This window comes from Mobula birostris, chromosome 6, assembly GCF_030028105.1.
Source record: "Mobula birostris isolate sMobBir1 chromosome 6, sMobBir1.hap1, whole genome shotgun sequence".
Lineage (NCBI taxonomy): Eukaryota > Metazoa > Chordata > Chondrichthyes > Myliobatiformes > Myliobatidae > Mobula > Mobula birostris.
Genome location: NC_092375.1, coordinates 126,205,666 through 126,494,023, shown reverse-complemented (window position 1 = coordinate 126,494,023; position 288,358 = coordinate 126,205,666). Strand labels below are relative to the sequence as shown.

The window sequence follows — 288,358 nt, the reverse complement described above, 5'->3', positions numbered from 1 at the left end:
TGCTTGCTGTCCTTACTACGTAGTTCTATAATCTAGTCAGCAACTTCTGCTGTTGCAAACGGAGTATGTCCCAACTGGCCAGAGCACCTCTGAATAGTTGAGCATCTTTTTTAGGAATCTAGACACCCAAAACAGCTTTTTAATTTAAGCATTAATACTGAGGGATGACCCTCTGAATACAAAAACGTTCAAAATATTGGTTAACAGGACAAGTATATCTATTAGCATGTTTGAAGTCGGTCTGGACCCCTTCCCTTATCTCATCTGTTGTGGGGATGGGTGATGGTTTCCAAGCAGACAGACACAAAAAGGATACAGATGCTGGAATCTGAAGCAAAAACAAAGAGCTGGAGGAAGTCGGCCGGTCGATCAGCATCTGTGCGGGAAGGAAATTGTCGAGACCTTGCACCAGGACTGAGAGTGACAATGGGAAAGAGGAGGGGGAAATGGATCAGACCAGAGATGATAGGTAGTAGGTGGGCCGAGGAGAGGTGAGAGGTGATGGGCAGAGGGAGCCAGCTGGGTGGGAAAGGGGAAGAGTTGAAGTTGGGAGACTAAGGCGTGTGTGTGAGAGTTGGAAGTGAACAAAGTACTGGAGCCAGATGGAGCAAAGTAAGGAAAGGGGGGTGGGGGATGAGGATGTTGACAGAGGCTGAAGGTGATATGCAGACACAAAGATACATGTACTGGAATCTGATAAAGAAGGAAGGCGATAATGGAGAGGTGATGGGAGATGAAACAAAAAAATTGCCGGATAAACTCCATGGGTAAAGCAGCCTCTGTGGAGGAAAATACACAGTGTCTATTTCTGCACCGGCAGAAATGACAAAGCATGACGTGCTGGGCGTGGAGGCTAGATGCGTGAGAAGTGAGGACGAGGAGAACTCTCGAGATGTTTGGCCCGGAGGGAGAGGGGTGAGAGCAGAGCCAGAGGAAGTATATGAGAGAGGGTTCCATCGACTATCAAACAGAACCTTGAAAACAGAGGACTTCTCAGATGTCCTGGAATGGAAGGCTTAATCTTAACAGCAGATGCAGTGGAGATGGAGAAAGGGGTGTCATCCTTATGAAAGACAAGGTGAGAAGAGGTGTAGTCTTTATAGCTGAAGAGATCAATATTCACCTTTTGTTTTCCCTGTCCACCCCTTTATCTCAACTAAATTATTGCAGCGAGATGGTCACTATAACGAGGCGAAGGGAAGGGGTGGAGCCAGATGTAGAAGAAAGATCTCAGCTTGAAACATCAACTGTTTACTCTTTTTCATAGACGCTGCCTGGCCTGCCGAGTTTTGTGTGTGTGGCTTTGGATCTCCTGTGTCTGCAGATTTTCTCTTGTTTGCAATAGGTGAATCTGGGTCAGGACAGGTTATAGGCAAATTGCGGAAGGGAAAGTGGAAATAGTGACAGAGTCTGGGAGGTGAAAGGTGGGGGTCCAGATGATGGAATGGGACAGGAGAAAGGTAGAACATGGAATCAAATACTGGAGGTGGTGGTGAGGCAGTTGGGAAGAGTAGAAAGAAGAGAACAGTGAGAGTAATATTCTGAGAAATGATTGCTCAGTCTGCATTTGGTGTCGTCAACACTGTGAATCTTTGCTGACTTTAGGTACCTAAATAGTGATGAGAGGGGAGGGATGGGAACAAGCGTCAGACCTCTTACAGTGCAGGGCGAAGTGCCAGTGGTCAGGGGTGAGTGGCTGGGATGAGATGAGTGGATCAGGGAGGCATGGAGAAAGTGGATACTGCGGTAGAGGAAAGGGATGGAGAGGGGAAGAAGTTGTTATTGCTGGGGGTCTCTTGACAGATGGCAGAAATGACAAAACTGGATGTGCTGGACGTGGAGGCTAGTCGCGTGAGAAGTGAGGACGAGGAGAACTCTCCTGATGTTTGGCTTGGAGGGAGGGGAGTGAGATCAGAGACAGAGGAAATATATGAGAGAGGGTTCCATCAACTATCAAACAGAACCCTGAAAAAAATAGAGGACTTTTCAGATGTCCTGGAATGAAAGGCTTAACCTGGACAGCAGATGCAGTGGAGATGGAGAAAGGGATGGCATCCTTACAAGAGACAGGATGAAAAGAGTCTTGATGGCTGTGAAGATGAATACTGTATTCATCTTTTGTTTCCCTGTGTGTTTGACAGGACAGATCAGGATCTGCCATTCTTAATGGTTTCAGTATTCTAAAGTAAAGCTGGGTATTACATTATTTAACAAAATATCTTTGAGTTAGTTGTCAGTAACTGATAGCCTGGTGTGGGACGGTAACCCATTATCTTAGCAGATGGTGGTGTCTGTTTTATTACTGTCTGCAATTACATATGGAATAGTTCTCATTGCAGTTAATGGCTCCTATAACCTACACATGTTCGTTCTCACTCTGACTGCTTCTCCTCAGTTTTTCGAGATACAGCACGGTAACCGGCCCTTCTGGATCAACGGGCCTGTCCCGTCCAGTTACACCAGGTGACCAACTAACCTACCCGCCCATACGCCTTTGGAATGTGGGGGAGAAACTGCCGCACCCAGAGGGAAGCCGGGCGGTCACGGGAGAACATACAAACTGCTTCTAGACAGCAGGTCGCTGGTGCTGGAAAGTGTTGCAGAGTTGGGTCATTCACTCCAATGAGAGCTGCTCTTTATGATTATGTTATATGTAATTGAAGACAGTAATAAAACTGGGAGCAGCATGCCGAGCTGACGGATAGATTCAACATCCCTCTGGAACAATCCATTGTCCCCTTGGTTTCCAAGGCAGCAACCATCATTCCAGTACCAAAGAAGGTGACAGTAAGCTGCCTAAATGACTATTGTCTGGTGGCATTAACATCAACCATGATGAAATGCTTTGAACATTGGACCCCTCCCAGTTCGCTTATCGCTCAGTTCAATCCACTGACGATGCAGTAGCCTCTGTCCTCCATTCTGTCCTGTCCTACCTGCAAAATGGGGTCCCATATGCCAGACTGCTGTTTATACATCTCAGTTTGGCGCTCAACACCATCATACCCCAGAAGCTGGTGGGGAAAATGTCCTCGCTGGCTCTCAACACCTCTCTCTATAATTGGATACCGGACTTCTTAACACTAAGGTCACAGCCAGTCCATGTGGGCAGCAATATCTCTCATCCCACTACGCTGAACACTGGCACTCCCCAAGACTGTGTACTCAGCCTGCTGCTGTTCACACTGCTGACTGTGTGGCGAGATCCAGCTCAAACTGTGTATTCAAGTTTGTAGATGACACCACAGTGGTTGGCCTTATCAAGAATAATGAACGAGATGGGGTATAGAGAGGAAGTGGAGAGGTCGGCGCAGCCAAACCATCCCCCCCGCGAACACATGGCTCTTCCTCAGAGAGAGTTAAGTGCACAAAGTTCCTGGGAGTTCACATCGCATATGATCTCACCTGGTCCCTTAATATCCCCTCCCTGAACAAGGCAGCACAGCAAGTTCCTTCACTTCCTAAGAAAATTGAGGTAAGCAAGGTTCCCCCCACTGCCTGCATCCTAACTGTGTTTTACAGGAGCACCATTGAGAGTATCCTGACAAGCTGCCTCTCCGTCTGGTACGGGAGCAGCCGAGCATTGGACCTGAAGTCCCTACAAGGACTCTGAGAACAGCTGAGAAGATCATAGGGGTCTCCCTACCATCCACCAGGGACATTTATCAGGAGCGCTGCATACGCAGGGCCCTTAATATTATCAGGGATCCCACCCATCCATCCAACATCCTCTTTCACTTTTTACCATCAGGCAGGAGACTCCGATGCATAAAAACAAGGACGGTCAGGATGGGAAACAGCTTCTTCCCTCAGGCCATTAGGCTTCTGAATTCCCTGCTGCATCATATTCGAAGAATCACTGGTTAATCTGTTCCATACCTTACAATATTTAATATTAATGCACTTCAGTTTGTGTGATTCATCTGTAGATTTTATCCTTACCTTCATAAATTCTTGTGTTATGTGTACTACTGTGCTTTACATCCTGGCTTGGAGAAACATTGTCTCATTTCTATATACATTATATGGTTGTATATGTTATATACATGTATGAAGTTAAATGACAATAAGCTTCACTGGACTTGAGGTAATGGGCTACCATCTCACACCAGGAACTCAGCTATGTTACCATGTCACCCATATCTGCCATTGCCCTTCTCCTTTCCCATTTTCTTTCTTGTATCTCCCCTCATCCCCTTGATATATTGAGGCAATTGTGCGATTAGTACCCGCCATACAGTATCAGTTACAATTATATCCTGTACGAAAGCCACACACGTCTATTCATAATTAGACCATGGATTTGTGTCAAACGTTCCATAATAAGTAAAAAGCAATTTACATCTAGTGATGCAAGATGATGAGATCATCAATTATTCTGACTCATCGGCGTTCTTGTTGTTTACTTTATAACCAGTTCTTTCATTGTTTTATTTACATAATAGCCATTAGATAAAACATAAACCAAAAATGGCTTTTTGCGCTGAATTGCTTGGTGCAGTTAAGATTTGTATCCTGTTCAGGCTTAGCCAAGGTGGCTACCCTTCCTTTCCCTTCCTTTTGAAGTAGAAGTTCTGTTGATTGCTATCTTTTAAAGCCGGTTCATGTGCCCGTCACATGAAGCCTGGTCCCAAATGCAGGTAAAATATGCACAGCGTATCCGTGAGAGGTGCAAAGGGGAATAACTCTCATGAGTTCAGTTCGTGCTTCCAAAAATGAGACACCTGTCTTCTCCTATCATTTTGGATATCCCCCTCCCACTTTCAAATCTCTTACTAGCTCTTCCTTCAGTTAGTCCTGACGAAGGGTCTCGGCCTGAAACGTCGACTGTACCTCTTCCTAGAGATGCTGCCTGGCCTGCTGCGTTCACCAGCAACTTTGATGTGTATTGCTTGAATTTCCAGCACCTGCAGAATTCCTGTTGTTTGCGTTTTTAAAATTCACTACTGCGAAGCCTCTTCTGGTGATGCCTACACCGAAGAAGTTTAGATCCTCTCTTCGATGGGAGTTCAGTGAAACCATCTCTCACTGCTCCCCATCTGTAATTTCTTCAGCTCTTCAACTTTTCGACCACACTTTGACTCAGACTCGCTATCACAGCCATATATCCTTTCTTGGAACGTGCCTCCATCGCCAACTTACTCCAATTGGCTTTAGGATTCGTTTCCAAGCCTCTCAATTTGGACCTTCTGAGGATCCCAGGTACTCACATTTCATTGACTCTGCCTCTCGCCGCTCCTCCCGTTAAGCTCTGAAGGTGACCCTCTCTGCCATGAGGAGGTATTTGGTGTCCCTATCCCAGACCCTTCCACACCTTCGGGACACTTTCTTCGCCACCTGTAATGGTCCTACCCGTTATTTCATCCTCCGTCGGATCCATGCCTGCAATCGCTGTTTTTTTGACTTTGTCATGTTAGGCAAAGATCGCAAGATCCTACATCTACGGACTCCAGAGCCTGCTGGCCATGAAACTAGCAGGCATGAACTTCAGATTGCGGCCTCTGCCATTGACCTCGCCGGCTCCAACACCTCAGGGCATATTCAAAACCCGGACTGCAGCAACGACCATGGACACCTTCAAAGCGATTGCGCAACCACCAACTGCGACGCCAGCCTTGAACTCCAGGCCGGGTCTTTATGTGCTGCTGTTGTGACTCCCGTCTCCCCTTCCCCCACCAATACTCTGCAACCCCGTCTCCTTCAGATCCCATCGTCAGCTCCTGGGTACTCAGAGGCTCCATCTTCCTCTCACCCCAACCCTCCCCTCTCCATTGACACCTCCAGTCTCCCCCCTCCCCCCTCTGATCCCAGCTCTCATCCGTGCCGGGTCTTTACCAACCCCTCCGACCTTCAACTGTCGGAGGCAGAACGCTATGTCCTCAGTAAGGGCCTCACCTTTGTCCCCCTTCGCCCACACCTCAGCGAGTTCCGTGTTCGCCATGATGCGGAACTCTTCCTCTGCCGTCTCCGAGCCTACTTCTTCGGCAAGGACTCTTCCACCCCCACCAATGACCTCTTCTCTCGTCTTCAACCCTCCTCTTCTTCATGGACACCCCGCTCTGGTCTTCTGCCTGCTCTGGATCTCTTTATCGCTAACTGCCGACGGGACATCAACCGTCTCGACTTCACCGCACCTTGTCCCCATTCCAACCTCACTCCTTCCGAATGCTCTGCTCTCCACTCCCTCCGCACTAATCCTAACCTTATTATTAAACCTGCCGATAAGCGGGGTGCTGTTGTAGTCTGGCGCACTGACCTCTACCTTGCCGAGGCACAGCGACAACTCACAGATACCTCCTCTTATTTACCCCTCGATTGTGACCCCACTAAGGAGCACCTGGCCATTGTCTCCCACACCATCACCAACTTTATCCGCTCAGGGGATCTCCCATCCACTGCTACCAACCTTATAGTTCCCACACCCCGCACTTCCCGTTTCTACCTCCTACCCAAGATCCACAAACCTGCCTGTCCTGGCAAACCTATTGTCTCAGCTTGCTCCTGCCCCACCGAACTCGTTTCTGCATACCTCGACACGGTTTTATCCCCCCTTGTTCAATGCCTTCCTACCTATGTTCATGTCACTTCTCACGCTCTTAAACTTTTCGATGATTTTAAGTTCCCTGGCCCCCACCGCTTTATTTTCACCATGGATGTCCAGTCCTTATATACTTCCATCCCCCATCAGGAAGGTCTCAAAGCTCTACGCTTCTTTTTGGATTCCAGACCTAATCAGTTCCCCTCTACCACCACTCTGCTCCATCTAGCGGAATTAGTCCTTACTCTTAATAATTTCTCCTTTGGCTCCTCCCACTTCCTCCAAACTAAAGGTGTAGCTATGGGCACCCGTATGGGTCCTAGCTATGCCTGCCTTTTTGTTGGGTTTGTGGAACAATCTATGTTCCGTGCCTATTCTGGTATCTGTCCCCCACTTTTCCTTCGCTACATCGACGACTGCATTGGCGCTGCTTCCTGCAGGCATGCTGAGCTCGTTGACTTCATTAACTTTGCCTCCAACTTTCACCCTGCCCTCAAGTTTACCTGGTCCATTTCTGACACTTCCCTCCCCTTTCTAGATCTTTCTGTCTTTGTCTCTGGAGACAGCTTATCCACCGATGTCTACTATAAGCCTACTGACTCTCACAGCTATCTGGACTATTCCTCTTCTCACCCTGTCCCTCGCAAAAATGCCATCCCCTTCTCGCAATTCCTCCGTCTCCGCCGCATCTGCTCTCAGGATGAGGCTTTTCATTCCAGGACGAGGGAAATATCCTCCTTTTTTAAAGAAAGGGTCTTCCCTTCCTCCACTATCAACTCTGCTCTCAAGCGCATCTCCCCCATTTCACGCACATCTGCTCTCACTCCATCCTCCCGCCACCCCACTAGGAATAGGGTTCCCCTGGTCCTCACCTACCACCCCACCAGCCTCCGGGTCCAACATATTATTCTCCATAACTTCCGCCACCTCCAATGGGATCCCACCACTAAGCACATCTTTCCCTCCCCCCCCCTCTCTGCTTTCCTCAGGGATCGCTCCATACGCGACTGCTTTGTCCATTCGTCCCCCCGATCCTTCCCCACTGATCTCCCTCCTGGCACTTATCCTTGTAAGCGGAACAAGTGCTACACATGCCCTTACACTTCCTCCCTTACCACCATTCAGGGCCCCAGACAGTCCTTCCAGGTGAGGCGACACTTCACCTGTGAGTCGACTGGGGTGATATACGGCGTCCGGTGCTCCCGGTGTGGCCTTCTATATATTGGCGAGACCCGACGCAGACTGGGAGACCGCTTTGCTGAACACCTATGGTCTGTCCGCCAGAGAAAGCAGGATCTCCCAGTGGCCACACATTTTAATTCCACATCCCATTCTGACATGTCTATCCTCGGCCTCCTCTACTGTGAAGATGAAGCCACACTCAGGTTGGAGGAACAACACCTTATATTCCATCTGGGTAGCCTCCAACCTGATGGCATGAACATCGACTTCTCTAACTTCCACTAATGCCCCACCTCCCCCTCGTACCCCATCCATTATTTATTTTTATACACACATTCTTTCTCTCACTCTCCTTTTTCTCCCTCTGAATATACCCCTTGCCCATCCTCTGGTTCCTCCCCCCTTGTCTTTCTCCCCAGACCTCCTGTCCCATGATCCTCTCATATCCCCTTTGCCAATCACCTGTCCAGCTCTTGGCTCCATCCTTCCCCCTCCTGTCTTCTCCTATCATTTTGGATCTCCCCCTCCCCCTTTCAAATCTCTTACTAACTCTTCCTTCAGTTAGTCCTGACGAAGGGTCTCGGCCTGAAACGTCGACTGTACCTCTTCCTAGAGATGCCACCTGGCCTGCTGCGTTCACCAGCAACTTTGATGTGTGTTGCTTGAATTTCCAGCATCTGCAGAATTCCTGTTGTTTACACCAAACATCAGGTTGCTTTTCACATCTCATTACTTTCTTATTTCAAAAATCAATTTCATTCATTATGAAAAATACACCCAGTAGGCACTGTATTACCCTAGGTTCCAACTGTACCTAACAAAATTTCAAAGGTTTCGAAGGTACATTTAATGTCAGAGAATTGTATACAATATACATCCTGAAATTCTTTTTCCTCACAACCATCCATGAAAACAGAGGAGTGCCCCAAAGAATGGATGACAGTTAAATGTTAGAACCCCCCAGCTCCCCCCTCCCTCACATAAACAGCAGCAAAGCAACAATCACCCCTCCCCCACTAGCTAAAAAAGCATTGGCACCCCACCAAGCACTTAAGATTGAGCAAAGCAACAACAAATACACAGACTTGCAGTACCCCAAAGACTACTCGTTCACCCAGTTATTTGACATACCACAGGTTCTCTCTCTCTCTCTCTCTCTCTCTCTAATAAGGGAAAAAGAGGTGTCTCTGTTTCATAGCAAGAGGGGAGACATAACAAACAACTAGCTGATTTGCAATGTTAGAAGTCCGTTGCATCGCTTTTTCTGAACTCTGTGCCCAAAGAATTCGGGTCATGTCTCCCATGACACACCGATTTCCTGCAGAGGCACCAACCTCAAGTCCATCCGCCTCCAGAGCCACGAAATCCCGAAATTCCGAATGCGTGCTAGTTTTCTAGGCCGCGTCCTTGGTATATTGAATAACGGCCAGTCATGAGACCCCAAGAGTGGGTCCCATTCTCACAAGGAACCGAAGTCAGCATGTAACTCCAGGTCAGGGTCTTCAAAAGAGCCCTGAAAGGGAAGGATAGAGATATTAAAGATGGAAATAGAGCTGTTTCTGAAGATGCAAGCAAATGAGTCGCCATTAGGCACCATTGTCTCCTGAGCTCCACTGAATGTATCTTCGCAGTCTTCTGCTGCCCTATAGCCCATCCACGTCAAGGCTGTTCTGCACAAGACTGTTGTAACACATGGTTATTTGAGTTGCTGTCACCTTCCTGTCAGCTTGAACCAGTCTGGCCACTCTCCTCTGACCTTCCTCACTAACAGGGCTTTGTCACCCACAGAACTGCCACCCACTGGATGTTTTTTGTTTCTTGAATCATTCTCTGCAAACTCCCAGGATTTGTTGGTGATTGTTGGTGTCAGATGGGGTGGTTTGAGTATCTCAGAAACTGCTGGTCCCCTGGGATTTCCATGTAGTCTTTGGAGTTTACAGACAATGGTGCAAAAAACAACAAAAAAAAAACAGTTCTGTGGGCGTAAATGCCTTGTTAACGAAAGGTCAGAGGGGAACAGTTAGACAGGTTCTAGCTGACAGGAAGGAGATACCATGTCTTACAACAGTGGTTTGTAGAAGAGCATCTCTGAATGCACAACACATGGAACTTTGAAGTGGATGGGCTACAGCAGCTGAAGACTACGAACAGACACACAGTGGCCACTTTGTTAGGTACAGGAGGTACTTACTGAAGTGGCCATTGAGTGTAATTTTCCCTTATGAATTTCCTTCTGCCAACAACCTTAAAGCAAGAAAAGTAGGAGCAACGATCAAATTACCATAAAGCACAACCACAAACCCAAAGGAGCGTGACTTAATTTACTATGTTTTTTAGTGTCTAACTTTTGCTTTTTCTGGTTTCTTATATGTTCAGTTAGTGAGTGATTTTGTTTGCTTTTTAAATCTAGCAGCCAATGCAAACAGCTTCAGTTAGTTTCAAAACATTGTATCTGGGCTTTCCTGCCTTTCATGCAATTTTGCACGCACGCTAAAAATACACACTAAAAAGGGTGGTAAATCTCAGCCTTATCAGTGTGGAACCTGGAGTCCATGTTTTCCTGAGGTGCTGGACAGAAATAACAGCAGTTAAAGTTTGACATCAGACCACACAAGGAGATGTTATGACAGGTGATGTATGCTTATTGAAAGTAGTAGGCTTTTTAAATCTTCAAGGGAATGAGAGATTTGGAAGGTTTGGGGAAGGAATAAATACGTGACGACATGATCACCAATAGTAAGGCAAAGAAAACTGCGTATACATAAAATGTCGTTAATGGAGGAACTGTGAGGCTGTTGAGCATTGTAGCATTGGAGAAGTAGGGAGGGCAATATCACAGAAGGACTTGAACAGATGAAAGAATTGCGCACTGAAGTCCACAGCAGTGTTGCACGAGCACCTCAGTTACACGCTAGTGTGCCCAGGACTCAAAGATTTGTGTGCATTAGAATAGGGCTTAGGGACCTTGAAGTTTTCTTAGCTTATTCACCAGCTCTGCTGTAGTGGAGATCTTGGGAAGGGGAGGAAGACAGGAGAAGGGGAATGGGACTGCTGATGGAAGCGGATGGTGGGGAGGGGGGAAGTGACCTTAGGTCTGCCTTGGAAAATAGTGATTAGTACTAAGATTGATCTTAGAGTAAGTTAAACGTTTGGCACAATATCCTGCACTATTCTAGGTTCTCTGTTCTAATGGAATGGAGACTGAGCAGCACAGATCAGGCATCAGACAAAAATCAACGTTGCACTAGCGGAAAAGGAAAATCAGATATAGGTTGGATTTGTACGGTGGAAGTTGGCAGATTCATTACTATGTTTGTAAGGGGTGCATTCACCTGATTAGGTCAAGTCTAGGCAGAGGAGTCAGTTGGACAAGCATGTTTGTGGTGGGTGGGGTTATAGCCGCTGGCAATTCTATTATGAACAGGTGAAAAGTGAAAACAGATTGTCTACTTGTGCTAACAAATTCAACATTGAGTTTATTGTCATATGCACAAGTACATGTCAGAGACACAGCATTCACAAGAAAAACATAAATTAAACACAAATTTTGCAAATTTATACAAGAAACACAGGTAAAACGAAAAAAAGAGTCTATTGTAGTGCAAAGCAGTCGGTGTTACTATAATGAAGTAATGATTCTGGTTGTGCAGGACAGTTCAATAACTGAATGGTTGATGAGATTATGCATATCCTGACCTCACCTCCCTCTGGCTCCCGACCTCCTTCCCTTTATTCAACGGTCCACTGTTCTCTTCAGTCGGATTCCTTCTTCATTCCTCCTTCCACCAACCACCTCCTAGCTTCTCACATCATTCCCCCTCCTCCGCCACCTACTTTCCCATCTCACCAGGACTCACTTCTTTCCTGCCAGCTTGTTCTCCTCCCTCTCCCCCCACCTTTTCATTCTGTCTTCTCCCTTCCTTTCCAGTCCCAATGAAGGGTCTTGGCCCAACTGTTTATATCCTCCATAGATGCTGCCTGACCTGCTGAGTTCCTCCAGCATTTTGCGGGCTGTTCTTGAAGAAACCTGGCTCCTGGACAACATCCATGCAACATCAACTTACAGGGCCATCACACTCAGAGACTTGGGCTATATTATTACTTTGTTAAACTATTATTTGTTCCTCTATGTTTATCTACTGCCATAATCATAGGTGCTGTGTGTGACTATTGCTTCTGTGTTTTTCACCTTGAGGGCCCTGGAGGAACACGGTTTCATTGGGCTGTGCTCACATGTTTGGTTGAACGACAATTAAAGTTGAACTTGAACTTCCTGTGTTCCCACGCATTCAAACTGTGGCACCAAACTATTGTTCAACCCGTCAGGATACTTTCAACAACGCCCCTCCGGATGTTTGTTGGGTCTCCTGAACCTAAGAAAGTGAAATTGCAAGTGTGCTTTCTTTCCGAGCGCCTCTGTGTGCTGCTGCTGCAGCAATCCTCCTGTGAAGTGTTTTGGTAGGAGTGATCTGCATCCATTGCAGATATCAAAAGTGTAATAGAATTAAAAGCAAGTGAGATCAAGACGACACAGCCACTGATTTCTCTACACGTGCCTATCAGTTCCTATGTGTAACCCTGTCACGCGTATTGTAAACACTTTTCAAATTTACCGAAAGGTACTCCACGCATCCACAAAATCGATATGCACAATTTGCAACAAGACTTTAGATCGTTCAAAGGCCACAACATGTTGAACCATCCAAAGGAATTCCTGACCCCCTGTGTTGCTCCAGTGCTGTCCTCTGACTCATTTGTAGTTTAAGCATTTCCACCATGTCCTCTGCTGCCAAATCCTGGACAGTCCAATGCCTGTCTGAACTGCCGTTATTGTTTTCTGAGCTAATGTATGGCTTCATGTGCAATCTTAGCTCAATATCTTCTGATGAAAGATACTAAGTAACTACAGCACATACAGTGCCTATAAGAAATATTCATCCCCCTTGGAAGTTCTCATGTTTAATTGTTTCACAACATTGAATCGCGGTGAATTTGGTTTGGCTTTTTTGACACCGATCAACAGAAAAGACTTTCATGTCAAAGTGAAAATAAATTTCTAAAAATTGGTCTACATTTATTACAATTATTAAACACAAAATAATTGATTGCATTAAGTACTTACCCCCTTCAAGTCAGTATTTAGTAGATGCACCTTTGGCAGCAAATTACAGCCTTGAGTCTGTGTAGACAGGATTGTATCAGCTTTGCACATCTGGACACTGCAATTTTTCCCCATTCTTCTTTACAAAACTGCTCAAGCTCTGTCAGATTGCATGGGGATTGCGAATAAACAGCACTTTTCAAGCCCAGCCACAAACTCTCAATTAGATCGAGGTCTAGACTCTGGCTTGGCCATATTAACTTTGTTGTTTTTAAGCCATTCCTGTGTAGCTTTGGCTTTATGCTTGTGGTCATTGTCTTGCTGGAAAACAAATCTCTCCCAAGTCACAGTTCTCTTGCAGACTGCATCAGGTTTTCCTCCAGGATTTCCCTGTATTTTGCTGTATTCATTTTACCCTCCACCTTCACAATTCTTCCAGGGCCTGCTGCAGTGAAGCATCCCCACAGCATGATGCAGCCACCACCATGCTTCACGGTAGGGATGGTGTGTTTTTGATAATGTGCAGTGTTTGTCTTACGCCAAACATAGCATTTAGTCTGATGGCCAAAGAAGCTCAATTTTGGTTTCATCAGACCATAGAACCTTCTTCCAGCTGACTCCAAAGTCTCCCACATGCCTTTTGGCAAACTCTAGCCAAGATTTCATGTGTGTTTTTTCAACAATAGCTTTCTCTTTGCCACTCTCCCATAAAGCTGTGACTGGTGAAGCACCCAGGCAACAGTTGTTTTATGCGCAACCTCTCCCATCTCAGACACTGAAGTTTGTAGCTCCTCCAGAGCTGTCATAGGTCTCTTGGTGGCCTCCCTCACTAGTCCCCTTCTTGCACGGTCACTCAGTTTTTGAGGACAGCCTGCTCTAGGCAGATTTATAGCTGTGTCCTATTCTTTCAATTTCTTGATTATTGACTTAACTGTACTCTAAGGGATATTCAGTGATGGAAATGTTCTTGTATCCATTTCCTGACTCATGCTTTTCAATAACCTTTTCATGGAGTTGCTTAGTGTTCTTTTGTCTTCATGGTGTAGTTTTTGCCAGGATACTGACTCACCACCAGCTCACTTCCAGATACAGATGTATTTTTACCACAATCAATTGAAACACCTTGACTGCACACAGGTGATCTTCATTTAACTAATTACATGGCTTCTAAAACCAATTGGCTGCACCAGTGATGATTTGGTGTGTCGTATTAAAGGGGGTGAATACTTGTGCCATCAATTATTTTGTATTTTATATTTGTAATTATTTTAGATTACTTTGTAGAGATCTGTTTTCACTTTGACATGAAAGATGCCCAAAGCCTCCTTGGAAAGATGCCACATTCTCACTGGGAATCTGAACCTATAACAACTTAGTTTGGTTCATTTGTGCTGGCAGAGGAGAGCTTTGAGGGCCTGCCAAAGAACCCCTGCACTTCACAATTTAGCAACCACTCCGCCCGCCCGACCGCGAGTATCTGCCCTGTCTCTGAAAACGTCGGTGGTTCACACATTGACAGCAAGTTGGTGCAGCCAGATGAGCTGCTGCCTCTTGGTTCCATTGACTCAAGTTCAATATTGATCTCTCGTTCTGCCTGTGTGGAGTTTACGGTTCCCTGTGATTCTGGGGGTGAAGGGGTTCCTCTTTATCCAAAAGATGTGTACTGGTGGAGTAATAGATCACTAAGTTGTCCCTAGTGTGTAGCTGAGTGGTAGAATGTGGGGGGGGGAGTTAATTAAAAAGTCGGGAGAACAAAATAGCTCGGTGTAATGGCAGTTTGATAATCGGCACAGACTCAGAGATTCTATTTCCATGTTACAGAGTAAGGCTCTATGAGCCATCAGGCACTAAAAATCCACAAAACCAGAGGGGAAGTATCATTCTTCATCCTGAGGGACAGCTTAGGCAACAAGGATATAATAGAATTTGAGTAAAGGAAATATTTAGAAAGGAAATTTCATAAACGTCAGTTTCATGAGTCTCTGTGTTTGCTTGCCATTATTGGTTCTCCCCAGTTTACAAATACCCAATTTGGTGTACAGCCTTAACACCTACAGTATATGAGCATTTGGGAGACTAGTGGGATGGAGTTGCTGACTGCTACGGAGCTGCCAGTATCTTCTGCCACGGCTGCATTTTCAACTTCCGAACTGCTCAGTTTGTGAACAGTTGATAGGAACGGAACCCTGTCATAATCTGGGAAGGACCTGTAGTGTTCTGGGATCTGTTTCAAGTGAAAGAGGGGAAATCCTGTTACCCAGGCCAACAAACAGCCCAGACTCAACACTGTTAAAAAGAAACACATGATCTTGTCAGTTATTATATTGCTATTTGCGGGAGTGTGTTGCGCACATGTTAGCAGTTATACTTTCTACACTGTGAACAGCAACTATATCTCAAAAGTCCTTTATTAATTATAAAAGAAAATCTGCATCTGGATTTGTTGCCTTGTTCAGCAGTTAAGAATTCGGACTGATGGAACAGACAATTTAAAACAAAGTTTGTTTGAATTTAATAATTCTCCTTAACTCAAAAGACCAAAAATGTTACAAGGTATGTTCTACAAAGGTATTTATGAGTGCCCAGGCAGCCAATGAGCACCCGGACTGCCAATGAGTACCCGGTCTGCCAATGGGCACCAGGACTGCCAATGAGCACCCAGACTGCCAATGGGCATCCCGGCAGCCAATGAGCATGCACATCTCATCTACATTAACATAATACTTATTTACTACACAAGGTCAAATGGGATATTATTGAAATGATTCACAGAAAGTAACAGATAGAGTAATCCCTAATTACTGACTAAATATAATAGCATACAATGATTTCTGATTACAGCTAAGCAAGTATAACTTCATACGTCAAGTGTAAGGCACCTGGTTATTTATATTGCGAATGGATATGGATTTTGAAAGGTAACTGACTATATTGCCTCCAACTGAACTGCCAAATGTTTTCAAAATTTTATGTCTCAAAATTTGACAAACTTTCAAGCCGGTAACTTTCCATTTGATTAGAGTAGCGGGTGTAGTTGACTGGTCAAATCAAAGGCAACTTTCACAAACATTGCAATGTGTTTAAATGAATGCAAGTCCTTTGCATTTTCTGAGTCATAGTTGAAAATTAAAGGAAAACAAAAATCACTGAGGTTTAAAATGACTTGAAATGTAGCAATATTTCAACCCTTTGCTCGCAAAAATACTTTCAGGGTTAAGTGGGAGCAATCTGGCTCAAACTGGTTCATTAGTGCATGACCAGTCATTTTTGCTAAGGGAATGTCTCCAAATAACAAATTTACTGAACAAAATTATTACAAGGAAGGCAAAAAGACCCTGTGGTAAAAATAGATTGACATGTCCACAAAGACCAAATGACCATAAGATATAAGAGCAGAATTAGGCCATTTAGCCCATTGATTGTGCTCTGCAATTTCATCATGGCTGATCCACTTCCCTCTCAAGCCCTTTCTCTGCCTTTTCCCCATAACCTTTCACACCCTGACTTATCAAGAATCTATCAACCTCTGCCTTAAATACAGCCAATGATCTGGCCTCCACAGCCACCTGTGGCAACAAATTCCTCAGATCCACCACCCTCTGGCTAAAGAAATTCCTCCTCACCTCAGTTCTCAATGGATGCCCCTCTATTCTGAGATTGTACACTCTGGTCGTAGACCCTCCCACTATAGGGAACATCCTCTCCACATTCACTCTATCCAGGCCTTTCAGCATTTGAATCAGTTTCCCCCTCATTCTTCAGAGTTCCAGCGAGTACAGATCCAGAGCCATCAAACACTCATCAAATGATAAGCTTTTCATTCCTGGAATCATTTTGTGAACCTCCTTTGAACCTCTCCAATGTCAGCCCAAAACTGCTCACAATACTCCAAGTGAAGCCTCACCAGTGCCTTATAAATCCTCAGCATTACATCCTTGGTTTTATATTCTAGTTCTCTCAAAATGAATACTAACCTTCCTCACAACCAACTCAACCTACAAGATAATCTCTAGGGGATCCTGCACGAGGACTCCCAAGTTCCTTTGCACTTTGGATTTTTGAATTTTCTCCCCATTTAGAAAATAGTTAATGCTTTTATTTCTTCCACCATAGTACATGACCTTGCACTTCCTGACACTATTCCATCTGCCATGTCGACCCATTCTTTTAATCCTTCTGCAGCCTCTCAGCTTCCTCGACACTACCTGCCCCTTCAGCTATCTTCATATTATCTACAAGCTTGGCCACAAAGCCATCAATTCTGTCATCCCAATTATTGACATACAGAAGCACAAATATATAGCTGGGGTGCCAAAGACTTTTGCACAGTACAGTACTAATTTCTTGTATTGCACTGTACTGCTGCCACAAAAAAAACCCTTGACATATGTGAGTGATGATAAACCTGATTCTGATATGGGTCTCTATTGTGGACTGAGAGTGGGAAGGGAATCAAGGTTGGCAAAAGGGGAAGGGAGAGGGGAGGGAGTGGAAAGCACCAGAGAGGCATTCTGTAATAATCAATAAACCAATTGTTTCAAATCAAATGATCTTATCTGGTGTTTCAGGGCTGTGTGTGGCTGTCCCTACACCAGCCCCTCCGGCCTGGCACTCCTTTTCCCTCGCCCCGTCCCGTAGCTCTTCACCTTGCCATTTCTGATCTCCTTTGCTCCCACCAGATTTACAAACACGCTCTCCGCCCCTCATTGACAAAGACTAGTTACCGGCATCTAATCAGAAAAGGCTCCCTTTATTCCCACACTCTGCCTCTGGCCGATAAGTGAATCCTCTATCCATGCTAATACCTTTCCTGTAATACCATGGGTTTTTATCTAGTTAAGCAGCCCCATGTGCAGCACCTAGTTAAAAGCCTTCTGAAAATCCAAGCAAGCAAAATCCACTGCATCTCCTTTGTCTATCCTACTTGTTATTTTTTTTAAAGAATTCCAACAGATTTGTCAAGCTTTCCCTTAAGAAAATCATGCCTATTTTGGTCAATTTTAGCATATCCCAAAACCTCAATGTTAACAATCAGCTCCAACATCTTCCCAACCACTAAAGTCAGACTAACTGGCCTATAACTTAAGCAACACAGACAATATGCTGGAGGAACTCAGCAAGCCAGGCAGCAAAAAAGTAGTGTTGATGTTTCGGGCCGAGACCCTTCAGCAAGACTATAATTTGTTTTTCTTTTTTTACTTGTGCCTCCCTTCTTAAAGAGTGGAGTGACACTTGCAATTTTCCAGTCCTTCGGAACCATTCTAGAATCTAGTGATTTTTGAAAGAACATTATTAATGCCTTCACAATCTCTTCAGCTACATCTTTCAGAACTCCTGGATGTAGCCCATCTGGTCCAGGTGATTTATCCACCTTCAGACTTTTCAGTTTCCCAAGCACCTTCTTCCTAGTAATAGCAACTCTACTCATTTCTGCCCCTTGACGCTCTCAAATGTCTGGCATACTTCTCGTGTCTCACGCAGTGAAGATTGATGCAAAATACTTATTTTGTACGTCCACCATTTTGTTGTCCCCCCCTTACTACTTCTCCAATGTCGTTTTCCAATGGTTCGATATCAACTCTCACTTCTCTTCTATTCTTTAAATATCCGAATTCAAATTGCAGGGTAAATTCTGTCATATTATGGTCACTGTATCCTAAGGGTTCCTTTACCTTAAACTCTCTAATCAAATGTGGTTCATTATACAACATCCAATCGAGAAAAGCTGATCTCCTAGTAGACTCAGCCACAAGCTGCTCTAAAAAGCAATCTTGCAGGCATTCTACTAATTCCTTCTCTTGGGATCCAAAATCAGCATCAACTTGATTTTCTCAATCCGTCTGCATATTGAAATCCCCCTTGACTATTGTAATGTTGCACTTTTGACATGCATTTTGTATTTCCCGTTGTAATTTGTAGCCCATATCCTGGCTATTGTTCAGAGGCCTATGTATAATTCCCATCAGGGTCTTCTAACCCTTGCAGTTTCTTGCTCTATCCACAAAGCTTCTACATCTTCCGATCCTATGTCACCACTTTCTAAGGATTTGATTTCATTTTTTACCAACGGAACCACGTCACCTCCTCTCTCTACCAGCCTGTCCTTTTGATACAATGTGTGTTCTTGGATGCGAGGCTCCCATCTATGATCTTCTTTCATGACTGAGCCCCAACTCAGTGATGCCCACAACATTATACCTGCCAATCTCTAACTGTGCTTACAAAATAATCTACTTTATTCCTTATGCTGTGTGTATTCAAATATAGCACAGTCAGTCCTATATTCATCAGCCATTTCGATTTTGTCCCCATGTTACACTGCATCTCATCCCACTGACTGCAATTTTGCCCTATCGTCTGCCTGTACTTCTGGACAGTCTCACTACACACTGTCTCTGCTTGTAAGCCATTTCCCACCTCCTGCCAAATTAGCTTAAACTCTCCTGAACAGCTCTAGCAAACCTGCCTGCAAAGATATTGGTCCCTCTCGGGTTCAGGTGTAACCCATCCCTTTTGTGAGGTCGTACCTTCTCCTGAAGAGATCCCAGTGATTCTGAAATCTGTACCTCTATCCTCTGCACCAGTTCCTCAGTCATGCCTTCACCTGCCAAATCTTCCTATTCTTACTCTCACTGGCACATGGCACAGGCAGCAATCTAGAGACTAATACCCTGGAGGTCTCTTTTCACCTTTCTACCTAGCTCCCTTGGTGATCTCTTTGGAAACTCACCCGGCAGAAGGCAATGGCCAACCACTGCTGTAACTTGCCTCGTATGTGATTTCCCACTATGTCAGAGCGGCATGGGAGGAAGTCGTCCGTTAACCGGAGAAATTCCGGATGCGACGAACCTTTTCTTACCTAGCTCCCTAAATTCGACCTTCGGGACCTCCTCATCTTCCCTACCTATGCCATTGGTGCCAATATGTACCAAGACTTCTGGCTGCTCACCCTCCTCCTGTACAATGCCATCGGCCTGATCTGAGATGTCCTTTACCCTGGAGCCTGAGAGGTTACACATCATCCGGGTATCTCTATCACATCCACAGAATCTCGTGTCTTCTCCCCTAACTATGTAATCCCCATCGATACTGCAGTCCCCTTCTCCCCACTGTCCTTCTGAACCACAACCCCAGACTCCGTGCCAGAGACCTGGTTACTGCAGCTTTTCCCTGATAGGTCATCCTGCCCCAACCCATATGCAAAGCGCTGCACTTATTATTAAAGGGAATGGCTGCGGGGATATTCTGCACTAACTTCCCACTTGTTTTTCCTCTCCTGACAGTCATCCAGGTACCTGCCCCCTGCAACTTAGGAGTGACTATCTTTCTGTAGTTCCTATCTATCATCTCCTCGGTTTCCCGAATGAGGTGAAGGTCATCGAGCTGCAGCTCCAGTTCCTTAATGCGTTCTCTGAGGAGCTGCACTCAGTGCACCTGGTGCTGAAGTGGTTATCCGGGAGGCTGGCGGTCGCCCAGAGTCCCCACATTTCACACAAAGAACACAACGCTACCCCTGGAGCCATCCTTACTACTCTAACTATGTACAAACAGATGGAGAATGAAGAAGAAACTTACCAGATACATACCTCGCCCAAGCCTAATGAGCCAATGCCCTCCCACTCTAACATTGGTCCAATCCCACAGCGGCTGCTCGCTGGTCCGTACCTTATTTTTATCTGCCCTTCCTAATGAATCGTTATTTGATTGGACCATCAGAAAATGGCAAAAGCCGGTGAACACTCCTTTTTTAAATCTCACTCTTGGACCTGTGAGTTGCCTTCTCTCTCTCTCCCAAATCGATTGGGCTGCTGGAAACACACAAAAGTAGATAGTCACAACAGAGAGAGTTAATTCTGATTCCAAATGAAAGCATAAGAAGAGCATCACAATCAACAAGGTCTCATAGCTGCAGAAACACAGGTTCTTCAATTCTGACCTTCAGAACTGTGTGTGTGGACTTCACATGTTCTTGTGGTGACTCGATTTCACCCACTGATTACTTCCCACGTCTCAAGGACATGCTGGTATGTTAATTGATTACATTGCTTCTTAAAGTAGGTAAATCACAAAAGAATTAATCACAGAGGCACAGAACATGACAGCCCAGAAACAGGCCCTTTGGCCCATCTAGTCCATGCCAGACTATTATTCTGCCTAATAAAGTGGGAGTGCGTGGACATGTGAAAGAGAGTAAATGTCAAGCTCAAGATTTGCCTCAGCTATTTCCTGTACTAGCAACTTCCTTGGTCCCATTACTCCCTGGGTAAAGAAGATCCTTACAAATTCCTTGCTGGATTTACTGGTAGTTAGCTTATATATCTGGCCTGTGGGTTTGGATTCATCTGGAAGTGGCAACATCTGCCTCATGTCAATACTTAGAGCACCCGTGCTCCACCCACCAGAATCGGAATTTCCTGGTGCCAACCATTTTAATTCCTATCCCCATTCCCGTTCTGACCTGCTAACCCATGGCTTCCTCCTTTGCCATGACCTCCTTTGCCACAATGAGGCCACCCTGAAGATGGAGGAGCAACACCTCATATTCTGTCTGGATAGCCTCCAACCTGATGGCATGAACTTCAGTTTCTCCTTGCAGTAATTTTTTTACTTCACCAATCATCTTCTAGCTAGTCCTCCTTCTCCTGCCCTGATCTTTTTACTCAAGCATCTTCCTCCCCCCGCCAACTTCCTTTCCAGTCCTGATGAAGGGTCTCGGCCTGAAATATCAGCTGTTTATTCACGTCCATAGATGCTGCTTGAACTGCTGAGTTCCTCCAGCATTTTGTGTGTGTTATTCAAGTCATTTGTGCTTTGATTTCTCTGCCCCAGCCTCTTGCATCCTGTTAACATGTGTAACTACCTAGTGGTGGTATCATAAACACAAGAAATTCAGCAGATGCTGGAAATCCAAAGCAGCATACACAAACTCCCAGAAGGAACTCAGCAGGCTGGGCAGCAGCAATGGAAATGAACAGACAGTTGATGCTTCAGGCCGAAATCTTCCATCAGAATGGGAAGGAAGGGGAAGATTCCAGAACAGAAAGGTGGGGGAAGGGAAGAGGGATAGTTCAAAGGTGAAGGGCGAAGCCAGGTAGGTGAGAAAGGTAGAGGGATGGAGATGAAGGAATCTATTAGGAGAGAAGAGTGGACCATAGGAAAAAGGGAAGAAGAGTGGACACAAGGAGCAGATGACAGGCGGGTCAGAAGAGATAAGATGCCAGAGTGGAGAATAGAAGAAGAGGGCAGGGGGAGGGACATTTTTTTTACAGGAAAGAGAAATGGATATTTATACCGTCAGGCTGGAGGTTGTCCAGATGGAATATGAGGTGTTGCTCCTCCACCCTGAGGGTGGGCTCATCGGCACATGAGGAGGCCGTGGACCAACATGTCAGAATGGAAATGGGAACTAGAATTAAAACGTTGGTCCACCAGAAAGTTCTGCTTTTGCTGGATGGAGTGGAGGTGCTCGACAATGCTGTTCCCCAATTTACGATGGGTCTCACCGATGTAGAGGAAACCACATCAGGAGCACCAGACACAGTAGACAACCGCAGCAAGTGTTGCCTCACCTGCAAGGACTGCTTAGGGACCTGAATGGAGCTGAATGGGCAGCTGTAGCATTTTGGTTGCCTGCAGGGATAAGCACTGAGAGGGAGATTAGTGGGGATGGATGAATGGACAAAGCAATCTCAGAGGGAGTGATCCCTGTGGGAAGCAGAGAGAGGGGAGAGGAGGTAAAGATATGTTTGGCGGTAGGATCCCTTTGGAGTTGGTGGAAGTTGTGGAGAATGTGTTGGATGTGGAGGCTCATGGGGTGGTGGGTAAGGACAAGAGGGACTCTATCACTGTTAAGGCAGTGGAAAGATGGGGTGAGCGTGAATGTCTGAGAAATGGAGTAGATAGCGGTTCCAGTTCCCCTCCATCATCACCCTCCTCTGTCTGGCAACTAGTTCCCCTCCACAACCATCCTCCTCCATCTTGTAACCAGTTCCCCTCCATCATCGCCCTCCTCTGTCTGGCAACTAGTTCCCCTCCACAACCATCCTCCTCCATCTTGTAACCAGTTCCCCTTCATCACCACCCTCCTCTGTCTGGCAGAACTGGTCCTCACCCTCATTTGGCCCCACCCACTTTCTCTAGAATTGACAGGCAGCCGTGGGCACCTGTGTGGGCCTCAGCTATGCCTGCCCTTTTGTTGGCTACGTAGAGCAATCCATTTTCCAAGTCTTCCCTAGTAATGCTCCCCAACTCTTCCTCCAGTACATTGACAACTGCATTGGTGCTGCTTCATGCAGCCATGCTGAGCTCATCAATTTCATTAACTTTGCCTCTAACTTCCACCCTGTACTTAAATTCACTAGGCCCATTTCTGACACCTCTCTCCACTTTCTTGATCTTTCTGTCTCCACCACTAGAGACGAACTGACAACCAACATCTTTTATAAACCTACTGACTCCTTCAGCTAGCTTGACTTTACCTCTTCCCACCCTGTCTCCTGTAAAAATGCTATTCCCTTTTCTCAGTTTCTTCATCTGTGCCACATCTGTTCCCAGAATCAGACCTTCCTTTCCAAATCATCAGGGATGTCCTCCTTCTTCAAAGAACGGTGTTTCCCTGCCTCCATCATAGATGATGCCCTAACCCACATCTCAACAACACACACAAAGTACTGGAGGAGTTCAGCAGGCCAGGCAGCATCTATGGAAAAAAGTACAGTTGGCATTTCGGGCCATCTCCTTCATTCCCAGATAAATGCGCTCACCCCAACTTCACATTATCTTAACAGTGATAGAGTTCCTTTTGTCGTTTCCTACCATCCCATCAGCCTTCTCATCCAACACATTCTCCACAACTTCCGCCATCTCCAGAGGGATCCTACCACCAAACATATCTTTACCTTCTCCACAATCTCCACTTTCCGCAGGAATCACTCCCTCCGTGATTCCCTTGTCCTTTTGTCTCTCACCAATAATCTCCCTCCCAGTACTTCAGAATCAGAATCCGCCTCACGGTTAATATTACTGGTGTATGCCATGTATTTTTTTGTTATCTCTGCATTTATTCTGACAAGCAGTCAAAGTGCTACACATGCCCATTCACCCAAACAGTCCTTCCAGGTGAGGCAACACTTCACCTGTGAACCTGCTTGTATCTGGTGCTCCCGATGCGGCCTCCTCTACATTGCTGAGAGCCATTGTAAATTGGGGGGACCGCCTCGTCGAACACATCCAGCAAAAGTGGAACTTCCCAGTGGCCCCACATTTTAATTCCGATTTCTATTCCCATTCTGACATGCCAGTCCATGGCTTCCTCACCTGCCATGATAAGGCCACCCTCAAGGTGGAGGTGCAATGCCTTATACTCCATTTGTGTAGCCTCCAACCTGATGGCATGATTAGCAATTTCTCCTTCCAGTAAAAAAATTTCCTTCCCCTTCCTCTCTTCTATTCCCCACTCAGGCACCCTACCAATTCTAACTTGCCTATTATCTCTCCCCAGTGCCCTTCCTCATTCCCTTTCTCCTACAGTCCACTCTCCTCTCCTATCAGATTCCTTCATCTCCAGCCGTTTACCTTTCCTACCCACCTGACTTCACTGTCTAACTATCCCTCTTCTCTTCCCTTCCCCCTCCCAGGTTTTTTTATTCTGGCATCTTCCTCCTTTCTTTCCAGTTCTGAAGATGACTGTTCATTTCCATATTTCCATGGTTGCTAACTGACCTGCTGAGGGTGTGTGTGTGTGTGTGTGTGTGTGTGTGTTTCTCTGATAGTTTTGCATGACCTCTTCGCTATTCATTTGATCCTTCTGACCCTCAGCGCTTGACTTGTATCTTTTATTCCAGCAGCCAAACCAACGATAGACGTTTTCCTTCAATGTCCCCACATAGAACTGCAGAGTAAACTGGAAACAATTATCACAAACTTTCCTCGCAATGCTCGTGGTTTCTTCAAGGGCAGTGAAGGTGGTGAAGAAGATAGGGCTTCTGCATATTGTTGTTCTTGGGCCATGCTTTGTAGGAACCTGATGTTCTGACTTTGAGACTACATTGGCACTATTGACGATTCTTCAATCCCAATAAGCAATAGAAACCGATGAATTATCAAGTGTCAACCATGACTTAATTCTTGACTCACAGTGAAATAAAGAGGCATGTCTATGTCAAGTCAAAATACATCTATTATCAAAGTACGTATACTTTATACAACCTTGCGATTCATCTCCTTACAGGCAGCCACAAAACAAAGAAACCCAATACAACACATGAAGACAAAAGACCGCCAAACACCCAACGTGCAAAGAAAATAAAGAAGAAAAAACTGTGCAAGCAATAAAAGAAAGCAAATAACTGAAGAACTGAAGATCACGGAAGTGAGTCCACACTGTGATAGTTGCAGGCCACAGCTACGGTTCAGTGCAGAGATGAGTAAACCTTGCAGAGCAGCGATTTAACCGGCACGTGCCTGGCCTTTGGCCCTGACACCCTGTCCTTTTCAATCTGGCCCAGCGCTAAAATCGTCTAGACCTTGCTCTTGGACCCCGATCCGGACCCTGCCGCTTCGATACGCTTTCAGGCCCGTATAATTTAATTAAAATAATCATGCAACAGGGTGCAGAACTGGTGACAGTTACACAGTCCATCACCAGGCAAAACCCTCCCCACCGTTGAGCACATTTACAAAGAGGACTACCACAAGAAAGCAGCCTCTATCATTGAGGATCCTCACCATCCAGGCCAAGCTCTCTTCTTGCAGCTATCATCAGGCAGAAGGTACAGGAGCTTTAGTCTCATGCTACCATGTCCGGGAACAGATTTTGCCCTGTTGCATGGAGGTAATGGAACACATTTTCACCTGAATTGTATCTTGTGCACAAAGGATTACATTTCAAACAGGGATTTTGTCAGGCAAAATTTACCAGAATCTTGAGAGGTAAAGGAGTAATATGATCTAAGTTGCCAAGTTCGTGAGGGGAACTGATAGGAAGAGTAAAAGGGGAATTATTTCCACTGCCTGGGGAACCAAGGATTAGCACACAATTTGAGGTAGGTCTTTTAAAAAAAAACATAAAAAGGCTGATTCTTTTCTCCAACAGCTGTTTATGAGGTGTCAAATATCAGTTTATATCCAAGACAGATAGATTGCTATTAACTGCTGGTTTAGGGGTTATTGGGTAAAGGAAAGTATATACAATTAGATCAGCCTTGTTCTTAGTGAGTAACAGAAGATGCCGGAGGAGTTGTGTTAACTAATTATACTAATTCAGTGGAACACAAGCAAGATTGCTTTCATCTGCAGACTGCTGCAGGCTTGCTTTTGCCAACAACAGGTACTTGGGCTATATTATAATTTTTTGATGTGGCTGTATGTTTATTCCTGCCTTATATGTGCTACGTGTGCTGGGTGCGGTATGACTGTTGGTACTTTGCACTGTGTATGATGGTTGGTACTATGTTTTGTACCTTGGCCCCAGGGGAACACTGTTTCATTTGGCTGCATTCATGTGTGGTTGACTGACAATTACACATGAACTTGAACTTCATGTTTCCATATTCCTAACTGCAGAAAAAACTATTTGAAGTTATGTTATCATTGCGAAAGCATTTGAAATGTGGTTAGCGCAGGAAAAAAATGGCTTCAGTAATGATTTTATGGAGCAGGAATTTTGACAGGTAGTTACTTCCATCTGTGTAACTAATATGTCTGAGTAAGCAAGAAGCTGTGGGCCACTGGCTGGACTTTATTGATGTCATCTCTTTGCTGTGAGACAGACATTCTTCCTGCCTAAGGCAGTCGGTGAATGAACCCTTGGCCCAGCTAAACACCATTGTTCACTGAAACACAGCAAATAAAACTGCAGATGCTCTAACTCCAAGACAAGAGCACACAAAAAAACTGGAAGTATTCTACAGGTCAGGCTGCATCAATGGATAGATTTTATGAATGGATTTTATGAATAGAATTTCATAAATTCCATTGTATTTCTTTATATTCCTGTAAATACCTGCAAGAAAATGAATCTAAAGGTGGTATATAGCAACATCTATGTACATTGATAATAAATTTACTTTGAATTTTGAACGCAATTGCAAGAGAATTAACTTTTGCATGTACCTGTAGCTTTGCAGATTTCAGTTTAGGACCTTCTGCAGTTCTGATGAAGGTTTCTAACCTGAAAAAATGACTTTCCCTTCCCCATAGATGCTGCTTGACCTGCTGAGTGCTTCTAGCATTTTCTGTTTTTATAAGACCATAGGACATAGAACAAAATAGAATCTGCTCCGCCATTTGATTATGGCTGATTTATTAACCCTTTCAACCTATTCTTGTGCCTTCTTCCCGTAACTTTTGACATCTTTACTAATTAAGAAGCTGTCAGCCTCCACTTTAAATATACCCAATGACATGGTTTCCACAGCCATCTTTGGCAATGAATCCCACAGACGCACCAGTATCTGGCTGAAGAAATTCCTCCCCATCTCTGTTCTAAAAGGACGTCCTTGTATTCTGAGGCTGATCCCTCTGGTTGTAGCCTCTTCCACTATTGGAAACATCCTCTCTATGTCTCTTCACATTTTTTTAATAAACTGGATGTCTGTACAATAATAAAAAAAGTAAGTCTAACAGGTTTTGAAATTCTCCATAGCCTCAGCCTGCCCTAATTTTGTAACCTGTTCCAGCCTTATGATCCTCTAATGCTCTTTTCCAATTCTAACCTTTTATGTAATTCCAATCTGTTTGCCCATTATCAGTGTCTGTGCGTGAGGCAGTCACATCCTTTTCATTTCATCCCAACTATCCATGTGACAGAAGAGTCCTTCAAGTCTGTTCCAACAATTCCATCACCTCACTTACTTCCCTGTAATCTTCTCCCCAAACATTCCCATCCATTTCCTCCAGATCCTGACACTCGCTTACACATTGGGGCAATTTACCGCGGCAGTCTGCACGTCTCTTGGAAAATGGAGCAAACAGGTGAAACTCACACAATACTGAGAGAACGAGTGCACTCCGTCTGGACAGGACCAGAGGTTAGGGTTGAAACCAGGTTGTTGGAGCTAGGAGGTAGCGGTTCTATCAATTCTTCTCCCGTGCCTGCAGTTTTTTGTACCAAGTGCCAGGCTATCGCATCAGGAAGGTACCGAAGGACTGCCGTGGTCAGAGATGCAGTGTTCTAATGAAGCATTAAGCTGAGGCCCCTTCGGCTCTCTCAGATGGACAATGACTCCTTGACACCCTTTTAAGTACAACTGGGGTGATTGCCTATGTGTTCCTCAAGCAACATGTTTAAAGTGGGTGATCTGAGTGTTAATATGACTCTGTTTGCAGTAGCCAAAAACGGAGATTGCTGGCAGCATCTATTGAACAGAGGCAGGGTCAACATTTCAGCTTAATGACCTTTTATCAGAACTGGAAAACTGAACAATAAAGTAAGTTTTACGTTAAAGAAAGACAGAGGCATGGAAAAGTAATGTCTGTCATGGATTAGAGACCAAGATTGTCCAGGTAAAGCAAGTATTTTCAGAAGCACACAAAAAAAATCTGCTGATGCTGGAAATCCAAAGTGACACACACAAAATGCTGGAGGAACTCAGCAGGCCAGGCAGCATCTATGGAAATGAATAAAGAGACACCATTTCAAGCCGAGACCCTTTTCCAGGACTGAAATATTTTCAGTGCCAACAAATAGAAAGAGAAAACATGATGAAGAATCAGTAATCTGAAAGGTGGTCCTAAAATTCTGAAGAAGGGTCTTCGCCCAAAACATTGACTATTTATTTCCACAGATGCTATCTGACTTGCTGAGTTCCTCCAGCATTTTGTTGTGTCACAATCTGAAACATTGATTTTTTTTTCTCTGCTATGCCTCTCTGATGCTGAGTATTTCTGTTTTGTGCCACATTTCCAGCATCTGCAGCATTTTTTTGCTACAATCATTGTTTATGGGATCTTGCTGTGCTGATGTGTTTCCTACATCCTGACATTGATGTTGTTTGAAAAGTATTGCATTGACTAAAACACCTCAATATTTCTGAGAAGGACAAGTAAGGTGCTATATACATATAATACTTTTTTGTACAGTCTTAAAGCTGCTTCTTTGGGAAGGTCCTTGCATGCAGTCATAATGGTTAACAGATTTAAGGTACTTTTGTGTTCTTTGAAAAATTGCACTTGTTAACTATCATCAACTAATCTAGGTTAGGCAATTCACTAAACAACTCTTAAGCAAAATTTGCTCTTTGGTTTTTCTACACAAATATCAATGTTGACCATGAATTCTGCTATTGCCTCCAGTACTGACTCAGCTCACTTCTCCAATTTAAGACACTGAAACAAGGAATCTCCCATTGGCCAAACGATTAATCCTGGCATGGGATTCTTCCTTGCAAAGGTTCGTCTCCCGAGTTCTCGCAGCTTTGCATTCAAAGCCCCGAAATCTTATACTTTTTGCTTATCAGTTCAGATGTTGTGTTTCAGTCTCGTTAGCTCTGGCCTATCCAGCTAAAGTATGTCAGCATCCCATTGGCTCTCGTCCAAGCTGGCATCATTTTGTTGCCCTTCTCACAAGTAACGACATGTAATTATAATTAACCGCCCCGCACTTTTCCTACGCTACATCGATGACTGCATTGCTGCTGCTTCCTGCACCCATGCTGAGCTTGTCAATTTCATCCACTTTGCCTCCAACTTCCACCCTGCCCTCAAATTCACCTGGTCCATTTCCAAAACCTCCCTTCCCTTTCTCAATTTCACTGTCTCTATTTCCAGAGACAGCATATCCACCGATGTCTATTACAAACCCACGGACTCTCACAGCTATCTGGACTATACCTCGTCCAGGACATTGAAGGGCCTCGGCCCGAAACGTTGACTGTACTCTTTTCCATAGATGTTGCCTGGCCTGCTGAGTTCCTCCAGCATTCTGTATGAGATAATGCTGAGCCTTTATAAAACACTAGTCAACTCGCACTTGGAGTATTGTCAACAGATTTGGGCCCCATATCTCAGAAAGGATGTGTTGGCATTGGAGAGAGTCCAGAGGAAGTTCATGAGGATGATTCGGAAATGAAGGGGTTAACATATGAGGAGTGTTTGGCAGCTTTGGGCCTGTACTCACTGGAATTTAGAAGAATGCAGGGGGATCTCATTGAAACTTACCAAATGTTGAAAGGACTAGATAAAGTGGATGTTGAGAGGATGTTTCCTATGGTGGGGGTATCAAGAACTAGAGGGCACAGCCTCAGAATTGAGAGGGACCTTTTAAAACAGAGACATAGAGGAACTTCTTTAGCCAGAGAGTAGCGAATCTGTGGAATGCGCTGCCAAAGTCCATGAGCATATTTAAAATGGAAGTTAATTGTTTCCTGATCAGTCAGGGTATCAAATCATATGGCAAAAAGGCAGGCGTATGGGGTTGAATGGGATCCGGGATCAGCCATGGTGGAATGGTGGAGCAGACTCGATGGGCTGAATGGCCTAATTCTGCTCCTACGTCTTATGGTCTTAAGCAAATAGGAAGAAAAGTTACATACCTTAAAATAATTTTTAAAAATGTTTTGTAAGTATTTGTGGTGCTTTAATTTTAGTCTAACACAAAAAGTAATTTGTTTTAAATACTTACTACATTTCTACACCTGGACCAGATAAGCATTTAGTGCAGGAGGACAGCAGGCAGAGGGAAGACTGAGAAAATAAACTGTAGCCTGGTCAATTGAGCTTTCTCACATAGTGCGCGAAGGCTGCGCCTTCTTTCTTACTCATTCACATGGTATTGGAAGGCCACAGGTCAGTGGTGTTGCTCTTGCCTGTGAGCCAGAAGCCAAAGACCATAATCTGCTCTCCAGACTTTATATAATCCAGGTTGAAGCTGATGAGGAAGTATTGGTTGTGCTGACTTTCAGAAAAGATAACTTCCAAAAACTTAAGTCTCACCTGTGTATTTGCTCTCTCAGGTGGATTTTGAAATCCCATGCTACAATTTTGCAAGAAAACAACATCTGACTCAGGCTCCTGATCAGCTGTGTAGTCAAGTGATTTGACTGCAAGTGATGCCCCCTCCCTTCCCGCAGCACATAACCCAAGCTGTGCCTTTCCAGAACTTCCACTGAGGAGGGCTGAGAGGTTCCTTAGGGGACTCCTGAGTGCTCTTTGTGTACAAGCTTCCCCATCCAGTGGTGGCACCATTGAACTGATGACAATGAATGACCAAAGAGCACCTCATATTGATTGTGCCAGCTGATACAAGGTCACCCAGAAATACATTTAAGGTTGATCACTGACTGAAGTACCGAGGAACTGACAGCACTGGGTCAGCACCTGCATGGAAAGAGAAAAGATTTACCCACACGAATGTAGCTTAGGATCAGAGGAGATGGCCGCTACTCTTACGTGAACTACTGTGCAATAAGATTTAGAAAATCTTTAGTGAACCATTTGCACATATCCATAACAAACAATTTTGTGTTAACTTCCATTTGTATAGACTGTTCGGTTTGTAAAATTATTAAAAATCATTGGACACAGAGACACCTAAAGAGTTAACAAACTTACAACAAAATTGAACTTTTATTATATTAATAATGTATTGTATTAATTCACAAGACCGGACACCCCAAAGTTGCAAAAGGGCTTTTCTTAACGCACAGAGAATAAGGCAGATGGGAAGCAGGACAGAAAAAAAATGTGCTTGGGATCACATCTAAGATATGTTGCTCAAAACAATGAAAAACTTGTATATTATATCTGATGATGATTGCAGAAGTTGGGATTACTGTGTGTGGGTACATCACCCACACAGCTAGATGAATAATGGCTGCGGTTATTGCCTGCATCCACACAAATTCTTTTGTGAATACATATTTGTCTTATTATTTTTCCAAAAATATATATTTTATTCATAAAATATGCAGATGTACAACATGGGATATTCTGTGTCACCATTTACAGCTCAAGATGCATCATTCCATTGGCTTGTCAGATGTACACTGTCTGCACAGAATCAATTTTCTTTCATCTATGATTGAGGCAAAAGGCTTCTTTTCACTAGCTTCAAGTGTTCATTACATGATGGGGTCTTGGTGATGGCTGCAGCAAGCTTCTGCGTGCCTTGTCAGCAAGCAGCGCTGGAGTTTGCAACATGCCAGTCTGCAGCATTCGGCCATGGTCAGATCCTTGGCAGTGAACACCAGTGGGCTTTCTTAGAGAAAGGGACAGCAATAAATTCCAATAAAGATCAGAATCAGGTTTACTATCGCTGATATATGTCATAAAACTTGTTTTTTTTTGTATCAGGATCTCAGTGCAACACATTAAAAAACTATAAATTACAATAAGAAATACATGTACTTTGGATTCCTGTTATTGGGACATATTGGGAACAGTATATATTGGCCCAATTAAGCAGCTGCCCCAATTAGCCCGTTTCATGGAAATAGTTAAAAAGGTATAAAAAAAGACAAACTACCATTCAACTGAGTATCAAATTATGTATTTAAGTGAAATACAGAATAAATCAGAACACAACCAACAGCATTACAGTATTATAAACCTGTGTATTATTTGCTAATGGTTATCAATGGAGGAACCACACAGCCTGTTCTTTTGATTGTCTGTAAATGAATAAAATCAGCATTGACAGCTTGTACAGCTAATGGACTGCCTTCATCCAACGCTATCGATGATTGCACCCTCCAAATCTTCATTTCCATTGCAACATTCAAGATGATTGTCAGTACCCTTTGTAATACTCTGTAGTTCCTAACTTGTGAAATTGTTTTCATTTCTGGCATCTCCAACCCTGAATGCTTGAAACCACAGTGAGCAAAGCAGTTCTGAATTGCCGTACTGCTTCTACCTCGCCAACTATATCAGTGCAAAAATCATTGTTTTTTGAACTCAAACACACGCAACTGACACTATTTAAAATCCATTTGCTCTAAGCACAGTGTAGTGTCTAATGGCCACACAACTGCCTGTGTGATACCAGTTAGAAACTGTTCAGTGTCAATCTCCTACCTCAATTAAGTGGAATAGTGTCCCAGATAAACAAAGAGGCTCTTGGCTATTTTCTTGATTAGATTTTGTTCTTTAAGAATTGGCCCAAGTGGCCTTCCCGATTAACCAATGGCCCAATTAACCGGAGTTCACTGTATAAAGTATATGTATATCTATATATATAATTTTTTAAATAATGCAAAAAGAGAGCAAAAATAGTGGGTAGTCTTCAAACATGTTGGTTCACTGTCTGTTCAGAAATCTGACTGGCGTGTCCTAGGTGATGTGGGTTCTTAAAGATGGATGCCACCTTTTTGAAGGATTGCCCTTGAAGAAACTCCGATGCTGGGTATTGTCCATGATAGAGCTGGCTGAGTTTACAAGCTCCTGCAGCTTTTTCCGATCCTGCGCAGTGGCCCCTCCGTCATCGACAGTGATGCAACCAGTCAGAATGCTCTCCTCTGTACATCTGTAGAAATGTGCAGAGGGTCTTTGGTGACACACCAAATCTCCTCAAGCTCCAAATGAAATACTGCCACTAACTATATTTTATTGGGAGCTTAACGAGATTTATTTGGTAGTGGCAGATTTGCCTCTCCACGGGGCTAATGGCAGAATGCATTGCAAGTTTCACCAAGTCATTTCCAGTTATCTATCCAGTCCTGATCCTCCATCCTCCACTTGCCCACTCCAACCCTGCAACATTCATTGGATAGCTTATAAATCAAAACCTTAATTTCACCTGACACTTACTTCCTCTTTTCTTTTAATTCTCGCTTTCAGTCCGTTAGGATTCTCCCAATGCTTCCAAATTAGGAATTTGCCAGAGCTGCACAATGTCATACTCACAGCTGATATTCTGGATGCTTGCCTATATATGGGAGGGTGGACTGTGGGAGTCTGGAGCGGGGCGCTCAGCCGCAGAAAATGGAAACAATTAACTAATTTCCACAAAGCTTAACCCTCTCCTGTCTGAAGTTGTTAAATGCATAACGCTAGATTTGTGATGTACTTTTGTATATTTTTAAATACAATTTAATCTGCCTGTTTCACTGGACCCACAACATTGGTGGATTTTTGAAGAGGTATGCTGATGATACGGTCTATCTATTCAAAGTTAAAAAATGTTTAAAGTAATTTTATTATCAAGGCAGATATGTCACCTAATACTACTCTGAGATTAATTTTCTTTCAGGCATTCACAGTAGAATACAGAAATACAATAGAATCAATGAAAAGCTATACACAAACTAATACAGACAAACAACCAATGTACAAAAGAAAACAAACTGTGCAGATACAAAAAATACAAATAATAACAATAATAAATAAATACCAAATAAATAACACTGAGAACAGGAGCTGTAGATTTCTCGAGAGTCCGTAGGTTGTGGAATCAGTTCAGAGTTGAGGTGAGTGAAGTTATCCACACTGGTTCAGGAGCCTGATGGTTGAAGAGTAATAACTGTTCCTGAACATGCTGGTGTGGGACTTCAAAGTTCAAAGTAAATTTATTATCAAAGTTCATATATCTCACCATGTACTGGGCTGACATGTCAGAATGGGAATGGGAAGTAGAATTGAAGTGGGTGGCCACTGGGAGAACCCCCTTTTTCTGGTGGCTGGAGCGTGGGTGCTTGGCGAAGCGGTCTCCCAATCTACGTTGGGTCTCACGGATATACAGGAGGGCAAACCAGGAGCACCAGACACAGTAGATAACCCCAACAGGCTCACAGGTGAAGTGTCGCCTCTCCTGGAAGGACTGTTTGGGGCCCTGAATGGGAGGGGCAAACATGCACAGAATAGAAGAGCTGGGTGAGGACACCATTGATGGTGAGGAAGAAAAGCCCCTTTCTTTGAAGAAGGAGGACATCTCATTAGTTCTGGAATGAAAAGCCTCATCCTGAGAGCAGATGTGGTAAAGTTGGAAGAACTGAGAGAAGGGGATGGCATTTTTACAAGTGGCAGGGTGGGACAAAGGAGATGATTATCAACTTCACTCACATTCTCTTTACATTAGCAGCACAGCAGCAGAAACAGTGAGCAGTTTCAAACTCCTTGGAGTGCACATCTCACACAACCTCTCATGGTCCCAGAACACATTCTACACAATACCAACACCTCTACATTCTGCAGAGGCTGAAGAGAGCTGGACAGTGCACATCAATACTCATGTCATTCTCCGGATGTGCAGTAGAGAGCATCTAAACATCCTGCATCACTGTATAATATGGAATCTGCCCTGTGGCAGACAAGGCTTGACAACAGGCGGTCAAAACTGTCCTACGTATCACTGGCACCAGCCTACCTGCCGCCAAGGACATATATACAGATAGGTGCTGGAAAAGGGCCAGTAACATCATGAAGGATCCTACCAACCCCGCTAATGGACTGTTTGTCCCACTCCCATCAGGGAGGAGGCTACGGTAGCATCCATGCCAGGGTCACCAGACTCAAAAACAGTTACTTTCCCCAAGTAGTCAGACTCTTCATCAATTCCACCCACTAACCCACCCCTGCACACCTCCCTTATCATTTCCTGTCAGTCACCTTACGTACAGACAATCCTGGGCCCAGCGTCACTTTATGGACACACAATCAATCTATGTATCTAGACCATCTTATGTGTTTATGTTTATTGTGTTTTTATTATTATTGTGTTATTTATCTTATTATGTTTTTTGTGCTGCATTGGATCCAGAGAAACAATTATTTCATTCTCCTTTACACTTGCGTACTGGAAATGACATGAAACAATCCTGAATCGTGAATTAAATACTATCGACGATACCACAAGGTACCTCACACCACGCACCATTCTCCATTAGACTGACAAACCAGCATTCACTGTATAAAGCGTATCATTTCATTTGTTTACAAGATTCACATCATATCAGCAGAGCCATGCTTTTTCCTTTCACACGTGGTATGTCTAAGAAGTCTTAAATGGGCTCCAGCCCCCTCAGTGTGCAGTTTTTTTTTGGGAGGGGTGCTTCAACTGCAGCCTTTCCTGGTGGAGTTTAGCTGTGGCTGAAGCAAACTTCGCTGCCCCTTTCAAAGCGTAATCCTGTACCTTGGAAAGGGTGATTTGCAGAGAAATCGATACACTGGAAGGCAAGCAAGTCAGGCAGACCAGAGGGCTCATCCACAGCAGTGATTGATGTTTCTCTCTAGGAACAGTGTGTGGAGCACCAAAATCTTGTACAGAACTGGTCAGACCCAACTAGAACATAAAACATCACTGCAAAATGCAGGCCCTTCAGCGCATCAGGTTCTGCTGACCTTTCAACCTACTCCATCCTTTCCCTTCTACATGGCCCTCCATTTTCCCAACATCCACGTGCTTCTTAACTGTTCCTGATGTATCTGGCTCTACCCCCACCCCCGGTCTGTAAGGGTATCTGGCTCTACCACCCCCCCCCCCACTCCGGTCTGTGAGAGTATCTGACTCTACCCCGACCCCTGGTCTGTAAGAATTAGAACAAAGGAGACAGCTAAGTACTGCACAGAACAGGCCCTTCAGCCCACATTGTGGCAGGTGACCCTCTAACCTAATCCACAATCAATCTAACCCTTCTCTCCCACGTTGTCCTTGACGTTTCTATCATTCATGTGCCTTTCTCAGACTTGCCTAAATGCCTCCACCACCAGCCCTGGCAGGGTATTCAATGCCTCCACTACTCTCTGTGTGAAGAACTTCCCACTGACATCCCCCCTATACTTTCCTCCAATCACCTTTCTTCCAGATCTTCTTAACAAATGCACACACCAGAAGGAGTGACCCCGTTCCCCATCACCTCACGCCAGGTTTCGTGCACACAAGGGCATTACACAGCCAAAGCCGGCCAAGTGGGTGGTGGTGGGACGTCACTAACCTGGTCTCTCCGGTGAATCAGCTGCTTAACTTGTTTGAGCGTTGGATTTTATCATGCACTGAGCTTTCAGACCAGCCAGGGGCACCTGATACTGGATGAAGGCGTAAAAGGGCAGCTTCCCATGGTGGCTGGATTCAGGAAAATGGGAATTGTCAAGATGGCAGAGAGCATCAGAGGTTCGTGATGCAAGTGGGAAGGAGTTGGACAAGGCGGGGAAAGAACTAAGTCAGGGTGAGAGTATTGCATAAACACCAATGCCCATGTACGGAAAAGCCTACCCAAAGTGGTGGATGCTGCCCAGTCAATCACAGGCAAAGCCCTGCCCACCATTGAGTACATCTACAAGGAGCGCTGCCACAAGAAAGCAACATCCGTCATCAGGGACCTCCATCATCCAGGCTATGCTCTCTTCTCATGCTGCCATCGGGAAGGAGGTCCAGAAGCCTCAGGTCCCACGCCACCAGGTTCAGGAGCAATTATTACTCTTTAACCATCAGGGTCCTGAACCAGTGTGGATAATTTCACTCACCACAACACTGAATTGATTCCACAATTCAGTTTCAAGGACACTACAATTCGTGTTTTGAGTATTATTTATTTACTTATTTATTTATTGTTATTATTATTATTTGTATTTGCACAGTTTGTCTTCTTTTGCATATTGGTTGTCTGACCGTCTTTGATTCTGTGTAGTTTTTCTTTGTTCAACAGTGAATGACTTTGAAAAAATGAATCTCAGGTCAATATGCGGTGACATGATAATAAATTTACTTTGAACTCTGAGGGAGAGTTGGGAGGAAGTCACTGGTCAGATATTTGGCGTCTGGGATTGGAAGGCAATTCACCAACCACAAGAATATGGAAGCAGTCCTTCAGCCAGGGGCATCTGCACAAACCGTGATAGCCAACAAAATTAAATCTCTTCTGCCTGCACATGACCCATGTTTCTCCAAAGTCAAAGTAAATTTATTATCAAGGCATGTTTGTGACACCATACCCTACATATTCATCTCTCTGTCCAACAGCTTCTTAAACAGCGCTATTGTATCTGTTTCCACCACCATCACTGGCATCACGCACCAGGATCATGTACAAAACTAGTCCTTTAAACTTAAACTCTCCCTTAAGTGCACGCCCTCTAATACTTGACATTTCTACCCTGGGGGAAAGATTCTGACTGTCTATGTCGCTCATAACTTAACAATCTTCTCTCAGGTCTCCCTCAGCTGCCTCCGTTCCAGAGACAGCAGTGGAAATTTCCTCAACCTCACCCTATCGCTCATATCCTCTCATTCAGCAGCATCCTGGGAAACCTCTTCTGTCCCCTTTCTAAAGCCTCTACATATTTCTTGTAATGGGGTGACCCCAGCAAACATCTTCTGCATCACTCCCAAAGCCTCCTCACGTTTCTTGTGCTGTATGACTAGGATTGCACATGGTACTCCGAGTGCGGCCCAGCCACAGCTTTGAACATACTTTCTTTTGGCTGCAGGTTTGATGACAATGTTGGAGCTGGTCCTTAGTAAGCTGTAGGCTATAACTTCAGGGAGGAGGCAACAGTTCAAGTGGGTGAATGCTAATTTCCTTTCCAATGTTCCTATCACAAACTGAAGATTAAATCTCAGCCTGTGTGGTCCCATAACCATAAACTAGCCCTCTCATCAAAGAGACAGTCCCATCTGCTGTGACTTCACTGTTTCCCTTGTCTGCCGTGCCTTGTGGCTGCTTTCAGTAAATTTTCCAACTTCCTGCCGAGATCCTTCCACATTTCGCTCTTGCTGAGGTTGATCAAAGAATGAGCAGGTGTGACCTTCTTTCCAAAGGAGGCATGAAAATCCCAAATTCTTTCCTTGCCTCTTTGAGTTTTCTCAGCAGAGCACAGCATGGGTCTCCTGGACAACGTCTCTCAGACTTCCAGCTGTTCCGCAGACGGTTCCGTGGCTGGGACACTCATACCTGACTCCTGCCTTTCAATCACCGATATCCACTCATCCCAGTGTGACGGAGCTTTACGTTGACTTATGTCCTATTGGTGAACTGCACAAAGCTTGGTCTCTTTCACATAGGAAATGTGTAATACTGAATGCCAGTATTACACAGTGAACAATAATTACACTGCAGTGTTACATAGTGTCTGTCTGTTCACTGTACTCTCTCCCTGCCAAGGTAAATTTTTAAATAGATAGAATCTGAATCACATTCCCAGTCAGAAGAGGAATTCGCTGCTGGAGCTCTTCAGTGAACACTATCATTATCTGGGAACATTGGAAAACTCAAAGGAACAGAAGAACGGTATTCAGCTACACAAGTGTATTCATCATTCAATTAGATCATGTCCGAACTCCATTTATTTACCTACACTTTATTCATTAGAGCCTTGCTTGGGAATCTGTTGCACTCTGTCTAGAAAATTTCAACAGCCTTTCAGAGGTGGGATTTTGGATTTGTGAGGAAAATTGCTCCTTGCCACCACACTAAAGTGCTTAGCTCTAATTTCTTTTTTGCCACCTTGCTACGAAGCTGTTGCCTTGCACTCTCTCCCCTGTGCAATGCTTTAAATGCACCGGCCACCTTGAGCTGATCATTTTTTAATTTATATATTCATGGATCCATTTGATGGGCCAAGCGGCCCAATTCTGCTTCTATGCCTTGTGGTCTTATCAGCATCGAAGATTACGGGAGACGGCCGGGGAGCGGAGGCCAGAAAATGATCAGACATGATGGAATGGCGGAGCAGACTTGATGCGCCAAATGGCCTAATTCTGCTCCTGTGTGTTTTGGTCTTATAGATATGCTGGTCAATACAAGCTGTCTTCTTGATTTTCACAGTTTTATAAATATACAGTATTGTTTAAAAGTCTGAGCTAGGTTGATTTAGACTTTTGCCCAGTACTATGTTAATTTTATGTATTGCACTGTACTGCTGCCACAAAAAAAAACAAATTTCATGACATATGTGAGTGACAATAAACCTGATTCTGATATGGGTCTCTATTGTGGGACTGACAGTGGGAAGGGGGTCAGGGATAGGGGAATCATGCTTGGGAAAAGGGGAAGGGAGAGGGGAGGGAGCAGGAAGCACCAGAGAGACATTTAATGATCAATAAACCAATTGTTTGGAATCAAGTGACCTTGCCTGGTGTCTCTGCACCCATGCCATGCCCACACCTGGCAATCCTTCTCTACCACCTGTCCCACATCCCTCCCGCGATGTTCCACTCTCAGCATTTCCAACTTCCTTTGTTCCTGCCAGATTTGCAAGCTCAGTCTCTGCTCCATGTTGACAAATACAGTACTGTGCAAAAATCTTGGGCACCCCAGCTAAAGTCTTTTGCCCAGTAGCATGTGGATTAAGGGGGGTGGGCACAGTGACATGGTGGTTAGCATAAAGCTATTACACCAGTGACCACGGATCGATTCCGTTGCTGTCTGTGAGGAAGCTTTCACACCCACCCCCCCGGAACCCCCTGTGTGCTCTGGTTTCCCCCCACTTTCCAAAGGCACACTGGTTGGTAAGTTAATTGGTCACTGGGTGGGTGTCGCAGCCTCACTGGGCTGGACGAGCCTGTTGTATCTCTAAATAAAAATAGAATAAAAGCATATGAAAAGTAAGTCACATATTGGTTTCTGCTGCAAACTGGGCCACCACACCGAGTGAAGAGCAGAACTTTGTCAGGAGGGGACAAGGAAATGAGGCCTGGGTGCTGTTGTGGGGATCTGAATTCTAGCCATCTGTAGAATTAAAAATGCAGACACGAGGAAATCTGTAGATGCTGGAAATTCAAGCAACATGCACAAAAAATGCTGGTGAATGCAGCAGGCCAGGCAGCATCTATAGGAAGAGGTACAGTCGACGTTTCAGGCCGGGACCCTTCGTCAGGACTAACTGAAAGAAGAGATAGTAAGAGATTTGAAAGTGGGAGGGGGAGGGGGAGATCTGAAATGATAGGAGAAATCAGGAGGGGAGGGGTGAATCTAAGAGCTGGAATATTGATTGGCAAAAGGGATACCAGGCTGGAGAAGGGAGAGGATCATGGGACGGGAAGCCTGGGGAGAAAGAGAAAGGGGGAGGGGAACAGGCAAGGAGTTATAGTGAGAGGGACAGAGGGAGAAAAAAGAGAGAGAAAAAAGGGGGGAAAATAAAATATATATGAAAAATATATTAAATAAACAAATAAGGGGTGGGGTGTGAAGGGGAGGAGGGGCATTAACAGAAGGTGGAGAAGTCAATATTCATGCCACCAGGTTGGAGGCTACCCAGACGGAATATAAGGTGTTGTTCCTCCAACCTGAGTGTGGCTTCATCTTGACAGTAGAGGAGGCCGTGGATAGACATACCAGAATGGGAATGGGACGTGGAATTAAAACGTGTGGCCACTGGGAGATCTTGCTTTCTCTGGCGGACAGAGCGTAAGTGTTCAGCGAAACGGTCTCCCAGCCTGCGTCAGGTCTCGCCAATACATAGAAGGGCGCACCAGGAGCACCGGACGCAGTATATCACCCCAGCCGACTCACAGGTGAAGTGTCGCCTCACCTGGAAGGACTGTCTGGGGCCCTGAATGGTGGTGAGGGAGGAAGTGTAAAGGCAAGTGTACACAGGGCAAACAAACTCTGTTAAGTTGAAATAAATGCATTATTCTTTTCCCACACAATATTTTCAACACCTCTCCCCCCCACCCACCACATTAACCATTCCGCTTCCCTCCCTTTCCTTTTTTGTTGGCCTCATATATTTCTCTACTTTCATCTTCAGGGTATCTGTGCTGGTCAGATTATCTGTTTCTGTTGGTAATGACTCCCACCCTCCTGCTCGATTGTGCAACAGCATTAGCTACTGAGTTCTGCTCAATTGCGGCTTTAAGAGACCATACAAAAGTTACTTCCTAACTTGGTAAGACTGATGCCGCAGTTGCCTGAGTCAGTGTAATGCCTCAGCAATCTGGCTGTGATGTATCTGGGGTTGAATGTTAATAACTTCTTCGCAGTTTTTTGGAACTCAGCATTCTATTTGATCCTGAGCTGAACTTTCTCCACAGCCTCTTCAACAAGTCTTTCTGCCAGCGGTGCAACATCTATTCTTCATTAGTTCAGCCACTCAGGTTACCTACCAACTTGACCATGGTGATAACATCCCCTCCTCGCTGACGATCAACACTGGCGCACCCCAGGGGTGTGTGTTTAACCCACTGCTCTACTCTCTGTATACACATGACTGTGTGGCTAGGCATAGCTCAAATACCATCCATAAATTTGCTGACGATGCAACCATTGTTGGTAGAATCTCAGGTGGTGACGAGAGGGTGTACAGGAGTGAGATATGCCAACTAGTGGAATGGTGCCGCAGCAACAACCTGGCACTCAACGTCAGTAAGACGAAACAGCTGATTGTGGACTTCAGGAAGGGTAAGACGAAGAAACACATTCCAATCCTCATAGAGGGATCAGAAGTGGAGAGAGTGGGTGGGTTTCTGGGTGTCAAGATCTCTAAGGATCTGACCTGGTCCCAACATATTGATGCAGTTATAAAGAAGGCAAGACAGCGACTATACTTCATTAGGAGTTTGAAGAGATTCAGCGTGTCAACAAATGCACTCAAAAACTTCTATAGATGCACCATGGAGATCATTCTGACAGGCTGCATCACTGTCTGGTATGGAGGGGCTACTGCACAGGACCGAAAGAAGCTACAGAAGGTTGTAAATCTAGTCAGCTCCATCTTGGGTACTAGCCTACAAAGTACCCAGGACATCTCCAAGGAGCAGTGTCTCAGAAAGGCAGCGTCCATTATTAAGGACCTCCAGCACCCAGGGCATGCCCTTTTCTCACTGTTACCATCAGTTAGGAGGTACAGAAGCCTGAAGGCACACACTCAGTGATTCAGGAACAGCTTCTTCCCCTCTGCCATCCGATTCCCAAATGGACATTGAATCTTTGGACACTACCTCACTTTTTTAATGTACAGTATTTCTGTTTTTTGCACAATTTTTAATCTATTCACTATATATACATATATATATATATATACTGTAATTGATTTACTTATTTATTTATTATTATTATTTTATTTTGTTTATTTTCTTCTATATTATGTATTGCATTGAACTGCTGCTGCTAATTAACAAATTTCACGTCACATGCCGGTGATAATAAACCTGATTCTGATTCTGACCTTTCCATTCAGCCTCCATCTGCCACACAAATACCCTGCTGCGTACCTCCTTACCCCCTCTGAAAACCATGCAATAATCTCCTGCACGTTTTCTGTCCTTCAGCAGCTGCTGGTAAAGCAATGCTTCCATTTTTCTCCTGGAACCTACCAGCCTTCTCCTTCCCACCCTCCCCCCACCTTCTTTATAGGGCCTCTGCCCCTTCCCCCTACAGTCCCGATGAAGGGTTCTGGCCCGAAACGTTGACTGATCGTTTCCACGGATGCTGCCCGACCTGCTGAGTTCCTCCAGCGTATTGTAAGTGTTGCTTCCATTTTCAATTCCAGTCCTTTCGGTATGTCATTTGAAACTTTGACAGACTTCTATAGATGCATGGTGGCGAGCACACAGACTGGTTGTTTCACGGCCTGGTCTGGAAACACCAACGCCCTTAAATGGAGAAGCATACAAAAAGTAGTGGATATGGCCCAGTCCATCGTGGGTAAAGCCTCCCCCGCCCCAGTATTGAGCATATCTACAGCGCTGCCACAGGAAAGCAGCATCATCACCCAGGCCATGCTCTCTTCTCGTTGCTGCCATCAGGAAGAAGTTACAAGAGCCTCAGGACTCACACCACCAAGTTCAGGAACAGTTATTACCCCCTCAACCATCAGGCTCCTGAACCAGAGTGGATAACTTCACTCACCCCATCACTGAACCGATTCCACAACCTATGGACTCACTTTCAAGGACTCTACAACTCATGTTCTCAATTTATTAAATTTATTATTATTATTTTGTTTTTTTTTCCCTTTTCATTTGCACAATTTGTTGTTTTTCCATCTTTGTGTTCGGTTTTCCATTGACTCTACATGGGTTTCTTCGTATTTACAGTGAATGCCCTGAAGAAAATGAATATACTGATACATGGCGACATGCAGTATATGTCCACAATCCCTTATCCAAAATTCTGAAATCCGAAAAGCTCCGAAAACCACAGTTTTTTTCGCGGAGTGTGAAGCATGTCGTACCAAGGCTTGTTTGGCACGACAACAGCTGACGTCACTCAGGTGTGACGTGGCAGCACTAGCAGAGGCCGCCAGATGTCAGTTGTGGTTCAGCGCTCGTACTGGTTACACGTGTATTTGCTGTTCGCTGATATTTTGTGTTCACTGTTGACTTTGTGTTTAATTTCACTGTGAAAATGTCAAAAAGAGCTGCACGGGTAACAATGAGAAAAAGAGAAGGAAGCATCTATCATTATCAATAACGCAGAAAGTGGAGTTATTGCAGAAGCTTGATCGTGGTGTGCCTGTGCGGCATCTTACTTGAAGAATATGGTGTTGGAACTACCACTGAATATGATTTAAAGAAACAGAACGACAAGTTACTGAAGTTTTATAGCGGCAGTGATGACCATAAACTAATGGAAAATAGGAAAATACTGTATAGGGCAAAAAGTGAAGATCTTGACCGTGTGTTGATTGAGTGGATTAGACAATGAAGAAGTGAACGTATGCCACTGAATGGCATATTGATCATGAAACAAGCTAGAATATACCATGAACAACTGAACATTGAAGGTGAGTGTCAATATTCAGAGGGTTAGCTGCAGAAATTTAAGAAGCATCATGGTGTAAAATATCTGAAAATCTGTGGTGAAAAAGCTTCTGCTGATCATGATCACCAGTGAACACAGGTGAAAAAATCCCCATAGACAATATGGTGAAAATGTGTGATCAGTTAATTGCTGGCCTTGAACAATGAGCATTTATCAGTGAGCTAGAGATTATTGCAGTTAACTCAGTTAAAGAGAGATTGTTTAGACATAAACCTATGTTAATGAGACAGATGACACTTGAAGAGGTCTTTAAAAATGCCGTCTGTCGTAGTGGTGCTTCATAACTTGAGAATCCTGTTCCTGGCCCATCAGGTACCTGTAGAGTCTTTAGCTTTGTTTGCCAGGCGTAATGCAACTTAACTAGAGGTACCTGTACGTATTTAGCTTAGTTTGAACCTGTATATGTCCTAGAGTATTTACGTTCTACATTTACTCCAATAAGTCATTCACCATGTGTTTGATTCGGTTAGTTTGGAACTGTATATTTTTATGTTTTATTGAACGTTTTTCTTGGAAATAAAATGTACTAGTGTATTTATGGTCTATAATTATCCCATTATTTCATTTATCAGTATATCACTCTATAAATAAACTGTAATAGTATTTGTAAAAGAGCACAGATCGGGAAAACCCGGAAGTTCTTTCTCCAGCACTCGTTGTTTGGGCATGTACAGACTTTTTTCTTGTCATTATTCCCTACACAATACAGTATAACAACTACTTACATAGCATTTACATTGTATTAGGTATGATAAGTAATCTAGAGATGATTTAAAGTATACGGGAGGATGTGCGTAGATCCGGAGCTCCCCCAGGTCCTAAAGTCCACTCACAATTAGACAGGTTAATTATCGATATAATTATCAATTTTCTGAAATCCGAAAAATTCTGAGTCCCGAAATGCAACTGGCCCCAAGGATTTTGGATAAGGGATTGTGGACCTGTGCCTTGAAACTTGAACATACTCTTTTTCTCCCTTCCTCTGGAGTCTTCCCCTTCCGATGTCTGGGGGAGTTCAGAACTTACTCCCTTCCCCACTTCATTACCCCTGGGCCTTTGGTATTCTAAAATTAAAGATTAGCTTTATTTGTCACATGCGCATTGAAACATGCGGTGAATTTGCATCACTTGTGTCAAATCATATCAGTGAATATCATGCTGCGGGCAGCCCACAAGTGTTGCCACGTTTCTGGCGCAAATGTAGCATGCCCGCAACTCACTAACTCTAATCATACGCCTTTGGAATGTGGGAGGAAACCAGAGCACCCAGAGGAAACACACGCAGTTAGGGCGGAGAATGCGCCATCACCTTACAGACGGCGGTGAGAATTAGAACTTAGGGCATAGAACACTACAGCTCAGTACAGATCCTTTGTTGTGCCGACCTTTTAACCTGCCTCCAAGGTCAATCTAACCCTTCCCTCCTACATAGCCTTCCATTTTTCTATCATCCATGTGCCTTTATCTAAGAGTTTCTTAAATGCCTCTAATGTATCTGCCTCTACCACCACCCCTGGCGGGGGATCCATGCACTCACCACTCTTTCTGTGAAGAACTTACCTCTGACAACCCTCTATACAAGTTCAAGTTCAGGTTTATTGTCATTCAACTGTACACGTGTACCACCGAACGAAACAACATTCTTCCAGGTCAGGGTGCATAATGCAGTATATATAACTCACACACCATGCATAAAATAATATTACCAAATAATAAGATATACTCCAGAAGATTAACATTTAGCATATGGTGGATTTATGACACGTTTAAAAGTAAACAGTATAACGCTACTGGCACTTCATGTGTGATGAGAGCTGGGTGGTGGCAGGGAGTTCAGTAGACCCACAGCCTGGAGAAGCTTCTCTAAAATCACCTTGAAATTATGTTCCCTGATATTACCCACTTCCCCTTTGGGAAAGACTCACTAGCTCTATGAACCAAATTCTTACAGCTGGTACCATCGATGTTGGCATCTAAACTCCTCTACCCTCTCTATAGCCTTTCCCTTCTTTTATGTACTTATTACAACCTACCATCTGAGCTTTCGGTCACCAATCTTCTTAGATAAAAAGAGAAGATGCTGGAGATTTTCACCAGGTCAGGCAGCAGCTGTTGCAAGAGGAGAGAAGTTAATGTTTCAGGTCAGTGACTGAAGGATCAGTTTGTGTTTTTATTTCAGACTTCCAGCATCTGCAACTTTTTGTGCATTTTTCAACTATGTGGCGCAGTGTCAAGTTTTGGATTATAAACGATCCTGTTTGGTTGCCTTGCTATGCCAGGGGTGTTTTTTTTTATATAAATGTAGGTTGTTGTTCTGCCTGGTTTTCATATTTGTTTGCTTACTGAGACTATCTCTGGCTTAGACTAGGGCCGAAATAAAGACACGCTTCCTGCCGGCTATAGTACTCGATGAAAGGATCCAGTGAAGAATTGAGACTTGAACTGTCCAGAACAGACAGAGGACAAGGCAACGGATGTACACCTTGAGTCAGACCCTTTTCATCCATGCCAGGAACATGGAGCTCTTGCAAGATCATGTTAATCATTACTTCCTTGTCCGTCTGCCAGTGCTTGGGCTTAACATGCTGTTTCTCCTGTTTGCAGAACATTCCCCAAAATAACCTCATCAGCTAGCACAACCCTTCTCTTATCCACAGGAGATTCTCCAGAGCAACACCCACTAAATGCTGGAGGAGCTCAGCGGAGAGGAGAGTAGGAAGGAGAGACCTGATGCAGGGCTGCAGCCGAAAACATTGACTGTTTATTCCCCTCCGTTGATGCTGCTTGACCTGCTGGCTCCCATGCGCGTTTTGTGTCTGTCCAGCTCTTAGAAACACAAACTTACCCATCATCTGCTGCATGGGTAGTCGAGTTAAGGCTGATTTATACTTGTGCGTCAAACGTACGCCGTAGGTACTGCGTACCCTACGCCGAAGGGTGTCGTGCACTTCCCCAAAAATGTAGCACATGCGTTGTGGTGATGTACACTGCAGCAACTGTGATTGGTCCACTTGGTAGCATCGCATTTTCTCATACGCATTTCCGGTTGCTTTCCTCCACCACGGCTGTACATTGATGCGAAATAAATGGTTGGAGACGATGAACCAAATCATCAAATCTACCTGCCGACATCTGAAAATATTTGAAATGCATTTCCTCATCCATGTCCCTCACAAAGAAAGTCAACACAGCGGCATAGAAACCCCACCGCCAACTAGCATTTTGGCGGTGAATTGCAGAGTGACACAGACCCAACTACGCATGCTCGCTACGGCGTAGGGCTATGCAAAAGTATAAATCAGGCCTACGGCATAGGCTACAGTGTAGCCCATACGCACAAGTATAAATCAGCCTTTAGACAAGCTTCCTCAAGTTCTTGCTGTGCTCACTACAGACCGGTGATTGACGAGGTGACACACCTATCATTGTTTTTTGATCTTTGATGTTTTTAGGTTTCCTACGCTACAAAAGAGTGACCAACTGCTCATAAAGTACTCGGAGACATCCTGATATTGTGGTGGGCTGTTGTGGGAGCCTCCAGTTAAAAGTAGCTGTAAAATAATGCGATATCCTGCTCAAATGCTGACAGTTAAGGTACAGTGGTATGGCCAAAGGGAAGACAGGAGTTACACAGCTAAGGGTTTTTATTTTATTTGAAGACACAACGTGGACAGGCCCTCCCGGCCCAGTCTGTAGCACCACCCAGCAACCCACCTATTTCACCCCAGCCTAATCACAGGACAATTTACAATAATGACCAACTAACCCACTAAGTAGTACGCCTTTGGCCTGCGGGAGGAAACCTGAGCACTCGGAGGAAACCCACGCATGATTCATGGGGAGAGTCCACAAGTTTCTTACAGATGTGCAGGAATTGAACTCCAAGCTCTGGAACGCCCCAAGCTGTAACCATGTCGCACTGACGGCGTTGCATGTCAACTTAGAAAGTCAAAGTCATTTTACTATGAAACTGTGTACCTATATGTCACCCTGTATACTCCCTTGAGATCCATTTTATTGCGGGCATTTACAAGAAAATATAGAAAAACAACGGAATTTATGAAAACCTGTACATAAACAAAGACTGACAAACAACCAAGGCAAACTGTGCCAGGAATAGAATGAACAACACTGAGAGCACGAATTGTCGAGTCCTCGTGAGTGAGTCCGTAGGTTGTGGAGTCAGTTCAGTGTTGAGGTGAGTGAAGCCATTCACGCCGGTTCAGAAGCCTGATGGTTGTTCCTGAACCTGGTGGCATGGAACCTAAGGCTCCTGGACCTCTTGCCTGATGGTAGTAGCGAGACGAGAGCGTGCCCTGAATGGTTGGGGTCCCTGGATATGGATGCTGCTTTCTTGTGGCAGAGCCCCTTGTCTACATGTTCAATGGTGAGGAGGGCTTTGTCTGTGACAGACTGGGCTGTATCCACCACTCTTTGTAGATATTTCCATTCCTCGGTATTGCTATTTTCATATCAGGCCATGATGCAACTGGTCAGGATACTCTCCACTGCGCACCTATAGATGAACGTCCCAGTTTTAGGTGACACCTACCTTTCTACTCCCACCGTGACCTGTCTGTCCCCGACCTTCTTCTTTCAGGAGAGGGGAAACACAAATCAAAAGAAAAATATCCCTGTTCTGCTTAGAATACGAAGGTTCAAAGGTTCATTTTACTGTCAAAGTGTGCACGTATAATCCAACTCTGATATTTGTCTTCTCCAGATAGCCATTAAAGACCATAGGTGCTGATGAAATATATCAGCTCCATCCCCAAAAAGAAACAGAACTCGCAGACCCCAACATCACACAGCAAAAAACAGCCGCAATAATAATCAATGACCCCCTGCACATTACAATTCCCGACCCCCTCACTCGCAGAAAACAACAACGGTAGCACCAAATCCCAACAACCCCCCCCACACACATATAAAAATTAACAGATCACTCACCTGCCTATCGTCCACAAGAAAGAAAACACCGAGAAACTGAAGGAAACTGAGATAAATGCAGTCCAATAATCACATAAATCTCAGAATTTGAGTAAGGTCTTTTTGTCTGCATACACGGAGAGCAGTCGCACAAACTCAATCCTTCCATAAAAAGTGACCGCCAGCCTGGGTCCGAACACGCCAGTCTGGCTGCAGACTGCCTCTGTTGGGAGCCATCACTGACCCCTCCACATTCACCTCGATGCTTCAATCTTCCTCGCTGCTTTGAGATGGAGTCCTTCATGACCCCCCACATCGTCCCGGGTCTTTTCCACAAGGCAGCTTGTGTTCTTGGTAATTATCTTCCCCCGCCACCCTGCCCCTGTCTCTGACCTCCACGAGGAAGCTCTCCGGACACAGCATAATGCTGGATCCTTTAGTCAAGATTCAAATTGTACGTCACAGGCTCCAACAGTTTCCGTAACACACACAGGACAAAAAAAAAAACAAGCAGAAGGCATAGAGAAAGTGAAATAATTGGAAAGTTTTGCTATCTGAAAACGTCACCTAAGGAATCATTGTTCGCTGGCGCCATCTTGACTGGAAGTTCCGACCCAATGGTACAAATTTTCTGACATCAGGGATCCCACACTTCCAGCTTCCTCCCACTCACACTTCCCTGTGCAGCTCGTTCTCTTCTCCTTTCATTCATTCCTCCCATCCCCTCCCCCTACCCGGTCTTATCTCCCCATCATCCCCCTTCCCAGCTGGTTCCACCTATCACCCACCAACCGCCATCACGACCACTACATCCTGTTGCCTACTAGCAATTCTTCCTGGTCCCCTTCAGTCCCGATGTAGAGCCTCAACCTGGAATGCTGACTTACGCCTTCTGCCTCTACAGACGCTGCCTGACTTACTGTTCTCACAGCCGCCTGCTTTTGTTCTAGATTCCAGCATCTGCAGCCTCTTTCACCTTCTTTGTCATCTTGCACAGCAACATCAGCATCTTATACAACCTTATGCACCCACCCCCCCACCCCCAAAACATTCAACCAATGATGTACTGGGATGTATTGTCAGCTGTATTTATCAAACATATCAGATAATTTGTATTTAGCAAGCATCCATACACCGGTCCTCCTCAGCCTACAAATGCCCATCTTATGTAAATACCACCATGTGTTTGGGACGGATCCTGTAAGGCTGCAGACATCTTCCGTCGTGTAGGAACACAGGTCAGAATCAGATCTTACTAGTTCTGACTTAAGTAGATCTGTTGTTCTGTTGCAGCAGTACTGTGCAAATGTATAAAATTACTATAAGTTGTCAAAAAAATAAATAAGTAGTGGAAAAAAGATATATCGAGACATTGCTCACGGGTGCATGGACTGATGGCAGAGGGGAAGAAGCTGTATCGAGATCACTGAGTGTGGGTATCTCCTCTCCAGAGGTAGTCATGAGAAAAGGGCATGGCGTGAATTGTGAGAGCCCTTAATAATGGATGTGGCCTTCTTGATGTCTTCAAAGGTGGGGAGGGTCACCCCCCCCATGATGGAACAGGCTCGGAATACAACCCGCGGCCCCCCCACCCCCGCAGCATAGCATTATCATTGCACCTTGCAGAGAAATGTGGATGATTGAGTTGAACGTTGTATATCTACATGTTGCCCTTGGTTGCCCTGTGTTTTGATTTAAACATATGGCTGGGCAGCCACATTTCAAACACGAACTGTTTAGGTTAGGAACAGTTCTCAGTAACAGAGTCCTGTTGTAACCTGGGGAAATCCTGTAGCACGATACGAAAACACTGATGTTTGACAGGGAAATATTTAACCTTACTTTCTTTATTTAGACAGTACTGTGGATTTTTTATATCCATCACAGAGAGAAATGTCCGGTCTCATGTTTCATAACCATTGCAGGGAGAAGGCAGGAGAATGGGGTGGAGAGGGAAAATAAATCAGCCATGACTGAATGACAGAGCAGATTCAATGGGTCAAAAGGCCCCTCTGCTCCTATACCTTATGGTCAGTGGAGGACTCTCATGGGATAGGTTTAAGAGTAGATTTTGTGTTCAAGTCTTTTGCAATCATCCATTCACATTCTGACTCCGAGGCAAGAGTTCCACAACAGGAATGGTGTAAACGCATTCCTCGCCATGCACCAGTCAGTGTTCCAGTCAAAGTGCCAGAGTCAACAGTCAGGACAGCTTCACTGCACCTGGTAGTGGTTCCAGTCCTGTCTGGGTTTTTTTTTGTGTATGTTTCGCAAGTGCAAGTGTGGTCGGGGATGAAAAAAAACAATGGTCTATCAGTTATAGACAATGAGTCAGGGGATTGGTTCTCAAAGCTGCACAGAGCAAGGCAGTTCCTCAGTCAGACAGCAGTCTGCTGCAAATGGCTTGCAGACTGGCGCATAATAAACAAAGGAGGGGCCAGTCGACAGATGAGCTGCGGATGGATGCGAGGCACCTGAAGTTTGATCAAGCACAGAGCACCTCTGTAAAGGGAAAGGGAGAGAAACAAGAGAAATGGCTTTCTCAGTAGCTGCTTTGAGGTTAGTATGTGTACTCCAAACTGGAAATAGGCAGTTTGCCTGAATATATCCCAGAGGGCCCTTTCCCCTTTTCTAGACTGCTTAACCTCCTCATGAACAGTTTTTTTCTTTATTTGGCCAAACTGAGAATGCTAGGGAAGAAAAAGGATTGCCGTTCCTTACAGTCAGCACCTTAAGGGAATTGAGAGGAATTTTTCATTCTGAGAGGGTCTGAGTATATTTTCGTCCAGTTGCTGGACCAGGATGGTGGATGGTGGGAGCTTGCCTGGTAGGGTTGGGGAAGTGCAAGGTGCTGTGGGGACACCTTCCCAAATTCATCACACTAACATCCCACAGCCACGTCATCATGCCGGATCAAGAATTATATTATCAGGGTGTTTTGTTCATGTAAACAAAGGCAAATACTGTTTCCAAAGCAGGGTAATTTGAGGTAATAATTGGACTAAGTGGTTAACAGTGTTATTTCTAAGAAGAATACAGAACGAGTTAAGAGCCCGTGGATGAGAAAGCGTTAGCAAGAAGACAGACAAGTAATGAAGACAAATGGTATATTGGCCTTTATTTCAAGAGGAACAGTGTTTAACAATTGAGTAATGTCAGTGAGACTGCACCTGCAGCTTTATTTAAGAAAAGCTATGCTAGCATCGGAGGCAATTCAGAAAAATGTTCATGAGAATAATTCCTGGAATGAATGGCTAAAAACAAGACAAGATACTTTCACTGTGGCTGGGATGCTGGACCCATCCTGAATGGCTTAAGACGGAGTTAGACCTGTCTTCTATTGTGTTTAAAGGGATGTGAGATGATCTTATTGATGGCTGGGGGAGGTGTGCGTGACCAGAGTAGATGTTGAGGTTATTCAAACAGTGAAACAAAAGTTACAAGATAAGGGGGCAGTCACTGAAACCTGAGCAGAACATAGAACGTGGAACATTACAGTCCAGTACATCCAGTCATCCACGTGCCCACCACTCCTGCCAGGGCGTTTCACGCACACAGCACTCTGTGTAAAGAACTACCTCTGACATCCCCCTGTATTTTCCTCCAATCACCCAGAAATTATGCCCTCTTAATTAAGCTACTTCTGCCCTGGGAAAACATCTCTGCCTATCCCCTCTATCTGTATCTCTGACCATATTATATACCTCTATCAGGTTAGATCTCATCCTCCTTTGCTCCAAAGAGAAAATCCCTAGCTTGCACTAACTATGTTCATAAGGCGTGCCCTCCATTCCAGGCAGAATCCTGAGAAATCTCCTCTCTAAAGTTTCCACATCCTTTCTATAATGAGGTAACCAGATGCAAAGCATTTTCTTCTCCCGGAGGCTGGTCATTCTCTCCCGGAGGGGGTCATTCTCTCCCGGAGAGTGGCCATTCTCTCCCGGAGGGGGTCATTCTCTCCCAGAGAGGGTCATTCTCTCCCGGAGGCTGGTCATTCTCTCCCGGAGAGTGGTCATTCTCTCCCGGAGGCTGGTCATTCTCTCCCGGAGGGGGTCATTCTCTCCCAGAGAGGGTCATTCCCTCCCAGAGAGGGTCATTCTCCCTCGGAGGCTGGTCATTCTCTCCCGGAGGCTGGTCATTCTCTCCCAGAGGGGGTCATTCTCTCTCGGAGGCTGGTCATTCTCTCCCAGATGCTGGTCATTCTCTCCCACAAGGTGGTTATTCTCTCCCAGAGGCTGGTCATTCTCTCCCAGAGGGGGTCATTCTCTCCCAGAGAGGGTCATTCTCTCCCGGAGTGTGGTCATTCTCTCCCGGAGGCCGGTCATTCTCTCCCGGAGGCTGGTCATTCTCTCCCAGAGAGGGTCATTCTCTCCCGGAGGCCGGTCATTCTCTCCCGGAGGCTGGTCATTCTCTCCCTGAGGGGGTCATTCTCTGCCGGAGGGGGTCATTCTCTCCCTGAGGGGGTCATTCTCTCCCGGAGGCTGGTCATTCTCTCCCGGAGAGTGGTCATTCTCTCCTTGAGGGTGGTCATTCTCTCGCACAAGGTGGTCATTCTCTCCCGGAGGGTTGTGGAGGCTAGGTTATTGGGAATATATGAAGAGAAAGTAGGAGCACTCCTGCTTTCTGTGATCTGGGAAGTGAGGGTTGTGGAGAACTGGCTCAAACAAGGAGCTGAGTAAGGCCTGGTGCAGCCAAGCTATGAACATATATAAGAGTGGAAAGGTTGAAGATCCTGGTCCATTTCTCCTGTGTTCTTGTCCCAAAGCCAGGAGAAATGTCATGGAAGTGGAAATCTTCCACTTTTTAACCAAGTCTTGGATGATAGCAATTGCAAGTTGCAGATTTAGCTTAACTTTCCACCCTCCTCTACATCCAGAGGTACTGAAGTCATTCATCCTTTTTTTTGGATTGCATATTCAGTCATTACTTCACCCAGAACTGTTTAAGCTGTGGTGCCCAAAAGGCCTTTGAAAACATTTTTCAATTTGTAGGTGGGCTTTGTTTGGCCATTGACTTGTTTTCTTTGCTTTTGCCTGCATTTTGAAGAATATTTTATCGCACATTTAATATCTGCAGCTGTTTATTTTGTTGACATTGTTTAAAAAGCAGGAGGCAGCAAAGGAGGGTCAAAGCAGAGACTTACTCACTGCCTGGCAAACCATCCACCAGTCAAAGAGCAAAATTGTGCAGGGACCATAAAACTGAAATAAACACTCTAGATAACAGGAACACAGAACAAATGTGTGAGCAACACAAGGGATTTGCCCCAACTGACTATTAAAACAAGAGATTGTATTTAAATGGCACCTTTTTAGATCTAAAGTATTCTATGGTAAACTATGGACTTTTGAAATGTTGTCATCTTGAACCTCCATAAACACAGGCAACAAATTCAGGTGTATCACCACTTCGATCTTCAGTCACTAACTCTGACTTAATCAACGGTGAATCCTAGTTGATGGTTGGGACTTGGTGACTGCAATGCTATTGAAAGTTGTGACAAACAGAAACACAGCAAGATCTGACGAGAAGTGATGTGTTAACAGCCAGCACTCTGTTTTAACAAAGGAGAATTATTGGCCTGGATCTTGGTGAAATTTCTTCTGCTCTCTTTCAAAATAATACTCAGTGATCTCTGATCAGGTGGACAAAGCAATGGTCAAATACTTCATTCGAAAGACATGGAAATGGATTAGATGCAGAGAAAACTGTGAATTAAACAGGTTTACACAGCCCAATACTGTGTGTATAAGAGGTAAAATTCATTAAATTTGTGGTCAGAACATTCCTTGAGACAACGAGAGGGGCACAAAACCATACTGTCATCCACAGAATCTCAGCACTGAGTGGTGCCATAACAACTTCTCACTCAATGTCAGCAAAACCAAGGAGCTGATTATTGACTTCAGGAGGAAACCGCAGGTCCATAAGCTAGTCCTCAACAGGGGATCAGAGGTAAATAGGAACACCAACTTTAAATTCCTCAATGTTGTCATTTCAGAGCACCTGAACTGGGCCCAGCACAAAACTGCAATTACGAAGAAAGCATGGCAGCTCCTTTCTTTCTTAGAAGTTTGCAAAGATTCAGCATGACATCTAAAAACTTGGCAGACTTCTATGGATTGTGGTGGAGAGTATATTGACTGGTTGCATCACGATCTGATCCTGGTATGTAAGCACCAATTCCCTTGAACGAAAATCCTCAAAAAGTAGTGGATACAGCCCTGGCCTACGGTAAAGCCCTCCCCACCATTGAGCACATCTACACAGAGCACTTTCATAGGAAAGTAGCGTCCATCATCAGGGAACCCTGCTGCCCAGACCATGCGGGCTTCTTGGTGCAGCCATCAAGAAGAAGGTACAGGACTCATACCACCAGATCCAGGAACAGTTATTGCTCCTCAACCATTAGGCTCTTGAATCAGAGGAGATAACTTCACTCGGCCCGTCACTAAACAGTTCCCACGACCTATGGTCTTAGTTTCAAGGACTCTTCAACTCATGTTCTTGATATTAATTGCTTATTTGTTTTCCTATAATCTTTTTATCTTTTGTATTTGCACAGCCTTTTGCACATTGGCTGTTTATCCTTCCTGTTGGGTGTGATCTTTCAATGATTCTATTATATTTCTTTGATTTACTGTGTATGCCCTCAAAAAATGAACCTCAGGGTTGTAGATGGCGACATGAATGTATTTTGATATAAAATTTACTTTGAACTTTGAACTTTAAACATCACAGGCCATGAGGTAACTGAAGGCCAGGAGCAACAGGCTGAGGCTGGCTGATTAGACAAGTAAATAAAGATTGTGGAAGAGAGCTGGGTTTAAATAGGCTGCCGGTGATGAGTTGGAAATGGGTGGCAGGTGACTCCGTTTAGCTGGGTGGAGACTGGGAGGAACCTGCATGTGCAGGCCCGACAAGATCACCTCCCCTACAGCCAACCCTCGATAGCCCAGGCCAATCAGATGGGTCTGGAGGGACTCCTCGAAGACCGATGGATCCAGGATGTAAGTGGCCGGCACCCAAGACCTCTCCTCCCACCCGCACCCTTCCCAGTGGACCAAGTACTGCACAGCCCGTCCAGGACAATGAGAATCCATCTACCAGCAAACCGTGTACACTGGACCACCTTCCACCACCCTTACATGGTAGGTGTAATCCTGAGGGATGGCAGCAGCTAGAGATGGTAAGTAAGTGGGTTGATGTGATGGGTAATCTTGAAGGGACCAATGAAGCGGGACAAGAGCTTGCGGGAGTCAGTGCACAGCGACAGATCTCAGGTGGACAGCCAGACACGGTCCCCAAGTTGACATAGTCTGGCTGGATGCTGATGGCAGTTGGCCTGGTGGCAGTAGGCACAGTTAGCAGCAGGGATGACCCTCTTCTTTCGACATTGGTGAACTAGGGCCCTGGCAGACGGGATCTCCCATGCTGGCTCCTACATGGGGAACAACAGGGGTTGGTAGCCATGAAGCACTTTAAAGGGTGGCATATCTGTGGCAGAGGAGGTGAGTAGATTGTGGGACAGCTTGGCCCAGAGCAGATACCTCTTCTGTGTGGAAGGGTTAGAAGCCTGAGAGCATTGTAGAAACTTCTCCACTTGCTGGTCGGCTCTTTCTGACATATCCATTAATCTGCAGATGATGGCCTGAGGACAAACTCACTGAGGTACAGAGGAGGTAGCAGAAGGCTTGCCAGAAGTGGGAAACGAATTGCGGGCCTTGTCCGACACAATGTCCTGAGGGAAGCTGAGGTGGAGAACCAGCGGCTGATGGAAGTTTGGGAGGGTAATGGAGTGAACTGCCTTGGAGAACCGGTCCACCACTGTCATGATCAGTGTGGCTCCATCGGAAGGTGGCAAATCCATAATGTGGGACCATGAGTGTCGAGCGACCGGTAGGAGCTGCAGGAGCCCAGAGGGCTGTTAAGAGATTAGACTGGACAAATTGAGGGCAGGCAGTGATGAAGTGATGTGCTGAGGGTCTAACTGTCGTGACAGGGCATCTGCCTCAGTGTTCTTGGAACTGGGTGGGCAGGAGATGGTGAAGTTGAGTTGCTTGAAGAAGAAGGCCCAGTGAGCCTGACGTAGGTTGAGTTAGTGGGTCTGTTGTATGGATATGAGGTTCTGGTGGTGAGTACAGATCAGGAAGGGCCTGGCGTCTCCATCAGCCAATATCTCCATTCCTCCAAGGCCCATTTATTGGTGAGTGGCTCCTTGTCTCCTGCTCCACAATGCCGCAGTGTAGAGTGGAACTTCCATGAGAAGAAGGCACAAGGCTGTGTCTTCCCATCCGGTCCTGGCTAGAAGAGAATGGCACCAGCACCCACATCAGATGCATCCACCACTGCCATAAAAGGTCCAGAGGAGTTTAAGTGGCAGAGAAAGGAGCGGTGGTGAAGCATCTCTTGAGTTCCTAAAAAGCAGCAGCACACCAGGTTATCCATGAGGTAGGTGACTTGATTAAGGCGGTCAGATGAGAGGCAATTTGGCTGCAGGTTCTGGTGAAAGAGCAGTAGAAGTTGGAGAAGACCAAGAAGCACTATAGCTGTTTGAGGGAGTGAAGTCGGGGCCACTCAACCACAGTGCGCACTTTGTCTGGGTCTATGGTTACGGCTTGGGGTGGAAAGGACGTAACCCAGGAAGGAAATGACCAGGGTCTTGAACTGGCATTTCACTAACTTGCAAGACAGTTTGTTTTCGAGGAGATGCTGAAGGACGAAACAGACCTGGCAGAACTCTGCAGATGCTGGAAATCCGAGCAACACATACAAAATGCTGGAGGAGCTCAGCAGGCCAGGCAGCATCCATGGAATAATGTACACACTCATTGTCGACTGTTTGCTCTTTTCCATAGATGCTGCCTCGCCTGCTGAGCTCCTCCAGCATTTTGTGTGTGAGACCTGGCAGACGTGGACTTGGGGATCCCTGGAGAAGATGAGGATGTTGTCGAGGTAGACAAGCACATATCTGTGTCTCATGTCTCAGAGGATTTTGTTAATGAAGGCTTGGAAAATTGCTGAATGGCATCACCAAGTATTCGTAGGGGCCAGTGGGTGTTATGGACGCCGTCTTCCACTCATCTCCCTGGTGAATGTGGCTTAGGTTGTACACACTCGTTGATCCAGTGTGGTGGAGACCTGGGCCCTGTGAAGAGTTTCCAATGCACTATCCATCAAGGGGAGAGGGTGGTGGTTGTTAATGATGATTTTGCTGAGAGCACGGTAGTCGATGCAGGGAGAAAGACCGCCATCTTTGTTTTTGACAAACAGGAATCCTGCACCGGCTGGCGACTGGGATGGTCAAATGAATCCGTGCTTTGGCGATGTAGCCATTCCTGCATTGGACCTCAGGGGGGGGAGGGGAGGGGGAGAACAGATGACCCTGGGGAGGGCTGGTGCCCGGGAGGAGGTCGATCATACGGTCGCGTGCTCTGCCAGACATCAGAGTGTTGGCTTCCCTTTTACTGAAGGCGATGGCAAGATTGTACTCCTGTGGGAACTTGGTGAAATCAAGTGTTTCCTATGTCTCCATGGATTTACGGGCTTAATTCAACTGAGGATGCAGGCAGGCAGTCCAGCAGGTTGGTCCCCAACTCAACAGTGAACCGGATGACCATGCAAAGTGAGGGCCATGAGTGGAGAGCCGGGGGTAACCCAAGATGAGAGGAGTGTTGGGTGAGTGGATCAGGAGGAATTGGATGGACTCGCGGCGCTCTCTGATGTTCATGTACAGAGGCCGTGAGTGCGCTCTGACCATCCCAGACGCCAAGGGACGCCCGTCAATGGCCGTGCTGCAGAAGGGGTGAGGTAGGCTCAGTAGGAAGTCCAAGCTGCACACACAGCCTCCAGTCCAGTAAGTTGCCTGCTGCACCGGAGCCCACCAAAGCCTCCTGTGTACATACAGCCTTCGGGTGTGGAGGAGAACGGGGGAAGGAGTCGGGCTACGGTGCTGGAATGAGAGGCCCAGGGGGAGCTTACTAGAACGGCCCCTCACCTCTACCTGGTGGTGCCATTTTCCCAGGTGCAGCGGGCATTTGATGCATGGGTGATCGGTAGCTCTGCAGCAGGCAGCTGTTCCTCTACTGATGCTCACACTCCTAGGGAGGTAAGGAAACTCACCCTAACTGCCTGGGTTCTGGAGGTGTTGGCGAGAATGGCCCTGCAGCCTGAAGTGGTTCTGGAAATGTAACAGGGGCTCTGGCTGACAATCTGGAGGGTTGTTCCATAAGAACATGAGAAACAGGAGCAGGAGTCGGCCATCTGACCCATCGAGCCTGCTCCGCCATTCAATTAGATCATGGTTGATCTGGCCATGGACTCATCTCCACCTACTTGCCTTTTCCCCATAACCCTTTATTCCCCTACTATGCAAAAATCTATCCAGCCTTGCCTTAAATATATTTACTGAGGTAGCATCCGCTGCTTTATTGGCCTGAGAAGTCCATTGATTCACCACTCTCTGGGATAGCAGTTCCTCCTCATCTCCATCCAAAATCTATTCCCCAGAATCTTGAGGCTACGTCCCCTAGTTCTAGTATCACCTACCAGTGGAAACAACTTTCCTGCCTCTATCTTATCTATCCTTTTCACAATTTAATATGTTTCTATAAGATATTCTCTCATTCTTCTGAACTGCAGCAAGTACAGTCCCAGGTGATTCAATCTCTCCTCATAGTCTAACCCCAACATCTCTGGAACCAACCCGGTGAACCTCCTCTGCATCCACTCCAAAGCCAGTATATCCTTCCTCAAGTAAGGAGACCAGAACTGCACACAGTACTCCAGGTGCAGCCTCACCAGTACCCTGTACAATTGCAGCATAACCTCCCTGCTCTTAAATTCAATCCCTCTAGCAATGAAGGCCTTCTCGATACTTGTCAATGCGGAGGGCCAAGGTGATGAAGCTTTCGAGGTCAATGGGCATCTCCCAGGTAGCCAGTTCACCTTTCAAGTGCTCTGAAAGGCCACAATGATAATGGGCCAGGTTCAGATTTATTTACCACATGTACTGTACATCAAAACTTACAGTGAGGTGTGTCGCTTGCGTTAACAACCGACTCAGTCAAAGATGTGCTGGGAGTAGACTGAAACCTGGCATAAACGTAGCATGTTCAGCACAACAACACAAGCAGCAGCAACAACGATAGAACCTAACAAGACAGTAACGGAAAACGAGCTCTTTCTCACTCGCCCACCCCCTCACACACACAGGTCCCCAACCCAAAGAACAGGCTGCCTCCAGACTCCAGTCTTTGGCTCTGGACTCTCAACCTTACAGACATCAGGCCTCCAGCCTCCAGCCTCTGGCCTGGGCGCGCCCTCTACATCCAGACCTGCTGAGTGATGGACTTAGACCTTCGGCTTTGCCATCTGCACTTCACCGACCTCTGGATATCAATCCGAAGACCCGTCAATCATGGGTTTCACCTTTGTGCCTTGACCCTAGGAGGTCAAACCTGCAATTGGGGAAATGAGAGAAGTAAGAGCTGTTTATGTTGTTTGGCAAAATAATAAATTCAAGTGACATTAACCTACCACACCAGCCACCACACTGTGGGAGAAGTACTTCAGATCTAATTCATTACTGCACAAACATAATTTGAATTTCTAGCAAGCATCTGAGATCTAATGGCATATCAAGTGAGCACGATACAATCTTTCCATTACTTAAAGGGGTCCCTCCCTGTCTCCTTGAAATCTGTGCTACAGTAACTAGACTGAGGTACTTAAATCTATCTGAGAAGATTTATTTTTAAATCTACAAATTACTGTTCACTTTTCTCAATCATTTGCAAAGTAATTTTATCATCTAAAACGTGGAGAAACAAAACTGCAGATGTGGTCTGATCATCAGCGTCTGCTGAGTAATCCTTTGATTTGTACGGAATGTTTCCATAGGCATGACTCAATACCGTGTTAATTTTAGCCGTATTTTATCAGCCTTGCCAAGATTTTCAGCACAGACAGTCAGTGGCTTCTTAAGTGCTCTGTAGTACAGAACAAGTACAGTAAAAAGTCTATGACAAGACAGACAGTCCTCTTTTGTGGAATGCTGCATTGGAAACTTACTTTTGGAAGCCTTGTCCTGGGCCCAGCACGTAGAGCAGTTACAAAAAGACCATGGCAGCATCACTACTTACTCAGGATTCAGCATGGCATCTAAAAACTTTGACAAACTTGTGCAGATGTGTGGTGGAGAGTATATTGTCTGGCTGCATCACAGCCTGGTATGTAAACACCAATGCCCTTGAATGGAAAATCCTACAAAAAGTAGTGGATACAGCCCAATCTTTCACAGGGAAAGCCCTCCCCACCTTTAGGCACATCCACAAGAAACGTTGTCGCAGGAAAGCAGCATGCATTTTTAGGGAGCCCCACCACCCAGGCCATGCTCTCCTCTCGACGCTGCCATCAGGAAGAAGTTACAAGAGCCTCAGGACTCACGCCACCAGGTTCAGGAACAGTTATCACCCCTCAACCATCAGGCTCTTGAATCAGAGGGGATAACTTCGCTTGCTCCATCACTGAAATGTTCCCACAACCAATGGACTCACTTTCAGGGACTCTTCATCACACATTCTCGATATTTGTTGCTTATTTATTTATTATTTTTCTTTCTTTCTTTTTGTATTTGCACAGTTTTTTGCCTTCTGCATACTGGCTGAATGCCCAAGTTGGTGCGGTCTTTCATTGATTCTGTTATGGTTATTACTCTATGGATTTTTTGAGTATGCCTGCAGGAAAATAAATCTCAGGTTGTATATGGTGACATGCATGTACTTTGATAATGAATTTACTTTGAGCTTTGAGCATCTCCTGAAGCTGGAAGTCAATTGTGTATTTGTAAACTGCATTGACTCTTACAGCAAGAACGGAGAATTCATTCACAGGTCCGTTATTGGAGCTGTTGACAACTCCGGTGACCTGAGTTGCATCTTGTCCTCCAATTCTGCCTGTGTGGAGTATGCATTCTCTCCCTGTGACCGTGCCAGTGCCCGTTTCTCTCTGGTGCTTCAGTATCCACCGGCAAACCAAAGGGGGTCTGGTCCACAGGTCAATTGGCCATGGTAACTTGTGCTTAGTCCCGCTGGATTGAGAGTTGGTGAGCGAGCGAGAGAGAGGTGATCATTCAGAAATAAATGAGTGGATAGGATTGGACTGGCAGTCAACACAAACTCATAAAGCCAAGTGGTCTATGCCGTAAGAAAAACTGAGTATTTGATTATTGTTGGAGAAGACTCCAAGCACCATATAGTCTATTTAATTCTTACGTTTTTTACAAGAATTTGCAAAGAAGTATATGGATCTCACTCGCAAGCTTTCATCCCAAACCCCAACCCCCCTGTCCCATTTCCTTTAAGGGTTTAGGAGCTATTGGATAATTATCTTAAGCATCCTAGGGCACAAGCTTTTCATTATCTTTTACTGCATATGTTTAGTCCAGTTCCAGCAACACTGGGGAAAGGAAAATGGACAACAAAAACAGCGTCATAAACACTGGAATAGCCAAGTGGCATCCTTTGTAATGCTCAGTCCTTCAGTCAAGTTTTCTGGTACCACTCAACTTCACTCAAGATGATACCACTTAGTCTAAATGTCAGTGTGCTTCCCTCCAAAGCACAGGGGTCTTTCTGCACGTTTTGCAGACATGCTTCGGCACTTCTGGTAAAGAACAGTGGTGAACAGTGGAGAGTGGAGTGGAGACCAGTCAGTCTGTTTTAGTGAGGATGTTCTGAATGACTTGCTTCAGTTGAAATACTTGGCAAGTGGTCGAGAGCTGAGGAGTAGTTGGGGAAATATTTTACAGATATGGTCTTAAGGTGAGCTTCAACCATGATCGCATCGCATAAGATAACAGTGCACTGGTATGGGGGTACTATACTGGCATAGTCAGGGGCTTGTCTAGAGTGGGATGCATAAGCCGTGTTTCAAACTGATAATCTACAACCAATGGAGCAACACCAGATCAGAGCTGTAGCCTCAACTATTGAGCCTGTATTAATAACTTCCAATTAACATCTTCTGTTCTAACTGGAAATGAATTTTAACTCTTATGAGTGTTATATACACAATTAATTTCACATAAAGAGAGAGATCGGAGGAGGAGCGGGTAGTGTTGAGGAAACAGAGAGCCTGCAGAGAGACTTAGATAGTTTAAGGGAATGGGCAAAGAAGTGACAAATGAAATACAATGTTGAAAAGTGTATGGTCATGCACTTTGGTGGAAGAAATAAACGGGCAGACTATTATTTAGATGGGGAGAGAATTCAAAATGCAGGGACACAAAGGGACTTGGGAGTCCTCGTGCAGGATCCCTAGAGGTTAACCCCAGGTTGATTCAGTGGTGAAGAAGGCAAATGCAATGTTGGCATTCATTTCTAGAGGTACAGTATGGAATATAAGAGCACGGATGTGATGTTGAGGCTCTATAAGGCACTCATGAGACCACACTTGGAGAGTTGTGTGCAGTTTTGGGCTCCTTCTTCTAGAAAGGATGTACTGAAATTGAAGAGAATTCACAAGAATGATTCCAGGATTGAAAGGGTTACTGTTTGAGGAACGTATGGCAGCTCTTGGGCTGTATTTCCTGGAGTTCAGGAGAATGAGGGGGCATCTCATAGAAACGTTCCAAATGTTAAAAGGCCTGAACAGATTAGATATGGCAAAATTATTTCCCATGGTAGGGGATTCTAGGACAAGAGGGCATAACTTCAGAATTGAAGGACGTCCTTTTAGAACAGAGATGCAGAGAAATTACTTTTTTCAGACAATGGTAAATCTGTGGAATTTGTTGTCACGAGCAGCTGTGGAGGCCGTCATTGGGTGTATTTAAGGCAGAGATAGATAGGTTCTTGATTAGCTAGGGCATCAAACAGTATGGGTGAAAGCAGGGGAGTGGGGATGACTGGAAGAATTGGATCAGCCCATGATTGATTAGTGGAGTAGACTCAATGGGCTGAATGGCCTACTCTGCTCCTATACCTTATGGTCTTATGGAAATGTTCTTGAATTGTAGAATATATAGAGAGCTTTCAAGAGCACATAGGGTGAATATCTGCTGGGACACTGAGGATATGGAACAGTGCAGGTAAAGTGAATAGTGGAACAGGTTCACAGCGAAGAATAAGTTCAAAGTAAATTTATTATCAAAGTACATAAATGTTACCACATACAACCCTGAGATTCATTTTCTTGTATTTACATATAAAAGAAATACAATAGAATTTCATGAAAAATTATACACAAAGAGTGATAAATAACCAATATGCAAAAGAACCTGTGCAAATAAAACAATATTAAGAACACAAGTTGTTAAGGGTCCTTGAAAGTGAGTCTGTAGGTTCAAAGTTCAACGTTCAAAGTACATTTACTTTCAAGGATGTATACAAAGGTCAAAGATTCATTTATTATTAATCTTGCGATTCGTCTTCTTACAGGCAGCTGCAAAACAAAGAAACTCCAAAAGAAGCCATTAGAAAAAGACCGTTAAACACCCAATGTGCGAAGAAAAAAGAAAACCAATTGTGCAAACAAGTAAGCAAATAGAATTCAGCAAGTAGTTTCATGAGAGACACGGAGCCAGGCCTCACTGCAGCCGGAGAAGACCAGAGCCTCAGCTGAGCGCAGAGCTGAGTAAATGTCACAGAGCAGCGAGCTGAACTGGCCTGTCCCTCAATCCTGGTACCGACACCCTGACTTTCATAATCTGGCCCAGTGCTTAAATCACCCAAACATCAGTCACTATCATTCCTTGGCCTTGATTTGCTCTGGGACCTGGATGCTGCCACCATATCCGGCCCATACCCGACTTTCCAATTATGCATGGCTCTTAAATCGATCAAACATTGGCTTTTCTCTTGCTCTCGGGAATGCCTCGACTCTGCTTCAACCCTGTCTCCACTTGCCTCAACCATGCCTCGCCTTCACACCCATCCCCATCTCCGCTCACCTCGCCTCTCCTTTGTCAGCGGCGATCGTTATTAATAAGGTCCTTAGTAGTTTTTGTTGTTTTGTTTGCCACTGATAAGCAGTCGCTGGGCATCCCCGGCGCCATTTAAACTGGAAGGTTGTAAAGTCAGTTCAGAATGGTAGCGAATGAAGTTGACCGCACCAGTTCGGGAGCCTGATGGTCGAACGGTGATAACTGCTCCTGAATCTGGTGGTGTGGGACCTAAGGCTCCTTCTCCTCCTTCATGAGGGTAGCAGAGAGAGGAGAGCATGGCCTGGATGGGGGAGAATTTTTAATGATGGACGCTGTTTTCTTGTGGCAGCGCTTCATGTAAACATACTTGAAGGTGGGAGGGCTTTGCGTGTATCCACCACTTTGGTGACATGCCGAGTCTATGCAAACTTCTAAGAAAGTAGAAACACTGTAATGTCTTCTTCATGATGACATTATATGTTGGTCCCAGGACAGGTCCTCTGATACATCAATCCCAAGGAATTTAAAGTTATTGACCCTTTCCACCTTTGATCCCCTGATGAGGACTGGCTCATGGAGACCTCTGACTTCTTCCTCCTGTAGTAAATACTCAGCTCTTTGGCTTTGTAGATGCTGAGTGAGAGGTTGTTATGGTACCACTCAACTAGTGTCATGGTCCGAATCGGGTTCCCTTTAAATTTACCTTGTTTGTGTTACAATCCGGACCGTTGACTCCATGTTTCCCTTTGGTTCCCTGTTTTCCCGTGTCCCTCGGGCTTGGTGATTAGAGGCAATTTACTCTCAGCTGAACCAGCAGTTTATAGTCTCCAGCTTTCAGCCACTCGGCACGAGAGCGTTTACGAAGTCGCCGAAGGTAGTGCCAGCCAATGTCATCTGGCTGGAGCCAACTAAGTTTCTTGCCGGAGCAAGCCTAGTCTCCTCCCGAAGCAAATGCCAGCAAGCCGCCTTCCCTTGCCAGAGCGGGTCAGTCAAAGTTAACCCGCTGTGGTGAGTCAAGAACTCGCCACTGCTTGAAGCGTACTTGTGCCCAGTTATAGTACTGTCCATCGTTGTGTGGTCTCTGTATCCATGTCATGCGTCTAAAAGGGATCCTGGCCCTGTACCCTGGAAGGGTCCTGATCCTGTGTCAAGAAGAGTCCTGACTCTGTCCTGTGTCTAAGGAGGATTCCCGGCTCGGTGTTTTATGTCCTATGTCTGAGTCTGTCCAATGAATAAGAGGAGCCCTGACTCTGTCCTGTGTCTGAGGAGGATTCCCGGCTCAGTGTTTTATGTCCTGTGTCCAATGAATAAGAAGAGTCCCTGGCTCTGGAGGTTTCAAGCATCAAGTCCTGGCCCCGGAGGTTTCAAGTATTAAGTCCTGGCTCTGGAAGTTTCAACTATCAAGTCCTGGCTCTGGAGGTTTCAACTATCAAGTCCTGGCTCTGGGGGCTTCAAGTATTAAGTCCTGGCCCTGGAGGTTTCAAGCATCAAGTCCTGGCTCTGGAGGTTTCAAGTATTAAGTCCTGGCCCCGGATGTTTCAAGTATTAAGTCCTGGCCCCGGAGGTTTCAAGTATTAAGTCCTGGCCCTGGAGGCTTCAAGTATCAAGTCCTGGCTCTGGAGGTTTCATGTATCAAGTCCTGGCCCTGGAGGCTTCAAGTATTAAGTCCTGGCCCTGGAGGTTTCAAGTATTAAGTCCTGGCCCTGGAGGCTTCAAGTATTAAGTCCTGACCCTGGAGGTTTCAAGTATCAAGTCCTGGCTCTGGAGGTTTCAAGTATCAAGTCCTGGCTCTGAGGTCCGTGTTCTGAGTCCTGGCTCTGAGGTCTGTGCTCTGAGTCCTGGCTCTGAGGTCCGTATTCCGAGTCCTAGCCCAGACCTTTAGTCCCAGCCTAGTCCAGGGCCTGAGTCCTTGTCCATTACGCTACTCTTTACTTATACTTTGTACTTTATTGTCGCCAAACAATTGATACTAGAGCATAAAATCATCACAGCAATATTTGATTCTGCGCTTCGCACTCCCTGGAGTACAAATCAATAGTAAATATTAAAAATTTAAATTATAAATCATAAATAGAAAATAGAAAAAGGAAAGTAAGGTAGTGCGAAAAAACTGAGAGGCAGGTCTGGATATTTGGAGGGTACAGCCCAGATCCAGGTCAGGATCCGTTCAGCAATCTTATCACAGTTGGAAAGAAGCTGTTCCTGTCATGGTCCGGTCTGTGAAGTCTGCATTCCGGTTCACGGTCCGGTCCGTGAAGTCTGCATTCCGGTTCACGGTCCGGTCCATGGACACAGGGCTCCAGGTCTTCCAGCTGTCCCTTGTTTGAGTTAATCATAGGCACCAGATGCCCATCTTTGGGCTTGCAATATAAGTAGCCTTGGGATTGAGTGTGGGTGGCTGGTTTGTCTTGTCAGTCCCCCTTGGAGCAACCTGCTGATGGAAGGCTAGTGAAACCATTTGTGATCTCTAGGCCTGGTTGGAGGACCACTGCTTCATGGAGCCTTGTTGCCACTTCTTGGAGTTGTCTTTGCGGTATGGATTTGGCTGTTTCCTGGGCCAGCTGAGTCGTTGCCAGCCACTCCGAGCTAGGTAGGGATCCGGCTGTTTCTGTAGCCAGCTGAGGTTGCTGGCTGAACTGTGACTCGGAGCTTCCCTGGAGCAGAGATGGAACTGTCTGTTGTTCTTTGGTGTTTGTCTCTTCTTGTCCTTGCCTCTGTGGGGTAAGCCAGGCTGTGCTGCCGTTGCCCTGCAGGGGAACCTGTCTTGTCTTGTCCTCGCCTCTGTGGGGTAAGCCAGGCCGTTTTACCGTTGCCCTGCGGGGGGACCTGTCTTGTCTTGTCCTTGCCTCTGTTGGGTATGTCCGGCCGTTCTGCTGTTACCTGACGGAGAGAGCTGTCCCACCTCGGTGTGGAGATGAAGTTGAGTCCTGGCTTGTCGTAGCTCTATGTCTATGTTCTGCCTGTCTCATGTTTGTGTTGTGTTAAAGATGAGTCCTGGCTTGTCAAAGGATAAGTCCCGGCTCTATGTTGATGTTCAGTTCCCAGTCTGTCCCTCAGCTCCAGTCTCCGAGTTATCAGCCTCTGCATTTCAAGACAAAGATCCTGCAGCCAAGCTCCAAGAACCCAAGCCTCAAGGATCCCAAGCCAAGCTCCAAGAACCCAAGCCTCGAGGATCTCAAGCCAAGCTCAAGACCCAAGACCCCAGCCTGCAGCCAAGCTCAAGACCCAAGGCCCAAAGCCTCAAGGATCCCAAGCCAAACTCAAGACCCAAGACCCCAAGCCAAGCTCAAAATCCAAGACCCCAAGCCTCGAGGATCCCAGCCAAGCTCAAGACCCAAGACCCCAAGCCTCAAGGATCCCAAGCCAATCTCAAGACCCAAGACCCCAAGCCTCGAGGATCCCAAGCCAAGATCAAGACCCAAGACCTCAAGCCATGTCTTGTCTTTGTCTGGTTCTGGGGTCCGGGCCCGAGGCAAGACCCAGGTTCTGGGTCCTTGTCCAGTCTCGGGCTCGGAGTTCAAGCCTTGTCTCCTAGTCCATGGTTCCTAGTCCTGGTCCTGCTTTCCCTAGCCCAACTCTGCGTTCTTGTCCCTGCTCCTTGCCTGAATCCTGTCATGTCCCTACTCTAGTCAAGTCCTGTTCCTTGTACTTCAGTGTTTGTCTCTCGCATTTGGGTCTGTTCCCAGCACCCCCTTGTGACAGTTCCCAAATCTGGCCGTACGAGTCTTCAAGCTCCTGAGCCTTCTCCCAGAGGGAAGAGGGACGAAAAGTGTGTTGGCTGGGTGGGTCGTGTCCTTAATTATCCTGGCAGAACTGCTCCGACAGCGTGCAGTGTAAAGTGAGTGCAAGGGTGGAAGATTGGTTTGTGTGATGTGCTGGGCTGTGTTCACGATCTTCTGCAGTTTCTTCTGGTCTTGGCCAGCACAACTTCCATACCAGGTTGTGATGCACCCTAGAAGAATGCTTTCTATGGTGCATCTATAAAAATTAGTGAGGGGTTTAGGGGACAGGCCAAATTTCTTTAGCTTTCTCAGGAAGTAAAGGTGCTGGTGGGCCTTCTTGGTAGTGGACTCTGCTTGGGTGCTTCTGCTTTGCTGTCCTTGTAACGAGCAATAAACTCAATTTAGTGAACCTCACAAGACGTGTTTGTGTCTTGCATCTGGGTCTGCTCCCAGTGCCCCCGTGTGACAACTAGATTTTCCATCTCCCCCCATATGCCAATTTGTCACCACCTTTGATTTGGCCAACAAAAGTGGTGACGTCAGCAAAGTTAAATATGGCATTGGAGCTGTATTTAGCCACACAGTCATAAGCGTAAAGCGCGTAGCCTTGTGGAGCACTTGTGCTGTTGATGAGTGTGGAGATGATTTTGCCCTATAGTGTTAACTGAGGTCTGCCAGTGAGGAAATTGAGGATCCAGTTGCACAGGGAAATACTGACGGCTAGGTCTTAGAGATTAGTGATAAGCTTTGAGGGGTTGATAATGTTGAACACTGAGTATCTTCATTGTCCAGCTGTTCTGGAGCTGAGGGAAAAGCTAATGAATCCTGTTGTGCAGTACTGAAATTATATGCTTCATTATGGATTTTGCGTAAATGACAAAGACTTTCTGTACAGGGGAGGCATTTAGGAAAACCATGGAATACAAGTTTTGAGTTGGATCTCTTGGATTCAGTGCTGTCTGTGTAGGATTGGCACATACTCCCAGAAATGCATAAGTTTCTGCTAGGTGCTCTGATTCTCTCCATGGCTCAAAGATGTGAAGGGTTGACTGACCAGCCACTGTGAACACTGATAAATAAAGGTAAGGCAGTGACAAAATCTGGCTGGAGTTGATGGAAATGGAGGAGGGTGTAAGAATAAACAGGATGATGATAAATAAATATGTAATGGGATGTGGTCTGAATGGCCTAAATCTGTGTCTTGTGAATCTGTGACTGCAAAGAACTTCTTACTAATGCAGGCCTAGGGCTCCCACCATTTTTCCAACCTATCCCTCCTGCCATTTCCACACAAGCCGCTCCCACCCAAAACAAAAGCACACACCAAGAGTCCTGATTGAGTCCAGATGAAGAGTCTCACCTGAAATGTTGACTGCCCATCTCCCTCCATAGATGCTGACTGACCCCCTGAGTTCCCCCAGCATTTTGTGTGTTGCTTCACACGCCAAGACGCTGGAGGAACTCCGCAGGTCGGGCAGCATCCGTGGAAACGAACAGTCAACGTCTCGGGCCGAGATCCTCGACTGTTCATTTCCACGGATGCTGCCCGACCTGCTGAGGTCCTCCAGTGTGTTGTGCGTGTTACTTTGACCCCAGCATCTGCAGAGTATTTTGTGTCTACGATTCACACGCCAAGGACGTGTTGAGGGTCAAGGTGTCAATTGGAACTGACAGTTAGTTATTGGGCCGGATCACTAAGGATATCAAGGGTCAAGGGTCAACTTTATTCGCCATATACGTTTATATGTTGTAGGAGTTTACAGTGGTGTGTTGGTTCGACATGCAACAATTATAAAGAATAAAGTATTATGTAAAAATATACATTTTATGGTTAAAGAAATAAAATGTGCATAAATGCATAAGTAACCACTTGTATTTGCAATGTAAACAGCATTGTATGTGACCATGTAGAGTTAAGATACTGAACTTTAATTGCATTCCAGAACATTTACTGTAAGTGGGTGAATGTGCTCTGCCTGTTATAGCAGCCTGGTACTGGGATTAACGTGATGACAGGAGCAACCGAACAGAGCATAAACTCACTCAATTAGAGTGTAGTCATGGACTTAATGCCATTACATTTTGTAAAGCCGGTGTTTTGGGCTCCAGTTTGTTGTTAAGATGTAGCCTGGCACTCATCACCTACTTGACTCAATGTGGTAATTCACAGCAGATTTCCGTTTGAGTCTAGTCTAGTTTGCTCTGAGCAAGTTGTTTACTAGCTCTTTCAGCTAAGGAGAGAGAGATATCCGTGATTGATCAGAGACTTTGCCAGATTCGCCGTGTTCTAGTTTAAATATCAGAGCTTGGAAACATTTTGAGGTCAGTTTGCCCTGACACTTGGAATATGGGGAGCGGGCTTGTTGCCAGCTGACCCTGGTTTGGATTTCAGTTCAAGTCACTACTTCCTCTGCAGCTTCCTGTTTTGTTTGTCAACCTGATTCTCACCGAGCACGTGATCAGAGTATCCCACGGGATCTCTCAAGCTGCATTTATGCACCACTTAGTGCATGCAGATCATCAAACAGCTCCCTATAGATTGATAAGGAAACTCTGGCAGACAGCATGGATCAGTGGGGTTTACCTGGGGTGTACCAGAGTGGAATACAACTTCAACACTACCGCTGTCTGCAAAGTAACACAACGAGCAACTTAGTCACCACCTCTGAAACCACATTCATGCTCATTTCAAGTCAAGTCACTTTTATTGTCATTCCAACCATAACTGCTGGTGCAGTACACAGTGAAAACAAAACAATGTTCCTCCAGGACCATGGTGCTACATGAAACAACACAAAACTACACTAGACTACCTGAAACAACACAAAACTACATTGGACTTCAGGCCTACACGGGACTACATAAAGTGCACAAAACAGTGCAAGACAGTACAATAATTAATAAACAAGACAATAAGCACAGTAAAGGACAAATTACAATATAAAAATAAATTATGTAAATGTAAACAATGTAAATGAGCAAAAATTGCAAAGGGAGTGGAATGGTCAGGTGAGTGTGTGTGTGTGTGTGTGTGTGTGTATATGGTTGGAACCAATTTCCCCCAGGATTAATAAAGTATGACTATGGCTATGACCATGACTATGTGTAGGTTGGTGTCAGACTAGACTCTGGGAATTGAGGAGTCTAATTACCACAGCTACTATTACCACAGAACCAGTGAGCACATTTCCAGGAAGTGCTGCCGCCCCATCAGCATCCTCCATCAACGACCCCCACCATCAGGCCATGCTCTCTTCTCACTTGGGTCCCACACCACCAGGTTCAGGAACAGTCGTTACCCAACCACCACCAGGCCCCTGAACCAGTGTGGATAACTTCCCTCACCCAGCTCTGAGCAGATTCTACGACCTACAGACTCACTTGAAGGTCTCTATCCACTCATGTTCTCTGCATTATTCATTCGCACAGTTTGTCTTTCTTTGCACATAGGCTGCTTGTTCTAGTATATTATCATTAAGGAGACACCCACGATTAAAATCCCTTGGGTCACAACTAGAGGAGCCACAGGAAAATGTTAGTTGAAAGAGCAGATTTGAGGGTAGGTAGTCTATGCCATCTGACTCATCTCCTGGCTCCGCAAAGTTTTTGCTCCATCTACAAGGCAAAACTGCAGTGGAGAGCAGCAGCAAGAATACTCAGCGGCAAAGCAGACAGCCTGAACATCGCCAGTTAATATTTATTGTTGCTGAATCTACAAAATACAGTCCAGAAGCTCACCTTGGCTGCTTCAACAACACAGCTCAAACCCCTTAAAACGACAAGGGCAACAAAAGCATTTAATGCCATTAGCTGCAGCTTTCTCCTTAAAGTCTATCAGTATCTTTACTGGATAAACGTACCTTATCCTTCGATGACTCTGTGCTAAACCCTGCCAAGGGTTTGTTTCTCATGTTCTAAGGGTGCCATGGCAGCATTGCAGTTAGCGTGACGCTGAAACTTTACGGTAGTGTAGCGGTCAGTGCGACACTGAAACTTTACGGCAGAGTAACGGTCAGCGTGATGCTAAAACTTTACGGTAGTGTAACGGTCAGTGCGACACTGAAACTTTATGGCAGAGTAACGGTCAGCGCGATGCTGAAACTTTACGGCAGAGTAGCGGTCAGCGCAACGCTGAAACTTTACGGTAGTGTAGCAGTTAGTGCGACACTGTTACAGCTTGAGTTTGAGTTCAATTCCGATGTCATCTGTAAGGAGTTTGTACGTTCTTTTGTGTTCTCTGGTTTCCACCCACAGTCCAAAGCTTTACTAGTTAGTAGGTTAACTGGTCGTTGTAAATTGTCCTGTGATTAACTAGGGTTAAATTGGAGGGTTGTTGGTGGAAAAGGAGGGCCTATTCTGCACTTTATCTCTAAATAAATAAATAAACTCCATACATCCTAGCATTATGTCAGACACCATGCAGGATATATTGGGTCAGAAAGGCAGAAGATATTGCTAATGGTGCCTCACTTCCTATGCTTGCTGCTGATGTAGGGAAAAGCTTTGCACTTACCTCTTGCCTCGTTATTGACGTGTGCAATCAATAACAGGAGTAGCAAAGTTTGTACGGCAGCAGGCATCAAGAGAATGGGCCAAATCGAGCACCATGAAATGACAGACATGCATAGCGACAGACAGCTAAGCCAACCTACCGCTTTACCACCTGTCAAAGATGGTAAACACTATGAATGTTTCTGAATGTCCCTCATTTGCAACCATTCAACAAATAATAAACCAATTCAACTATAAGAGGTATTAAGATTTATAAATATTTAAAAAGTAAAGAATTAAAATTATTAAAGCAAATTACATTAATTTTTATACGCCGTATTTATATAAATAGCTCATTTCTTCACTTTTGTTCTCTTAACCATTCCCCATTCATGACAGTTCCTGCACAAAGTTAACTAGCCACAAGTTCAGTGAAGTCACCTCGAGCATGTTTGGAATTCAGGAAGGTTGTACTGTGCCAGAGTCCAATTTAGGATCACAGCTAGATCCCACCAACAGAAGCAAGCCAGAAGATTTGGGACTTCCAATTCATGAGGAGTCCAGAAGCTGCTGAAGCCTACAAGGCTAAAGGCTGGCAAATTGTTGGGGAGTTGCTAGAATTTCCCTTGGGTGTTCCCAACATTTTCTGAATACATTTCTGCTCTTTGTAACCTGTGGACCAAGCGAGCAGTGTGAATGATCAGGAGATAAAGATGGGTTATAGAGAGATTGATCAGAGTGCGTACAGAGTTGCCTTCTTCCCGGTGGCAGCAGCTTCCTCTATCAGACAGAAGCTAGCCAGTTCCAGGTCTCAGAGCAGACCCCTGCGCGGTGAATGCAGGTGAAGTGGAGTGCTGCATTGCTAAGGCTGTCATCCTTCGAAGTGTATCTGAAATGGATGGCCAATCTACTCTCGGAGGGACGTTTTGTAATTCTTTCCAATATCGAAGGCCATTCAACCTATCAAGTCTGTGCCAGCTCTCAGAGTTGTCCCATTCCCCCACTTATTTAACCTGAAAAATATTTCCCCCACAAGCCTGTTTACTCTACTCCATCACCACCCTCTTCCCACCAAATCGACACATGATATATTGGCTACAGCCAGTTAACCTTACAGTCCAGGCCAGTGGGACAAGGGCGAAAACTGAAGCAAACCCGCCCAGGCACAGGGAGAAAGTGCAAACACCACACGGACAGCACCAGGAACTGTGTGCAATATAGTCTGCTGCTTCCCTCTATCCCAGTCTGATCTATATGTAATATAACCTGTTCCTCTCTATCCGTGTCCGATCAGTGTGTAATATTCCTGTTCCTCTCTGTCCCAGTGTCCGATCAGTGTGTAATATGGCGGGAAGAGAGAGAACAGTGCGCCGCGCGTGCACAGCCCTCCGGTGAAAAATAATATCGTATCCGTTAAATAGGGGCCGTGGACAATTCTGATTTGATGGAGACAGATGTGAAAGCACAAAGGAACATCTGGAGAAATTTCTGAAACGCTCGTTCGCTGCTGTCGTTACTGCGTGGTCGGGAATCTTCCAGAGGGAAGGCCTCAAAATCCCTGGCTTTGCCTGCTGTTCACGACCGAGATCGAATCGTTCGGACAGAGATGGCGCTCAGTACGCGGTGTCGGGAGCTGATCGGAGGCTCAAAGTTTTCGGACGACTCAGAGTCGGACTGTGGTCGGCATGGCAGGGAGAGTTTTCTTCCCTCTCCCGTCTGCGTGAGATGTGGGACTTTCGAGAGACTTTGAACTTTTTACTGTGCTCATGGATTTCTTCATCAAGTTATGGTATTGTTGCACTGTTATAACTATAGGTTATAATTATGTGGTTTTGTTAGTTTTATCCGTCTTGGTCTGTCCTGTGTTTTGTGATATCACACCGGAGGAAATATTGTATCATTTCTTAATGCATGCATTACTAAATGACAATAAAAGAGAACTGCGTGTCTTCATTATCTAATCTAATCTAAATATGACCTGTTCCTCACTGTCTCAGTGTCCAATCAGTGTGTAATATGACCTGTTCCTCTCTCTCCCAGTGTCTGATCAGTGTGTAATATAACCTGTTCCTCTCTGTCCCAGTGTCCGATCAGTGTGTAATATAACCTGTTCCTCTCTGTCCCAGTGTCCGATCAGTGTGTAATATAACCTGTTCCTCTCTGTCCCAGCGTCCGATAGTGTGTAATATAACCTGTTCCTCTCTATCCCAGTGTCCGATCAATGTGTAATATAACCTGTTCCTCTATCCCAGTGTTCAATCAGTGGGTATTATAACCTGTTCCTCTCTGTCTGTGTTCAATCATTGTGTAATATAACCTGTTCCTCTCTGTCCCAGTGTCTGATCAGGAAGCAAAATAACTTGCCCTCTCCTCTCTGTGCCTGAGTCAGATCGGTGTGCAATACAGCCTGCTACTGCTATCTCTACCTGTCCCTTCCTGTTTATGTTTCCACGTCTCTGTGTGAACTTCTTGCACTGATTATCTGTCCCTTTCAGTGCACCAATCTTTCTCACTGACCTAAACTTCCTTTCCTGTTCTCTGTCCCTCCTACACTGCTTTCCAGATGATCAATTTTCATGTCTTCACTCAGCAGCAGTGCCAATCATCTTAGAAAGAATAGGACAAAGGATTGTGAGGACTTCTGAGAGGATCATCGCGGTCCCTCTTCCTCCCATTAGAGGTATCTATTAGGATCACTGCGTACACAGGGCCTTCGGCATTGTCAATGATCCCTCCCAACCATCGAACAACCTCTTTGCCCCTACCAGCAGGCAGGAGGCACCGTAGCATTAGGAAAAGAATGGTTAGGGTGGGAACCAGCTTCTTCCTACAGGTCATAAGGCCACGGAACTCCCTGCCACCATGCATGAACCTCATCATATGGCGTCATCACATATGAAGCACAAGTAGGGTTATATTGCTTACTTTTTAACTTGTATCCTATATGCACCCTATCATTTGTTACATTATTGTATGTGCAGTGTGTGTGAGTGATATGAACCGCAGTCTGGAGGAGCGTTGTTTCGTTTGGCTGCATACATGTCTGCAGTTGAATGACAATAACCCTATCTTGAACTTGATTAGTTTGTGTTTGGAACTGCTTGGGTAATGGGCTGGAGTGGTTTACTGGGGATGTAATTATAGGTTGCATTTTTAACATCTGTTTGTGGGAAGTTATCAATCTTTCCCTTGAGTGCTTCAAAATTTCAACATTACTTAAAGATGACTTGCTAAAAACTCCATGTCCCACCCTTCGCTTTGCAGAACATTAGACTCAGCAGCTACAAGGGGTGATTCAGATTTCTTTATCTCTTGTTTAAATTGACCAGTCTCTTTCCAGATCTCACCAAACCTAGACAACCACAACCCATGGTGCTTAATCCATGTAATTCATCACTGTTTTCCTACTTTAGGAAGTTGGTTGTGTGTTTATATTATTCTGGTTCTTTTTCATCTGACTGTTAGATGGTGGGTGGAACATTCATTTGAAACAGATGGTAAGAGGAGCCCGATTTTGTAGAACTGTGCAAAGGCCCCGGGAGTGTATTACATCATTCTTTGAAAAGAATAGGTTGAGATGCTTGCTTAAAATAATTCAGAATCCTTTCAGATGAGAAGCTACATTCTTAGGTGCATGCAAATGACATCATTTCAGAGAAAAGTTGAAAAATCGAAGTAAATATATTATCAAAGTATATCTATATACATATGTCACCATATACCGCCTTGAGATTCACTTCCTTGCAGACATTTACAGGAAAATTGAATTGAATTGACTTTATTATTTACATCCTTCACATACGCGAGGAGTAAAAACCTTCATGTTACTTCTCTGTCTGAATGTGCAATATTATAGGAACTTGTAATAAATATTATGTACAGTAAGATACAACAGAACAGTCAATATAGCATAGAAATACAATTGTGTCAGTGTGAATTAATCAGTCTGATGGCCTGGTGGAAGAAGCTGTCCCGGAAGCCTGTTGGTCCTGGCGTTAATGCTGTGGTACCGTTTCTGGTACCAGTATTGTATTTTAAAGAAATACAATAGAATTTATGAAAAGATATACCTAAGCTAGGACTGATAAACAACCAATGTGCAAAAGAAGACACATTGGGCCAATAAAACATAAATAATAGTGAGAATGTAAGTTGTAGAGTCCCTGAAAAAGTGGAATATGGTGACTTAGGTCGCGGAATCAGTTCAGAGTTGAGGAGAGTGAAGTTACCCACGCTGATTCAGGAGCCTGATGGTTGAAGGGTAATGTCTGTTCCTGCACCTGGTGGTGTGGGATCTAAGGCTTCTGTGCCTCCTGCTTGATGGTAAGTCATGAGAAGGAACGTGGCTGGATGTTGGGAGACTTTGAAGATGGATGCTGCTTTCTGATGGTAACACTCCATTAAGTACACTCAGTGGTAGTACACCGGCTGGTATCCACCACCTCCAGGGCATTGGTGTTCCATACCAGACCGTGATGCAATCAGTTAGAACACTCTACACTGTGCATCTATAGAAGTTTGTCAAAGTTTTAGCTGGCATGCTGAATCTATGAAGACTTCTAAGAAGATAGTGGAGCTGCCATGTCTTCTTTGAAGGCATGCTTGAGTTTCCCCTGGAGACCCTTGAATAGATGATCACTTGAAACAGATGTTCACTCTGGTTTCTTTCCTTATAGGACCTTGCTGGGTTAAGTCATCATTACCCTTGTTACAACTGTGGCTACACTTCACGGACAAACGTTTGGAAATGTACCAGTACCAGGAAAGATAAAGAACAAATCAAATTTCTCAGATTTCCAGCAATTGTTCCCAATCAACAAGAGAGTGGGATCTTCTGCTGCCAGACCTGTGCAGTATTTCTGACATTAATATTTTTAAAGATAGACTCAATCAAATCAATTTAGGGGATTTAGTCAAAAAAGCTCACTTTACAATTTAACTCCCACGCCATTTACACCGACTGCGCATTGTAACAGCCGTCCGGCAGTGCTTGCACAGTACCAAGCAGAACGAACACCAGAGCACCCAGTCCTTAACCATATGCAAGGAGAATCAGACGGATTGACCATGCTTGCATTAACAATGAGTCTTATCTACGTACCCAGCCTGAATATTTGGACACCTTCCAAAGAGGTTGAGGAAAGAGAAACAACCGCTGGGAAGCCAAGCAAAACTCATTTCCATGACACCAGGGTTAAAACTCCTGATTGAAGAGATATCTGAGTACAGGAATAAAAATAAACACCCTCTTAAAATGGTCTCTCGCCCCAGCTGTGAATGAAAATGTCTTGGGAAGAAACTAGAGGTTGAATCAAGCCAATGAGAAACACCATCCTGGGTCAGAAGGTTAGGTGGTCGAGAGTGGGATGGTTAGGGCAGGGTATTAAAGTACATGACGGAAGTCAGTGGGCGGTCACAGATGAGGAACAATGGAGCCTCAGACATCAATTGCCACCAAGGGACACAGGTGGTCACTTTCTAAATGTGACTCTGCGTTTGAAAGGGTGTGGGGCCTTTTATTTTGCAAGCATATGTTCTTTGTTGGTGCAGCCCCTATGGAGAATTCCCAGACAAAACCTGGGAAAATGAGTTGTAGGATAAGGCTGAAGCAATTAGTGCAGGGATGGCAACACTACAACAAAGTGATTAACTCATGCCTCTGTCTGTTTAATATGCTTCAGGATTGAAAGTGAAACGTGAAAAGGGAATTAAAAATTGATGATCCACGTTCTTGTCACAGCTTCCATGATCTTGATGTACAAGGTGCTTTACAGCTAATGTAAAGAAAACAGGCCGTCAGTGTTACAAAGCTCTACCAGTACGCTTTGATATTGGCAAGACAATCTGATTTAGTGAGGTCTCTTGCTGGTTTTAGCCGGCCAGTGGTGTAGTGGCATCTGCACCGGACTTCGAGGTGAGCAGTCCCAAGTTCAAATTCGGCCAGTTCCTGGCACACTTTCCATCCGTGCTGAGTTCGGTGTCAAGCTAGCAACTCGGCCTCATAAAAAACAGTTAAATGCTGAAGAAACGGCAAGGTTGCCACCCAATGCGTCACAAGTTGAGGGTTATGTATTTCCTAGGAAGCCTGGAAAATACCCGGACCATATTGCCAAGGGATCCAGAGATACATTCGCCAGCACAGAGGATGAGTGTCTCATCGTGTGGACAGCCCCTCTGATAATGCTGCATTCCCTCGGTGTCAAGAAACCAAAAGTTAAGAACAGAAAACTGCTGAAAGCTCTCTGCAGCTCAGGCAGAATCTGTGGGAGGACTGTGTTGTAACGTGGATGAAATCACTGGAGAGACAGAGTCACTGGTAGATACAAAGCAGCTTCTTTATTCGACACAACAAGGTACAGCAGGCATCATACGGACGGAGGCGCTTTCGGTAGAAAGGTCTGCTAGCCCAATGTGGGCTCGATATTTATATGCTAAACACAAAGGCAATCGCTACTTAAAAGGTTATAGACAATGCATATACAATGCTTCCTTTTTGAAGCTACATACAAAATATCACACCATCCTTTCCTTCAGACGCCAACATGTCTGGGTTGGTACTCACAGCCTTTAGGAGTGCAAGTTAAATCCACAATACATTTATTTGGCATTTTACATGCTAACATAGAAGACAATTAATATTTATAATGTATAGATAATAATATCTTCGAAACTATAGCATCTGGTCAAACTACGGCGCCAGAAGCATCTGGTATTCACACCTTTTTAGGAAGCGCATTGTTGTGGACTCAATCTACAGTACTTTGTCAAATAGTCAAATAGAAGTCTGGTGGCCAAAGTCATTTAAGCGTAAACAAATCGTCTACCCAAAAAGACTCACTCTAACAGACCATATATTAACATTGGGAAAAAGAGAAAATAAGTTAGCTTTAATGTGGAAGATGGTTGGCTAGGACAAAGCGGATATCCTTGGTAGGGCTGGTGTGCGGATAGTCTATAGAACTCAGCTGGTCGATGAGACAGAGTGAGGTGAGGACAGCTGGAGGGTAGGAAGACAAACAAAGAAACATAATCGTTGCAATTCATAAACACAAGAGATTCTACAGATGCTGGAAATCCAGAGCAACACACACAGAACGCTGGACAACGTCTTACTAAGCAGCAACTATGGCGAGGAATAAGCAATCAAAGTCTCAGGCCGAGACCCCTCATCAAGATTGGAAGGGAAGGGGGAAGAAGGTGGAAAATGAGGGTGGGGTTGGAGAAGGAGTACAAGCAAGCAAAGTTTGCAAAATGCAAGGATAAGAGTGCAGCGCTAAAGGAGAGGGAAAATCTGATTCAATCTCACAAATGGATAAAGTACAGAAGAACTGGCTAGTCCCAACACAGACCACAAAAACAGCCCTGAAGTGATGTACATCCAGAAAGCTGCAATGTACTCGAACAACAGATGAGGTGTATTTTTCAAGCCTATGTTCGGCGTTGTTATAATGCTGCTGATAAACCAGGATAGAAATGGAATGGTGGCCTGAAGTGGCAGACAACAGAGCATCCCTAAACTCCCCAGGTGCTCCACAAAGTAGTCACACATCTGTATCTGGACTTGTTATGTTATTCAAACACTCACAAATTTCTGCAAGTGTACTGTGGAGATCATTCTAACTGGCTGCATCACTCTTTGATATGGTGGGGCCACTGCACAGGATCGGAAAAAGCTGCAAGGGTTGTAAACTCAACAGCTCCATCATGGGCACCAGCCTCCCCAGCACCCAGGACACCTTCAAAAGCCAATGCCCTAAAAAGGTGACATCCATCATTGAGGACCCTCACCACCCAGGACATGCCTTCTTTTCATTACTACCATCAAGGAGGTGATACAAGAACCTGAAGCCACACTGAACATTTCAAGAACAGCTTCTTCCCTTCCAGCACCAGATTTCTGAATGGACACTGAATCCATAAACACTACCTCACTACTTTTGTTCTCTTTTTGCACGACTTACTTAATTGTAATTTATATTGTTAACATTATGTACTGCTGCCACAAACGAACAAATTTCTCAACATATGCCAATGATATTAAACCTGATTCCGACTCTGACTGAGGAGGAGCCACTGCATGAAAATTCAAAGTTGTGGGACTTTAGAACTCCCTTCCTCAAAGAATGAAGAAAATTGAGTCTGTTTGTTTTTAAATGCCACATTTGGATTCTTGACAAGCAAAGGGGAAAGCTAATGTGGGTAAGGTGGGAATGTGAAGCTGAGGTGCCAGTCGGAGTAGCCATCATTATATCGAAATGGTGGAGCAGGCTTGAGAGGTCAAGTGGCTAGATAGAAGGACATTGAAAGGATGTTTTGAATCGTGGAGAGTCTTGGATGAGGAGGCACAGCCTCAGAAAAGGATATCCTGAAGGAGATGAGGAGGAATTTCTTTAGCCAGAGGGTGGCAAATCTGTGGATTTGATTGCCACAGACGACTGTGGAGGCCAAGTCATTGGATATGTTTAAAGTGGAGGTTTTTGGTTTTTGATTAGTAGGCATCAAAGGTTACAGGGAGAAGGCTGAAGAATGGATATGAGAGAGATATTAAATCAGCCGTGATGGAGTGGTGGAGCAGACTCGATGGGCCAAAGGCCTAATTCTGCTCCAGTGCCTTGTGGTCTTCCAATTCACCTTTCACATACTGTATACTAGCATGCCAGAAATGGAAACCTTGCCAGGAAAGCAGACCACAGCAATAAAGAGAAAAGGCTATGAATTTGTGTTTACATAAACTCTGGGTGTATGGTGGGCATGTCAGGAATAGCACAAAATCAGATTATTCTATCAAGAAGTGGGCTTTACTGGGCTTGGTCCATTTGAAACAACAAGCACAAGTTTATCTTTAGAAGTCTGAATGTTTTTGTTAGGAAACCCCCTCACAGACTCTGTCGAGATAAGATCACAGGACATAGAAGTGAGGGTCAGCAAACCTCTCCAAAAATCAGAATTTACGGTCTATTTTTTACACCAAAATAGGCTTGCCCTTACTTATTGTACTTGGATTTTTACGGATATTTTTGAGCTCAAATATAAATCATCATTGTTGTTGGATTCTATCCAGTATTCTACAGTTAACTCTTTCCCTTAAGCTTTTGTCTTTAATGGTATTCCATTTAAGGTAGGGAAGAGAAAATATAAACACTCAACCATCAGGCTCTTGTACCAGAGGGGTAACTTCACTTACCCCACACTCACATGTTTTCACACCAATAGATTCACTTCCAAATTCTCTTCATCTCAGGTTCTCGATATTTTTTGTTTATTTATTTTATTACTGTTATTTCTTTGTGTGTATATTTGCACAGTTTGTTGTCTTTTGCACGCTGATTTTTTGAGTATGCCTGCAAGAAAATGAATCTTAGGGTTGTATATGGTGATATATATTACTTTGAAAATAAACTTACTTTGAACTTTGAACCTAATTACAGCCCTTTCACTGAGATCTGATAAGGAATCCATTAAACTGATAAAAACAGTAACAAATAACAGTAACAATTTGTTTCCTAATGTGGTGGATTACTTTCTTTTTCAGTTCAATCTATTTTTTGTATTCTTTATTGACATATTACAAACAGTTGGATGAACTATCCTCAACCCTATCTACAATTGGTCAAAACAATTACACTTAAAAATCCATGCTAAATTAAAAATAACTTGAAGTTGTTTATGCCACTAATCAGATTAAGCCCAGTGAGAACAATTGCGATCCACGAAATTTCCTGAACAAACTGTTCAATAGTACAAGTATGCACAGATTGTATGGAACTCATAGTTACCTGATTGTGGACACGTTTTATCTAAAGCTCCCCAGTTGAAGGTAGTCCTGAATTTCTGCACTTTCACATTGAAAATAGTTCTGTAATTCTATATGCGCATTGGAAAAAAAAGTTCTGCATTTCTACAATCTCATGTTAAAGATGGTTCTGCATTTCTAACCTAAGGTAGTCTTGCATTTATAAGTCCTCACAATGTAGATTCCTGAAGGTAGCCCTGTATTTCGAAGGTGTCTCATTCAAGATTTTGTTGCATTTCTAAATTGTTACATTGCAGTCAGCCCTGTATTTCTGTGTTCTCACATTTATTTTCATGTGTTTCTAAGCCTTCATGTTGAAAAGTTATACATTGAGGCTGGTCCCACAGTTCATTCAAGACTATCGTGTATTTCTGTGTTCTTACCTTGAAGATAGACTCTCATATTGAAAGTAACCCTGCATTTCTAAGCGTCCACATTGAAGACAATCCTGCCTTCCAGGGCACCCACGTTGCAGATGGTTTTGCATTCTACAAGGGGTGATTGATAAGTTCGTGGCCTAAGGTAGAAGGAGATGAGCTCTCGTTACATGCACGTGCAGTTCAACTCTTTGAGTGATTATGCAGAAAGTTTGAAGTTAATAACTCATCACCTTCTACCTTAGGCCACGAATTTATTAATCACCCCAGCAGTGGACCTCTTCTGGAGGTCCAAGACGCCGACTTCTACAAAGAAGGGATCTGTATGCTCCACGACCGCTGGACTAAGTGTGTAAATGTAGGAGGGGACTATGTTGAAAAATAAATGGACTAGGTTTTCTAAAATTGACTCCTTCTACCTTAGGCCACAAACTTGTCAATCACCCCTCGTACATTCCAATTTTGTAATCTGCCCTGCATTTGTAGGATGTCACATTGAAAATAGCTTTGTATCTCAATGCTTTCTTGCTGAATAGCCCTGCACTTCAAGCTGTCTACTTCAAGGTAGTCCTTCATTTCTGCACACTGAAGGGAGTTCAGAATGTCTAAATTCTCTTGTTCAAGGTAGTCCTGCAATTCTAAACTGTAATGATCACGGTACTTATGCACTTTGACATCCTCGTGTTGTAGAGAATTCTGTATTTCAACCTCGTCAAGTTGAAGGTAGTCCAGTAATTTGACACCTTCAGTTTGAAGAGAATTCTGCATTTCTACATTCTCACATTGAAGATAGTCCTGCGTTTTGACAGACTTGTGTTGAAGAGGATTCTGCATTTCTGCATTCTCATGATGAAGCGAGCACTGCATGTCAAAGCATTCTTGTTCAAGGTAGTCCTGTATTCCTCTGCTACATCGTTCAAAGTAATCCTGCGCTTTGACACCCTTGTGTTGAGGAAAAGTCTGCATTTCTACATTCTCACGCTGAAGATAGTCCTGTGTTTTCACACCCTTGTGTTGAAGAGGATTCTCCATTTCTACTTGAAGACAGTCCTGCATTTCTAAAATGCTGTTGAACGCAGCAGGCCAGGCAGCATCTATAGGAAGAGGTACAGCCGACATTTCGGGCCGAGACCCTTCGTCAGGACTAACTGAAAGAGGAGATAGTAAGAGATTTGAAAGTGGGAGGGGGAGGGGGGGATCCAAAATGATAGGAGAAGACAGGAGGGGGAGGGATGGAGCCAAGAGCTGGAAAGTTGATTGGCAAAAGGGATACGAGACTGGAGAAGGGAGAGGATCATGGGACAGGAGGCCTAGGGAGAAAGAAAGGGGGAGGGAAGCGCAGAGGATGGGCAAGGAGTATAGTGAGAGGGACAGAGGGAGAAAAAAGAGAGAAAAAAAATTAATAATAAATAAATAACAGATGGGGTATGAGGGGGAGGTGGGGCATTAACGGAAGTTTGAGAAATCAATATTCATGCCATCAGGTTGGAGGCTACCCAGACAGAATATAAGGTGTTGTTCCTCCAACCTGAATGTGGCTTCATCTTGACAGTAGAGGAGGCCGTGGATAGACATATCAGAATGGGAATGGGACGTGGAATTAAAATGTGTAGCCACTGGGAGATCCTGCTTTCTCTGGCAGACAGAGCGTAGGTGTTCAGTGAAATGGTCTCCCAGCCTGCATCGGGTCTCGCCAATATATAGAAGGCCGCATCGGGAGCACCGAAGTGTCGTCTCACCTGAAAGGACTGTCTGGGGCCCTGAATGGTGGTGAGGGAGGAACTGTAAGGGCACGTGTAGCATTTGATCCGCTTACAAAGATAAGTGCCGGGAGGGAGATCAGTGGGATCCCATTAGAGGTGGCGGAAGTTACGGAGAATTATATGTCTACTATAAGCCTACAGACTCTCACAGTTACCTGGACTATCCCTCTTTCCACCCGGTCTCTTGCAAAAATGCCATCCCCTTCTCGCAATTCCTCCGTCTCCACCGCATCTGCTCTCAGGATGAGGCTTTTCATTCCAGGACAAAGGAGATGTCCTCCTTTTTTAAAGAAAGGGGCTTCCCTTCCTCCACCAGCAACTCTGCTCTCAAATGCATCTCTCCCATTTCATGCACATCTGCTCTCACCCCATCCTCCCGCCACCCCACTAGGAACAGGGTTCCCCTGGTCCTCACCTACCTCCCCACCAGCCTCCGGGTCCAACATATAATTCTCCATAACTTCTGCCACCTCCAACGGGATCCCACAACCAAGCACATCTTTCCCTCCCCCACCCCCCGCTTTCTGCAGGGATCGCTCCCTACGCGACTCCCTTGTCCATTCGTCCCCCCTATCCCTTCCCACCAATCTCCCTCCCGGCACTTATCCTTGTAAGCGGATCAAGTGCTACACATGCCCTTACACTTCCTCCCTCACCACCATTCAGGGCCCCAGACAGTCCTTCCAGGTGAGGCGACACTTCACCTGTGAGTCGGCTGGAGTGATATACTGCGTCTGATGCTCCTGATGCGACCTTCTATATATTGGCAAGACCCAATGCAGGCTGGGAGACCATTTCGCTGAACACCTGTGCTCTGTCCGCCAGAGAAAGCAGGATCTCCCAGTGGCCACACATTTTAATTCCACGTCCCATTCCCATTTTGGTATGTCTATCCACGGCCTCCTCTACTGTCAAGATGAACCCATAATCAGGTTGGAGGAACAACACCTTATATTCCCTCTAGGTAACCTCCAACCTGATGGCATGAACATTGACTTCTCTAACTTCCATTAATGCTCCACCTCCCCTTCGTACCCCATCCATTATTTATTTATTATTATTAATTTTCCCTCTCTCTCTCTTTTTATTCTCCCTCTGAGCTTCTCACTATACCCCTTGCCCATCTTCTGGGCTTCCCCCCTCCCCCTTTCTTTCTCCCTGGGCCTCCCGTCCTATGATCCTCTCGTATCCCCTTTGCCAATCAACTGTCCAGCTCTTAAATCCATCCCGCCCCCTCCTGTCTTCTCCTATCATTTTGGATCTCCCTCTCCCCCTCCCACTTTCAAATCTACTATCTCTTTTTTTCAGTTAGTCCTAACGAAGGGTCTCGGCCCAAAACGTCGACTGTACCTCTTCCTATAGATGCTGCCTGGCCTGCTGCATCCACCAGCAGTTTTTGTGTGTGTTGTTTGAATTTCTAGCATCTGCAGATTTCCTCGTGCCTGCACTTCTAGGCTTTCTTATTCAAGCTAGTCCTGTATTTCTGTGCTGTCATATGTTAGTGAGTATCCTCCAATTCTATACCGTCACATTGAAGGAACTCTTGCATTGTTTTTCAACCTGAGTTACCACCATTCACTCTTCTGTTACTGAAGTGCTTGTTGGATCAAGTTATTTTCTTAATATGAGGACTTGTAACATCTTCATTTGGACACCCATAAGTCTTGAATATTTCACGGAAAGCAATACAGAAATGAGAATGAACATTTTTGAACTAGAAGAATATATTTGAACGAATCTAATTTACTTCTTAAGTTAGGTTGAGAGGGTTCCTTCAACAGGCACGTGATGTCAGTTTAATACGTTCAACAAGTGTTATTAAATTTGCGGCTAACGTGTTTCTATTTCAGTTGTTACTGTGTCTGGGTATGATTTTTATAAATGTGCGATGTCATTTAATTTTCTGTGGAGATCTGAGGTTTCAGAGAGAATGGTGTGTTTGTGGCACGACATCATGACCTGCTGGTGCAGTGACACAGCATGATCACATGATAGTTATCTGGGAGCTGATTGGTTTACAGCAGGGCAGGAGATGCTCTCTTGGTTCCAAGGTACTCTGTTCCCAGGCCTTGGTTGGACTGTAATTACCGATGAAGGCAGACGGATTTTAAACCATCTGCACTAGTAAAACAAAGAAACTGATCTTTCCTTACTATCTCTTCTTTCAGTTAGTCCTGACGAAGGGTCTCCACCCGAAAAGTCGACTGTACCTCTTCCTATAGATGCTGCCTGGCCTGCTGCGTTCACCAGCAATTTTTATGTGTGAAACTGATCTTTCCACTGGAAAACAGATCTGCATAATTTGTATTCATCTAATCAGTTGATTTCACGAACAGCAAAGAGATAAATCAGCAGCTTTTGTCTTGTTAATTCAGAGTGGAGTGCGTTTATTATCAAATAATGTATAAAATATACAACCTTGAGATTTGTCTGCTTACAGGCAGCTACAAAGCAAAGAACCTGATTTTAAAAAAAAGTAAGACCAACCTCCAGTGCCCACACAAAAAGAAAAACCATAGAAACCACAGCACAGAAACAGGCCTTTTGGCCCTTCTTGGCTGTGCCAAACCATTTTCTGCCTAGTCCCACTGACCTGCACACGGACCATATCCCTCCATACACCTCCCATCCATGTATCTGTCCAATTTATTCTTAAATGTTACAAAAGAACCCGCATTTACCACCTCGTCTGGCAGCTCATTCCATACTCCCACCACTCTCTGTGTGAAGAAGCCCCCCCTAATGTTCCCTTTAAACTTTTCCCCCCTCACCCTTAACCCATGTCCTCTGGTTTTTTTCTCCCCTTGCCTCAGTGGAAAAAGCCTGCTTGCATTCACTTTATCTATACCCATCATAATTTTATATACCTCTATCAAATCTCCCCTCATTCTTCTACGCTCCAGGGAATAAAGTCCTAACCTATTCAACCTTTCTCTGTAACTGAGTTTCTCAAGTCCTGGCAACATCCTTGTAAACCTTCTCTGCACTCTTTCAACCTTATTTATATCCTTCCTGTAATTTGGTGACCAAAACTGAACACAATACTCCAGATTCGCCCTCACCAATGCCTTATACAACCTCATCATAACATTCCAGCTCTTATACTCAATACTTCGATTAATAAAGGCCAATGTACCAAAAGCTCTCTTTACGACCCTATCTACCTGTGACAACACTTTTAGGGAATTTTGTATCTGTATTCCCAGATCCCTCTGTTCCACTGCACTCCTCAGTGCCTTACCATTAACCCTGTATATTCTACCTTGGTTTGTCCTTCCAACGTGCAATACCTCACACTTGTCAGTATTAAACTCCATCTGCCATTTTTCAGCTGGTCCAAGTCCCTCTGCAGGCTCTGAAAACCTTCCTCACTGTCTACTACACCTCCAATCTTTGTATCATCAGCAAACTTGCTGATCCAATTTACCACATTATCATCCAGATCATTGATATAGATGACAAATAACAATGGACCCAGCACTGATCCCTGTGGCACACCACTAGTCACAGGCCTCCACTCAGAGAAGCAATTCTCTACCACCACTCTCTGGCTTCTTCCATCGAGCCAATGTCTAATCCAATTTACCACCTCTCCATGTATACCTAGCAACTGAATTTTCCTAACTAACCTCCCATGCGGGACCTTGTCAAAGGCCTTACTGAAGTCCATGTAGACAATATCCACTGCCTTCCCTTCATCCACTTTCCTGGTAAGAGAAAAGAAACACAAGGCAAATCATACAAACAACAGAAATGAGCAAAAACAACAGCATTCTGAACCAAATTGTGCCCCTAGTTCCAAATCCCCAAGCAGCTCGAAGTAGGCCCAAAGCCTTGGTATTCAGTTCGTCGCATTAGCGGGGCAAATCGCTGCAGAGTTCACAGACATGAAGCACAGCAGCTGGGGTAATCTCACAGCCTTAGCTTTGTGGAGAGTGGAGCCCCTAGACTATCTGCGCCAGTGTTTAAATTGTTCAATCCCCACACTAAGTCTTGACCCTGCTGCTCTGGGCCTAGATTTCACTGCTGGAGAAGCTGTTCTCAACCTCTCCAACTCGGCTTGGTGCCCAGAGCAATCCAACCTCGCCTGACACCATGCCCATCTGGGCCGGCATTAAGATTGTCCAAATAGTACCTCACATCAGGACCCGGATTTTGCTGTGGCAAATTGCTCCAGCCGCCACCCAGCGATGTGCTTCCAACCTGGATTTTGCTTCTGAAGAAGCCATTCTCGAGCTCACCGAATCGATTCAGCGCTTAGAACAATCCACCCTCGCACCTGGGCTCGCTGGACGGGCATTGTAACTCCTCCTTCTCTCCAACCAGCACGCTTCCAACTCCAAGTGCGTTGCTTTTGCAGCACACCAGCAAGGCACGCCTTATGAGTTTGCTTCGCCTTCTCTCACCTCCTCATTCTTTGTGCTGATAGTTTACCACAATTTACTTCAAAAAAATGGTACTAATGATGTTTTTAATCAAATTCCTCCGCTTTCTAACTAGTAGTAAGCTATGTGTGTCTTTGGTAGCACCATCTTAAACCGGAAGTTGGTTCAGGTGTAACATTAACTAAGAGAATGGCAAAACTAAACTTGTTATTCTAATTACTGCCTAGATGTTTTTTTAGTATTGTTCTTTGTTGCGTAGCAGACTGGACATATTACACTGGCTTTTCCATGAATCATAGTACAGCTTTCCTTTCACAGTTGGACATTTGATTCCACAAAGTAGGCTAATGACTATAATGGGGAGGATGATTTTTGCCAGATGTCAAGTAATCAGTAGAGTAGGCACAAAGATGGAAGTGAATGGGAACAGGGCAACTCTGCATGGTAATACTGGGCCCATTTCCAGGGTTTACTCTGACTATGCAGCACTTTCCTGACATTCACCCAAGATTCAAGATTGTTTAATGTCATTTCCAGTACACAAGTATAAAGCGGAAAAAGAGCTGTTATTCTGGATTTATTGCAACACACGAAAAAGAAACACAGTAAGATGAAGTACACAATGAAAACTAAAAAACACAATAAATACAAATATGTAAGACAGCTACATATACACAAACACGAGGAATTCTGCAGATGCTGGAAATTCAAGTAACACACATCAAAGTTGCTGGTGAACGCAGCAGGCCAGGCAGCATCTCTAGGAAGAGGTACAGTTGACGTTTCAGGCTGAGACGAAATTAGTCCTGACGGAGGGTCTTGGCCTGAAACGTCGACTGTACCTCTTCCTAGAGATGCTGCCTGGCCTGCTGCGTTCACCAGCAACTTTTATGTGTGTTGTCTGGAGTATTACATTCATTTCTGGTCGCATGTGTGTTACATATACAGATTGATTGAGTGTCCATAAAGTAACATTAGGCAGGATGGCAGATAGAAAATGATAATACAGTGCTGTTGGGGGTGTGATGGGGTGGATTAGTGGGTGGAGGTGTTGATCAGTCTTACTGCTTGGGGAAAGTAACTGTTTTTGAGTCTGGTGTCCTGGCTAGGATGCTATGAAGCCTCCTCCTTGATGGGAGTGGGACGAATCTCATTTCTGAAATGAGACTTGAGCCTTCTGTCAGAGGGGAGAGTGCTCCAGGCTGAGCCAACACTTACATGAACAGCTGTTTTCCACTACATTGAAGGCAGATCCCATGTGTGGAAGGTAGAGGAGACAGAGCTGAATTCCTGCTGGATGGAACACCATGCTGGACAGCGGAGTTACCAGTCCACCTTAGAAACGTTCAGCACCACCTGGGTCCTCCTGCCTGGCCATCAGTTCCCATTAATGGTCACCTGACAAATTCATCCTCCTTCCCAGACCAATGACAAATGTTTGTAGAAACCAAGTATATTTTGACCATCCTGCTCGATAACTCTCGGTTGTCACTCAAACCATCAACTCAATCCTCACTCCTCACGCATCAGTTTGCTGAAACCAGAGTGGATAACTTCACTCACCTCGACACCAAACTGGTCCCGCAACCCATGGCCTCACTTCCTATGACTTTACAATTCATGTTCTCAGCATTATTTATTTATCTATCAATTTATTTATTACTTATTCATTTTGTATTTGCATAGTTTGTCTTCTTTTGCATATTTTTGCTTGTCAGACTTTGTGTGCAGTTTTTCAATGATTCTCTTGTATTTCTTTGGCCTACTGTGAATGCCTGCAAGGAAATGAATCTCAGGGTTATATACGGTGATATATATGTACTTTGATAACAAATTTACTTTAAACTTTGAACAGATGTTACTTCCTATGTCCGATATTAGTAAAAGATAAGGTTGTATGCACCGTGAAGTGTGTGTCAGAAAGTGGCTGGGCAGTGCACCATGACCATCTTGGTTACACAGTAAATCCAATGTGGAAAACTTCAGTTGCACACAGCTCCAGTGTTGTGGGTGCCATTGAATTGTACATGAGTGTAAGTTTGGCATTCACTACCTGAGGGTGGATTCAGGCAGGCATGGTGTATGTGGAAGGGTGTAAATGTGGTTGCCTTAGGCCTAATGAGGGCCAGTGGTGGGCAGGGGTGCATTTGGGAAATGGGCACCAGGACAGGAGGCAAAGACAGCGGACAAGAGGATTGCATGGAGAATGGTATCACTGCACATCTGGTGTACAAATCAGGTCAGGTGTGTGCATGTGACCTGCACTGGGAACTCCAGAGAAAAGGGCCACTAGCATAAGCTACACCGGCTGCTTGTATTTTGTTTATTAGTCTTACAGTTGAAGGCAGCAATGATAAAGAGATCAGTTCTGAACAGGTCAACACAAAAAGGCTGGCAGATCTTTGCTGAGCTGTGCTCCTGGCTGGTAGAGGTCTAGGACATCTGGCTGACTGACACAAAGTGCTCCGGCAACCCCTTTCCCTGATGACTGGGCGGGAGACAACTGCTTTGTTGTCACAAATATCCCACAAGGTAACCTGTACTGTACGTCTGGAGTGAGGCCTTTGCTTCAGACACTGAAATGGAGGACTAGTGCGGAGGAGCCCCTGCACAGGATCGGAAAAAGTCCAAAGTTTATTATCAAAGTATATATATGTCACCATATACAACCCTGAGGTTCATTTTCTTGTAGGCATACTCAGCAAATGTATAGAATATAGAATATTAACTATAACAGGATCAATGACAGATCAATCAGAGGGTGCAGAAGACAACAAAACCTGCAAATGCAAATATAAATAAATAGCAATAAATAATGAGAACATGAGATATTGAAATAAAGAGTCCTTAAAATGAGGTCATTGGTTGTAGGAACATTTCAGTGATGGGGCAAGTGAGTGTAGTTATCTCCTTTTATTCAAGACCCTGGTAGTTGAGAGGTAATAACTGTTCTTGATCCTGGTGTTGCGAGTTCTAAGACTCTGATGGCAGCAGTGAGAAGAAAGCATGACCTGGTTAGTGGAGATATCTGAAGATGGATGCTGCTTTCCTATGAAAGCATTTCATGTATAGTAGATAAGACATGGGAGCAGAATTTGGCCATTCAGCCCATCGAGTCCACTCCGCCATTCCATCATGGCTGATCTTGGATCCCATTTAACCCCATACACCTGCCTCTCACCATATCCCTTGATGCCCCAACCAATCAGAAATCTATCAACTTCGGCTTTGAATATACCCACTGACTTGGCCTCCACCACAGTCTGTGGCAGAGCATTCCACAGATAAACTACTCTCTGGCTAAAAAACATTCCTCCTTAATTCTGTTCTAAAAAGTCACCCCTCAATTTTGTGGCTGTACCCTCTACTTCTAGATACCCCCACCAGAGGGAACATCCTCTCCACATCCACCTTATCTAGTCATTTCAACATTCGGTAGGTTTCAATGAGATCCTCACTCATTCTTCTAAACTCCAGTGAGTACAGACCCAAAGCTGCCAAATGCTCCTCATATGTTAAACTCTTCATTCCTGGAATCATCCTCGTGAACCTCCTCTGAACTCTCTCTAATGACATTACATCCTTTCTGAGATAAGTAGCCCAAAATTATTAACAATGTTCCAAGTGCAGCCTGACTAGTGTCTTAATATGATGTGCTCAATAGTTGGGAGGGCTTCACCCATGATATACTGGGCTAAATCCACTACCTTTTGTATGATTTTCCATTCAAAGGCATTGGTGTTTCCATACCAGGTCGTGATGCAGCTAGTCAATATATTCTCCAATACAAATCTATATAACTTTGTCAAAGTTTTAGATGTCATGCTGAATCTCCACAGACTTCTAAAGAAAAGGGGTACTGCATGCATTTATAATTGCACGTGTGTGTTTGTCCCCGGACTGGTCCTCAGAAATAGTAATACCAAGGAATTTAAACTTACTGACTCAATCCATTTCTGATCCTCCAATGAGGACTGGCTCATGGACCTCTGGTTTTTTCTTCCTGAAGTCAATAATCAGCTCCTTGGTCTTGCTGACATCGAGTAAAGGCTACTTTTGTGTCAAAATCGACGCTGCAGGTACGGCGTCGCTGCGAACCCTACGCAGTGCCTACGCGGATCCCTACACCGTAGCCTGACACGCACCTCTCCCAAAATGTAACTACGCGTTGCGGCAACGCAGACCGCAACAACTGTGATTGGTCTGCTTGGTAGCATCGCATTTCCTCCTAGGCTGCAATAGCTTCCCATTGGGCGACTGAAGGGCAGGGAAGGAACTCTGGCTGCAATGCTTTCCATAAAACTTTACAGACCTCCGAAATTATGGAGGACACATTTCGCTTTTACGAAAAAAGACGCTTTAAACTTGTTTACCCCGAGAAAGACTACCATGACCATGAAGCCTTGCACAGGCAGGTGTGTGCACATGCATGACGTGTTCAAATTGCAGAGCGACGCAGACACACCAATGCACAAGTATAAATGCTCACAATGGCGTTGCCCACTTGCGTAGGCTACGGCGCAAGCTTGACGCACAAGTATAAATCAGCCTTAAGAGGTTGTTATTATGGCACCACTCAGCCAGAGTTTCAATCTCCTTCCTACATGCTGATTCACCGGCATCTTTTATTCAGCCCACAACAGTGGTGTCATCAGCAAACCTCAATCGCAGGACTGCAGAGGGGGGTGCAGGCAGCCCAGCGCATCTGTAGATCTGAACCTCCCAATATTCAGGACATTTACAAAGACGGGTGTGTAAAAAGGGTCCCAGGGATCATTGGAGACCTGAGTCATCCCAACCACAAACTGCTCCAGCTGTCACCATATGGGAGGCGTTACCACAGCATAAAAGCCAGGACCAACAGGCTCCGTGACAGCTTCTTCCACCAGGCCATCAGACTGATTATTTCATGCTGATGCAACTGTATTTCTATGCAATATTGACTATCCTGTTGTACATAATACATGCTATTTATTATAAATTACAATAAATTGCATATTGCACATTTGAAAGGAGTCATAACATAAAGATTTTTACTCCTCAGGTATATGAAGGATGTAAGAAATAAAGTCAATTCAATTCAATTCAACCTTGAATCTGGCATTGGAGCTGTGCTTAGCCTCACAGTTATAGGTGTGAAGCGAGTAGAGCAGGAGGTTAATCACACAGCCCTGCAGTGCAACTGAGTGATGGAGATGTTGTTGCCAATCCAAACTGACTGGGGTTGTCATCGTGGCTATCTCTCGAGGTCGAGGATGATGGTCTTTGTTCTGAAGAAGTGGCCCACAGAGCGAAGACGCCTGTGCGTGTATTTGTTTAACGTGTACTTGGTGTTGCACTCCAAGAAGCACACGATACTTCACAAATTAACCAACTGATTCCAATGGCATGGAAACCATGACGATTGGAGCTGATGGATTTGTTGCAGCCTTCATCCGCCTTCACAGCCGTTGAGTTCGAAGTAACTTCATCCGCCTGTTCCACTGTTGAGGTCTTGGTTGGATTGTTCTTTGTCAGGGACCTCACCCTCAACCTTACCGCCATGGGTGACCCTACCAGGAGCATAGCTCCAGAAGGCATTGCTCTCGGGATCACAGGACCACACAAGCTTCTCCACCACGACAAGGTGACAATCCACGAAGAGGGGAAATCTAGGATTCAATTCCACAATGGGGTATTGAGGCCAAAGTTTAGGAACTTCTTGATTAATTATGAGGCGATAATGGCTTTGAATGCTGAGCTGTAGTCACTAAACACCATCCTGATGCATGCATCTTTGCTGTCCAGATGTTCCAGGAACGAGTGAAGAGCCTAAGAGATGACATCTGCTGTAGACGTGTTGCTCCGGTAGACAAATTGGAGTGGATCCTCGTTGCTTCTCAGGCTGCAGCTGATATGTTCCATCACCAAACTCTCAAAACACTTCATCACTGTGGCTGTAAGTGCTACTGGATGACAGTCTTTGAGGCAGGTCACCACACTCTTCTTGGTCACTAATATGATTGAAGCAGGTGAGTACCACACACTGTCGATGCAAGAAGTTATAACTCTTAATGAACACACAAAGCCATTTGGTCAGCGCAGGTATTTAGTACGTGGCCAGGTACCCCGTCGGGTCCGGATGCTTTTTGTGGATTTACCATCCCGCACATCAGCTTCAGAGACTGAGATCATAGTATCATCGGGGATGTGGGGGTTCGCGATGTTCTGACAGTCAAAGCTGCAGAGGACTGCGAATTCAGCCGTCTTCCATCATGGGCACTAACCTCCCCAACATCACGAACATCTTCAAAAGGTGATGCCTCAGACAGGCGGCTCCCATCATGAAGGACCCCCACCTCTTCTCATTGCTACCAGGGAGAAGGCACAGGAGCCTGAATAAAGACACTCAACACTTCATCCCCTCTGCAGTCAGATTAATGAATTAACCCAGCAAGACTATCTCACTGTTTTTTACTCTCTTTATGCACTACTTATTTAATTAAATTTTTCCAATATATTTTATTATAATTTGTAGTTTTTTAATGTATTGCAATGCACTGCTGCCGCAGAACAATGTCACATGCCAGTGATATTAAACCTGATTCTGATTCAAAAAGAAAGTTGCCAAAATGCCAAACCGAGCAGTGCAGAAACCAGCCCCTTACTGCCTTTGCCAACTCCTTTGGAAAGAGATCTAATTAATGCCACACTTTGCACACTCCCACGTACAGTAACCTAACATTTTCATACAGTAACCCAAAACCCTGTTGATATTGACCCTTTTTCCAACAGACAGTGAACTCCAGATCACAGCAATATGATCAGTGAAAAAAAGTGTTCTTCAAGTCTTGAGTCAATTATTTTAAATAGCCACCAAACAGCTGTCCCATTATAAATATTCTGCACGTGGAGGAAGACTGCATCAGTTGAATGGGAAAACGGGCAACGTAGCTTTGTGATAGTAATCTCAGCTGGCAGTGCCCCTGTGCTGGTTCCTCGGTTGTGAGACTCATTTGTAAATGATTTATGGTGTGTGTAAAGGCACAGAAGAAACTCCCAGCTGTGACTCTGTGATGCAGGGGAGGCTTGTTTCATGGTATGTACCTCTGGCAGTGTTGTATTTTCCCAGCCTTTGGGTTAACGGAGGAGGGTGGCCAGACTGTATGAGACAATTTATCACCGGGTTTGGTTGTAAGGGGTTACTTAAAGTGAATTTTGAATATCAAAACACAATGACTGCATTTCATCCCCTTGCATCTTTGAAATTTGCTTTCAAGCCATTGTTCAGAGGGGAGGGGACTGGGCACAGTTTGCACTCAGTCTGCCCACAGAGTCAGAGAACTCTACTGAACAAAAACAGGCCCCTCATCCCATCTGGACAATGCCAAGTTACTAATCTGCCTCGTCCCATCAACCCGCACCCAGACCACGGGCCTCCATACCCCTCCCATCCATGTACTTATCCAAGCTTCTCTTAAATGTTGAAATCAAACCTGCACCCACCACTTTCACTGGCTGCACATTCCACACTGTCACCACCCTCTGAGTGAAGAAGTTCCTCCTCACAATCCCCTTATTTCACCTTTCACCCTTAACCCATGACCTCTAGGTCTAGACTCACCCAACCTCAGCGGAAAAAAAAACCTCCTTGCTTTTACCCTGTCTATAGCCCTCATAATCTTGTATACTTCTATCGAATCTCCCCTCTTTCTCCTACACTCCAGGGAGTAAAGTCCTAACCTACCCAACCTTTCCCTCTAACTCAGGTCCTCAAGTCCCAGCAGCATCTTTATATATAAATTTTCTCTGCACTCTTTCAATCTTATTGGTATCTTTCCTGTCGGTGCAGTAGGTGACCAGAACTTCACTCAACGCTACAAATTAGGCCTCATCAACATCTTATACAACTTCAACACGACATCCCAATTCCTGTACTCAGTACTCGGATTTGTGAAGGCCAATGCGGAAAAAGCTTTCTTTACAACCCTATCTACCTGTGATGCCACTTTCAAGAAATTATGGATCTGTATTCCCAGATCCCTCTATTCTACCACAGTGACCTACTGTTCACATATCCCCTGGTTCCTGCTGGGCTACGTTTTCACTGGGTCTGGTTTCCCAGAAATACTGGAAATGCCAGTCTACAAAAAATGGTGGATGCAGCCCAGTCCATCACAGGCAAAGTCCTCTCCACCACTGAGTAATCTGCAAGGAACACTGCCAGGAGAAAGCAGCATCAGTCATCAGGGACCCCCACCACCCATCCAGGTTCAGCTCCCTTGTCACTGCTGCCATCAGGCAGGAGGTACAGGAGCCTCAGGTCCCACACCATCAGGTTCAGGAACAGTTATTCCCCGTCAACCACCAGGCTCCTGAACCAGCGAGGATAACTTCACTCACCTCAACTCTGAACTGATTCCACAACCTACAGACTTCCTTTCCAACTCATGTTCTCAGTTTTTTTTATATTTACGCAGTATGTCATCTTTCATTAGAGTATAGAAGAAAGAGAGGGGATCTCATAGAAACGTTTCGAATGTTGAAAAGGTTGGACAGAGTAGATGTGGAAAGGTTGTTTCCCTTGGTGGGTGAGTCCAGGACAAGAGGCCATAGAATTAGAGGGTACCCAGTTAAAACAGAGATGAGGAGAAATTTTTTTAGCCAGAGGGTCGTGGATTTATGGAATTCGTTGCCACGTACAGCTGTGGAGGCCCGATCATTGAGGGTGTTTAAGGAGGAGATTGACAGGTATCTAATTAGTCAGGGTATCAAGGGATATGGGGAAAAAGCCGGAAATTGGAACTAAATGGGTGAATAGTTTAGCTCATGGGGGAGCTGCGGAGCAGACTTGATGGGCCGAATGGCCCACTTCTGCTCCTTTGTCTTGTGATCTTGTGGTCTTTTGTACATTGGCTGTTTATGTCTTTGTTTATGTGTAATTTTTCATAAATTCTATTGTATTTCTTTATTTTCCTGAAAGTGCCTGCCAGAAAATGAATTTCAAGGTCGTATACGGTGACAACATTCAAAGTTCAAAGTAAAATTTACTATCAGAATGCATACATGTCACCACACACAACTCTGAGATTCTTTTTCTGCAGGCATACTGAGCAAATCTTCAGAAATGTAACTGTAAAACTGTAAAGATCAGCAGCTATAAACTGTAAACAAACTGCAAATGCAGATGTAAATAAATCGCAATAAGTAACAAGCATGAAATAACAACATAGCGGAGTCCTTCAATGAATGTCGTTACCCCCTTTTGTTCAAGAGCCTGATGATTGAGGGGTAGTAACCGTTCTTGAACCTGGAGGTGCGAGTCCTGAGGGACCTGTACCTTCTACCTGATGGCTGCAGTGAGAAAAGAGCACGGCCAGGGTGGTGAGGATCTCTGATGGATGCTGCTTTTCTACGGCAGTGTTTCACGTAGATGTTTTCAGTGGTTGGGAGGGTTCTATCCGTGATGTACTGGGCCGAATCGAATACCTTTTGTAGGATTTTCCACACAAAGGCATTGGTGTTCCTGTACCAGGCCATAATGCAGCCACTCAGCAGACTTTCCACCACGCAGCTATAGAAGTTTGCCAAGTTTTTTGATGACATACCAAATCTCCGCAGACTCCTGAGGAAGTAGAGGCACTGTCGTGCTTTCTTTGCAATTATATTTCTCTGATGGGTCCAGGACAGGTCCTCTGAGATAGTGACACCTGGGAAGTTAAAGTTACTGACCCTCACCACCTCTGATCCTCCGATGAGTACTGGCTCATGAACCTCTGGTTTCCCTCTCCTAAAGTCTACAATCAGTTCCTTGGTCTTATTGACATTGAGTGAGAGGTTGTTGTTATTACACCACTCAGCAAAGACTTCAATCCTGCCACCTGTATGCTGATTCATCACCCCCATTGATAAAGCCACAACAGTGGTGTCATCAGCAAACTTGTACAGATCGACCTTCTATAATCCAGCACCATTGGGACCTGAGGAGTGCCGGATTAGTGAAAATGCCGAATTACAGAAGGATCACATTAAGCAACAGCTAACCGCCTCATCATACCTTTAAAATATCATGTAAATCAGTACAAGCTAGATAATAATGAAACAGAAATATTAAATGAGTAGCAAGTGAAGTTTTAATAAAGTAATATACTGTACAGGCACAGATAAAATAAAGCATATAGGTAAATGTACAGGAATTCACATGCAGTTTCTGAAGGAATCCTCGTTAGTTTCTTTTCCTCCGCTTAAGTAATATGCTTAAATTCAGCGGGTCAGCACGTCTGATCTGAGGTCGTAGGCAGAAGAGAACGGATCGCCGGCCGGGCAACGCCGGAGGGCAGTGCGCGACTGCCGGCAGGTGAGCGAGAAGGCGGACTGACCCAGCGTGCGCCAGCACCCCCGCCGCTGGCGGGTGAGCTGGGTGGGTGCTGGGCCGCTGCGCCTCACACAAATGATATTAATAAATGCAGGAAAACAAGCAGGAATCGCCTGTCTGTGCTTACAAGAGCGCGCCAACACGTGAACAGATCTAGCGCAACCAAAACAATGCGCAGCAGATTGGTACGGTGGCCCGGGAAATTTGAAATTACAGTTGCGCGGAAAATTTGAAATCAGTGCCAGATTACCGAAGGAACCGGATTACAGGTAGTTGGATTAGTGAAGGTCGATCTGTATATGGTCTTGGAGTTTACAGATTAATTTTGAGAGGATGATGGTGTTAAATGCCAAGCTGTTATCAATAAAGAGCATCCTGATGTCTACATCTTTGCTGTCCAGATGTTCATGGGTTGTGTGAAGAACCAGAGATGGCATCTTCTGTGGACCTAGTGCTTTGGTCGGTGAATTGGAGTGAATCTAGTTGCCATTCAGATAGGAGCTGATATGCTTCAACACCAGCCTCCCAAAACATGTCATCGCTGTGGATGTAGCTGCCACTGGGCGATAGTCATTTAGGTAGGTTACCATGCTCTTCCTGGGATTGAATCCTGCTTGAAGTAGGTGGGTACCACACACTGCCAGAGTGAGAGGTTGAAGATATCTGTATACAAATAGATACTTTGACAATAAATTCACCCAAGTTCCTGTTGATAATATTATACAGCCTGTAAGTTATGACATTCACCCAGAGAAGGAATCAGGTATAACCTTCAGTTACGCTGATCTTGGGGGATTCATTGTCCATAGAGAAATCTGATGGCAGAGGGGAAGAACCTGTCCCTGAAACATTGAATGTGAGTCTTCCAGCTCCTGTACATCCTCATTGATGGTAGCAATGAGAAGAGGGCATGTCCTGGGTGATGTGGGTCCTTAATGATGGATGCCGGATCTTTGATGCATCACCTCTTGAGAGTTTCCTCGATACTGGAGAGGCTAGTGCCCATTATGGAGGTGGCTGAGTTTACAACTTTCTACAGCTTTTTCCAATCCTGTGCAGTGGCCCCTCCATAGCAGACGGTGATGTAATCAGTTAGAATGCTCCCCACAGTACATCTGTAGATATTTGCAAGAGTTTTTAATGAACGCCAAGTCTCCTCAAACTCCCAGTGAAATATAGCCACTGGTGTACCATCAATAGGTTGGGCCCAGGATAGGTCTTCAGAGCTGTTGACACCCTTTCCACTGATTTTCCCTCAAGGAGGATTGTACCCTCGACTCCCTCTTCCCGAAGTCTACAATCAATTTGCTGGTCTTACTGATGTTGAATGCAAGGTTTGTCCTTACCACCCTATCTAGCTGTGTTGCTAATTTAAGGATCAGTGAAATATCAGCTTGTAGTCTAAAATCCTTTTGGGAAGGAGGGTGGGAAGAATGAAATAGAAGAAGCAAGATGGTACCAGCGACCAACAGCAACATTTTTCACACAGTTCACAATACTAGATACACTAATCGATATACTTCTCCTGAACTGCAATTGCTATAGACAGCAGCCTGTAATTTCCCTTTTAAGGATGTTCTTTTGCACTGACTAAACAATCTGGCACTTCTTCACTCTCTTGAGGGATTCGGTGAACTAGACTCTCGAGAGCACAGCTACAGCCAGGGCAGCCATTGCAGGGGTTGGACACTGCGTCAGGTGAAAGACAAACCTGTTCCTCCTGCCTATGACCGGTCTCCCTCTCTTCTCGCTACTACTGTCGGGCAGGAGGTGCAAGAGTATTGGGTCCCACACTGTCAGCTTCGGGAGCAGCTATCAGGCTCCTAGACCAGCTCCACTTGCCTCAGCGTTAAATAGGCTCTGTAGCTGTGGCCTCACGTTTGGGGACTCTGCAGTTAATGTTTGCATGTTACTTGTTGACTTTTTTTGTTGTTTGCACGATTTGTTCTTTTTTCATACATTGGGTGTTCGACAGTCTTTGTTGTGCGGGGTTTTGAATGGGTTCTCTTGTGTTTCTTTGTCAGTGGCTGCCTGCAAGGAGACAAATCTTGATGTTGTGGACAGTATGCATACCTTGAACTGTGATCAATGTAGAATTAGTGTAAATGGGTGCTTAGTGGTTGATGTGGACAGTGTGTCAGAGGGATTATTTCCAAGTCTAGAGTCTATGGTTCAGCTTTTAAAACTGTGCATATAAAATTGATAAGACTGGTTTGTGATTGTGACAGGTATTGAGGTTCAGTCTTGCATTCTGTTCACACAGAACAATTCAGTACAACAGTGCCTTGAGGTAGTACAAGGTAAAACGATAACAGCAAACATGAGAAATCTGCAGATGCCGGAAGTCCAAAGCAAACACACAAAATGCTGGAGGAACTCAGCAGATCAGGCAGCATCTATGAAACAGAGCATACAGCCGACATATCAGGCCGAGACATTTCTTCAGGACTGAGAATGAAAGGGGAAGACGCCAGAATAAAATGATGTGGTGGAGGGGAAAGAGGTTAGCTGGAAGGTGATAGGTGAAACCAGGTGGTTGGGAAAGGTCAAGGAATGGAGAAGAAGGAACCTGATGGAGAGGAGAATGGACCAGAGGAGAAAGGGAAGGAGGAGGGGAGCCAGGGGGAAGTAATAGGCAGATGAGAAGTGAAAGGTCAGAGTGGAGAACAGAAGGGGGAGGGATTGTTCACCGTAAGGAGATATCAGTATTCATGCCACGAGGTTAGAAGGTACTCAGACAGAACATCAGGTGTTGCTCCTCCACCCTGAGGGTGGCCTCACCTTGGCACAAGAGGAGGCCATGGATCGACACATAAGAATGGGAATGGGAACAGAAGTTAAAACGTTTGGCCACCAGCAAGTCCAGCTTGTGGACAATGGTGCGGAGGTGCTTGGCGAAGCAGACCCCCAATTTATAGCGGGTCTCACCAATGTACAGGAAGCCGCATCTTGAACACCGGACACAATAGGCGACCCCGGCAGATTCCCAGGTGAACGTCTGTCTCACCTGGAAGGACAGTTTGGGGCCCTGAGTGGAAGTGGGGGAGGAGGTGTCACACTTAGTATAGAATATAGTGCTGTGGTTCTGGAGAAAGTGCAATGCAGTCAGACAATAAGGTGCAAGGTCTTAACAGGTTAGACTGTGAGGTCAAGATTCCATCTTATTGCATTAGGGAACCATTCAATAGTCAGATAGACGTCATGGGTCCATGAACCTAGTCATACATGCTTTCAGACTTTTGTATCTTCTTCTAGATAGGGGGGAGAGAGAAAACAGGATGTCTAGGTGTCTTTGATTATGCTGGCTACTCTACTGAAGCAGTGAGGGGAGGCTGGCTGTCGTGATGTATTGAAGTGTCCTGACAACCCTCTGCACCTTCCTGCGGACACAGGCACAGCAGTTGCTGTATTAAGACCTGATGGGCATGGATAGGAAGCTTTCTATGGAGCATCAGTAATTGGTGTGGGTCCCCGAGGGCGTGCCCAATTTCTTTAGCCTCCTACGGAAGTAGAGTCATCAGTGAGCTTTCTTGGCTGTGGCATCAACATGGCTGGATGAAGACAGGCTGTTGGTGATGTTCCCTTCTTGGAAATTGAAGCTCTTAACCCTCTCCACCTCAGCACCATTGACATAATAGAAGCATGGAGACCGCCCTCTAACTGGTCAATGACCAACCCTTTTGTTTGCTGATATTGAGGAAAAGGTTGACTCCATGACTCTCCATCTCCTTGCTCAGTGCTATTTTTGATAGGCTCACTACAGTGGTGTCTGTAGATGGGGTTAGAGCAGAGTCTGATCACACAGTTGTGAGAGAGTAGGGGGCTGAGGGCCGCCATGTGGAGTGTCAATATTGAGGGACAGAGGTGTTGCTGCCTGTCCTTACTGATTGCAGTCTGTTGGTGAGGAAGTCAAGGATCCACTTGCAAAGGGAGGTGTTCAGTACCAGGACTAATAGTTTGGAGAGATGGCATCTACTATACTCCTGTTTTGACGGTTGGCGAATTGCAGCAGGTCAAGGTTGTCTGGGAGGCTGGAGTTAATGCGTGTCTTGAGCAGCCTCTTGAAGCACTTCACGATAGAGAATGTCCGAGCCCGCAGACAGTAGTCATTAAAGCACTCTGTTTTTCTATGATAGCCATCTTCTTAAAGCAGGTGGGAACCTCAGACTACAGTAGAGAGGTTAGAAATGTCTGGTAACACCCCTGCCAACTAATCTGGACAAGATCTAAGGATTTAATCAGAGATATCATCCAAGACAGGGTCATCTGATCTTACATTCGCAGTGGTGACTGTGTTCAGGTGCACTGGAGGCCGTCGGGGTGGGTGGTGACATTTGTCTTGTTAATCATCTGCAGTGTGTCGATTTTGTGGACAGCTTTGGAAGCCCGTGTGTTTCTGAGCAACCTTCTGCTCATTTGTCTGCGCCAGGGGAGAAGGAATCCACATCACTGGCTGGAATGCTAGGCTTTGCCTCAGAACTGATGACTCACCACTGCCTAGGTAAGGTAGCTTGATGACTTAGATGCAGAATTTGCTCAGATGTTAAAAATACTAAACCAGATCAAAAGATTGCTTATCTTTGTGCATTGGCAGGCTATGTCATGCATGGTTCAACCCTCCAATTCAGAGCCTACTTACTATGATGGCGTCTGCGTCGTCAGGGGGGGTTCGGTTATCAGACAAATGGTTCTGCTTTGTCCTGATAGTAACTTGCCTAGCTGGAGACAAACTTCAAAGAGAATTTATCTTAGTTTACATCTCAGCAGTCAGTAGAGTAGGATCACAGGAACAGGAAACCATTCAGGCTATTGTGCTTTTTAACTATCTGATCTCCATTTAGCTTTCCTGGCTGCACCCAATTTTCGGTGAACCGAAACAAGATCAATGTTTGCTAAGTGTTTACTCCCTTGCAGTAACGCAGAATGTGGCCATTCAGCCCATCAGATCCATGTTAGCTCTCAGTAAGCAATACCACCCCCCCCCCCCACCGCAAAGGACCAACTAGGACAGATACGTTCCAGTAGGAAGTAAGATCCAGGATGTTGAAAGTAAGGGAAACTTAGATGTCTAATGCATGGTGAATTTAGTCAGGGAGTAAAAAGAACCACTAAAGAACGCACAGGGTTTAAGAAGCTAAAATCAAACAAAGCCCTTGAAATTTATAAAGAAACCAGAAAAGAACTAGCAAAGCCAGGAGGGGACATGAAACAGCAAGCAGGATTAAAGAGAATTCCAAGGCATGCTGTACACACATCAAAGGGATAACTAGGAGGTGGGTAGGACCACTCAAGGACAAAGGAAGGAACATGTGCTTGGACAAGGAGGATATTAGTGAGGTCCTAAATGAACCACGGAATTTAGCAAGGAGATGGATGTGGAGAAAAGGGTGGAGTGTGCTAATTTGCTAGAGTATTTTGAGATAAAGAGGTAGATCTGGGTCTCTTAAAGAATATTAAGATGGATAAGTCCCCAGAGCCTAAAGGGATAGACACCAGTTATTGAGAGAAGCCAGAGATGAAATTGCTAGGGCCTTGACCAATATCTTTGTGTCCTCCTTAGCCACAGGCAAGGTCCCAGAGGACTGCTGTTCCATTATTCAAGAAGGAAAATAGGGATAATCTTGGAAACTATAGTCCAGTGAGTCTCACATCAGTGGTAGGGAAATTATTGGAGATAATTCTTAGTGATAGGATTTAGACCATAAGACCATAAGATAAAGGAGCAGAATTAGGCCATTTCAGAATCAGAATCAGGTTTATTATCACTGGCATGTGATGTGAAATGTGTTAATTTAGCAGCAGCAGTTCAATGCAATACATAATCTAGCAGAGAGTGGGGAAAAAATAAAATAAAACAAAATAAATAAACAAGTAAATCAATTATGTACATTGAATAGATTATTTAAAAATGTGCAAAGACAGAAATACTGTATATTAAAAAAAGGTGAGGTAGTGTCCAAAGCTTCAAAGTCCAGTTAGGAATCTGATGGCAGAGGGGAAGAAACTGTTCCTGAATCACTGAAAAGGGGCAAGCCCTGGATGCTGGAGGTCCTTAATAATGGACGCTGCTTTTCTGAGACACCGCTCCCGAAAAATGTCCTGGGTACTTTGTAGGCTAGCACCCAAGATGGAGCTGACTAGATTTACAACCTTCTGCAGCTTCTTTTGGTCCTGTGCAGTAGCCCCTCCATACCAGACAGTGACGCAGCCTGTCAGAATGCTCTCCACAGTGCAACTATAAAAGTTTTTGAGTGTATTTGTTGACATGCCAAATCGCTTCAAACTCCTAATAAAGTATAGCCGCTGTCTTGCCTTCTTTATGACTACATCGATATGTTGGGACCAGGTTAGATCCTCAGAGATCTTGACACCAAGGAACTTGAAGCTGCTCACTGTCCCTACTTCTGACCCCTCTATGAGGATTGGAATGTGTTCCTTCATCTTACCCTTCCTGAAGTCCACAATCAGATCTTTTGTCTTACTGACCTTGAGTGCCAGGTTGTTGCTGCGGCACCATTCCACTAGTTGGCATATCTCACTCCTGTACACCCTCTCGTTACCACCTGAGATTCTACCAACAATGGTTGTATCATCAGCAAATTTGTAGATGGTGTTTGAGCTATGCCTAGCTACACAGTCATGTGTATACAGAGAGTAGAGCAGTGGGCTAAGCACACACCCCTGAGGTGAGCCAGTGTTGATCGTCAGTGAAGAGGACATGTTATCACAAATCTGCACAGATGGTGGTCTTCCCATTAGGAAGTTGAGGATCTAGGTGCAGGGGGAGGTACAGAGGCCCAGGTTCTGCAACTTCTCAATCAGGATTGTGGGAATGATGGTATTAAATGCTGAGCTATAGTCAATGAAGAGCATCCTGACATTGGTGTTTGTGCTGTCTAGCTGGTCTAAAGCCATGTGAAGAGCCATGGAGATTGCGTCTGCCTTTGACCTATTGTAATAGTCATAGTCATAGTCATACTTTATTGAACCCGGGGGAAATTGGTTTTAGTTACAGTTGCTCCATAAATAATAAATAGTAATAGAACCATAAATAGTTCAACAGTAATATGTAAATTATGCCAGTAAATTATGAAATAAGTCCAGGACTATTGGCTCTGGATGTCTGACCCTCCAAGGGAGGAGTTGTAAAGTTTGATGGCCACAGGCAGGAATGACTTCCTGTGACGCTCTGGTTGCATCTCGGAGGAATGAGTCTCTGGCTGAATGTACTCCTGTGCCCACCCAGTACATTATGTAGTGGATGGGAGACATTGACCAAGATGGCATGCAACTTAGACAGCATCCTCTTTTGAGACACCACCATGAGAGAGTCCAGTTCCATCCCTACAACATCACTGGCCTTACGAATGAGTTTGTTGATTCTGTTGGTGTCTGCTACCCTCAGCCTGCTGCCCCAGCACACAACAGCAAACATGATAGCACTGGCCACCACAGACTTGTAGAACATCCTCAGCATCGTCCGGCAGATGTTAAAGGACCTCAGTCTCCTCAGGAAATAGAGATGGCTCTGACCCCTCTTGTAGACAGCCTCAGTGTTCTTTGACCAGTCCAGTTTATTGTCAATTCGTATCCCCAGGTATTTGTAATCCTCCACCATGTCCACACTGACCCCCTGGATGGAAACAGGGAAGACCGGTACCTTGGCTCTCCACAGGTCTACCACCAGCTCCTTAGTCTTTTTCACATTAAGCTGCAGATAATTCTGCTCACACCATGTGACAAAGTTTCCTACCATAGTCCTGTACTCAGCCTCATCTCCCTTGCTGATGCATCCAACTATGGCAGAGTCATCCGAAAACTTCTGAAGATGACAGGACTCTGTGCAGTAGTTGAAGTCCAAGGTGTAAATGGTGAAGAGAAAGGGAGACAAGACAGTCCCCTGTGGAGCCCCAGTGCTGCTGATCACTCTGTCGGACACACAGTGTTGCAAGCACACGTACTGTGGTCTGCCAGTCAGGTAATCAAGAATCCATGATACCAGGGAAGCATCCACCTGCATCGCTGTCAGCTTCTCCCCCAGCAGAGCAGGGCGGATGGTGTTGAACGCATTGGAGAAGTCAAAAAACATGACCCTCACAGTGCTCGCTGGCTTGTCCAGGTGGGTGTAGACATAGTTCAGCAGAAAGACGATGGCATCCTCAACTCCTAGTCGGGGCTGGTAGGCGAACTGGAGGGGATCTAAGTGTGGCCTGACCATAGGCCGCACTTAGGCCATAATGATAGGCAAACTGCAATGGGTCCAGGTCTTTGCTGAGGCAGGGGTTGATCAGGGATCAGGGCTGATCCAATTTTCCTCTCAGTCCCAGTCTCCCGCCTTCTCCCCTATCCCTTCATGCCCTGATCAATCAAGAATCTAACAACCTCTGCCTTAAATATACTTAACAACTTGGCCTCCACAGCTGCCTGTGGCAAAGAATTCCACAGATTCACCACCCTCTGGCTAAGGAAATTCCTCCTCATCTCCGTTCCATTGGATGCCCCTCTATTCTAAGTCTGTGTCCTCTGGTCTTAGACTCTCCCACCAAAGGAAACATCCTCTCCACATCCAAGACCTCTCACCATTTGATAAGTTTCAATGAGGTCAGCCCTCATACTTCTGAATTCTAGTGAGTACAGCCCAGAGCCATCAACGCTCTTCATATGACAAGCCTTTCAATCCTGGAATCATTATCGTGAACCTCCTTTGAACCCTCTCCAGTTTCAGCATATCCATTCTAAGATAAAACCAAATAATGCAAGTGAGGCCTCACCAGTGCTTTATAAAATATCAACATTACATCCTTGCTTTTACATTCGAGTCCTCTTGAAATGAATGCTAACATTGCCTTTGTCTTCCTCACTACAGACTTAACCTGCAAATTAACCTTTAGGGAATCCTGCACAAGGACTCCGAAGTCTCTTTGCACCTTGGAATTTTGTATTTTTTCTCTATTTAGAAAATAGTTAACCTTTCTTCTCCCAAAGTGCATGACCATACACTTCCCAACACCGTATTCCATCTGCTATTTCTTTGCCCATTCTCCTAATCTGTCTAAATCCTTCTGTAGCATCTCTACTTCCTCCAAACAACCTCTCCTTCCACCTATCTTCATATCGTCTGCAAATTTTGCAACAAAGCCATCAAATTTACAAGCATTTGGAAAACCATGGCTTAATTACGGTCAGCTTTGTGTGAGGCAAGTCTTCTCTTATTAACAATTTGAGTTTTTTAAGGTGGTGACAAGGGTAATTGATGAAGGTTAAGCTGTGGATGTTGTCTACATGGATTTTAGTAAGATGTTTGACAAGGTCCCTCACGAGAGGCATATTCAGAAGATTAGGATGCATGGGATCCATGGAATCTATGGCAAATTGGCTGTTTTAAATTCTGACCATAGAGGCAGAGGGCCATGATCAATGGAACATATTCTGGCTGGAAGACGCAGCAGGCCAGGCAGCATCTCTGGGAAGAGGTACAGACGTTTCAGACTGAGACCCTTCGTCAGGACTAACTGAAAGAAGAGCTAGTATGAGATGTGTAAGTGGGAGGGGGAGGGGGAGATCCAAAATGATAGGAGAAGACAGGAGGGGGAGGGATGGAGCCAAGAGCTGGACAGGTGATTGGCAAAAGGGATATGAGAGGATTATGGGACAGGAGGCCTAGGGAGAAAGAAAAGGGGGAGGGGGGAAAAACAGAGAATGGGCAAGGGGTATAGTGAGGGGGACAGAGGGAGAAAAAGGAGAGAGAGAAAAAGAATGTGCGTATATAAATAAATAACGGATGGGGTACGAGGGGGAGGAGGGACATTAGCGGAAGTTTGAGAAGTCAATGTTCATGCCATCAGGTTGGAGGCTACCCAGACGGAATATAAGGTGTTGTTCCTCCAACCTGAGAGTGGCTTCATCTTTACAATAGAGGAGGCCGTGGATAGACATGTCAGAATGGGAATGGGACGGGGAACTAAAATGTGTGGCCACTGGAAGATCCTGCTTTCTCTGGCGGACAGAATGTAGGTGTTCATGTGTGTGTTTTATGTATTTTATGTGTGTGGCTTGAAATTCCAGCATTTGCAGATCTCCTCGTGTTTGTGTTTTTATATTCTGGCTGGAGATCTCTTACCAGTGTGTTCCCCAGGGATTTATACTGGGACATCTGCTGTTTCATATATATATATATATAAAGGGACAGCATACTATGGGTAGTAGGATCCTTAACAGTGTTAATGTGCAGAGGGAGCTTGGGGTCTAAATTCATAGCTTCCTGAAAATGGCTAAAGATTGATATAAATAAAGAAACAAACAAATTAAAGAACAAACAAACAAATGAAACAAAAAATAAAGATACAATTTCCAGCCCTGCCGAGGGGTTTCGGCCCGAAATGTCGACTGTACTCTTTTCCATAGATGCTGCCTGGCCTGCTGAGTTCCTCCAGCATTTTGTGTGTGTGGCTCAGATTTCCAGAATCTGCAGACTTTCTCTTGTTTCTGATATATAATTCTGTTTGTTTACATTTCTTTTTGCAAATCATGCTAGTTTTTAATGTCTCACACTGCAATGGTGCCACAAAGGAACACATTTCACAACATATGTTAGTGATAATAAAGCTGATTCTAATATTATGGTGAAGAAGATATTTGGCATTGTAGTCTTTAACCAGTCGAGGAATTGAGTTCAAAAGACGAGGTTATGTTGCAGCTTTATAAAACCACATCTGGAGTACCCCACCTCCCCCTCGTACCCCATCTGTTACTTATTTTTATACACACATTCTTTCTCTCACTCTCCTTTTTCTCCCTCTGTCCCTCTGAATATACCCCTTGCCCATCCTCTGGGTCCCGCCCCCCCCTTGTCTTTCTTCCTGGACCTCCTGTCCCATAATCCTCTCGTATCCCTTTTGAAAATCACCTGTCCAGCTCTTGGCTCCATCCCTCCCCCTCCTGTCTTCTCCTATCATTTTGGATCTCCCTCTCCCCCTCCAACTTTCAAATCCCTTACTCACTCTTCCTTCAGTTAGTCCTGACGAAGGGTCTCGGCCTGAAACGTCGACTGCACCTCTTCCTAGAGATGCTGCCTGGCCTGCTGCGTTCACCAGCAACTTTTATGTGTGTTGTCTGGAGTGTTACATTCATTTCTGGTCGCCCCATTATAGGAAGGAAGTGGAGGTTTAAGGAGTAGCTGAATAGGTTTGGATTAGAGGGCATGTGCTATAAGGAAGAGGGTGGACAAACGGGTTGTTTTCTCTTGCCTTGCAATGGCTGTGGGGAGATCTGATAGAGGATTATAATTTTATGAGAGGTATAGATAGATTCCTCCGAGAGGACCACAGCCCACAGCCACATCGTGGTTTGGAGGCTTGCGTGCTTCAATGACCCGGACGGCTATGTTGGCTGGAATCAGGGTCCTGTGCCTTGACTCTTGGTAGGGTCACAGGTCAAAGGGTAGAGGCCAGATCAAAAGAGGTCCACTGGTCCTCCAAGTTCGGGGGTTCAGCTCAGGGCTAACACCACTGACTGGTTAAAAAAAACATTGTTATGTAAACAGCAATGACGATCCTTCTACATCTGTGTATGACTGTCTAGATAAATTAGACAGCTTGTATCTGTTTCACAGGGTTGAAATGTCTGCTACCAGAGGGCATACACTTAAGGCGAGAGGGCTTTAAGTTCAAAGGAGATGTGTGGGGCAAGTTTCTGTTTACACAGAGAGCGGTAGGCGTCTGGAATGCATGCCTGGGGTGGTGATGAGGTAAATCTGATAGAAGTACTCAAGAGGCTCAGGAATATGCAGTAAATGTAAGGATATGGAAATCGTGTAGGCAGAAGAGATTAGTTTAGTTGGGTATGTAAATACTAATTAAGTTTGGCACAACTTCATAGGCCAAAGGGCCTGTTCCTGTGCTGTTCCATGTTTCCGTGTCTTCCATATTTCCCTGAAACTTATTCTCACTCACAAGCTTACTAGCTTCCCTTTGATTATTTTGCCCCTTAACTACACCAAGGAGTAATTTATAATTGCCAATTAACCCATCACTAGCCGGCTGCTGTTTCTGGAATGCGGGGGTTAAGTAGAGCACCTGAGGGAAGGCACGCGGGAAACAGTGCACATTCCACACAGCCCGCCCCAGGGGCCAGGATCAAATCCTGACACGGTTCAGTGGGACCATGAGGCGGCCCATTTGAATTAACCCCTGTCACCTCGGTCTCACCTCAACCTCAATATTTTTGGGGGAAGTGGCCTCCGGAGAAAGATCTTTGAAGAGGCTGGCTCCAGTTTACTTCTCCTTGCGCTGGAAGTTCACCTCTACTACGCCCACTACAGCACAGGCCCCTTGGCCCACCAGGTTCTGTGACCTTATAAACTAGGATCAATCTGACCCTTCCCTCCTAGATACAGTAGCCCTCCATTTTTCTGTCATCCATGCGCCTACCTAAGAGTTTTTTAAATGTTCCTCCACCACCACCTCTGGCAGAGAGCTCCATGCACCAACCACTCTCTGAGTAAAAAAACTTACCTACGACATCACCCCCATACTCTCCTCCAATCACCTTAAAGTTATGCCTCATCATGTTAGCAATTTCTGTTCTGGTGAAAGGTCCACTTGAGCTATTCCTTTTGTCATCTTGTAGAACTCTATCAAGTCATCTCTCACCCTCCTATACTCCAGAAAGAAAAGCCCTGGCTCATTCAACCTATTTTGATAAGGGATGCTCGCTAATCCCGGCAGCATCCTGGTAATCCTCCTCTGCACCCCCACTAAAGCTTTCACATCCTTCCTATAACTGAACACAATATCCCAGGTGTCACCAAACCAGGGTTTTAGGGAGCTACAAGATTACCTCGTGGCTCTTGAACTCAGTCTTCCAACTAATGAAGGCCAAAACACTATACACCTTTTTAACAACCCTACCAACTTGTATGCTATCAATCTCCTAGTTTAACATTGTCCTTTTAATCATCAGTCCAGGTAAAGGGGGGGACTTAATTTGTTCACCAAAAAAACTCTCAAGAATAACGCCTGTTGTTTCAAGTATAGCAGCAAAATACTAAAACATAGCTGACTTCAAATGGTTTGTGAGAGACAGAAGGAAACAATTTCAATATCAATCATTCACACTTCTCCAGTCCTTTTAAAAATGCCGTTCATTTTAACAGTTCTCTTAACGCAGGAATGACACCACAAAAGGTTACAATGGTCCACAGAAAATGGTATTAGGGCAATTAGAAAGGGCTGTCTTAAAGAAACAGCGAGGCAAGAAGACAGTGTGAAGGATTTCCAGGGGTGGGAGTTGGATAGGAGATACATTCCTGCCAGTCATTGGGTGATGAAAATTGGGTAAGTATGTAAGGGTAGAATTGCGAATTCTGTAAGTAGCTGATGAGTTTAGTTGCTCAGTACAAAGTATCAATCTTGTTCTGGCATTTCTTGAATGGGACTTGAAAGCCCCAGTCTACTAAATGACCCAGTCAGACGCTGGGAGCTTCTTTCTATCTGAATGCAAGATCATCCCCGATAATCCCGTATAACATTTAAAGGTGTTTCAATGAAAAGAATTGACTTGCCACAATGGAGTAATCTCTGTGTAACACACATAAAAGTTGCTGGTGAACGCAGCAGGCCGGGCAGCATCTATAGGAAGGGGTACAGTCGACGTTTTGGGCCGAGACCCTTCGTCAGGACTAACTGAAGGAAGAGATAGTAAGAGATTTGAAAGTGGGAAGAGGAGGGGGAGATCCAAAATGATAGGAGAAGACAGGAGGGGGAGGGATGGAGCTAAGAGCTGGACAGGTGATTGGCAAAAGGGATATGAGAGGATCATGGGACAGGAGGCCTAGGGAAAAAGAAAGAGGGAGTGGGGAAGCCCAGAAGATGGGCAAGGAGTATAGTGAGAGGGACAGAGGAAGAAAAAGGAGAGAGAGAGAGAAAAAAAGCCCTAATAAACAAACAAACAAATAAATAAATAAATAAGGGATGGGGTACGAGGGGGAGGTGGGGCATTAATGGAAGTTAGAGAAGTCAATGTTCATGCCATCAGGTTGGAGGCTACCCAGACGGAATATAAGGTGTTGTTCCTCCAACCTGAGTGTGGCTTCATCTTTACAGTAGAGGAGGCCGTGGATAGACATATCAGAATGTGAGTGGGACGTGGAATTAAAATGTGTGGCCACTGGGAAATCCTGCTTTCTCTGGTGGACAGAGCATAGGTGTTCAGCAAAACTGTCTCCCAGCCTATGTTGGGTCTCGCCAATATATAGAAGGCCACATCGGGAGCACCGGACGCAGTAGATCACCCCAGCCGACTCACAGGTGAAGTGTCGCCTCACCTGGAAGGACTGTCTGGGGCCCTGAATGTTGGTGAGGGAGGAAGTGTAAGGGCATGTGTAGCACTTGTTCCGCTTACAAGGATAAGTGCCGGGAGGGAGATCAATGGGAAGGTATCGGGGGAGCGGGGGAGACGAATGGACAAGGGAGTTGCGTAGGGAGCAATCCCTGTGGAAAGCAGAGTGGGGGGAGAGAAAGATGTGCTTAGTGGTGGGATCCCGTTGGAGGTGGCCTATCTCTGTGTAAGCTCACCACAGCCTAATACCGGTCCAGTTTAAATACCAGGCAGACGAAAGCCAGAGCAACACACACAAAATGCTGGAGGAACTCAGCAGGCCAGTGTGGCCTTCTCCACCTTCCATGAGTGGCACTCTTCACGAAGACAAGAGGGATTTTATATTCCAGCAGTGTCGCTGATTCAGAAGTACAGCTTCCTCAGTGGGCCAGATGCTACAGCACAACCAGGCTCTTGTTAAATGTGTCAGCCCAAATGGTCTGATGCTGGATTAGGGCTTTATAGAGATAATGCAATCTCCTGCACTAAAAGGTTCTTGGATCTGTACATCATCTTCCATGACTTTGTGTTGTCCCAAAGTGCTTTACACTCAACGAGTTGTCTTTGAGATATAGGTACATTGTAATATAGGAAGTACACACCTGATCTGTGCACAGGAAGCTTCTACAAGCAGCTGTTAAGTGGTGAACAGACAAACTACCTTTTTTCTTCACTCAGAGGGTGGTGAGAGTGTGGAACAAGCCGCCAGTGGCAGTGGTGAATGCGGGTTTGATTTCAGCACTTAAGAGAAGTTTGGATAAGTACATGGACGGGTGGGGGACAGAGGGCTATGGTCCTGGTGCAGGCTGATGGGACGAGGCAGAGTAATAGTTTACCATGGAGTGGATGGGCCAAATGGCCTGTTTGTGTGCTGTAGTGCTCTTGGCTCCATTTAGTATGATTGGGTGAGAGAAAATATTAGGCAGGATATGAAAGCTTTCCCTGCCTCTCGAAAAAGAGCCCTGAAATTTATGTCTGAGAATGCAGACGGATCATTGGTTCATCACCCCTCCCAAAATGGTACTCGGCACTTGCTCAACAATGTGCAGGAATTCTTCCTTCCTTCCTTGCGCCCTTAACACCTGGTGGAGTCGTTGGGGTGCCGTCATGACAAGCCTTGCACCAGTCTGTTCCATCTATCGCGGTTGTGTGCCAGAGCCTGGGTCACCGCAAATCTTTTCCCTGTCCATTCTTTAATGTTGTTCATCCATCTTTTCCTCTGTCTGCCTCTCCTTCTTTTCCCCTCCACAGTTCCTTGTAGAACGGTCTTTGCAAGGCCACTGGATCTCGTTACGTGGCCATACCATCTCAGCTGCCTTTTCTTCACCGTTGTGAGAAGGTCTTCACGGGGGCCAATATGGTGCTGGACGGTCTTGCGGACCTGCTCGTTTGTGATGTGGTCCAAGTATGAGATGCCCAAGATGTTGCGATAGCATCTCACTTCCAATGCCTGTATCTTCCTCTGTAGCCCTGCTGTGAGGGTCCATGTCTCACATGCGTACAGGAAGATGGAGAATACCAATGCACGCAGGAGTGTGATCCTGGAGTAGAGGAGTGCAGGAATTGTACCAATGTTATTGTTGTCTTCAGTCTCTGGGACAGAACCTGAAACTGTTGACTTTCTTGCTCAGTACAAAAATGGTACCATGGCCGAAAGTTACAATCAACACAAGCGCTAAAGATGTGATGCAAAACAGCTCAGCTGAACACATAAAGGAGAAAGAGGCAGGTGACAGAGCTATAGACAGACAACATAGAAAGAGAAACACAAGCAAGTCTGCAGATGCTGGAAATCCAAGACAACACACACAAAGTGCTGGAGGGACCCAGCAGGCTAGGCAGTATCTATAGAAATGGATAAACAGTTGATGTTTCAGGCCGAGACCCTTCTTCAGGACTGAGAAGGAAGGGGGAAGATGCCAGAATAAAAGAAGGAGGAACCTGATAGGAGAGAAGAGTGAACCATAGAACCACTATGTTACCGTACATCCCACAATGAAATGATTTATGTTGATGGCATTCAAAACAAGTTTTTATTGTACCTCAGTACATGTAACCAATTTATCAATCTCCTCTGCATCTTCCCCAGTAAAATCATGTCAGGTCCTGTAATGTACTAACCAGGACAGTGCACAACATCCCAGCTATGGCCTAACCAAGGTTTTATTTAAGTGTACCAAGACCTCCCTGTCCTCATGTTTTGTGCCCAGGCTAATGAGAGTAAGTATCCGATATGCCTTCTCCACCAACCCATCCACCTTTACTTCCCCAATGCTCCATCAGGACCTGTACCTGACACGTACCCTATCCTACCTGGCCTCCCAAAATGCATCTCACTGTACTTCCCAGAGGGCTGGGTTATTAAGTTTACAGATGACATGAGGGTGTGTGGAGTTGTGGATAGTACAGAAGGTTGTCATAGGTTACAATTGGACATTGACAGGATGCAGATCTGGGCTGAGAAGTGGCAGCTGGAGTTCAACCCAGAAAAATTCACTTTGGAGGTCTGAGCTTGAAGGCAGAATAGAGGGTTAATAGAATTCTTGGCATTGCGGAAGCTTTGGAGAGGGTACAGAGGAGATTTACCAGAATGCTGTCTGAATTAGAGATCATGGCTTATGAGGACAGGTTGAGTGAGCTAGGGCTTTTATCTTTGGAGTGAAGGAAGATGAGAGATGACTTGATAGAGGTGTACAAGATGATAAGCAGCATAGATTAAGTGGACAGGCCAGGGCGGAATTGTCTCAATAAGGGGGCATGATTGGTTGAAAGTACAGGGAAGATGCCAAAGCTTCGTTTTTCACACAGAGAGTAGCGGGAGCATGGAAAGCCCTGAAAGGGGTGGTGGTAGAGGCAGATACATTACGGACATTTAAGAAACTCTTAGATAGGCATATGGATGATAGGAAAATGGAGGGCAATGCAGGAGGAAGAGAGATTGATTTTTTTAGAGTAGATTAAAATGTAGGCACAACATCATGGGCTGAAGGGCCTATACTGTGCTTTAATTTTATATGATTATCCAGATTAAATTCCATTTGCCACCGCCATTCCCAATTTATTAGCTGAACAAAATCATTTTGTAGCCTCAGCTATCCTCCTCACCATCCATAGTGCAAACATACGAGCCATACTTTGCTACATTCACATCCAGGTTGTTAGTGTATCGAATTGCACATGTCTGACAGGCAGGGACAATTGTGAAATCGGGCGATGAAACGCGTCTATTCAGTTTCAGTGTACTTCCAGTATGGGATCGGAATTAATGCAGCTCGTTAAAGTCGAGAAATGTTGCAAGGCCCTTCACACAAGTGCAAACAAACACATTTGATGCCGTTTCATACCCAGTCTTAACATTGGTGACTAAGGATTTGTTTCAAGAGGTAGGTCTCAATGAACCTCCCTCTCTCCTTTTCAGCCTGGTCAAATGGAGAGGCAGAGACTGTCGGAGGGAATTGCAGAGACCCAGCCAGCGTGCAGTAGAGGCACGGCTAGAATATTTGCAACTTCAGCAATAAGCTTCCACTTTAATAAACTTCCGTCCTTCCCCCACCAGTACTTCAATGTCCCTGACTCAAAATATATATAAACAAGGATTTGATTTAATCAGTCTTGGAGGATGTTTTTGATATATAATTAAGTATGTTTAATTTAACCCAACTACATCCATACAATAGCCTTGGGCAAGGGACTTTGAAATACTTTTGAAGTGAAGTCTGTAGTCTTTGTCCATTTATTAACCAGGATTTGTGAATGTCTGTTTCTTTACTGGAAGGGAAAGGTATCAGGATGGATACTCAAGAATTCTAATGACATCATTCTCTGCAGTAAATCCCTGTGATTCAATGAATCTCAAGGTTTATTCTCAGTACAAACTATGTACGGGCAGATCCCGACCGAGATGGTGTCCAGTTACAGTTTCCTCACCCCCAACAACATTACTCCCCTCACTTCCTCCCCAACTCTTGCTCCTGACCGGCAGCCAATGAGTCAAACAGGAAAGCTAAACCTTTCACTCTCAGGGCTGAAAACAGCTGGAACATTCTGATCAAAACAGCAGAGCTGGTGTGATTCATTTGCACAGGAACAGCCCAGAGCAGCCTGCCTCGTGCCCGTGGCACAGACTGACGCACGGGGATTACATTATAACAGAGTGCTTGTAAAATACACTTGCACATTGCAGAAGGTCATTGTAATTCCAGTATAGTTCCGGGGGGCATAAGTATGAAGACATTTTTGGCAGGAGCCCTCATCACCAGTGAAAATTCAGAACCTAAGCCGGGTAAAGGGGTAAAGTGATCGAAGTTAATGAATTGCACACAAGTTCACAACATGGTAAAAGAGAACAAGATTTATATAGAGAAATAAACAATAAAACAGGGAATTTGGTTAATGCACATGAAGTGCTGGAGGAACTCAGCCAGTGGGTCAATCAGCTTCTATGGAGTCAACATTTGGGCCGACACCCCGACTGGAAAGGAAGATTTGGTTGCCAGAGGCTTGGTTAAAACACGCTTGCATTACTTTGTACAAATCTGGATAGAAAAGCAAGGGGGACAGAATAGATTTGATAGAATGATTTCCTTTGGGCAGTCCCTTGAGATTGAGGAGGGCTCTGCTTTGACCTTAGCATCGAGGACATCTTGAAAAGGCAACACCTCAAAAAGGCAGCATCCATCATAAAGGGCCCCCCTGACCCAGGACATGCCCTGTTCTCCATCAGGGAGGAGGCACAGGAGCCTGAAGACACACACTCAACATTTTAGGAACAACTTTTACCTCTCGGCCATCAGATTTCTGAATGGACGATGAACCAACTCATCAACACTAACTCACTATTTTTGCTATCTTTATGCAGTATTTATTTATTTACATATTTCATTGTAGCATAGTAATTTTCTTTATGTATTGCGTTGTACTGGTGCCACAAAACAACGAATTTCACGGCGTATGTCAGTGATATTAAACCTGATTCTGATTCTGACTTTGTGAGCTCGAGAAAGGACAATGTGGGAATGCCAGGTTCTTCCGCAGACAGGGTGGGTGAATGCGTAGTTTGTGAAATGATACCATTTGTGCAGGTCTTCTGTACAGTACTGTTTCATGTCCTTAAGGTTCTCAATTACACCCCACATGTACGCCCCACATGTTCTAAACTTTTGTCAGTCAAAAGCCAGATGTTCCCGGGATCAGCAGGTGAAACTGCACTTCTTCAAGGAAACTTTTACTGTTCACCTGGCAATTTTTTTTCCATGACCGTGCAGACAGGGAATAGTGTCAGATGCCAGGCATTGAAAGTGACAATGGAGTCAACTAAATGTAATTAGAAGCCACATGACTGGGAATATTGGCTAAGAAGAATGGAATGACGCCAGGGTACAAAGAAAAGAAACAATTGAATAAGCCAGGTGCCACTTCCTTTCAAAATATTTGACTTGATAAGCTTGTAATGAAAAGCAATTAGAAAGTAACTGAGGAGAGGATATGTCCAGGCCTGGGAATCCTAAATTTGGGCTGATGGATGGAAGATGGTTACTGAGCCTCAGGGGAAAGGCTCATGGCCTAACAAGTGATGAGAATATAAAGAACCTGCTTCCAGAAAGAGTAGTTGGTTAAAGAATACCTTAATGGAAGCTGGCTTCGTAGATGTGTCTCATAAGGATAAAAGGAAAGGTTGCTAGCATTAGAGAAAGTGAAGGGAACTCCTATATTTGAGGACAAATTGTGATATTATTAGAAAAAACATACAAGCCGGAATGGATTTCAGAAATGGTTGTGCCAAATCAAATTTCAGAAAGAATTAAGTATTAGTCAGAATTCTGAAGCACAGTGAAAGCAAAAACATCTGCCTAGCTCTGCAGAAATTAAACACCAGCCTGGAGTGATTGGATGAAACAGTCTGCTTCAGCTATGCAACAGTTAAGTGCAACAGTATATTCTCTGTAACTTCCGCCATCTCCAACGAGATTTCACCACCAAACACATCTTTCCCTGCCCCCCACTTTCTGCATTCCGCAGGGATCACTCCCTAAGCAATCCCTTTGTTCATTCGCCCCTCCCGACAGATCTCCCTCCTGGCACTTACCCTTGCAAGTGGAATAAGTGCTTCATCTTCTCCCTCACTACAATTCAGGGCCCTCAACAGTCCCTTCAGGTGAGACTCGACACAGATTGGGATATCGCTTCGCCAAGAACCTTGCTCTATCCACCAGAAAAAGTGGGATCTCCCAGTGGCCACCCATTTTAATTTCACTTCCCATTCCCATTCCGATATGTCAATCAATAGCCTCCTCTACTGCTGCAATGAGGTCACACTCAGGTTGGAGTAGCAACACCTTATATTCTGTCTGGGTAGCCTCCAATCTGTTGGCATGAACATCGATTTCTCAAACTTCCAGTAATGCCCTCACCCCTTCACCATTCTCCATCCCCTTTTCCCACTCTCACCTTATCTCCTTACCTGCCCAACGCCTCCCTCTGGTGCTCCTCCCCCTTTTCTTTCAGCAATGGCCTTCTGTCCTCTCCTATTGTGTTGGACACATGGCCAAGTGGTTAAAGCGTTCGTCTAGTTACCTCAAGGTTGCCGGTTCGAGCCTCAGCTGTGGCAGTGTGTTTGTGTCCTTGAGCAAGGCATTTAATCACACATTGTTCTAGTCTCTGCAAGGAGTTGCGCCCCACATAGACTTCCAATCTGTGCCTTGTAAGGCATGAAAATGCCCGACGCAGGCCTCTCATGCTCTGAGTCAACGTTCCCCTCCCTCTCCTATTAGATTCCCCCCTGCTCCAGTCCTGCATCTCTTTCGCCAATCTACTTCTCAGCTCTTTACTTCATCCTTCCCCCTCTCAGTTTCACCTATCACCTTGAGTTTCTCCCTCCCCTCCCCCCACCTTCTAACTCTAATTCAATCCGAAACGTCGACTATACTCTTTTCCATAGATGCTGCCTGGCCTGCTGAGTTCCTCCAGCATTTTGTGTGTGTTGCTGGAGTCTATTTCTGAGCTCGGAGTTGAGTGAAATTTAATGTAATCTGCTGTACATTTCAGTCATGGTGAAGGGCAGATTTTGGAGATGGGCATACTTTGTCCTTTACCACTCATTTCATTTGAGCTTGTCTATCTGTATGGCAGGTGAAGGCTTGATGGAAGACGGTCTCTATTGAGTGTACAGGGCAGGAATTCAGTGAGCAGTGGATTACAATGGAACTGAGGAGAGGTATTGCTTGATATTTCACCAAAAATACACAGATATGTAGGCAATAACATTAATTTTTAAACATTAATTTAAACTTACAGCATAAAATGAGAAATCTATTCACAGAGGCAGAAAGGGTAGCTGAGGTAATGGATGATTACATTGTACAGTAGACGGTTAGAAAAAAGTGGAAAGGTGGTATAAATCAGAGGGCACAATTCAAAAGGTTATGTGTTCAATCTAATTTAGCTGGGGTTGGGCATAGGAAAGCAATGTTGAAAAAGTGAGACAGATGGCATTAGATCAAGAAATAGTAACATTTTATTATAAGTCACTGAAGCTGGCAGGAAGAATTGAGAAAATGGTTTAAAGAGCACACTGGAACTTGGCTTTATTTACAGACAGAAAGCACAAGAGTAAACAGAAATCACGGAAAACCTCCATAAAACCCAAGTACAGCTCTAACTATGTCCCTCATTCTGCAGATGTGTGAAGGTTTTGGCAAGGCTTCAGAAAAGATTAGGCACGAGAGAAACTGTGGTATTCCACAGAATAGAGGAGGGTGTGATGAGTCGACGGGCAAGTGGGAGGTTTTTAAAACTGCAATACCAAAAATCCAGGAGCAGAATGTTGGTAGATTTAGGGAATCCTTGTTGATTTGAGACATATAGGCTCTGTCAAGATAAAGAAGGAGACATACACTGGGTTTAGGCAATCAGGAAGAAGCAAATCCTTCAATCTACATACGTATAGGAGCACACTTAACAGGGAAATCAGGAGGGCAAAAAGAGGGCATGAGATGGATCTGCCAGGCAAGAAAATCCCAAAAGGTAGCTTTAAAGAAACTAAAAGAGCTTTGAGGGAGAGAATAGGTCCTTACAAAGAACAGCATGGCCATCTATGTGTGGAGCTGCAGGAGATGGACAAGACTCTTAATGAGAACTTCTTAGCAGTTCTTACTGTGGAGAAAATCATGAATACTTAGAAACTGAGGCAAATGAGTTGTGATGTCTTGGACCATTTACGGATTACCAACGAGGAGGGATTGGTGGCCTTAAAGAACATTAAGATGGATAAATCCCCAGGGCTTGACTGCCCGTTCTTAGACCTAGTGGGAAGTTGGAAAAGAAGTTGTGGAGGTCCTGGCAGAGAGTTGCTTCATCATTAGCCACAGGTGAAACTTTGGAAGACTGGAGGGTAGCTAATACTGTACCATTATCAGGAAGGGCAATAAAGACAAGTCATGGAACTACAGACTGGTGAGTCTGACTTCAGTGGTGGATAAATTACAGGAGGGGGTCTGAGGGACAGGATCTACCATCATTTGAATAGACAAGGGATTAGGGAGGAGTCAGCATAGCTTTGTGCGTAGGAATGAGCATCTGACAAATCTACTAAGAGTTTTTTGATGAGGTAACCAAGAGGGTAGGGTGGTGGACATCGTCTATCTGTCTTTGACAAGGCCCCACATGGTGAGCTAGTCTGGAAAGTTAAATGGCATGGAATCCAGGGAGAGCCAGCAAACTGAATTCATAATTGGCTTGATGATAGAAAGCAGTGTGTGATGGTGGAAGATAGGTTCTCAGAACCTTCGACTAGTGGTGATTCTGGGACTTTGGTTGTTTGTTATTCATATTAGCAATCTGGATGAGAATAGACAAGGCATGGTCAGTAAATGGCTAAGCATTGGCAAATGCTGTTCAGTTCATAACTGTGAGGTAGGGCCCTGGGGAGTGTGGTAGAACAGAGGGACCTAGGAGTACTGTGCATAGTTTGCTGTAAGAGATCATCATTCAGAGCATTGAGCACAAAGTTGAGACACTTATGCGGCAGTGTTCAAAATATGATAGAATTCACCCTTTAGTTTGAGAGAGAGAAAATAAAGTCAGTATTACAGTGAAGGAGAGGGAACAAAAGAAGCACGAGAGAGGAATTGGACAAAGTTGATTGGAAGGAGACACTAGCAGGGGTGATGGCAGAACAGCAATGGCTGGAATTTCTGGGGGCAGTTTGGAAGGCGCAGGACAGATACATCCCAAAGTTGCAGAAGCATTCTAAAGGGAGGATGATGCACCGTGGCTGACAAGAGAAGTCAAAAATAGCATGAAAGGAAAAGATAGGGCACATAACGTAGCAAAAATTAGTGGGGAGTTAGAGGATTGGGAAGCCTTTAAAAACCAACAGAAGGCAAGAAACAGAACTATAAGGACAGAAAAGATGAAATATGAAGGTAAGCGAGCCAATGATATAAAAGGTGATACCTAAAGTCTTTTTTCAGATATATAAAGAGTAGAGAGTGGATATCTGACCACTAGACAATGATGCTGGAGAGATAGTAATGGGGGACAAAGAAATGGAGGAAGAACTTAACGAGTATTTGGCATCAGTCTTCACTATGGTAGACACCAGCAGCATGCCAGAAATTCGAGTGTGTCAGGGGATAGAAGTGAGTGTAGTTGCTATTACTAAGGAGAGGGTGCTTGGGAAGCTGAAAGGTGTGAAGGTAGATAAATCAGCTGGACCAGATAGTACACCCCAGGAAAGAGGTAGCTGAGGAGATTGTGGTGTAATTGGTAATGATTTTTCAAGAATCACAAGATTCTGGAATGATTTAAGAGGTCTGGAAAATTGCAAATGCCACTTCACTCTTTAAGAAGGGAGGGAGGCAGAAGAAAATAAATTATAGGCCAGTTAGCCTAAGTTCAGTGGTTGGGAAGATGTTGGAATCCAGTTTTAAGGAAGAGGAGTGGTACATGATAAAATAGGCTGAAGTCAGCATGGTTTCCTTAAGGGGAAATCTTAACTGACAAATCTGTTGGAATTCTTGATGAAATAACAGGCAGGATAGACAAAGGAGAGTCAGTGGATGTTGTTTAATTGGATTTTTGGAAGGCCTTTAACAAGGTGCTGCAAGATAAGAGTCCACAGTATTACAGGAAATTTACTAGCATGGATAGAAGATTGGCTGATTGGCAGGAGACAAAGAGTGGGAATAAAGGGGGCCTATTCTGGTTGGCTGCCAGTGACTAGTGGCGTTCCGCAGGGGTCGGTATAGGGTCCGCTTCTTTTCACTTTATATGTCAATGATTTGGATGACAGAATTGATGGCTTTGTGGCCAAGTTTGCAGGTGATACGAAAATTGATGGAGGGGCGGGTAGCAGGGAGTCTACGGAAGGACAGATTGGGAGAATGGGAAAAAAGTGGCAGATGGAATATAGTGTAGGGAAGTGTATGATCATGCAATTTGGTAGAAGGAATAAAGGAGCAGATTATTTTCTGAACAGGAAGAAAATTCAAACATCTGAGGTGCAAAAGGGAGTTGGGAGTCCTTGTGTAGGATTCCCTAAAGGTTAACTTGCAGGTTGAGTCAGAGGTAAAGAAGCCAAATGCAATGTTAGCATTCATTACAGGAGAATGAGAATATAAGAGCAAGGATGTATTGCTGAGGTTTATAAGGCATTGGTTAGACCACATTTAGAATTTTGTTAGTAGCTTTGGGCCTCTTATTTCAGAAAAGATCTGCTGGCATTGGAGACAGTCCAGAGGAGGTTCAGAGAAAAATGATTCCGGCAACGAAAGGGTTAACATGTGAGGGGTGTTTGATGGTTCTGAGCCTGTACTACAGTTTAGAAGAATGAAGAGGGATCTCATTGAAACATATTGGATATTGAAAAGCTTAGCATGGACGTGGGGAGGATGTTTCCTATAGTGGGTGAGTCCAGGACCAGAGGGCTCAGCCTCAGAATAGAGGAATATTCAGTTAGGACAGAGATGAGGAGGAATTTGCTTAGTCAGAGGGTGGTGTATCTGTGGAATTCATTCCCACAGAGGGCTGTGGAGGCCAAGTAATTAGGTATATTTAAAGTGGAAGGTGATAGGTTCTTGATTAGTCAGGGTGTCAAAGGTTATGAGAGAAGGCAGGAGAATGAAGTTGAGAGGGATAATAAATCAGGCATGATGGAATGATGAGGCATACTGGATGTGTTCAATGGCAGAATTCTGCTCCTATGTCTTATGGTCTGATGTTGTAGTTGTATAAGGTGATGGTGAGGCCCCATTTGCAGTATTCTGTAGTCTTTGTTACCCTGTTGTAGGAAAGACGCCATGAAGCTGGAAAGAGTGCAAATAAAATAAGTAAGAATGTTGCCAGGGCTTGAGGGCTTGAGGGACAGGCTAGACATTCCAGGACCTGAGGGACAGGCTGGACATTCCAGGACTTTATTCCCTGGAATACTGAGGGGTGAACTTACAGAGATGCAGCATATAAAGTCATGAATGACATAGAGTAAATGCACGGTCTTTTTCCTGGGGAAAGGGAACCAGAAACTGGGTTTCAGGTGAGAGAGGATAGATTTCAAAGAGACATCTTGATACAGAAGGTGATGAGTATATGGGATGAGATACCAGAGAAGGTAGTTGAGCGAGGTAAAGTGACGGCAGTTAAAATACATTTGGATAATTATATGGACAGGAAAGGTCTAGAGCAGGGGTTCCCAACCCTTTTTATGCCATGGACGCTTACCATTAAGCAAGGGATCTGCGGACCCCAGGTTGGGAACCCTTGGCTTAGAGGGACATAGAGCAAAATCAGGTAAATGGAATAAACTCAGGTGGGCATCTTATTTGAATGTAGAGTCTGATTTGATGTTGTATGACTCGGAATCCTGATCGCGGCATTTAAAATGTTGAAGAGTACGCACAGAACACCTTTTTTCACTTGGTGGAGGGGTGAAGAACCATAAGACCATAAGGTATAGGAGCAGAAGTAGGCCATTTGACCCATCGAATCTGCTCCACCTTTCAATCATGGGCTGATCCAATCCTTCCAGTCATTCCCACTCTCCCGCTTTCACCCCATACCCTTTGATGCCCTGGATAATCAAGAACCTATCCACCTCCACCTTAAATACACTCAATGATTTGGCCTCCACAGCTGCTGGTGGCAACAAATTCCACAGATTGACCATCCTCTGGCTAAAATAATTTCTCTGCATCTCAGTTCTAAGATGTCCTTCAATACTGAAGTCGTGCCCTCTTGTCCTAGAGTCCCCCAGAATGGGAAATAACTTTGCCATATCTAATCTGTTCAGGCCTTTTAACATTGGAACGTTTCTATGAGATCACCCTTCATTCTCTTGAACTCCAGGGAATACAGCCCAAGAGCTGCCAGACGTTCCTTATATGGTAACCCTTTCATTCCTGGAATGATGCTAGTGAAGCCGTGGAGCATCATTGATGAAAGAATCAGAAGTGACACGAGGAAACGCTATTTTGCACAGGGAGTAGTTTGGGTCCGGAAAGTACTCCAGTTGGGATAGTAGAAATTAATAAATTCTTAAAAGGGGGGAAAATGGAGTGGCTGGGGAAGTGAGATCATTGGAACTGCACTTGCATTGAGGCACAACTCAATGGGCTGAATGGCCTCGTTGCCTGCTCTAGTCGGTCGTTTCAGGGTTAGGGTGAGTTCAGACGGTACCAGTCTAACCTTGGGTTAGTCGGAACAGAACAGGAAGTTGCTGTGATTTATTAAATGATTGAACGTTCCTTTGTAAATAATTAAATCTAAATTGATAGGGGGAACGAGCTATCTCTTTGAGAATTCAAAATAAACGAAAATCAGATCCTCTTTCTGTGGAATAACTCAGTCCCTGTGGGTTCCTGCCGCTCTGACGGGGCAGGGATGTCTGGGAGGGAGGTACGCCGGTAAATTTTGTAAGCAGGCTTGCCTTTTGGGAGTGTTCCCTCTCCGGAATTGCACACCATTCAAAACGGTTGCCGTGCTGCCCTCAGTCTAACCGATAACAAACGACGTCTCGTCTCTTATCGAGAGACCCTGTACTGCATACTCAATCATTGACGTTAGCCCTACAGACTCAATTGCAAATAAACTTCGAAAGAATTCTCTTCGCTTAAGGCACAAGACGCCTAAATTTTGCCTGAACGCCCTTCGCTTCTGAGCAATAGTTTTTATTCTGATTGAAGGAGATTAATATGTTGACTCCTGTTACATGTGTTGCTTGTTTTACTATTCTGCTTCAAGGTGCTAGACTATACATGTGGTCCAATCCCTTCCTTGCTAGTATTTTTAATGCAAATACAAACCTTATGCGGTTCTGATCCTGATTATGCCTCAAACCAGATAATGCGGTTCTGATCCTGATCACTCCAAGCCCACTGCCAACACCGAGAGTGCCGATTTACCATAGGGATTGAAACATCAAATCCTAGTAGCTCTACTAACCGGCTAATGGAGAGTTTCTGCGAAGTTCGATTTTCATTTGCTTTTGGTACAGTTCTTAGACCGATCCAGATTGGCTGCGTTTAAGAAAGTGTTTGTCACTTACTCTGCACTGGAGCCAAATGCAACCGCTTATAATCCTACCTTTTGTAAAAGTATAAATTTGCGGAGGGTGGAAGAGATCAGTAATTGCCTCTTCAGCGGAGTCTGGATTATCAATTCCTTATAAAAATCAAGGGCTGTTTCGGTGCCCCTCATAAACTACCCTCCCCCCTCCCGCAAAGTATCTCCTATTCCCGTATCCCCCATTGGAACCGCTCAGAGCAAACAACGTCGCACATCTTCCATTAGAAGTGCACGCATTCTGCATGACTCTTTACTTTTTATATCTGTGCATTGTGCGAGTGATTCGCAGATCTGATATATAAAAAAATCTCTTGTCGTGGGGCTCCAGGGCCGCCGATCGAACATCCCCGCGCAGTGCTGGCGCGGTTTACAGCTCGTTTCGAGCCGGACTCGAGCGCAGCTCCGGGCTCGAAACGCTATAGTACTGCATCTGGAAACAGGCGCCCTTTTTTTTTGCGTTCTCGTAACACAAAATATTCTTTATTGCAAATAAACAGTTCCCAGTGATGATTAGCCAATGTTTAAATGCTTGAAAGCTTTACCAAGTAAATAGCTGGCAAGAGTTTTAAAAAAACCTGACTTGATTAATATATGTAAACTTTTTTGTCATCAGTCTTTTTAGTAGAGTGGTGATATATTTAATATAATGACTTTCCCTTCTGTTTGCTCGTGGCTCATTTCTAATGGAGGGCAAAAAGAGCAGTAGTCCTTTAAGAGAGACGCCTTGCATCTCCTCCGAGCTGAACAGATATTTTAAAGTCATGCAGTGATGTCAGCACCAGACTTGTAAATATTATTGAAGCACCCCCCCCCACACACACCCCCCACCCAAGCTCCTCCTCTCCTTCCTGGCTGGTGTGGCAAGGAGTAGAGAACGTTATAAAGGGGGTTGGAGGGACAACTATTCGATCACTGACTGGCAAGGTGTAGAGAGAGGAAGGTTGGTATTGGAGCGCCTTCTCCCTGCTCTGGCAGATCATCCTTTCAATGTGCCAGTGCCTGCTGTCTCTCCACTGCCTGAGATAGAGGGGTCTCCTTGTACCTACTCCACCGAACTGTCTAGGGAGCTCCTGTGCTGAGAAGATGCACCGCTCCATGCTCGAGGGCTTCCTGTTGCTCGCCTGTCTCAGTGTAACCAACGGCGTGAGGCCCAACAAGAGACAAACTTACAACGCGCCTACCCAGAACCAAAGTAAGTATGAGCAAAAAGCTTTCTTTAAATCCTCTTGAAATGTTCTCCGAGATCTCATAAAATTATTAATATTGCAATTTTAACTTCTATTGCAATCTCTCAAATGTCTGTAAGGAACATGTTAAAGTTGCATATTAAAATAATGAAATCATTGGATTTTTCCAATTATCAGGAAGGTTTTTTTTTAACTTGTGCATTACCAAAGTTGACTTTTCTTAAAGAGGTGTGTATTAAACTCCCAAGGTGTTTTAAACATGTTCAATTTCTCTGTACTACCACTGTTCAAATAACTTTCATAGCCCCTCTGAGACTTAAAAGCTTTTTGAAGTTTAAACTTCCAAATTATATTCCTTATAGCTGTATGCCAATTCCCTATTAATATTCCATGATAATTCTTGTTATTCTGCAAATGTGGAGAAAGTGACTGTTCTGTAATCAAATCTTGCATTTATGCAAATCTGTTTGAAGATGTATCTTGGTTTACATTCAAAGTGTGTTGACTTGGCTGGTGTAGCAAACTATTGTGGTATTTTTTGCTGAGTCCCTGATCAAAATGACCCTTTCAGTGGTAGGTGTGATGGCTTTGTAGGTGCCAATTGTTTGTAGATGAATTTAGACGAGAAACAGGCTCTCCACATAAGGGGTTAACCCAATATTCATGTTGGGTCTGCAGCTGGGAGTTGTTCATTGTTCTAAGGCTGCTGTTAATCTTTCTCTCTCCACTCCAGGCACTTACTTTCAACAGCATCTAATCTAATACAATTCATTTTAAGGACAGTGTTGACAAAATACCATCAACTGCTCTTTCTTTTCTCCCAACAGATGTTTCCTGACCTGCTAAATGTTTGCAGTTATTGTGTTTGTGTCAAAAAAAGTGTTATCAGCAATATTTTGCACTTCTGGACAATTCCATTAGAACATTAATTAGAGCATTCACCTCTCTAACCTAACAAAGAAACTCTGGCAGTAGGAGTCTGTTTGCTTTCTTTCCCTTGTAGTGTTTTGTGCTTTAACCCTGAACATTGGACAGATGTTTGACAATGGACAGGGGAGCTGGATTAAGCATCAAGATCCATTCATGTCACTGAATTGCATAACTGTCCTGTAGGGATCAAAGCTCAGGCTGACTCTGTGTCATAAAGCTGTGTGGAGTGTATTACATGGGTAATTAGGTTGGCCTTTTGCCAGGAGAAATCCTGACAGATCCATTAACACTAGAGACAGGATTTAGGAAGGTATGCAGTTGGGTTGCATACAAAGGGAGACTGCAGTGAGTAAAAATTTGAAGTGGGATTAGTTCACAATTCACTCACTGACTGGTTTAACTGAGTCCAACTGAGTTCATTTCATTCAGCTTATCAAAACATTTCTGAATGATCTAAGGCATGCAAGTTGCTGGAGGAGCTCAGCAGGTCAGGCAGCATCTATGGAGGGAACAAAGGCTTTGATGAGACCTGAAACGTTGATGGTTTATTTCTCTCCATTGACTCTGCCTGATCTGCTGAGTTCCTCCAGCATTTTGTAGGAGTTGCTCCAGATTTCCAGCATTTGCAGAATCTCTGCATTTCATTTTTTGATGTCTACCGTCTGGAATATGAGCGTGTGGTTGAGGCAAGGAACTGAGTTATTCTGAAGGAATTGCTTAAATGGGGGAAATCATTTGTGTTAAATATTGTATATCTGCAAGATAAACGATCTGGAAACACTCAGTAATGACTGAGAAGAAAAATAGTTCAATATCATCCTCACTTTTGTTTTGCTGGAAACTCAAGACCATCATTGCTGCCACATTTTAAAATGAATGTGAAGCAACTTTGAAAAATGGATTGGTGTTTAACAGTGTTTGGGCAGAGTTGTATAACTCTCACCAAGCTGAAATAAGACAGCTGTGAAAGGGAGCGATGAGTTAATGTAAAAGTTGGAAGACTCTGGAAATGTGAAATAAAACAGGATGCAGAAGCTTGCAACAAGCCAGGCGTCGTCTGGGGAGAGGGCAAAGCAGTTAATGCTTCATGTCATTGACTGACAGAAGGATGAGCCTGAAGTATTAACTCTCTTTTCTCTTTATCCTCTTATGCTATTTCACTTGCAAGTTTACTCCAGAACGATCATGGTTCAAACGATGTCCTCACCACGGGTGAGGAGTTCAGCAGCCTGAAGAGCCACACTTAATTCAAGAGCAGCTTCTCTCCCCGTGGACACTACCTTCTTTGCCCAATTTGTAATGGTAATTTAAAGGAACTTTATGGATTTGCAGTGTACCACAGTCACATAGCAGCAGATATCACAGCACATTAGTCAGTAACAATAATAATAACCATTAGTGATCATCGATTCTGATGGTTCAGGAGTGGCCCCACCACAACCTAGAGATCTAATCGGAAATGCAATTTTGGCATCTCAGTTACAATGAGTGTTTAGAGCTCTTGGAATGCATCCTTGATCTTTCGGGAGACACTTGATTTGATCTGTGTGTGTGTGTGTGTGTGTGTTTTGCCCCATTCAGATTCTTGCTATGACAATGGGAAGGTTTACCAGATCAACCAGCAGTGGGAACGCACCTATCTGGGTCGAGTGATGATATGTACCTGTTATGGCGCAGGTCGCGGCTGGAATTGTGAATCCAAGCCTGATGGTAAGCAAACAGTTAATAGTCTTTCCTCCTCTGCGTCCCTTACAATCCATCTTGGGGTTTTGCATTGACTGCAGGCAGCAAATGTCACAACTATTTCGCCCCGATTTTCAGGAGTTTGTACATTCTCCCTTTAATGCATGGGTTCCTCCAAGTGTTTCTTCCCCTAGTTCAAAGACGTACTGATTAGTAGGATATTGTAAGTTGTCCTGTGATTAGGCTGGTGTTAAATAGGTTGGTTGCTGGGCGGAGGGGCCCTGCCTCATACTTCTAAATAAACAAATAGACACATACATACATAAATATTTTATATATATCTACAGATTAGGTTGTGGCATAACCAGAGGTGGGACACTAGTACGAGTGAACGCCATTCTGTAGTGGAATGTGCTGTATGGCCCCTGCTGTCTCTGTACAGCTGCCCTCTGGTTATGTCTACTTGGTGATGTGTCTGGTTGCACAAATATGCCTGGAAAATTGGGCTGCAGGAGCTGGACACAGTTGTCTACCATTGGTGCTGGGCTCTCACCCAGCTCCCCCACTCTTGCCTGCGACAATTGCTGTCAGCAGAGCAGGACAGCGCACCACACGTGCCGTGGCTGTTTACTTCCTCTGGAGGGTGCTGTACTGATGCCTAATTCACAGTGGGGCTGGGACTTGAACTCCCTCCACCCTCTGCCTGGATGGCTGTGACTAGCCTCCTGAACTCCCTCCACCCTCTGCCTGGATGCCTGTGACTAGCCCCCTGCAGACCCCACTCCTAGCGTGGTGTCTTATCCCTCTGTGCGTGGCACTCAGTTTGGGATTTGAATACTGAGGTCAGGCTGCTCTAAACTAGTTCGAGTGTTAGGTCTGGGGAGAATTTGTGTCTTTGAGAGAGAGAGTTGGCTGCAGGGAATTGACGAAGAGAATGCCACTGATGGGAATGTTGTAGACTTGATAGGCTGAATGGCATCCTGCATCATAGATTAAGAGTAAAAGATTTACATTAAGAGTAAAAGATTCCACAACCTATCAACTAACTTTCAAGGACTCCACAACTTGTCTGTGTTAATTAATAAATACTGTTTTACATTCGAAGTGTGTCAACTTGGCTGTGACTTTTTTTGCTGAGTCCCTGATCAAAATGACCCTTTCAAGGGTAGGTGTGATGGCTTTGTAGGTGCCAATTGTTTGTAGATGAATTTAGATGAGAAACAGGCTCTCAACATAAGGGGTTAATCCAATATTCATGTTGGGTCTGCAACTGGGAATTGTTATTGTTCTGAGATTTAAAGTTTAAACATTAGCTTTATTTGTCACAAGTCCATCGAACATCTGGGTGGCGGGCTGGAGATACAGCTACCAAAAGAGGTGTAAGATGTTCCTTCCCTCCGCTAGCCTATAAGTCACTCTTGGACAAAGTGTAGCACCTGCCTAACCTGTGATCAGGGTCACGTGAAGTCAGGAGCTGGTGGGGGATGGTCGCATGAGAAGCTGGTGCACATCACAAGTCCTGGTGATGCAACCACTGATGCCATGATGCAGGCAGACAATCCCTGAAGATTATTGATGATGGCTGGGGTCACCCGTCTTGTAAAGACGCTGCTCAGAAGGCAGCAATGGGACCATGATCACCTACGTCATACGACACAGCACATAATGATGATGATGATGACATTGAAAAATGGGTTGTTTTGTGTCAACAACCAACACAGTTCAAGAACTGTGCAGGGGCAAGTGTCACCCACATAGCATGCCCATAACTTATTGATCCTAACCCGTATGTCTTTGGAAGATGGGAGGAAACTTAGAGTACTCAGAGGAAACCTGTATGATGCGGAGAACGTACACGCTGCTCACAGGCAGTGGTGGGAATCGATCACTTATCTTACTGCTGGCGCTGTAAATCGATGGCGCGAACCATTATTGTGACTTGTAGGCTAGCAGTTAGCATAACGCTTTACAGGGCCAGCGATAGCGATTCATTCCCTGCTGCCGCCTGTAAAGAGTCTGCACTTTTCCCCGTGACCGCATGGGTTTCCTCTGGGTACTCCCCATTTCATCGCAACTCCAAGGACCTACAGGTTAGGGTCAGTAAGTCGTGGGCAGGCTACGTTGGTGCCAGAAGCCTGGCAACACTTGTGGGCTGCCTCCAGTACATCTCGGACTGTGTTGATCTTTAACGCAATCGACACATCTCATTGTATGATTTGATGCACGTGTGACAAATAAAAGATCATCGAATATGGGTCTTTAGCTTAGCTGGGGCAATCTGCCTCCTCTGTTGGCACAGCTAATCAGGCAGACCAGTAGACCCAACGAGTGGACTGACAGTGGGCTGACGGGCCCTGTGGTGGTGGGTGATGGTGGAGGCTGAGCAAACTGTTTGGAAGGATCTTCAGAGGCTTTTGAATTTAGCACCCCCCCCCCCCCCCCGCCTTGCCTTGACTGTGCTTTGCTTGTTTCAGTGGAGGAGATGTGCTTCGATCAGTACACCGGTAACAGGCAGCGTGTCGGTGACACCTGGGAGCGCCCGAAGGACGGTATGATCTGGGACTGCACCTGCATCGGAGCGGGCAGGGGCAGGATCAGCTGCACCATCGCAAGTAAGTAACACCGTTAACGGGCAACCTGAAGCGGCAATGAATATGACGGGATGTAGCCACTGCAAACTTCTAGGGTGTGGTTAAAATAGTTCCAGACCTGACTCGGGTATCCGGTGGACTCTCCCCTGACCACTTCCTTCTGTCATCACCTGGATGACGGGCATCTGTTTTGTAAAAGCAAGTCAACACGGATACATGTTAGATATTGGGGAAGGTTGCAGAGGGATCAGGAATTTTGACTTTTATAAGAAGGTGGTTAATATTAAATTAAACAATATTAAACACTAGGTGAGATTTTAATCACAATAAAGGCCAATATTTCTCCCTTGTTGAGAGACCATATGCCTCTCCCTCTCATATTGTGCCCCAAATCTCTCAGAATCTATTATGGGGATTGGCCATCAATATTCTTGTGCCTGCCGTTCCCTGTCTGGGTGCCCGTCATCAGTAAAGCCCACCCCTGCATGCCCTGCTGCAGAAATCTCATCAGCTTGCCCCTTCATCTTCCCTGGATACCTTCCCCAATGTTGTACTCCTCACAGGTGCATTCCTTAAAGTTCCTGGCGCACCATCTCCATTCTCGGCTCCTATCCACGATCACATCCGTCGCTGCCTTTGGGAAGGAGGTACAGGAGCCTTAGGTCCCACATGACCAGGTTCAGGAACCCCTCAACCATCAGGTTTTTGAGCCAGCACGGATAACCTCACTCACCTCAACACTGAACTACTTCCACAACCTATCAACTTAACTTTCAAGGACTCCGCAACTCATCCTCAGTGTTAATTAGTAAATCAATTAATTCATTAGTTAGTTTTGCAGTTTGTCTTCTTTTGCACATTGGCTGTTTGTTAGTCTTTGTGTGCAGTTTTTAATTGACTCTAATGTATTTCTTTGTTATATTGTGAATGCGTGCAAGAAAATTAATCTCAAGTGGTATATGGTGACATATATGTACTTTGAAGTTTGCGTGTACCTCCTAGTGATTTTGCAGATCTAATCAGCCCTCTCCTGACTTCTTCTGCCAGTGCCAGCAATATTCTTTCTTTTTTTTCAAATCTTTTTTATCATTATTATCCAAAATTAACAAATACATCGAAGTAGGCAACACTTACAATGTCTGAAGAAAAAAACATTGTTTTAAAGATTGAAAAAATTTTGTGACAAAAAAAAGAGAAAAAAGAAAAAAAACCCTACTAAAGCAAAGTGAGGGGAAAAAACCCATTAGGTATTCAACCTCGGAGCCATGCGTCATACAAAAAGCTTCCATCAAACCGCCAGCAAGAAAAAAAAATGTACCAAAAATTTACAATTAGATCGTGGAGGAAATCTATCAATTAACTCAAATGGTAGTAAGGAGCAAATGAGCCTCATCTTTTCTCAAAATCAAACATGGGTTCAAAGGTTGGACTTCTAATTTTCTCCAAACTAAGACGTAGAATCGCTTGAGAGAACCATTGTGACAAAATGGGAGCCGACGTATCTTTCCACTTCAACAGAATGGCCCTCCTAGCTATCAATGTAACAAATGCAATATTCTTCACATTCCTTCCCATCCACAGGGAATGAACCTCCCAATTACTCCTTCCACCTCCATTAACTAATGTACATAAGACAGCATGAAGGTGAAATTTCAAGCTTCTGCTGCAGACCAACCAAAGCAATGTCCACAACAACAAAGATATTTCTGAAGATGCTGAATGGAGCCTGCCTGTCCTGGGGTTAGAAGACTGTGTATGTGGGTGGATGGGTTGGTTGGAAAAGGAACGGAGCTGTTTTTGTTTCGCTGTTGTTTCTTTGCCACTTGGTATGTACTGTGTTCTGAAGAGCATGTGGGTATGCAATTTTGGCGCCACTGGAACGTGTGGTAACACTTGCGGGCTGCTTCCGGCACATCCTCGGGTGTGTTGGTTGTTGACGCAAACGGCTCACTTCTCTGTATGCTTCGGTAAATCTGATGGTGAGTGGGCTTCACAGGCACTGAGCATTTCCCTCCCTCGCAGATCGGTGCCACGAGGGCGGCCAATCCTACAAAATTGGAGATACCTGGAGGAGACCTCATGAGACGGGTGGCCACATGCTGGAGTGTGTCTGCCTTGGAAACGGGAAAGGAGAATGGACCTGCAAACCAATAGGTACTTGCTCCTGTGTTGGTATCAAACTCTTAAGTGAGAATGCCCATTCTCCACTCTCTGCGCAGTATGCAGCGTGAAACCATTATACTGGGGATCGGATTTCACCATTACAAGGGAGTTTTTGAATTGCGCCCACAGTGACATCACAACATTGAGAAATGTCCAATCCAGAACAATGACAAATTGGTTCGGTCATTGTACTGTTTCACCCTGGGGGAGGCAGAGGAAGGTGTGTGGAATGCCCTGCCTCTGTCAAGGCAGACACATTGGGAGCATTTAAGAGACACTTGGGCTCGTGGATGACATAAAAATGGAGGGTTGGTTATGTGAGCTGGAAGGGTCAGATTGATCTTGGAATAGGTTACAGGGTCAGCACACTGTGGACTGGAGGGCCTGTATCGTGCTGTGTTCTGTGTTCTATGAAAAAATTTCATTAGCTTTGAAGATTAGAATTTAACATCCACTTTGGCTGCAGACTTTTGAATGTCCAGGTGCTGTCAAAATGCAAATATTTCTTCCACTCTGTAAGACTGGGGTTAAAATCTCCTACAATGGAGAGAATTGTGGATTGATACCAAAAAGATTAAAATGGAATTTCTCAAAGGCTGGAAGTTCACAGTTATGTTTTCTGGAATGACTTGGATACAGTCTCTGCTTTCTGTTAATTTTAGTTCAGCCTCATGATAATTAGATTCAGTCATTGAGAAAGCACATATCTTCAGAAAGCGTCCAGCCAATGGAGTGGACGCTCCAATGTCTCCATTGATACTTCCTACACAAGCATGGACTCATTGATAGTTGCCTATGCAACTACATCCAACTGAATCACCTTCAAGTGAAGGGAAATCGGATAAACTGGGAGGCACAGCCAGTAGAGCAGCTCTCTCATGGTTCCAGCGACTAAGGTACAATCTGACCTTGTGTGGGTGCACTCTCTGTGTGAAGCTTGCACATTCTCCCTCTGGCCCACATGTTTCCCTCTGGGCATTCCGGTTTCTTCCACATCCCAAAGGCGTGCAAGTTGGTACGTTCATTAGCCACGTGTAAGTTGCCCCGTGAGTGTAGGTGGTTTGTAGAGTCTGGGGTGGGTAAACTGCTCAGAATGTGTGGGGAGTAGCAAAAATTAGTGGGGAACGGGATTGTTCTGTGAAGTGGCATAGACTCGATGGGCTGAATGGCCTCTTTCTCTGTTGTAAGGGTATGGAATATGAACTGTGCAAGTAAGTAGCATAATCGAGGAGAGGGGGGGAGTGAGGAATAGAAATGTAGGGACAACTCGTTTAGAAAATGGTATCTGTGTGAATGGGTGGTTGGTGGTCACTGAATTATGTGTTGGAGCACTGTATAACACTGATCCTGTGTCCATGTAGCGGAAAGGTGCTATGACAATGTGGCTGGGACTACCCATGTTGTTGGAGAGACTTGGGAAAGGCCGTACCAAGGCTGGATGATGATAGAGTGCACCTGTCTGGGAGAAGGCAATGGACGCATCACTTGCAGTTCGCGAAGTAAGTTTGCCATTTAATCTTGAGGTCCTTAGTTTAGACATTGAACCATCTACTAAAATCGCCTGAGTGTAGACTTGACTATTTATGCAATCTAATTGAAGTGTTTAAGATGATTCAATGATATGATGGGATCAACAGGGAGAAATTATTTCCTCTGCTGAACAAACCCAGAACAAGACCGCTTAACATCAACTGTTCACTGGAAGTCCCTAGGGCACTTTCTCACATATTCAGTAAATGAAAATCTGGGGCTCTTGTCCCCAAACACCTGAGGCAAGAGTGAAGATTTCAACATTGAGACGGATCAATTTTTCAATCTTGGTTGTTGACACCAGATGAAAAGTAGCAAAATCATACAAATGCAAATCAGATACAGGTTAGCCATGTTGCAATGCCCTGGAGAGGCCTGAGGGGTTCATGGGACTCCTATCTATTGGAGTGAAAGAATACATGATCTTTTTTTTACTGTCTGTATTGAACTGTTTGTGTCCAGTATGATCCAAGTGCAGTAGAGGTGTTGATTCCATGGTTTAAGAATAACGTCTGAAAGCTATACCCAGACAATCATTTACCCCTTCCCCCTTCCCTCCACCCTTTCATACTCGCTATCTCCCAGCTTCTTTTCAGTCCTGCTGAAGGGGCTCGACCTGAAATGTGCACTGTCCATTTCTCTTCATAGACGCTACCTGACACGTTATGTTCTTCCATCTTTTTGTGTGTTGCTCCAGATTTCCAGCACCTGCAGTCTCTTTGTGTCTCCTAACCAATCTCCAGTCTTATGCATCTGAACCTACAGTACGTAGGGTCCCATTCCAGTTGTGCCTATTTCTTTACTGTTCCCCCCCCCCAAGGCTTCACTCTTCTTTCTCCTGTGACCTCCATTTCTGTGCCCTGAAGAACTGAGTCTTGGGGGCACCCATGATTTTCATTGGAGCAGTGTGCATTCAGCTGTCAATAAACTCTGGAGTACTTTCCCTTGTTTTTTAATTTAAGCCGTTTCTAGAGGCCAACCTCTTTGTATCCGTTTTGTTTTCATGCATGGTTTGGACTAAAAATTAAGACTGCTTTAAAAAGGTTTTGGCCTGGAACATCAACTGGTTATTTATTTTCATAGATTCTGCCTGACCTGCTGAGTTGCTCCAGCATTTTGTGTGGGTTGCTCTGGATTTCCAGTATCTGCAGAATCTCGTGTGCTTGTGTGTTTACATTAGTACAAGTTTGTGTTCTTGGCCAATTGGCAATTCATTGAATGAAGTTGTAATGTTTCTTCTACCAGCTCTGTCACTGAGGTAGCTCAAGCAAGCACCTCAACTAGCTCACTTAATGACAGTTTGGGACCCTCACCTTTGTTAACCTATATAAATCTATGACTAGTATGTTTTGCTTATAATTACTGATTTCAAAAGATATAAGTGTTAGCTTTTTCTTGAGTCTTTCTCTTCATGAAAAGGGAGATAACTAAAGTATTTTGAGGAAATTCTAGGAGGGAATGTCAGAGGTAGGTATTTATGCAGAGAGTGGCTGGGTGCATTTAATGGCCTGCCAGAGACGGTGGTAGATGCAGATCAATTAAGAAACTCATTGGATGATAGCAAAATGGAGGGCTATGTGGGAGAGAGGTGTTCAACTGGTTATTAGAGGGTTGCCACAACAACATGGACTGAAGGGCCTGTTCTATACAGTACTTATCCACATTCTACGTTCCAACTCTTTACAGACCGATGCAATGACCAGGATACCCGGATGTCCTACAGAATTGGTGACACTTGGACCAAAGCAGATACCAGGAGAGGCCTTCTTCACTGCACCTGCTTTGGCAAAGGCCGTGGAGAGTGGGAATGTGAACGCCACACAACTGTAACATCAACAGCTATTGGTGAGTGTGGGATAATTTCAGGGTTGGCCCGCTGTAGTCCAGTAGGGGCATGTCATTGGCACAAATGCAACACTTCGAAGCATCCAGATTGGATGATCATACAAATTGATTATAATTTAGAAGTCAGGCAGGAATGGAAAATCACAAATCACTCCAGTCTTTAAGAAGGGAAGAAAGCAAAAGGCAGGAAATTATAGGCCAATTAGCCTGACTTTAGTGGCTGGTGTTTAGAGTTCTGTAGTGAGGATGAGGTTTTGGAATACCTGAAAACACATGATAAAATAGGCTGAAATCAGCTTGGTTTCCTTAAGGGGAAATCTTGCCTGTAAGCTTTGTTTCAATTCCTTGAAGAAATAACAAGCAGGCTAGACAAAGGAGTCAGTGGATGTTGCTGACTTGGATTTTCAGCAGGCCTTTGACAAGGTGCTGTACATGAGGCTGCTAAACAAGATAAGAGCCAATGGTATTTTAGGAAGTTTACTAGCATAGATAAAAGATTGGCTGACTGGCAGGAGACAAAGAGTGAGAATAACGCGTCTGTTCTGGTTGGCTGCCGGTGACTAGTGGTGGTCCACAAGAGTTGCTGTTGGACTTGGTAATTTTCACATTGTATGTTAATGATCTGGGTGATGGAATGGATGGCTTTGTGGCCAGGTTTGCAGATGATACAAAGATAGGTGCTGTTGCAGAAGCAGGGAGTCTGCAGAAGGAATTGGACAGATTAGGAAAATGGCTGATGGATTACACTGTCAGGAATTGTATGATCATGCACTCTGGTAGAAAGAATAAAGGCATAGGCTATTTTCTAAACGGGCAGAGAATTCAGAAATCGGAGGTGCAAAGGGAATCGGGAATCCTAGTGCAGGATTTCCAAAAGCTTAATTTACAGGTTGAGTCAGTAGTAATGAAGGCAAATGCGATATTAGCATTCATTTCTAGAGGACAGGAATGTAAAAACAAGGATGTAATGCTGAGGATTTGTAAGGTCAGTCTCCATTGGGTATTATGAGCAACTCTGGGCCGCATATCCAACAGAGAATGTGCTGCATTGGAGAGGGTCCAGAGGTGGTTCATGAGAATAATCCCGGGAATGAAAGGGTTAACGCATGTGGAGCAGTTGATGACTCTGGGCCTGTCCTTACAGGAGTTTAGAAGAATAAAGGCAATCTCACTGGAATTTACTGAATATTGAAAGACCTCTATAGAATGGCTGTTTTCAATAATGGGAGAGTCTCTGACCAGAGGGCACAAGGGTGTCCCTTTAGAACACAAATTAGGAGACATTTCTTTAACCAGAGGGTGAATCTGTGGAATTAATTGCCACAGATGACTGCAGAGGCCCAGTGAATGGGTATACTTAAAGCAGAGGTTGATAGGTACTTAATTAGTAAGGGTCTCAAAGGTTATGGGGAGAAGGCAGAAGAGTGGGGTTGAGAGGGAAAATAAATCAGCTGTGATAGAATGCAGAGCACACTAAATGGCCTAATTCTGCTCCCTTGTCTTATGGTCTTATATTTGGCTGTCGTTTTGTCAGGATTGTTGCTGATGCGAGGTGGAAGATGGTGGAATTTTGGTGATGTGCTTGCATTGAGATACTGGCCATATTGGGAGGGAGTGTGAGGGCAGTGATCAGCAAAGTGAGTGGAGAAGTGGCCTGTGATGACGATGAATATTCTAATTCTGTCTCGAAGAGCTTCTGCAAAGATAGCATTCAGATCTCAGTGGTTGGTGATGTGGCAGCTGCCACAGGTGGTCTTGCGGAAGGAGCCTAATGCACATTCCAGGGGTCAGGACCAGTACCCGTACGGTAGCTGGCCCGTTTCCTCCTCATTACCGCTTCCTCTTCTGCCTGCCAGGTTGGAGGCTTTTTATTGGCCAACAAGTGGGAGGTGCTGGATCAGATTACTAACTTCAGGCCGACGAATTTTAGTCAATGGGAGTATTTTACACGGATTGCTAATTAGAGTGTTTGATCAGGGCCTTTTCCCATCACTCTGACTCCACCGCCCTCACCCCCACCTTCAGGAAGGAGGCACAGGAGCCAAGAAAATTAATCTCTGAGTAGTATTTGGCGACATATACGTACTTTTACTTCCTGACCAACCAACCACCTAAACCTTCTGACACATTGATTCCAAATGGATGGAAAAGTAGGCATAATGCTGTAAGTGGGAAGCAAATGGAGGAATGGCTGCTGTAGCAGAGCGGACTAGATTAGCTCGAGGAAAGTTTGCAAATTCTCCCTGTGACTGGATGCTTTGGTTTCCTCCCATGTGCCAAAGGCATGCTGGTTGGTGGGTAAACTGGCTGCTGTAAATGTTGGCACATGGCAGGAAAACCAGAAAGAATTAATGGACCTGCAAGAAAGATTAGGTCACGGGTAAATAAGCCAAGAACGAGACAGGAATGGACTCAATAGGTTGAATGGCCTCCTGCGTTAACAAAAAATAAAGGGTTTGTTTACTGAAGGCTTCTCTTTTAACAAAGCCTCATTTCTTATCTAGATAATAGCAATCAGGGGCGCCAGCACCCTGTTCCGGCAGTTTACCAGAAGCAGTGTATGAGTGATGGAGGCATCTTGTACTCTGATGAGATGCAGTGGCTGAAGATGCAAGGGAACAACCGAATGCTGTGCAAATGCCTGGGCAACGGCGTCAGCTGTCAGGAGTTGTGTGAGTATTAACACCCGCTATGTTACTAGTCAATAGCATTAGTCACTTCCTCGAACATTACATCACACCTGATTTTAATGGTTAGCCCCCTTCAGTCCCCATAAACTAGAGTGTAGCATTATCTTCCCCTTGGCTTGAAAAAGAGAAATATTAACTTTATTTGTCACGTGTACACTGAAGCACACAGTGCATCAAATCAAATCAACAATTGTGCTCGGCAGCCCGCCAGGCTTCCAGCGCTGACGTAGCATGCCTGCAACCACTAACCGTTCAGCTTTGGAAAGTGGGAGGAAACTTACAAGGTCACAGGAAGAAATACAAGTTCCTTATAGACAGCAGCAGGAATCGAACCCCAGTCTTTGCAGCTGGTGCTGTAAAGCATTGTGCTCTCCACGAATTGCTCCCCTGGTGACTTGCCCTTCGCTACCTACTGTACCTGGGGTATCGGGAGCAAGAGGACTCGGGTTTAAGGCAAGAAGATGAGTTTGTAAAGGGGTTCTTGGTTGGGGGGGGGGAGGAAGTATTTTACAGAGTGGTTAATATCAGAACTTGCTGCCAAAGGGGGTGGAATGTGATAAATGTCTAAATTAAGTATTTCGACGGGCACTTGAATAGGTTAGGCTGGAAGGTTATCAATACAATGCGTCCAAGTGGAGTCAGTATAGGTAGGCAGAAAAGCTAGCATAGATGTGGCGGGCCGAAAGGCCTGTCTGTGCTGTATGATTTGTCCTCAGACTATGTTAGTCATTGATAGAAGTTGCATATTCCATTGCAGGGTTCGATGTACATGTGGCAAATAAAGCCAATTTTTGAAAGGTCTTTATCCTGAAGACTTACCAATCACAGAAGAGTTATAGCGGCTGTGTTCTTGTTGGAATTTGCAAGGTCAGGGAAGGTATTTGTGTGTGAGCGGGGAACACTGAAGCTGTAAGGAAATGCAGGTTAGCAGGATCATTGGATTTGTGTGCCCTGCATGAGTTGCTTCCCTGGTGATTTGCAGTCTTGCTAAGGAGAGCAAGAAGTGGGGTGATTTTTGTTGAAATAACTGTCCCTGAAAGTCTTGCCAGTCATTAGTTTGAGCAATTGAAATATCCTCAAGGTACGTTCAAACTCAATTCATCCGATCTGGTAAGATGTGAAAATAATAAATACTAACTGCAGACCTTGCATATTCACTCTTTCAGCATCCCAGGACAGAGTCAGGAATAGCTCTTAGTTTTGCAACCTAGTACATTGCTCCTTATACACGGAGTGAACGTGACAGCAGGTTCTGTCATTGGTGCTTAGCTGGACCAGCCTGGGAATTTGGAGAGGGTGCATTATCAAATTTGCTCTGTCATCGTCCCTCACATTCTCCCCTGTCCCTCAATAGAAAAGGAGGCTGCTCTGCATTAATTTTGCCCCTGAGCTCCAGCTTTCATCTTCTTCCCTGTCTTGCAATCACATTGCATGAAGCTATAACCTTGTGCTCTGGAGAGAGTGCAGAGCAGATTTACAAGGATTGGAGGGCGTACCTTATGAGAATAGGTTGAGTGAATTTGGCCTTTTCTCCTTGGAGCAACGGAGGATGAGAGGTGACCTGATAAAGGTGTATAAGATGATCATGTGGACAGCCAAAGGCTGTTTCCCAGGGTTGAAGTGGCTAACACGAGGGGGCATAGTTTTAAGGTGCTTGGAAACAGGTACCGAGGGGATGTGAGGGGTAGGTTTTCCACACACAGAGCGGTGGGTGCGTGGAATGGACTGCCAGCGGTGGTGGAGGAAGCGCATACGATTGGGTCTTTTAAGAGACCCTTAGATAGGTACCTGGAGCTTAGAAAAATAGAGGGCTATGCGCTATGGAAGTTCTAGGCAGTAGGTTACATGGTTGGCACAACATTGTGGGCCGATGGGCCTGTAATGTGCTGTAGATATCTATGTTCTAATCCATAGTGACACTCATGCTGATGCTAGCCAGGGCGTGGGTTCAGGTGTGTTCAGGAGGCTCATCCCACTCCAAAGAGCTCGGCACTAAAGTGCAGGCTGACCTTTGTTGTGTGGTATCAAGGGAGTGCATCATTGCCAGGAGCTTTGTCACTTAGGGGAGAATCATACTTGAGAGAGGGCAGATGGGTTCTCTATGCTGTCTGGTCATGGTCAATCTTCACCCCTCAGCTAAAGTATTGATCTACATTGGAACTTCCCGTGCAGAATCTGAGTGAACTGTTTCCCCCATTAGAATGGTGACCACAGTTCCAAAGGCTGTTTGGTTGTGAGGTGCTTTGGGATGTTCTGAGATTGTAAATCTTGTTTTGTTTCATCCAGTAAAGCACACTCACTACGGAGGGAATGCAGATGGAGCTCCCTGTGTGTTTCCCTTCACCTTCATGGGAAAGACCTACCACGCCTGCACCACAGACGGACGGCAAGATGGCAAATTCTGGTGCAGCACCAGCGCGGACTTTGACAATGGCCGCACTTACTCCTTCTGCAACCAGCAGGCCTGTAAGTGAGGACGCCTTCCCGAGTCCGTCTTCGCGGTCGTTTTATGGTTCAGCTTAATAGTCCGGTGCACAGCAGTGCCCCCTACCTAACCCACTGGCTGGCTGACTTGAGTTGGACAGGAACCACAGGCCGTAGCAGTCTGCAGGTACCTGCCCCATGTCCCCTCCATTTGGGGTGATGCCTGGGCTGACCGTCCTGTGCTGTCTGGCCATTCGTTAATGAGGGGACAGCACAAACATGGCTGAGGGGAAACTGGCATTGAATCCCCACCCATGTCAAATAACTTGCTAGGATTCACTTACAACATGGCAAAATAGACTGATACCCATTGCCGAAGGTGTAATTAAAGGGCATTTTAGGAGAAAGTGGCTTTACGAGTCCTTTAGGGGGATGAAGCATTAAGATGCCTGAAAATAATATGGCATTGCTCCCTCCTGAGTTCATTGCCTGCAAGTTTCTTGTATGTAAAGCCTCTTAATAGAGCATGTGTTGGGCACGTGGCCAAGTGGTTAAGGCGTTCGTCTAGTAACCTCAAGGTCGCTAGTTCGAGCCTCAGCTGTGGCAGTGTCTTTGTGCCCTTAAGCAAGGCACTTAATCACACATTGCTTTAGTCTCTGCGAGGAGTGGCACCCCATACAGACTTCCAATATGCGCCTTGTAAGGCATGAAAATGCCCAACGCAGGCCTCTCAGTCAACGTTCCCCTCCCTTAATAGAGCAGGCCACATTTGGTTTCTCTAGGAAGAGTCTCAGGGAGTAAACTGTTTCCTGTCAGCTGCATGTGGGCAGTCGAGTGCCCAGGTTGTGCGAGGGTTCCATTCCGGAGAATTGCTGATCACCCTCAGTTGTTCGTAAGGTCAGAGATGAAGGGCAGCATGCAGGAGAGGATCACAGAAACAGCTGTGATGGGAGTATGGGCAGGCACAGGAGAAGCAGCAACTGGTGCAGCTCACTGACTCGGTGAGTGAGCAGGTCAGCCCGCCGCACAGCTCGACCCAGCCCCCCCTTCCCCCCACACCCCAGTTGTTGCTCAGGAGGAGCATTGGGTGGGGAGAGAAGCTGTGAGGAAATGCCCTGTCACGATCCACCAGAAGATGCTTGTAACCCCACCGCAGCTGCAAATCCCCGTTCGAATGCACGGGATGTCCATCTGTCAGGCAGCTGTAACTTGTGGAGGCCTGCATCACGAGCTTCACAGTCGTGATGGGGAGGACCATCAATGCTGTTTTCCTTCAGGTGCAGTAGGCAGGCCGACTCGCAGGTAGTCAAGTGGGTTGAGGGCATTGGAGAATGTGGTCAAAGCCTGACAGTATGAATCTTCTGCGGGGGTTGTAAGCTTTTCTCTTCCACTCTCTCCTACCCCACCCCACCCCACCCCGACCTTGCTCAACAATTTACTGCAAGCAGCCAACTACATCCAGACGAGAGGAGGGAACTCGAACGGTGCCCTGTGCCACTTCCCCTACTTGTACAACAAGCAGAACTACACTGCCTGCACATCAGACGGCAGGAAGGATGGCATGAAGTGGTGTGGGACGACTGCTAACTACGACGGCGATGGGAAGTTTGGCTTCTGCCCAATGGCAGGTATGGCTGGAGAGAAATTTACGGTATTAGACATTCTAATATTGCAGAAGAGACAAGGGAATAGTGAAGTCCTTTAGAGCTTTGTGCTTCTGGACCTGTATACTGAGCTCCTGTTCTAAATTCATGGAGCAAGCCATTCAATCACTAGCTCCTGTGCTAATTCTCCAGTAGATCCACCCACCAGCCCCCTCTGTCTCGCTTACATCTGTCCATGCCGTACCCTTATCCAGGTTACAAAAGTAATTTAGATATTCTGCATCGGAAAGAATCCATTTTGCCAGTAGGCAACTTGGAAGTGTAGACCATTCCTGGCCTTGTCTGTCACTGTTAGAATATTGCTGATCCATTTCTCCTCTATTTATTCATCTTGTTCACATACCCTTGGATGGACTTTCTTACAAACGTCTTTTAATCTCACTTTCAAAATTATATCTGTCCCCAGCCTCCAGAAGTTTTTTTTTGAGGGAGAAAATTCTGTATTAGTACCATGCATTGAGTAACAGTTTAAAGATTAGCTTTATTTGTCACACCTATATTAAAACCTGCCATGAAATGTTGTTCTGCATAAACGAATAACATGGTCCAAGGATTATGCTGGGGGGCAGCCCACAAAGATCACCACACTTCCAACACCAATGTAGCGTGCCCACAACTTTCCATACCACGTCTTTTGGATGTGGAAGGAGACCGGATCACCCGGCGGAAAACCCCGCGGTAATGGGGAGAACGTACAAACACAGACAGTGGCGGGAATTAAACGTTGACAGGCTAACCTCAATGCTACCCTGCCACCCTGACCAAGTTGGCTCCTATTCCAAGCTCATGCCCCAAACACTACAAGTCAATCTGGTGTCCCTTGTAATCTACAGCAATATCTCCATACAGTAAGAAAGCTCAGTGAATTTAAAATAGTGACTGGAATTACATGAAGTTTGGGAGAAGTGTTCAAATGCAATGAATCACATCAATACAGCATGCTGTGTGAGTACAGTGTGAACTTTGTGCAGATTGGTATATGATTTCATCACTAGCTCCCTTGGACTCCTGTTGTTACTTACGCTGCCACTCCATTCCCTTCGCTCCTCATTAGAACATGAAGAAGTGTGCACCACCCAGGAGGGGGTCATGTATCACGTTGGAGACCAGTGGGACAAGCGCCATGACCAGGGCCACATGATGAGATGCACGTGTGATGGAAATGGCCGTGGGGAGTGGAGCTGCATTTCATACACTCAGCTGCGAGGTCAGTCAACGTGCTGTCTGTACGTTCCGGTTTCTGCTCACAGCCTGACCAGCCTGTGGACTTCCTCGTCCAGTAGTGATACCGGAAACGGTATACTCTTTATCTATCACTCACATTACTCCTGCTTTCCAATCTCAAACCCCATTCCATTGTTTTCTAATTTGTGCCTTTCTGTTTCTGTCTCAATTTGTTCTTCTGTCTTCCCCTTCTCCATCCTTTCTTCTCTTCCCCCCCATTGTCTCTCTCCCTCTTTCTCACTTTCACCTCTCTATCCTTTTCTGAATCCTTTTTTCTGTCACTTTCCCTCTTTTTCTCTGTCTTTATCTTACATATCCATTTTTCATCCGGTTGGAGTTGAAGAACAGAACTACAGAGGGGAAAAAATGATTTAATAATCTGTGTGAGTGGAGAAATGCAAGTGATCTCAGCAATAACCCAACAGTAGAACCCACCTGTCGGCGTGTGCTGAAAGAAGTGATTGAGGCGACCGTTTAGACAAGTTTCAACAAGGGAGCCTTTATTTCTGACAGGATTATATTATAACACTGACTTCAGGTGCACTAGCATAACATACACAATGTCAATACATGAAAGCTGTAGTTAGTATAGAGGAAGATTGCGACAAAAGTTCATTCAGAAACTTACAGGATGATGGAAAATAAATCTGTGTAGATCAGTGCAAGGTGTGGTATTTGGTGTGTAGACTAAGGAAGCCGTACACAGAGTTGGACGGAGATGCAGAGGGATCTGGGATACAAGGTACAAAGCATTACAGGCAGCAAGGCAGAAATGTAATGCCCTTTGCAAAGCAAAGTTCTGGAGTTCCTGTGTAGCAGGATGGGTTTGGAGGGTGGGAGCTTGTACAGAATACTATGCCACTCTTTGGAGGACAGTTCTCCTCGCATTTGAGAGAGGGTACAGAGGTACAGGCGATGGTTGAGGGCTGATTCTATAGGATGGCATCAGAGTTGAGGTTCCATGCACTTCAGGAGCAACGCAACGTCCCAGAACTGCTTCTTTGGGCAGAGGCGTGACAGGCTAGGTTCTTGAAGGGTGTTTCCTGTGCCAGGGGAGAGGAGGCTGAGGGGTTACTGGATAGATAAAGGACAGCACAGATGCCCTGTCTGTCAGTACGTTTAGGAGAGAGACGAGCATGGAATTCATGCAGGAAGGTAGTGGTGAACAACTGGGTAATAGGACAGACTGAAAGGGCTGGATGTTATGTTCATCCTGCTGAAGTTCTTCCTGGGGTTTGATGAGATAACGAGCGGGGGTTGTGCTTCTCTTCGTGCAGGAGACACTTCTTAAGCCAGTGAGTGGGGAACTGGTTGCCACAGGCTGTGAGTGAAGGAAATGTTTTAGATTTCTTTAAAGAGAAGCTAGGTAGGTGGGATTCAGGATTCAGATTTATTTATCACATATGCATTGAACTGTACATTAACCAACACACCCAAGGGTGTGCTGAGGGCAGCTGGCAAGTGTTGTCACACATTCCAATGCCAGCATTGCACACCTTCAGCGTTCAGCTGAACAACACAAAACACAGCGGGCGACACGACAAGAACAGCAAAACAAGTCCCTTCCATCCTCTCACCCACGTACACAGTCCTCCAACGACAGTACGGTCCATCTTTGGCTTCCAGCAGACTCAAACTCATAGACACTGGGCCTGCAGCCTCCCCAGCGTGGCCTCAGACTCGGGGCCTCGAGTTCTGGACTTCCGATCGTGTGACGGAAAGCGGAGCAAACATTTGGAATGGTAGGGACGGATGAAGGAGAGACTTGGAATGTTGAAACTGAGTAGTGGTGAGACTTGCCACTGTGACCTGACGTAACTCCACGTCTTCTATTCTGCCCACAGACCAGTGCGTGGTGGATGGAGTAACGTACGATGTGAACCAGAGGTTTAACAAGCTGCACGAACAGGGTTACCAGATGAACTGCACCTGCTTTGGGCAAGGCCGAGGACGGTGGAAGTGTGACGCCATTGGTATGTCTTCCCCCTTAGAAGTGATTTGAGCTAAGGTCTCTGGTTGGGGGGGGAGGGTAGTCTTGGGGTGGATTTTCTTTCCACCCCACACAACAAACCCACAGTGGGCTGATAGAGAGTTGGCCCAAGGAAGGGCAGCATAAATCTTGAACCTACTGTGTTTTCATTTTAGTTAGTTAGTTATTTAGAGGTACAGCTCAGAACAGGGCCTCCTGTCCCAATGAGTTGCAGCACCAGCAACCCTCCTGTTTAACACTAGTCTATCCACAGGTCAACTTACAATGACCAATCAATGTACGTCTTGGGCTTGTGGGAGGAAACCGGAGCACCCTGAGGAAAGCCACACGGTCACAGGGAGAACGTACAAATGGCACTGGGATTGAATTTTGAACTCCGGAAGGCCCCCGAGCTGTAATAGCATCACACTAACCGCTACGCTACTGTGGCGCCCTTTTCAAATGACATAAATGGAGACAGATCCAGGGGGGCTGAGGGAGGAATCACTCAGGGTCAGAATCAGATTTGTCGTCACTTCTGCGACGTGAAGTTCATTGTGTTCTGACAGCAGTACAGTTCAAAGACTTAATTACTACAAATTACAGAAACAAATAATGCAAAAACAAAGGAATAATGGAATAGGCAGTGTACGAAAAGGAAGGCCCCAGGAAGCTTTTTCCTCTACAGAACAGGTGAGGGGCAACCTGACCAGCCTGGTCCTGGAGGAGCCACATGGTGTCGTCAGGATGGGCAGGGATGGGACCCTGTATCAGGAACCAGGAGACATTACCGATGATTGTAATCATGCCAAGACCAGATTGGATGGTAATATTGAGCAGCAGAAGTTCAGGCATGGGTTAGATTAGATTAGTTTAGCTTTATTTCTTGCATTCATCTGTGAAATCATCCTATTTTTACCCGCACTGGTGCGTGACACAAGCAGTAATCCAGAGATTACCACCCCTGAGGTCCTCCTTTTCAGCTTCCTATCTAGCTCCCTGTATCGCCTCTTCAGGGCCTCGTGCCTTTTCCCTCTGAAACACGCTGGTTCCGTTGGCTGTGTAAGTCTAGGGGAGACACCCTCCGGCCCTGCCAAACGTGGGAGATTGAAGCGCAAGTCCCCGAAACCACCGTTTGTGTGGATGCTGAGTGATCTGTTACCCCGTTACAAATCAGTACCACGAAATAACAGTACACTGCATACAATTAAATGATTTAGCTTTATAATTCTTAATTTGACTAAAGGGTTAGTAATGAAAATGCAAAAATATAAAAGGGCCCATTTTAATGAGACAGTCAAGTTGGAGCTCACAGTTTCCCCTTCGCTGATCCTCCTTCGATCTCCCTGGGATTTGTCATGTCATGGCCCCGCTCCTGGTCGAGTCCTACGACCTCTTCTCTCCAGCATCTCCTCTCTTCTCCCCTCTCAAAATCTCCAAGCCCAACCTTCGTGTCCCTCACCAGAGAAACCTCCTCTAAATCCGGCCATTCTAACTGAATGGGATACAATTCTCCTATCTCTTATCTTCAATAGTAACCCAAACAAGCAGCATACACAGAACAGAACAGCATACCAGAGAGAAACTACGAGCCATATGAACCAAGGCATTACACCTCCGATGTTGCTGTGCCAATATGTATGGCAGCAACATCAAGAAACAGAGTGACATGCATCATTTTGCATTGACAGTCAGTGCAGTCTTATGTGCTGGGGCCAGCTCATAAGTATTGCCACACCTCCAGCACCAACATAGCATGCCAGCAACTTACTAACCCTAACCCTTTGAAACGTGGGAGGAAATCAGAGCACCCGGGGGAAACCTGTGTGGTCATGGGGAGACAGCAGCAGGAATTGATCACTGATCTTTAGAATGCTGGTGCTGTAAAGTGTTATTCTAACCCCTACCCTGCCCTGGCACTTGGTTGAGAGAACTTTGGAGGGAGAGATTCAAGATGGGACAGGGTGGTTGCATAGACAAGGGGGTGCACATGGTTTTCCGAGGAGGTTTGCCGAAACAGCACGTTGCGACAGATTTGTCAGCACAGGACCCAGGAAGGGGAGTTGGGAGGCCAATAGGTTTTTGTGGGGTAGAGAATGAGAGAAGAAACAGCTTGTGCTGAGTCTGGAGAGGGCTTGAGGGAGAGTAGTTGGAAAGAGATGAGAGTGTGGGGCACCATCTTCTTAATTAATGCATTCCTAATTATTGAACACTGGCAGAGTAGGAAAAAAAGGTTTCTCCTCATTCCTCCCCACCATACCCCCAGACCAGAATCTCCGGCCAATTAAGTTCAATTAGTCTTCTTTGATTACCAGCTTTCCTCTCCTTGTAAAGTACGGCTAGCTGAGGTTAATTCCTCCTCCAGTCGTAAATCAAGCCCCTATTTCAAAGCAAAGTGCTGCCAAGGAAGTGGTAGACTGCTGAAATCCTTTTGAACTTTCATTCCAAATCTGAATGAATTCCCCTTAGAATCCTTCACCAGCACCACGTCTGGCATTCCAGGCAGCTGGTGAACCTTTTAGCAAACACGGCTCTGATTTTAACTTTACACATGTTGAAACAAATGCAGCACAATTGTAAGAGCAGAAGCAGGGAATCTCCTCTTTGTACCCGTTTCCTGCTGGCTCATGCTACCCGTCCCCTTGTCGCTCGGTGTGCAGTACAGATTTTGCACAGTGTTACACTCAACACAGCTGGGCATGAGTCTGCGAAGCCCAGGCATGCCCAAATATGTGAGATTAGACTATTAGCTGTAATACTATACAACATTGTCAAATGTGCAGATGATTTCAGGCATAATCCCGGTTAAAAGTAGAGCTCAGCAAGTTTTTGTGCTTTTTGTTTCTCTTTATGTTTTTTTTACTTTTGTGGTGAGTCTAGATTTTGAGGCTGAAACTTCCCAGCGTTCACGTTCCTGTCATAAGTAAACTGAGCGCTCCAGTGGTTTTAGCGGGCAAGACTGCGCCCTGATCTGAAAATGGTGTCTTTTCATGATCTTGTTGGAGACAGCATTGACTGAATTTACAAAACCATGTTGAAGAGGAAAGACTTAATGTATTTCACCTTTCCATGTAACAGTGAAGGAGACCATTGGGTTATAGCGGCTCACAGAGCAATCTGATTTGCCGCCTCGTTGCTCAGTGGCCTATTCCCATCATCTCGCCCCAGGTTCTGCAGCTCATCTTCACTATAGGCAATTAACCAGCCAACCTGCACACTTTTGGGATGTGAGAAGAAACCAAGCGTTCACAAGGAGAATGTGGAAGCTGCACCCAGACGGCACTGAATCCAGGCCACACGAACTACAGGGCAGCATTGGGTCACCAACTTTGCTGAAGTGTCAGCCGAGGGGTGACTGGATAGAGTTAGTGCAGGTCCTCCCTAGGTTGTGATCATCCATCTTGTGTACAGCCTGTGTTTGTGACTGGACAACTGAGAGACCACCGAGATGGATTTTCCATCAGGTATCTTCTGTGCTGCACGAGTGGGGTTCACAGCAGTAGTGAGTGAAATGAACTGGATTCACGACATGTTGCCCTTGGCCTGTCTATGTTTTTATTTAAGTATATTGCCCGATGACCACATTTCAGACATGCAAACTGTTTGGGTTCCAAATGGTTCTCGGGAACCAAGGGAGAAATTGTCATTATACAAGTAGGTTTTTATACTTGTACAGCAAGCTAAAATTAAGAAGTCCGGGTAAATCAAATGAGTAATTTTGGAGAAGCTATTTTACTGTAAGAATGATGAAAATGTGTGGAGTGGTTGAGACCCTCTTCTCAACACTACCATCAGGGAGGAGGTACAGGAGTCTGAAGACCCCTCTCAACACTACCATCAGGGAGTCTGAAGATACGCATACCGTATATATTTTACTGTAATTTATAGTATGTTTTATGCACCGTACTGCTGCCACAAAACAACACATTTCACGACATGTGTCAGTGACAGTAAACCTGATTCTGGGGAATAGGATTGAGGGGTTACGGGGAAGCTGGAGAACTTGGAGTGAATGTTATGGTGAAGGAAGCGGGAGGGGGCTTGTTGAGAGACGACACTTGCCGTTAAGTGGCCTGCTGGTGTACTGTCTGTGACCTTGTGTCCGCTGTTCCAACCACTCTCTAGATCAGTGCCAGGACACCGAGACAGGCCAGTTTTACCAGATCGGTGACTCGTTTCCCAAGTATCTCAACGGCATCCATTACTTGTGCCAGTGCCATGGCCGGGGAGTTGGTGAATGGACCTGTGAACCAGAGAACTCGGAGAGAGGTAAGCATGTGTCCAGTGTTGAACTCTGACCAAGTGCCCAGCAAGAGTCACCAGATGATGGTCAAGGATGAGAACCCTGGTTGACCCCTGTGTTCACTGACCCAAGAAAATTGAAGCCTCCTGTACAAAGCAACCATTGATTTGGCTGAGTGATTTAGCCTTGGAATGGTGGTGCTGCTCTGACTTGTGTGTTGGTATAACACGGGACCGCGGCTCATTCCAGACCCACGCCAACCTACTGCTGGTACCGTGTTTGGGAGTGCATCTCATTTTCCAGATGGGCTTAAGAGATGTCAAGAAAGGCATGGGAGCTCACGGGCCAGTGCTTGCTGCTCAGTCTGAGGGTCACGAAGTAACCGAGAGATGCAGGTGTTCTGTGCAGGCTGCAGAATGGAGTTGTGCTTCAGTGACCAAGTGAGCCACCAGCACTAAAGCCAGGTCCAGAGCATCACGGACGGGCTACTGGGCCTAAATTTTACCCAAGGTGGGGTAGGTCAGTGATCTGTGTAGGCAGGAAATATGTGATCAGGTTCGGAGATATGGTGCAGTTAAGGTTGGAGGGTCATGGCCTTGGGGAGACTGTTGGGTTGAGGGATTGGGACCTTAGGGTAATTGAGGGAGTACTGAGTGCTGTAGGGGGTAATAGGAATCTGAGCTGAATGGCTTTGGATGAGAGGAGAGGATGTTGGGAGGTGAGATGGTGTAGAGGGAGCTTCACTTTGTGTCTAACCCTGGGAATGTGATAGGATGGTGTAGAGGGAGCTTCACGCTGTGTCTAATCCTGGGAGTGTGATGGGATGGTGTAGAGGGAGCTTCACTTTATGTCTAACCCTGGGAGTGAAGGGATGGTGTAGAGGGAGCTTCACTCTGTGTCTAACCCTGGGAATGTGATAGGATAGTATAGAGGGAACTTCACTCTGTGTCTAACCCTGGGAATGTGATAGGATAGTGTAGAGGGAACTTCACTCTGTGTCTAACCCTGGGAATGTGATGGGTTGGTGTAGAGGGATATTCACTCTGTGTCTAACCCTGGGAATGTGGTGGGATGGTGTAGAGGGATATTCACTCTCTGTCTAACCCTGGGAGTGAAGGGATGGTGTAGAGGGAGCTCCACTCTGTGTCTAACACTGAGAGTGTGATGGGATGGAGTAGAGGGAGCTTCACTCTGTCTAACCATGGGAATGTGATAGGATAGTGTAGAGGGAGCTTCACTCTCTGTCTAACCCTGGGAGTGTGATGGGATAATGTAGAGGGAGCTTCACTCTTTCCAACCCTGGGAGTGTGATGGGATGATGTAGAGGGAGCTTCGCTCTCTGTCTAACCCTGGGAATGTGATAGGATGGTGTAGAGGGAGCTTCACTCTGTGTCCAACCCTGGGAGTGAAGGGATGACGTAGAGGGAGCTTCGCTGACTTGGCCGGGAACAGAGACTCCGGATATGTGTGTGCACAGTCGCCTGTGCCAGTGGCCTATCTTCTCATGAGTTCAAGTTCATTGGTAAGCGGTAGTGATCACTGGATAAAATTTACTCTCCCTACACCTGAATTCCACTGAGTTGACTGAATTTTAAGAGACCTGTTAAGAAATAATTGTTCATTTAGAGGGGTACTATCTGCCTTCAAAGGAAAAATTGAAGGCTAAAACTGTTGGGCCAAGATACAAAGATGGATAAATTGGGTTAAACTAGAGGTCAGCCAAAGTCTTAAGATGCCAGATGGCCTCATTTCAACTTGGACTCTAAAAGCACTGAATGCCTGGGGGAATAAATGTCAAATCTGAAAGTTGATCCTTGATAAGAACATAAAATTCGGCCAGTCGTCCCATAGAGTCTGCTCCACCATTTCGTCATCGCTGATCTATTCCCCCCAACTCCATTCTCCTGCCTTCTCCCTGCAACATTGCACTCCCTGACTAATCAAGAACCTATCAGACTTTGCCTTAAATACATCCAATGGCTTTTCTTCCACAGCTGCCTGTGGCAATGAATTCCAAAAATTCACCACCCTCTGGCTGAAGGAATTCCTCCTCATCTCCATTATAAATGGACATCCCTCTATTGTGAGGCTGTGCTCTTTTGTCCTAGGCTCACCCACTACAGGAAACATCCTCTGCACATCCACTCTAACTAGGCCTTCCAATATTCAGTAGGTTTCAATGAGATCCCCCCTCATTCTTCTGAATCCCAGCATGTAAGGGCTTAGAGCCTTCAATCGCTCCTCATCTGATAATCCTTTCATTCATGGAATCATTCTCATGAACCTCCTCTGAAACCCCTCCAGTGTCAGCACATCCTTTCTTAAATAAGGGCCAACAACTGCACAATACTCCAAGTGAGGCCTCACCAGTGCCTTATGAAGCCTCAAAATTACATATTTGCTTTTATATTCTAGTCCTCTCAAAATTAAAGCTAGCATTGCATTTGTCTTCCTCACCACCAACTCAACGTGCAAGTTAACCTTCAGGGAATCCTACAAAGGACTCCCAAGGACTTTGCAACCTTGAATTTTTGAATTTTCTCTCAGTTTAAAAAATAGTCTACCTGTATGCTTTTGTTCCTCCTACCAAAGTGCATGACCATACACCTCCTGACACTTCTTTTCCCGTTCTCCTGATCTGTCTAAGTCCTTCTGCAGCCGCCCTGCTTCTTAACAGTACTTGCCCCTCTACTTATCTTTGTATCATCTGCAAACTTGGCCACAAAGCCACCCATTCCATCATCCAAATCATTGACATGTAATGTAGAAAGAAAAATTCTCAACACTGACCCCTGCAGAACACATCTAGTCACCAGCAGCCAATCAGAAAAGGCTCCTTTTATTCCCACACTTTGTCTCCTGCCAATCAGCTGCTGATCTATCACGCTAGTATCTTTCCTGAAATGCCATGGGCCCTTAATTTATTAAGCAGTCTCATGTGTGGCATCTTGGCAAAGATCTTTTGAAAATCCTAGAACACAACATCCACTGGTTCTCTGTGGTCTGTCCTGCTTGTTAATTCCAACAGTTTAGTCTACCAAGATTTTCTCTTAAGGAAACCATGCTGACTTTGGCCTGTTTTATCACGTGCCTCCAAATAGCCCAAAACCACATCCTTAATAATCAACTCCAATACCCTCTGAACCAATGAGGTCAGGCTAACTGGCTTATAATTTCCTTTCTTCTGCCTCCCTCTCTTCTCGAACAGTGGACTGACATTTACAATTTTCCAGAATATAGTGATTCTTGAAAGATCATTACTAATCCCTCCACAATATCTTCAGGCATCTCTTTCTGAACCCTGTAGGCCATCTGGTCCATGTGACTTAACTATCTTAAGACCTTCCAGTTTCCCAAGCACCTTCTCCCTAGTCATGGCAACTTTACTCACTTCTGCCCCCTGACACTCTTGAATTTCCAACATACAGCTACAGTGAATGAAGACTGATGCAAAATACTCGTTCAGTTTGTCCTCCATTTCTTTGTTCCCCATTACTACTTCTCCAGCATCATTTTCCAGTGGTCCAATATCTGTACTTCCTCCCTTTTACTCTTTATGTATCCTCTTTGATAGTATTGGCTAGCTAATATTTCATCTTTTTCTCTCATTTATGGCTTTTTGAGCTGCCTTTTGTCGGTTTTTAAAAGTTTCATAATCCTTCAAACTTCTCACTAATTTTTGCTGTGTTATATGCCCTCCCCTTGGCTTTTACATTGGCTTTGACTTCCCGTGTCAGCCATGGTTGCAATATCTTGCCTTTAGAATACTTCTTTTTCTTTGGGGTGTATCTATCCTGCACCTTCCGAATTGCTCCTGGAAACTCCAACCATTGCTGCTCTGCCATCATTGATGCTAGTGTCTCCTTCCAGTCAACACTGGCCAGCTCCTCTCTCATGCCTCTGCATTTCCCCTTACGTCACTGTAATACTGATACATCTGACTTTAGTTTCTCCCTCTCAAACTGTAGTGTGAATTCTATAATATGATGGTCACTGCCTCCCAGAGGTTCCTTTACCATAAGCTCCCTCATCAAATCAGGTTTATTACACAACACCCAATCCAGATTAGCTGACCGTTAGTGGGCTTAACCATAAGGTGCTCCAAAAACCCATTTTGGGGGCATTCTAGAAATTCTCTCTTGAGATCCAGCACCAACCTGATTTTCCAAATCTACCTGCCTATTGAAATCCCCTATCACTATCATAGCATTGACCTTCTGACCTGCCTTTTCAAGTTTATTAACTGTGTACATGTATATAACATATGTAACCATATAACATATGTGGAAATGAGACAACATTTCTCCGAACCCCTGAGTGTTATGTGTACTACTGTGCTTTACATACGATAATTTATGAAGGTATTCCCCGTTGTAATTCGTGTCCCACTTCCTAGCTACTGTTCGGAGGCTTGCATATAACTCCCATCAGGGTCTTTCTACCCTTGCCATTTCTTAACTCTACCCACAAGGATTCTACATCTTCTGATACTATGTCACCTCTTTCTGATGATTTGATTTCATTTCTTACCAACAGATCCACACCACCCCCTCTGCCTACTTGCCTGTCCTTGCGATACAATATGTATCCTTGGATATTAAGCTTCTAATTATAATCTTCTTCCAGCCATAACTCAGTGATGCCCACATTGTCATACCTCCCAATCTCTTAACTGTGCCACAAGATTATCTACATTATTCTGTATACCATGTGCATTCAAATATAGCATTTCCAGCCCTGTATCTGTTCACCTTTTTAAGTTTTGCCCCCTTTTACACTGCTGCTTATCCCACTGACTGCAATTTTGCCCTGTCCTTTCTGGCAGCCTCTACTTGTAAACCAACAGAGGGAAAATGACAGAAGCTTGCACTGTGGAAGGAGGTCATTTTGCCCTCCAACCCAATCTCTGTTGGGTCTTTTAAAGAGCAATCCCGTGCCTTCTGCATTTGGCTCTTTACTGGTCGAGATGCACAACGTCCTCTTGTTCTTCCTGCCCACTTCGAGCAGGGATGCAAGACTGCTCATTATTTGTGCTGTTTGATTTAAAGTCCCAGTCACATGGAAAGAGGACAATTAATTGTTGGCAGTCACCCTTCGTAATCTAGTTGATTTATCCCACTTGGCACATAGGACACTTTTAGCGCTCTCCCTGGGGACTTGTCTTCAACATTTTTTAATCATTATGGCCCAGCAAGCTCTGCCAAGTACACACTTAGCTGGATTGGATGTGTTTTCACATCTTTGCGAACACCATAAAGTTTGTGTGTGGGTGGTCTGTGAACGAGGACCTGATGATGTCACTATGCCGCAATGGAGGAGCTGTAGGCTCAGGACACTTGGTGTAGATCCATTATAGATGACCAAGGTAAGACTCTGCTGCTGCATTCATTTCTGCTACAGCGAGGTGTGAATATTGGCCAAGAGACTACCTGCACATTCTCTGGTCTTGGTGCAGACCGCAGGAACAGTGAGACACTTGGGACAAAGTTTTTGCTGTGTGGGCCTATCACTGTGTTTCCCTGGGCCATATCACAGGCACGTTAATCACAGTGTCAATGCATGGAGAAGGAATTGGCCCCCAGCGGGCCATTGGCAGTCTGGACACGAGGTGGCGTGTCTCTGGAAGGACTTCGAAAGTAATCATCCTTCAAAGTGCCTCGGTTCAAGTCAGTGAAGATGTTGCAGTGCTCAGTTCTTCTGAATCAAATTTAACAATAAACAAAATGCAATAACGGGCAAGTACGTGGATAGGCTTCGAAGGGAATGTGCTAAACACAGTCCAGTACGATTGGTTTGATGGACACCTTGGAGGCCATGTACGAGTTAGGCAAAAGGACTGGTGTCCATGCTCTGTCCCTCTGACTCTATGCCTGAGTGCAAGTAGGCCAGGTGGGAGGAGTGGGAGAATGGTAGAATGGGGATTGGTGTGGTGTCGGGAAGGCACTCTGATCAGACACAGTAATGCAGACCAATTAGAAAGGTGGCAGAAACTCCAGCATCACTGTTGCCAGTTGCTCGTAGGGACATGGATGTTAGAGAAATGGAGGGCTGTGTAGGAGGGAAGGGTTAATTTGATCCCAGGGCAGGGTAAAAGGTTGGCACACTCTAGGCCAAAAGGCCTGTACTGCTGAAAATGAAGAGCAACACACAAGATGTTGGAGGAGCTCGGAAGGTTAGGCAGGCTATGGAGAGGACTGTCCTGATGAAGGGTCTCGGCTCAAAATGTCAACTACAGTATTTATTCACCTCCATTGACGCTGCTTGACCTGCTGAGTTCCTCCGGCAGAGATGGTGTGCTTCATAAGTCAAATGAATTTCTTAAATCAACTGTGTAATTCGGGGTGGGGAAGTAAAGAGCAGAGAATGATATATGGTGAAATAGAGCAGCTGGTCTGAGCAGCACTTTCCTGTCCTTATTTGGACTCTGTTATTCTCACTCAGAATCAGGTTTAATATAACACGCGTATTTTGTGAAACTTAACATGCAAAGTGAATTTTTGGCCATTGTAAATTGTCCTTCAGGAACTGGACCTGTGCAGGTGATAATCACAGAGATGGGGAACCTGACCAATTCACATCCTATTAAATGGAGTGCACCAGACTCTGTTCACTTCAGGAACTACATCCTGCGCTGGAGGCCTGTAAGTAAACCAGCTGACCTGCAGTGATTAATACCAGTGTAGAACCTTTGCTGTCCTCGATTGCCTTGTCCTTCGGCAAATAACAGTATAAAGGCTGTGGCCCCCTATTATTGCATGAATGAAGTCACTGGAGGGAAGTACTCGTGGCTATGAAGCAGCCTCTTTATACGACAAAGCAAGATACAGCTGGCATCATACTGAAACCCTTTCTGGAAAAGATCTGCCTGGCCCTGCCCTACACATTATTTAATGTGCTGACAGATGCATCTGGGTGAAACCTCTCCCAGAAATATCTCCACCAATTCCCACACTACGCGAAACGTAAATGACAGATACAAGTTAAACAGTGCACACTTAAAATCGCTGAGTATGTATTCCACAATTTGCCACTTTTGTGTGTCTAAACTCATGCTGCCTGCTGTACGTCACACTCGTAAAACGCGTATGCTAAAATGCAGCTCTTGGAACGAGTACACTCTGGCGTCCCGAATCATCAGTAACCACCCTTTGCAACTGGTGGCTCCGTCTCACTAAATTAACACACAAAGTTTAGTCTCACACATGAACACACACACACAACTTTTATATCTATCAGTTCAGCTCTCTGCGTTCGTGATACCTCGTGTTCCTGTGTACCATTGACATGAACAGATCCAAGTGTGAGTGCTAATTTTAAAAATACTCACCCACTTAGACTGCTAATATCACTGGGCACATGATGGGTCACATAAGGTATCCAACTCCTGACACCAAATGTTGTTGCATGAATGAAGTCACTGGAGAAAAGTACTGGTAGATATAAAGCAGCCTCTTTATTTAGCAAAACAAGATACAGCTGCCATCATATTGAGACTCATTCTGGGAAAGGTCTGCCTGCCACAGCCCTTCAGATCAAAGAAAAATTGAGGACAATTCAAACAAATCCATGTGCTTCCTTTGAAACACACATCCCTTTTACAACTCCCCCCTTGCACCTATACTACAGACATTCAAATACACACAAATAATGAATTTCTGTCAGCGTTGTCTACCTGTCGCTCAGAATTGAATTTTAGGTTTAATCTTCATTGCATATTCAGATCTGGTCACCGAAGTCAATACTCATTTAGTGTCCTAACCCCAAAAATGCCTTACAGCCCCAGGCCTCCTTGGGGTTGCACTGAGCTCCCTTTATTTCTGGCGGAAGAGCTAACAGTGTCCAGACTGCTCTGCCTGTCTCTCAAAGCTGCATTCCATGTCCACTTGAACTAGCAAAGGCTCTTACAAAGGAGGTAATGGATTCAGTTCAAAGCAAGGCTCTTCTCCCAGACAAATTCTTAACACATCCAGGGCACTGTGATCATTATGTCCTTTGCACAGTGTATTAGCTGGTGTGAAACCCCCTGAGTCCTTTCCTTGACATGTTAACTAGTGTGAAATTCCTGGAGAGTACATGATCATTTAAAAAGGTTGGAGCCTGGAAAAATAATTAACCACTATCTGCAAAAAAAACTATTGCCTACAGTTGTATCCTTACTGTGCCCTTCAGTCATGGGGGCCAGTAGATGTGTATAGGGAAGGAAGATCTAAACCTTTTTCTCAGGACGTGAACAGTTATTTTTTGTAAGTTTCTATGATGTGTAGTGAGCATTCCAAAGGTTCACATTCATGTTGATGTATACATATCATGTTGTGTTAGCGGCCAACACTCCCAACGAGGACAAAGGAATGGCAAATGGAATTTAATTCTAACAAGTGTGAAGGAATGCAATTTGGAAAGCTAAACCAAATTGGACAGAAATAGAATGGTGAGAATTTGGGGCCAAAGAACGTTTAGCAGCACAACACAAGCAACAATAACAACAAGAGGAGTGTGAAGAAATCTAAGTTGGCAGTGGTGTCCTTATTATGAAATGCTATATCAGAGATGTGACTTTCAAATAAGATGTTGGCATGATGGAGAGCTGAGAGTCCATGGACAGTTTAAAGAGCAGTAGAGTTCTCTCAACAGCTGCACTTCAATCAATATCACATTGTTATCAGTAGGACCTTTAACTATTATCTGGTAGAATGAAGTGGCAGCACTTCAGAAGCACTCTGTTCGTTAAATCTCTTTAAATACCCTGAGGTTATGAAAGTCACATTCTTTTACCTGGATGCAAACACAGGAGGAGACTGGACTTTAATTAGTAAGCTAGTGCCTCGTTTAATTTGTTTAATGTGCAGAAGTCCACAGGATTTCACAGTCGTTTAAAACAGCCCGCAAATTGCCCAGCTCATTGAATTTATTTTACCACAGTGTGATTTCAACTAACAAACTTTTGGGTTCTCAGTATGGCTTTGTAACCACGGGTCGCTTGTACAAAATTTGCCTAGAATCCATTCCCCGGTGCTTCAAGCCCACCAGGCTTATTTATCCTGCTTGTCCAGTTCACCTTCATGTGGCAAGCAGGCAGGCCAGACCTGTCCCGAGTGGATAACAGCTTCCTGAAACATGAGAAGTAATGCACGGAAGCTGAAAGAATTCGCCACCCAACTTTACAGGCAGAAATCCTGAACGTTATTGAGTTCTGCAGAGCCATAGAATTGAAGGAACAGAAGCGAATTATTTAGCCCTTGTCCATGTTTCCATACACTAATAAAATGTTGAATAAACTCATTAGGGCTGACACCCTTCACTAATGAACAGCACCAAATGAAGGATCTAATGAAGACCCTTCACGGCCTGAAACATCAGCTGTATTCCTCTCCATAGATGCGGTCTGACCCGCTGGGTTCCTCCAGCTGTTCGTCACATCTGCATCTACAGAATCTCTTGTATTTGTGCAATACATGGATCCCATTTTCCTACACTAGGTCAATAGTTCTTTCTATCTTGACGATTCAAGTACTTGTCATGAGTGTGTCTGGCTCGACCACCTCCTCAGGTCCACTGCAGGCTCCAGCCACTCTTTGGAAAAAAAAACTGCCCCTTCCATCCCTCCTTCCTGACACAAGTTGCAGTCAGCCTGCCCTTTCACTTCAAGGGTCACTGTACAGAAGGGCTGGCTAGCTTGGAGAAAACAGGATGGAGCTTGCACAATGTTCCATTGCTCAAGCCGTTCACAGAAAGGAACTTGTTATTTCCAGCTTGGTCTTGGCATATAATCAGGAGCCACTGGAGGCAGCCAAGTGTGCTACAACTTGAAGGCCCACACATTGGAAATTAAGACCTAAGACAGGCTTTTATTTCATGCCAAAAGATTCCACATCTCTGAGGTTTCTTTTGATGCCTGTTCTACTTTTAAAACCAAGACAGCCTCTCCCCAGTGGCCAACCACCTGAAACCTCATCCATTTACAAGATGGCCACCAGACTGCAACTTCTCTGATGGGTTCTCCTGGTCGTCTACTAACTTCAGATCAAAGATGCCCAGAGTGGTTGTGAACCCTGCAAAGGTGTGAGTTCCCCCGTCACTTGATCTGAAGTAAAGTTTAAGTTCTCTGGCGTGATCATATCAGTGGCTCTGTCCTGGGCCAGCATGTGAATGCCATCACAAAGAGGGTACCCGACAGCACTTCCATTTTCTGAGAAGTTTGCATGGATTTGGCATGTTACCTAAAACTTTGGAAAAGTTCTATAGTTTGTGGACGGTGGAGTGGAGAGAATGCTAACTGAATGCATCTCTGCCTAGTATGGAAACACCAATGCACAGGCATGGAAAAGTGGTGGACACAGCCCAGACCATCACAGGCAAAGCTTCCCAACATTAAGCACATTTACAAGGGACTCTGCCAGAGGGAAATAGCATCCATCATATCATCAAAGACCACCCCCCCAACCCCACCATCCAAGCCATGCTCTCTTCTCGCTACTACCATCAGGCAGGAGCCTTAGATACAAGATACAAGAGCTACACGACCTACACGAGCAGATTCAGGAATAGTTATCACCCTACCAACCATCAGGCTCCAGCATCATTTTTTCTTTGTAAATACTTGCAAGAAAAGAATCTCAGGGTGGTTTGTAGTAACATACACACACTTTGACAATAAATTTACTTTGACTTTGACTTCCCACAGGTCTGTCTTGGGCACACTGAAGTAGATGGTGCCTCTGTTTAGAGAACTAACTTCTCGCTCTGCTGTAAGACCGGAAGACATAGGAGAAGAATTAGGCCATTTGCCCCGTCAAGTCTGCTCAATCATTCCATTGTCGCTGATTTATTACCCTTCTTGACCCCATTCTCCTGCCTTCTCCCCATAACCTTTGACACCCTGACTAATGAAAAATCTATCAACCTACACTTCAAATATACCCAATGACTTGGCCTCCACTGCTATCTGCGACAATGCATTCCAAGGATTCACTACCCTTTGGCTAACAAAATTCCTCTTCTAATTTCCAGCGAGTATAGGCCCAGAGCCATCAAACGCACCTCTTACGTTAACCCTTACATTTCCAGAATAATTCCGGTAAACCACCTCTGGACCCGCTCCAATACTAGCACATCTTTTTTTAGATAAGTGGTACAAAATTGCTCACAAAGTGCAGTCTGAACAGAGCTGTATAAAGCCTCAATGTTACATCCATAGTCTTGTATTCCAGTCCTCTCAAAATGAATGCCAGCATTGCATTTGCCTTCCTGTAAGTTAACCTTTAGGGAATCCTGTGCACCCAACTCCCTTTGCACTCCTGATATTTGAATGTCTCCCCAACTAGAAAAGAGTCTATGCCTTTACTCCTACCAAAGTGCATGACCATACACTTCCCAATCTGTTCACGTCCTTCTGTAGACTCATTGCTTCCTCAACAATACTCGCCCCTCTTTGTATCAACTGAAAACTTGTGAACAAAGCCATAGAGTCATCCAAATCATTGACAGAAAATATGAAAAGAAGCAGTCCCAATGCTGACTGATGCGGAACACCAGTAGTCACTGGCAGTCAACCAAAAAAAGGCTCCCTTTATTCCCACTCTTTGCCTCCTGCCAGTCAGCCAATCTTAGTATCTTCCTGAAAAACCATGAGCTCCTATCTTGTTAATCAGCCTCATATGCAGCACCTTGTCAAAGGTCTTCTAACTCTCACTAACTCTCCTTTGTCTATCCTACCTGTTATTCCCTCAAAGAATTCCAATAGATTTGTCAGGTAAGATTTCCCCTTGTGACCCCAAGAACCCCGAAACCTCATCTTTAATGATGGACTCCAACATCTTCCCAACCACTGAACTTAGGCTGACTGGCCTATAATTTTCGATTCTCCCTCCCTCCCTTGAAGAATGGAGTGACATTCGCAGTTTTCCATTCCTCCAGAACCATTCCTGGAATCTATTGATTCTTGATCGTTACTAATGCTTCCACAATCTCCTCAGCTTCAGCTAGTCCATCTGGTCCTGGTGACTTATCTACCTTCAGACCGTTCAGCTGCCTGAACACCTTCTCCTTAGTAACAGCAACTATACTCACTTCTGCCCCCTGACTCTGGCGAATGTCTCGGATTCTGCTTGTGTCCTCCACGGTGAAGACTGACACAAAATACTCATTTAGTTTGTCCGCCATTTTTTTGGCCCCCAATATTTAGTGGCTCCTGCTATAAGGGAACAAGTGAGTGTGAACACTCTGATGCCCCCCCTCCCACTGGGGCTCATATGTGAGCTTCGACAACCTGGACAAAGTGTCAAATAGACCTCCAGAGTATAGCTGGATAGTTTTGAAGAAACGTCCAACACCCGGAAGAGTATCTATCATTTGGAATAAGTCAGGAGACTGGAAAAAGTAACCATTTATGCACAAAAAAAAGGATTGCTAGTAATTGCATCCTGATTGCATGCTTCCTGCTGGATGAAATTTTTATAAAAAGCCCCTCAGCAGTTCTGCAATAATTTACTAGTCTGAAACAGCTTGCGATTTGGCACCTGACCAGCTGGTGAGCAGAAATGAGATTGGAAAAACCTTGTTAACCATTTAAAAATGTGGAGCAGTTACATGGTCTGGGCTGGCCGTTGGCAGACTGGAGGGAGATCCTGGCACACTGTGGCATTCAGTGCACATGCATGGACACGGGTCTGAGTATTGGTTACGGCTCATGTCTGCATGGAATATATTTGTACACGAGAATATATCTACAAGGGTGTAAATTGTGTCCTTGCATATGCAAATGTCTGCACACATTCTACACGCACGCGCGCGCACACTCTCACTCTCGCGCGCATGCAGGCAAATTCGAATCAGCATCAGATTTGATATCACTGACATATGTCATGAAATTAGATTTATGGCAGCAGTGCAGTGCCAACATAAAAATACTATAAATTACAGTAAGAAATATATAAAAGTGATGCAGAACAAGGGAGATAGTGTTGATGGGGTTCATTGTCTGTTCAGAACCTTGACAGCGAAGGGGAGGAAGCTGCTCCTAAAATGTTGAGTGTGTATCTTCGGGCTCCTGTGCCTCTGCTCTGATTGTAGCGATGAGAGACCGTGTCCTGGGTATTGTGGGTCCTTAATGGATGCCGCCTTTTTGAGGCATCGCCTTTTGAAGATGGCCTGGGGAGGCCAATGTCCATGTGGGACTGGCTGGGTTTACAACTTTCTGTGGCTTATTCCGATCCCGTGCGGTGGCCCCTCCATACCAGGCGGCAATGCACCCAGTCAGAATGTTCTTCGCAGTACTCCTGTAGAAATTTGTTAATGTCTTTGGTGACTTACCAGATCTTATCAAATCTCGCTAGTGCCGCACTCCTGCACACGCACACAGACATACACACACACACATGCACACACACTCCCTGCTCGCTCACACACTCTCACTCACCACATCTGCGCACGCGTACACACTCCACACACACAACAAACGTGCACACGTGGACGTTGCTTGAGGCCACCCTTTAACCTGACCGGTGTATATGTGTTTTTGAACAGAAAAACTCAAGGATCCAGTGGCGCAGCGTGACCATTCCGGGCAACATGCACTCCTACACCATCGATGGCCTGAAAACAGGCCTCATCTATGAAGGCCAACTGATCAGCGTCACACGCTATGGCCGGCGAGACGTCATCCCATTCGAATTCTCAACTTCTGTTGCACCTCGTAAGTAACAGATCTAGGTGGTGGGGGCACTTCCTCCTCCTACCCCCACCCCTCCTCCAGCCTTTTTGCCAGTGTTACAGAGTGGGGATATTGGGTGGCCACACACAGCCTCTTGACTGCAGTGGTCCTGTATCTACCTGCCTGTCTTGTTGTGACTTAACTGCGGGAGCAGGTGAAGAGGTCACGTTATCATTCACCACAGCCCCTCCCCATCCCGTGTCGAGGCCCACTCTCTAGTATGGTCCCTGCACGTGCCTCTCCTTTGCCCCAAATGAGCATGCGATCACACCCATGAGTGTCCTGGGCACGGGGAGAGGTGAGGAGGGGCACCCTCCAATCGACAGGTTCACTAGGTTAATTCCTGGAATGTCTGGACTGTCTTACGCAGAGAGGTTAGAGAGACTGGGCTTGTACACGCTGGAATTAAGGAGGTTGAGGGGGGATCTGATTGAGACATATAAGATTATTAAGGAATTGGACAAGATAGAGGCAGGAAATATGTTCCAGATGCTGGGAGAGTCCAGTACCAGAGGGCATTGTTTAAGAATAAGGGGTAGGTCATTTAGGACAGAGTTGAGGAGGAACTTCTTCTCCCAGAGAGTTGTGGAGGTGTGGAACACGCTGCCTCAGAAGGCAGTGGAGGCCAGTTCTCTGGATGCTTTCAAGAAGGAGCTAGATAGGTATCTTATGGATAGGGGAATCAAGGGTTATGGGGACAAGGCAGGAACCGGGTATTGATAGTAGATGATCAGCCATGATCTCAGAATGGCGGTGCAGGCTCGAAGGGCCGAATGGTCTACTTCTGCACCTATTGTCTATTGTCTATTGACGGTGGCCCACTTTGCACCATGAACCAAACCCCTGAAAAAGTGGCACCGAATGAGCACCAGACCGTGGTCTTAATTTGAGCTGTTGATGGTGCAGGTGTGATGTGTGGCAGTCTTTGTGTAGGATACTCATCAGCCATTGTGATGTGCTCTAACCCCCACATAGTTAAATTTATTGTTTGTATATCCATGCCCAACAAGAGTCGTCTATCCAATTGACAACGTCTTTTATAGTTTTTGGGGAGAGATCAGCATCATCCTGGTGGGTCAAATATGATGACAGAATATAGTATTAATGGAAAGACTCTTGACAGTGTGGAGGATCAGAGGGATCTTTGGGTCTGAGTCCATAGGACACTCAAAGCTGCTGCGCAGGTTGACTCTGGTTAAGAAGGCATACAGTGCATTAGCTTTCATCAATCGTGGGTTTGAGTTCAAGAGCAGAGAGGTAATGTTGCAGCTGTATAGCATCCTGGTCAGACCCCACTTGGAGTACTGCACTCAGTTCTGGTCACCTCACTACAGGAAGGATGTGGAAGACATAGAAAGGGTGCAGAGGAGATTTACAAGGATGTTGCCTGGATTGGGGAGCATGCCTTATGAGAATAGGTTGAGTGAACTCAGCCTTTTCTCCTTGGAGCGACAGAGGATGAGAGGTGATCTGATAGAGGTGTATAAGATGATGAGAGGCATTGATCGTGTGGATAGTCGGAGGCTTTTTCCTAGGACTGAAATGGCTAACATGAGCGGACACAGTTTTAAGGTGCTTGGAAGTAGGTACAGAGGAGATGTCAGGGGTAAGTTTTTTACGCAGATTGGTGAGTGTGTGGAATGGGGTGCTGGCGACAGTGGTGAAGGCGGATGCAATAGGATCTTTTAAGAGACTCCTTATATAGGTACATTGAGCTTCAAAAAAGGGCTATGGGTAACCCTAGGTAATCTCTAAGGCAAGTATATGTTTGGTACAGCTTTGTGGGCCGAAAGGCCTGTATTGTGCTGTAGGTTTTCTATGTTTAGATGGCAGGATTCCCATTGTTCTTCCTTCAGGGATTCTGCACCACTTGCAAATGACTGTCTCAATTTTTACTGCTGTGTCTTCTCCCCCGATCTAATTCGCCAACTTCAGGGCTCAGCTGGTATACTTCAGTGAAGCCCGAAGCAGAAGCCTTTTCTCTGTCTCCAGAGCATTAACTCCATTTCTCTTTCCGTGGATGCTGCCTAACCTGCTTCACATTTCCAGCATTTTCTGCTGTTGTTGCAGGTTTCCAGCGTCTGCAGTTTTTGTGATCTTTCACCTCAGTCGGATCATCATCTCTGCTCAGGAGTACGCAGGCCAGACCCCTCTAACCTGGTCTCATAACCCTAAGCCAGCAAGGTTCTGACAGATTCTCAACCCTAAACTGTTGTGATCATGTGTGTGTGTGTTCTTTCCCCTCTACAGCAACTGACTATCCAGGCGTTACAGATGTGCGTGATGTGCAGGACCGGATTATTGAAACATCGGACTCCGAATCCATCACAGAGGTCACCTCTAGCAGTTTCGTTGTGTCCTGGTCATCTGCCTCTAACATGGTGTCAGGCTTCCGGATCAAATACGAGCTGAGTGAGGATGATGCTCAGCCCCAGTACCTGGGTAAGTTGCCCCCACCTACGGCGCCGTGCAGGCACGAGCTGGTACCGAGGGAAGGGCACGAGGTGTCTGCTTGGGTGCTCCCCTAGGTTTATAAAGTGAAGACAGTGAGATGGAATTCAAACACCACTAAAGCAGATCCTTCAGAATAAATTACATCCCTTTAGATCAGAGATGAAGAGGAATTTCTTCAGACAGAGGGTGGTGAATCTGTGCGATTCATTGCCACGGATGGCTGTGGACGCCAAGTCTGGGTATACTTAAAGTGCAAGTTGATAGATTTTTGAGCAGTAAGGGTGTGAAAGCTTACTGGGAGAAAACAGGAGAGTGGGTTTGAGAGGGATGATAAATCAGCCATGATGGAATCACAGAGGAGACTCGATGGGCTGAGTGGCCTGATTCTGCTCCTGTGTCTCATGATCTCAGCGTCTTCAGCACACCCCCACCCCTCCAGTCTGTGCTGACGACATTTTTGTATGTATTCTACAGTATATTGTCTCATTCTGTTCTCCCCACCACATACACCCACCCCCACCCAGGATTATTCGGCTTCACCCAGTAAGGGCAATTTGCAGTGGATCTGCTGACCTGCTTACTTTAGGGACGTGGGGGGGGCGGGGGGAAACTGGGGCAGCTGGAGAAAGCCAGCATGGTCATAGGGCGAACGCGAAAACTCCACGCAGGTGGTACCAAGGGTCAGGATTGTGTCTGGCTCACTGGAGCGGCCCTTCCTCACTGAGCTCTCCTGCAGGTCTCCTCAGGAAGGGCCCTTGCTGAACGTCCTCTAGCGCTCGCCTGAGCCTCAACCTCCCAATCGTTGCTAGTGCCTCTACCCTGATGCCTCTCCAGGCTTCTTTAGGTCTGTGCCCTGGGGGGGGGGGGGTTCTTTTCTCTCATTTGGAAGGGTAACTACATAACAGAGGAAGACATAAAGGGTTGCTGTGACCGAGCTAACCTGACACTGACACAATGCTTGCTAGAGCATTGGGCCCTCAACAGTCTTAGCCGACAGGTCAATGGGCTCATGATCTGGGTTGAAGGGGTGCCTGCCTGCTTTGAATCAGATGGGAGCTTGACTTCTGTTACAGATGAGCTCATAGCTGAGTGTAGGGGGGTTTCATCTCTTGTGTTACTGTCTAGGCTAATTAAAATGGCTTCTTTGTAATGTTAAACGCTGAGAAAGTCCTTCCCGCTAGCGGTTTGTTTTGTATTATCTATTGATATAACGACGAATATCACCCAGGGGGTCTACATGAGTGAACTTGACAGGACAAGATGGCAGGAGGACAAGGGGTTATGTCCAGATCCTGATCTTGACATAATTCCTTGCTGCAGGGAGCATCTGAAAGGGAAAGTCGTACTGATTTATCACATTGGAGTTTAACTGGAGGGTAGTCAATGTTGTCACAAAACATTGCTACCAAGGTACTAAGCCTGCAGTAGGCAGTGTTATTGACTAGGAGTCTGTTGTTGTAAAGATGGTTGATGACTAAATATTAGCTTGGATCTCATTTGGAGCTTCCCTTTACTATCTGATATCGTTTATATCTACCTGAGAGAGCTTATTGCCCCTCAGTTTGATGGCACATTGTAAAATCTGTACCTGTGAGTGGCGGTACCATAGAAGCAGGATTTCTGTGTCCATTCCCTGCAATGGAGTTCAAAATTGTTTCCCTTCAGACCACCTATCAGAAAGCAGTGGTGGTCTCTTCACCGTCTACCAAGCTTGTTCCGGTATGTGGTGGGAGCGGGCACAGCAGTGGACTGTTCCTCCCAGCACCACAGCCAAAATGAATGGGTTCAGCTCGAGGCTGTTCTTGTGTGGGGAGGGGCTGGTCTGGCAGTGCCACTCGCCCAGCTAACAGCACAGTGACCTGTTCTAACAGCGCGCTCTTAACACGGATGTGATGGGGTTATGGCTGCTGACCAAACGCAGGGTCGAAGAGGTAGGTGTTAAGAATCAGTTTAAAGGGGAAAGGGAATGTGGAGATGTTTAGGGAGGGAATTCCCAAGCTGAGGACCATAGCAGCTACCAATGACGAAGCTTTAAATACATTTGGCTGTACAAGAGGTTAGAATTGGAGGAGCACTAAATTGGTAAATTGGTGTAGTATTGTCCCATGTACTGAGGTAGAGTGTAGGAACTTGCACACTTTTTGCACAGGTCTATTGATTACAACAGTGCATTGAGGTAGTACAGGGAGACAATAACAGAATGCAGAATAAAGTGTTACAAAGAAAGTGCAGTGGAGGCAGATCATAAGGTGCCAGGCCATGACGAGGTGAGGTTAGGTCCATCTTAATGTACTATGAGATGTTCATCAGTGGGATAGAAGATACCCTTGAGCCCTGTTGTTACAGCTTTCAGGCTTTTTGCATATTCTGCTTGGTGGGAGGGGTGAGAAGAGAGAATATGCGGGTTGGGTGGGGCCTTTGTGATTACACTGGCTGCTGTACCAAGGCAGCAGGAAGAGCAGACAGAGTCCAGAGAGGAGGTCAGCTTCCCGTGACGTGCTGAGCTGTGTCCACAACCCTCGGCAGTCTCTTGTGAGTCGCAGGCAGAATGATTGCCAAGATGTTTTCTATGGTGATCAATAAAAATTGATGCCAGTCAAGATGATATACCCAATTACTCCACAAGGTGTTGGAGACTTGAGGGGTGTTGAGGAGGCTGCAGATAGGGAAGGATAAGACTGTGCAGAGTTGAAAATATGGATGAAAATATAATGAAAGAAGGAACATTGTTCAGTTTTGAAATGCTCAAAGAGGAACACTTATTAGAAAAGCAAGACTTTTATCGGTAATTTTAGATGCAACAGTATGTTAATAGGACGGTTAAAAATGTAACCAAGGCAAGTACATGTTTGATAGAGCTACTTAGAAAAGCATATAATTCAGACAACGATAGTAAAATCATTGCAAGCGTGTATAAGGGTTTGTCAAATCTTAAAGCACGTTCAACTTCATACATTAAAACAAAATGGGAGAAGGAAGGAGGGATAATAATATCTGAGGAAGAATGGACAATAATATCAGTGGAAGTGTACCAGTTTCCAGAAATGGAGGGAGTTCGGGTGGAAAAACTTAAGATATTTTAATATACCCTCTCAGAAATCCCATTATGATAGTAACCTCCCTGTTTGCTGGAGAAATTGTGGAAATCAAAATGCAAACCATTATCATATTTTCTGGGAATGCCCCGTTATCAAAGACTATTGGAGTGGAATACACAATGCCCTACAAGACATCTTTAAATGTGAAATACCGTTAGCAAGTAAGACCATATATTTTGGGCATATACCTCAAGAATGGTTTAAAAGAGACAAATATTTAATGAATATACTGCTGATGGCTGGTAAGAAGACCCTTACCAGGAAATGGTTATCACAGGAGAGCCCAACTGTAAATGTATGATGGAAGTTACAATGGACATTTACAAAATGGAGAAGATAACCCCATCTGTTAATCATAAGTTGGAACAATTTGATTCAAACTGGGAAAAATGGTTTAACTACATAACTCCTCATAGGCCTGATTTTATTCTCGCAAGTCAATGAATATGTTGTTAAAAAAAAGATCACTCCCTACTCTGTACATAGTTTTCTTTTGATTGTTCATTCTTTCCTCTCCTTTCTGTAAGTGTATATCTCAGATAAATATTATGTGGAAATTTGTGACATATATGACTGTATGATATATATGCACAGTATCTGAAATACATCTTATGGAAATGTTTGATGATGAACTTCACTAAAAAATAAATTACAAAAAAAATTTTAAAAAAAGAAAATATGGATGAGAGTTTTACAGCGGAGCTGCTGGTCTGTAGAGATTTATGTAGGATGTTAGGAAGCCATGAGTTTTTCTTCTAACAATCTTTCCCTTTGGACTTCCAGATGTTGCAAGCACAGCCACATCTGTTACCATTCCCAATCTGCTGCCAGGGCGCAAATACATTGTGAATGTTTACGAAATTTCTGAAGATGGAGAAAAACTGATTCTAAGAAAGACGCCCACGACAGGTTGGTCACCATCTCGGGGGACAGCTCTTCTGCACAAGCAGTAATATTTCTGAATTTATTCAATAACCTTCTGCCTTTCCTCACAGCACCGGACACTCCCACTGATTACAATGTGGACAAAGTGGATGAGTCCTCCATTACTATCAGTTGGTCCAGTCCTCAAGCCCCCATCACAGGTACCTTGACCCTTGTCTGCAATATTTGAAACAACAGGATGGAGCTGTTTAGAGATAGTGGGATCTGTTCTGAGACATAAAGACAGTGGTGTAAATTACTTATTTTAAATTTTTTAAAATTCTGGGGTAATAACTGTTTCTTTACCTTTTTCTTGGTATCAAAGCTAGTGCTTATTGCCCATACCAAATGACTTTAGAACTGAGTGGCCTCCTAGGGGCATCAAAAGTCAACCACATGGAATGTGCTCTGAGTCACACATAGATCAGACCAGGTAACAATGGCCGCCTTTGTTCCCTTGAAGGATGTAAGTGAATAAGGCGGGCTAACAACTATCCGTTAGTTTTAGTAGTGATTATTATGGGTGATTAGATTTATTTTTCATTCAAGTAAAATTTCGGATTGCCGTGGTGGGATTTACTTTATTGTCGCCAAACAATTGATACTAGAGCGTACAATTATCACAGTGATATTTGATTCTGCACTTCACGCTCCCCAGAGTACAAATCTGAACTGCACAGGCTTCTGGGTTTTGAATCTCAATAATTTAACCATTACGATACCATAAGTATCAACTAAAGTTGTAATCATTTCAAAAAGAGTCCTTTTTTTTTAAGTGTAAGTTTTACAGGGGTGCATCTTAATTAGGAGGCCAGTTAAGAGCTTCAGATGACCAGTTTGCCACCAGGACTAAGTAGTGCTGATCTTGTGGGGTTCTGTTGAGTATTCTGCATGACTTCCTAGCTTCCCTTGTATCCACGGGGAGGGGGAGGTCTTTATGAGAATAACATTGTTCTAATTCCCAATAATTGAATGTTTTTGCCTGTCTATACATAACTGAGGAATACAGTGATGCCCACGGCTGTGGAACAGCCCAAAGCCCCCTGGCTCAAAAGACATTTTGAACTTATTTGCTCTTCAGACATTTTTAACTTAATGGGAGGTGAAAGGATAGAATAGGCAGGAGCAGGAGAGGGCATGGAGCCAGTTGAAGATGGTGGAAATATTCTGTTAGGCAAGCAGCATCTACGGAGAAAGAAATACATTTAATGTTTGAGGTCAGAATTGGAAAGGAGTGAAAACAAGATAGTTTTCAGCAATAGAAGGTAGCAGAAGGATCATTGGGCATTGGTGATAGTTTGGCAGAAAGAAGGAACCGTATTGCTAATGGTGTGGCTGACGTATTGCCTGGGTTTCACTCTGCAGGCTATCGGGTGGTGTACACACCATCTGTGGAAGGAGCCAGCACGGAGATCATTCTGCCCAGTACCACCACCAACCTGACCCTCACCGACCTCTCCCCCGGCGTCCTATATAACATCAGCATCTACGCTGTGGAAGAGAACCAGGAGAGCGTCCCTCTGGTCATCCAGAAGACTACACTGGGTGAACCACACCCAGGTACAATGCTAGTCCGCGTGGGCCGTGGTAGTGAAGGGGTAAACCGCTGGGTTGGTGAGCACTGACTACTTGCAGGCAGGTGTGAAGAAAGGGAAGAAGAGCTAAAGAAATGGTGGGCAGAGAAGGTCCTGCCTGCATGTATTTTAAAAGGAAATAGCAAGGCTGTGTAAGTTGGTACTGTTGCAAAGGGTGAACTTCCATTACTAAAGAAAGAAGGAATGGCAAAGGACCTTGGGTAGTGATGGCGTCCGAAGCTACACTGGAGTGAAGGAGGAGTGCCCAAGCACATATTCAGCATGAAGGGCCACCCACAACAGACTCTGTCCTCTTCATATAAGATCCACCAGTTAAGAGCTGTCAGCTGATTCTCACCTCGGAACCAAAGGTTGAAAGGAACAAAATTATTGAAAAGTCCAGTTGGCATTTTCAAATAGCCACTTAATTGAACCCCCCTTCCATCCAGTTCTACTATTTCACCAATCACATGCCAGCTTGTTCCCCTTCCCCTCCCCCACCTTATTCTGACACCTTCCCGCTTCCTTTCCAGTCCTGATGAAGGGTCTCGGCCCGAAACATTGACTGTTTATTCCCTTCCACAGAATACCTTCGTGCTGAGTTCCTCCAGTAGTTAATGTGCGTTGCTCAAAGATTTCCAGCATCTACAGAATCTCTTGTGTTTATCCATTTCTTGTAGTCATACAGCGAAGAAAGAGGCATTTAGGCCCCAAGACTGTGCCCCATCGAGTGCCGCATCTATACTAACCTGACGATCTTCAGCCCACGTTTTCAGAGTCTACCGCTCACCCACGCATGAGGGCAATTTATAGTGACTGGTCAACGTACCAAGCTTCATTTCTTCGGGTATGCGGGAGGAAACCCACACAGTCACGGGGAGAATGTGCAAACTCTACCGGGGGGGGGGGGGGTGTCAGGATTGAGCTCAGCAGAAAGAAGCTCTCTTACATGAAACGAGGGAGGGGATGTGGGTAGTGGACCAAGGGTCAGGGGTCAGTCAGCTTTAGCTTTCCTGGCAGAATACAAAGCCTTTTGTGCAACTGTTCACTTGAACAGTATTTCCAACTTGTGGTAGTAAACAGGAAAATTGTGGGATTCCACCAGCGGATGAGATGGATGCTGGGAGGAAACCCATTGACAGTTTGGACCACGCTGTCAACTCCTTCCATGAGGTGGAATTGGCCTTCAGAACACACAATGGCAACTGGGAACTGTCAAATGTCTGTTCCAAAAGAGACACTGCCAGCAAGGGCTGTTTCTTATCTCTTCTCTTCAGTTTACATGTCCTGTTGATCGCAGCCACTGCCAAGAACTGCACAATGCTGCTTTCCCAGAAAGTGGCTGGGCAGGAGGTCACTGACAGGGCACTGACCAAGAAATTGGAGAGGGTTGTTGGAGTCTGTCAGTAGTCAGAAAACAGCTGGGTCTGGAGAAATTAGAGAAGAGGTTATCTGGAGGAACCAAGGGCAGTCGGCACCACCCCAAGTACCACCGCGGCCGATTACCATGAGAGAATGCAGGTGATGTCCTGGGTAGTGTTACCGACAAGAGCCCACACTATCAGTTTATTTCATTTGAGATCAGAGAGTGTCTGGTATTCCACAGAACCAAGGGATTAATGAATGTTTGAAAGATTCCCAGCCAGGCCCTCATCAGACTTTAGAGACATTATGTCTCGCAGCTGATGAAGCCGAATGATATCTCGGTTTGTTCTCAAGCTTCCAGATGACATTGAGTTGAAAAGAAGGAGTGGGATGTCTGCACAGAAACTTTGACCCAGCGATGAGTTCTGCCTGCTTCTGAAGTCGGAGTTATGTTTTTTGTCTAAAGGCAACTGACAGATCAGCTGCGGGTACTGGTAGGAAGTTCCCTTCAGAATCCCTGGTGGAAGCGGCCTCTTTTCTTTGGGCTTTCTATGGTTATTAGTCTGGAATCTTCCACTTTGCAGACGTGCTAACAGTGCAACACACAAAATGCTGGAGGAACTCAGCAGGTCAGGCAGCATCGATAGGAATAAACAGTCAATGTTTTCAGTTGAGACCCTTCGTCAGGACTGGAAGTATGGGGATAGAAGCCAGAATAAGAGGGTGGGGGAGGGGAGCGAGTACAAGTTGGGAGGCGATAGCTGAAGCTAGGTGAGGGGGAAGGTGGGTGGGTGGGGGAGGGATCATGAAGTAAGAAGTTGGGAGGGGATGGGTGGCAGGGGTAAAGGGTTGAAGAAGGAATCTGATAGGAGAGGACAGTGGACTATGGGAGAAAGGGGAGGAGGAGAAATCAGAGGGAGTTGATGGGAAGGTGAGAAGAGAAGGGGTAAGAGGGGAGCTAGAATGGGGAATTGAAAAAGAAGGAGAAAGAGGGAGAAACTGCCAGGAATCAATGTTCATGTCATCAGGTTCGAGGCTATCAGACAGAATTTGAGGTGTGGCTCCTCCAACCAGAGAGTGGCCTCATTGTGACAGTAGAGGAGGCCATGGACTGATATGTCAGAATGGGAATGGGGAGAAGAATTGAAAAGGGTGGTCACCAGGAAATCCTGCCTGTTGTGGACAGACCAAAGATGCCCGATGAAGTGCCCCCCACCCCATCTACATTGTGACTCATTGATATGGAAGAGGCCACGTCAGGAGCACTGGATACAGTAGATGACCCTGATGACTGTGGAGCAATAAAGGTACTTTTGCCCAGGTCTCAGGAATGGGGGTTTGGTGGGGCTAGAAAGGTAATGTTGCTATGTCCATCCCGTGCTCATGTCTGGCCTTTTTCCCAGTTGTCGTCCAGCCTCCTTCAAGCCTGCAGTTCATTGACATCACCGAGACCAAGATTACCATCACGTGGACCCCGCCGATCGGCAAGATCACGGGCTACCGGGTCACGGTTCAGCCAGTTAGTGAGCAGGGCATGTCGCCCATCAGGCTGCCTATTTCCAGGAATCACTACGCTGAGCTCACCAACCTGTTCCCAGGGACTACCTACCGCTTCTATGTGTATGCAGTGGACAAGGGTATAGAGAGCACCCCACTGGTCGGGGAGCAAGCCACCAGTAAGTCTGAGAAATGTTCATGTTTATTGTCATTCAGCTGTTTGTACACATATACAGTATACAGCCAAACGAAACAACATTCCTCTGGACCAAGGTGTACAGCACCGTACATATAACTCACCTACAACACATAAAGTAATGTTACCATAAATAAACTACAATATATATTCCATAAGATTGACATTTAGCACAAAGTACATATACAATATGGTAAAAAGTAAACAGTATAACACTACCGGTGTTGGCGCGTGGACAAGTGGTTAAGGCATTGGACTAGGGATCTGAAGGTCGCGAGTTCGAGCCTCAGCTGAGGCAGCGTGTTGTGTGCTTGAGCAAGGCACTTAACCACACATTGCTCCTACACGTTTATAGCCCCCAGGCAGTGGTTGGTGCAGTACGGACAAGACAAGACATAGGGATGAGACCTGGGTGGTGGCGGGGAGTTCAGTAGTCTCACAGTCTGGGAGAAGAAGCTTTTTCCCATTCTAGTCGTCCTTGTCCTAATGCGACGGTACCTCCTGCCTGATGGTGTGGGGGGCGCCTGTTGCAGTTGGGCTTTGCTGCCAGTCGAGTTGGGGGCAGGTAAAGTTCTGAGATTCACCGTTTATGAGATTCTGGGATCTCAGAATGGGATTGGGGAGTAGAATTGAAATGGGTGGACACCAGGGAATCCTGCCTGTTGTGGTGGACAAAGTGGCCCCCAGACCAAAGATACCTGATGAAGCGCCCCACCTCCATCAAGAGCACCAGATACAGTAAATGACCCTGACCGACTGTGGAGCAGTAAAGGTATTTCTGCCTGGGTCTCAGGAATGGCGGCTGGGTGGGGGAGTATGGAGATTCATGAATGGTCATTGTTTCACCTTTCCTCCCATCCAGTTCTGAGTGTTGTCATTCTAGATTGGACTGTTGTCTTGCAGCCATGGTCACTACAGGCTCTGAGGTTACAGCCCCTGTGTTGTCCTGATAGTACGTTTTCATATGATACTAAAATAGGAGGTGTTAGAGACCGGGAGCATGATTATCAAGAAATACAAGGGGATTTTGATAGCTGGGTAAGTAGGCCAAAGAATGGCAAATGGCACTCAATCCAGATAGGTGTGAGGTGTTGCATCTTGGGAAGACAAATTAGGGTAGGACCTTCAAACTTAACCATAGTCCCTGAGGTGTGTTGTACAACAAAGGGTCCTAGGAGTACAAGTACATGGATTCCTGAAAGCACTGTCACAGCTCAGTAAAACCACCTTCAGGCACGCTGTCCTTCATATATCAGAGCATTGAGTGTTGAAGTCATTTAGTTGTGTCCCAGTTCTGCAAGATGTTGATGAGGCCACATTTGGAATATTGTGTTCAGTTTTGGTCACCCTGCTTTAGGAAAGATAAAAAGAGTGCAGAGGAGATTTGGGAGTTATAGAGAGGAGTTGAGCAGGCTTAAGCTTAATTTATTGGAGCATAGGATGAAAGGTGATTTGATAGAAGTGTATAAAATCATGAGAGCATTATAGGATGAATGCAATCTTTTTCCCAGGTTTGGGAAATCAAGTACAAGAGGGCAAAGGTTTAAGGTGAGCAGGGAGAGATTGAATCGAAATCTGAGAGGCAACGTTTCAGTCAGAGGGTGTTCTGTACGTGGACTGAGCTGCCAGAGAAAGGGACTGGCACAGCTACATGACACAGCTGGAAGGTGCATGGAATGGGAGGGTTTCGAGTGATGTGGGCCAAACCGAGACCGATGTAGATGGGAATTTTGGTCAGCATGGACTATTTGGGCCAATGGGTCTGTTTCTGTGCTGGATGATCCTGTTGATCATCACCATGTATTTCATTCACCCCCTCTCCCCTTCAGAACTTGACGCTCCAACCAACCTGGACTTCAGAAACATCACAGAAACCTCAGCGACAGTGATCTGGACCCCTCCCAGAGGCAAGATTACCAACTACATCCTGGCTTGGCACCCGACGACCACCAACCAACCCAAAACTCTGAATCTCCGGCCGAGTGCCACACGCCGACAGCTGACTAAACTGCAGCCTGGGACCGAGTACATTGTGTTTCTCACAGCAAACCAAGGCCATCTTCAGAGCGCGAGGGTTCACAAAATTCTAACGACTTGTAAGTTCTTTTTCCACCCATTGTGTCCCGTTCTCGGCGTTTCTCTCCTTCCATTCCCACACAGCCAAAACCACCATAACCAACTGTGCTGCAGAGAAGGTCCTCGTGTTCCTCCCGTAGATGATTGTGAACCTCCCGCAGCCACAGTTGCAGAGGCTTAACATACATCCAAGTGGGGTGGGGGTGAAGGGAGCTTGTAATCATCATACCGGCCGATACACCCTGGGCCTCATATCCATGCACAAATGCACAACCGTCCCAGGACAGCCACTGCAGGCCAGTCTTGCAGCAGAGCAACTCTGCAAAGCCGAAGTTAACGACGGGGCTGCACCCTCACCAATGGTACTTGGTGGCCACATGGCCCATTCCAGCCCCTTGAGTAGATGGTCAACATCTGGCAGTTGCTGCAGGCGGAGCCCCAGTTCTTGCGGTGCAGGCGGAGGGTGGTGCGGCTGCAAGTTCAGTGCAAGCCCCAGCCCCTTCAGTTCCTAGCTTTTCCCACAGCTGTGTGCCTCCTGGTAGTAGGTTCAGTAGCCTATCTACGCCAGCACCTGTAGGCTTGGAGTTGCCTCAGCAGTTTGAGAATTTAAGGAGTTTTAATGCCTAAAGTACTAGTGATATTCCTTCCTGGGCTGAGGAGAGTAAGTTGCATTGTCTGCTTCACTGTTAACACCCACTGTTCCTCCCCTTGACATTTCAGACTGGGCGATGTCACCATTTTCTTCCATTGTTGAGTCGTTTAATCTAGGGTGAGTCCTTCAAAGTGTGAGTGGTGGAGGAGGGGCTGTGCATCTCATGACCTCTCCCTTCCATCCCTTTAACCCAACTGCAAGCATAGGTCCCTTTCTGATTCCTGCTGCTCCAGACAGTTACCGAGGCAGGGGGAAAAGAACACCGACCAACCATTTAAATATCTCCCAAGTTCACACTGACCCACTGATAATGGGAGCTGAGTGAATCCCTCCTTCATCTGCCCCCCAAAAAAATCTCAGAGCAACTTGCATCAGCTGTGTGTTTAATTAGGCCATTTTGTATGTTGCAGCAGAGGCAGTGGGGCCAATACCCCGCTACACCACTGACGTGACAGACACAACGATTACAGTCCGTTGGACACCCACTCACAGCATATCGTTCAAGGTAAACAGCAGCAAAGACGTGAATTTCAGAGCGTATGTTCAGCCATGGTAGAATGGGGCTGGGTCTGTGGAAATGAGAATGTTTTCCTGTATTTGGGGGAGCAAGGGCCAAAATGGGCAGTGGGATTAGGGTACAGCGTCAGCGGCCTGTGTTCATTTCCTGCTACTGCCTATAAGCAGATTGCATGTTCTCCCAATGATTGTGTAGAACTCATTCGCATGCTTTGGTTCCCTCCCAGCTGCCGAAGATGTACAGGTTAGTAGGTTTATTGGTAACGTAAGTGTATTCGGGTGGCACACGTTTGTCGGGCTGGAAGGCTCCAGCGATAATGAACGAATAAGTAGGAGGTTTTGGAACAGTTGAATGTACGCTTATTGAATCGGGAGGATCGGCAGAGTGGTGCAGGAGGTAGTGCTGCTGCCTCTCAGTTCCAGCTCCAGCAGTCCGTATGAAGCTGGTACGTTCTCTCTCTGAGCCCATTCATTTTCTCTTGACTGCCCTGGTCTCCTGTAACATCCCGATAGATGCGCAGGTTGGTTGGGCGAATAGCCACTGTAAATTGCCCCAGTATGTGCAGGTGAGTGGTAGACTCTGGAGCAAGTTAAGGGGACTGTGTGGAGAGCGGGTTTGCTCAATGAACTGGCATAGGCCTGAGGATCTGCGGTGATCTCTGTGCCATCTGGGAAAGGGAGATGAGGTAGGTTCAAGCCTCAGTCCTGTGACTAGCACCAAGCCTGCTTGGCCATTCTTGTGCAGAACTGATGCTTTGCTCTCTGGGACATTGAGCCAAGAGCTTCAGTGCTTTAAAGCTCGGTGTAAAAGATCCCAAGGCAGTAGGGTGTTAGCACTCAAAAGTATTCCCTGTCACTTTGTTTGCAAAGATCCAGCAAAGTGTCGAGGGGCTCCATATTTTGCATTACGTTCCTGAGGGAGGGGAAGGTTTGGTGGGGGAAGATGTTGGCCATGAAGGAATTAAAATATAGAAGAAAGAAGAGTTAATCATTTGGCCAACAGGAGATTCCCCCCCCCCCCCCCCATTTTAGTATTATATAATATAAATTGGGGGAGTGGTCTGAATGAGTATTTGGTACAAAGGAAACAGAATTTATGATTTGCTTTGTGAGCCTGGGGTCAACATAGTATGACTACGTTCATATATGGTGTTAAGCCAATAAAGTGCGAGATTTGAATTAACAGAGCTGTGCAGTGAGTTGCCTAGCCTAGGTCAGTTGGCGATGTGTTAACATTACCTTAAAGAAGTGTGGGTTTCTGCAGTGCCAAGTATTCCCTGTCACCATCCTGTTGTTTGCAGATCCACCTAGGTGCAGATGGACTCCTGCATTCCAGTGCACCTCCCGAGGTCATGAGCCTTAACTGGAACTCTCTGACCTAAGTTCTGCAATGTGATACCAGGATATGTAGACCTTGAGAAAGTTGGGACAGAATGGGAGCTTTGATATAAGGTGCTTGCTGAATGGTTTGAGGGATTGGAGATATTTTATTTACAGAGCTAGGAATTATGGTCTGGAACACAGAGAGCACGAAAGGGTAATGGAAGCGGGTTTAATGATAATGTTCATAAGGGAAGTTCTTGAATAACAGAGCTTTGAGGAAGGCTAAATGGACAATCAGCATAAATACTGGGCCAAACACCCATTGTACAGTTCTTGAGGTGCACACACACACAAAGTGCTAGAGAAGCTCAGGAAGTCAGGCAGCATCTATGGAAGGGAATAAACAAGTTGAAGTTTAGGGCTGAGACGCATCATTAGGACCGTTGAAGGGTCATGAAGTCAGGCGTGTTGCTCAGGATTTCCTGCATTTGCAGAATCTCTTGTGTTATTGTATGTTTCTCACTCGTCGCCCCATTTTATTCTTAAAGGTCAAAATTTGGCCGTCCCAAGGAGGAGAATCTCCTCGTGAATTAACCACGGACTCCGGAACTATCATGTTCACCAGCTTGACCCCTGGCACAGAGTACACCATTTCCATTACAGTGCTGGTGAATGACGAGGAACAGGACACCCCCCTTGTCAAGAATGTTGTTACTGGTGAGTCTCAATGACACGATCACTCCCAGACAGTGGTAAGTAATCTGCCGAGGAACACGTAGTAGTTACAACTCGACTTACTGCTCTCTTACCCCATTCTGTCAGCAGGACCAGCCGTAATTTCCTTGTGGACCTGTACGCTTCTTTAATAGGTCTCCTACTTCCTTCACTGTATCTGATTGGAGAGATCTCCTCTCCTATGAGATTACTTCTTGCATAGTCCCTTAGCTCTTCCACCTAGCACCTCCCAGCTTCTCACCTCATCCCCCACCCACCCACCTTCCCCTCACCCAGTCTCACCTGTCACCTGACAGCTCCCTCTCCCCACCCTCTTATTCTGGCCTCTTACCCCTTCCTTCCACTCCCAATGGGGGGTCACTGCCTGAGACGTCAACTATTCATTCCTCTCCATAGGTGCTGAGATTTCCCAGCATTTTGTGTGTGTGTTGCTTTGGATTTCCAGCATCTGCCGAATGTTTAGTGTCTCTGACTTGTTATCTGTTGTGATACGACCGATGGAGCGTCTGCTTATGGTGGAGGCAAACTAAAGGACAGTACCCTAAATTCATTGGACTGAATTAGATGCACTGATCTTGCCTTCGTCATGAACTCTGCCAATAGCAGTAGTGCATCATGTAGAAAGATACTCAGCAGAGCAAGGCTATTCCATGCAGTGACCAGCTTACTCATTGTGACTTATTGCCCAGGTGTCTAGCCCCATCCACCTGACTTTCCCTCCCCATCTCCATAAGACACAGGAACAGGATTAGGCTATTTGGCCCATCAAGTCTGTTCCACCATCCCATCATGGCTGATTGATTAGCCCTCTCAACCCCATTCTCCTTCCTTCTCCCCGTAACCTCTGATGGCTTTACTAATCAGAACCTATCAACCTCCACTTTAAATTTACCCAATGACTTGGCCTCCACAGCCATTTGTGGCAATTAGTTCCACAGATTCACCACTCTCTGACTAAAGAAATCCATCCTCACCTTTGTTCTAAAGAGACATCCTTCTATTCTGAGGTTGTGCCCTCTGGTCCTAGATGTCCCCACCATTGGAAACATCCTCTCCACATCCACTCTCTCTAGGCCCTTCAATATTCAATGGGTTTCAGTGTGATCCCCAACCCCACCTTCATTTTTCTCAACTCCATCAAGTGTAAGCCCAGAGCCATCAAACACCTCATACATTCGCAAACACGAGGAAATCTGCAGATGCTGGAATTTCAAGCAACTCACATAAAAATTGCTGGTGAACGCAGCAGGCCAGGCAGCATCTCTAGGAAGAGGTACAGTCAACGTTTCGGGTAGAGACCCTTCGTCAGGACTAACTGAAAGGAGAGATAGTAAGAGATTTGAGAGGGGGAGGGGGAGATCCGAAATGATAGGAGAAGACAGGAGGGGGTGGAATGAAGCTAAGAGCTGGCGAAAAGTTGATTGGCGAAAGGAATATGAAAGGATCATGGGACAGGAGGCCTAGGGAGAAAAAAAGGGGGAGGGGAAGCCCAGAGGATGGGCAAGGACCATACATTAACCCTTTCATTCTGGGAATTATTCTCATGAACTTCGTCTGAACCCAGTCAATTTCCGTTCACCACCTCATACCAACGGCAGGCCCGGATCTTTGTGGGACATTGGGAATGCTTCCTTGTGCATATTTGAAAACAATGTCACGTGGTGGAATCAATCGTATCCCAATCGGTTTCAGGTTGGCATTGTATGAACGTTGTTTTCTTTGTGTGCTCCTGTAGAAATTGCCCCGCCCACCAATCTGCAAGTCCACTCGAATCCGGCCACCGGGCAGATGACACTGACTTGGCAAGCAGGATCGACACCAGGTAAAGGCTGACAAGGGTCTGGCTGTTTTGCTTTTGGCAGGTGCCAGCCGTGGATTAAACCTTGCAGGGGTACCCTCTGTGGTAACAGTAATGTTTTGCATCTGGGAGCCATTATCTGTACCATAGTGTGCAGCACTACAGCTAAGATGTTAGGACCATCCCAGTCTCCCTCCTTGCCGTGGTTGTGTTCTCAAATATGACCTCAATAAGAGCAGGAGAATGCCCATTTGTTTCCTTGTCAACTTTGCTGTCTGCCTCAGTACCACTTTTTAGCACAAACCTCACTTTTTTTTAGAGGCCCAACAATCCCACACTGCTCAGTGACAGCTAAGTGTCTGATGAACCTACTAAACTGTACACGTGGGAGGAAACTGGAGCATGCGGAGGAAATCTGCACGGTCATAGGGGGAATGTAGGAACTTCTTAGAGACAGTGGTGGGAGTTGAGCCGGAGTCGCTGGCACTGTATAGATTTGCGCTAACAGCTACATTACTGTGCGCGCAAAAAAAAACCTTGTCACCTTGTGACAACATTGCCATCCCCGCTGGTTCCTGTCAAGGGTACCAGCTGGTGCCCGGGCAGTAGAAACACTCTGGCACCTTTGCTTCTGTGTCCTACGGGCCGGGTTGCATTGAATAGCGTCAGTCTGTCCCCTGTCCACAGCCTTTTGATGACCATCATGCTTTGAAGCCGGTGAGGTTCGAAAGCACTTACTGCCTTGTTCTCCCCGCTCGCCCCAGTCAGTGGGTTCCTACGTCACAGGGCGGCGCAGTAGCATAGCGGTTAGTGCCAGTGACCCTGGTTCAATTCCCGCTGCTGTTGGTCGGGAGTTTGTACCTTCTCCCCGTGACTGTGTGGGTTTCTTCCAGGTGCCATGGTTTCTTCCTACAGTCCAAATACTTGTGGGTCAGTAGGGTAATTGGTCACATAGGCTCACTGGGCCTAAAGTGTTGTAACCCTGCTGTATCTCTCATTTAAAAAAAAATCACTTTCCATGCCTTCCTTTTCATCTTCCACTACCCAGTGTAAGCCTGAAGTTCTACCCAGATCCCTTCTCCCACTCCACCCACAATCGGCCACTTGGGTCTCTTGACACCTCACTCCTGGGCCTGTAGCGGCCTTGAGCAGTTTACCAACCCACGCCAAGAGAAAGCAGTATCTACTACATTTTCCTTCCTGTGCAATGTCGTGGCCACCATTGCCTTCCCTGGGCCTCTATCTTCCACAGGTTCTGAGTTCTATGGAAGTTTTAATTCTCCTTGAAGAGGGTTCTCTTATCTGTTGTAAAGCTGCAGCTCCTTCACAAGCATCCTTTAGAAAGGAAGCTTGCCTTGCTGAATCACCCAGCACCATCACATACTACACGTCACCCACTGTTACTTGTGGGAGATTGGTTGCTTGCATTAAATTGGTTGCCACGCATCTTCCTTCACAACGGTACCTTAATGAGTAGTTAACTGACTGAAATGCACGTTGGGCTACTTGAGGTTCCGTAGAAATGAGGACCTCCTTTACTTCAGCAATACCACCCTCGAACCTTGTCGTGCCCCCCCACCAGAGTTGACAGCCTGTTGGCAAGTGAGGCACTGACTCATTCCACTCTCGGACTCTAACCTCTCATCCCACAGGGCTTGCTGTTGGCCCAACAGGAAGGTCCAGGCTTTGCAGAGACCTGCCTCCCTCTCCAGTTCGTTAACAATTTGGAAGCTCACTTAGATTTGAGGCAAAAAACAGCCGGGTCACAGAGGCACATGCCTTGTTTCTGAAGCATTTCAATTATGGCAAAAAAAAAGGCTTTCCTGCACTTCTGACTGAAACGTTCCTTGTCTGTTTGTGCATGTCTGACGCAGGTATCACTGGCTATCGGGTATCCTGTACTCCAACAGAAGGTCAACATGGTAACCTGGTGGAAGAGGTCGTCGAACAGACATATTGGAACATAGACAATCTGAGTCCTGGCATCGAATACCTCATCAGTGTTTATACCCTCAAGGATGACAAGGAAAGTGTTCCGGTATCCACAGTGATAACCCAAGGTAATTCAATCAATAGTTGGGCGTAGTCTTTCATCTCAAGCCCAGGCGTGAGGACGGAGACTGATACACAAGATCCCAACCACAGAGTCCCTACCTTAGCTTCTGAACCTGCACGCTTGCTTTCTCCCAATCCCATAGCTGAAGCACTCCATTTTCATGCTTGAAGTGCAGGCACCAAAGCCACAAAATGGCTTCCATTAAGAGCTTGGGCTTTGTTTTTATTTGCTTCAGATTTTTTATTTAAAGCTCTTGTTTTCCTTGAGCTGTGCCTTTCGACTAACTTGATCATCAGTAATTGAAAGCTTTCCATTACTAGTTGTAAAGGTGATATGAGGAAGATTCTAAAATTCCTTCCATGTATCAAACACGGGATCATCCAGTGTCCCAATGCCTGGAGGCTGCTGGGAGCTCAGCTGGAAAAGGCAAGCATGTAATATTTGAGGGTGATGATGAGATGTATGAGTGAGAGCTGCTGAAATGCTGTAGTTAACATCCACAACTGAGTGGGACCACTTCTTGCTCCTCTGACTGGTCTTGAAGGGGAGAACAGGTCGGTAAGAGAATCTGCAGTTGCTGGAGATCCAGGGCAACATGCACAAAATGGTGGAGGAACTTAGCAGGTCAGATAGCATCTGTGGGGGGGCTGAGCTTCCATAGATGCTGCCTGACCTGCTGAGAGCTTCCAGCATTTTGTATGTGTTGCTCTTGGCTTGGGTGATGGCACTCAGCCATTCATGGGAAAGATGGGGCCCGTACATCTGTTAGGCAGATTTTTGCAGTGGGTGGAGCTGGTTAGGGAAGAAATCCCCATTGCTATGGAAATATCTCCTAGGACTAAGGAGATAATGGACATTGTGTCAGTAGAAAGGATGAGTTTAGGGTGGGTGTTTAATTAATTACTGGTTCAATCAGTTCAACATGACATCATGGGCCAGAGCTGTACCGTTCTACATTCGAATTAATCCCTAGCCCCTACAGTGTAAAATGATGTGTGGTTGACATTTAGTAAAACTGCAGATACTGGAATCCAAAATGCAAACAGAGGAAGATGGGAGCATTCAGTAAGTCAGGCAGCATTTGTTGGGGGGGGGGGGAGAGAGAGAGGGAGTTGGGGTTATGTGTAATGATGGCTTGTATCCCATTGGATGGCGAAGAGAAGATCCTGTTGCATATCACCTTTCGAACGCTTGCTATCTTCATCCTTTACTGCGCTGTGTGGCATTTAATCTTTTGTTTTGCACCTTTAATGCTTCCTTGTCGCCATTCAACCGACCAGAAATCCCCCAACTCACTGACCTCACCTTCGTTGACGTAAGTGACTCGACCATCGGCTTGAGGTGGACGCCACTTAACCTTTCGGCCATTACTGGCTACCGCATCACTGTCCTGGCGGCGGGGGAGTCCGTTCCCATTTTTGAAGACTTTGTGAGTGCGTCGACGGGATACTATACTGTGCAAGGCCTGGAACCTGGAATAGATTACGACATCAGTGTTATCACCCTGATAGAGGGTGGCCAGAGTATTGCAACCACTCGGAAACAGCAAACCGGTGAATTTTTCAGCTCGTTTTTCTCCCACCCCCTTGTTCTAACATCTCCCCCACCCGTCGCTGCACATGGAAATCGATGGCCAGTCTGTGTTCCCTGAGTGTGCGAGGGCCGGATGTCTTTCCCGCCACCGACCCTCCTCCCACCCATCCAGACCTTCCTCCCCCCCCCCCCCCCCACCAAGGTGTGCATGACATCAGTTTGGGCCAGGGGTGCATGCATGCAAGGGTGTAGGGGTGGGGTGGGGAGGTAATCTACAAGGGGTTGTACCCTTAACGTAGAGTGCCAACAGACGGGAAGGACCCTTTTCTTCACACAAAGGCCAGTGGAAATCTGTACCTTTGGAAACAGGGCAACTGAAGGTCCTGGCATCACGGTGGGGTGGGTTCATTAGACGGCCTAGGTGAGCCTTGACCAAATGCAACAGTAATCGAGGGCCTGGCCCTTTGGTTTTGTGGGTTTGGGTAGAAAGCTACCCATTGAGCCCCCTGAGGTGATACTACAGGCTTCATCCTGCCAACATTGTGAGTCCCAGTTCCCGAGTGAGCACAGAGGGAGCTCTCCGACGGGAGGATGAACCAACGCACCCGGAGGAGTGCAGAGTTCTCTCCTGGTGTCCTGCTTGAAATTCGTCACCCAATCACTGCTGACGGTTGGCTCGTTGCTGTGCACATTATCTTCCTATCTTGAACCCCAATGACTGTGGTCTCGGGGCAATGGCCTCGTTGAGTAAGGGGCATCTCGGACCGTGAGACGAGGCTGAAGTGGCAGACGCACTTTGGCTCCGATCTCCCCGGCTGTTTGAGACTGCTTGGGGGGGGGGGAGTAACTGTAGGATTAGGTTCTGTGAAGCACAACGGCCGAGAGTTCGAATGCAGTTTCCCGTTCCTTTCTGTGAAGATAAGGCTCCGTGGGTGGGGAGGGTTATTTGCAACATCCCTGACCCCTCCCCTGAGCTGGGCACCCAGTGCTAGTGTAACTGCTAGCGAGCGGGCCCGGTGTTGAGGCGTGCGTGCATGCAAACCTAACGGTCCCAGCCTGCGTGTGTTGGCATGTGTCCTTGCTGCCCGCTCACACCGAGAGCTGTCACTGACCAGGACGTGTCTCCCTTCCCTCCTAGCGGTACCGCCTCCCACTGACCTGCGCTTCACCCACGTGCAGGCAGACACCATGAGGATCATCTGGTCTCCACCAGACTCTGTCGACCTCAGCAACTTCATTGTGCGTTACAAGCCGTTGAGGGACCAGGACACCTTCACTAACCTCACCATCCCTCCAACTGACAGCATGGTTATCCTGACAGGTATGGGAACAGGTTGAGAGTGTGTTCAGTGCACAGTGTGTGGCCATTTGTATGACGTGTGTGTGTGTTTGTGTGTTGGTGAAGGTTTCTTTGAGTTGTGCATGCAACAATATGGTTGTACGTGCGTGACTACGGGTGCACAGTTCATGTATGGGATCACGTGCAAGTACACATGTACCTGTGTGTAGGACGTGTATGGGTAGCTACATGCATGTTTATTGCACACAGGATACTTTCAATGTTAGTCCATTTAATTCGTCAGTGGATAGAGAAAATGGTGTTTCACTAGAACGCAGACCAGTTTAGATTCTGGGTCTCACCTGGTCTTGCCTCCTTGCACCGGTTAGAAGCTCCGAGTAGCTTGTAAAAGGGGACTGTCAGGCTCTCGTCGTGACAGAGCCACAAGAGGAAAGGCTTGGCCCATTGATCTCTCTCCTCCCTTCGGCCTTGTCGCAGAACCTTCTGACCAAAGCCCTCCATCACGAGTTTCCCCAGTCACTTCGTTGGTTCTTCAGGTCTTGTCACTGAGTTGGCTCACTGATGCCCCTGTGGTGAGTGAGGTTCCTCAATTTAGTCACGTTGGCTGTGGGCTTCCTCGCACCCACCCCTCACCCCCCCCATCCACCGCCTTGTCCACCAGCTTATCTTCCTTTCTCACTACAACTGCCTGATAGAGCAGCTCGTTCAGTGGAGCACAGTGTCAGATCCTCCTGTAACCAAGGCCCCGTTCCCACCATGGTAGCAGTCCCTCATCCTTTGCGGCAGAGCTAGGTTGTAAGGATGTGGAATAGTCGACCTCGGCTTAAACCAGCCCAGGTGGTTCTTCAGTTGAAGGTGGTCTCCGCTGGGCTGCTGACTGAACTTGCATAACTCACTTAACATTTCAGACACTCCAGAGGAAGGATGTGCACTGGGGTGACGGTTGTGGTTAAGGTCCTGTATCCCAGCACAGGCAGGTGCTTCGGGAGAGGAGGAGGTAAATCTCGTGCTGTCCCCTGCAGCGATCTCCAGAGAAATGTTATTTTTGGTGATTTTGGGGGTGGCAGGTGAGGTTGGGAAGTGTCGTGGTTTCCAGTTCTTCTTCCAGGTTCCGGCATAATTAGTCTGATCTAACCTGATTGACTGTGACTGTTCCTCAGGTCTCCTGCCTGCTACTACCTACCTAGTGAAGGTCTACTCCGTGATTGACAATAGGGAGAGTGCCCCGCTGACTGAAACCCAGACAACAGGTAACCTCTGAGCGAGAACTCCGTGGATCCTGGGCGCGGCTGGGGGCGGAGGGGGCCACCTTAGACTCAGCTTGCCAGAAGTTGGGGTTTCCGCCATGCTTCCCATCTACATTGCCGGGTCATTCCGTGCATCCAGGCACTGTGAGGTTAACTCTTCCCACTTGGAGTTTCCAACTCCCCCCACTTTGGCTGGGTCCCTTTAAGGGAAGAGAGTGAGGTGAGCCCCCAAAATCAGATGGTAAGTGCCAGTGTGAATGGTGGGCTCCTCACACAGAGTTGTCGCTAGGATTAAATCTGTCCCGCTGTGAGGCCTGGTTTCACTTGCATCTTCCACCAAACGCACACAGCATGGTGGCGTTTGTCTGGCAGCTTAAATTCTTGCCCGGAAGCTGAGCATCCACTGAAAGAAATGATTTTGGCATTGGCAGTCTCAGTTAGGCCAAGTGTACAGCCTCCCATCTGGTAACACAAGTTCCACACCTTGGGGCTGGAATACAGGCCTAGACATTTACCGGAGTGGAGATTGACAATTCAGAATCAGAATCAGCTTTACTATTGCTGACATAGGTCATGAAATTTGTTGTTTACTGGCAGCGGTGCAGTGCCATGCATAAAGTACTTCTTATTAATATACAGCAGTGTTCATGGGTTCATTCTCTCCCCCCCCCCACTCTCCCCCTTGTGAGATGGGAGATGGTACTGGATAAAACATTCTGTGTTTTCTAGCTTGCATTAACACCCGTCTTTTATCTCTGTGCCACAGGTATCGACTCTCCAACTGGCATTGACTTCTCTGACATTGCCACCAACTACTTCACCGTGCACTGGATGCCACCCGTGGCCCCCGTCACTGGCTTCCGGGTGCACGTCCAGCCTGAGAAGGGGGGCAGGCCCAGGATTGACAGGTTGCCGTCTTCCTACACCTCCCATGTGCTGACCAACCTAATCCCTGGCACTGAATACATCATCAGCATCTATGCCATGAGCGGCCAGAAGGAGAGCTTGCCTTTGGTTGGGCATCAGTCCACCAGTAAGTGTAGCAGGTTGTGCGGGTCTTCGGTTCAGGCAGGGTACTTGGACTCGAGGTTGTCTGCAGCCTTGGTTGCTGTTGGTGATGGGTCTCCAAATCTGAAGGTGGGCCCTCATTGTGGGGGGTAGGTTAGGGGGTCTGGAGTGGGGCAGAGGTTTCAGTATACTTCTGGGGGTGATAGAGAGGTGAGGGAGTTGGGAATTTGTGCTGGAACTGGATGCTCTTTGGGCTGATACTAGGAGAAAGCAAACCAAGTCCTACCATTTGTGCAGGATTCTTGGACCCCTGGTCTGATGCCTCTCCGGAGCAATTAGTTTGCTAGCACCTGGCTGGAAAATGAGGTGGAAGTGAGGTGTTTAAGGTGGTTATCTAAATGTTACATGTGGTCAATATAGCTTTTCCCCTCTTGACCACTGGCCACTAGGAGGGGCAATTGGTGAAGGCAGGGGATGTGACTGCATGTCAGCTATCTACTGATAAGCAATTGTGTCAATGTGCGTCAGTCCAAGCAGTTGCCCTCTTTATTGACGTTGAGTCGATGAGGAGCATGGCAGTGAAGTGAATGAAAATGAGACCAGGTTGGTGCTGAAGTAATACAGTACTTTTGGAGTGCACCATTCGAAAGGAAAGTTAAGTAACTCGCATACGGTCTCCTGTTTGGGTAAGTGAGACCTTGCTGTGCTCTGATTCTGTCCTTGCAGCAAGAGCTGCTTTTCATTGAACCTGGGTTTCCTGGCAGTGTCCTGAGCTGGTGCAGTGACAATGCAAAGCTTCCTCCTTGTGCACGAGCTGCTGTGGCCTTGTTTATAACTCATTTTTTGTCACTCTTTCTCCAGTCACTTGAGAGGGAGAGGTGGGCAGATTATGTATTGGAAAGTTTCACTACACCCATGCTCAGTATTGTGAGTGCAAAGCCCCAGGCTACTTTCACCTCCAAGAATTCGCCTGAACAGTCAGGTTAAGGGTGGAACATTCCTGTACTGATTAACTCCACTGAATTGTTCCCTTTCTGCCCTCCCAAATCAACTCCTGCCGCTGTAGTCTCCGATGCGCCAACCAACTTGGAATTCTCCCGGGCCACGCCTAAAAGCCTGACCATCAGCTGGACCCCACCGCCTGTGACCGTCAAATTCTACCGGATTACCTTCAAAGAGACTGGTAGGTCCTGGCTTCATCCTTCACCTAGCTGGGGGCTAAACTTTATTTCAGCTTGCTGTCATTGAAGACTTAGTACTGTCATTGCTGCCAGTCTCGAACTGGAGGCACGTTCTCACCTCGGCCCTGCACCCGGACAGGTCCCTCAGCAAAGCCCCTGCACCCTGACTACCTCCCCTCCGATAGGGAGCAAGAAATGACAGCTGACAGAAATGTATGTAGGGGATCACTTTGGATCATAATTCCATTTGCTTCAAGATTATTATTAAGAGGGATAAGTCTAGACTCTGGTTGATATCCCAAATTGGAGAAAGGGCAATTTTGATGATATCAGAAAGGATGTGGCAAGTGTGGATTGGGACAGGATGTTCTCTGGCAAAGGTGTGCTTGGTAAGTGGAAGGCTTTAAAAATGAAATTTCGAGAGTAAGAGTTTGTATGTTCATGTCAGAACAAAAGACAAAGCTAACAGGTTCAGGGGCCCTTGGTTTTTGACAGATATTGAGGGATTAAGGAGAAAGCAAAGGGTAAACCCCAGGTATAGGCAGCAAGGAACAAACGAGGCACTTGAGTACAAGAAGTGCAAGAGAAGGCTAAGAGGAAAATCAAGAGGGTTACAGAAGTCACGAGGTTGCTCTAGCAAACCAGGTAAAGCAGAAACAAAAGGGCTTCCGGAGGTTATATAGTAAAAGCAAAAGGATACCAGGGACAGAATTGATCCTCTTGAAGATCAGTGTGGTCATCTGTGCCTGGAGCTGAAGGAGATGGGAGAGACCTTAAATGGACTTTGGCATCTATATTTACTCAGGAGATGGACACAGAGTACAGAGGTGAAGCAAAATAGCAGTGAGATGGACCGTACACAGATTAAAGAGGAGGAGGTGTTTGCTGTCTTGAGGCAAATTAGGTTGGATAAATCCTCAGGACCTGTAGGAGACCTTGTTCATTCAGATCTTGTAGGAGATGTGCAGGAATTGCAGGGATATTTAAATGTCCTTAACCACACGTGAGGGACTGGAGGATAGCTAACGTTGTTCTGTTGTCTAAGAAGGGCTCAAAGAATAAGCCAGGAAATTATTGGCCAGTGACCCTACATTGGTAGTGGGAAATTTATTGGAAGGCAGTTTAAGAGATTGGATATATACAGAAAGTATTTGGATAGTTTGGGACTGACTAAGAATGGTCAACATGGCTTTGTGTGTGGTAGATCATGCCTAACCAGTCTTTTAAAGTTTCTCAGGGAGGTTACCAGGAAAGTTAATGAAGGAAAAGCAGTGAACTTTATCAAGGCCTTTTTACAATATCCCACATGGGAGGTTGGGCGAGGAGGTTCAATCATTTGGCATTCAGGATGAGATAATAAATTGGATTTGACATTGGCTTTGGGAGAGAAGCCAGAGATTGGTAGTAGAGGGTTGCCTCTGTCTAGAGGACTGTGACTGGTGGAGTGCCACAGGGATCAGTGCTGGGTTCATTGTTGTTATCTATATCAACGATCTGGATGATTATGTGGTAAACAAATTTGCAGATGACACCAAGTTTGGGGGCATTGTGGATAGCGAGGAAGGATATCATGGCTTGCAGTGGGATCTGGACCAGCTGGAAGAATGGCAGGTGGGATTAAATGCAGACAAGTGTGAGGGTTCCACTTTGGGAGAACAAGCCAGGGTCGGATTTACACAGTGAAAGGTAGGACACTGAGGAACAGAACAGAGGGATCTGGGAATACAGATCCATAATTCCTTGAAAGTGTGGTCACAGGTAGATAAGGTTGTAAAGAGAGCTTTTGGCATATTGGCCTTCAGGTTGTTACTTTGTTCAAGAAAGGGAGTAGAGATACCCAGGAAATTATAGACCAGTGAGTCTTACTTCAGTGGTTGGTAAGTTGATGGAGAAGGTCCTGTGAGGCAGAATTTATGAACATATGGAGAGGCATAATATGATTACGAATAGTCAGCATGGCTTTTGTGAAAGGCAAATCGTGCGTTACGAGCCTGATTGAATTTTTTGAGGATGTGGCTAAACACATTGATGAAGGTAGAGCAGTAGATGTAGTGTATATGGATTTCAGCAAGGCATTTGACAAGGTACCCCATGCAAGGCTGGGACCCTTACTCTTCATGATTTTTATAAATGACCCGGATGAGGAAGTGGAGGGATGGGTTAGTTAGTTTGCTGATGACACAAAGGTTGGGGGTGCTGTGGATAGTGTGGAGGGCTGTCAGAGGTTACAGTGGGACATCGATAGGATGCAAAACTGGACTGAGAATTGGCAGATGGAGTTCAGCCCAGATAAGTATGAGGTGGTTCATTTTGGTAGGTCAAATATGATGGCAGAATATAGTATTAATGGTAAGACTCTTGACAGTGTGGAGGATCAGAGGGATCTTGGGGTCCAAGTCCATAGGATACTTAAAACTGTTGCGCAAATTGACTGTGTGGTCAAGAAAGCATACGGTGTACTGGCCTTCATCAACCGTGGGATTGAGTTCAAGAGCAGAGAGGTAATGCTACAGCTATTAAGGACCCTGGTCAGACCCCATTTGGAATACTGTGCTCAGTTCTGGTCGCCTCACTATAGGAAGGATATGGAAACCATAGAAAGGGTGCAGAGAAGATTTACATGGATGTTGCCTGGATTGGAGAGCATGCCTTATGAATAGTTTGAGTGAACTCAGCCTTTTTTCCTTGGAGTGACAGAGGATGAGAGGTGACCTGATAGAGGCATTGATCGTGTGGATAGTCAAAGGCTTTTTCCCAGGGCTGAAATGGCTAGCATGAGAGGGCACAGTTTTAAGGTGCTTGGAAGTACGTACAGAGGGGATGTCAGGGGTGAGTTTTTTACACACAGAGTGGTGAGTGCGTGGAATGGGCTGGCGGCGACAGTGGTGGAGGCGGATACAATAAGGTCTTTTAAGAGACTCCTGGATAGGTACATTGAGCTTAGAAAAATGAGGGCTATGAGTAACTCTAGGTAATTTCTAAACAGACATGTTCAGCACAGCATTGTGGGCCGAAGCGTCTGTATTGTGCTGTAGGTTTTCTATGTTCTATGTTCGTAAATCAAAGTACTGAGTACTTGAGATGGGATGTTATGTTGAAGTTGTACAAGATGTTGCTGAAGCCCAATCTGGAGTATTGTGTGCAGTTCTGGTCACCTAATTATAGAGAAGACATCAATCAGATTGAAAGAGTTTGGAGAAAATTTACAAATATGTTGCTGGGAACTGAGGACCTGAGTTATAGGGAAGGTTGACTTAATTTCCTGGAACGTAGGAGAATGAGGGGAGAAGTAGGGGATGATGGTTTGATTTCAACATTTAAGAGAAGTTTGGATGGGAGGGGTATGGAGGCTACGGGCCAGGTGCAGGTTGATGGGACTAGTTTGGCACAGACTAGATGATCCAAAGAGCCTGTTTCTGTGCTGTAGTGCTCTTTGACTCTTAATTAAGTGAAAGGCCAATACTAGATCCAAACAGGTTAAACTCTGGACTTTGAAATGAACCCATTTAACAAAAGGCCTAATGGCTGCTCTAAACTTTGACCCTAGAATTTGAAGCTTAGTAGCGCTTGAGCCCAGAGTGCATCACAGAGAGGGGCCGATGGCTTCCTGCCTTGTTTCGGTGGTGTGCTGGCTCCACCTAAGGGTTGGAGAGTGTGGGTAGCGGCTGGAGGTAATGGGAGAAACAAACAAGCAGAGGCCATTCATTTTCAGCAGCTCATGGAATGAGCATTTAACTTGTCTATCGGATGCTGGCGGCCGTCCTTAGAGTGGTTAAAGAAGCTTGGTACGTGGTCCTTCGATCTGATGACCATTTTGACGAGAAGGCACAAAATGAGCGTCAGGCAAGGGGCCCAACTTTGGCGTGAGTGCTGCCTCTGTATCTCAACAAAACAGAACCTCAAATTGTGCCTCCTTGGAGTTACTGCCGCTGACTATGTACACATGAAATTAAGTTTACACTGTTTCTCACTGGCAGTTTTACGTGTGATGTGGTTTAAGGATAATGCTTAATTCATGTTCACCTCTTCCCCTCTAATTCTCTGCCACCCCCACCTCAACACACGCAGAAGGCGAAGGGCCCAGGAGGGAGATGACAGTGTTGGGAGCAGACTCATCAGTCACCATCACCAACCTCCGCCCGGACACCGAATACACCGTCACCGTGTCTGCCGTCACTGGCCGTGGCGACAGTCCGGCATCCAGCAAACCTATCGAGGGCTCTGAGAGGACAGGTAAGATGGGGATCAGCCGATTGTGACCATGCAATCCACCAGACCCTTTTGCCTGTACAGGCTGGGTTACAGACTCCTGATTTACAGACACACTTGTGTATGAGCAAACTCCCTCATGTATGGTGTTCTTGTACTTGTGTACTCTTCTGTACAAATTGTGTGTAATTAACGTTTTCGTTGTGAATGCTGCTTACATAACTCTATATGCCCGTGGTGCTGTGCTAGGCTTTTTATTGCACCTGTACACACGTACTTGTGCATATGACAGCAAACTCCCCCTCGCCCTCCCCATTCTCTCTCTCCCCTCTCCCCCCTCCCCCCCTCTCTCTCCAACCCCCCCTCCCCTCCCCTCTCTTTCTAATTAGGTCTTGAACAAATTGCTGATGGCACCCACCAGGCCTGAAGAGATCACCTGTCAGTCACAGTCCTGCAGAGCACTTTGCCATACCTAGCCCATTATATTGCTATCTCTCCACTATCTCCAACGGGACGCAAGAGGGACTGCAGACGACTGCCTCTTTATTGAAGACTCTGCCTTTTATCTTCCTGCAGAAATTGACATGCCAACTGCTCTGAAGGTGGACAATGTGCAAGACCACAGCCTGACCGTCAGCTGGACCCCTCCCGTTTCACCGGTTAAGGGTTACAGAGTCACCAGCATGCCGAGGAATGGGCGGGGCCCAATCATATCCAAAATGGTCCCTCCAGGTCAGTCAAAGGAACTGCAGTGTTTGCTCGACCGGGGCCAGGGGAGATGGGTTTGTTACCACGACTGTCACCGTCTCTCTGTTAACTTCATGATTATGTCAGTGTGTTGTGTTGTAGGCTGGCTGATGTTACCCCAGTAGGGGTCAAACACGTGGGAAGGGAGGGGTTTCGTCAGAAATGTGCAATGTGGTGGGTGTGCCTTGCGGCCTTCAATTTTATCTTACCGGTTTTTAAGTCCACCCCTCCCCCAACTCATTTGAGTGGAAAGTGAAAGGGGACCATTGCCACTTCCTGATGACTCATTCTCTCATTTTTAATGTGTTAACATGGTAATTTAATAACTTATCCAGGGAAACGAGGGTGAATTCAAAGGGAATGTGGGAATGCAGCCTGGCAAGTTTGAAAGGAGCATGGGAAATGGGAAGCAGTGATTAAAAGGGAATACAGGAAATAGAATGGAGAAGGGGAAAGGCGGCCATTTTGAGTACAGTGATTGCTGGATAGAGATGACAGCTAATATGGAGCCGATTCTGCGGTGTGCGGCATCTTTTCAAATGTGCAATCAGCTTGAGAGTGAAACTCAGAACCTAAACATGTGGACTGGCATGAATATGGAGTGTCTGGGAGGGGAGAGAGGTGAGGTTCAGGAGAAAGGTAACTTTTCGATTGTCATCTACTTTCAGGTCAGAACCGACTGACCATCGAGGGTTTGACGCCAAGAGTGGAGTACCTGGTCAGTGTGTACGCTCTGGGAGAGCGCGGGGAGAGTCCGCCCCTCACCGAAACAGCAGTAACAAGTAGGTATTCGGAAGGATATTTATGGGAAATCTGAGGGGTAGCAAGGTTCTGAGAGTGTGGAGTGACTGCCAGTGGAGGCGGTGGATGTGGGTTCATTTCAAACATTTAGGGGAAGTTTGGAAAGGTACATGGATGACAGGATTATGGAGGGATATGATAGGGGGGAGCTGGCTGGTGGCGTAGTGGTATCAGCGCCAGACTTCAGAGCGAAGCCTCCCGAGTTCGAATCCAGCCGGCTCCCTTGCACGCTTTCCATCCGTGCTGGGTTGAGCGCCGAGCTAGCAACTCGGCCTCGTAAAGAAAGCCTGCTAAAAAAAACGCCGTCATGAGGGTGTCCCAATGACTCCACTCGGAGTTAAGGGCTATTAAGTGACAATAGGTTGGGGGGCGTGGGGAAGAGAGTGGGAAACAGTGCGTGGGGAAAGAGAGGGAGGGGAGGGGGTGGGAGACCTTTTGGATGCTTTGGACCCAGTAATAGGCCTGGAAAATTCTGAAGGGAGATGGTGCTAACAATTTGCAGGGAGGATTCAGGGGAAAGATTTGGGGCAATTGCTAAAAAGCTCGGGTGTGTACTGGATAGGACAAGACATGCCAGTTTCCCGCTGGTGTTCTTTCTCAAGCTGCAGTCCAGCTCCAGTGCAATCTGTTCAGTGTCCTTTTAGACCAGAGGCAGCCGGTCAGCAAGAGATGCTTAAAAATTCCTTTCGTTGCTTTCCCCTTGTTTCTTGTAAGCGCACACCGGCCGTCCCAAAGAACTGATCTTCTCGGACGTGGATGCAGATTCCATGCGGCTGGCGTGGGAGAAGCCAAAGGGGAAGGTCACGGCCTACAGAGTAATCTACTCCAGCCCCGAAGATGGAGCCCAGGAGCTCAGGCCCAGCCCCAGCTCTAGGGATGTTTCTGCTGAGCTGACTGGCCTGCGCCCGGGCACGGAATACCAAGTGGAAGTGTATGCTGTATATGACGGCAAGGAGAGCTCCCCTTTCATGGGCAAACAGACTACAGGTAAGCACCTGGGGTTTGACGATCTGTGAACAGCAGGTGGTGACAGATTTGAGACAGTTTGTTTAATCCATCACCCAGTATTAATTTCACACACCTAGTCTGTGTTATGTAGAAACAAGCACGGTAGCATAGTGGAAGGCATAACACTATTACGGTATCAGATGTGAAGTAGGGGTAATCGCGTTTCCTCCCACACTATAAAGATGTACAGATGGGACTGGGGAGTCGTAGCCACGCTACGTTGCATAGCGGTGCTGGAGGGCAGCGCCCTCACTGGTTTGTTTTGATGCAAACAACGCATTTCACTCCATCTTTCGAGGTACCTGCAGCAAACCTTTAAAAAGGAGCGAAACGCAAACTCTTGTCATATTTTGATGGTGAAATAATCCTGCTCTTATCAGGAGACTCAGCACTGGTCATGGTCTCTGTTTGAAATGGAGTGGACATTTTGCCCCTGCTCGTTTGCTCACTTTGGGTTATCAGTACTTAATTCTGAGGGTGAGAAGGCTCTTCCAATTACATGCTCTCTCTCTCTAAACCTGTGCAGCCTTTTAGCCTACTGAAAGGTGGCAAATCTAATTGAATGAAGTAAATAAGTTGGCACAATTACTCTAGGCCTTTGTAAAAAGGGAGCTAAATTTCAGCCTTGTTAATATGGGACATGAGTCACAGATCGTCCTGGGTTCATTCATACTGGGAAGTATATTTTTCTTCCAAAAGCAACATGCATGAACCTACTTGAGTTCTTGCAACGGACCCACAGCTTCAACAGATCTTCCTTTACAGGCTTTTAAAATTAACTCCTGACTTTGCGAGGTGACCTTTGAGTTCACTTTCTGGATTATTAGTTCAGGGGCCAAGAGAAACAGGGAAGTGTGACCTCAAGCTGATTTCCCCTCCCTCGCCCCAGCCCAAAGTGGCTGGTGGTCTGACCAGGCCAGCTCCATCACAGGCTCTTCTGGCAACTAACGGCTTGGATGCAGGTCAAAGGCTGGCCCAAGCTTGGGTCCCAGAGACAAGTTCAGCCGTTGTTCTTGTGTGATCGGCTGCAGCTCAGTGGCGATGCTGTTAAAGGCTAAGGGTGAAAAAGCTCTTCTCCGAAGAACTGGCTTAACATCTTAAAATGAAAGCGAACGATTAGCTTCATTTGTCACATGCGCGTCAAAACATACAGTGTAATGTGGCATTTGCATCAAATTAAATCAGTGAGGATTGTGCTGGGCGACCCAAAATAGCATGGCCACAAGTCACTAACCCTAGCCGCATGTGGGAGGAAACCAGAGCAACTGGAGAAAACTCGGGTGGTTACAGGAGGAATGTACAAACTCCTTACAGACAGCGACGGGAAGCGAACCCCAATGGCGCTGAAATGGCGTTACACTAAACGCTACACTACCGTGATTCTGGAGAGTGCGACAATAGCACATCAGCGTGCTTGTTCCCCCATTTGGATGTAGAGGCCTTGGCCAAATTTTCAAGCCAACGCAGAGATAATGGTCAAGCAAGAGAAGCACTCAGGAATCAGTTGACCTGTTATTCCCCACGTGTGTGAGCGCACGTCAGAAGTCTTTTACAGGTCAGAAAACACTTGTGTTTCATGAAGTTGTTGAGGTGTGGAATAACTGCCAATTTCTCTCTTCCTTGCAGCCATTCCGCCACCGACTAACCTGGAGTTTGTGCAGGTGACTCCGACCAGTTTGACCATTAGCTGGCACGCCCCTAATGCTGAGCTGACTGGTTATCGTGTGGTGGTGAAACCAAGGGAGAAGGCCGGCCCAAGCCAGCAGCTGACCATTGGCCCCGATAACACCAGTGCCACCATCTCTGGTCTCATGGTGAGGCTCCCTCCTGCCACTCCTGTTCTGGCTCCTGTGGGACACAAGTGCCAGCACAGAGTTGTTGGGCCAAATGGCCTGTTTCTATTCTGAGTAGATAGAGGTGCACTAGATAAGAGGCTAGTGGATAGCCAGAGACTTTTTCCCAGGGTGGAAATAGCTAATATGAGGGGGCATAATTTTAAGATGTTTGGAGGAAAGTATAAGGGGGGGGGGGGAATATCAGACGTAAGTTTTTTTTTCACACAGGGAGTAGTGGGTGCATGGAATGTGCTGCCGGGTGCTGGGTTGGTAGTAGAGGCAGATACATTGGGGGCATCTAAGAAACTCTTAGACAGACATTTGCAGAGACGGGTTAGATTGATCTTCGAGCTGGTTAGAGGATTGTACAGTATCATGGGCCGAGGGGCCTGCTTTGTTTGTTATGTTCTGTGTAATTCCTGTCCAATCCTATTTCTGTAAACACAGGTCGCCACTAAGTACAACATCTTCGTTTATGCGGTCAAGGACTCTATGACCAGTCAGCCCTTGCAAGGCATCAAAGCTACACTGGACGGTGAGTTCTCTCCTTTGTACTCGTTGTCCTCTCTCACTGCCTGCAGAAACTCTCACCCTCGCGCCTCCTGGATCCGGCTGTTCCCTGCCAGCTTGTGCCCTCGGTACCCGGGGGGTATCCCAAAGCTGTCCCCCCCATCCCCCCGTGGTCTCTGCTGACCCCCGATCTCTGCCACCCCCTCTAGCCTTCCATGTTTGGTGCCTTATCTGCCCCTGATTTTTATCACCCCCCCCTCCCCCACCACCACCAAATGATCAGCAGCCAGACTTCCCACTGCTGAGGGCCTCATTCCCGTCAATGGCCTACTTAACTTCCTCGTCCAAACCTCTGCCCGCCTCGCCGTGCGTGGATGAGCGCCTCCATCCGGTAACGCCGTGCACCTGACAGCTGATGTTGCACCCCTCTTCCAGATATTAGCTCGCCGCGTCGGATCTACATCAGCGGCGTGACGGAGACCAGCATCACGCTGCAGTGGCGCACCAAGATGGAGCCCATCACCGGCTTCCAGATCGAAGCTGTGACTGCTGGCAGTAGAATCCCCATTCAGAGGACACTGGGACCTGATAGTCGCACCTACACCTTGACAGGTAAAGCCAGTGGCATTTGCTGCCCACAGGTTGAATAGCTCCAGTGTTTTTTCTTCCATTTTACCACCCACTTCGCAGCATCCTATAGGCGTCCACAAGGAGAGTACTTGGCCCACTGTAGCCCTGATTAAAACATCAACTCTGGGTTTTGCTTGTTCCCTTGGTTCTGTGTTCTCTCAGTTACTGAATGTTATGAGTGGAGCGGATCTCTCCTCGTTTTCGACCAGACACTCAGCACGACGAGGAGTCCTATGGTCTACCCTGTCCTTGCCATTTTACACTAATCCCATTTTATTCTCCCCATGTTCCCCCATATCCCACTGCTCACTCATACACCAGTGGCCTATTCATCCATCAACCCGCATTCCTCTGAGATGTGAGCGGGAACTGGAGCGTCCGGGGAAATACTCACACAGGGAACACGGATATCGCCAGAGGTCAGGACTGACTCCGGGTCTCTGGTGCTGTGAGTCAGCAGCTCAACCAGCTGTGCCGATATGTTACTGTGTTAAATCTTTCCTTCGCGTTCTCTCCTCTTCAAGGGATTATAGTCTGAAGTCAGTGGCCATTACCTGTCTGCACACCCGTTTCATCCTTTCCAAGGCCCTGGTCCGCACTGGTGTGTGGCGGTCCCTCAGAAGTAATTCGTTCAAGGAGTTCTGAATTATCCGTGACATGATTGTGCTGGGGTATACGCTGCTAAACTGCCTCTTCCTCATCACATTTTATTCCTGCTGTGACAGCACTTCACTTCCCTTCAGTCTGATGGTGGTGTTTTTCCTTCCACAGGCCTCAACCCCGGCACGGAGTACAAGATCAGCATCTATACCCTCAGCGGCAACTCTCGCAGTCCACCTGCCATCGCCACAGCTCGAACGGGTGAGGAGCCCCTCATCTACGTGAGGTGGGGGGTTGGGGGGTGATTCGGATTGCTTTGACAGTGTCGTAGCGTTGAACAGGCCCTAAAGCGCACCAGCTCAATGCTGACCAATGAGCACCCACCTACGCTAACCCTGTTTGCTCCATCAAGGAAGAGAAGGACTTCTTAACTATTGTGAGAGTAGCTCCCTCCACCTCTCCAAAAAAAAATCTTCTGATCCCCTCTCTAAATTTCTTAACCCTCTACTTTTAGAGAAGAAAGTAATCTCCATGCTCCCTGTTCTATCTGACCCCTGGAAATTTTACACACACACTTTTTCAGGTTTCCTTTTAGCCCCCCTCTGAAAGCAAGCGCGGCCTGTTCAGTCTCTCCCTTGAAAACTGAATTGGCCAGCCCAGCCTGCTTCCAGTCAAGATGGTGCCAAGCTGTGGTCTCCGCCAAGGCACAGCTCAGACAGTTTTTAAAGAGTTTTTTAGGTTCATATGGGTGATTTTGGGGGCAGTCAGGGGTCAGGTTAGGACTCGGGAGACAGGCATGTGGTCGATTCAGAGGGCAGGCCAGAGCCTAGGCCTCTGCTCCACGTTCAAAGTCTCTGCGAGTCTGCTGGGAAAGTTGAAGCCCAGTGTCTGCATATCCACAAGTCTGCTGGAGGTCGAGGTCGGCCTGTCCTCGGGTTGGACGGATGGGATGAGGGTGGGAGGGGGGAATGGGGCTCGTTTTTTGCTGCTGCTGTTGTATTGCTTGTTGTGTTCTGCCGAGCCTTGTGGGCACGTTATGGCGTCTGTGCTTGTGGGCTGCCCTCACCACATCACTAGGGTGTGTTGGTTGGTAACGCAGTGCACTGTTTTGATATTCAGTACGTGCGATAAGTAAACAAATCTGAATCTGCTCTGCCAGTGTGCCATTGCCACTCCCTGAAGAGCGGGTTGGGCCTGTCCTTGACTTGCTATTTCAGGGCTTGACCGGCACATCGTGGAGAAAGGAGAGTTCAGTGGGGCGCATCTTCTCTGCACCCACCGATTCAACCATCTCCCTATTGTGACGGTGCCCGATCTCTGAAGCCAAGGCTGAGTGTGTTGGGATGTCGGGATGGGCGAGCTGCAGCTTGGAGGCCTTGCCTAGAGCAGGAGCTGCCATTGTGGACTTTGGGGTGGTTACCAGATGGGGAGGTGGGATGGCATTCATCTCTGAGCAAAGAAAGTGAAGTAACCTGTTTCTCCCGTGTTTCAATCCCTCCTCTCCTTTCCCAGCTATTGATTCTCCCTCCAATCTCCGATTCATCTCTGTGACGGAAAGCTCCATGATATTCACCTGGCAGCGCCCCCGCGCGAAGGTCACGGGGTATCACATCACCTACCACCCCAGGGGAGGCTATCCCAAGGAGCTTCGCCCTCAGCCAGGACCCAACACTCAAGAGGCGATAATCACAGGTAAACGTCACCCACAAGCACCCCAACGGCAGTGGCTGATGGCTCCACTTGGCAGGCAGGGAGCTTTGAGGTACATGAGATCACCAAGTCAACTCACAGCCATCTTGGTTTTGGTAAAAATGAGCTGCTGGAGGAACTCAGGATATATGAACATTTGGAGAGGCATAATACGATTAGGAATAGTCAGCATGGCTTTGTCAAGGGCAGGTCGTGCCTTACGAGCCTGATTGAATTTTTTGAGGATGTGACTAAACACATTGATGAAGGTAGAGCAGTAGATGTAGTGTGTATGGATTTCAGCAAGGCATTTGATAAGGTACCCCATGCAAGGCCTATTGAGAAAGGAAGGAGGCATGGGATCCAAGGGGACATTGCTTTGTGGATCCAGAACTAGCTTGCCCACAGGGGGAAAAGAGTAGCTGTAGACGAGTCATATTCTGCATGGAGGCTGGTGATCAGTGGATCCCTCAGGGATCTGTTCTGGGACCCCTTCATGATTTTTATAAATGACCTGGATGAGGAAGTGGAGGGATGGGTTAGTAAATTTGCTGATGACACAAAGGTTGGGGGTGCTGTGGATAGTGTGGAGGGCTGTCAGAGGTTAAGCGGGACATTGATAGGATGTAAAACTGGGCTGAGAAGTGGCAGATGGAGTTCAACCCAGATATGTGTGAAGTGGTTCATTTTGGTAGGTCAAATATGATGGCAGAATATAGTATTAATGGTAAGACTCTTAGCAGTGTGGCGGATCAGAGGGATCTTGGGGTCTGAGTCCGTAGGACACTCAAAGCTGCTACGTAGGTTGACTCTGTGGTTAAGAAGGCGTACGGTGCATTGGCCTTCATCAACCATGGGATTGTGTTTAAGAGCTGAGAGGTAATGTTTACAGCTATATAGGACCCTGTTCAGACTCCACTTGGAGTTCTGTGCTCAGTTCTAGTCACCTCATTATAGGAAGGATGTGGAAACTATAAGAAAGGGTGCAGAGAAGATTTACATGGATGTTGTCTGGATTGGGGAGTATGCCTTATGAGAACAGGTTGAGTGAACTCGGCCTTTTCTCCTTGCAGCGGCAGAGGATGAGAGGTGACTTGATAGAAGTGTACAAGATGCTGAGAGGCATTGATCATGTGGATAGTCAGAGGCTTTTTCCCGGGGCTGAAGAGGCTAGCACGAGAGGGCACAGTTTTAAGGTGCTTGGAAGTAGGTACAGAGGAGATGTCGAGTAAGTTTCTTATGCAGAGAGTGGTGAGTGCGTGGAATGGGCTGCTGGCGACGGTGGTGGAGGCAGATACAATAGGGTCTTTTAAGAAGCTCCTGGATAGGTATGTGGAGCTTGGAAAAATACAGGGCTATGGGTAAGCCTAGGTAATTTCTAAAGTAAGTTCATGTTTGACATAGCTTTGTGAGCCGAAGGGCCTTTATTGTGCTGTAGCTTTTCTGTGTTTCTAAGATACAGGAGCAGAGTAAGGCCATTTGGCCCATCGAGTCTGCTCGGCCATTTCATCATTGCTGATCCATTCCCTCTCAGCCCCAGTCTCCTACCTTCTCCCTGTAATCCATCGTTTCCGGACCAATCGCGAATCTAGTAGGACGTAATAAAAAGTAAACAAGTAGTACAAAAAGTGAAGTCGTGTTCCTGGACCGTTCAGAAATTGGATGGCGGTGGGGATAATGGCTGTTCCTGAAACGTTCCCGACTGTGCGCTGTCAGGCTCCTGTTCCTCCTCTCTAATGGTGGCAATCGGAAACGGGCACATCCTGGGTGGTGGGAGTCCTTGATGACAGATGGTGTATCACCTTTTGAAGCTTTCCTCATTCTGTGAGGCTAGTGTCCATATTGGCTGAGTTTACAACCCTCATCAGCCTTTACTGATCCTGGACAACCAGTTAGAAGTACCTCATCTTCCAAACTGCTTATATACGATCAAAGTACAAAACTCCACCAACGTCCCAACCAACTGTTAACCATCACAGCAGCATCCGGATCTTCAGGAAGCAACGGGGATGCGCAGTCTATTGCAACAATATAAATTACATTTTCTCCCCCTCATTAGGACTAAAGCCTGGAACCGAGTACATTATCAACATTCGAGCTCTTCAGAACTCTCAACAGAGTGAACTGCTGACCGGGAGGAAGAGTACAGGTGAGGGGTTTCTTACAGCAAATAAGATGCGGGGCAAACCATTTCTCGCACCTCTTTGTCTTGTATGTGGGCCACTCGTTCAGCACAGTTTGACTTCACCCCGGCAAGGCGAGGTTTTATTGCAGCTTCTCACAGTTTAAAATGAGGATCTGTCATTTGTGGAGTTTATTCCCCTGAGGGCAAATTTACAAATGGTGCATAATAACCTCAGAGTTTGGATGGCAACGAAAGCCAGATGCTTGGACTTCAGAAACTGCTGGCTTTAATCAGCAAAACTTTTTGGCAGGTCTCGGTAAGTTCCAATTAAGCAATCCATGTTTCCGGCTGCCTTGATGAAAAGAATGTCTCGGCAGCAAGATCAGCTAGTTGACGAGACCGATTTTAAGCTGCTGGTACCCGTTGGTGCAAACTGTTCTTGCGCTGCGGTGTGGTGTGGTATGGAAAACATAAGTCAGTGGAGTGTGGGGTGCACACGTGATTGTGTCCATGTGTGGGTTTGTAGAATGTGCCTTTGTTGCAGGTGCACTAATGTACGTGTGTGCGTGTGCAGTACAGCAGTTTCCCTTCCAGGGTGTACACCATTCTGACTTGGCATCTCCTTTCCCAACACCACTTTAGAATCGTAAGAAGTCCTCGCCTATCAAAATGGTGGGGGCACCTGTGTTCAATTCAAGAAGCTTCCCTTCTCCCCTGGGACCCACAGAAGTGGCCAGTAATTGTTGGTCCCGGTAGTGACATTTCCCTCTTGGGCTCGTTGAATGTGATGATGCCTTGCTGTCTTTCCAACACAGTATGCATGCCTGCACATTCTGAGATCTACGACCAATTTGAAGTGCTTACAACCCTTTCAGTCTTTTTTTTTCTTAATCAGGTTGAGTATACTCCCGAGGCCAACTAAAGAACACAAGTCAGTTTCATTAACATTCCTCAATTGTGAAATATTTGGGTGTTAACTATCTGTCCCAAGTGCCACTGTCCATTGCCCTTGCAGAGGACAGATGTCTTTGCTGTGCTGTTGGACTCCAGTCTTCCCTACCCTTCACGAAGGTAGCTCTCCTGGCTCAGGCCTGGCAGTGCCGGAGTAACCTTCAAAACAGCTAGCTGCGCTCTTCGCTGGCTCCTGGCTGCTGATAGCCCGGTAAAGTTACCCTTGCTCTGATTTGCTGGTGGGGTGTGCTGAGCATTCTTGTCTTTCTCTCACCCTTTCAAGCAGTGAGTTTCAAATCCCTGTCGTCTTCAGGGTGAAAAAAGGTTCTCCATACCTGTCCTCTAATCCTTCGACCATTGACTTTAGATTTTTTTTGCATACTCTTCCCATTTACTCTGCTCCCTCACTGAATTGCTATGGTACCGGTGTGCCGGTGCAGGAATACGTTTTGCAGCTGGCCACCTTGCCTGCAGGCTCTTACTTTGGCCAACCCGCACGCTAGCTCAGCCTGACCCCTGCCTCCTTATCGTGGGTGCTGGATAGCCCATGCTGCCCCCTAGTGCATGCTTTGTTCAGTACATGCAGACCATCTTTGCTTGTTTTTTTTAACCCTGCTCTGCGCAGCCATCAAAAGCAATCGCTGCTTGCTAACCTGCACCATTCTTTTGCTTCAGAAGCTCTCTTCCCACAGCTTGCCACTTCCCTGCCGCCTGAAAGACTCCAGCAGCCCGCGTCCTGGAGTGATCGCTTGCCCCTTGACTCGTCAAGGCCGCCCACAGATTCCAGTCCTGACAGGGGGCATGGTGTATCAGTTTCAGGATCGGGTCAGGGCCACTGGACCTACCCAGTGCCTGTCGGGGCGAGCGAACGTGACAGCCATAGGAGACCACCCATCCATTTCAAGCCGATCAACACCACAGTGGAGCACCGGGAAGGCGAGGATGGCAGTGAGACAGGGCACTATGTCGTCACCCCCACCGTGCCCTCCCATCACGTAAAATTCGTGGAAGAGAGTGGGCGGCAGCCAGACCACGCCAGCAGCCATCCGCATGGAAGGGACGTCTTGCACACGTATACCATCTCCTGGAACCCGGTTGCCGATGCCATTGAGTACCTGGTCTCGTGTTACCCTGCCGACAGTGACAAGCTATTGCTTCAGGTAACAGCAAGCCTCCCGCTTAAACATTCACTTCACCATATTGCACGCACATCAGTGGACCCTTCCTGCACCTGGAGAACGGGCAAATGTACCAGTGCTCGGGGTTGAGCTCAGATCGATGGAAGTGTGAGGGAGTAGGTGTACTGGCTTTGGGCCACAATACAGTCCTGGGGATCTGCAGCAAGATCCTATTCAAAATATCCTGTCCAGAAGCCCCAGGCCCTGTGTAGCTCGCTGTGTCATCAAAAAGACCCACCCAGACACTAATTCTGTGGGTTCTGAGGAAACAGGGGCACACTAGCACACCCTTGGTCAGATAAAAACAAGAGCATGTCCTCGATGACTGGAAAACCAGGGAGGGTGAAAGTGCAGAGAACACTATCAAGCCAGGCAGCATCTGGCGAGAGGAACACAATTAGTGTAATGTGATGGGCTTTGTCAGAACTGGGAAAGGGGGAATAAACGGGGAAGCTTTAAGCAGCCGACAAGGGTGGGTATCCCCTTTGAACTACCCTCGATAGGACGAGGCCAGGGCAGCCGTGGTGATAAAGCTGTTATGTCTGCCTTCCAGGTGCGGGTACCAGGAACCGTATCTTACGCTGTGCTTCACGACCTGAAGCACGGGGAGCGGTACAATGTAGTGGTGGAAGCTCTGAATCACGACAAGAGAGAAACAATACTGGAGGAAACCATCACCGCCGATCAGCAGTGTAAGTCTGAATTAAACTTTTGCAGCAACCTGGGGGCTTTTTCACCTCCCCCTTCAATAGCACCCTTTTCTATCCGTCATCAGTGGTGGTGAATCTCCTCACCTCCATTAGCAGTCCAGCCAATCAAACTGTCTCCATCTGGCTTGTCTGCCTCCCACCAGGATGGCCTGTGCTAGCCCATACTCATTCCACATTCCGCTCCTACCTTGCTGAAACACTTCCCGCCACCTCTCGTCAGACATCTTCCCCTGTCCCCTATCCCCACCCCCAATGCCCGATGAAGCCGCATTCCGTTCAGAAGTGGTAGGGCATTGAAATAACCACCCCCTCCTCCCCAAACTCTTTCATGGATCTTCTTTCTCAAGTTGTGTTTGACCAGCGACACAAGATGTCCTCTGGCCTAGCCCTAGTGTCCAGGGGTAATGTGGACGAACTACAGGACCCTTTGGAAGTGCAGTATATCTCCACGTGGACTCTTTATGGGCTGAATGGTCACGTAAAACTCTGCAGCACAACGCCTTCTCCCACCTTCCCCCTCTTCCCCAGCAGTAGCAAATCCAAACCAAGCTCCCAGCTAATTCTCCCACAAAATCTCAGAGATAATCAGCACCAGAGACTCTGTAACCGACCAAGCTGGCAACTGCAGTGTGAGAGAAGCACAGGCCATCTACCTTGCCACAGAATGTTTGTGTTACAAGGGAGATCGGCTGGGTTGTGGGCTGTCGACCCTGACCACGTTTCGGTAGTGCGACTATGACCTGAAGGTAAATGGGGCTGGGCGAAGAGGGGCGTGTTTCGCTCATTAGGAATTCTGCTTTGATGCACCTGGACCTCCACCAGAAGGGCTGTCCAACAGAAGTGGGGAATAAAGTTGGGATTGAGAAGCTGAATGGTCATTTGGCCCCGTGTCACGTTCTGGCAGTGAAGGGAGGAGCGCTTTAACCTTTGCTGGAGTAATCACATTTCAGAGGGACACCAAAATCCCTCCCGTTGCCTTGGCAACTGAACGTGCAGCAAGGTGGTTAATGTCTGGTTGTCCCGCCTCAAGGTGGGCCAGAGCCACAGCTGCTGGGGCAGATTCACCAGTCCTGCAGGTCCATGATGGAATATAGAAGATAGAATATTACAGCACAGTACAGGCCCTTCAGCCCACAATGTTGTGCTGACCTTTCAACCTACTCCAAGATTAGTCTAACCCTTCTTCATCCATGTGCCTATCTAAGAGTTCCTTAAATGCCCCTAATGTATCTGCCTCTACCACCACTCCTGGCGGGGTGTTCCACACACCCACCACTCCCTGTAAACAAAATCCTACCTCTGACTTCTCCCCAATACTTTACTCCAATCACCTTAAATCTATGCCTACCAGTATTAGCCATTTCCACCCTGAAAAAGTCTCTGGCCATCCACTTGATTTATCCGCCTTATCATCTTGTATGGGATGTATGGGGTGTCTGGGGAGGGGTAGCACCTCTGGTGGGGGGGCCGACCGTGGCCTTTTTCAGGACAGCTCGTCCACCTTTGGTCCCCACCTGACGCTCAGCTCTCACCTGTGGCTCCAAGTAGCTGTAGCACGCGCAGCTGCCACACCCCGGTAAACCGTCTCGGCAGACGGGCCAAACCAGGTGAGGGTAGCCAACGGGTCTTCGACCCTCAGTGAGTTAGGGGATCTGCTTGTCCCAGCATGTGAAGTCCGGCCCTGGCAGATTGAGCGGAGGAGACCGATTAATGGTCCAACGGTCAAGAAGGAGGCCAGCAGGCATGGTGGAGCGCTAAGAGCACGACAAGGCACTTAGACGTCCTGGTCATCCACTGCAAGAGGTGGTGTCCTCTTTAAACTCACCCGGCAGAAGGCAAAGGCAAACCACTTCTGTAACCTGCCACAAACATGATTTCCCAACATGTCAGAGCAGCGTGGAGCGAGAATCATCCTCCAACTGGAAATTCTGCCAACTGGAAACAACAAATCATCTTGTACTGCGCTGTCAAATTGCCTCTAATCCTTCTTCGCTCTAAAAAGAAAAGCCATAGTGCACTCGGCCTATCCTCATAAAACTAGCTCTCTGATTCAGGCAGCATCTTGGGAAATCTCCAGCACCCTCCATTATTTGTGTGTGTGTGTGTGTGTGTGTGTGTGTGTGTGTGTGTGTGTCCCTGTCCGGACCATGTGTGTCATATTGGAGTCTGGGCTCAGCTGCTCATCATGTGCACAAGCCTGGAGAGTGGAGTATTTAGCCATCTCAGTCACGTTCACTGTGCTGCAGTTAGGCCTGGAGAGTAACAGCCTTAAGTCAATAACAAGCAGCCCGTGGCGTTTGAGAAAATTAACCACAGAAGTAATATCCAGAGTTCACCTCAACTCAGCTTCTTAGTATTCGTTATTTATATAGTTTTTCATTTGCACTATTTGTCTTCTTTTGCACATTGTTTGTCAGTTTTTACTTATGAATAGTTTTTCTTTAATTCTATTGTATTTCTTTATTTTCCTATAAATGCTTACAAGGAAATGAATCTCAAGGTAGTATATGGTGACATATATGTACTTAGATACTAAGTATGTCTTAACTTTGAATTCAGTCTAGGATAGACCTAAAGAGAGAAGTGTACTGATGTGAAAGTTTACCCTTAACATTTAGAGTAAATATTCATGTATCGGATAATTCCACCCCCCCCCCCCACCCCCAACCCCACTCACAAGGCAGAACCCTTCCTCTGCTGCCTCCAGGGAATTTACCACTCCTCTTTGAAAAATATTCTGCTTGTTAAAATTCCAGACATTCGTGTCTGCACATGACCGTACATATACACTGGCAGGATTCTCTGTGGGTAGCCCATTTCCTTTTAGTGTTAAGATCCAGCAGTCCCACAAACGGCGGTGCCTGTGTGTACAGCCACTGTGCCCGGCTGGGTTTCAGCACAGTGTTGGCCAACCTATGAGGCAGCACCACAGACTGTGCTGGACTACCTACAGGACCGTCAGCTCCTACGTGAGAAGAGGGTCCTGGATGACCACTGAAAAGATTTGTGGTTGGCGAGTCACGGTTGGCAAGGGTTTGTGCCTGGCGAGTCACAGTTGGCAAGGGTTTGTGCCTGGCGAGTCACGGTTGGCGAGCTGGTCCTGGTTAATTGATGCCATTCTTTGTATCTGCTCCCTACAGCTCCCACCCAACCAGATCGGCTTGTCCCTTCACAGGAGTACTGCTATGACGCCATCACCAGGACCAACTACGCGGTTGGCGAGGAGTGGGAACGCATGTCCGAGACCGGATTCAAGCTGTGGTGCATATGCATAGGTTATGGAAACGGTTATTTCAAGTGTGACTCATCTAGTGAGTAGTCGGTGGTGCATTCTTCAAACCTCATTCCAGCTGCCTTTACCCTTCACCTGCACCTCCCTCAGCATGTTTGGGACAAGCAGATTTCTCTGGGAATAGCACTGAATGAAGCAAACCTAAACAGGCCACAATGGTTGACAAGCGCACGGGCAGTGCAAATTTTCAGAGGTGACCTCAGTGGTCACGTGGATAGTGCCTTGTTTCCAGATCTCATTCAGACCAGTAAGTTGGAACACTGGCTGAGATACACGTGGAATGAGTTTGACTTAGCACATAGAATAGTTCATAACGGCCCACGATCCTGTTCGGATCTTTTAACTTAAGATCGATCTAACACTTCCCTCCCATGTAGTCTTCCATTCCTCTTTCATCCATGAGTCTATCTGAGAGTCTCTTAAATGTCCTATAAGACCTTAAGACATAGAAGCAGAAATAGGTCAATCAACTCATCTAGTCTGTTCCTTATTTCAACATGGCTGATTAATTTTCCTCTCAACCTCATTCTCCTTCCTTCTCCATGTCATCTTTCGTGCCCTGACTAATAAGAACCTATCGGCCTCTGCCAATGACCTAGCCTCCACAGCCATCCCTGGCAACAAAATCCACAGATTCACCACCCTCTGGTTAAAGAAATTCCTCCTCAGTTCCATTCTGAATGGATGCCCCTCTGTTCTGAGGCTGTGCCCTCTGGTCCTAGACTCCACCACTATAGGAAATAACCTCTCCACACCCACTCTATTTAGGCTTTTCAATATTTGATAGGTTTCAAAGAGATTCCCCCGCCCTCATTCTAAATTCCAGCAAATACAGACTCAGAGCCGTCAAACCCTCATATGGTAACCCTTTCATTTCCGGAATCATTCTTGTGAACCTCCTCTGAACCCTCTTCAATGTCAGTACATTCTTCCTTAGATAAGAGGCCCAAAACTGCTCATAATTCTCCAAGTGCAGTCTGACCAATGCCTTGTAAACCCTCAGAATTACAATCTTGCTCTTATATTCCAGTCTTATCAAAATAAATGCTTACATTGCATTTGCCTTCCTCACCACAGACTCAACCTGGTAAGTACAGTTAACCTTTAGGGAATAATGCACAAGGACTCCCAAGTCCCTTTGCACATCTGATTTTTGAATTTTCTCCCTATTTAGAATAGTCTACACTTTTATTCATTCTACCAACGTGCATGACCGTACACTTCCCGACACTATAGCACTGTATTCCATATGCCACTTCTTTGCCCATTCTCCTAATCTGTCCAAGTCCACTTTCAAATCTCTTACTGTCTCTTCTTTCAGTTAGTCCTGACGAAGGGTCCCGGCCTGAAACATCGACTGTACCTCTTCCTATTGATGCTTCCTGGCCTGCTGCATTCCACCAGCATTTTGTGTGTGTTGCTTGAATTTCCAGCAATCTGCAGATTTTTTCGTGTTTGCGTATCCAACTCCTTCTGTGGCCTCCCTGCTTCCTCAACATTACAGTGCCTTGTAGAAGGATTCAACCGCCAACCCTTTGTTCACATAAATGAGTATTAAACCAGGGATTTTGATCAGTTTAACTGAGAATTTTTATTTGTGTGTCATATGATCTGTTTTTCAAGTCGATCGTAAAAAAGAAAATTGTAAGGCATGAAAAACTAAAAATTTAAGAACGAAAATGTCAACAATTCAAAAGTATTCATCCACTTTGCTCGGCACTTAGTTGAACTTCCCCTCACAGCTATTACAGTCCCTTTGGATAAGTCTTTATTAGCTTTGCACACTGTGATGGAGCAAGATTTGCCCTTATTGCAAAATTACTCAAGTCATGCCAGATTAGTTGGGGAGCAGTGGAGGACAGCAATCTTGAGGTCTTGCCAGAGATGTTTGACTGAAGGTCAGGACTCTTAACATCAATTTTTTAAAATTTGAAGCCACTCCATGGTTGCTCTGGCAATGTGCTTTGGGTCAACAGCCTACTGAAAGACGAACTTTAAGTTTTTTGGCAAAGGCCAGCAGGTTTTTATCCAGGACCTCTCTGTATTTAGCAGCATTAATTTTCCCATCAGTCCTGACCAGATTTCCAGTCCCTCCTGCTAAAAAGCATCCCGATAGCATGATGCTACCTCCACCATACTTTAACAGTAGGGTTGGTGTTCCCTGGGTGATTCGTAGTATTAGATTTACACCACACATACTCCTTAGTGTTAAAGGCCAAAAAGTTCCAGTTTAGTCTCAACCGACCACAAGACCTTCTTCCACATTTTTACAGTATCTTCCAAGTGACGCTTTGCAAAGCCGCTACAGGCAAGGATATGCTTATTTTTTTTAGATAGGATTTTTTTCCTTACCACTCTTCCATAAATAACCTTTTAGTGCATGGCCTTGGAGATTTTGGAGCCACAAACCTTATCTCCAGTTGCAGCCACTGACTTCTGCAGCCTCACCCAGAATGATTGTTGGCGTCACAGGAGCCTCTCTTACAAGTGCCATTCTTCTCTAGCGACTAAGTTTAGAGGGGCTGTGGTTTCATATTTTTCCACTTTTTTTACGATGCACTGCACTGAGCTCCGAGGGATGTGCAGTGCCTTTGAGATGGTCTTGTACCCTTCCCTAGATTTGTGCTTCTCTATTACCATTTCCCTGACTTGAAAGCTCTTTTGTCTTCGTTTTGGTCTGGCCTATTGAAAATCTACCATACCTTACAGAGAAAGGGGGTATTTATTCAAGCGAGCCTCTAATTTTCTACACAAACAAATTGGGTGAGTTAGTAAGATAATATACAGTATTGCACCTGAGGAAAGTTAGCATAGTAACTACAAAGGAGATGAATACTTTTGCAGTCTCACAATCTTGGTTTTAATTTGTAGTAAATTGTTGACAGGTTTTGGAATTTTTCTTTTGATTTGTCATGATGCATGTTTTATCGATTAGCTCAAAAATCCTACTTTAATATATTTTATATTTAGAAAATGAGATAGTAAAATCTGAAAATAGTTGTGGGGGCTGAATACTTCTTCAAGGCACTACACCTGCCCCTCCACCTATCTTCATATCATCTGCAAACTTGGCCACAAAGCCATCAATTCTGTCATCCGAATTATTAACACATAACGTAAAAAGAAATGGTCCCAATATTGACCCGTGTGGAATACCATTAGTTACTGGCACCCTATCAGAAAAGGCTCCCTTTATTCCCACTCTTTGCCTTCAGCCAATCAATGAATCCTCTATCCATGCTAGTATTTTTCCTGTAACACCATGGGATCTTACCTTGTTAAACAGCCTTATGTGCAGCACCTTGTCAAAGGCCTTCTGAAAATCCAAGTACACACATCCACCAATTCTCCTTTGTCTATCCTGCTTGTTATTTCCTCAAAGAATTCAAATTTGTCAAGCAAGATTTTCTCTTAAGGAAACCATGCTAAATTTGGCCTTTTTTTAAATCTTGTGCCTCCAAATACCCTGAGACCTCATCCTTGACAGTCAACTCCCAACACCTTCCCAATATTGATGTCAGGTTAACTACCTTATAGTTTCCTTCCTTCTGCCTCCCTCCCTTCTTGAAGAGTGGAGTGACATTTGCAATTTCCCATTCTATCTTCAGACCTTTCAGTTTCCCAAGCACCCTAGTGATAGCAACTGCAGTCACTTCTCGAACATCCAGCATACTGCTAGTGTCTTCCAGAAGACTTGCAAAATATCTATTCAGTTTGTCCACCATTTCCTTGTCCCCCATTAGAACCTCTGCAGCATAATTTTCCATTGGACCTCTCGCCTCTCTCTTTATATCCGAAAATACTTTTTGGTTTTCCCTTTGATATTATTGGCCAGCTTCCCTTCATATTTCATCTTGTCCCTCCTTATGGCGTTATTAGTTGCCTTCTGTTGGCTTCCCAATCCTCTTAACTTCCCACTATTTTTGCTCTATTATATGCCCTCTCTTTTGCTTTTGTGTTGTCTTTGATTTCCTTTGACATGCGTGGTTGTGTCATCCTCTTTAGAGAACATCTGTGAGGCATATCTATCCTGTGCCTTCTGAATTGCTCCCAGAAACTTCAGCTATTGCTGTTCTGCTGTCATCCCTTCCAATCAACGTTGGCCAACTCCTCACTCATGCATCTGTAATCCCCTTTACTCGTCTAATACTGATACACATCTGCTTTAGCTTCTCCCTCACAAACTGCAGGGTGAATCCTATCATATTGAGATCATTGTCTCCTAGGGGTTCCTTTGCCTTAAGCTCCATGATCAGGTCCAGTTCATTATACAACACCCAGTCCCCTAGTGGGCTGAACCACAAGCTGCTCTAAAAACCCATCTTGTAGGCATTCTACAAATCCTCTCTCTGGGGATTCAGCACCAGCCTGATTTTCCCAATCTACCTGCCTATTGAAATCCCCCATCACTATCATTTCATTGCCCCTTTGACATGTCTTTTCCCTTTCATTATAATTTGTATCCCATATCATCGCTCCTGTTCTATCTTGCACTGTGACTTTGTGGGATGGATGAACATGGCTCCCACGGTCCCTTCTACTGAGAATCCCGACAGTAGTCGGATACTCTGCCTTCAAATTCCACCTTCCAAAATCTATCTCTACACACTGTTCCAGAATGAACTCCAGCTGGAATTCAGGATACACGTGAACTACTTTGTCTCAAGTCTGAGGAAATGTACTGAAATGCATCTTAAAATATGTCACTTTATACAAGGGCAGTTACACGAGTCTGCTGACTTTTAGAATTTGTAAAATTTACCCAGGGTTTATGAAGGTTACACTGAACCTTTCCATACGAGTGATTTGCCTTGAACTGGGGTATTGTGTCGTCACTCCTGAGGAATAGAGAAAGTGCAGATTTAGTATGAACAATGAGCAGAGAAAGGGTGGGAGATGTACCAGAGCTGTTCTAGTCTGCCTGGCTTTAATGAATGGATGGTTTGCACTGGCAAGAGCCCCAAACCAATTCAAAAGCAAACTTAAGTCAACTGTGGTGGATATTTTTGTGATCCTGTATAATGGTACATTCAGCAATCAGGACATCAGAGGGAAATTGGCTAAGTTCATCGAAAAGATGGCATTACTACAAAAGAAAAGCAAGGGGAGTAGAACTAGTTTAATGACTGATGAGGATATTAAAACAGCCACCCTTGAAGTTGTTCTGGTCAGACGGACTTTTTTGTGCACCCATTATTGCAGAGTACAATGGCCCATTCTAGGATTGAGCCCAGGGGACTTAGGGTGGCCAATTAGATATAACTGTCAGTGCTGGTCTCTCTCCTGCTCCACATTTTGTTCAAATGATGCATAAATATTCCTAAATTTGGTTGCTTTTGCTGATTAGGCAGTTATGAATGGCCTTGTGCAACTACCATGGCCACTGTCAGCTAGAAGACAAATGCAAAGTGGGAGTGAAGGGATGGTCTGCTAAAGGGGTACTGATTGTGGGTTGTTATTTCCTTGCGTTGGCTCATGTGATTAACCATTGCCTTCACAACCTCTCCTGTCCAGAATGGTGTCATGATGGTGGCAACAACTATAAAGTGGGTGAGAAATGGGATCGACGGAATGAAAATGGACAAATGGTCAGCTGCACTTGTCTGGGCAACAGGAAGGGAGAATATAAGTGTGAACCACGTAAGTTCTTGGACAAATGTTCTTGTTTCTGACTTCTACCGGATTCTCCTTGACCGTTAGGTTCAACCAGTAGCAGGAATCGTGTGCACCCATGGCAGATGTGGTCCCAGATGGCTTGGGCCACCCAGGTCAAAGTGTTGAGGGTTGGGGTGTCCAGTTCTACCTGTGCCATGATGGGAAACTGCTGAACATGGAGAAGCCCAGACAATAGCTGATCTGCACCGTTGAGATCAAAGCAAAGCATTATACTCCGTACACCACAGGTGTAATGTTGCATGTATCTCGTGACCAAGGCTGAATTCCCACCCCCTGTGAGTGCACACATACCACAGGTGTCTCCCTCTGCCCACCACTTTCAACTTTGCCAGAGTCAATTCTGCCCCATGTTCACATTAAAAACTAAGCTGGAGCTGGCACTGAAACCCAGCCTGCCTTACTGACTCTATCTCCTTACAAATTGAGGAAGTCCTCCAAGCTACTGCACTAAACCCTCAGCACCAAACCCCACTCACACCGTTAGTCTCAGCAGGCTGTGGCTTTTCACGAGACCCTTGATACCCCGTCCCCCACAGCCTCCCAATAAGATTCCCATCTCTAATTCAGGAGAACCTTTAATCTAGCATACATCCTGAACTCTCTTGGATACGTGGCAGTGTAAAAATGTTGTGTTTGTTCATTACACAGATGAAGCATCATGTTACGATCAAGGGAACATGTACAACGTGGGCGAACAGTGGCAGAAGGAGTACCTGGGTGCCATTTGCTCATGCACCTGCTTAGGAGGACACCAGGTACTTTAGTTTGACATCTACACTTTCAAGTGATTACCATTCCGTTGCGATCAGCCTCCGTAGTTTGCCACAGTCTTCTCCCAATAACTGAAAGGGTCCAAGGTGAAATTCATTCGGACCCAAGCTTGCCTGGTAATTTGTTTCAGAGGGGCAGAACAAAGGGGGCGATTCCCACTGGATATATATATATATATAAAAAGTTGAAGAATTGACCCCACTTACAATCCACAGCACTTTGTTCAAGTCCAACTTCAGCCCTGAGATGGAGCACACACAATCCAGGCTAAAAATGTGTTTAAGACCAAGTTGCTAAAAGTAAGGATGTAAAGGCTTCAACTAAATTCTGCACTCCTGTTTTCACTTGAAAAGATTCATAGAAAAATACTTGTCTGGTTAGGAGCATTGGGGATTGCCAAATGTGGTGCGATAGTCAGGAAACGGCAGAACTCTTGTGCGGTGCTGATCCCTGGCAGAAAGGTGGGTGGGGAGGGTTAGGGGCTGCTGTAAGGGAGGTCGAGCTGAAGCGTTGTTCCAACTTTAAAGAGAGAGCTTGCATTCCTATTGCGCCTTGGGACACCCAAAGAGGTTTTGTGCTGATGCAGTTCTTTTGGAATGCAGCTGCCCTTGTAATCTAGGGAACACAAGCGGTAAATAAGGTCATTCCTTGATTTAGAATCTATTTAAAGATTTTGCAATTATGCCTTTGTTTCATATTCTTAGTTACAATGGATGGTGTACCATTTCTGCATGTAGGGATAAGACTCTAAAAACCTTTTTACAAATTTCAGTAAATCCCTGGAAAACATTCCTTTTGCAAATGTAGAAATTACTGTTGATAATAGTTTTCACTTTTTGTGGAATTGTGCTTTTACACAATGGGTTTCCAAAATTACATTTTGACCACGTCCCCTAAATTACACTGGGAGCTGCATTCTGAATAAAACAGTATCAGCTGTAAATCCTGAGGTTGTGACAGCTGCTTAAGGGAATGCTGCTGTGAACTTGAAGGAAACGGCCAACCCCACTGCAACACCCTTGTCTCCAACAGTCAGTACTGCAGAGAGCCCTGCATTTCACCAATGTTCACCACGCATGGGAATGCACGATCTGAACAAGCAGGGAATATGAGCATTCTGCGGGAGTATCTTTCACCCTGCTCTCCACACCCTACCCTGTGTCTATGCTGTAATTCTCAGCCATGCAGCAGCTGCGGACGAGTCCTACAGCACTAGAATGCGCCTGTAGCAGTGGGAACAGTGGCACACCCAGGATAAGCTTTTGGAGGCCAGGATTGACACCGAGCAGTTAATGATTCCAAGTTCACTCTCTTCAAACACTGAATGTCGTTGCTTTTGTGAACTAGTGTCTACTAGCTCTGAAACTTCCCACTGCTGCTCTCACACGCGTCTTTGCTTCCAGGGCTGGCGCTGTGACAACTGCCGAAGGCCCACACTTGACACGACGGGAGATGGACGCAATTTCGCCAAGCCAACTACCAACAGGCCAAGGGTGAGTACAGCTCAGAGGGCAGAAGTCTCAGAATGTTACAGTGCAGAAGCAGGCCCTTTGGCCCATCTAGTCCATGCCAAACCATTAATCTGTCTGGTCTATTAACCTGCATCCAGACCATACACCCCCATCCATGTACCCATTCAAGTTTCTCTGAAATATTGAAACTAAACCTGAATCTACCACTCTGTTGGAAGCTTGTTTAACACTTGGTAAATAAGTTATTCCTCACGTTTCCCCTTTCATCCCTTAACCCATAATCTTTAAGTCTTACCTAGCAGCAGCAGAAAAACCCTATCTATACCTCTCATCAAATATCTCCTCATTCTCCTGTGCTTCAAGGAAGAAAGTCCCACAGTACTTAACGTTTCTCTGTAACTCAGATCCTCAAGTCTTAGCAACATCCTTGTAAATTTTCTGTGCACTCTTTCAATCTTATTTTTATATTTCTTGTAGGTAGGTGACCAGAACTGCGCACAGTACTGCCAATTTAGGCCTCACCAATGTCTTCTACAACTTGTCCTGCAGGGCACGATGCTGAGGGCTTTAGTGAGGTGCTCACACCACAGGTAGTTGGACGGTGCAGGACTCCCTTTGTGGCCATTTTGCAGATACGATTGTTGGGGAAGACTTTAAGATTGTGTAGTCACGGGCAAGACTCTAGGATGGCGTCTTACTTTCCTGGGGTCAGGGTCAGAGTCAGATAGATGGCTGAGCCTTGCAAGCCATTCTGAAAGGGGAGGATAGGCAGCCAGATGTCACTGTTGTTACTAATGAACAGTGTAGGGCTATTCGTGTGACTACTCTCCTCGGCAACAGCTATCACTCTCTGGGTTCTGCTGGGGTTGGGGATGCCCTTTAGCAAGACAGCAGTAACAGCCACACCTGTGACTGCACTCTCTTCTGTTAAGTGAGCCTCAGCGACAGAGGACTCACTACCTAAAGGGACAGACAGGAGATTCTGTGCCTGCAGACAAGGCACCAGGATGGTGTGTAACCCCATGGCTGTCAGGGTCTGAGCAGTTGCAGGCTGCCCCTCCCATTCCCATCGTGCACATTGGTACAAATGACGTGGGTAGAAGGAGGACAAGGTCGAGGTCCTGCTGAGCGAGTATAGGACAGAGGGTGGTGATTCCCTTCCCGTGCTGCCTGCTAGTGGGGCAGATGGAAGGTGGACCAGGTGGACGCGTGGCTGAGGAGGAGCTGATATGGGGGCAGGTTCTTGAATCATTGAGATCTCTTCAGGGGGACAAGATGATATGTACAGGAGGGTTGGGTTGCACCTGAACTGGATGGGTGCCAATACCCGTGGAGGGAAGTTTCCTGGTGTTCTCAGGAGTGTGTGGGGAGGAGGGGTGGTGGCCCAAGTAGTTGAAAAATTGGGGGTAAATACTGCCATCAGTGACCAGGGCCAAGCACAAGCAAATGGGATTTGTATGGGCATCTTGGTAAAAACTTATCATACACCATATTCAAGAGTTAGGCATCAGACCAGATCTTCTAGACCACTGGATATTACTACACCCAAAACATCTTTATGTTACTCACTAGTTAACAAATCTAACATGAACCTAGCGAGTTTAAAAGGAGCAGGAAAGATGTACTCTGGACCCTGGCTCCACCTACCAACCCACCCACATTCTAACCCCAGCTGTTCCAGACCTCTGCTCTGGCCAAAGTCCATACCCTCGGCTTGTAGTTGGCTAATGTCAAGACGATCAGGCTTTCTGAATGATCAGATGCTGGGCTATCAGTTTTACTGTAATTAGTGCAAGTGGTATGGCACTTGAACCATGTTGGACTGGGGTACAGAGGTTATTTTCTTGTATTTTTCTATAATCACCTATATACATGCAATTTTCAGTGATTTCCCTTAAATACAACTTCTTCGTTTTCAGTATCTGGTGTCACACCACTTGAATTTGACTGTTTTATAGGTTGAATGTTGAACTGGAATTTTGTTCTCTAGTCTGAGAACAAGATGACCACAACTGCTTTTTCCCTTTGTCTTTTCTTTTGTTCTCGGCTCCTCATTCTTGTTTGTTTTCCGCTCTTATAACATTTAACAAAAACTACCATAAGCAACAAGTTCTATGCCTTGTTCTTGTCTTCCAAAGAACCGTTGGATTGTAAAAGTATTAGCATCTAACAATCACTTTGTATGAAATATTTTTCTTTTGTCCTAGTTGAATTCTTCCTTGTTAAAAATTGCAATTTGTTTAATTTTGACTTCAGTGTGAATGCAGCAGTAAGAAAACGTTTCCTTACTTGTGCACATGACAATAATTTAAACACTGAAGAGTGCCAGCCAGTTTCTAACCATGTGTTTTCATTCTTTCTCCCCACTACTCAGTATGTGCATTGCCCAGTGGAATGCGGTGGCCCAAGGGATGTTCTGGCCGACTCCCAGGGCCCGGAGTGAGGCGGGACGGTGGGAGCAGAGCTGTAGGCTTTGGACACGAGCTGCCAGGCTGTGTTCCGAGCCCACCCATCTACGCTCTCCCAGCTTTCACACTCGCAACCTCTCCGCTTCCTCCAACCTGTCCCGCCACAGCCTTACTGCCGCATCAGCGAGTGAACAGCAGCAGGAGCCAACAGCAACCAGAGACCTCGTGAAGAAATTACAAGTTGGCCTATAACCTGCGACTACAATGAAAAAAATCCATCCAGCAACCTACTAAAGAGACCGGGCCTTTATAAGCTACACATGGATTGCTAATAAATACACTGCCTTCTCTTCAAATACCACAGGACTGTCCCTTCCCCAAGTGTCAAGTGATCAAAGTTGTAATTGTATAACTGAACCAGCTGTTATTTATCAGTATTTCCCCCCCTCCCCACCCCACCTCACCTCAATGCAGTGTTGTTACTTTCTTTACTCTTATACTTTTGAATAATCAAGGATACAACTGCTGCCGGAAGAATTTAATTCTTTGCTCGTATATTTTCTGGGATCAGTGACTGTTTTTATAAGTGACTGCTTTTCTGACAATGGAGAGATGAACCTTGTTTTAATAAAACTTTTAAACACCACTGAGAGCAGTGTGGTCTTTCTCTGAGCTAAGGCGGCAAATTCAGAGTAACCGGTGAAGGGTAATTCCTGCAGCACATAAAGCCATTCAGCCCAGAGAATCTGAGCCAGAACAGGTCCTTGAGAATACTCTGTCACTCCTCTTCACCCAATCTTCTGTTGTTTTCACCCTCCTGTGACTTTATCTAGCTGCTTCTCAAACCAATTCAGGCCTTTTTTGCCTCAGCTGCTGCAAACCTCTCTGGTTCAGAGAACTTTCCCCGAGTACAAGTGATACTTCACCAATAGTCAAGACCAACCATTACCTTAGTTTGGCCAAAGGTAGAGTGGGATTGACTGCTCTTCCAGTTAAGATGTCTGTCAAGGTTGTGGCTCAGAATTAATTGTGTTTTATTCGGTTCTGGGAACAGTGCAGGGGAGTTGGGGGTTTGTTTAGGTCAGGACAGTAAATGTAGTCACAGGTCAGAATCTGAGCGAACCACACTGAAGGGAAACAATCAGAGGTCAGTGGCAGCAGAGAACGGACAACAGTAAACCCCAGGCTGGCAGATCCCAGGTCGGAAATCCATGCGGGCAGAGGGAATGAAGCTAGTGACCTCCCCCAGGTCAGTGAGAACCAGGGTTGGAGGTCTATGTGAGTACAACAGATGAGTGGCAAATTCCAGACCTCTTAGGGCTACCAATCCTGGGGCTGGAGGCCACATCCATAGGTGAGTTGATTGTTAACACAAACACATTTCACGATAGGTTTCAATGCACTTGTGACAGATAAATCCGCATACCCGCACTTGGAATGGGTTGGAGGAAAAATTAACACCAAATAGCTACAGATGAGACTTTGAACTCTCCAATCACTGCTGCACGACACCAGTTCTCAAAGTAACCCAACATGCTTAGGTGTTGGGACTGATTTATTTATAATTTGGCAGCTATTTGATCCCAGAGAATAATTTCCAACATCAAGATGGCAGCAGAAACATCACCACATTGCTGCAGGCCACTGCTGGGATGGCAAGAGAGGGCAAACCACCTAATGGTGGAAGAGTCGAAGGTTAGTGTGGAACAGAGTTATACCCAGCTGCTCACACGCTTCTATCACCAACTTGTCAGCCGCTGACCCTGACGGGGCAGCGATAAAATCCACGCCACTCTGTGGAAAGGAGAGAAAAATTAATTAGTGATGCGTTTGTTGTTAATAGTTGTATGAAAGATTCGCATACAACAGAGATGTTTAAAATGGAAGGGTAAGAGATCTGATTAAGTTTGGAGTCAGGAAAGCACTACCGGAAGGGGTGGTAGAGTTGAAGACTTGCTCAGTATTTAAGCAATACTTGAAATGACAAAGACAGCAGGAAATGGACAAAGTGCTGGTAAGGTGGGCCAAGTGTAGATTAGTAAATTGAAAACTGGCCTGTGATTCATCATCATACTCTGGTGCCATGTCGTATGACATGGGCGATCATGGTCTTTCCATGACCGTGATTGTTCTTGGCAAATTCTTCTAAAGTGGTTTGCCATTGCCTTCTTCTGGGCAGTGTCTTTACAAAATAGGCAATCCCAGCCATCATCAATACCCTTCAGAGATAGTCTGTCTGGTGTCAGTGGTTGCATAACTAAAGTTGTGATCCGCACCAGCTGCTCACACGACCATCCGCCCTCTCCCATGGCTTCACGTGTCCCTGGTCACGGGGGGTGGGGGGAGGAGATGACAGATAAGCAGGTGCTACACCTTGCCCAAGGATGAACTGCACACTAGTGGAAGGAAGGACACCTCCTTTGGAAGAAACACATCTTCACCCCATCTGTGATTAGGCTAGGGTTAAATAAATACATTGCAAGAAAGTTTTGTGAACGCTTTGCAATTACCTGGTTTTCTGCATTAATTACTCATAAAATGTGGTCACAATAACAGACAAACACAATCTGCCTAAATTATAAGCACAAAACAATTGTGCTCTTTATGTCTTTATTGAACACATTGTTTAATCATTCAGTCCAGGCTGGAAAAAGTATCTGAAGCCTTGTATTTAATCAGGATAGAACCTCCTTTAGCAGCAATAACCTCCAACAAACATTTCCTGTAGCTGCTGGTCAGACGTGCACAATGGCGAGGAGGAATTTTGGACCATTCCTCCATATGAACTTTTCAGTTCATCGTTATTTCTGGGATACCTTGCACGAACAGCCCTGTTCAGATCATGCCACTTTATCAACAATTGGGTTAAACTCTGGATTCTGACTTGGCCAGTTCAAAACAGGAATTTTCTTCTTGTTTAAACCATTTACTCAATTCACTGTCTTATTGCATCATCCAACTTTTATTAAGCTTCAGGTGATGGACCGCTACCCTGATACTCTCCTGTGAAATGTCTTGATACAATTTTGAATTCATTGTTCCCTCAACAATTGCAAGCTGTCCAGGCCCTGAAGCAGAAAAGCAGCCCCAAACCATGATGCTCCTTCCACCATACTTCAGAGTTAGGATGAGATGTTGGTGTGTAGTACCCTTTTCCTTCCAAACATAGCAAAATGCATTTCTGCCAAAACGTTCAACTTTTGTCTCATCTGTCCACAGAATATTGTCCCAGAAGCATCGTGGAACACGCAGGTGGTCTTTTGCAAACCTGAGATGCGCAGCAATGCATTCTTGTTCAGTTTTTCTCTTATGGTGGACACACGAGCAGGGACTTTTAGCAGGTCTTGCTGTTACCCTTGGGTTCTTTTTCACCTTCTTCACCACTGCACGTTGTGGTCCAGGTGTCATCTTTGCAGAACACCCACTCCTGGGGAGAGTAGCAACAGTACGGCGTTTGTTCCACGTGTAGACAATATCTCTTACTGTGGACTGAACATTGGGTCTTTGCACCTCTACAATTCTTCTAAGGTCCTCTGAAAGTTGTTTTGATCAAGACATGGTGTACATTTGCAAAGAGGCTCTGTCACTAACCTGACTGTTTTTCCCAAATTGGGCAGGACACCACTACAACCCACACCTCCAAAATGACCGGAACACCCAACTCCAAATAGTTTTTGTACAAGGCATTTCCCCATGGATTCACATACATTTTTAAACCTAGACTGATTGTTTAAATGGTGCACTCAGTATCGACGAAAAGAAGTACAACTGATTGCGTGTAATTAGTTTAGTGAGATTGTGCTTGCCTGTTATTTTGATTTAGATGAAGATGAGACCACATTTTATGAGTAATTAATGCAGAAAACCAGGTACTTGCAAAGGAGTCACAACTTTTTCTTGCAACTGTAGGTGTGCTGCTGGAGAGTATGGCTCATTGGGCCAGAGGGTCTGATCCACATGTCAACTTTAATTAAAAATAAAATAGAATATTTCGATTTTCAGAAAGGGTTCCATTAAAATCTATCCACACGAAGAGCTTATGAGTTTGAAAGTGACAGAGATAAACTGATCAATTTAAGGTTTAGCACCAGCAAGGTAGCACAGGAATTGGTGTTTGGAACTGAACTATTTACAATGCACAATAATGACTTAAATGACTGTGTGAAATAACCAACTTTTTTGACAATAGTAAGTGACTCAAGAAAGAAAGAAAGCTGTAAGGTGGATGCAAGATTTCATACTGGCTAAAGTGAGCAAGTAATCTTTCCCATTGGCAAGGAACAGAAAGGGATATTTCAAATACCTTAACTATTGCTGCTTGGCGAAACACGGGTGACCTTTTGTTGGAGGCCACCTTGTAGATTAACCAAGCAATTTGGAAGGAAAATGGTAGGTAAGGCTTCACTGCAAGGAGGTTGTTTCCTAAAGGACATGTATTTTTGAGTGCTGAAGACACAACCAGAGTACTACATGCAATGTGGATCGCAATATGAACAAGAATGTCTTTTTAGCTGGTGGACCTAGGAAAAGGGATCATCTCACAAAAAGGTGAAGACTTGCTGAAATTTGCTGGAACTTGGAATGAACAGTCCTGGTCACTGACACAAGGCATACAACATGCAACACAAACAAAATGCTGGGAACACTCAGCAGGTCAGGTCGCATCTGTGGAGGGGAGTATCTAGTCAATATTTCATCTGACTGAATCTCCACAGCCCTCTTGGGTACAGAATCCAAAGAATGTAGAAATTTCTTCTAAAACTGTTCTAACGGTCAACGACGTTTTTTGATGATAACCGCCTGGTTTCTGATACCCAACCTCGGAAGCATCTTCCTCATGAGAACCCTGCAGGTATTTTGTATGTTTCACTGAAGCTACCTCCAATACTTTTAAAGTGAAGCAGTACAGGCCCAATCTAATTATCTCTCCTCAGAGAAAACGTCTTTCTGTGTGCGAATCAGTCTTGTGAACCTTGTACTACCTCTACGTATGAGTGTCTGGAATGATCTGTCTGGAAGGCATGCAGGCAATTTTCACTATCTCAGTCCATGCAACCATAATAAAGCAATTACTTTTCAGCACTCGCTGTGTATATTCCTCCCTCCCACACGGTTCCAGATGTCATCTCACCAGGGTCCTGTATCCTAATTCAAGCAAGACAACTCTATTATTTTACTGAAATCTCTTTTGCATGAACAAAGGCCAGCCAGCACACCTCTTGCCTTCCCGTCACTTGCACGTTAACTTCCTACCAAACCTGTTCCCAACATCTCTCACCATTTAACCATGGGGAGAAACGATAGCATAGCGGATAGTGAAACACAATTACAGCGCCAATGATCACAGGCACGGGTTCAAATTTTGCCATGCGTTTGTACTTGCTCCCCATGACCGTATGGTTTTTCTCCGGGTGCTCCAGTTTCCTCCCACACTCCGAAGGCGTATGGGTTACGGCTCATGAGCTGTGAGCATGCCACATTGTTGCCAGAATCGTGGCCCAACCCTCCAGTCCGGTTGCAGCCCAGCACAACCCTCGCTGATTTGATTAGACACAAACAACTCATTTCATCGTATGTTTCAGTGTACACGGGATAAATAAAGCTGATCTTTAAAATTTTGTCCTTTTTGACTAAATTACTATCTAAAACTTTTCTGGTTTGTCTTCTGCCCTGAGGTCCTCTGATACCAAACAGTGATACAATGGAGACCCAGGGAACGTTGAGATTCCCACCTGCCAGCAAGCCTGCCTACCACCCCCACACACTGCCCCGAGGGAGATCCGTGCAGGTCCCTGCCGGGGATACTGATCCCAAGTGTCAACCTGCTCTAGGATGCTTGGAACTGCAGACTGGTGCACCCTCAGCACTACCAGAAAACCACCAGCATTTTGGCAAGCGTACCATCGATCCTCTTTCACCCTATTCACGCGTGTTCAGTTCCAGTCGCCCCATTACAGGAAGCACGTGGAAGCTTTAGAGGGTGCAGAGATTTACCAGGACACTTCATGGACTAGAAAGCATGTCTTATGAGGACAGGAAGAGCAAGCGAGTGCTTTTCTCTTTGGAACAAAGTAGGATGAGAGGCAACTTGATAGAGGTGTACAAGATGATAAGAGGCAAATATCGAGTTGACAGCCAGAGACTCTTTCAGGGCAGAAGTGACTAATATAAGAGGGCGCAATTTTAAGGTGATTAGAGGAAAGTACATGGGGGATGTCACAGCTAAGCTTTTACTTACTTACACACACACGCACACACACACACACACACACACAGAGTGCTGGGTGCCTGGAATGCCCTCTCACAGGCAGTGGTAGAGGCAGATACTTCAGGGCATTTACGATAGGGCATGTGTGGCGTGTGGCCAAGTGGTTAGGGTGTTGGGCTCACGACCTGAAGGTCGTAGGTTTGAGTCTCGGCCACGGCAGCGTGTTGTGTCTTTGAGCAAGGCACTTAACCACACACTGCTCCAGTCTACCCAGCTGAAAATGGGTGCCGGCAAATGCTGGGGGTTAACCTCGCGATAGACTGGCATCCTATCCCGGGGGGGGCGGGAGTCTCGTACTCTCAATCGCTTCACGTCACAGAAACCGGCATAAGCACCGGCCTGATGGGCCACAAGGATCGGGACACTTTAACGAAATAGACACATGGATGATAGAAAAATGGAGGGCTATGTAAGAGGAAAAGGTTAGATTGATCTGACCTTTAAAAGGTTAAAAGGTTGGCACACCATTGTAGGCTAAAGAGCCTGTACTATGCTGTAACAGTCTCAAAAACCCACTGCATGCCACCACAGTGTCCCTGCATTTAAAGGCAGTGGACCAGCACTCACCTTCTTGGCCCGTTCAACATTGTCCCGGAATGGAAAGAATGCATCAGAGCTCAGAGCAACACCTCTCAGCTTGGAGATCCAGTTCCTGCGCTCCATCTCTGACAGCGGCTCAGGAGCCTCCTCGAACATCTCCTGCCACTTGGGCAGCTCGGCGGCCTGAAGGGGTGCCACAAGAGAACATGCGATCAGCTCTGGGAGTGACAAATGTGCGTCGATCAGCCAGCCGTGCCTTCAGCGAGTCGGAATCCAAGCCGACTGGAACTGCCCGGGCAAAATGAATGACATGGGTACCTCTGAACTCATACACTGGTTTACTGGTTTCCATGTCAACCCACTTAGCACAAACTGGCCTTGGTACTGCATTAATGTCACAGGAGGCACAGAGTCATGATGGAGTGATAAGTGATTCATACGTAGCATTTTTTTTAAAAACACGTGCAGCCAGACACAAGAAGTCAAGTATCCCAGCAGGCTCTGGGAGCACACGAGACAGACACATGTGTGGGGGGAGGGGTGGGGAGAGAAAGAGGCTAAGAACCACAGGACAAAGCCGTACAATGAAGAAAGGTTTGTGATTGACATCTACTGCAAGCGTAGCTGACAAAACTTTCTAGCTACGTGAACTGGCCATGGGAAACAGTATGGACAAGATAAGAATGTCTGAGAATAGCTATCCCGTAAAGAGACTGCAAGATGTACTGGAAGTACAATTAAGAACTCTCAAGCCTGACATTGAAAATAGATGTTTTGTTTACCAGATTTTGGAGAAGAGACAACTTTAAATGATTGAATTCAGAATGAGTACTGGGCTTGGGCAAGGATAAAGAGATCCCGTGGAAGACAGTTCAAGACCATCAAGGAGTGTCCCCGAGTTCAGAACTCAGCCAAGGTTATAAACATGCTGCTATGAGTCTGGCCACACAGTATTAAAGTCGAGCTGTAAGTCTTGTGATTTAATGTGAGGGACAAGTTGGGAAAGTGGCAGCAGCCCAGTAATGCAGCAGTTAGTATAACTATCAGAATGCCAGCAACCTGAGTTCAGTATGGAAGGAGTTCCTACGTTCTCCCTGTAGCTGTGTGCCTTTCCTCCCACTCTCGGGTTTCTTCCACATTCCAAAGGAGGATGGGTTTGCAGACTAAAACGTCACATGGATTTAACTGGAGGGGCTGAAAAGGCCTGTTACTATGCTGAGTCTAAATAAAATTAAATTATAAACCTGCTAGCAATCAGTGGGTCACATACATGTTTAAGTAGAGCGATCGCAAATAAAGGACAAGTTGACTCAAATCGGCTACGTTCTACACATCACTTGAAACCATACAGAAGTAATTGGATCAATACATGGGGGACCAGAAAGTAGCAAGGCATGGCACAATAATTTACATGTTCACTCAGACCCACTGGATCAAGGACAGATGGGTTTTGTAGATAAAGGACAGGCAGCCCTTTTCTAGAGTCTCAGGGAATGTAAGCTTCCAAAGCTCCCATTAGGTTCTAGCTCGATGACTGCAACGCTACCTCTCCAGGACAGGCAACTGCCTGGGCATCGGGAGTCACTTTACCTCTATTAGCCCGCCCACGTACTGATCGATGGCATTGGCAATCTCAGCCCGCTTGGTGCCCGCTTTGAACTTCATGGCCAGCACCCTTGGGTGGTGACGCAGCCACCAGAGGTCGGTCTTGTCCCCTGCCAGCCTGGTGCAGTGAATGCGAGACTGTTGACCTGCACCGATGCCCAGAACCTGCGAAGAGCAGCCAAGAAACCAGTGAGGGAACAAGTACCTACAAAGCCACCAGATGCTCAATGCCCACCACCTCTGCCCCCCCACCAATCATTCCACTCTCTCCGCCCCTCCCATCACAGAGGTGCAGACTTAATTTCAAAGAGCCATTTGATACACAATTACTTCTCTCACGTCCCCTTGTTAGAGCTCATGCTATGCGGGTTCCCCAAACTTGTGGGCCACTCAATTACTCCTGCAGCTATCGGGCGAAGGTAGCCCAGAAGTCGCGTTTGATGGCCAAAGCCTGCAGGCCTGACCTGGAAGTGAAGAACTGTCTATGTGCGTGGCTAGGAGAGTGGGCGGGTGCTGCATCAGGGTGTAGAATTGTTATTTTTCTAGTAGTTTAATTTTCCTGTTCTTGCTTGTAGTTTGTTCTACATACATGAAAATGCTCAGTGAACTTCCTAGGAATCATGGTCTGTACTTTTCTAGAAACTTACGTTTACAATAGCAAGTGTTACATTACTTGAATCTGACCATTTTAATGTTCGTTCTGAATGGAGTTTAGATATCTAGTCTGAGTGTGAGAAGACCTTGACTATTTTTTAGTCTGTTCTTTTCTTTGATCTCTTGATGCTTCTCCTTGTTCTTACGACGATCACAAGCAACAAATTTTATGCCTCATTCTTGACAAAAGTATCAGGGTCCAGCAGTGGGAGAGGGGAAGGAAGCTTGTTTCGTTGCTGGCATTTCGTTACTTGTTGTGTTCAGTTTTGAGCCCATTCTTCGAAGTTGCAAATACCATCTGCCACACTCACACCAGAATATCATCAATACCCCAGAAATGAGCTGGTTGTGCCTCCCTTACCCTGGTGAAGGTCAGTGACTGTGGTCCCAGTGGGAGGGAGACAGCAGTACGACACAGAATGGGATCAGACTGGAGCAATGGTACTGGAATGCCGAGGAACGGAGGTGCGCAGGTGGATGGGAGGGAGAAACGGGGCTCGGCTTGCCGTTGCCCCTTTGCCCCGGTTAAGGTCAGTGACAGTGCTTCCATCGGGAGGGTCAGCAGTCGGAAGTTTTACGACACAGAATGGGAACAGACTGGAGCAATGGTACTGGAATGCCAAGGAACGGAGGTGTGCAGGTGGGTGGGAGGGAGAAACGGGGCTCGGTATGCTGTTGCTCTTTTATTACAATTGCTCTATTCTTGTTGCTGCTGCTTGTGTAGTTCTGATGATTACGTGTTGTGTCGGTGCTAGAATGTGTGACGACACTTGCGGGCTGCCTCCAGCACATAATTAGATTAAGGCATATGACATATTTCATTGATAAATTAAACTGAAGGGGAGTCTGAATCCACGGCGAGCAGGGTGTTGGGGGGGGTGGTGGCTGGAGGAAAGGATACTTGGTAATTGGGGAGGAAACACGATGGAGGACTCAGGAAAATCAGAGGAAGGCAGGACTAACAGAATCATGGAAAATCCTAGCTACGCAGGTTGACTCTATGGTTAAGGAGGTATACACTGCATTGGCCTTCATCAATCATGGGATCGAGTTTAGGAGCCGAGAGGTAATGTTGCAGCTATATAGGACCCTGCTCAGACCCCACTTGGAGTACTGTGCTCAGGTCTGGTCACCTCACTACAAGAAGGACGTGGAAACCATAGAAAGGGTGCAGAGGAGATTTACAAGGATGTTGCCTGGATTAGGGAGCATGTCTTATGAGAATAGGTTGAGTGAACTCGGCCTTTTCTCCTTGGTGCGGCGGAGGATGAGAGGTGACCTGATAGAGGTGTATAAGATGATGAGAGGCATTGATCATGTGGATAGTCAGAGGCTTTTTCCCAGGGCTGAAATGGCTAGCACAAGAGTGCAGTTTTAAGGTGCTTGTAAGTAGGTACAGAGACGTCAGGGGTAAGTATTTTACACAGAGAGTAGTGAGTGTGTGGAATGGGCAGCCGGCGACGGTGGTGGAGGCGGATACAATAGGGTCTTTTAAGAGACTCCTGGATAGGTACATGGAGCTTAGAAAAATAAGAGGTCAGTGGGTAACCCTAGGTAATTTCTAAGGAAAGGACACGTTCGGCATGGCATTGTGGGCCAAAGGGCCTGTATTGTGCTGTAGGTTTTCTATGTTTCTCTTTCCAGCTTCAACACCTTTGGATCTGCCCACCCTGAGCTCCTGTGGGCACCCAGTCGTCCACAGGGCACCAGTCCGAGGTAGAAGAGGTGGACGGTTTTAGCAGTAAGAGCGAATTCCATGGGTGGTGGGGGAAAGTGTTCCCAGTCTCCATCATCATTAAGCCCCTACCCCTTCCTGCTGAGGAAATACTCTATTTCCAAGCCTGAACATATTCCCCATGAGACACCTCCGAAATCTCCCACAGCATTTATTCCAAAACAGCAGCTGTGGCAGGAAGGGGCTGATATCTGGTCATCAGACAAGTTGAACCGCAAGATTCTGTGTGTAGGTGGCCTGCGGCAAACAGTTTACAATCAGAATCAGGCCCGGGTGGTGGGTGAGGGGAGAGTTAAAAATGGATGCCATCTTTTTGAAGCATCACCTTTTGAAGATATTCTCAATGCTGAATTGTCCCCGACACTTCAGTGCCCAGCACTCAACATCTCAGCCCACTGAGGGAAATGCTCAGCAGCATCCAGGGAGGTGGGGGAGTGTAGCTACAGCCATGGAGGGGAGGAGAGATCGGGGGGCCACGAGGCAGCACACAGACAAGTTAGTTGCTGTTAAGTGTTAATGGGTGCTACCGAGACCGGGTGATGCATTCGGGTCCTGCCTGGACAGGTGACGTATCTGGCCAACTGCTTCCTCTGCAGAAGCGTGGGCCTGCTTGCCACCTGAGCACCCCCACCCCCAGAAGCCAGAAGGCAAGGGTCACCCACTCACCTGACCGTCCTTGGCGTAACACACTGAGTTGGACTGCGTGTACTTCACGGCGATGCTGGCCACTATCAGGTCGCGCATGGCAGACTCTGGCAGCTGTAGCAACAGAGGAAGAGCGTGAGTGTGGGCAGGAGCGAGGGGTCAGGGAGAAGGAGGAGGGAGACTGAGCAGGGAGAGGGGAGGCAGTGGAGAGGGTGGGGGAGGGGGAAGACACACAGATGGACAGCGACAAAAAGAGAGTTGTGCGCGTGTGGGGTGGGGGTCAGGTGAATGCCAGTGAAATAACCAATGGCAGGCTGCTGCCCCTGCTTATGAGTTATTCCCAGTGACCCACGGTCCCTGAAGATGGCTGCATTTGACTGGAGGATGCCGAAGGCGATCAGAGATTGGGTGATTTGAGCAGGAGAGGCCACTAAGATGATGGATTTCCCCACAAAAGACCCAGCCCTTCGAGATGCCCTTTGCCTGCTAACACAGACTTCAAACTGAACCGAGGTTTGGCTGTGCAGAATGGCATCTCTCTGATCCCACGTTTTACGATATAGTCATCGGATGCGGTATTCCCTGCTGAAATACCCCCCCACCGCAGCCAGGCATCAGACCTTGGGTCTGGAAACCACCACTGGAACAACCAGGGGGAGAGGGCAGAGGGATCATCTGAGCACCTCCATTGGCTCAAGGCAATCACATGACCCTGCAGACAACTTCATGGTGGCCTGCTTGTGATGGGAGCCCTAATGAAACAGGAGCCAAAGATGAGATTATACACCTGGTTGACCTCAGCCTGGTCAGGGGACAAGACCGAATCCTCCTCTGGCAACAGCACGAGGCTCTAGTCCAAAGGGGTCCAGTTACAAAAGCAGCTTAAACAGACTCCTATCCCTGCACTCCTGCTAATCAAAGGTGCAACTCGGTAAAAACAAGCAGCCCTTCAGCAGTGCATGCATTATACAGTTAACAGGCCCTCTTCGTAACCAGAGAGAAGCCTTCAGTGTGTCCGTGAAGGAATGTAATCAGGAACAGTCAGCTCACTTGACATATCATGCAGGCTTAATTGCCAGCACCCAATCTTGCTCATTTTGTCCTGATTTCGAAAAAGATAATTTCTGTTAAATGATCCCATTCAACTCAGGATTTGAAAAGCAGCCAGGAAATTGCAACAAGAGTTGCTGGAAACACTTGGCAGATCAGGCCAGGCTGATGATCTTTTGTGACATTCCTAAACTGCCAAGCTCTCCCACAATTTTTTGCTTTTACTGGCCCAGATTTCCAAAATCCACAGTTTCACCCTGTCGGTCGATTACCCTGAGCCGAGTTAACAGTTTCAGAGGATCGTCCCAGCGACTTGAGCACAGGTCCCTGGCGAGCACACAGGGAAACCTGGCTGGGAGGGTACCCTTTGGGCGAGATGCCAAACCAAGGTCCCAGCAGCCCCGTGATCTCCCATCAGAAGGGAAGCTTCTAACCACTTACGTCTGCAGACGAGGTGACCTGGTTTTTGAACAGCAGGCGATTGATGGGTGCATTGTTCCTCTTCTGGGCCAGGTGCAATCCAAAGATAGTCCGGGTTTCAAGCTCATCTGGTTCATACTCTGGGTCCATCTAAGAAAAGAGAGGCAGTCTCTGTATCTGGGCACAGTTCATTCCTAAATCACCTCCTTTGACATGATTACGAGTGATGCAGTCCTAACGTCGGTGCACGTGTTCGCTCAAACTCCTGGCACGTGAACACACTGGCCAAGCGTGAACTCACAGGGACACAAACACACAGGCCGTGTGTGGCCAGGCAGTCAGCTCAAACGATTAAAAGGTTTGCCTGTGCGAGAATACACCCATGGGGTGGGGTGGGGTTCAAGAGTAGGGATAAAAGGCTAAGAAAGATACCCCCCTCCCTCAGCAAACCCTAGACAGAGAACCAACCTCTGTCCACTCAACAGCACGTTAACAACTTGAAGAGGGGAAACCCCAGCGTAAATAACAGACCGCCAGCAATGAGAACTCCTGGTCCACTCTCTACAGACCCCTGATGACGAGAGAGCGATGGAACTAGGGTCAGAGCCGACAGGCCTGCGTAATTCACTTACCCGAATGACACAATAGTTCCCGTTTTTCTTCTTGGACAGGATTTCCAAGGCCTCCGGCTTGTAATCTGGAGCAATGATTCCATCTGACACCTGCAAAATGGACATCCTCAGAGAAGCTGCAGGAAGCCTCCGCGGCTACATCCCTACAGTCAACGTCTACTACAGTGCAATTCCTACTTCCTGAGCTTTTCAACAAGGAAACACAACTCCCGATCACCCCTCCCTTTTCCCAGTGCGCTCCACTCATAGGGCGTAATAAAATGTGGAAGAAGACAAGTGTGGCAAACATAAAAGGGAATCTGGTCTCCCTAAGCTCCGCATTCATCAGGGGTAAGGAGAGGAGGCGAGAAGAGACACAACTCATGGAGACAGAAGACTGCTGAGAAACTGAGTAAATGTCACCACAGAAGACAGCAGAGATAGAGCTCAGAGGCAGTCAAGGACTTAGATGGGTTAAGAGTCGAGGAATAGAAGGTAGTGGACAGGCTGCCGTACTTACACAGGGTGAACAATCCTGTCCAGATGGGGTGCATTCTAGGTTAACACACCCTCCAAAAAGTCCGTACCACAAGGCCTCCCGCAAGAGAGTTGCCAGCATTGCACTTTTGTTTAAAGTTAAAGAATCTGAGGGTAATCCCAGCAAATCCAGGTCAGGTTAACCTTGGTGGTGACAAATGTTCTAGAAACAATCAGAGGCAGAACCCGCGATTGCATGCATGACTGATCAGAGGGGCTCCGCACAGATTTGCTGGAGGCAAGTTTACCCTGTGCAAGGACTTCGGGACGGTGTAAGTGAGAGGATAAACGTTATGTGGCTACAGTAAACTGCAAAGAGACGCGGAGAGGCCGGGGAACACACCAGCTGAGAGATGGAAGTTGATGCTGTGATGTGAAGTATGACACTGGTTAAAAGGAGCAAGGAGAGGAAATTTAACCCGAGGGTTTAACTCCTGAAGGGGTACAGGAACCCAGAGATCTGAGGAACTGCAGACATTAATGAAAGTGGCTTGGCAGGATAATAAAGCATTGAAAGCCAGATTAACAAAGCACTCGTTACTAGACAGGTAAAGCTAAACCTTTATAAACCACCATTTGACCAGAATCCTTTATAATCTTTTTATTTCTTCACATTTATTTAGAATTCCTATATAATTTTTTTGGATGAGGGAATCACTGGCAATTTAACACTGATCCTCAGCTGCCCCAGTGAAGGCAATAGTAAGCCAACATCTTGAAGTACCGCAGACTTTCTGCTGAAGGTGCTTGCACAGTGGTATTGGGGTAAGGAGTCCCAGCATTTACACCCAGAGACAATGGAAGAACCAATGGTATCTTTTCAAGCCAGGGTAGACAGAAACCTACAGATATCAGCCTCCTCCTTGGCGGTAGAAGCAATGGGCCTGGAAGGCAGCGGGTTGCCAGAGTAGCCTGGGCAAGCAACTACAGTGCATTTAGTGGACGCACTGCATGCGTAATCTGGGGGTAATGAATGTTTACAGTGGATGGGGGAAGAGGCACCCAGGCTGGCAGTGATAGCCCACCGTACTCCTGACTTGTGCCTCGTCGACGGTAGAAAGACTTCTGCTATCGAGTGAGTCACTCACCAGTGACGCCCAGTCTCTGAACTGCTTGTAGTCACAGTATTTATGCAGATGGTTCAGCTGGGGTTCTGGTTAATGTTGCCCCCCCCCCCCCCCCCATGTAGATGGCACAGTAGCTAACGCTTTACAGGGCTAGCAATCCGGGTTCAATTCCCAATGCTGGCCGGAAGGAGTTTGCCTTTTCCCGTGGGTTTCCTTTGGGTACGCCGGATTCCCCCCACATTCCAAACACGATGGGTGGGGGCTAGTAAGCTATAGGCAAGCTTTGTTGGTACCGGAAGTGCAGCATCACTTGCCCTGGCACATCCACAGGCTGAGTTGGTCATTGAAGCGAACAACACATTAAATTTTATTGTGACAAATAAAGCTAATGTGTATCTGTTAACCATTGATGACAAGGGCCCAGCCATTCAATGTCTACAGGATGTGGTCAGACCCTCCCTCATTACAGATGGAACAGGCAGGCATCACTGTAGCAGACTGGCCTTGGAGCTGCTGTAATATTTACAATAACGATGTTGCAACACCCATATCTGCTCCACACTGCATACTTCACAGTACTGTGGGACATTTTGCAAGGATCTGCCACGAGGCCTCTCTGAGGTTGGAGGAGCAACACCTCATATTCTGTCTAGAAAGCCTCCAATCTGATGGCACAAACATCAATTTCTCCAAATTCTGGAAATTTATCTCTCCCCCGCCGCCTCATCTATTCCCCACTCTAGCCTCATACCCCTCTCCACACCTGCCCATCACCTTCGCCTGGGTCCCATCCCCTCCTTTCCTTTCTCCAATGGTCCACTCTTCTCTCCTATCAGGTTCCTTCTTCTCTAGCCTTTTACCTTTTCCACCTTTCACATCCCAGCTTCTTACTTCAATGCTCCCTTCCCCCCACCCGCCACTGACTTCACCTATCACTTTCTAGCTTGTACTCCTTCCACCCTCCCCCACCTTCCTATTCTGGCATTTATCCTTTTCCAATCCAGGCCTGATGAAGGGCCTCGACCCAAAGCATCAACCGTTCATTCATTTCCGTAGATGCTACCTGACCGGCTGAGTTCCTCCAGCATTTTGTGTGAGATGCTCTGTATACATGCACCCCTGTATAAAATGCAAGGCTCTGTATAAAAGCACATAGTTGATGATGGTGGAGACTACTTTCTTTTGCCCCACAATGCCCACTTTTCAACACCCAAAACAAGCTTTGGAATTTCAGTTACTGCAAACTAAAAGCACCTCCCCCTTCTTGGACTTGCCTCTCTGGAGATTATCCGGGCAGTCTGGACATCACAGGCATCTGACAAAGCCACAAAGTCACCGAAGGAGGACATCCTGTCAGCACCTGCAGGAAACAATGCCAGGGTTTGGGAGTGATTCTGTGCCAGCCCGTTCCAAACCACAGCCAGGGGAGTGACAGCACGCTTATTGTGGGCCTGCCCCAGGTCATAGCAAGGTTTCATTCCCACCAACTATTCCCAACACCGACTGTTGGCAAGCGGGAAATGCAGCCACGAGCAGAATTTCCACATGGCAGAAGGTGCATTAGCCCCTCAGTAAATGGCACCTCTGTCCTGCCAGTCTCCCAAACACTTGTTCCTGCGTACTGGCTTTACGAAGGTCAGGCTTTCATAAAGTGGGGAGGACCTGTACCATCAATCAGAAAGAAATTCACTAGGTAGGGAAACGAGCAGATCCTTCAAGATGCTTAAGGGACAGTGAAAGAAAAGAAACCAGTTCAGTATCGTTAGAGTGACTTTTTTGGGCAGATGATTCATTTACACTTAAATGACTTTGGCCACCAGACTTCTATTTGACAAAGTACTGTGGATCGAGTCCACAGCAATGCGCTTCCTAAAAAGGTGTGAATACCAGATGCTTCTGGCGCCGTAGTTTGACCAGGTGCTGTAGTTTCGAAGACAGTATTATCTATACTTTATAAATATTAATTGTCTTCTATGTTAGCACATAAAATGCCAAATAAATGTATTGGGGATTTAACTTGCATTCCAAAAGGCAGTGGATACTAACCCAGACATTTTGGCGTCGGAAGGAAAGGATGAAGTCAGAAGGTGTGATGTTTGTAGGTAGTTTCAAAAGGAAGCATTGTCTATAACTTTTTACGTAGTGATTGCCTTTGTGTTTAGCATATAAATATCGAGCCCACATTGGGCTAGCAGACCTTTCTACCGAAAGCATCTCCGTCCGTAAGATGCCTGCTGTACCTTGTGTTGAATAAAGAAGCTGCTTTGTATCTACCAGTGACTCTGTCTCTCCAGTGGTTTCACCCACGCTACAAGTATGCCTCGCTGCTCAGTGCATCCAGAGCGGAAATCATGCATCTTTGTTCTCTGAGACTATTAAGAGAATCGACAAGTTGAGGGGAGGGAGAAGGGTGTGGATTGCAATGAAAGAGTCAGGCAGAGTAGGCGAGCAATCTGGGACTTAACAGGCGTCAGCTATGAATGTGATGAGGTCAGGCCCAGTGGTGGGTGGGCGTGAGTGAAGTGTGGATGAATGGGTCAGGCCGAGGGAAGGGTTCATAACTCCTCGCCAACAACTCACAGATGAAGGAGTTAGTCGCTGCTGCACACAGGGTAGTAATTTATACTTTGGTTGGAGAAGCACATTAAGTAAAGGGAAAATAACCCAAAGCTCATATCTCGGTCATAGGGAATTCTCTTGGATTAGACAGCATTAGCTGCCAGGTGGACCATTTGCTCTGCAGCAAAGGCCAACCGGGGGTGGGGAGTGTTGCTGAATAACTATGAGAGTCTCTCTCCCGGTGTAGAAATGGCAAATACAAGATGGCATTGCTTTAAAGTGGAGGGGTGAAGTTTAAGAGAGATGCGTAGGCTAAGGTTTATTTTGAAACACAGTGTGTGGCAGGTCTAGAACAGGCTGCCTGATGTAGTGGCGGAGGAAGCAGGTATGACAGCAGCATTTAAGAAGCTTTTAGATGTGGAGCACATGCAGGCAGAGGGATTGTTTCTGAATGATGGCAGCACAGAGACTGTGGGCCGAAGGCCTGTTTCTGTGTTATACAGATCTATGCTCTACGACACCCTCCCGCACTTCAGGTGTGGAAAGTCAGGACTTGCCCTCTGACATGTTAAGTGTCGGCGAGCAGCTTTGCTGCTTTGATTAATGCCATAAAGGATACGGAATTGTGGATCAACTTCAAGGGGCCGACTTGGTCACAGGAGTTATCTTTTCTTTCCACAATCAAATCACATTATTTCTCTCTCCTGGTACTTTAAGCAGCAAGGAGAGTGAGCACTGACCTCTGGCTCTGGCGTAGGCTGTGGCCAGAGGAGTGAGATCACTGAACTTGTCATACACCATACAGACCTTGGCTTCCTCCTCTGTCAACGGCACCCCAACAGCTGCACCTAGTGGCAGAACAGCAACATTACAGCACCAAAGTACAGAACACACCCAAGCACCTTTCCCCCTACAAATACTCGCACCTTTGCAAATCAGCAAAAAACAGAAAAATCAGAACCAAAACACAGGTTAGCTGCAAAATATCCAAACCATTAACCTGCAAAAATCATTTAACAAAAATCTCTACCCTATAAAAGTTACAAGAACGAGTAAATTTTACTGAAAAGGAAGCAGAGCTAGTGTTTCCCCTGGCTTTGGGACCACAGTCCCCTTGGCTGTGTCCAGGTTCAGAAGTTACAGTCTCAATATTTGAAGGAGGCCATAGAGAACTGAAATGAGAAGAAATTTCTTCAAAGGGGTGGTGAATTTTCTACCCAAGAGGACTTTGAAGGCGTAGTCAGTTTATACCCAAAATGAAAATCAACAGGTATGTGAACATTCAGGATACTGAGGTGTGGGGCTAGTCCAGAGAAAGGGTGCTGAGGAAACATGTCAAACAGAGTGGTCAGATAGTCTACTCCAGCCTCTGACTCCTGTGGACAAGGTCAGAAATGGTGAGCTTGGGAGGTACCAGGAGTCTGGCCTACACAAGCAGCATCACAAAGTTCAAACGGAGAAAGCGATCGGGTCAAATCAGGCCAAGTAAAATAAGGACGACTAGATTATGAGAAGGGCATGAAAAAAAATGGTAATGTTTACGATCTGCAAGGAAAATGCAGAACAAGTAACACACCACACCTACTAGAAGTTAATTGCCAGTGATTAAGAAACAATGCACTGTTACTCAGCTAATGACGAGCCCAAACTTCATGCAGTGCTGAGCGCCAGGGTCCATTACTAACTGGAAGGTGAAGGACAGGGTGGCCTCACATGAAGGTTCCAGCTGAATGCAGCATGCTCTGGAGACTCACCAGGCTTAATGCAAGTGCACGTCAGTAATGGTGCGGAGACGTAGACACATCACCATGGCGACACTTCGCCGTTCGCACCGAGTGTATTCGACACCTACTGGCTTGCGCTTCACACCGACAACTCACATTTATGACGAGCCAAGGTGCTCCAGTCCTTACCTGCAGGGCTGACGTGTTTGAAGGAGGCGGCAGCAGGCAGACCCAGGGCCTGTTTCAGCTCCCTCACCAGCTGCCAGGCATTGAGAGCATCACACAGATTGATGAAACCAGGTGATCCATTCAGAACTGTCAAGGCAGAGAGGCAGAAGATTATCTTTAGTGGTCTGATGTACATGGAAACATTTTGTGTCAATGATCAACAGAATCCAAGGATTACAGGAAAGTTACTGGCAGTGGTTGGCTGCCGGTGACTAGTGGTGTTCCGCAGGGGTCGGTGTTAAGACCGCTTCTTTTTATGCTGTATATCAATGAGTTAGATAATGAAATAGATAGCTTTGTTGTCAAGTTTACAGATGATACTAAGATTGGTGAATGGGAAGGTAGTGTTGAGGAAATAGGTAGGATGCAGAAGGACTTAAATTAGGAGAATGGGCAATAAAGTGGCAAATGAAATACAATGTTAGGAAATGCATGGTCATGCACTTTGGTAGTAGAAATAAATGTATGGACTATTTTCTAAACAGGGAGAAAATCCAAAAATCTGAGATGCAAAGGGACTCAGAAGTCCTTGTGCAGAACACCCTAAAGGTTGACTTGCAGGCTGAGTCGATGGTAAGGAAGGCAAATACAAAGTTAGCACTCATTTCAAGAGGTCTTAGAATACAAGAGCAGGGATGTGATGCTGAAGCTTTATAAGGCACTGGAGAGGCCTCACCTTGAGTATCATGAACAGTTTTGGGCTCCTCATCGAAGAAAAAATGTGCTGGGAGGTTCACAAGGATGATTCTGGGAATGGAAGGGTTATCTGGGTCTGAATTTAGAAGCATGAGGGAGAATCTCATTGAAACCTTTCAAACGTTGAAAGGCCTAGACAGTAGATGTGGAAAGGACGTTTCCTATGGTGAGGGAATCTAGGACAAGAGGGCACAGCCTCAGGATAGAGGGGTGTCCATTTAAAACAGATGCGGAGAAATTTCTTTAGCCAGAGGGTGGTGGATTTACCACAGGCAGCTGTGGAGGCCAGGTCATTGGGTGTATTTAAGGCAAAGCATGATAGGTTCTTGATTGGACATGGCATCAAAAGTTGCAGGGAGGAGGCTGGGGAGTGGGGCTGAGGAGGGGAAAAAAGGACCAGCCATGATTGAATGGTGAAGCAGACACGACCGGCCAAATGGCCTCATTCTACTATGTATTATGGCCTTGTGTGCTGGGGGCAGCCTGCAAGTGTTGCCATTTTTCCAGTGCCAACATACCATGCCCACAACTTACTAATCAGTACGTCTTTGGCATATGGGGTTAGACCAGAGCACCTGGAGGAAACTCACGCTGTCACGGGGAGAACACACAAACCCCTTACAGACACGGCAGAGCATTCGGCCAGCCGCTAAGCTACCGTGGTGCCTACAGAATAAGGGTTGCATCCGCTGTCTCCCCTAACGCAGTACTCAGCCTTTACAATGCGGCAGTCACAGCTCAAACTGGTCACTTTAAATTGTGTTCAAGCCCGTGGACCATTGAGCTGGTCCCCCAGGCTGAAGGAAGGGTTGCAACATCATTGTGCCAGTTTTTGTAATAAAGTCCTCATTACACCGCAACATAAATTTTAAGGTGATTGGAGGAAATCATGGGGGGAAAAAAGAGGTGCTGAGGAGTTTACACAAAGTTGTGGGTTCTTGGAGACATTTAAGAAACTTTTAAACAGGCACATGGATGACAGAAAAATAGGGGATGATGCAAGAGGGAAGGGTGAGACTGACCTTAGAGTAGGCCAAAAGGTCAGCTCAGCACAACATTCAGGGTCGAAGAACCTGAACTGTGTTGTAATGTTCTGTGTACAAAAGCATTTCAAAAGTCAACAACTAAAGGTAGAGAAGTGGCTGTTCTCTCATCCAGTATTCACCGAGGGCAGTTGTACAGATACAGGCCCTTTGGCCCAATGTGTGCTTATCCCATCTTATACCCCTCATATTCTCATCATGACCCGGCTGGTGGCGTAGTGGCATCAGTGTCGGACTTCGGGACGAAAGGTCCCGAGTTCGAATCCAGCTGGCTCCCCTGCACGCTTTCCATCCGTGCTGGGTTACGAGCTGGTGATCTCTTTGGAAACTCACCCAGCGGAAGGCCATGGCAAACCACTGCTGTAACTTGTCTCGTACACGATTCCCCACTACGTCAGAGAGGTGTGGAGGGAAATCGTCCGCTAACCGGAGAAACTCCGGATGCGACGTACCTTTCCTTTTTTATTCTGATCAAGCTGCTTCCCCAATCCCCCGATCTATCACCCACCTACGTACAGAGGGCCAATTAACCCACAAACCCGCATGGCTTTGGGAGGAAATCGGAGCACACGGAGGAAGCCCGTGCTGTCACGGGGAAACGCGCACCACTGCGGCCAGGACTGAACCCGGGTCACTGATGCTGTCCTCTGTGTTTCACAGGAACGCAATCACGTGGGATCTTGCTGTACACACGCCAGCCATCATGAGCCCGACACCACAAGAGCGTTCACACAACAGAAGCTTGGGGCATCACTAAACAGCACTGCACAAACTGGCGCCCCTCCCCCACCAGCCTCCAATCAGGCATCACCCAGGCACCCCAGCTCTTGGTGACTGCTTGCTAACCTTTGAAGGGGAGCTTGGGCCCCAGCGTGTAGATCTGCGCCGGAGTCTGGTGGGGATTCATCCCGTACCTCAGCTGGAGCTGGGATTCTCCCTGGCCGCACTCCTTCCGGAGGTAATCGGAAATCGCTGCATCATACTGGGCTGTGTGAGTGAAGGCCTCGGGGAGAGAGAGTGACAAGAGTTAAACCACTGGCTTCACTTGGCTGCAAGAAAGGCCAGTCAGTACAGGATAGAACCTGGACCACAATGCTGCAGCAGTACTTTGAAAGACAATGGCAACAAAGACAAAAGTGGACAGGTCCATTAATGAACGTAATACTAGACCAGCAGGACCCAGCTGTAGAGACCTCAGGTATCCAGCAGAATATGACAGCAAGATGGTAGCGCAAAGAACAAAACCCAGAGCTTGGTTTAGAGTTCCACAGCGACACACCCGACGAGGAGGTCGGTTTATTGCGGATGGAAGACTCCTGGCCGCAGCCCGGTTGCCAGCCGATTCCACAGAACCCCCAAGCCAGTTCGCAAAGGCCAAGCCAAATCCCAGTCCCACACAAGGTTTGACAAGCCTGTGGGCTCCTGTCAAAACTGAAAGAGGCTACCGAGGTTTGAGGCCCTCCCCAACATCAGGACAGCTTCAAAAGGCAATGCCTCAAGACAGTATCCATCACTATGGACCCTCAAAGTCCCAGGACATGCCCTCTTTTTACAACAAGCATCTTGGAGGAGGCTCATGAGTTTGAAGAAGCACATTGAACGTTTTGGTAGCTTTTCCTTCCACCATCAGAATTCTGAAAGGTCCATGGACACTACCTCGCTGTTCCTCTTCAGCACTATCTATTTTTATTATAACTTACAATGATTTTCTTTAAATCACAAACATAAATAAGTCAGCAGATGCTGGAAATCCAAAGTAACACAACACACACGAAACGCTGGAGGAACCCAGCAGGTCAGGCAACATCTATGGAAAAGAGTAAACAGTCGACATTTCAGGCCGAGACCCTTCATCAGGACTGAGAGGGAAGGGAGGGATGGCTGAATTAAAAGGTGGGTGGGGGCGGGGGGTGGAGAGAGGCTGGCTGGAAGGTGACAGGTGGGTGGGAAAGGTCATGGGCAGGAGAAGACAGACAAATTATTTATGTCTTACACTCTTCTGGCACTAAACAAAAGATTTCATGACAGATCTGTGATAATAAACCTGAATTTGATTCACACAAAGGCCATAACCAAATCGGTGAAAGCAGAATCACATCCACTGAGGTCTTCACAACAGCTAGAGGGGGACAGAAAACAAGGAAAGAAATCCAGAGCCCCCTCCCCACCCACTCCAAAGTGCAAGTCCAAAGTCAGTCCTGAGTTTTCAAAACAAGAATACCTTCAACGCCAAGGCTCTCCTGGTCTCTGCACAAGTGTCCTTCTGCTCAGAGGCCTCCATTTCCATGGCAACAGCCTTGTAGTCACTGGGATCGCACACCACTGTCACTCGGCTCTGGTTCTTGGCAGCTGCCCGCAACAGGGTCACCCCACCTTTGGGAAGTTAGAGGGCACACTGAGCACAAAAGGCATGTCAGGGCAGTGGACAATGGGTGGTCAGAGATTGGAAATAAAAGGGATGCTAAAAACCTCAAACCCAATCACAGATCACCATGAAAGCCCTCCCCGTTCTCATTCACAAGGCACAGAACAACCAACCTTCACCCAAGGAGGTGGATTCCTCAGTGGAATATTTTAATGAGGTTACTTGCCTCAGATATTTGTACCTGTTGTAGCTTATTCAATGAGACTTCCCAGCTCCCAGCTAAAGAGCCTAGGAACACAAGAACTCTTCAGCGCCGTCTGCCTGCTCCACTCCACTCCAGAAGATGACCTTTCACCTCTGCACCACTTCCCTGCACTAACTAACCCCATACCCCTCACCATCAGCGACCCAGCCTCCGCAGCTGTCTAGGGTGAAGTATTCCACAAATTCACCCCACATCTCTCCCCCCACCCCCACCTAACTTAGTAAGAAAATTTCTTCTAGGAACTCTCTTATTAAAGATGCCCCGTATTTCAGGACAGCAATCTCAACAATACAATCAGGGAACCACCTAACCCTCCCAAAGCCTGTAAGAACTTTGTACCTTTTAATTTCTCCACCCAGAAATTAATATGGTGAACCTTCTCTGCATTCATCCCATCATCTACAGATTTCCTTTAGGCAGGAAGAATTCAAAATACCCGAGGTCTAAATAACTGGAGCAAAGATGTCTTCATTTGTACTCAAACCCTTTTGCAATGAAGACCAGCAATAATATGTTTTCTTTCCTAACTGCTTGAATGTGGACTTTTGTTCCACTTGGAACTGCCGATGAGGCAGGATGCCCCGACCGAACTGCCACATGAAGCTCTAGTGGGTTGTTTGCTGAAGATGGTTCCACTGCTTGTCACGTCTAGAACCAGGAGTCAGTCTCAAAATTGGACAACCCATTAACCTCCCCACTCTGCACTTCAAGGAGATGACAGATTTCCTGCCGGTTGGTAGTTATTTAACCAGCAAAATGCAAGCAGACGTCCCGCGATGCTTGGGCGACCTTGCACTGCACCACACCACTTTTCCATGTTCAAACACTGACTCAAAATGCCTTTTCATCCACAAAAAGTGCCACGCAAACGCACGCCCTTTCTTACAAGGAGGGGCGCAGAGAACTGGCAACATAAAGAGATTTGAAAGCTACTTGATTCCAAGTAAATCAAACCCACCGATGTCGATCTGCTCCACAGCCTCAGCCAGGGTCACATCCGGAGCGGAGACCGTTTTCACAAATGGGTACAGGTTGCAGACGACAACCCTGAGGGCGAGAGATAGAACAGATTAACAAAAAAATAGCTGTGGAGAGCAAGAAGGAAACACACAGAGCACCAAATCATCTACAGGTGACAGCTTTGGAGAGCTGATGGCACAAGAGGCAATGTTGGTCAAGGGTCAACTACTGTTCACAATACATAATTCCCCTGCTGGCAGCCACACCGAGACAAACACCCAGAGGAGATCGCACTTCAGCTTAATCTCCCAAGATTCAAGATTATTTATCACGCTGACATGGAAACCTACAGTGAGATGCCTCAATTGGCTGGGGCCAAACTTCAGTGTAGCCACACATTCCGGCACCAACTCAGCATGTCCAGGCTGCTCGGCAGAACAACACAGAACACAACAAGCAACAAAACAACAGCAAAACAATCCCCTTTCCTCCCCTCCCACCCATGTCTGTACACAGTCCTTTAACCCCAGGTCAGGCCTCCAGCAGACAAGGACAGAGGCCTGCAGACACCAGGCTTTGTCCCTCCTAGTGGACTCACAGATTCAACTCATCCTAGACTGCAGTAGTCCCTGTAGGCAATGTTTAGTTGCGTACCTCTCTGTTCTGGAACCTGAACCGTACAAGCCAAGATGCCTCCTCTAGAGTCGCTACCCACTGAGCCTCAGCACGGAAACATCCTAAAATACCTCACAACGATGACAAAACACGGGAACTTCTGCTTCAGTTGTCCGGTGAGCATATATAACCGTATTCAAAAGCCAATTTATGAACAGACCAACGGTCAAACACTCATCGTCTGAGGACACAGGAGGTCCCAGATCAACTCATCAGCCCTCCCCAATTTCTCACATCCTTTTGCAACTTAGTCTCTCACACATTTGCCCATGGACCCCCTCCCCCAACCCATTTGGTTATACATTTACACCAGGGATAAATATATAGCAGCTTATTAAACAACCTGGTGCACCTCCAGGACTTAAGGGGACACTGGTGCACTCGGGCACAGGAGGCGCATGCACATCCCGAAGAGGGAGCAGAGAGATCAGCCTCAAACCTGGGCCACTGAAGCCACGAGGCAATGGCATTTCCTGTTATGCCACAGTGCCTCTCCAGATTAACCCACGCCTTAGCGCCAGCCTTGCTCCGCTGATTATCTGTGGCCCAATTGGTCTCCCGTGCCTCACTAAGTGGGGCCTTTGAAGAGCAGACACATCCCCAGGTCAGACTGTTGGGCGTCTCGCCAAGACCCCCCGCCCTGTCATCTAACCATGAGAAGGATGCTGGGCAACAGAGAAGCACTAAATTTCCCATCTATTTTAAAGGGACAGGGTGAGAGCAGAAAATCCCATATTCCATAGGAGACGCCAATGTGAAGTGTTCAACTGTTGGGAAACCTCCTAAACTCTGACCCTTCGTACAAATGACCTGAAAACCATTATTGTTCTTGTACTCATTAACTTTCTGTTAAGGTCAGTGTCTACATTGCTTCACTGACCAGTCAAGTCACTGACATCGACCACCGTGTTAAACAAATCATACATACATCACATTTACTTTTATTCTCCCCACATCCCCACCAACTCTCTCCAGACTCCACCCCTCACAGGCACAACTTGTCACCCCACTGAAACAGGAGCAGCATGGAGGATAACCACAGGGACGCAGGGGGAAAACATGCAAACTCTAACACACAACAGCCCCCAGGGTCAGGAATGGGCACTGCGAGCAGCAGCTCCACAAGCTGCTCTGCCAGAACAAAGGACATCCCAACACAGTGCAGGCCCTGATCTACTCCAAGGTCAATAACTCTTCCTCTTTCCATAGCCTCCATTTTTTTTTTATTGTCCGGGGTCTCAGCCTGGAACGTCAACTGTTTATTCACTTCCACAGATGCTGCCTGACCTGCCGAGTTCCTCCAGCACTGTGTGGGTGTTGCTCTGGATTTTCAGCATCGGCACACTTTCTCGTACTTACACCCATCTAGAAGTTTCTTAAATGTCCCAAATGTTTCTGCCTCCGACACCAGGGTGTTAGGCGCACCCACCACTCCGTGTGCAAAAGCCTACCTATAGTTGCCTCCAATCCCCATAAAATTATGCCTCCTCATGTTAGCCAGAAAAAGTAACTCAATCGATGCCTCTCATCTTGTACACCTCAATCAAGTCATCTCTCGCCCTCCTTCACTTCGAAGAGTAAAGACCTAGCTCACTGAACCGCTCCTCGTAAAACATGCTCTCTAATCCAAGCAGCTTTCTCTACACCCACTCTAAAGTTTCCACATCCTTCCTATAATGAGGCAACCAGAAATGAGCACAATATTCTGTGCAGTCTAACCAGAGTTAGCTAGCTTGTTCCAGAGAAAACAAGCCCAGTTTGTCCAAACTCTCATTAATGTTCATGTTCTCCAGTCCAGGCAGCATCCTGGTAAATCTCTCTTACACCCTCGCCAAAGGTTTCACATCCTTCCTATAATAAGGAGGGTCAGAACAGAAAACAATTTTCCAACTCTGCCACCTGAATTCAGACATGGGCCAGTTTGCAGCACTCTCACAACTCAAATGATGCTAGTTGGTGTGGGTAAATAGTAACAGCTGTCACTTCAGTGCAGTGGGAGTGCTGCACCATCAAGAGTATCAATTTAGACCAGGGATGTACCCCTCTAGCTCCCAAAACAGATATCCACGATCAGCTGTGAGCGGGATTCTGTTTACAGGAGTACACTGTAAACGCTTATTTTCCTTTTACCACCCCCACCCAAACCCAAAAGAAAGTTTGCCAAATAAAGTTTGCTGATAACATTTCTTCGTTGGGTATCATGGCTGATTTATCATCCCTGCAAATCCGATTCTCGTTAACACCCTGTCTAATCAAGAACCCATCTACCTCCGCTTTACGTATACCCAAAGACCTGGCCTCCACAGCCATATGTGGCAATGAATTCCAGATTCACCACCCTCTGGCTAAAGAAATTCCTCATCTTATTATGAAGGGGCATGCCCTTATTCTGATGCTGTGGCCTCTGGTCCTAGGCCCCCAATACAGTATACGAAACATCCTCTCCACGTCCACTCTATCGAGGCCATTCAATATTTGATAGGTTTATGCAAGACCACCCCCCGCCCCCAAACCATCCATATCACTCCAGTGAGTACAGGCCCAAAGCCATCAAATGCTCCTCAAATATTAACCCTTTCACTCCTTGTGAACCTTCTTTGGACCCTCTCCAATGCCAGCACACCCTTTCTTCGCTAAGGGGCCCAAAACTGCTCACAATACTCTAAGAGCAGCTTGACAAATGTCTCATGAAGCCTCAGCATTACATCCTTACTTTCATATTCTAGTCCTCTCAAAATTATCTCATCTAAATGTGTTCGCAGAGATGAAAATTCAAACAAGTACAGACCAGGTGCCGGAGACAGATAGAAGCTGCTGAAAGCGCTCATGGGTCCACCCCCACCCCCCTGGGGAGAGGAACAGGTTTAACATCTCAGCCCAAAGATGCCTGATTGGGGGGGTGGGTTGTTCTGTGTTGGGTCATAAACACCCGCAGCTGATCTGGGAAGCCAGCTCCTGTGTCGAGCTGGAGGACGAGGCAGGGAACTCCCTCACTCGCTGTCACCACTTTCAGACCGCACCGACAGGCGACAACATGCCAGTCCCAAGCATCCAGCAGAACATATACTGCCGTCAGGACTTCCCTTCTGAGCATCAACTTTCACACTTACTACCCGCAGACCGAGAAATTCTCCTCCTGAGGGGCCTCTTGCACACTGTTCACGCAGGCGAGTCCTCTCAGCTCGGAATCAGGATGTCCCGGGTTCAGCTCGCCGCCGCCTCAGAGGCTTCAGCTCAGAACGATGGGGCTCTGGGTGCCGAAGGAACACGGCGCCGTCAGAAGGGGCACCATTGCCATGAGGAGCTGAGATGGGCTCTGGCCTGGGACTCTGTGCAAGTCCCTGGCCATGCAGACTGGACAAAGGACAGAGAAAACCACCCCACCTAGTCCTGCGCACAAGAGGAGACAGAGAGGTCGTTCCTGATGTGATGTCCTGCACAGCGGAATAAGCTGTTGCTACTTTCTGAGAACCACATCCAGGGATGGCTGGGCTGGCCCCAACCTCATTCCCCTGTGAAAGGGAGGGAGGAAGAAAGCTCCTTCCAACCTCAGCAGTGAACGGGGTGGATTCTTGGCTTAAACCAAGACCTCCCATTGCTACCTCAACACCACCATCCAGTATCATAGCAACAGCACCATTACCCTCAGGGCATACTCCCTCTGTAGCTCTCCAACACATGGCCACCTCACCTTATCAAGCTGAAACCATGTTTCGCAACGTCAGACTCGTCTTCTGGAATGTTCCGAGCCAAGATACCTAAACAGGGAAACACACAGATAGAAGTTCACGCACAGCCAATCCAACACAATGGCTACTCAGTTTAATATGATATTTACACAACGTTAAAAGGGCAGAAAGAACGGGGAGTATTTAACTTAATGCATGAACACATCAATGATACTTTGCACACCAGGTCCAACCCGTCAACAGTTCTTCACCAGAACCCAGCCTCCATTCCCACTGGAAGATGGTCAGCAGTTCCAAAATCAGCCCTATAAACTCCATCCACTATACTCCAAAAGGTCATCCACCTGAAAATGCTAACTGTTTCGAGGAATTGAGAAGACAGGTTACCAAGGACACCCACCATACAGGCCGTGCTGTCTTCTCGCCACTGCCTTTGGTAAGGAGGTACAGGAGCTTCAGATTGCAGACCACCAGGTTCAAAAATAGATATTACCCTGCAGCCATCAGGCTCCTGAATCAGTGCAGATAACTTCACTCATTTCAACAATGAACTGATTCTACAGCCTCCAGACTCTGCAACTCAGTGCTATTCACTTTTTTATTATTTGCATGATTTGTCCTTCTTTTGCACATGTATGTTTATCAGTCTTTGTGTGTAGTTTTTCAGATTCTATTCTATTTGTTTGTTTTACTCTGAATGCCCACAAGAAAATGAATCTCAGGGTAGCATATGGTGACATATAGGTACTTGGATAATAAACTTCCTTTGAACTTTGATTGCATCTGACTGTGAGATGCATACTTCACAGATCTCGAAAGGATAACGCACAGCTCTTGTAGGCAAATACGTAGCTTTAATAATAATGTGTATCGTATGAAGTATTTCACCCCTCCAGCCTCACAAACATGGTGAAACTTCTCACCTCCATGCACCACTGGATGCAGAGTCTTCACTCGTCCACCCAACATTTCTGGAAACCCAGTAATCTCCGACACATCCCTTGGAAAATAAAGCAAAGGACACTTAATAAACGACAGAGCTGGACAGCTCTGTGACAAGGGATGGCATATATGTCCGGCTCCATAACTGAATTAGATATCCAAGCAGTCAGCCACAGCTTCAGAGGATTATGGTTTCCAGTTCAGTTGTGGAGATGAGCACAAAAAAAAGGCCCCAGACCAACAGAATGCTACAATATCAAATGTGTTTTCATTTAGCAATGGACTTATAAACTGAAACTATCTCTCCTGTCAAGCTGATGAAGATAATCCATGGCTCTACATTGGTTTGGAGCAACCAAGTCTTTCAAACAGTATTTAATCGTCCATCAGTGCAAGATCAGCACCCTTTACCACACTGCTATCAGTGCACAATTTAGCAGCCACATTTCTTGTTTTACAACAGCGACTTGATTTAAGTAGTGACCACGGAGTGTTTGGAGAACACCTCAACAGCATGAGAGATGCTACTGAAGAAAGTAATACCTTCCCTTTATGAAACAGTGTCATTAACCTTTGATATAATTACATTGCACAGCACATTCACATAGTGCTACAGTTCTAATTGCAACAGATTCAAACATGGAGAGCAAAAAATGGACTGAGCATGAAAACAAAGAATGGAACAATCTGAAACTTTACCGACAGTCACAACTCTCTCAACTGTCCCTTTGTGGCATACTGAACCCTTGCTTCATTTTTGCTCACCTTGGCCTGACCTGCAGAGATCCGACTTGTGTCCATGAGCAATCAAGAACAGGAGTGGGCACTGCGATCCTGTTCAGTTTAATATGATCACGGCTGATCTGATCATAACCTCAACTTTACATTTACACCTGGCCCCTTCAAACTTCCAGTATCTAACTTAAAAATTCTCAAAGACTTTCAATGGCCTTGAAGGAAAAATGTCCTCAATCATCAGGAGTAAATTGTTTACCTCATCCTTGCTTCAAATGGCTCCCTGAATTTTAATATGTCTGACCCCCAGCTCAAGATTCTCCCAATTGAAAAAGCACCTTCTCACATCAACTGTCACGGCCCAGCCTATCCGTCTCTCCTCACGACAGGTGAATCTCCTCTGCACCTTCTCCTCCCACTGGACAGCTAAAACTGCAAAGCAATATCCCAGGCACTGCCTAATCAAAGATTTCCAAAGTTGTCACCAGATCCTTCATGTTCTGTGCCCCAGCTAAAGAAAGTCAGCATCCCACGTGCCTTCTTCACCATTTACCTACCTTTATGACGCGACAGATCTACACACCAAGGTCCCTCTACCCCACATTACAGCCATTCTTGATGCAAATCCCATCATTTGTAGAGCTTCCAAAAAGCATGTATCAGGATTTCTTTCCACCAACCACTGGGGGTCCAACTTGCCTCCTCAAATGAAGAATGTTGTAACCCAGTGATAAATGTTCTGTAACCCAGAACCCTCCACTTCACTATCAACAGCACCATCAATTATCATATCACCTGCAAACTTACAAAGTACTAATAGTGTTCACTACATTTCTGGTGTGAACGATTCCACCACGTTATGTACTGAAGCCAATGGACTACGTAGCCTTTTGTCCTTTGAAGACCAAAGCTAATTCTTCTCCCAAAGTTGCAAAGAGACTTCTTGCAGCTAACGCCCAACACTGACAACCAATCTAACCGATGCACTTCAGCTCAGAGTAGACACTTTAAGGAAATTCTCTTTCACTGAGGACGTATATTTAAACATTTGAAAAACAAATTGGTACAAGATTAATAAAATCTGAAATGATTTTCAAATAATTGAACATTTCCAAATTGGAAGAAATAATCTGTTTATTTCAATTTAATCCAATAATTTAATTTTAGAGTTTACTGAATCACTCCTTAGCCTTCCTGTTTTAAGTAGATACCTATCTGATCACAGGGCATTACAGGTTCCGACTCGGGTATCTAAGCCGAGCCACGCATTAAGGAACTGCTCATGTCTCCCATCCTTCACCTGACAGCAAGTCCAGCATCTCGCAGAGCCTTAGCTGTGCCACCAGAAGCCACGAGGGAGAGGCCAACCGAAACCAGGCTCCTGGCGAAGTCCACCAGACCCGTCTTATCAGAGACGCTCAGCAACGCTGAAAGGCAAGATTGAAATGAGTGTCACAAGTAGTAGGCCGTAAATTCCAAAGCGTTGTTCCACACCGAGCCAGATCGTGGCTATTCTATGACCAAACTGCATACACCTGTTGTTATATTGTGACCCTTAATAACATTGGCCAATAGTTTATTAAAATCTCAGATTTCACATTATCCAAGCATAAACAGCCATTATTGTACAGCTGCTCCACAGGTTGTGAACACCCAGCTCCTGGACGATGGGACGGATTGCTGGCCACTGCAGAATTGCAGGCACCTTCTGCCAGGCAGTAACAAGGCTTTGAACTCGGTCTCCGATATCTCTCAACTCAGCAACTCTGTTAAGGGTCTTGCCCGTAACAGTGTACTGACTCCTTGCATTAGCCCTTCCAAAGTGCAAAACCTCACATTTATCTGGGTTAAACTCCACCTGCCATTTCTCTGCCCAGATCTGCAACTGATCTATATCACACTGTATTCTTTGTCAGTCTTCTACACCATCCCCAACTCCACCAATCTTGGTACCATCTTTGAACTTGCTAACCCACCCGTCTATATTTTCATCTTTATTTATATACATCACAAACAGCAGAGGTCCCACCACAGAAATCTGCGGAACACCACTAATTACAGAACTCCAATAAGTCCCTTCAATCACTACTCCGTCTTCTACGCGCAAGCCAGCTCTGAATACAAACAGCCAATTTGTCGTGAACCCCATACATCTTAATCTTCTGGATGAGCCTTCCATGAGGGACTTTGTCAAAGGCCTTACTAAAATCTATGTAGTCAACATCCACTGCTCCACCCTCAATCTCTCTCATCACCACCTTGTCAAAAAACTCAATCAAGTTGGTAGGACATATCCTACCCGCACAAAGCCATGATGGCTCTCCCCAATTAGGCCATGGGTTTCCAGATGCTAATATATCCTATCCCTACTAAATTTTCTCTAGCAATTTCCCTACAACTGATGTGAGACTCACCAGTCTATCATTTCCGGGATTTTCCCTTGCTCCCTTCTTAAATAGAGAAACAACATTAGCCACTCGCCAGTCCTCCAGGACTTTGTCTGTGCCTAGAAAGGTCCTGAAGACACTGGACAAGGTGACAGCAATCTCATCTCTTGGCTCCCTCAATAACCTGGGGTAATTCACATCAGGCCCCAAGGATTTATGCACCTTAACACTCTTTAGGAAACCCAACACTTCACCCTCCTTGACCTCTAAAGGCCTTAACACACTTATGCACTCAGCCCTGATCTCCTGGTCCTCCATGTACTTTTCCTTTGTAAACACTGAAACAAAGTACTCATTAAGTACCTCATTCACATTCTCCACATCCCAGCAAATGTTCCTCTCTTTATTCTTGAGTGGTCCTACCCTCTTTGTAGTTACTCATTTGTTCTTTATGTATGTATAGAATGCCTTAAACACCTTAATCCTACTTGCCAAGGACTTTTCATGGCTTCTCCCAACTTTCCTAATTCCCTTCTTATTTTCTGCCTTCTTTGTAATCCTCGTGCTCTATTTGATCCTAACTTCTGGAAGTTTACATACAAACGTTTGTACTTTTTCTTGTCTAAATTCGTCACCTCTCTGGACATCCAAACTTCTTTTACCTTTCCATCCCAGTGCTTCCTTCAAACAGGAACATACATTTCCTGTACTCTGTGCAATTGATCGTTAAACACCCTCCACATGATGTCCGATGTGGACTTGCCAGAAGAAAGTGTTCCCAATTAATTGTCCTTAGTTCTGCTTAATGCCCTCATAATTTGCCCTGGTCACTGTTCCCTATCTTCTCACCCACTGTAGTCAGTCACCTGACCAGGCTCATTACACAACACCAGGTCAAGTACAGCCCCTCCTTCCGTCCATATATTGATTTAAGAAACCTTCCTGGTTACCCTTAACAAATTCTGCCCCATCTAAACCCCTTGCACTAAGAAGGTCAGTTTATATTAGGGTAGGTTACACGGTCTGCACAACATTGTAGGCCGAAGGGCCTGTACTGTGCTGTTGATTTCTATGTTTCCATGAAATTAAAATCCCCCATGACAACAACCCTGTTATTTTTACATATTTCCTTAATCTGCCTGCATATCTGTTCCTCAATGCCCTGATGGCTATTGGAGGGTCTGTAGTGCAATGCAATTAGTGTGATTGTACCTTTCCTCTTCTGAAGTCCTACTCAGATGTACTCGGTGTCTGAACCCTTCATTACGTCTCCCCTGAGTGCAGCTGTGATATTGTCCCTGATTCCTAGTACAACTCCCACCCACCCCCCACTTTTACCTACTTCTCTATCTAATCTAAAACTGATACATGAATCACCCATTCCCTGACCCTCTCACAACCAAGTTTCAGTAATGGCTGCAACATCGTAGTTCCATGTACTGATCCATATTCTAAGTTCATCACCCTTACCTATAATACTCCTAGCATTAAAGTATACTCACTTCAAACTATCCAACCCATCATACCTGTTATTCATCACCCTTACCCATAATACTCATAGCATTAAAGTATACACACTTCAAACTATCCGACCCATCATACCTGTTATTTTGATTTTGCCTTTCACTACTTTCTCTGACATCTACCTTCCGGTCCTATCCTTCACTTAGTGACCTGGTGCTCTGGTTCCCAGCCCAGTGCAAAACTAGTTTAAACTCACCCAGGTAGCATCAGCGAACCTCCCGGCCAGGATAGCGGTGGCCCTCCAGTTCAGGCACAGCCCACTCCTCTTGTACAGGTCACCCCCTTCCCCAGAAAAGGTTCCAACGAACCAAGAATTTGAAACCCTGCCCCCTGCTCCATCTCAGCCCCTCACTCATCTGTGCTATTATCCCATTCTCACCTGCTCGTTCACCAGGAGTAATCCAGAGATTGCTACCTCAGAGGTCCTTCAGCCTCTTTCTGTACCTATACTCACTGCGTTGGACCTCTTCCCTTTTATTGCCTATGTGCATCACAAACTCTGGCTGCTCACCCTTCTCGAGAATATTCTGCAGCTGCACCAATAGATCCTGGACTCTGGCACCCTGGTGTCTCTTTTGAGGCCACAGAATCTCCTGTCTGTCCCTCTGTCAAGTCCCCTCTCACTACCGCACTGCCTAACTTTACCCTTTCCTGCTGAGCCTCAGAGCCAGCCACAGCGGCACTGGCCTGGCTGCTGCCTGCCCTGACGATCATACCCAGGAATCCATCTTGTAAATCTCTGCCACACCAGCATACCATGGAAACCAACCTCATACTCTGTCCTCCAACGGTGGTCTCACCAACACCCCTTTGTATTCAAGCAATAAAACTCAATTTCCCATTTACTTTCTTAATTACTTTCTGGACTTTTAGATTTACTTTTTTCCATCTCATGAACCAGCACACCCAGATCTTTTTGCACACATCAGTACCTTCCCTCTGCTTATGTACAGATGTAGAGCCACTCAGTTTATCATGTTCTGGAAAGGCTTGCAATTTCTTATGTTGAACCCCATTTGCTAGTTTTCCACAGTTTTAGTCCTACACTGCTTCTGCACTACCTTGGTATCTTGGACACCAGGAATTCAAGCTGTCCATTGATAGTGAATAGCTGCAGAATAGAGCGAAATCCAGAGGACTCCATGGTTCAAGTCCTGAAAATCTGGCTGCCTTTTGCTTTAATTTCCATATCTTCAACATTGCAATATGGTAGCAGAGCACTTAGGTGCTAATCGCTCACAGTTCCAGAGACCAGGAGTCAATTCTGACCACCAGTTTTCATGTTTACCCTATGAATGGGGGCCTCCCGCCATATTCTAAAGGAGTGCTGGATTAGTAGATTAATTGGCCATAGTTAAGTAGGCATCTGTTAGTCTTGCGAGACCATGGATCTGCGCCTGGAAGGTCTTCACTCTCCAGGGCGCAGGCCTGGGCAAGGTTGAATGGAAGACCAGCAGTTGAGAATGGGGGAGATTCAAACAAGAGGACATGAGTTGAGAGTTAAGGGGGAAAAGTTTAGGGGTAACATGAGGGGGAACTTCTTCACTCAGAGAGTGGTAACTGTGTGGAAGGAGCTTCCAGCAAAAGTGGTTGAGGCAGGTTCAATGTTGTCATTTAAAGTTAAATTGGACAGCTATATCAACAGGAAAGGAATGGAGGGTTATGGGCTGAGTGTGGGTCGGTGGGACTAGGTGAGAGTAAGAGTTCGGCACGGACTAGAAGGGCCGAGATGGCCTGTTTCCGTGCTGTAGTTGTTATATGGTTATATAATCAGTCAGGTGTGGGCATGTGGCCAAGTGGTTAAGGCACTGGACTAGCGACCTGAAGGCCGCGAGTTCGAGCCCCAGCCGAGGCAACGTGTTGCGTCCTTAAGCAAGGCACTTAACCACACATTGCTCTGTGACGACACTGGTGCCAAGCTGTATGGGTCCTAATGCCCTTCCCTTGGACAACATTGGTGTCGTAGAGAGGGGAGACTTGCAGCATGGGCAACTGCTGGTCTTCCATACAACCTTGCCCAGGCCTGTGCCCTGGCGAGTGAAGACTTTCCAGGCGCAGATCCATAGTCTCGCAAGACTAATGGACGCCATATTACTGTGGTGTAAGTTAATAGTAGCATTAATTAACAGGCTCAGATAAAACTTTATTAAAAGCCTTTCATGAGTCTAGGAAATAACAAGGGCAGATCCGCCATCAGTGCTTCAACTACCTGTTCACACAGAGATAACTGGATTTGTTAGGCCTGCCCTACCCTTCATAAACTCTTGTTGGTTCTCAGATCAGCACGAGCAGGATGACTTAACTTTGTAAGAGAAACATGGAGAAATAAGCAGCAACACTCACAAAATGCTGGAGGAACTCAGCAGGTCAGACAGCATCTGCAGAAAAGAGTAAACAGGACTCAGGAAGGGTCTCAGCCTGAAACGTCAACTGTGCACTGTTTTCCATGGATGCTGCCTGACCTGCTGAGTTCCTCCGGCATTTTGTGTGTTGCTCGGATTTCCAGCATCTGCAGATTTTCTCATGTTTGAGTTATGGAGCAAGGCATGACAGCCTCTGGCAATGGTTTCCCCCAGAAACTCAGACAGAAAATGATCAGTAATTTAATAGTTGGTGTAACACATTTCATCTTCAGCAATCAGAAGATCAGGGGTCCTGCCACTGCCAGAGAGGAGCTTGTATGTTCTCCCGGTGCATGTTCCCCAAATGCTCTGGTTTCCTCCCACACTCCAAAGGCCTACGGGTTAGGGTTGATGAGTTGAAGGCATGCCAGGTTGCCACCAGACACTTGCAGGCTGCCCCCAGCTCATCTTCAATGTTTTGATGCACAGGTGACAAATAAAGTTAATCTTTATCCCTTCTCCAAAAGTAGCCTGCTCCCTTGAGGGGAGAGTCCCCATTCCATCGCCTTCTATGAAAGAACTGTGACCTGGTATCACCCTTCATTGTTCCTCTGAAGAGAAAAGTTTCCAACACCTCAGTTAGAAAACTTCACTCATCTATATTCAAGTCAGGGCACCTTTCATCTGTGCCACAGGTTCTCATTTAACACTCTGGGTGATTCTGTATTATTCACCTGGTGAATTGATCCTAATCCAGGGACCATGCCCAGTAAAAGATATTCAACTCCAATTAGGCTCTAAACAGTGCTCTGAATAAAAAGTTAATGACATAATGTGACCCGGCACATTCCTGAACCCCAACTCAGTAACGACAACTGAATACGTTCTAGCCAAGGATTCTCTCTAAACTCCAGGAACTGTACAAACAGCCGAACATTTCAAACACATGCAAACTCACCAGTATCCCCCCCCCACTCCTAATTCAACAATCAAGGAACTGCTTCCCACCCAGCGCAAAGCCACTTTGCATCCACACCCCACTTCAAGCCCCAGGGTCTGCGCAAACCTTGCCCTCTATTCAACTACTTAGGACAGCATGCAAACTCCCCTCCGGCCCAGGTGCCCAGGGAACTGAGCGACCTCCCTCACTTCCACTCCTTGTCCACAGGAAACCTTTCGCCAGGCCCCGGGTGCAGGCTGACGGGGGATCATGCAAAAACGGTGCCGAGTACCCAGAAAGAGTGCAGACTTCTACCCAATTCCCGATGCCAGCAGCTCGGTGCATACTCCTTCCCGCCCGTGCCCTGCCACACAAAAGACTAGTGTTCATTGACCCAGGAGTCTGTGCAAACTCTCAATCTCCTCCCCGCGGCTTCTTTATCAGCACCGGGATCGCGCAAATTCCGGCTTCTTCGACAGCCGGTCGCCGTACGCGGCACCTTACCAAGCTGGTTGAGTGCCATCCCGGTGGCCCTTCCCCTGCTCCGGCTCGGCGGCGCTCCGACCAGCTCAACACGTGGGCGCTGCTTACGCGGAAGAGCGGAGTGCGGGGAAAGGCGTGGCTACAGTCTGGGGATCGCCAACTGGCCAGACAACGGGGTATATACTCTGCATTATCCTTCCACTCTTCTAAGTAATGATTAACAGATGCAAGAATCTCGAGCGAAAGGCTATTTGCTGGAGGAGCTCAGCGGGTTGAGCGGCTTTGGGTACAGTAGATGACCCCAGGAGACTCACAGGGCCGCCTCACCTGGAAGTAAAGTTTGGGGCCCCTGGATACTGGCACTTGTACCGCTTTGCAAGGATAAGTGCCAGCAGGGAGGTCAGTGGGGAGGGACAAGGGAGTCACGTAGGGAGAAACCCCTGCAGAAAGTGAGGGGGAGAGAAAGATGTGATTTCTGGTGGGATCCTGTTGGAGATGGTGGAAATTGCGGACAATTAGGTGCAGGATGTGGAGGTCCGAGGGCTGGTAGGTAAGGGCAAAAAGTTTTTAAAAATGAGGTGCAAAGGGACTTGGGAGTCCTTGTGCAGAACACTCTAATTTGCAGGTTGAGTCTGGTGCAAATGCAACATTAGCTTTCATTTCAAGAGGACTAGAATATAAAAGCAAGGATGTAATGTTGAGACTTTATAAAGCACTGGTGAGGCCTCACTTGGGGTATTGTGAGCAGCTTTGGGCCCCTTTATCTGAGAAAGGACATTCTGAAACTGGAAAGGATTCAAAGGAGGTTCACAAAAATGATTCCAGGCTTGAATAGTTTGTCATATGAAGAACATTTGATGGCTCTGGGCCTGTATTCACTAGAATGCAGAAGAATGAGGGGTGACCTCATTAAAATCTATTGAATGGTGAAAGGCCTTCGTCTGATGGGGGAGTCTAGTATTAGAGGACACAGCCTCAGAATAGAGGGCGTCCTTTTAAAACAGAGCTGAGGAGGAATTTCTTTAGCCAGAGAGTGGTGAATCTGTGGAATTCTTTGCCACAGGCAGCTGTGGAGGCCAAGTCCTTATGTATATTTAAAGCGGAGGTTGATAGATTCTTGATTGGTCAGGGAATGAAGGGATATGGGGAGATTAGGTCTGAGAGGAAAAATGGATCAGCCATGATGAAATGAACCAAATGGCCTAATTCTGCTTCTAGTCATAGTCATACTTTATTGATCCCGGGGGAAATTGGTTACAGTTGCACCATAAATAATAAATAGTAATAGAACCATAAATAGTTAAATAGTAATTTGTAAATTATGCCAGTAAATTATGAAGTAAGTCCAGGACCAGCCTATTGGCTCAAGATGTCTGACCCTCGAAGGGAGGAGTTGTAAAGTTTGATGGCCACAGGCAGGAATGACTTCCTATGACGCTCAGTGTTGCATCTCGGAGGAATGAGTCTCTGGCTGAATGTACTCCTGTGCCCACCCAGTACATTATGTAGTGGATGGGGAACATTGACCAAGATGGCATGCAACTTAGACAGCATCCTCTTTTCAGACACCACTGTGAGAGAGGTGTTTTCTATATCTTATAGTCTTATGGACAAGAAGAACCCTGTCCCTGGTGTGGATGGGTTGAGGGCAGACATGTGCGGAATACAAGAAATGCGGGTGAGGGCAGTGTTGATGCTGGATGAAGGGAAGCCTCTTTGAAGAAGGAGGACATTTCTGTTGTTCTGGAATGAAAAGTCTCATCCTGAGAGTAGATGCGGAGGAGATGGAGGAACCGAGAGAAAAGGATGGCATTTTTACAGGTCACAGGGTGGGGAGAGGGTAAGTCCAAATAGCTGTGGGTTTATAAAACAGGTCAGTTAGATAGACTGTCTCTGGAGACAGAGAGATTGATAAAGGAGAGGAGGTGTCAGAAACGGATCAGGTAAATTTGTGGGCAGGGTGGAAGTCGGAGGCAAAGTTGATGGTCGACGAGCTCAGCATGGGTGCAAGAAGCATCTCCAATGCAATCATCAATGTAGCAAAGGAAGAGTTGGAGAGTGATGCTGGTGTAGGCTTGGAACATGACTGTTCCACATAGCCGACGAAAAGGCAGGCATAGCTGAGACACACGCACTCGCCCTTGGCTACACCTTTGGTTTGAAGGAGGTGGGAGAAGCTGAAGGAGAAATTATTGAGGGCGAGAACCAGTTCTGCCGGACGGAGGAAAGTGGTGGTGGAGGAGAACCGAGTAGGTGGGTTGTCCAGAAAGAAGTGGAAAGCTTTAAGGCCCTCCTGGTAGGAGATGGAAGTGCATTAGGACTAGACATCCATAGTGAAAAGGAGATGATTGGGGCCAGGGAGCGTAAAGTCATTGAAAAGTTCAAGAGTACATGAGGTGTCACGGATGTAGTTAGGAAGGGACTGAACCAAAGGCAAGGAAGCAGAGTCAAAGTTTGGTGGGGCAGGAGTTTGCAGAAGGAATGGGTTTACCTGGACAGGCAGATTTGTGGATCTTGCATAGGAGGTAGAACTGGGAGGTGTGGAGTGAGGAACTATGAGGTTGGTGGCTGTGGATGGGGGATCCCCAGAGGCAATGTCAGTGGTGCAGGGGACATTGGCTTGGTTCTCCTTAATGCGTTCCTGTTGGAGGGGCAAGTAAGGGGAGGTGTGTGAGGGTTGCTGCCAGGCCTCAGCACGGTGGAGATCAGACCGCCAGACCACTACAGCTCCTCCCTTATCTGTGGGTTTGTTGCTGAGGTTGGTATTAGTGCTGAGAGAGTGGAGAGCGGCACGTTCAAAGTAAGCGAGGTTAGAATGGGAGAGAGGAGTGTTGAAGTCGAGACGGTTGATGTTTCATTGGCAGTTCGTGATAATAAGATCCAGAGCTGGGTGTCCAGGACGAGGACAAGGATTGAAGATGGGTGAAGGAGTTATCAGTGTGGGCTGGAGAGCCCTTGTCAAAGGAAGAGTAACTGGGGGAGACAGAAGCAACGGAAGAAGAGCTCAGCACCATGACAGGCACGGAACTCACTGAGGTGTGGGTGCAGGGGACAACATGAGGCCCTTACTGAGGACAGAATGTTCTGCCTCAGAGAGGGGAAGATCGGAGGGAATTGTGAAGACCCTGAACGGATAAGAGCTGGGATCAGAAGGAGAGGAGAGGGTTGGTAGTATCTGAGGAGAGAGGAGGGTTGGAGTGGGAGGAAGATGGAGTCTCCAAGGACCCAAGAGCTGACGGTGGGGCCTGAGAGACATGGGATTGCAGAGTGGAGAGGGGGGAGGGGAGAATGGGTTCAAAGTTCAAAGTAAAATTTATTATCAGAATACATACATGTCACCACATACAACCCTGAGATTCATTTTTCTGCAGGTATACTTGGCAAGTCTATAGAACAGTAACTGTAAACAGGATCAATGGATGACAAACTGCAAATGCAGATATTAATAAATAGCGCAGGAGTCCTTAAATGAGTATTGTTACCCTCTTTTGTTCAAGAGCCTGATGATTGAGGGGTAATAACTGTTCTTGAACATGGTGGTGCAAGTCCTGAGGCTCTTGTATCTTCTACCTGATGGCAGCAACGAGAAAAGAGCATAGCCTGGGTGGTGAGGATATTTGATGATGGATGATGCTTTCCTACAGCAATGTTTCATGCTCAGTGGTTGGGAAGGTTTTACCTGCAATGTTCTGGGATGAATCCATGGCCAGTAATCCCATTCTACATTATGGAAAATGAACTTAATTTTGTTTTAAAATTCGCAGTGTCATTGGCCAAGACAGAATCCCAATTTCAGAAACAGAATCAGATCTATTATCACTGCCATAAACATGAAAGATTCTGTAGATGCTGGAAATCCAGAGCAGTACACACAAAATGCTGGAGGAACTCAGCTGGTCAGGCAGCTAAGTGATTAGGTGACATTTCTGGACAAGACCCTTCTTCAGGGCTGAGAATTAAGGGGGAGGATTCCAGAATAAGAAGGTGGGAGGAGGTGAAAGAGCGTAGGAAAGGTCAAGAACTGGAGAAAAAGTATTGGAGAGTAGAGTGGACCATGGGAGAAAGGGAAGGAGGAGGGGGAAGTAATAGATGAGACAGGTAAGATCAGAATGGGGGATTGGGGGGGCGGGGGAGACATTGTTTACTAGAAAGAGAAATCAGTATTTATGTCACCGGGTTGGAGAGTACGCAGATGGAATATTTAAGTGTTGCATTTCCACCCTGAGGGAGGCCTCATTTTGACACGAGGAGGCCATGGATCGACATGTCGGAATGGGAATGGGAATTGGAAAAATGTTTGGCCACTGGGTAGTCCTGCTTGTGGCAGATGGTGTGGAAGTGCTTGACGAAGTGCTTTCCCAATTTACGACGCATCTCACCAATGTAGAGGAGGCCACATGGGGAGCACCGGACACAATAGACGACACCAGTAGATTTGCAGGTGAAGTGTTGTCTCACCTGGAAGGACTGTTTGGGGCGCTGAGTGGAGGTGAGGGAGGAGGTGTATGGCAGGTGTAGCACATGGGCCACTTGCAGGGATAAGTGCCGGGATGGAGGATAGTGGGGAGGGACGAATGGACAAGGGAATTGCAGAGGGAGCTATCCCTCTGGGAAGTAGAAAGGGGAAGGTAAAGATATGTTTAGTGGTGGGGTTCCTTAGGAGATGGCGGAAGTTGCAGAAGATGACGTGTCAGAAGGCAGCGGGAAGGTGGGGTGAGCGTGGAAATGCAGGTAATGGAGATAACACAGATGATGTTAACACAGGTCAATAGTAGAGGGCAGGAAAACCCGTTCTTTAAAGAAGGAGGACATCTCTGATGTTCTGGAATGGAAAGGTGCATCCCCGGAATAGATGCAGCGGAGGCAAAGGAACTGAGAAAAGAAACAGCTTTATACAGGAGACAGGGTGGGAAGAGGTATAGTCAAGAAAACCGGGGGAATCAGTAGGTTTGTAAAAGGTGTCTGTTGACAGTTTGTCTCCAGAGATGGAGAAAGGGGAGGGAGGTCTCAGAGATGGACGAAGTGAATTTAAGGGCAGGGTGGAAGTTAGAGGCAAAGTTGATAAGATTGACAAGCTCAGCATGGGTGCATGAAGCAGCACCAATGCAGATGTTAATGTAGCGGAGGAAGAGTTGGAAAGAATAACCAGGAAAGGCTTCGAACATGGTCTGTTCTACATGCCAATGAAGAGGCAGGCATAGCTGGGATGCCCCTGGATACCTGTCGAGTTTGGAGAAAGTGGGAGGAACTGAAGGAAAATTGTTCAGGATGAGCACCAGTTCCGCCAGACGGAGGAGGGGGTGGTGGAGGGGGATTGGTATGTTCCTTTGTCAAGAAAAAAGTGAAAAACTTTGAGACCTTCTTGATGGGGATAGAATTGCATAGGGACTGAAGATCGAGGGCATGAGAAGATTCACGGATGTAGGTGGGAAGGGACTGAACCAAGGCGGGTAGAATGGAATCGAGGTATGAGGACATGGGTTCAGTAGGGCAGGAGCAGGCAGAGACAAAAGGCCTACCTGGACAATCCAGTTTGTGGATCTTGGGTAGGAGGTAGAAGTGAGCAGTGCGGGGTAAGGGAACTATGAGGTTTGTGGCAGTAGATGAGTGTTCTCCAGAGTCGATGAGGCCAGTGATAGTGTCGGAGACAGTTTTGTCATGGTCCGGAGTGGGGTCCTCTTTAAGGGGCAGGTACGAGGATTCGGCAGCGCAGTAGATATGGCAATTGTGCTTGCGAATTTGCACGTCAGGTAATTAATATTTAATTGCGATAGTATTTAACTACATTTTTGTCGTCGTGATGCTTGTCAAGACTTGGACAGAGCATAGCAAAGCTTCCCTGCTGTTTTGCATTCGGCCTTCCCTGAGCCATTGGACTTTCTAAATCAACTGACTCTGAAGACTAGCGGTATTCGTTTAATGTTTAGATATTCTTTTCGGCCGCAGTGTGGGCTTCGTTTCCCTTTTGAGAGTTTTAGTTAACGGCTCTGTTTGGCCTAGCGTTTATTGTTTTATTTTCCCTTTTTCGAATTAAAGTCTGTGAGCTAGCGACCTGCTTCAGTGTCTCTCACTCCGTACTTGGGCACTTGAACTGTGGTGACTGTGTCTGAGAGTTGTCACCTGGTCTCAGCCAGTATGCCACTCTACAGCAGCACCCCTTTTGTCTGTGGTTTGGATGGTAAGGTTGCGATTGGTGCGGAGTGAGATCACGGACATATGTTATGAAACTTGATTTGTGGCAGCAATACATAAAAGTACAAAAAGAGAGCAAAAAACAGTGGAATAGTGCTCGTGGGTTCATGGACTGTTCAGAAATTTGATGGCAGAACAGAATCCCAAAATGGCCTTGAGATGGTAGGTTTTGAATTGCTGCATATTATCTGTAAAAGTGCAAATTTCTTTGAAAGAGTTGCTTCCTCAGAATTATTTTCTTTGTTTATGATAGACCGCTTGAAGCTGAACACAAATATAATTTCAGTCTACCTGTATCACGCAGGAATTTGGAGAAACAGGAAATTCACTTCCATTGGAGATAATGTATTGAATGTAACTAATTGCATAACGGTGCTGACACTGCAATCGTTCAACTAAGTTGATGATTTTCATTAGTACTGTGCCTGAGGCTTCTTACTTAAGTGTCCAACAATAATTAGCTAACATTAATGGATTCCTGTTGCCCTAATACTGGCATCAGTTATTCTGGGAAACATCTGTCTCAATTATCGAAATCCCTCATAGAAATTTATAGCCTTTCTAAAACCTGTCCTGTCATGCAGCATCTGTCCTGCCCAAACATGCCCAGACATGCCAGGATAAGATAGAAAACTCTTCCGCTTACGTTGTGGGCAACATTTTAATTGACTTGAATTATGAATTGATTAACAAATATACTGCAGGTGATTTGAAAAAATGGTGCATGAAAGGGAAATTTCATGGTGATTTTCATGATTGGCACTCCAAAATCCATAAAATACACCCCAAAAGTATTCAGGAAGCAAAACCTTTGTTGTCCAGTATTACCAGGGTGTCAGTGTTGATTGCCTTAATGGAGAACACCTCTGATTAACATGGGGAAGGCTGACCCAGGGTCAGTTATACTTTATACTTTATTGTCGCCAAACAATTCATACTAGAATGTACAATCGTCACAGCAATATTTGATTCTGCGCTTCCCGCTCCCTGGATCACAAATATTAAATATTAAAAATAGTAAAAATTACTAAATATTAAAAATTTAAATTATAAATCGTAAATACAAAATAGAAAAATGGAAAGTAAGGTAGTGCAAAAAAACCGAGAGGCAGGTCTGTATATTTGGAGGGTCCGGGTCAGGATCCGTTCAGCAGTCTTATCACAGTTGGAAAGAAACTGTTCCCAAATCTGGTCATATGAGTCTTCAAGCTCCTGAGCCTTCTCCCGGAGGGAAGAGGGAGGAAAAGTGTGTTGGCTGGGTGGGTCGTGTCCTTGTAAAGTGAGTCCAAGGACGGAAGATTGGTTTGGGTGATGTACTGCGCTGTGTTCACGATCTTCTGCAGCTTCTTTAGGTCTTGGACAGGACAACTTCCATACCATGTTGTGATGCACCCTAGAAGAATGCTTTCTACACTGTCTTTGACAGGTTGGGTTAGGCTCCAGTGACGTGGAGTGCAACAGGACCACTGCAACTTTCCTCCACCTTCACTGCTGTTGTGAATTTTTATCATTCTTCTCCAGTTCCACCTTTGATGTAGTGGTTGGATCACTGTTTGTCTGGGACCTCCCCCTTGACCTTACCACCATGGGTGACCCTTCCAGGAGCTAGGCACCACAAGGATAAACTCCAGGCATCCCCTCTCTCGGGATCTCAGGAACTCACAAGCCTCTCCATCATAGTGAGGTGACAAACTCAGACTCTAATATTACATCTGAAAAAAGATACCTTTCACATCCGATTCATGTATCACATGTACATCGAAGCATATGGTGAAATGTGGCATTTGCGACGACAAACATAGCATGCCTACAACATTTAACAGGACAACACAACAAAACAACAACAGAGAAACAAGCCCCTTTCCTCGCTCACACTCACCCACCCACCCATGCATACAGACAGGCCTCTTTTGGGACCTCCCGCTTTCATTGGACTCAGATTCCTAGACAATGGGACTTTGACTTTCCCAGTAGGCTTGCAGACCCAGAACTTCAGCCATCCTGCCTCAACTTCCCGTCTTCTGATCGACCCCAGGGCTTCAGTCTTCGGCATCAACACCAGCTCTCACCATTACTGGTGAATGAGGACTCCAAACACTTGGCCTACTTTAGTGTCAGAGCATAGTATGCACTGAGAAAGCAACTTTTTTGTCTTGATGAGCAGAGGCATGAAACCACTTTCAAACTACTCGTAATCATCTGGGAAGTTAACCAAAGGTGTTTCCATTAGGTTTGCAGTCAGGACTTTTGAGTACAATTGAAATGTATACTACTTTTAAGTCAAAGCATTGTATTCACTGAGAAATCAACTTTTTTGTCTTTATGTGCAGAGGCATGAAACAACTTTCAGACATCTCAGAATCATGTCGGAAGTTAACCTAAGGTGTTTCCATTAGGTTTGCAGTAAGTACTTTGGTGTAAAATTGAAATGTATACTATTTGTATTGTCAAAGCATTGTAGGCACTGAGATAACAACTTTTTTGTCTTGATGTGTAGAGGCATGAAACAACTTTCAAACTACTCATAATCATGTGGGAAGTTAAACTAAGGTGTTACCAGTTTTACTGGTCTTACCAGTTAGCGTACCTGGCAGGTCACTGTTGTCCATGCCTCCTGCACACACAGAACTCCAATCCCGCCAACGACTCATTGACCTGGGGGACAACCTGCCCTGTCCTCACTCGTCTGCTGGCCCGATGTCTGACCACGTACGTCCTTTCTCCCACATTCACATCACTGGCCTTCGAACGACGGACATTCCCAGGATGTCCTTCCTGTACACTTTTAAGTATTGCATTATGAGATCACAAATGCTTCTACAAGCAAAACACCTGTTCGCTGAGGATTATGAAGCACCAACTTGACAAAGGGAGGAACCCTTTTCTCATCTTCAAACTAATGGCACTGGGTCAATGTGTTCACAAGGCTGGGTGCCCCAGTTTAAGATCTCACCAAACTGAAACCTCAGATAAAGCACACACTAAATACTGGACTTTGCTCAAAGCTTTAGCTGTTGCTCAGACTTTTGGTTTCCTGACCAAGTGAGAACAGTGCTGCTCATAATATCTACTTTGTCATAAAGACTCTGGTCACCTAATCTAATATTTCCTTCGAGCACTTTGTGAAATTGACATCCAATGCAGAGTTAAATCTTCCTTTAAACCTTGTGCATCTGTCGACACTGCTCCTTCCTCCCACCAGTTATAGATTTTAACTTGAGAAGAGCATCCTAATATTAGAACGAGAGGTTAAATGAGACGTTTATGGGGTTACAGCTCAGGGTCTCTCTGTATCCTCCTTATCATTGCCACATGACCATGAATTACAATAAATTTATCCCATTTGCTGAGGCTCATGATCATATCACGCACTTCCACTTTCTATCAGTAGCAAATGAGATTCACAAGGCTAGTTAAAGTAATTATAATGCCTAGCACTGCCTAGTACAAGTCACTTCCGATCAGCAGTCATTCCCACTGTGTGAGCTTATTTGGCCATCTCTCATGCTCCAATTGACTTCACTGCTCCTATCCCCTGATTTGTGCAGACCTGCTGGGGATAGGATGTGGTTAAGTCATTTCTCCTTGCATTTGCACTTTGTCCTGGGCACTGGGGCTATCTGCTCTCTCTCCATTGTAGGTGCTTCACTTTTTATACATTTTATTTAGTGTTACAGCGAGTAGTAGTCCCTCAGGCCCTTTGAGCCATGCCCACTCCAGCATCCCCACAACCCCAATTCACCCTAACCTCACCATGGGATAATTTACAGTGACCAATTAACTTAACCGGTACGCCTTTGGACTGTGGGAGGAAATCGCAGCACCCGAGGGAAACCCACGCAATCCAGTTATTTATCACACATATATTGAAACACACAGTGAAATGCAACCAACACAATGGAAGGATGAGATGGGGGCAGCCTGCGAGCGTTGCCGCACATTCCGGCGCCAACACACCATGCTCACCATGTTCAGCAGAATTACACAAGCAACAACAACAAATAGCTGCAAGCAAGTAACAAGAACACCATTTGTTTGTAGCTATTGTTTCCATGATGTGTATTTTTTTCTCTGCATATTTGGTGTTTGATGGCAACACACATAAAAGTTGCTGGTGAACACAGCAGGCCAGGCAGCATCTCTAGGAAGAGGTGCAGTCGACGTTTCAGGCCGAGACCCTTCGTCAGGACTAATTGAAAGAAGAGCTGGTAAGAGATTTGAAAGTGGGAGGGGGAGGGACCCTTACTAGCTCTTCTTTCAGTTAGTCCTGAAGAAGGGTCTCGGTCCAATACGTCGACTGTACCTCTTCCTGGAGATGCTGCCTGGCCTGCTGCGTTCACCAGCAACTTCGATGTGTGTTGTTTGAAATTCCAGCATCTGCAGATTTCCTCGTGTTTGCGGTGTTTGATGGTCTTTTTTTAAGGGTTCTTTTCTTTTAATGGGCCTGATGTGTTTTTTTTCTCTCTCTGCATACTCGGTGTTCAACGTCTACTTTTTTAACATGGGTTCTTTTGAGTTTCTTTGTTTCCTGGCTGCCTGTTAGGAGACGAATTTCAAGGTTGTATAATGTACACATACTTTGAGAATAAATATACATTGGATTTTGAAAAAAAACAAATCAACAGCAGCAAAGCAAGCCCCTCTCCCAACCTCCCCACTCACTCACAGATCAGTCTCCAACCCCAGGACAGGCCGCCTCTGGCCCTCCAACCTCCAATCCCTCGCCCCAGGCCCTGGACTCTCAATATGCAGACATCGGGCCTCCTGTCCAGACATGCGGACTGAAGAGGTTTGACCATCAGGCCTTGAACTCCAGACTCACTGACTTCGGTCCTCAGCCTTCTGGCTACACCTCCGGACCTGCCAATGTCTGGAACCGGAAATGTATTATTGAACTGGCTTTCACACCCTCTTCGGGCAATCACAGCAATCCAATTCCCCTTATTCACTTCACTTATCTTACTGGATGGGAGCATCATGTGGCGAGAACCAATACCTATTGCCCATCCTGATTGCAAATCAGCCCACCGTATGGCACGAATCCTATTATATCCTGAACTATTACATAGCAAGCACAGTCACGTGACAGCAAAAATAAAAATTGTTGGGTTATGTTTTTTATGACTAAACCATTGACACAGCAGGTATAAAATATGTTATACAAGAACAAATCCTGGTCGGTTTAAACATGTTAGGCCTGAACTAGCAGGCTTGGGAGAACAAATTGCCCACCAGCATGATCTGCTGGAGAGAGAGTGGACAAGGCTTTTCTGAAAGCAACTAACCTCTGTGGGACTTGTGGTTGCTTTGTTCATCAGAGAGAATACAACAAGTCTGTTGAGTAAAAGTGACTTTTGAAATGATGCACTACAATGTTGACATACTGACCAGGGAATCTTATCTCTGGTTGTTCAAAAGATAACAGTTAAACATTTGGATATTGGTCAAGAAAGTTCTTATCTATGCCATCCAACTGGATGAGACAGGTCAATACAATTATGCTCAGGATGTAATAATCACAATATGAGCAGTTATTTTGTCTAAAATTCTGTCGTAATTAACTGGTTTGGTGATCAGGACTTACCCACTTCCAACACGACAGCTAGATTCCAGTGATTTTATAATTCAGGTTTGGGTATTGCTGGCAAGACCATCGATTTATTGCCTATTCTTGAGTTTTCATGAGTAGGTGGCATTTGTGAAAAGGGAAACAGCGTTAATGATTCAGGTTTGAGGAAAAGTATCTGACTTGAATTCCAGCTCTCCACAGATGCAGCTTGACCTGCTGAAAATTTCCAGCATTTTCTGTTTTTTAGCTCTGATTATTGGTTTTTGCACTTGTTATTTATTTTTTAGCTCAACGAGCAGAGCTCCTTCCCAAAGCCAAGCTGTACTCCTAGTACCTCCCTCCCAAAACCTCTCCTCTACTCCCTCGATATCATCCCTCACTGCTTCTCTAAACTACTTGCTCTAAGACATCAGCTTCTTGCCATTTCTGCCCTTTTGTGAAACCTTCTAGTTTCCATTACTTCAGCAGTGGCCATGCCTTGATGCCAAGTGCTGCAACTCCTTAAATCTTTATAGTTCCTTCTAATATTTTCATGAAACTTCAAGTTCCTAGGGGACCTTTCAACTCCCTCACACCCCACAATCTCCTTTATCGCTGGTTCGGAATCCATTTCTCCCTGACTGTACTTTTACAAAGCCCTCAGGGCTTTTTCTCTGCATTATAAGCACGATATAAATCCAAGTTGTCAGCTAGCTATATATTGTTAGACCTTGCATTATTCATGGAGCCCAAGATCTGTGACTTCAACAGACATGTCCAGAATGAGCAGGCAAGAAAGGCTTTGGCAACTGACTTGTGGGAATCAATTCTTCAATTAAACATTTTAACATTTCATTTAAAGTTAACTGCAGCTCTGTTACAAACACAGCTAGTGTTAACTTCACTAATTCTCATTAGATTTGGTTCTCCAATGCGCCAGCAGTCACTTAATTACAGGATACATTTTAATTAACCAAGTATATTTTCAGTGTTGTTTGTTTTTATTTGTGTGCCTTCTACAATGTTTTAATTGGAGTAGATGGTATCTATCTTGTCACCTCTCTGGCCAGTCAGCTATTAATATGGGAACCATAATTTGACAGTAATAAGTGATTAAGCTGGTGAATTTATATAAATGATAAGGAAGGTATCACAATTGTTTCTCATGATGTGTCAGAGGCTTTGCTGAATGTCAACTGATTTGAAATCTAGTTCTTAATCCTGCGGGAGGCATTTTGGTAAGTTCTGTGCGAGCATGATCAATGCAAGTAGGCAGACACCTGAAGCTTTAAACAAAATAGGATAAAAATTGAAAGGCATTAAATTCACTCTTTGATGTATTGGCCGAGCAAGATTAGCAGCCTGCATGCAAACTGTGCCAAGTGTCAACGAGTTCAAGGCTCCTTTGTTTCAGGTGCGGAAAACATGCTAGGTTCCTTCATTCACAAACAAGAGAAAATCTGTGGACAACACACACAAAATGCAGGTGGAACGCAGCAGACTAGGCAGCATCAATGGAAAAAAGTACAGTTGACGTTTTGGGCCAAAACCCCGTTCGTTATGTGCAGCGTTGCATGACATGGACGATCACGGTCTTTCCATGACCATGGTTGTTCTTGGCAAATTTTTCAACTGAAGTGGTTTGCCATTGCCTTCTTCTGGGCATGTCTTTACAAGCCGGGTAACCCCCAGCCATTATCAATAATCTTCAGAGACTGTCTGCCTCGTGTCAGTGGTCGCATAACCGGGACTTGTGATATGCACCACCTGCCCCTATGGTTTCACGTGACCTGATCGGAGGGCTAAGCAGGTGCTATACCTTGCCCAAGGGTGACCCACAGGCTAGTGAAGGGAAGAAGCACATTACACCTCCTTTGGTAGAGTCGTATCCCCGGCCCGCCACTCAAGTAAGATCTTTCAGTCTGTCATTTGGGAGCTCCCAGGCTATGGATAGAAAATACGGAGGAAATAGTCTCAGATCTGTCTACCTTCACTGAGTTCAATAACCCTCCAGCGTGATGGGTTCATTAAGGTTGGGTCCATGTTCTGATGAAGCACGCGGGTTGCATCAGATCTAGGTCAGTATTTTAAGGGTCAAGGTGATTTACTTAGAATTGCCACATGTCCTTAGCTTTTAATCAATATCGGGTGTTTCATCCCTAGATACTGCAGTTGAGATTGTTACCTTTGCATTAGTGGTTGGGTTGGCTATGGGAGATCTCCGGGAGGTTCTGGTTAAGTTGAGTTATAATTTTATTTTTGAACAGCGGGCCAGCTTTGATCAAGAATAAACCATAAAAGAATCAGGAGTAACACATAAATAATAAAAAGGGATTAGCTTTATTTGTCGCAAGTTCATTGCAAATTACACTGAAATGCATCATTTGCATCAAATCAAATTAGTGAGGATTGAGCTGGGCAGCCCAGATGTGTTGCCATGCTTCTGGTGCCAACATAGCATGCCCACAACTTACTCATCCTAATCATATGTCTTGGGAATGTGGGAGGAAACCGGAGCATCTGGAGCAAACCCAATCAGTCATGGGGAGAATGTACAAACTTTCAGAGAGAGGCAGGAATTGAACTGATCGGTGATCACTGGCCCTGTAATAGTGTTACACTAACCGCTATGCTACTGAGCTGCCCACTACACCAGCCCCTCTCCTGCCCTGGTTCCCTCACATATACCTGTTCAGTCTAATCCCTGCTCCCAAGGGAGTGGAGAGGCTGCCTAACATCAAAGACACCACCTGTCGAGCTATGGAGACACGACAACAGCAGCAACTTGCATTGAGAATGGTGCTGACTTTTATCCATTCCTTGGTCCCCGAGTTTCAATTCTCATCATCTCAGCACAATGAATTCACTTTGTTGCAAATTAGGACAATTGAACAAAAAGATGTTAAGTTGTGCTCGGGCCCCTTCACTGCACCAAATTTCATAGCAATGCAAAGTCATTTAAAATGTGCTCTGAGAGATACAGAAGGGACCTGAGCACACTAAACTTGTGCATCCAGACCCATCTCTGGAAGGTGCAGGGTCACTATCTGGGCTTCAAAATGAAGCTAGCCATGAGCTTTTGGAGGTATTTGTGTTTTCATATGACAGTGAAGGAAGCTATTTCATTAATCTAACAGTCTTTGGTATAGGGCAGGAGAATGGAGTAGCTGAGGAAATTTCACATGGGTCACAGGGAGAAAATACACCCTTGTTGTGCTCCACTGGTGGTCAGCGTCAAAGCTCAGCTGCTGGTGATGGGAAGAAAGGTGACACGCTGCAGCAAAGTTCAAAGTATATTTTATTTTCAGAGTATGTATACCTTATGCAACCTTGAGATTCATCTCCTTACAGGTAGCTATGAAACAAGGAATCCCAATAGAACCCATTAAAGGAGGAGAAGATGGCAGCGTGTGCAGCCTCTCCGGTGATGAATATGTTATTTGTCAAGTAGGGGACAGTGCACAATTCTGATTTGATGGAGACAGACGTGAGAGTACGGAGGAACATCTGGAAAACTTCTGAAATGCCCGCTTCGCTGCTGCTGCTACAGTGCGGTAACTGGAATCTCCGGAGCAGAAGGCCCCGAAATCCTCGACTTTGCGTGTTTCAGCGGCCGGGGCGAGGTCAAAGGCACTCGGGAGGCTGTACCGGAGGGCCTGGTCGGAGGCTCGAAGTTTTCGGACGGGTGGACTCAGTGTCGGCTGCTTCCAAGGCATTGGCAAGTTGACGGTGCCTGGAGGTTTATGGCGGGGTGTTTCTCCCTTTTGCCGCCTGCTATTGGGGACTCGGGAGTCGATCAACTCGGGGACTTTTGAAACTTTTTTTACTGTGCCCATGGTTTGTTCTTCATCAAATTATGGTATTGCTTTGCACTGCTGTAACTATATGTTATAATTATGTGGTTCTGTCAGTGTTAGTATTTGGTTTGTCTTGTTTTTCTGTGATAACACTCCGGAGAAACATTGTATCATTTCTTAATGCATGTATGCATTTCTAAATGACAATAAAAGAGGACTGAATGTCCTCATAATCTAAAAACACAAGAAAACCCTCCAAACATTGAGAATGCAGAGAAAGAGAAAAAACTTCATGTAAACAACAAAAGCAAGCTAACAGCATTCAGAACTGAAGGTTCACAGCACCAGGCATCATCGCAACCGACCCAGATGACCACGAGTTGCAGGCCACCACCTCAGTTCATCACATAGACAAGCAAGCCCCATCACAAAGCCAGGCATCACTGCAGCCAACCCAGAGGACCAGTAGTTGCAGGCCACAGCCTCAGTCCAACAGAGAAATGAGCAAACCCTACGAAGCAGTAAACCAAACCGGACCCCAAATCCCTGACCATTTCAATCTGGCTCAACGTTGAAATCATCCAAACCTCAGGTTGTTCCTCACTCGTGGGCTGGGGCTCCGCCGCTTCAATACGGCCAGTGCCCGCCTTTCTAATTCAGCTCGGCTCTTAAATCGGCCAGCCCTCATATCTTTCCTCGACTCACCTCGGCTCTGCTGCGACCGTCCTGCTCGAGCAAGACTCCAGCCGCACTGCAAAAGTGCCAGATCATACAGGCTCAAGTCCGACTGGGAATCCAGAGGCCACTGTTTACAGTGATTGTTTACCAGAAAAAGTGTGAATAATAAAGTACATAGAAATCTACAGGCCCTTCAGCCCATAATGTTGTGCCGACTATGTAACCTACTGTAGAGACTCCCTAGAATTTCCCTAGCGCATAGCTCTCTATTTTTCTAAGCTCCATGTATCTATCTAAGAGTCTCTTAAAAGACCCTATTGTATCTGCTTCTACCACCGCCACCGGCAGTGCAGTCCACGCTCAGTGTGAAAAACTTACCCCTGAGGATTTAGTTTTTCTCTTGTTTCATTGACCAACAGCAAGTTGTTGCTTAAACCAGTAAGTAACGCCATCTTAAACCACTGTGAGCATGCTATGCAGTACCTAATAAAGTGGCCACTGGGTGTATGTCCACGGTCTTTTGCTGCTGTAATCCATCCACTTCAAGGTTCGATGTGTCATGCATTCAGAGACGCTCTTCTGCACACCACTGTTGTGATGCTTATTTGAGTTACTGTCCCTTTCCTGTCAGCTTGACCTCTCTCATTAACAAGGCATTTTCACCCACAGAACTGAGGCTCACTTTTCTGTGAGTCTAACTTCACATTTTTTTAGCTTAAGAGGAGAAGTAGATGACTGGTAGCTATGATTTATATAGTTGTGGTGTACCTTGGTCCAATCCCAGCTAAACTGTCGCATTCCACCTTGGGAAGTATAAAGGAAGGAGTGAATGCAGGTTCTCTGGAATTTTCCCAGGATTTTAAAAGATGAGCTATGAAAGCAATGCGCATGTTCCGGGATGTGCGTTTATAAGGTTATGAAGGTAAGTAAAAAGAAGTGTGTCAACAGCTAAGACAGGGAAATTGCTGTTCATCTTCATTGAATATTAATCAGCTTTGAAACAAATTCTTCATATCCAATGGACACTGGCAGGAAAGAACCCCTTGGATTTACCAACTGGACTCATGCACACACAAAACTGAACGCAGCCCACTCCACTGCTAAAGTAGCACATCTCATGTCCAGCTGAAAGGTGAAGAAAGTGGCTGTATTTTGACCCAATCACATGTCAATCACTTCTCTCTTGATCAGGGTGCCTGATGTGCAATAACAATGATATCACTTGATCATGAAACTAACATGGTCATTTCTCAGAGGTGGATAAATTGGAAAATATCTGATCTGACTCTCCTAGTACATTTGGTACTTTGTTTAAACAATAACTTTGGCAAAAATTTGCTAAGGGTTGTAAACTTGGCCACCTTCATCAAGGCACTAGCCTCACCAGCATCAAGATCATCTTCAAAAGGCTATGTCTATCATTAAGGACACCCACCACCAGGATATGCCCGCTTCTCATTTCTACCATCGCAGAGGAGATGCAGGAGCCTGAAGACACACACTGTACATTTTAGGACTGGCTATGAGGGGTAGGAAACAGGCCAGCACTTACGAATGAGGCCTCTGTGTGCACAAGCCGAAAACTAAACCAGAATTAAAATCATCATGTGTATGTTTGAGAGGGATTTCATTAGTGGAGGAAATTGTAAAGATTGTGGCAATCAAGGACCGAGCACCTGAGAGAAATTTGTTTTAGAAAGTTAAAACTGAAGCCCCTGTGGTAACCAAGGATGGAATACTGGTGAACAGTTCATCTCAAGTTAAATGTGTTTGGATGAGATGGAGCTAGAATCAGAAAGGGGCATTACAGCAGCTTATAATGCAGATGGCACCGCTATGTTTGAGGAAATGAGTGATAGAACACATAAAGGCAAAGCAGTGGATGTGGTCTGGAGGAGAAAACTAACGAGATTCAGTGACAAGATGTGGGTTTTAAACTCAGGATTGAACAGTTTACTGAAGTAGAAAGAAATGGGATTAATGTTGAATTAATGTAAATGGATGGTTGATGGTTAGTAAAGAACCAGTGGGCCAAAGAGCCTGTTGATGGTTGGTAAAGCCTGCTGATGGTTGGTAAAGTCTGTTGATGGTCGGTAAAGAACCAGAGGGCTGAAGAGCCTGTCATATCTCTCTATAACTTTTTATAGAGGATGGCCTGGGATCATCTTTTACAAACTTGTAAAGTTGCCAGGAAACTTAATCACCATTTGCATTTACTTTGGATGTAGCTATTCATTTTGGGTTGTCTACATTACTGTTGCAATATATTCACAGTTAGATTTATCATCACTGAGCTCCCCTTTGTATTTTGACTCAGATTTATCTTCTTCCTGAGGAATGGATATTGGATGGTCATCTTGCTATCGTTTGGTGGTGATGGCATCAGAGAGACGAGAGTAAGACTAAAGTTTAAAGGTCAATCGCAATTAAGGGAAAATCTGCAGATGCTAGAAATCCAAGCAACACAAACAAAATGCTGGAGGAACTAGCAGGCCAGGCAGCATCTATGGAAAAGAGTAAACAGTTGACATTTTGATCTAAGACCCTTCATCAGGACTCTAAACAGTCGAAGTTTTGATCCAAGACCCTTCAACAGGCCTTCATCCTGATGAAGGGTCTCGGCCCAAAATGTCGACTGTTTCTTCTTTTCCACAGATGCTGCCTGGCCTGCTGCGTTCCTCCAGCATTTTGTCTGTGTTGTTCTGAATTTCCAGTGTCTATAAAACCTCGTGTTTATACTGAAATTCCTAGTCATTCTAGCAAATGTTTAAAAGAAAGAAATGGCATTTATATCGTACCTTTCACAACTGTGGGCCGTCCAAGGCCATTGAGGTCCCTTGGAATTGTAGACATTGTTATAATGCAGGAAATAAGGCAATCTGTGCATAGCAAGCTGCTGCAGATGATGATTAAATAAGCTGAAGTAGATATATTGGGGAGGAATAAATTTTGGTCAGAATCTTGGAAAACCTCTGCCGTTCTTCATTCAAAGAGCATCATGGGGTTTGTTACATGACAAGGAACCAAACAAGGCTTTAGTTTAACATCTGAATTTCAGTATGATGTCTCTGACTGTGCAGCACTCCAGAATTACTGCACTGGGCTGTGTGAAGTCCGGGTATGTTTACCCAAAAATGTTAGATTGCATTACTTGGAGTTGATGCAGGCGTTCAACACCTTAGTCCCTTCTAAGATTGGCATGGTTCCCAGTTACCCAGGCATGCATTCAATTGCCTGGATCTCCCGAGAACCGAAGATTGATGGCAAGGCTCTTGTGGAAATGTTTTCTCTACAGTGGAACTTCAGCTCATGTCAAGAGCAATGGTACTAATCCATGGTTCATGAGTTGGAATCAATAAACATAAGACTAAGGAGCAGAATTAGGCCATTCAATCCATTGAGTCTGCTCCACTATTCGATGTGGTTCATTTATTTTGCCTCCTCTACTCCATTCTCCTGCTTTTCCCCGTAACCCTTGACAACCTTATTAATCAAAAACCAATCTGTAAATATACCTGTGTGTATGTGCCCGGGTTACACAACAAAGCTATAAAGAAAAACGCTGGACAGGGGATCTAAGTTAACAGGGTTCTTTACTGACTGAAACCGAACTGAACCCACATGTACAGATCAATACGTGCCTAATAGTGCATGCAACGACATGTTACTACAGCGTAAAGTAGTCCCATAATATACAGTAGGCTATATGGTACACTCCTTCCCTTTTATTTTAATAGTGTGTCAACTGTTTTTTTCTGGGGCACTACACTAAACAAATATGTGTACCCTTAACATAGAAACACCTACCAATTGTTTACTTAGTAACTTAATAATATCAAATTATAACAAAGTAACATAATAACAATTATAACTCAAGTCTCTGAGGGGATCTTCTCTGCCTCTCTGGGTAACGTCTGCCCTGAAGCGTTTGCTTTGGGGAATTGGCCTCCACAGGTACATCAGGTGGGTCCTCAGCACTGATGACAGGCTTATCTGTGGATGAGGCTGATAGGGTCACATCAGGAGTGTTTGCTTCTATGTCTGGGGAGTCAGGGTAAGGTGTTGTTGTGTCTTTCACCTGAGCATTCAGGATTTGGTCCACATGACGTGCTTCTATGTCATGGGAGTCCGGGCAAGGTGGTGTTGTGTTTTTCACCTGAGCATCCAGGATTTGGTCCATATGACATCTCCATATGTTCTCACCCACCTGTACTTTATACATCAGTGGCCTGTCTATGGCAGAAATTATACCCGGTTGCCACCTTTCAGTCCAGTAATCATGTGCAAGAACTGACTGTCCCACACTGAAGCTCCGTGTTAACTTAGCGTTCAAGTATTTGATATATCTGTTCTCCACATCACGCCGTACATCTGGTTTGAGAAGATCCATGCAGGACATCAGGTTCCTGTTCGGAAACATCATCACTGGGGTCTGATTAGTGGTTGCATGTACTGCATTACAATAGGCAAGGAGGAAGTTGTCTATCTTGTGATGCAGTGGTTGATTTTCGCTGTCCATTGCCTTGATAGCTTTCTTGAATGTAAGGTCTTTTTCACACAGGAGCTTCTTCTGTGTGGTTTCACAGTGCATGCCACACACTAATCGGTCCCTCAACGCGTCTGATAGACCAGCTCCAAATTGACAATGTTCTGATAACTTGCGCAATTCAGCACAATATTCAGAAATGCTTTCATTTTTGCTCTGATTCCGTTTATGGAATTTAAATCTTTCAGCAATGACCAGTGGTTTGGAGTTTAATTGCTGTTGGAGGGTGTCTACTATTTGCTTGGACGTTTTGTCAGCTGGCTTTTCAGAGGTTAACAAGCTCTGCAGCAGCCCATATGTTTTTGCTCCCATAATACAGAGTAGGACGCTGGCTTTCTTTTTATCATTAGCCTCACAATATAACTCCACTCTTTCAATGTAAGTTGCCCAGTCTTCAATGCCACTATCAAATGCTGTAATGGTTCCAATCATTGCCATCTTTGTTATGTTAATTAAGCCCCATTCTCCCCATATTTTCCTTTTTGACTCACGTGTCCTTTTTACTAGCGCCACGAGTGCACTCTGTCTAGATGTGTGTGTCGCTTCTTTTTATCTCCCTTCTGGGGCAGGCAGACCCTCAGTCCCTGAGGTCAATGCCGGCTGTGGTCTTGGCTGGACGTACTGTGGCTCCGACTGTGTCTCTTGGTCTTCCGACGTTCCCGTGTGCTTCTGTTTCCTTTCGGACTCGCAGCCTCACTCTGCCTTGGCTCGTACCTTGCGCTCTTCTTCCAAGTGTCGTTATCAATTAAAACACGGTGTTCTGATATGATGTAGGTTCATTAACCTCGTCGCCAATTTGTTGTGTATGTGGCCAGGTTACATAACAAAGCTATAAATAAAATCGCTGGAGATGGGATCTAAGTTAACAGGGTTCTTTACTGACTGAAACTGAACTGAACACACATGTACAGATCAATATGTGCCTAATAGCACATGCTCAATACACACCCAATAGCCCATGCAACGACGTGTTACTACAACATAAAGCAGTCCCAAAATATACAGTAGGCTATATGGTACAATACCCAAATGACTTGTCCTCAACAGCTATTTATGGCAATGAATTCCACAGATTCATCACCCTCTGGATCCAGAAATTCCTCCTTATCCCTGTTCTAAAGGGATTTCCCCATGTTCTGAGACTGTGCCCTCTGGTCCTGGATTTTCCCATTACTGAAAACATTCTTTCTACATCCACTCTATCCAGATATTTCTCTGTTTGGTAGATTTCAATGAGGTCTTTCTCCCCCTTTCATCCTGGTAAACTCCAATGAGTATGGGCCCTGGGCATCAAAAACCGTTCACATGCTAACATTTTCATTATTTGGATTGTACTCATAAACCTCCTTTGGATGCTCTCCAATGCCAGCACATCCTTCCTTAGATACGGAATCCAAAACTGCTCAATATCCTAAACGTAGCCTCGCAGATGCTTTATAGAGCCTCAGCATTCCATCCTTACTGACATATTGCAGTCCTCCTAACACTGCATTTGCCTTCCTTACTCAGCCTGCAAGTTAACATTAAGGGAATCCTGCACTGGGACTCCCAAGTCCCCTTGCGCTTCAAATTTCTGAATTCTCCCCCATTTAGAAAAGAATCTATCCCTTTATTCCTTCTACCAAATTCAATGAACATACATTTCCATAGGCTGTATTTCACATGACAATTCTTGCCCCTTTCTCCCAATCTCTCCAACTCCATCTGAAGAATCCCTGCTTCCCCAACACAACCTGTCTCTCCACCTATCTTTGCATCATCCACAAATCTGTCCTCAAAGCTATCAATTCCATGATACAGAACATTAACATATAATTTCAAAGTTCAAAGTAAATTTTATTATCAAAGTCACTATACACATCCCTGAGATTTATTTACCTGTGGCCATAATAGGTCGATAGAATAATAACCAATGAAAGACTGCCCAACCAGAGTACAGAAGACAACAAGCTGTACAAATACAAAAGGAAGAAATAATAACAATAAATAAATAAATGAAACATATTAAGAACATGAGATGAAGAGTCCTTGAAAGGGAATCCATTGGTAATGGGAACATTGCAATGATGGGGCAACTGAAGTTGAGTGAAGTTATCCCCTCTGGTTCAAGAGCCTGGTGGTTGAGGGATAGTAACTGTTCCCGAGCCTGGTGGTGAGAGTCCTGAGGCTCCTGCACCTTCTTTCTGATGGCAGCAGCAAGAAAAGAGCACGTCCTGGGTGGCGGGTGCCCTGATGATGGATGCTGCTTCCCTGTGACAGCGTTTCATGTGGATGTGCTCAATGGTGGGGAGGGTTTTACATGTGTTTGACTGGGCCACATCCACTACTCTTTGTAGGATTTTCCGTTCAAGAGCATTGTTGTTTCCATACCAGGCTGTGATGCAGCCAGACAATATACTCTCCATTGTACATCTATAGAAGTTTGTCAAAGCGTTAGATGTCATGCTAAATCTCTGCAAACTGCTAAAGAATTAGAGGCATTGCTGTGCTTTCTTCATAAGTGCACTTACATGCTGGGCCCAGGACAAGTCCTCTAAAATAATAACACTGAGGAATTTAAAGTTCTGACCCTCTCCCTCTCATCCTCCAATGAGAACTGATTCATGGACCTCTGGTTTCCTTCTCCTGATGTCTATAATCAGCTCCTTGGTCTGGCTGACATCGAGTAAGAGGTTGTTGTTATGACACAGCTAGATTTTCATTCTCCCTCCTGTATGCTGAATCATCACCTCCTTTGATTTGGTCTATGACAGTGATGTCGTCGGCAAACTTGAATATGGCATTGAAGCTGTGCTTAGCCACATAGTCGTATGTATGAAGTGAATAGAACAGGGGTGTAAACACATAGCGTTGTGGTGCACCTGTACTGATGGAAATAATGGAGGTGTTACTGCCAATCTGAATTGACTGGGATCTTCAAGTGAGGAAAACCAGGATCCAATTGCACAAGGGGATATTGAGGCCAAGGTCTTGGAGCTTATTGATTAGTTCTGAGGGGACGATGGTATTGAATGCTGAGTTGCAGTCGATAAACAGCACCCTGACACATGCTTCTTTGCCGTCCAAATGTTCCAGGGTTGAGTGAAGGGGCAATGAGATGGCATCTGCTATGGACCTGTTGCTCCAATAGGCAAATTGGAGCAGATCTAAGACACTTCTCAGGCAGGAGTTGATATGTTTCATCACCAACCTCTCAAAACACTTCATCGCTGTGGTTGTAACAGCTACTGGACAATAGTCATTGATGCAGGAAATCCATGCTCTTCTTGGGCACTGGTATAATTGAAGCCTGCTTGAAGCTGATGGAAACCTCTGACTGCCAAAGCGAAAGGTTAAAGATCTCCATGGACACTTCAGCCAGTTGATCAGCATAGGTCTTTAGTACTTGGCCAGTACCCCAACTGGACCAGGTGCTTTTCGTGGACTTACCCTCCTGAAGGCTGCTCGCACGTCGGTTTCAGATACAGAAATCATAGGAGCATCAGATAATGTAGGAGTTTGTGATGGTTCATCCATGTTTTGATGGTCAAAGTGATCTCAGAAGGCATTGAGCTCATCTGGAAGTGAAGCCCTGCTGTCGCCTATGTTGCTTGATTTAATTTAAGAGGTGATTGTATTCAAACCTGGCCACAACTGTCAAGCATCCTTCATTGATTCAAGTTTGGCCTGGAATTGCCAGTTTGCCCGTGAGATGGCTTTTCAGAGATCGTACCTGGACTTCGTAACTTTCTTTGTCACCATACTTGAATGCCTCTGATCTGGCCCTCAGACTGCGGATCTCATGG

The 288,358-nt window shown here is 45.9% G+C and overlaps 2 protein-coding genes and 1 long non-coding RNA gene across 4 annotated transcripts; 2 read left to right on the top strand and 1 right to left on the bottom strand.

The window, feature by feature from the left end:
• Window positions 1–51,755: 51,755 nt before the first annotated feature.
• LOC140199884 (uncharacterized) lies at window positions 51,756–75,400 on the top strand. Its single transcript, XR_011886517.1, has 3 exons — window positions 51,756–51,943; window positions 64,825–64,921; window positions 74,944–75,400. It is a non-coding gene; the product is annotated as an uncharacterized lncRNA (long non-coding RNA).
• Window positions 75,401–129,014: 53,614 nt separating this feature from the next.
• Window positions 129,015–225,769, top strand: LOC140199346 (fibronectin-like). Of its 2 annotated transcripts, XM_072261242.1 has the most exons (46): window positions 129,015–129,319; window positions 131,826–131,954; window positions 134,402–134,539; window positions 136,541–136,672; window positions 138,043–138,180; window positions 139,898–140,056; window positions 142,561–142,728; window positions 145,033–145,212; window positions 146,619–146,798; window positions 147,889–148,041; window positions 149,903–150,031; window positions 154,153–154,296; window positions 160,793–160,911; window positions 167,792–167,960; window positions 170,229–170,420; window positions 174,314–174,439; window positions 174,526–174,615; window positions 175,820–176,014; window positions 178,797–179,069; window positions 180,916–181,182; window positions 182,225–182,319; window positions 184,202–184,370; window positions 186,124–186,210; window positions 188,061–188,246; window positions 189,523–189,795; window positions 190,914–191,096; window positions 192,236–192,325; window positions 193,089–193,355; window positions 194,397–194,513; window positions 198,580–198,744; window positions 199,297–199,452; window positions 200,136–200,249; window positions 200,983–201,255; window positions 202,903–203,090; window positions 203,559–203,646; window positions 204,057–204,233; window positions 205,023–205,112; window positions 206,364–206,543; window positions 208,600–208,689; window positions 210,430–210,776; window positions 211,348–211,486; window positions 214,645–214,815; window positions 220,311–220,436; window positions 221,121–221,227; window positions 222,647–222,736; window positions 225,090–225,769. In XM_072261242.1, exons 1-46 carry the CDS (start codon window positions 129,211–129,213, stop codon window positions 225,156–225,158), a joined length of 7,227 nt encoding a protein of 2,408 aa, XP_072117343.1. In that variant the 5' UTR covers window positions 129,015–129,210; the 3' UTR covers window positions 225,159–225,769. The 2 variants fall into 2 exon arrangements, with proteins under 2 accessions (XP_072117343.1, XP_072117344.1); XM_072261243.1 differs by lacking the exon at window positions 189,523–189,795.
• An 869-nt stretch (window positions 225,770–226,638) lies between these two features.
• Window positions 226,639–263,942, bottom strand: atic (5-aminoimidazole-4-carboxamide ribonucleotide formyltransferase/IMP cyclohydrolase). The gene is made up of 16 exons (XM_072261244.1): window positions 263,834–263,942; window positions 257,437–257,563; window positions 255,383–255,459; window positions 254,462–254,528; window positions 250,094–250,182; window positions 248,727–248,878; window positions 247,352–247,508; window positions 244,728–244,853; window positions 243,555–243,662; window positions 241,530–241,615; window positions 238,673–238,762; window positions 238,062–238,190; window positions 236,592–236,684; window positions 233,522–233,701; window positions 231,959–232,114; window positions 226,639–226,917 (listed from the first exon to the last, which is right to left on the bottom strand). Exons 1-16 carry the CDS (start codon window positions 263,850–263,852, stop codon window positions 226,798–226,800), a joined length of 1,776 nt encoding a protein of 591 aa, XP_072117345.1. The 5' UTR covers window positions 263,853–263,942; the 3' UTR covers window positions 226,639–226,797.
• Between the last annotated feature and the right edge of the window lie 24,416 nt (window positions 263,943–288,358).

Coding starts and splice junctions, on each gene's coding strand:
- LOC140199346 (XM_072261242.1), top strand. CDS start 129,211: ATGCACCGCTCCATGCTCGAGGGCTTCCTGTTGCTCGCCTGTCTCAGT. Junction 181,183..182,224: donor TCACAAAATTCTAACGACTT/GTAAGTTCTTTT, acceptor TGTATGTTGCAG/CAGAGGCAGTGGGGCCAATA. Junction 184,371..186,123: donor TGTCAAGAATGTTGTTACTG/GTGAGTCTCAAT, acceptor GTGCTCCTGTAG/AAATTGCCCCGCCCACCAAT.
- atic (XM_072261244.1), bottom strand. Junction 241,616..243,554: donor AGCCTACGCCAGAGCCAGAG/GTCAGTGCTCAC, acceptor TGTTTCCTGCAG/GTGCTGACAGGATGTCCTCC. Junction 233,702..236,591: donor GTTACGCCAAGGACGGTCAG/GTGAGTGGGTGA, acceptor TGCTCTTCGCAG/GTTCTGGGCATCGGTGCAGG.